The sequence below is a fragment of the Podarcis tiliguerta genome (assembly GCF_965153285.1).
Source record: "Podarcis tiliguerta genome assembly, chromosome: 4".
NCBI lineage: Eukaryota > Metazoa > Chordata > Lepidosauria > Squamata > Lacertidae > Podarcis > Podarcis tiliguerta.
In genome coordinates, this window is record NC_139537.1 from 68,748,680 (window position 1) to 69,022,750 (window position 274,071).

A 274,071-nucleotide genomic window follows, 5' to 3' on the forward strand; every position below is an offset into this window, starting at 1 on the left:
TGAGCAAATCATCGTATCTTGTGTACTGTCAGTGCAGCTCTGTATTTCCTTTTACTTCTGCAGCTGTGGCAGTGAATGGGCTAAACCAATGTATGGCCTTGGTAATGGGCCAGATGGGAGAAGATGAACTGAAACTAGGCAAGACTGAGGTGCTGTTAGTGCGGAACCGGATTACCAAATAGGCAGAGTAGGCATTGGCCTATGGGCCCCATGCCTTTCAGATAAAAATAAAAACTGTTTGTTTTGTGTAACAAAATTGGTTTAGTAAAATTGTTGGTTGGTAAAAACAACAACAACACACGTATTAGGAGATAATTTGTGAGGCACCCCCCCCCCCAGATTTTGACTGCCTAGGAGCCTCCACAAGGTTTAATCCAGGGGTTGGCAACCTAAGGCAACCTAAGGGGTCATTTAACCGGCCCATGGACCCCCGCCGACTGCTTGGGAACCCCCACGGACTGCTCGGTTAGCTCCCATGTGCTAATGGAAGCTACTGCAGCCAGTGGAAAGCTGTGCACACCTCCTCCATATGCCAGAAGAAGCTCCAGAAATAGCGTTTGCGCGTGCGTGTGTGCGTGCACACTCTGGCCCACTGTGGCATCTGTGGGACCATGAACCAGCCCAAGCCACAAAAACTTTGCCGACCCCTGGTTTATTCCGGCACTGTGTTAGTGGGTAACCGTAGACCAGATGGGTAGGGTGTGGTCTACTCTGGATGAAGGAGAAGTCAGATATCCTTTGGGATCTGTTGCTGTTGCTTGAGACCCAAGTAGCTTCGGTGGCTTTAAGGACTGTGTATGCATGTCAATACACACCCCTTCTCATATGGCCTGAAAGCGAGATGAGCGGTGCAACCCCATAGTCACCTTTGACTGGACTTGAGAGTATGGGCAGTCAGGGGCATGGTTCTCCAGTAAAACACCACACTTAACTCAGCATGGTTCTTTGAGATCTATTTCACAGTGTGTATTCCCGTCTATCCACTGGGCAGATACAACATATCTTTGGCAGATAGAACTTATTGTTGTGAAATAGGCGGCCACTTTGGGACAGGGTAACTTACGCCATCTCAAACTGCTACAGGAATGAGATAAGCGACATTTGCCAGGCCTCCCCCTTAGTTATACAACCCTGTCTTCTCTCACAGATGATCATTCTAGCTGTAAAAGATTTATGTGGCTTGTACACACTGACCTTTTTATTTTTATTTTTTTTAGTGACCTACATAGCAACTTCCCACCAGTTTCGCATCAAAAGATCAATCACGTCTGAGGATTCTGGTAATGTAGCAGAGAACCAGGAGCTGGGCTTCAAGGACTTGGGTACACACTGTATTTCGATGTAACGCAAATAGTTGAGTGTTAAAATAAATATGAATCTCATTAAATTAAATTAAATAACACTGGCACTCTCAAGCACCAGAAAAAGATGAAGAACAACGAACAATAAATATTTAGATGGGATGTTTTGGGAAAGGAAAAAATAATGAGAATGCCAGGGTTTTTAGAAGCTAAACCAGAATCTAAATCAAAACTTAGTAAGCAAGGCTTTTTAAAAAAAAGGTGTTTAAAGACGTTTAAACTCACACCCCAATCCTATGCCTGTTTATTTTTAACTAATTCTCGTCAAGTTCAGGAAACATGCATAAGTTTGCAGCCTTAGCTGACTAAAACAATTGCCTATAGCTAGCAGCGGCTGGTGCAGTGGTGTAGGAGAGATTCTGCTAGTGCATGGGTCAGCAACCTAAGGCCCACGGGCTGGATCAGGCCCAATTGCCTTCTAACTCTGGCCTGAAGACGGTTTGGGGATCACTGCTTGGTTCGCCAGCATGCTTGTTCTTTCCCTCCCTCCCTCTCCCTCACACAGCGACGCCACTGCCGGCGCTTCCTCCTCCCTCCCTCCTCCTGGTGTCTCCCCGCCCTGCCTAGAGGAAGAAGGGGACTGGGCTTTGTTGGTGCCAGCTCCACTCCAGAGCCCTTTCACATGCCACTCATCGCCCCTCCACCACTGCCACCAGTCCCTGCTGCTCGCAAGACACAGGACCCACGGTTGGCTGAGTGACCCTCTTGAGCGGCCGCCATTTAAAGCAGCCCCTCTCCGGAGCCCTTTCGCGTGCCGCTCACCATCCCTCATTCATCCCTCCCCCCCAAAAAAAATAGTCCGCCCCCCCACAATGGCTGAGGGACGGTGGACCAGCCCCCTACTGAAAAGGTTTGAGGACCCCTGTAGTGCTTACCAGAGGGAGAGGGAAGTTGTGGGGAGCCAGACACTGTGTGGTGCAATAGAGCCAGCATACCACATTTGCCCTTACACACAGGCACAGTTTCAAGCTCTCAATGCCTTGCCCTTCTCCTTCTGCCAGACATCAGCGACACCCTGGGTTTGGAAGGCAGGAGAGCAAGTGGTGTCCCACCTGCTCTGCCACACTGGCCACTAAGGACTGCATGAAAGCAGGTAGATTAGGACATGAAGCCATATAGTTTGAAAAGGCATGAAAACAGAAGTGAGTTCTTTGATACATATTTCTCACTGGGTAGTGCAGCCAATCCGCCGGACTGAGACAACTCCATGTTTTGCATTATGCCTGTCGGTAAGCTGAATTTTTTAATGTCACACTACCTGCCTCCTCCTCCTCCTCTTCTTCTTCTTTGGCGATCACTCAAAGTGAGTAAGATTGTCTTCTATGAACCTGGTTTTAACAGTGAATCCGTAAGTGACTGTGCAGGCCAATTCTGGATCCACACATCCTTCCACAGTGGGGACAGAGGTTTCTGAGCGGGAGTTGATAACGGTGAGGGTTTGCAAAGCATGCTGTCCTCTTAGCACTTTTCTCCCTTTTGTCCTGAGTTCAAGCGTCTTCAAAGCCCATGAAACCTTTGGTAAAGGTTGTTCTCCAATTGGAGCGTTCGCAGGCCAGTGTTTCCCAGTTGTCAGTGTTTATACTACATTTTTATAGATTTTCCTTGAGAGAGTCTTTAAATCTCTTTTGTTGACCACCAGCATTACGCTTTCCATTTTTAAGTTCGGAATAGAGTAGTTGCTTTGGAAGATGAACATCAGGCATCCACACAACATGACCAGTCCAACAAAGTTGATGTTAAAGAATCATTGCTTCGACACTGGTGATATTTGCTTCTTCCAGTATACTGGCAGTACACCAGTACACTAGGACAGTGTATTCTTCAAAATTGTGCTTATTCGTGTTTGGGTGTTCAGTCTGTTCACAAGTCAGATGTAAGCATTTTATTTGAGAAATAGATAAGGATTCCGCTCAGGTCACTGCAGAAGGATGAGAGGAGTAGAAAGCTGAAAAAACCTTTTCTGTCTGTTTCATCAGTATTCTGAAAGGAACAAACTTCGGCAGACTCGATGATGATTGCTGATTATGATGTGCGCTCAACTCTGCATTACCATTATCGCCATCTCTTCACATTACTGGAACACTTTGATCTTGATTTAATTTCACAAAATCATTGGCACATTTAAAAATACAACACTGACTTGCATTGTAGCCATTAAAGAATGCCAAACTGGATCTAAACAGTGATTCATACAACCAGTGTCCTATGACTAACAGGACATTATAGCACATGGACAACTGCTGTGGCAAACAGCAGCCCAATGTCTCATTTTTTCCATGTCCTCTGGGGATACTAAGTGTGCAGTGTAATGTCCTTCCATTGTGGTTTTTCCTACCCAACAAGTGGCACTACCTAACAGCGTGGGGATAGTGAATTTCCCATTGGGATGACATCACACTATGGGCTTGTTCGCACATCACATTAGACCACAGTTAAAATAAATGTTGATTTAATGTGAACAAGCAGTGTGCTGGTACACGCAAAAATTGTGGATGTTTCACCTGCCCCTTGTTTTTATTCTGCCAGGGAGTAAACAAACCATAGTTTGGCTTATAGTTACATCCAAACCTGTGTTCATGGTTTCTCTCTTTCCAAACAAATCATAACCACAAGCCAAGATTTGTTCTTGGCTTATTGCTCATGGTTCATTTTGGGGAAAACTAAGAATGAGCTAGGATTTAGAAAAAATGTGCTGTAGGTTGTTTTCCTCACTATGCAGCAACATCAGGTGTGTGTGGTGGGGGGAGAGAATTGCTTGCTATTTTAGCTGCATTTTATTCTACATCTAGTTTACTTAAGCCCTGTTCAGGCATTATGCCCAAACAGGAAATATCCATCTGTGTTGGGGGCATAGGGCTGTATGGGCCAGCTCCAATGTCCCTGTGAATAGGGATCACCAAAGCATCCCTATTCACAACCTTCCCAAAGGGGATGGGGTGACTCCCTCACTCAGAAAAGTTGCAGTATTTACAACATTTTTAGTTTAGAGGAAAGGTTGGTAACAGGTGACATGACAGAAGTTTGAAAAATCATCCATGGCATGAAGAATGTGGACAGAGGAAAAGTTTTACTCTCTGTCTCATACTACTGGACTTCACAGACATCTGGTGGAAGTGACTGCTGAAAGATTATTCACACAGCACACATTTAAATGTGGAACTCATTCCTACAGAAGGCAGTGATGGCCACTAATTTGGATTGCTTTAAAAGGGGATTAGACAAATTCATGAAGGGTTCTGTGCTCCTACTAAGAAATTTTCTTCGTAGTCCTCTGCTTACTGCCCTAAATCCACTATTCAGTACCTACAAATCTACAATTCTATGGTTCTATTTCAGAAAGAAGCTATGTTCGTTGGATGCAACACTCAAGAAAGAGGCTTCTGGTATCTTACAGAGCTTCCATGTAGCAGTTTAATGTGGACTTGGTGCTGTTCATGCTCTGAAGTTTCTTGTGGTATCCACACGACATCATTGTTATCAAAATGCCAGCTGATATCTTTTCTTCCTTCAGTCTGAATTTCGCCTTATTTTGCAGGGTGGGCATTTTGTACTTGATGAAGAAGGTGGACTCCAAGGCTTGAAAGCTCCCTTGTCTTTCACATTCTCCCTTGTGCAGAAGCCTCTCCCCCCTCCCTCCCTCCCTCTGAGAAAAGGAAACCCTGCCCTCTCTCTATTGGGCACAGGTCTCTTGCTGGACCTGAATGCACCTCAAAAGCAGGCTGTTTCTGCTGCCCTTTCCTTGCTCACCCACTTCCTATGGTGTGGGGACATTTTGCTCCCAATTTACACATTGTCTGGATCTGACAAACCATAACACCTCCCCTGCCCTAGACAGCTAGAAGATAGGAAGGTAAAAAGGAAGCAAAACTGAGCACAAATTGGGATTGGGGAAGGAGATTTGACATGCAAGCTAAATGGAATTCCACGTGAGTGATGAAATGCCTGTCATCACACAGTATATATAGATGGTCCCTTCTTAAAGAACACCCATATATACATCAAGACTTTTATTTTATTTTTAAAAAGAAGAAGTCTTGAGCAAGGCCTCTTTATCCCTCTTTGGCAAGTGTTAGCCTTTGCGAGACCTTAATGCTAAAATATTTAAAGACAAACGAATGGAAATGGGTGCTGACCCCTCCCCCCTCCACAAAAAAGCAGATGCCCCCATTTTGCCTGTTGTGAAACAGGATAACTGGTAAGAGTTGTTTTTGCTCTCTTGTTCCATTCCTATGATTAAAACACACACACACACACACACACACACACAAATACACAACCAAAGTGCATGCAGACAGGTACAAAAATAGCTGTAGGCAGGCCCAGAATGGAGAAAAGGTAGCAGAGGACAGAAGAAGTGTGTTTGCCGGAGGGGAAGAGAAACAAAAGCATCAGCCTGGATACATTCTGTCAAGCTGGATGCTTTCTATGGACAGCAAACACTTGAATAGGGATGAACATAATGTCTGGAAAAACCTGACGTGTGTGGACAATCGCCTGCCAATTATGTCCACAGAGAAAAAACAGATCCGAATGACCCATTTGCAAGACGACACCTCCCTGTGAACAGGGCCTTAAGAGCTAACCATTGTATTGTGTCATAAGGCTGGTGTTGATAAAGGAGGAGTGGTTTGGCTTGAATTCATATAATAGCTTTGCTCAGTACACATACTACTTGCCACATTTGTATAGAGCTTTGTGGATCCAAGCCTTTTCTTTTACACTGAACAAGAATGAAATGGTCAAAAGCGATGCTTCGCTCCCTCAGGGGCTGCTCATGAATCATACTTCAACATATTTCCGATTCCTTTAAAAATTGAATGTTCTGATTTTAGCAGGGACATTTGAGTGAGTCATGCTGTAGGTGCCAGAAGCACTTGCAAAGAACAAATTTGATTCTCTTCTCAACATTTGATTTGACAGCAAGAATTCCAATCTGCTAAGTGTAAAGTTAAGGCTGTAAACATATTCAGCAATCCTGTACTTCTTATTTATCTGGGGTGATAGGAAAGAAGGACTTCCAATCTCTTTGGGGTGTCAGGATGCTGGCGTTGTTAAATATAAATGGGAAAAGTACATTCAATGCATTTTCTGAGATGGCAAGCAATAAAACGGGCTTAATGTTTAAATGCAGACTCAATGAAAATATAAGTACAGTGGACGCTTGGGTTGCAAACGTGATCCATGCTGGATGCATGTCCGCAACCCGCAGCGGCACGTCTTCACACACGCGGGTTGTGATTCGGCGCTTCTGTGCATGCATGACCGCCGAAATCCAGAAGTAACCCATTCCAGTACTTCCAGGTTTCAGCGGTCCGCAACCCCAAAAAACACAACCTAAAGCATCTGTAACCTGAGGTATGACTGTAATGGAAGTTTTCTGTCATGGTTAATGGAAACACACAATTTTTGGTTTACAGGAATCAAGAGGAATGATACTTAAAACAATTCCACAGGTAATATCTTGATGGATGTTTACAATGAAAAATACTGTTATGCACTTTAAACAGAATGTTATCTATGCCTGCTTGTGCAAGCTTCCTTAAGCTCCAAAGAGAGTTCTCTCATTGTAAAGTTCTCTCGTTGTAATGCTACAAGATACTGCGTTACAATACAGTAATCAGGGATCACCTACTAGCAATGGTACCCTAATATAGCAGCTCAATGTCTCACTTTGGACTGGTTATTCTATCTCAGCCTAGCCTACTTCACAGGGATATTGTGAGAATACAATGATGACAGGAGAAGACCATACGCACCAAACTGTAGGGGAGTATGTACAACATGGTTAGGTTTGCTGCTCCTCTTCAGTTTCCAAGTTTCCCCATATGTCACAAGGATGGTCTGCAAAAGGATTTTACTTGTGTTCCCCTGAACCTGGACAGAACTCTCTATGTGATTGGGGACTTTGGTAAAGGAGGTCCCTTCATTACATGAAGCATGTTCAAGCAAACACAAATAGAATCTCTTTGCAGACCTCGTCTGCGCATCTCAAGGAAGCTCAAGGATGCAATGACATTGAGAGAGGAAGGCTTGCATGTGCACCCATCGCACCATACAGTTCGGCACTTGCATGTTCAGCCAAATGCATTGACATACACACAAGGAATGAACAATCTCCATTCCTCCAGATATTGTGGGACTACAACTCCCAATGTGGGCCATGCTGATGGATGTTGAAGTCCCACAATGTCTGGAGTGCTACAGATTTACCAGCTACCACCTCTGATTTACATTGCCATGAGCACAGGAAAGGGGGACTGCAAATGTAATGAACTGAGAAAGTTCACTATTATTTATTATAATTATTTCCCCTGGAAATTAATTGGGTTTGACCTTGACTTTGGCTAAATCACACCTTTTGTGGAATATTCCCAGTGTTTTTCAGCCCCTCCAGCATATGATGACCCATAGAATGGGCCCATCCAGCCATCAACTTTCAACCACCCTTAGAAGGCAAACATGATCCGCATTGGCACAAGCTCCAGTTCAGATCTTACTTTTTGACTTTCAGGAGCTGAATATGTGTCATGACAATATGTCTGAAAACCATTTCCTTAGCTTGCACTGACAACAAAAACAGCGAGAATATCCTCAGAGAAACTTTAATGAAAATGGCTCCCCCTGGAACTTGCACACTTTTTCAAAGAAGTGTTGCAACTTCCATACGATACTGCTTGCTGCGGGAGGAGATTAAAATGTCATCACTAGAAAGTATTTGTCCTATCGGTCCCAGAGCAGAGCTGTGTGAAATTAATAATTTTCACCTCCTGCAAAAAAAGGGGGGAGGGAGCAACCTTTCTGTGAATAGTCTGTTTTGTTTTGGCATTTTCAGGAAAAAAGATTAATAAGATATTGTTCCTTGTATGTTCTGGATCTGTGAAAATATGTCTCGTGTATAATTAGATTTTACTAGTATGCATCTCCTTCACAATAGCGCCTTTGAAGAAAAATGAATGAATAAACTGAGAGTACGTCACCCATCGCCTGACTCAAATTAGATTTTATGACAAACCTGTGGGAGAATAGGCACTTTATATAAGATTACCATATTGACCTGTAATCCTGCTAGGCAGCTCAACGTGAGGGCTCTTAGGTTAATTCATATATTGGTTAACAAACTCACACAGATCTGCAAACCTACCAAAAATCTCATTACACTCTGAATGGCTCAGGGTTGCTTCCACTGCCCCACATTAATGAGCGAGACCATGATGATTATTTATGAATGGTTTTTAGGCTTCTGGATGACCAGGAAGTCAACCACAGCAAGATTATCACACACACCCCGCCATGTTTCTAATATTCTTTTGCTCGTCCCCTTTCTCCCTTGTATGACTGTTTTTTGTTTGTTTGTTAAATTTTTATACCACCTTTCATCCGAGGATCACAGGTTGCTTTACTGTATAAAAAGACAAAAATACATAGCATAATAAAACAACAACAACAACAACCGTACTACCCTTGCCAGAGACACTGTTTTAAATGCCATAGATTGTTTAATTAGCCAAGGACCTGGGAAAAGAGGAATATTTTTGTATGGTGATCAAAGATAAGTAACAAAGGCAGCAGGCAAGTCTTCCATTCCGCAAGCGGGGAGCCACCTGACTCAGCAGGATTAAACAGATCCTCTCGAATTTGCATGTTTAAATGACTCATGGCGTCCCTAGACTGAAACATAAAAACCTTAAGTGCAGTAGTTTTAAGTGTTGTTGTTCTGCAAAAAAGTAAGGGGGAGATCCAGCATAGGGTCCAGTGCTAGACTTCACCTTCCATCATGCCTAATAACTGGCCAAGTGCCCATCAGCCCAAAAACGTTGAGGACCCCTGGAGGTTCTCTTCCATTTGAACCAGAATTGAAACAGCATAGTTAACGCCCAGCTCCAATTCCCAGAAGCTCCCTAATTACAGTAAATGGGATTTTGGGAGACAGTCACAAAAACAATTCACATGAATGTGGATGTCACCCATTTTAAGATCTCTGAGCCACAGATGACCCCCCTGGAACTCATAACAAGCAACACTTCCAAGAATCCTTCTTCCCACTGTGCAGGAGAAGCTGGAAGCAGTTGTTTTGGTTAAATTGGCCTTGGCATTATGAACAAATAATCATCCTTAAATTTTCTGGAATCTATGGGAATGCAATTCACAGATCAGGTTTCATCAAACACTTTGTGCCCATGGTCACATTTGCAAAGAGAAGAAACTTCCCACACACCCATATACCACAACCAAGCACATAAAATGCTTCTGTCAATCCTCATTTTTGCAGCAGGAGGAGGTCCTGCAGGCCCCGGGGAAAGCATCTGTAGTCACAAGTGGATCTGTAGGTAGCATGTTGGTGGCCACAGCCTTGTGCAGAAATTCAGCATCATGAGATGGTTCTACAGTAGAATTTATTAAAGATGCTTTCTTAACCTAGCTAGACTCCAGCTGTACATTTTGCCTATTTTGTGCCACATATTTCACTCTCTCCTACTGAAAGGACAGTCCAAGATACAGTCTACCTTATGCTTGGGTTTGCATCCTTGTTATACTTTATATGCTGGGGATATTTTGAAAGCAAAGTCTCTGATTTGCAAAGATACACTGTATTCTTATTTTCAAATCACAATCCAGCATCACAAACTGTCTTTCTAAAACACATGGCACAGGATTTTCTCCCTGTGAGTCAATCATTGCTAGAAATAGTCCATCGTCCAGAAAACAGTTGGAAGTGAATCTCAGAGAAAACAAACCAATGGAGAGAAACTTGGGGCTATAACAACACCTTGTCGTTTGGTGTGGGAAGACAACAATTCAGTCTATAAATTGTGCCTTAAACCTAATTTTCAGTATTTGATTGGCTTGCGGAGACTGGGAGCTGTTTGTCTCTGTACAGCACAGAGGATTGTGACGACACTTATCAAATCCAAAGCATCAGTTTTTAAAAGTGGGATTACTGTTAGCTGTGCAGACTTCAAGCAGACAGACATGAACAAAGTCATTCCTGAGCCTGGTAATCTATGAAAGCAGAGCTCCTTGTTGAAATAAATACTAATCATCTTCTAAGGGACAAAATGGGAGGTGGGGGGTTTGAAAGGGTGACACAGAGATGGAAATGCATTGATTTTGCTAGTCAGTGGCGCAGTAAAATGGCCTTGAGTTCTGCCCAGCAAGTGATCTGAACCCCCTCTGCAATGTCACACTGCAGCCAGCACCACTGGGGCTTCACACACACTGGCAACACAACCCCATGGCCCTCATCGATGCACTCTTGCCACTGCTGATACAAACTGGGTGCATCCACAGGTGAGGGTACAATTGCCGTGACAGGGCTGACAGCAGTGCAGGTGCAATGGCAGTGGAAGGAGGGAGCAGGATAGTGGCCCAGATCTAGAGGGGGCAGTTGGGAGGCATCTTCAGGGCACTTTGCTACAGTGGCAAACATATTGGGCTAGTCCTGCTCCTAGACTTTGTAGGGAGAGAGGTAGTGGCCATCTCACCTGAAGTAGAAAAATATCTTTGGGTAGCCCTGATCATGCAGTGCAAACAGCATCTTCTAATACACAGACTCATGTTCCTTGGTTGGAAGTCCATTGAGTTCAACCAGACTCATTTCCATGTAAACATATATGGGGTTGTAGCCTGAAGCATAGCTCTGTATAGCTTTAAACTAAGAGCACAAGCGCAAGCATTAGAAAGATGAATATCCTGTAAAATTTTAATCTTGTGGCCGGTAATGAAGCTTATATTAACTTTTTGAACCATGGAATATTTGGCTGGACATTGAACCGCTTGCCAGATGCAATTTAGATTAAATTAAATTGTTCTAATATGATTGTGGGCATAAATTTACTTTTCATTTCCTGCATAATGTTTTGTAATCAGGCAAGTCTGAACTACTGAAAAGTGAGTTTAATTCCAAGTGTTAATAAAATATTGATTAACACATTTGGCTCCATAGGCACCCGCAAGTAAGACCAGACCATGAGAAATCAGTTGGCAAGCTCTCCGAGAAAAGATAGAAAGTGACACTGAAAACAGGCAAGGGTTTGGAAATCAATCAGTTTTAAATGTGCATAAGATGTCCCCACAAGCGCAAAATATCAAATGAGTTAGGGATAATTGTTTCACTTCATATTTGTGATTGCATATGAATGGAACACACGGACACATACAAGATAGCATGAAGATTGTATAAAGCTGTGTCAGATTTAGGTTCAAAGAGCTATTTTTTAAAAGTATTCTCTTTAGGGCCTGAGCTAAGAAGCTACCCTTCTTATTTAGCTTGATTGGGTAACTGCCTTGCCAGTGTTCCCTCTCACAGCTTATAACATGCAGAGGTTTGCTCTGGTAGGAGTTGGATTAGATTGGAGGAGTGAACAGATGAGGAGTGTGGCCTAGTTTGTCACTTAGAGATACAAGGAATTAAGCCAGTTGGATATTTGGTACTGTACAGCTTTCCCCTGGCAAGCAGCAGGGCTCCAACACAATTCTACAAGGTCCCAGGCAGAGATAATAGTGAAAGCAAACCTAGGGTCTTCTACATGTCAATATTGCCCTTTCCTGCTGCCATAACACTGTCCCAGTATTTAAGAAATGTCTTAAAGATTTTGGTGTGGTTTGGGCAATTTGGTCAATGCCAATTAATGGAGAACCACTGTAGCAGAACACCTCCTAGGTCATTTGAATACTGAACTTGCAAGGTGGGAGGGGGCAGCGAGGCTGATTTGCTCAGCCTTGACCGTGCAAGGAACTGTCCAAACATGCAGCTTCCTGGTGGAGTCGATAAAAGCGTTTTTGAAGGCAAGCCATTATGGGACTTCAGATATGCTTTGGGATGGATGCTATTGTGAACCTGGCACTGCCTGCTTGTGTTTGCTTACTTCTGTGTCCCCATATGCTTGCCCAGCCTGTAAAATTGTAAATAAACAGATTATTAAGCACACCAGAAGGTTCCCCTGCTCTCTCTTCCAAGTGGCTGTGGGACCGATGAAGCAGTGTGCTTATTTTCATCCTCGCCTCCTCTGAGCATTTTTCTTCTACCCTTTCCCTTGGGGTCCTGTTTCACCCTGCACTGTTTCAATAGATTCAGCCATCTTACCTCAGGGAATCTCTGCCCCTTGGGTTCCAAAGTTCTTGAGATCTCCCCCCCCCAAAGCTGCTGCATCTAGTATCTGTGTGGACTTTTAACCTCAACCAAGCAGACAAATTCTATTTCCTTCACTGAAACGGGATTGCAAACATTTATAGCTTTGTTTCCTGAACATTTTGAATGTTTATGAACATTCTGTGCCATCACAGCTGCTGCAGCCACTTGGTATCAAAATCTTCATTGTCATCAGTACAATGGACCACAGTTATAGACAGTGTTTTTTCTGGAGGTATGCAGGGGTGCGCATACCCCTAAAAATTTTGTGAATCTAAGTTTGGCCTCATTGAGGGACAGTATTTCAATATGAGTAGGAAAATTAGAGTACCTCTAACCATTTTTTTAGAAAAAAGTGCTGGTTATAGATAAGATGTAACTGAAAACATTGCTTTGACTTGTTAAAGGTAGTGTGATGTGTGTGATTTTGGTGATATCTAGCTGGAAATCAACACAATCTTGCCCAAAATTGGTGTCCATGCCTGAGGCTGTGGCCTCACCCTTCCTAATGGCTGTTCTGGCCCTGGCTGTGCAGGTAGCTGCAAACAACATTTATGGCCCATAAAACAACGTTTATGGCCTTACGTTTGCATGTAAGTGTGCGTCTCCAGGCAGCTTGAGCAGTGAGCCTGATAATCAGTTCACTCAGAGTGAATTATTGCTCAGCATGGGAAAAGAGCTAATGTAGGAAAGTTATGCTATGTACCAGCAGTGGATATGACTGCAAGACAGTTGTGCCTCAGTTTTACAGAAAACGAGCATTAATATTTATTTTGTAGTCGCATTAGCATGAGTGTCAGTCAGTTTGAAGTACAAGTCTGTCGGCGCTCTGCTAAAACAGTTTAACTCCTGCTGAATTTCTAGGATGGACTCTGACATAATAAGAAAAATGCTGATGAGCCTGGGAACAAATACAAAGGGCAGACATTGTCATCTCCCTACTTTCTCAAAATGAAGATTGTCACATTAAACACAGAACATGAGCTCATGTTATATACAAAATGGTTGACCCAAAGTAATCTGCCTGCTCAACTCATCCACTTCCACATAATTTCAAAGTTGCCAGAAAGGTGACAGGGGATTTAAACAGCCTCATTTACAAATCTGAGGCAATTCCGGTTTGTGCTAAATGAGTGATGATGGATATTGCAAGGGTTCAGCATCTGATAGGTATTTACAGTCGAGAAGAAATGGAAACAAGGATGTCCCTGTCAGTTTTGCTTACCAAGATATAATGCATAGATATTCACACTGTTTAATCATGGCAGGACAAGAACATCTTACCTTGGCAGCCTGATTTTAAGTCTCTTTCCCACAGCAGCTTGAGTCGTGTATCACTGGCAGGATATCTTGCTCTCAAGGAGCACAACAAAGCCAACTGCCTTTGCCATGTTAATCAAAAGTTACCGTCCCATTCTCTTCTCCCTTGCCTCTCTTCTTGCTTCAGAAAGTCTTGGCTTTAAAATAAACATTTTAAACCAGGAAATTTATATGTGAAATGTCACCTTACAAAAAATTAAATAAATCGGGAAATTGCCAGTTATGATGGGTTTGAAGGCATAAATGCCAGTCAGTAGGCACCTTCCACCCCAACTCTTCCCAATTTATGCTGAAGCACATTAGAAACCTGCAGAAACCTTTCCCTCAATGCTTGCCACAATGCTTGCTCCTACACTACAATCCTATGCATATTTATTCAAACGTGGTCCTAATGTAGTCAGTGATCTTAAAGTAAAGGTAAAGGTACCCCTGCCCGTACGGGCCAGTCTTGACAGACTCTAGGGTTGTGCGCCCATCTCACTCAAGAGGCCGGGGGCCAGCGCTGTCCGGAGACACTTCCGGGTCACGTGGCCAGCGTGACAAAGCTGCATCTGGCGAGCCAGCACAGCACACGGAAACGCCGTTTACCTTCCCGCTAGTAAGCGGTCCCTATTTATCTACTTGCACCCGGGGGTGCTTTCGAACTGCTAGGTTGGCAGGCGCTGGGACCGAGCAACGGGAGCGCACCCCGCCGCGGGGATTCGAACCGCCGACCTTTCGATCGGCAAGCCCTAGACGCTGAGGCTTTTACCCACAGTGCCACCCGCGTCCCTAGTCAGTGATCTTAATCCTAGATAAATGAGCACTGGATCAAAACATTAATGTTGTATCTATCTTTGCTCTCTAAAATGGTGAGGCGGATTTGCTCTTAGAATCATAGAATCATAGAATCATAGAGTTGGAAGAGATCACAAGGGCCATTGAGTCCAACCTCCTGCCAAGCAGGAAACACCATCAGAGCACTCCTGACATATGGTTGTCAAGCCTCTGCTTAAAGACCTCCAAAGAAGGAGACTCCACCACACTCCTTGGCAGCAAATTCCACTGTCGAACAGCTCTTACTGTCAGGAAGTTCTTCCTAATGTTTAGGTGGAATCTTCTTTCTTGTAGTTTGGATCCATTGCTCCGTGTCCGCTTCTCTGGAGCAGCAGAAAACAACCTTTCTCCCTCCTCTATGTGACACCCTTTTATATATTTGAACATGGCTAACATATCACCCCTTAACCTCCTCTTCTCCAGGCTAAACATGCCCAGCTCCCTTAGCCGTTCCTCATAAGGCATTGTTTCCAGGCCTTTGACCATTTTGGCTGCCCTCCTCTGGACACGTTCCAGTTTGTCAGTGTCCTTCTTCACTGTAGACCACAAGCAGCCATGACAGGACCCAGTCCTCTCCTGAGTTCAGAAAGTCAGGACTGAGGGAGATGTGGTCTGGTTACCAATACTAACACCACTGGTGGTATAGCACTGCTAGAATAATTCTTACGCCAGTCCTAGAGATGCAACCCTAACCCAAGACTGGCGAGTCTGTGGCTCCAACTCCCATCAGCCTCAGCCATCATGGCTAATGATTAGGGATGATGGGGTGAAGTCTAACAACATCTGGAGGGCCACAGGTTCTCTGGCCTGGGACCAGGCTCTTTCAACCACTATGCTTTTGGCCAACATGTTTTTAGGAAACAGAGATAAAGGCATGATGTTGAACACATTGGGAAGCAGAAGGAATACCACACTTCATTACCCTGTTTAATTAGGCCTATGGGGGCTATAATTATTCTTGATTAAGTGCAGTCCATGAGTAATTCCAAGAAGAGAGGAATGGAGAGGCCATGCAGAATCTTTATCTCAATTCTGCCCTTGGGAATAATTTTCAGGAGATGTTATAGTTTGTTTTCATTGGCACAGTCCTTTTTTTATCCCAAGAGACCGCAGCCACATCCAGGCCTGTTATTTGCTACTAGGCTTATTCACATTTTGGGAAACACTGTATGGCTTTGTTCTTTTATTTGAGAAATAATATACATAACAATGTATCCATGGTTAACAGGATTTTGCTCTGTATGCTAGACCTCATCTATGAGATACAAAACTTCACAAAATAACAAACTGAACAGACTTTGTGATGTGGGCTGTTGCTTTTTATTGCTTTTAGTCCAAGCTCTTTAAAGTGATCTAGCCATAAAGCAGATTTATCAAGTCTTCTGTTTCAGAGCTGATCTTTCTTTCTTTCTTTCCTTCTTTCTTTCATCAACATCTATGTAATCTATAAATATATGATGGATTCAGTTTATTTAGGGGACTCACCTTAAAGATGTGTAAGTTCTTATTCAGCTTTTCAAAGATCTACAACTTGGACTATCCTTGCTGTCAGGTGTTTGCCAAAGACTGTAAGTCATCTTGAGTTTAGCTCTTGTGGGAAAATAAAGTAGCACCAGGATTTTCACATTTTGCAATTTTACAGCTATTTCCACATTTTATGGTACAGCTGTGTGCCCTGGACTGTCTACACAAGTTAGAATCTCCTTGTTCACAAAATTAAACTGTCAGCTCACTGATGGTGCCATTCGGAGGAATGATTTCTGATAGCATTTCCAAAGGAGCAAAACAAAACGTAGAGGGAGGAAGCCTATGGAAGGGGGAGGCATAGCCTCCTACAGCAGCACAACAAGAACCCAGAAATGAGTATCCTTCATTTAGGAGCAATGCTTGACAAGTGCAGGAAGGAGTCATTATATATGAACATGTATAAAATCAGTCCCAGCCAGTGTGGTCAATAAAGGGTAAAGGGACCCCTGACCATTAGGTCCAGTCGTGGCCGACTCTGGGGTTGTGGCGCTCCTCTCACTTTACTGGCCGAGGGAGCCGGCATACAGTCATGTGGCCAGCATGACTAAGCCGCTTCTGGAAAACCAGAGCAGCGCACGGAAATGCCGTTTACCTCTTCACCGGAGCGGTACCTATTTATCTACTTGCACTTTGAGGTGCTTTCGAACTGCTAGGTTGGCAGGAGCAGGGAAGCTCACCCCGTTGCAGGGATTCAAACTGCCAACCTTCTGATCGGCAAGTTCTAGGCTCTGTGGTTTAACCCACAGCGCCACCCACGTCCTTTGTGTGGTCAGTAGTCAAGGATGAAAGGAGCTGAAATCCAACAGCAAGTGGAAGGCACCAGTTTCCTTATCTCTGGATTGCAATTTCAATGTATTAAGGCTGCATTCCCAGCCATGTCTACTCAGAAGTAAGTCACACTGCATTCTGTGGGGCACACTTCCATTCCAGGTAAGTGGGGTTAAGTTTTCAGCCCCTATGGTTAAACCACAGAGGGAAATTCAAAAGTGCTAAAAAAAAATCTCAATAATTTCTTAGTAATGGTTGTTGTCTGATAATTGTTCTTGGAAGTCAAGGAACTCTCAAAACATGCCCTGCACTCAGTTCTGGATTTACGTATGAGCTAAACAAGCTATAGCTTAGGGCCCCACTCTCTTGGAGACCCCCCCCCCCAAAATCAAAGGGGGGAAACTGGATGTGCATTTCCAAAATATAAGATAAAAAACAAATTACTTTGATAAAATACATATTTTGTTATATGCAAACAGCTTAAGATGCCCATTAGGTCCATAAATTACCATATAGCATATATTCAACACAAAAAACAGTGACAAATTGTTGTTGACAAAGGACAGCTGGACATATAAAGGGCCCCATTACCTTCAGTAGCTTAGGGCCTCATCAAACCTAAATCTAGCCCTGCCTGCACTGTGTGTCTTGGGCACAAACTAAGGAAAGACGAAAGGTTAAAATATCTCAAATGTGAATGGGGATGCAAGGAATTGTGGGAGAAGAAAAATGCGTAAATAGGGGTGGCTGGTAGATGTTTGAACTGGTAGGGCAGAAGGCAGGGAGGTCACTGATAGGTGGAGCCAGAGCCAGAGGCAGCTTGATTATCGGCAGCTGAGAAACGTGCTCCTACCCCAGTGAACTCATGTCCCCAAATGCACTTTGCTTGGTCAGCTTCCTTTTCACTGAAGATGAAACACAGCTCAATTCATTTATTTATGCATTTGTTTGGTTGCTATTTCAAAATCTCTGCGAAAAAAACCCCAAAAGACTTTGCTGCTTTCATGAAGAGCTCATACAGACTTCCACTTGTGTCATAACCAGAAAACACAGGGCGGAGCATTTTCCCACTTGTCCCATGCTTTCTGGACATGGGCCTGAGTAGTTTTGCCTTTGCCCCACTGCTTTCCCCCTGGAAAACCCACTCTTTAGCACTAAATTGGAGGAAACATCAATCCAGAGAAAACAAATTGATGCTTGCTCAGATTCAGAGGTAAACAGTGGGTTTTCCTGAGGGGTAAGCAGAGAGGCATGCAGAAGTGTAGATGAACCTTAAGTCTGAGTGAGCCCTGAAATAGTGCGCCATGTGGGATTTATCCAGCCCTAAAAAGTGAGGGGGGTTGCCTGCTACTTTCCCAGAAGGTACTTCCTTGTTGCAAGGGCAAAAGCTCAGGGTCCAACCAGATGTGTATTTAAATACATAGGAGGCAGCTATACATCTTGTTTCATCTTAATTACCAGAATGGGGGCTTTTCCCTGGTAGGACTCCTAGCTGCATGGAGGGAGAGGCTGAGATTTCCATTCAGAGAAAAGCTTCCCCTTCCTGTAGGCTGTCTTCACTGTGAGCATCAAATTCCCCACCTCTGCAACTAGTTAGGAGAAAAAACAAAATGTGTAGGTTCCTGCTATGTGTCTTGTTTGGCCATCAATATGAATACTGAAACCCACTAAACTGTGAAACCATCTGATTCACAACCCCCCAATTTCCACTTGAAAATAAGAAGAAAGACAACTCCTTTCTTTCTATCTTCATGTGGAAATTGGGGGTTTGTGAATCAGATGTACATCAACATAAATTGCCGGGGAAGTTAAATCTACACCCACACCATACATTTAAAGCACTCTTATACCTCTTTAACAGCCATGGCTTTTCCACAGAGAAGTATAGGAATTATAGTTTGTTAACAGTGCTGACCTCACAGAGCCACAATTGCCAGCAAAAGTACAGCTCCCAGGACTCTCCATGACTTTTAATGCTTTAAAAGTGCTTTAAATGAGCTGCAATGGTATTCCTTCCTCCAACACACACATTCCCCCCACCTTTGAAGGTTACAAAACATGTCTTGCACTTGGGAGGCACAAGGCACTATTTTCTCTGCTTTCTGATGACATTACTCAAAGTTTCCCTGCACTTGACAAGGTACTGTTTATTTTTATTTTATCTCTCTGTGCTATGAGCTGGCTCCTCCAGGTGCATTCATACTCTGCGGCACAGAAGAATAAAGCACAGGCAACATGCTGGCACCAATCACTGAATCACATGGAGATGGCAGAGAGATCGCTTGAAGAAGAGAGCTCTGTTGCACCTCCCTACAGCACACCTTTGTGGTACCTAGAAAATTATGCAGGCTGCCGAGTGGATTTGTCACCGTTTGAGTAAATAATTAGCCTCGTTTGAATCTTGAACAAAACCTCCTATATTTATTGGAAGGAGGTGGATAGCTACTTCAGAATACGCCTGACCTTTTGGTGTCCTCTAGCTCAAAAGAACGTGTTGCTGAAATTTGCTTTCCATAATACCCATATTTTATAAACCCTTGGGGGTAGATAAGTTGAAAGACAGCACACAACTTTGGAACAGCTGCTAGCCCATTGCCTGGTGACACAGTCAGTTAGACCCCACTTCTGTATTCTACTTGCCAGAGTGAAGAACAGCAGGTAGTTCCAAGTAGGGCACTAACAACACAGCTTCCTGATGCTGGGTATCAGGTGATTCCAAAGAACCAATACTGTGGAGACACCACTCCCCCAAGAATGGGCAACTTTCTGCAAAGGGAAGCCAGCTAAGCAACTAGGTCAAGGGTAGCCAGCACAGTGGTCCATAATTCTCATCATCACTGACTACTTGCAAAGCTAACTTAGTGGAGTACAAGAGCTGTTGGGGGGATCAAATCTGATGATGATAACAACAACAACAATTTTAATAATGATTTATTATTTATACCCCACCCATCTGACTGGGTTTCCCCAGCCACTCTGGGTGGCTTGCAACAAAGGATTAAAAGTACATCAAAACATCAGTCATTAAAATCTTCCCTAAACAAGGCTGCCTTCAGATGTCTTCTAAATGTCAGATAGTTGTTTATCTCCTTGACATCTGCTGGGAGGGCATTCCACAGGTCTGGTGCCACCACCAAGAAGGCCCTCTGTTTGGTTCCCTGGCAATTCCCTAATTGCTTCTTGCAATTAGGGAATTGCCAGAAGGCCCTCGGCTCTGGACCTCAGTGTCCGGGTTGAACGATGGGGGTGGAGATGCTCCTTCAGATATACTGGGCCGAGGCCGTTTAGCGCTTTAAAGGTCAGCACCAACACTTTGAATTGTGCTAAGAAACATACTGGGAGCCAATGTAGGTCTTTCAGGAACAGTGTAATATGGTCCTGGCGGCCGTCCCCAGTCACCAGTGTAGCTGCTGCATTCTGGATTAGTTGTAGTTTCCGGGTCACCTTCAAAGGTAGCCCCACGTAGAGTGTGTTGCAGTAGTCCAAGCGGGAGATAACTAGAGCATGCATCACTGGTGAGACAGTCTGTGGGTAAGTAGGGTCTCAGCTTGCGTACCAGATGAAGCTGGTAGACAACCAATGCTGCCATTTGGTTTCAGACAGTACGGGCTCTAAAAAGCCCAAGACACAAATGTTCACAACTCTCTAGTGGCTATGGTGAGATCTGGAACTTAAAAGATAAGTGGAAAGGTGCCTTTGTGCTTTGGGCAATGTAATTGCATTCAGAAATAATGCTCCAGACTCATCCTGCAAGTGTACTCCAATGTACTCTTTGGGGGATCTTTCGATTGCACATCACCATATGCCAGAAGCAATGTAGCAGAAGTCTAATTTGAAAGCATGGGGGAGGAACCACCTGTCAGCGGAATAGCCACAAAAAATGTAAATACATATTTTCTCCCCAACAATCTGTCAAAATAGAACAGAACTATGGACATCTTTCCTTATTTCACAAACCAGCAGCAGTGCATTACTCAACAAGCTGTAATTCAGCCCATTCTAAACTTTTCCGTTCCCTGTTCTCGCCCTGCCTTCTGCCACCTAGACCCTTTCAGCCATGCAAATTCATGATTAACCGAAGCAGCAGAGTTTGGCCTTCCGCAGCTACAAATCACAGAAGATGGAGTTTCATCATTTCTGAGGCATTCAACAATTTCAGTCACTGAAAAATGAAATGTGATTTAGTTATAAATTGATGTGGCCTTTTAGCTCACATAAAAGGTTGACCAGGCACAATAAGGCTCTACTGATAGCTCATTAAGCATACTGATGAAAACCTAAGGCATCCCTACAAATATAAATGGAGCATTCACTCTCCACTTACTGCTTGTATTTTAGGCCCCTTTTTGCTGGATGTTTAGATCAGGCATATGCTTATTATGCCAAGATTGATGTTCACAGATAGTTTCAGCACTAATGGATGGCGAAATCAACCTAATATTCTGCCGGTGGTAGTGGGACCTCTCAGTATGCATAGACTCATGGCTTCAGATGTAGTTTAGCACTCTCTCTTGTTCATTAAAAGAGTTGGTGAGGAAGGGGGTGGACCAAAAAAGTCCCTAACAGCACAGCTGAGAGATGTAGATGTAGAGTGGAGGTAACTGATTAGATGTCCTGCAGATATAGTTGAGCTCCAGCTCCCACCGGCCTCAGACTATTGGCCATGCTGGTTTGGTGGATGGGAATTGGAGAGTCCAGCAACATCAGGAAAGCACCATGTTGGCTGATGAAGAATTAGTATGCCTGAGCGAAGCAACTTCTTTGCACCTTCTTCAGCACTGTTTTGCTGGTTGAGGAAATATTGGGGTTCAACACCCAATACCCTGATGTCAGAGACTGGACAGAGGAGGAATGGTGGAGGCCACCTCTCCCTCCTCCTGAACCTTCCAGAGAAGAGGAAGACATTATAGATTTACAATAGTGGTTTGCAGAAGGTCATGGCTCAGAGATAGGGCCAAAGCTGAGAAATCATGGGAGAAGAGGAGGGGGAAGAAGCAGAGCCAGAGCAGCTGGCTGACACGTTATCACTAGAAAGCATTTGAGACCCCCCTTCTCCCAGAACCTGGCGAGCAGTGAAAGTAGGAGAGCAAAGAGCTAAGAGGCAAATGACCTTAAGCAGCCAACATAAAGGTAGTGGTGCTGTTGATGATTGAGAAGGGAAGGCGGGTGGAGATTACTCGAAGCAACACCATTACTCCAAGAGGCTACTTTTCTAAGCCTCTTTCTGACTATTGAATAAAAGACTTTAGTAAGAGCCTTTCCTGTCTATTTATCCCTGGCAGCCTGCTGTGGGGGGGGGGGGGAGTTGGATTCCCCGATGTCTTACACCTGTGGTTTCAGCTTGGACAGCTGATAACATCTAGACTCCAATTGTCAGTCAAATGTGTGATGCCCCACCACAGTTACCACCCCTTAATTGGCATGTGCAAAGAAGCCATCTGCTGCCAGAGAGACAAAAGTTCTAGATGCAAGGGAATTATTGTGCTACTGTTGCTTCCAGTAAGTTGTGGAAGGTAAAGAGGAAAACCTTGATTTCATCCTGAAAGAGGCTCAGGACTTTGTGCAAGATGATATGTGCCGCCAAGCTGCATAGGATCAGTGACCAGAGTATGTACAGTACGTGAATATAAAATTGCTCAGAAGTTTCAAAAGTCTCAGAAACAAAAGAATGAGCTGGAAGGAAAAGCCAGGCGTCCAAATTCCTCCAGGAAGCATGAAGGTTATTTAAAACACTCAATAAGAAGCTCAAATAAAATTTATATGAACTAGCAGTGAGTCATCAAAGATGGCATAAAAGGCTAGAAGGCATCTGTTAAAGAAATGGACCAAGAAGATAAAAAGGAGGAGGAACTCTGGTAAAAGAAATGTAAGTTAACAGAAGGCACAGACAGACACACACACCTTTGCTGAATTTGTTAAAGAATTCTAAAATACTTGCTGATAGGAGACCTGCTGTGGGACTGTTAGAAAGCAAATGTATGAAGCGATTGCCGTGGCATGAAGGGAGACTGCTGGGAAACTGAATTTGTTACGTTAGTCTTTGCTGTAGAAAATGTTGGGCGGGTACCCATGTCTGATCCAGTGTTTTCCAGGATAACTTCTTAAGAGCTAATGCTGCAATCTTATGTACATATACAAAGTGGGACTTCCTACTCTATAGACATGCATCTGATATGGTGTTAAATCAAATGGAGGTGATAAGGGGTGACGCTGGCTAATAGGCAAATTAAAATTGAAAGTCCACTAGGGCTTAGCATCATATATTCAAAAGTCCTTAAAGTCAAATGCCAGATTGTTGATCTTCTAGAACAATAAACAGCCTCCTTGTGGACCATTATTGGACAACAGTCAACATTAACAGCAATTTTCCAGAAGGGACCTCACAGCAAAAAGCAGGGGCAGGTTTAGGACAGCGCGACCAGTTCAGTCTCTCTTATCCATCTTCATGGTCACCTGAAGATCTTGCAATTGATATTGGGACAAGAAGCGTTGGATGCCAGCCTTCCAGCATTTGGTCTGTTCCCGTTCTGTGTAAGCCATAGCAGGGAATCCGAAAGAGATTGAAGTCTTTTCACATAATTTAGGCACAGGTAATCAGTTCTAGCCTGTACTGTTGTCACGTCAGCTTCAGCACAAAGAAGAGCAGGTCCCATTGGGGAGTAAGAGCACTTTCCTGAGGAATTTGTTCTGCACTATTTCTAAGGCTTTGTTAGCCTTTCAGTCCCTGCCCCATATCGCTACTCCTTGGAGCATCTGGGAAACCACTTTGCTGGCAAAGATTTATCAGTTCGGTCATACTGGGCATGGAGCCTCAGGGGGCACTGCCAGGAACACCACAGCTATTATTTAGAATGGAGCATGAGAGGCAGTGGTGGAGAAGATTAATGTTCAGTGCGCCATTGAAATTTGATACCCCCAAGGTCCACCACTGCAAGAAACCCAGAAATTACAGACCTATTGTCCTAATTTTGTGGAAAGCATTAAAGCTAACAGCTCTGCTGCAGAAGAAGAGTGGCCTCAAATCTGCAAATGGATGTCTTTTGCAGTTCCTTTGGGATTTCAGCAAACACAGAGAGATGGGGAATCTGACAGCCATCACCTCCCACCAAGAGGCACAAATACCAAGCACCAGCTGCATTTGCCTTTAAACTCAGTTCCCATTGTTTAATTCATATTCCATGGAGATAGGCAGTCAAGTTGTATATCCGTAGCAGTGACCAGAGGAGAAATTACCGCTGGGAGGGGCGCGGAGAGAAGAATTGTCATGGTGCATCTGCAGCAGCACAACCGGACGCCTTCATCTGCCTCAGCTGCAACAAAACATGTCTCTCCTGCATCAGTCTCTACAGCCACAGCAGGCACTGCAACTGTCCAACAGCTTGACCTCGCCCCCAAAAGCGCACTCCTCCACTGTCTCCAAAGACAAATGCATACCACCAATACAGTTTGCATTCTTCTTCCAGGCATTCCTTTCACTTCAGAGGCTGCATGCTCTTCTTTCTGGCAGTTAGTTTGACCTTACAACTGTTTGTAGTATGGCCTTACACTATCTATGCTTACACTATCTATGAAGCTTGTATGAATGTCATGTCCCAACCAATGCCAATATATATATATATATATTTCTCCTTGTCCTGCTTTTATGTTTGGCCTCTAAATAATCACAGAGAAAGAAGCCCTGCAGCTACGAAGAAAGGAAACGATTTGGGATGAATGCAAATGACTTGCATTGCCAGCTTCCAATGGCAAGGGCACGAGCCAGCTTTTCTTTGATTGTATAATGCATTCATGATTTGATGCCCCAGGTAAATGAAGAAGGAAGTGATGATTGCGATCTTGGTATATGCCTCCCCACAGTGTCATTTGGGAGGTGTGGATACACTCACAAACTCTTTCTCACCCACCCATTGCTGAGACTGCCTACACCTGTTTTCATATAGACACATTGTAGGGTAATCCAAAATCAATCTGCAATGAGCTTTAGATTTGGGAAAGAACCTAGTTTTTCCATGAAGCTCTATTATTATTATTATTATTATTATTATTATTTGACAAAGTAATAATCATAAACAAATAAGAATAAAAATGTGCACCCCACCTCCGAGACCATTCCATTAACTATCCAACCTCCCAAAATTTCAACACTTCTTGCAATGATTTAACCCCTTTCTGTGTTAACTGTATGAATTCTACAAATACCTTCCATATCTCCTTGAAATCATTTCTCTTGCATATTCCCTGTCTGTCCTTAATGGAACTTGTTAATTTACCATTAATAGCTATATCCTACACCTCTTTATACCATTCTTCCATTTTATATTCTGCATGCGCCTTCCATTTCCTAGCTATCATAATTCAAATTCAATAAATTTGCGGGCATGTCCTTCATAGGCTACAAAACTTCCACCCCATCGTAAGTTGATAATAATGCTACCTCTGGACTTCTGGCCAGCTTTAACCCAGTGATTTTTGTTATCTCCTTAAACACCCTTTGCCAGAAAAGTTGTACATGAATCTCTTTTCATGACAGAGACAGAGATTTGTTCAGCCACCCCACTAAAAATTCAGCCAAGATCCAAGAAGCCTAATTAAAAGCACTACTTTGTCAGGAAAACTGCACCATATCATGGCCTTCCCTATCACCCATCCACCCCCCCAGTGCTGGTGTGGCTGCAAGGAGCATGAGTCTCTTGTCCTTATGCGGTAGGGCTGCAAACAAGTAGATGGCCTTTGGATGAAAGTCTTTTCTACATCTCCATCATTACAAACCAACAATTAGATCCAGGTCCCACCAGAATGGCAATTTTATCAGTCTTCAAAGATGACATTTCGTCTGCACATTCCAGGGATTTACTAGCACATCTGCTGGCAGCAGCCAGAGCAGAGACAGTGCTCCATTTCAAGGACATGGCTAGCCTATTGTTTCAAGGCTGGCTGGACAGAATTTGGCATATTGTGTTATCCAAGGAGCTCACTTGCCATGCAAGAATGTTCCACATCAAAGAAGAATCGTTTTGAAACAATTTGGCTTCTCTTCATAGACTTTGTTAATGAACATCAGCATATTTGTACACCAGCATTGCTCAAACTTGTAAGCACTCCAATCTGTCTTTGGTGTATTTCATTTTGATGACTCTCTGTATTGACAATATATTTTTATTCTACCATATGTGTAAGGCTGAAGGGTTGCTTCTAGCGTTCACCTGATGTAACCTGTACTGCATTGTTTTGAGAAATTTAATAAAAATATTTCCAGTGACAAAAACATCTGTGCAGTCCTTTAGATTGTGTGTGGACAACATAGAAAAGCCAAGTACTTGGATTCAATTGATTCTAGAATAAAGATAATAATTTATTATCAACACAGTCTTATTGATAAGCACAGCAATTTTAAATGTGTTGATTAATTAAGACCCACATAGTAAGACACCCGTACATGTCACAGGGGACCTTTGAAGAATAGATCTGAAAAGTGTTTGTTTTATATACTTTGTATATATTTGTATATATTGTATATGTTTGTATATTTATATACTCTCTTTCAACCAATTGGCTCCCAAGGCAGTTAACAGCAAAACAAAGCAGTAAAATGACAGCACAGAGCAATTCAAGATAGCATCAGCTCCAGGGTTTTGCAGGCCTTCAAGAAAATGTCACCAGAGGTCCAATTTTTCAATGCAGCATCCCTGAGAATTGGATGATAATAAGAAAACAGTAGTTCTGATGTTTATTGTTATTATTATTCTTATTATTCTTATTAATGCTTTGTTTTCATGCAGCACAAACACAGTCTAACACATCCTATAATCAGAATAAATTGCATGCTTTAAAAAAATATATCAATAAGTGAGTTTAAATAATTGCTTTTATGCCAGATAAGATTGCTTGGTTAGAGTAAAGCATTTTTAAAAAAAAATGATTCAGTTTTTCCAATATACTGTTCTAATTAAGTTTACTATGTAGAATTGAACGATCTCCACCCACACAGCTTAGTATTAGTAATCATCTGACAAACCCTAGGAAGCAAAATTAGTTTTGTTGAAAAGTCATTACCACTAAGTCATAAATAAGGGTTGAGAAAAGGCTTGCTTCCACTCGTCCAAGAGCGTAGAGTGTGGTTGTATGAAGAGCATCTTCAAAAATGAAAAGATCTTACTTTTGCATACATAATATTCTGCAGCTGATTTAGTACAAATCAATTTAACTAGCCTACCTGATCTTGTTTAGTCATGCTCTTAACACTGTCAGCAAACCTTTTGAAATAGTCTTTTGAAGTATCCATTAGGCTAATAGGTAACTTCAGCCAAGAATTGCAGCCAAACTGGCCAGATGTGTGTGTCCCAACACTCTTGTGAACCATGTTCACAAGATAGATAGATAGATAGATAGATAGATAGATAGATGGTAGATAGATAGATGATAGATAGATATAGATAGATAAATATAGCTATAGCTTAACAGATAGATAGACCTTTAATCATCTGAGTCAGATTGTTTGCAAATTGTAGCTCTTCAGAGTAATTCTTCAGGGATTTTCTTATATCACTTCTCCTTGGGATGAATCAGTGGATTTTGCTAGAGGCAATCTATTCAGTCTACCAATAAATGCACTAAAAAGTTGACATTAACAAGCAGAAGCAGCCAGAAAAGTCACCCAAACAGCAAACACAAGGAAGAAGGGAGACCTGCTTCTCTATGCTGTATTTTTTTCCTGAAGCAACATAATCAACAACATGAAAACCTTTACCAAAACAAGGCATCATTTTATCAGAGGTTGTTTCAGACAGTTCTGCAAACATAATTTTGATGTACGGCGCCTATGTTGCAAAAGTCAGCTTTTTTGTGCAATGCACTGCAAGACGAGAGCAAATAAACAGAAGCAGAAGAGAGCAAGTGTTACAAATGACTGGAATTACAGCACAGTTATGCCTGAGACAACAAAGGAAGTGGGTAATTTTTATCCTACAGAAAAGGCTACTACCATTTTATAGAAAGGCAAAAGAAATTCAGAAATGCAAGGAATAAACATTGAAAATATTTTCAGTTATATCCTGAGTTGACCTTCCACAAATGGACGGGACCCTGAGCCAATCGAGACTCCTGCTGGCAAATGGGGGAGAAGCAATCCCCCCAATTTCCCCTTCCCTCTGCAGCCCCTCACACTATCCCCATATTGCTCTGGAGGTCCCCAAACCTCTGAGGTAAATTTGCAGGGTGGGACAGGACACTTCCCCATTCAGCTAGTGGGAGCATCCCACTAGCAAAATTCTGCTCATGTGAACTTCAAATTCAAGCCAATATATGCATCATTGCAGAGCCTCTGGGCCCATTCCCCATTCTCAGCGGAAAGGATGATTGGAACAGTGAGTGAAACATTACTTTATGTCTCTGCTTCCTCTGTTGTTGCTAGGCACTTCACCCCCTTAGGAAATATGAGCTCACCCCAATATCTCCAGGCTGTGACAGACAAGTGCTTGACCATACCATGCTGACTACAGATGTGGTGGGTTTTGTTTCATTGCCTGTTGCAGTGAAAGAAATAAACAGCAAAGCATTGTTACTAGCTTAATGTTTGCCCTATACCCTAGGTATTCTACTGGTGGGCTGTCACTCTTTTCAGTTGACATTCAGCCACATATTGACAAATTCAGGTTGCGCAATTGTAGTTGTCCAGGAGATAAGGACAGTGATGGGAAAGTCCAGTGGGAAGTGTGGGATCCACTAGCATTGGGGCACCATCATCTAGCCTCCCCACGAACAACTCAGAGTGAATTCTCATAGTCAACATTGTCTAATCTCCTTGCAAAGAAATCAGGATGAGTGCTCTGTAAACAGATTGTCTGGAAGTACCCTAAGCTGTATTTGAGGGCTGATGCAAATTCCCACCACCAAGACCATGACATATTGTTTCCCAGCTTTTCAGGAGATATGCCTCCATCCCAAATCCATCCTTTATAACCCCACCTCTAACTTCATGCTCTATAACCAGGTCTTTGGCTGATTGAACATTCTATGGCTTTTTAAATGTGTTTGCGGGAGGGAGATTATTGGTTTGGTTTTGTGTTATTATGTATTTGGCATTCTCATCTTGTATTCTTATGTTGTGAACTGTCCTGTGATCTTTGGATGAAGGGCGGTATACAAAATTAATAAACAATAATTATAATAATAATTTACATCAGCACTGCTTGGTTTAACCTGATTCTCTGAGACTTCACAGGATGTGCTGAGTTGTGTCTGCATATGTACTGAAGTGCTCAGCAGGCACAAATCCAATTATTCTCTATAGAGAGGATAAATTACCATTTACTTTATTTAATGGGATCTACTTATCACCAATCTTACCTATTATAATCCTATTTTTATTTAGCAGTTTGCAGCAAGGAGCTGCCGTCCACTGAAGCCTAACATGTTCACAGTGTGCTCTGCAAAACTTCAGTGCAGATGACAAAGCACACCAACACCAGCGATGATGATAACCTTCATGCTATATCAAGACAAACCACAATCATGCAGCTGGTGAACAGCGGCAGGTATGCCTTCATTTAGGTTGTCAGTCAATTGGCAAAGAGTGAGTGATGAGTAATCAAATGCTAAAAAAAGCATCGGTAACAAATTCCAGAAGCACACCTTCAGGAGTCCCTATTGGCAGGAAAGGAGTACAACATCCAGGCTGCTGTTATTAGCCAGTTATCACACTTGCAATTCACACTGACTAGAAAAATCAGTCCTTCCCAAAGCTTCATTGTTGATTTCATCCATTTGTTCACAGTAATTATACAATAATAATTTAGCATTATTCTGAACAATTGCTTAAAAGGGAACTTTCTTTTCAATGGAACTGCATGGGAACAGCGCTCTTTGTGCAAATCCATACTTGTTTAGTCAGAAGGAAGTCCAACTGAGGTCAGTGAGGTTTACTCTGCAGTAAGCATGTCTAAGATTCCTCTTCAAGTTATGTTTATATGGCCAGAACCCTGACCACTTCCCTCTTTAGAGGGTTAGCAACCAACCTAAGAAACCAACCAACCAACCTCAGCAACCAACCTAAGCCTGGGGTGGTTCAATATGTCATGGCCATTATGACAAATGTGGGGCTGTCGCAACATGTCATCCACCTGATGATGCAAATGGCAGACCTCAGCTTACTGACTGGGCAGGAAGAGGGTGATCTAAGAGTGGGGAATTTCAACACCAGTCTCTTTTCATGGTCAAGATCTTCCTGTTTTAGACCTTCAGTGGATTCCCCCTCTGCAGAAATAGGGGACAGATAAGAATGGCCTGCCCTTGGAGACTGATTGATTGACTTGGTTTTCAGATAGCTCTGGGGAATTTTCCAGATGATTTGGCTGGCCCTCCTGCTGAAGCCTTGGTGGAATAATATCTGTGGGAACGATTGAGGCTACTGACATGATCACCCCTGAGTAGTATAGAAATCAAATAAATAAACAAAACTTTCCCGGGTAGTATGGGATCTTTTACCTTCTGGCCCAAAGGAGGGTTTGCCCCCTGTGATTTGTTTGCAAACCATTTTGAGGATAAAATTGCCTGCATCCACTTGGACCTTGACTCTCCTATTACAGCCGGTGAACTTCAAGAGGTATCCAGAGCGTAGTCTAGTCCTGTTTTGTTGGATGAATTTCAGTTGGTATGGCTCTGTGCTCTTCCACAGAGACAGATTTTGTCCCCCGTGCTGCTTAACATCTAGAGATTTGGACTACATTATCATCAATGTGCTGGTGACACACAACTCTGTTTTTCCTTTATGTCTGCAGTGCAGTGGTGGAGGTACTGAATCACTGCCTAGCTTTGGTAATAGACTGGATGAGAGACAATAAACTGATGCTCAATTCAGCTGAGACTGGGACACTGTTAGCAGGTGCTTCCCTAAACTAGATAAGTAGTGTTCCACCTGTTGTGGAAAGCATTGCACTCCCCCTAAAGAAGCAGGTGTAAAGTTTGAGGGTGCTTCTGGGTCCATTTATAGCTGCAGGCACAAGTGACCTGGATAGAGCAGAATGCCTTCCATCAGCTTCAGCCGATGACCCTGGGGTCACTGTCTGGACAGGAATAAATTAGTTTCAGTTGTCTGTGCTCTGGTAAGTGCTAAGTTGGATTACTGCAATGTGTTATGTGTGGGGCTTCCTTTCAAGATAATTTGGAAACTACAGCTAATGTAGAATTTAACAGTCAGGTTATGAACTGGAACCAGAAGATCTCAATATCTTATGGTAATTGTGATAATTTTTATTAATTTTTCAATTATAATCCAATGATAGCCTCAGTATAACAATGCCAATTTAAAATACAATTACTAATACCAATCATTCAAATACCAAATTATATAATTTAGATAAAGTGGCCCTCCCACATGCTAGAATGGATGATTTTCTTTATTTCTGTGTTTCAAAATCTTATTGATTTCAATTACATTCCAGTTATAATAAAGATCCCTTATATGACAGCTGCAATATTTATAACTTCTATTTGTGTCGACATATTAAATGTTTATAAAACTACAAGTGAGGATCTCATACTGTATCATTGTTCTGACTGTGTGTGACGTTTTTTCTGTCCTTGATGTTTCTTCCTGTTCTTGTAAAATGTTATGTCTATCTTTTCCTGGTTGTTGCTGTTATCCGTCATGCCTTGAGCGGAGTTGATATCCCAAGGTTGTTCCAAAAAATTCTCCCTCTTAAGCCAATTCTGGCTTGAATGCACTGGTTACCAGTGAGTTTCTGCCTCAATTCAAAGTTCTGGTTTTGACTTTTGAAGTCCTAAATTGTTCATAACTGCAGTACCTCAAGGAATTCCACCCCACATACAAACCACCCTGAACTCTGCAGTCTTCATCAGAGGCCCTTCTCCATATGCCCCACTTGAGGAAATTGTGGAAAGTGACCACATGAAAACAGGCGTTTTCAGTATTGGTCCCGATTTATGGAATGCTGTTTCCATGGAGATGAACCTGGAACCATCTCTGCCAGCTTCTAGGCACCAGGTGAAGACTTTTCTGTTTGCCCCAGTTAATTATTGTTACCTCGTGGTGGTAGGGCTGGGTCCTTACTAATTTATTGCTGACCATTTTATGTGTCTTGCATTGTTAATGCTTTAAGTTTTTCTGGTTTTAAATTCTTCTTACATGATGCATTTTATTCTTGTCAAGTCGCTTGGAGATTTTTTGCTGCAAAAAGCGACTCACAATTAAATAAATAATTACAAGATCAATGATAACAACCTCTCCAGCACAGCTATCCTTCCCTGTATAAAGGCACATTCTCTTCCACTCAGTGAACAACTCAATCTAACAGATGCTTTCAGCTTAGAGAGAGAAAGAGAAAATGTATGCAATAGTGGAACTTTCAGTACATTCAAGGAGACAGTTGCTGCAGGGAATATAAGGCTCTTAGTATACACTATCATTCTCCCTCTCCCTTTTGGCTGACATTAGCTACAATACATGATGGGCAATTTTGAGGGCCTAACAGAGGCTGCTTCCATGCTTTCACTGGAATTGTCACCCATCTTTTGCAATGTTGTATTCAACCAACCACATGCCAGATTTTATGTGATACCTGCCCATCTATTTTCAGGTCTGATTTGTGGTATACACTGTAACCTGTCCTGTGATCATGTGTCAAAGGGCAGGATGCACATTCTTACACAAATGAAAACACCATGCACAATCTTCTATACCTCTATTATGTTCCCTGTCTCTCACTTTTATTTTCTAAATTAACCCCCTCCCCCATATGTAGTAACTTTTCCCCATAGAGAAGTTGTTTCAGCTCCTTGATAATTTTGGTTGTCCTTTCCTGAATGTCTTCAACTCTACAGTGTTCTTTACAAGGCAAGGCAACCAGAATTGTACAAGTATTCCAAGTGTCACCACGACATCGATTTGTATGAGGGGATTATATGTTACATTTGCATAACAAAAAAGGCTGCAATCCTGTAGGCTGCTTAAATCTAGGGCTGCAATGTTTATTTGATGCATCATTTTTTCTATATAAAAAAGATTAACTAAAGAGGTGCCCCAATTACTGAACCAACAGATTTTGAAGAAAATGCAAACTTAAAAAACTACTTATATTTACTTTTATTTATAAAAGCTGCTGACCAAACTGCCAGAGGCATGGGCTAGGCTACATTTCTAGCCCAGAAGCTAATGGGAGGAGACAGAACATCCCTCAAGTTTGCACCCCTGGTAGACTAACCAGAGCTCCTGACTGGTTGGCCAGGACAGACTCACTGAGATCCCAGCATGCATCACAAACTGCCAAACTGCATCCTCAACATGGGGACCAGCTCCCTCCTCCTGCTCACACCAGGGCTCACAAATTGGACTCCCCTGGTGAGACAGGTGCCTGAAATTTATAAAAACTGCAGATGGCAGGTGCCATCTTTAAAAGAGGTATTGTCCCTACCCTCAAACATAGGCAGGAATTCCATTTCTGTTATGATACCTGCTTCAGAACATTCACCCATAACCGAAAACAAAAATATAGTAAGTATGCTTCTTTTTTGTCAAAAGCATTTAAAAATCTATATACACATTGATGCATTTAAATCAACCAGTTAAAACCCATGCAGCCATTTTACTAAGGGTTCTTCTGCTGGGTGAACAACTGCTTAATTCCTGTTGACTTCGGTGGGATTTGAGTGGAAGTATTACAGTATTTTTCCATGTATAAGACTAGGTTTTTAAACCAAAAAATTAGGTTTAAAGTTGGGGCTCGTCTTAGACATGGGTAGTGCTGAGGGGTGTTTTCTTAATTTGGAGTCCCCCCAAATAGGAGGTGTCTTATACATGGGGACATCTTATACACAGAAAAATATGGTATTTATTTTATTGATGCAGTGATGGAATTTATAGACAGCCCTTCATTGCAAAGTAATCAGAGAGTGGTCCCCGACAGGTTATCTAAAAGCACAATGCAAATAAATCAAACTGTACAATTCTAGCAGTGTGCAGATTTGTGGCCTTCTTAACTGACAGACAGCAGCAAACAATGGTGGATTGTGAACAGTGATGTCTGATGTCAAAAATAAGACTTATTTTTCCAAACACCAAACAGATGTCAAGATGAGGGCCAAACAAAACACAAACAGCACAGTCCTTCACAGGTCTCTTCAGAAGAAAATCCTATTGTTCGCAGTAACACTTAATTGTAATAATGGATGCACAGTTAAGTGGGTCTGCTCCGAAGTAAGTCCCACTTATACAGTAGTTAAATGTGTATAGGATTGCTGCTTACTTTTGTCACATAAATCATTGCAAAATGAACCAAATCAAGGGAAGGGAAGTGAGAGTGACAAATCACATCAACTTCTTATTGTACCACAAAGTACAGAAACTGCTTACAATGGATTCAGTCAAGCCTGACAGAATCAAGCCCCAATGATCAGTCATTTCTACCACAAGGTTATTTGACAGACTGGAGTGCTCAACTGAAGAAAGCAAACACAGATGCCTTTTTATCCCCTGACATTTTGGGATATGGAAATTCACAGAAATCAGCATGTTTTGCGTTGCATAGGATCCAACTGTTGAGCTGCGAATGTGCACTTTTTATTTTGGACTTTCTCAGATATTGTGCTGGGAAGCAACCACTAACTAACCTTAGCCCAGTAGTCAGTATTTGAGATGATTTCTTTTTAAGGGCAGGTTATATAAATACTGAATAAATACCGCGGGACGCGGTATATAAATATAAATACCGCGGTATATAAATACCGCGGGACGCGGGTGGCGCTGTGGGTAAAAGCCTCAGTGCCTAGGGCTTGCCGATCGAAAGGTCGGTGGTTCGAATCCCCGCGGCGGGGTGCGCTCCCGTTGTTCGGTCCCAGCGCCTGCCAACCTAGCAGTTCGAAAGCACTCCCGGGTGCAAGTAGATAAATAGGGACCGCTTACCAGCGCAAAGGTAAACGGCGTTCTGTGTGCGGCTCTGGCTTGCCAGAGCAGCGATGTCACGCTGGCCACGTGACCCGGAAGTGTCTCCGGACAGCGCTGGCCCCCGGCCTCTTGAGTGAGATGGGCGCACAACCCTAGAGTCTGTCAAGACTGGCCCGTACGGGCAGGGGTACCTTTACCTTTACCTTTATATAAATACTGAAAATAAAAAGTTGTTTGTTTTCTAGCTGGGAGTGCCATACTGTCAATATTCTAAAACATTTATTAGGTGCTTCAGAGCTGACGGCAGTCATAACAATGAGGATGATAAAGTTACTTTGCTACTTATGTCAAATGTCAGGGCATTTTGCCTACAGCAGAAAAGCATCTTGGACCAGCCCTGTTAGTAGAGTCTGTCTGTCATTGGCTCCAGCTCCAACTACTGCCTGCTCTCTTCAATGGCAGCCATAATGGACACCAGCCTTTACTATAGGAAAAAGAAGATTGGGTATTTAGCCCAAGGCTAAATAAATGCAGCTCCTCGAGAGTTGGCATCTCCTGCCAACTCAGTTGCCAACTTCTGCTACCTAATATGCACATAAAGAACATTTACAGTGGTACCTCAGGTTACAAACACTTCGGGTTACATACTCTGCTAACCCGGAAGTAGTACCTCGCGTTAAGAACTTTACCTCAGGATGAGAACAGAAATTGTGTGCCGGCTGCACGGCAGCAGCGGGAGGCCCCATTAGCTAAAGTGATACCCTCAGGTTAAGAACAGTTTCAGGTTAAGAACGGACCTCCGGAACAAATTCAGTACGTAATCAGAAGTACCACTGTAAAGCACATGTATTTCCCCAAAGAGTCCTGCGAACCATAGTTAAAACAACATATAAGTCCCAACAGCCTTAACAAACTACAGTTCCCATTATTCTTTTTGGGGGAGAGTGGGGTTCTTTAACTATATTGTGTGTATGCAGCCTCACTGAAAGAAGGTTCTGGACTTACTCCCCAGTACGTGTTTATGGGGTTTCAGCCTAAATAAAACCAAATATCTTGTATACAGATGTGCTTGGTAATAATGCTCTGATTCAACAATAATAAAGCTCACACCACACAAAGCGAAGGCCCGCAGCAGATTGGTGTTTATATCTTAAGGCTATATAGCTGCAGAAAATGGCTCCTTTATTGGAAATGAATTGTAAAAACAATGATTAATTCCCCCCCCCCTTTTTTTTGGTGTTTATAATCTGAAGAGGCTATTCAGCAACATCACGTATTTATACCCATCACAGCACTGAGCTATTTTATTATAGTTGCACTCTGCTTTGTGACAGCAGTCAGCAGAAGTTAGTTTAAAGCTTGTTGCTTGGTGGCTCATACACTTATTGTGCTGTATGGAAAGGAGAGGGATGTGGGAGGGTGTGTGTGTGTGTGTGTGTGTGAGAGAGAGAGAGAGAGAGAGAGAGAGAGGGGAGGAGGAAGAGGCTTGCCTTGTCTATGCTTTCAATATGTTTTCCGGATGGAAGAATACATTGTTCTGCATGAGGGGAAAAATACATTGGTAGTTACACAATGTAGTTTCTGATGAAGCAACTGCAAGCTTTATAACATTCTGGGTGGTTTTTTTAAAAACAACTTTCCTTTGTATTTCTTGGACCCAATGAGTTCAAGTTGCAGATAGGAATTGGATAATCTATCTGTTTTAGTGTCGTGGCTTTTTCCAACCTTAAATCCAGTTCTCTACATTTCCACACCAGTTTGTGATTTTTTTAAAAAGTCCCCATGAAGCTCTGTCAACATTTTAGTGTGAATTTCTCCTAATATACGGATTTCTCTATGCTGCTTTCCCAATGTAATGCATTTTTCCCCATGCTGTTTTCACTAACATATTCTTGTGCACTTATCACCCTAATAAAATGCATTTTTGGACACATTACTTGGCTGGAAAAGTACACAGCAGAATTAAGAGAAGTGTGAACTTTGAAGGATACGTAGCTTCACGTATTGGTTCAAGATGTGTGACTTAGGCAGCTTCTTGTTAAAATGGGGGGGGGGGGGAGTGAATTTCTCTTCCATTCCTAATTTACCAGTATGCAACTGGATCACACTCCCAAAATAGGAACAGTATGGAAGCAGCCCTAATCGTGGCCAGACTGTCGAAACCATCTCAGAGCACCAGCCAGGATTGTGCATGCTATTTGCATGCAGTGTGGAGACCCTCCATGTAAATAGCTTCCAAGAGGAACAGCTGCTGCCTGAAACATCAAACAGAAGCCATTTTGGGCAGACATCTTGTCGTCTGAATTGACCCTTAGAATCTGCAGCTTAATAGAAGATAGCACTTGGACACAAGTAAGCTTTCAAAATGATAAATTGCCCTCTGGCTTTTCCCTTTCCCTTTGAACCAGGGCAGCCCCAGTTGGGGAAAAAAATACAGAGGGGAAAAGGTCAATATTACATACCTGGAGGAAATTTTTCTCCTGAGCCACACATTCATTGCTACTACCATGGTACCTTGGGTTACATACGCTTCAGGTTACAGACTCCGCTAACCTAGAAATAGTGCTTCAGGTTAAGAACTTTGCTTCAGGATGAGAACAGAAATCGTGCTCCAGCGGCACAGCGGCAGCAGGAGGCCCCATTTAGCTAAAGTGGTGCTTCAGGTTAAGAACAGTTTCAGGTTAAGTACGGACCTCCAGAACGAATTAAGTACTTAACCCGAGGTACCACTGTACTACAATTGCTGAGGAGACATGCCTACCCAGAGGGACCATCAGCCTTCTGTACCAGGTGTCAGAGTCTGAACAGGCAAACATTTTCTCATCTTATGGGTCATCTTTGAAGGTCCTTTGGAAATCTGAATGTGGCAGCAAGCATGCCTGCGGGCAGTTGCCCATAGGATCTTACTTAAACCAATCTTGCAACAGCTGCAGTGGATGACCATTTTTCCAGGCTCATTTCAAAGTATTAGTGGCTGCTTTTAGAGGCCTAGGTGGTCTTGAGTCCAGTATACCTAAGACATCATCTGTTTCTGTGCCAGACTGCTGCTCTCTATTTGAGAGGCCATTCTCCATGATGCATTTCCAGCAGCAGCTGGGCCCACAAGGACTGGTAGGGTGAAAGGCAGGGAAACAAACAGGCAGAGCTAATAGCAGCCAGAGCAAGTTGATCTGAATTTTGACCCTATTGGAGATATTCTTATTGTGCAGTTTGAAGTGAATGGAAGCATAAAAACTGACTACTTTTGAAAGAAAACGTCCAGACACATAAAAAGTATACTTGCAGAACTTTATTCAAAACGTAACAAAAACATCAAAGATACATCCCAAACATCCATACAATGTATTGTGCTGTCCAGCATAGGCTCAGCATCTTAGAAATAAAAGTTAACTCCAAAAATCAAAACATTCTCTCCCCCGTTCCCATCTGTTTCTTGGAGAGCCATTATCTCATCTTTTTGTTCTCTGTGGCATTCAGAGAAAGACTAAAGCAGGCACCCCCAACCTGCGGCCCTCCACATGTTTTCACCTACAACTCCCATGATCCCTAGCTAACAGGACCAGTGGTCAGGAATGATGGGAATTGTAGTCCAAAACATCTGGAGGGCTGAAGGTTGGGGATGCCTGGACTAAAGCCACGACCCTTTGAAGATGGTGTTTTGGCAATTCAATACCTTTGTCACCTGATCTAAAGTTTAAACACTCACATATTAGCTGCTAGAGAAAACAATCAGTTAATTATCAACAGTTAAAGCTCAGAGATAGCTCTTCTTGCTGTTCTTTAGCTTCAGTGGAATCTCCCCATATCACACCTTTTCATCAATACACAGACCTTCCCATTTCAGTGTCAATTAAACCAATTATACTTGGTTTAACAGTGCCAATATACTCCATGATGTTGTTATTAAACGAAGAAGATAAAGCTGATGGTGATTGTGATGATAATGATTATATTTATTACCCTCCTATCTCCAGCAGATTCCAGGGCAGGTTATAGCAATTCAAATCTCAGAATTAAAACAAATTACAGTCATCCACCCAATTGGATGGTCCTATTCCTTAAAACAAATTACATTCACAGGAATAGGGTGGATTAAGACTTTGTATTGTTAAAATGAATGATGTCAAGATGTTGTTGTTGTTTTCCCTGACATCCCAGGAGAAGGGTATATGAGGCACAATGGCATTATAAAGTTCTGTTAAGATTTGAGAGATATGATCACAATAAATGTAAGCATGGAAATATATTACATACTTTAATTTTGAGCATGCAACAAGGGTGAATAACGTAACAGAGAACATTAGGTTTGGTTTCAGGAGAAGAAGGCTTGACCTACTTCCTTCAGACTTTCAAGTGCTGGCAGAATAAATTTTTAATGCATCAAAGTCTGGAAGCTCTTCTCTTGTACAGTGGAGTATTTCTCAAGGTCAACACTGGTGAGTCTTGGTGTAGGAACAGTCTTTCCTTTTTGGATTAGATTGGCAAATCCGGATTCCTAATCCTAAGTAAGTTCCTTATGTGTTGTCCACTTTTTTGAGATCAAGATGGAAATAGATAGTCACTTACTTTATGGCCACTGATGCAAACTTTTCCAAATGTGGCACATCAAACTCATTTACCACAGATCCAGGATGGCCAACTTCTGTGTCTCACACAGAGAGCAGTACCAGGCATCATGGTGGGGACCACAGTATTCACCTGACATCCCAACAACTGACTCTCTGCTACTTACTGGGACAGAGAGTGGGAGAGACAAGGCGGTGGGGAGGTTGGCTTGATGCAAACACAGCCGTCCAGCCAATCCAATGCTTCTGCCACTGTGTGCAAGAGCCTTTCCACCACCCGAGCACTTCTCCTCTCCTTCCCAATAAGGAGCAGTGACTCAGCTGTCAGGAGGTCAGTTAGTGTCAGTGCCCCATCATGTAGTCCACTCCTGACACTAATTTTTGTCAGTTTGCATTTCTTAGTACAGAGAGTATTGATCTGATGTGTAGACTGATGTGTAGAGATTGTTCCTGTTCTGCTTAATTCAAGAGGGTTTTTGAAAGTTTTCTTTCTATGTGAAAGAAACAAGCAGAAGGTTCTTGTTTGGGTTATTTCCTTCTGGGAAACTGAGTACAGCTGCTTTAAACTGGTTCTGTTATCTTTCTGTCGAGATCATGCTGACTATAATTATAAGACCAGAAGGAGCCTGGGCTCCCACTTACTTTAATAATAATAATAATAAATTTTATTTATATCCCGCCCTCCCCAGCCGAAGCCGGGCTCAGGGCGGCTAACAACACTAAAATAGTGCAACTTTCTCTTTCTGTCTCTTTGTTCTGGTATGCTATAGTGTTTAGTCTATAGGGTTTAGTCTTATTATAAGTCATTGTAAGTTTTATTGTAAGTGCTGCAACTGGATTTCTTATGGACAGTGCCAATCCTGAATGTATTGGATTTGTGACCATTATGCTCATTTGCCTTAAGTACCAGTAAAGCTCTACTGGATGAAGTACAATTGCCTCTGGTCTGCTTTTTAGGAACTCTGCAACGTGTTTAAGTTTGTTTTCCCTCAGCACAACAATTTTATCTACCAAACAAACAGGGTAGCATCCTATAGCAGTTTAGTTGGCAATTCCCCATTCAGAAAGAAGATAATGAAATGTGTGTTACACATAGATATTTTTTGTCTTGCTATCTCATTCTGGAAAGACAGAAGACCACTGCCAGTCTATTGATTAAAGGGCTCTTTGGGGAAGCACATTTTCTCCTAAGCAACGCTTCCAAATCAATGACCTCACAAGTAGTGCAAAGAAGCCAGAGACATTGCCTGGCCACCCATCCCCTAGCCCACCAGGGGGCAACTAGGAACCACATGCAGCCCTTACTCTCCCTGGAAGCAGTGGTTTAGAGAAGCAGATGAGCCTGTGGGAAGGTGCAGTTCAGTCACAGAGTCATCCCCCCCCCCCTTTATCAGTTAGAAACATAGACTGTGAAATGCAGGCTTGATTTTGTTCGCAAATCTAGCTTGTTCCTTTTTGGTCCACTTTTTCTCGGGGATGGGCTGCCTCTGGTGAAAGAAGTTGGTCATTCCCTGCTATAGGCAGAGTGGGATAACTATTCTCAGATAAAGGGCTCTGCTGTATGGGATAAACTTGGCAATGCAGCAATAATTTCTGCAACAATATTCCTTAGTAGCCTTTAGTTGAACCCACAACTGAGAAAGGTACAAACTGAAACTTAGTGATTTTTTGGGGGGAAGGGGGTTCTTTTATAAATATTGTAAAAAGGTAAAGGACCCCTGACAGTTAAGTCCAGTCGCAAAAGACTCTGGGGTTGCAGCGCCCATCTCGCTTTACAGGCCAAGGGAGCCGACGTTTGTCTGCAGACAGTTCTCTCCCCCCCCCCCCCGGTCATGTGGCCAGCATGAGTAAGCCGCTTCTGGTGAAACCAGAGTGCATGGAAATGCCATTTACCTTCCCACCGGAGAGGTACCTATTTATCTACTTGCACTTTGACGTGCTTTTGAACTGCTAGGTTGGCAGGAGCAGGGACCGAGCAACGGGAGCTCACTCCGTCGCGGGGATTCAAACCGCTGACCTTCCGATTGGCAAGCCCTAGGCTCAGTGGTTTAGACCACAGTGCCAACCGGGTCCTTACAATAAATATTGTACTTGCTATTAAAACATACCTAACTCAGAAGCGGTTTCTAGATTTGTTTAGTTAAAATCAAATAATAAATAATGGATTCAGAACAGATGTTTGCGTTTTCTGGCTGAGAATGTCATACCGTTAATGTTTTTAAACATTTATTAGCTGCTTCAGGACTGACAACAGTCATAACGGTGAGGTGTCTGGGAAAAGATGCTGAATGTACTCCAAAGGAAATGTCACAAGACTTTGCTGCCTAAGATCACTTGGTGACGCTGTTGCAGTAATATGTAAGCTCCAGCTATGTGGCAAAGCAGACATTACCCTCACCCTTCCCTGAATTTCAGAACGGGTCAGAAGCATGGCCATTATGTGGCCAGGTGTTCTCTTTTAGTCAGTCGGTCATTTCATTTGTATGCCTCTCTTCTAAGCACACAAAACCATGCTCAAAGTGGCTTGCAAAAGTTGGTTTCAAAACCAAACCATGCAAAAACATAGTAACCACAGGTGCCAGGTTGCCCCCAAGATTGAGGGGGCCAGTGCACATCATGTAGGTGTGACATCACACAATGCCACACACAACTCCCAACACTGTGTAGGCTGAACCAGCACAGCCTATCAGAAGGATGCACTGGCCTGCATGGTGCAGGGAGACACAGCACAGGATGCTGCAGACTTCCACTAGGCCACGCCAGTCCCCACAGTATCAGGAGATGTGCCACAGCCCATTCTGACCTTGTGCCAGGCTGACACTGCATAGGCCAGTGCAGCCCAGGGGCGCAGCTAGCTCCTCTGGCAGGGGCGAGCTGCCTATGGGGCTGCTGCAGCAATCTGCACATGGGGGCGGCACAGTGATCCGCGCGTGGGGGCGCTGCATGGAGGAGCCATAGCAATCTGTGCATGGGGGCGATCCACCCAGGGGGGCATGGCAATCCACCCAGGGGGGGCAGTGCGGCAAGCTGCCCATGGAGTCCACCTGGCGGATGCAAGGCCCACGCTGCCATTTTGGGCAGTGCGGGGCCCCGAGCCACCGCGTCACTCCCAGGAGAGACGCATGGTTCTGGTGCGCGTCAGGTCAGGCCCTGTGGTAAGTGCCGACCCCCACAGTGTTCCATTTTGTCACCCCCGTCAAGGATGACACCCGGGCCGGCCCACACAGCCCACACACCCCTTCCTATGCCCCTGGTGCACCCTTCCATTGATGCTGCATCATGCTCAGCTCAGCAATCCGTCATCCTCTGCTACTTCAATATTCAGGGGGGGGGGCTGAAGGAATATTGAGGGGGTTGATGACACCTCGGCCGCCTAGAGTTGGTGCACCTGATCAACACAACACAATAGAACATGCAACATACATAAACCAACATTTCAGTACTACAAAGATCACATGATTACATAAACAGAGGACTAGTGTCCTGTTTGGTCCAAAGAACCCTAAGACAATGGCGGAGCAGGTGGGGGCAGGGCTGGCGCACATCTGGGGGCAGGGCCCTCTGCCTGCAGGGGCGTGGCATGCATCCTGGGGGTGGGGCATGCCGCCTTGCAGGGGCATGGTGCCCAGCGTGGGCGGGAGGGCAGCCGTGATGGCACCCTACCAGGATTGTGCTGCTGGGGGCGGTGTGCTCCCTCCTGCACTCCTCTTCCTCCGGCAGTGCCCTAAGAGAGGAGAGCAGGGGCTTTGAAGTTGCCCATCAGTAGTTGGTCTGAATAATTTACTGAAAATGAAAAAGGCTGCAGTTGGACTTCTGTAGACTTCCCTTCAGTATGCAAGATCAGTTTCTTTCTCCTGTTTGGTATGTGTAAATCTTTCCACTCTCCATATTTCAACCCTGCTGGCATCAGCTGGTTAATGTGCTATTTGTATGAAGAAACACTCTGTTTTCTCTATATCACTTCCTGCCATAAACAGCATGTAAATATAACATGCATGACAGAGCATCAGTTCAAACTACAGAGCATTGTTTATATCAGGCAGCCATCAATAAGGTCTCCTCAATGTCACAGGCTGTCTGATAACAATTATCCCTTCTGGCCTTTCCTTAGAAGAGGGATTTCATTAGAATAAGAGCAAAAATAAGCTTGCTGCCCCAGTCCCAAGAATGATAGATCTTCTCTTTGGAAAATATACATGAACAATATTTATTCCAAGGATGTTATGAAAAAGCGTGTTCTCCTTCAGGGAGAGCACGTGTTGCGGTGGGGTCTACTGAGCCACCCCTCTGTTACCAGGCAAGGTCTCTAAAGATGGCCTGAGGCAGTGATTGGTTCACTGGGTTGCTGGGGTAAAAGTTATGTTGCAATTTTGGTGGGAGGGGTAAAAAGGTTTAAATACTCTGCACGCAGCCTTGTACTTTCTCTTTTGCTGCGTGCAACGGATCACCTGGAGCACTTGGACCGTCTGGAGGACAGTGGAGCGATCTTCTCATTGTCTGGTTACATTTCTTTATTTTCCCCTTCTTTTTTAAATCTTCTCTAGTCCCTTAATTAATTTAATTCCCCCCCCCCCTTTTTTTTTTCCTGTTTGATTTCCCACCCCACCCCTTATCCTGCCCTTTGGGAAGATTCTCCCTGTACCTGTGAGCACTGCCTGTGCATAATCCTCCTTGGTTTGCCTTTCCCAATAGGGAGAGAGCCCCCATTAGGGGTTTTCTTTTGCAAAAAGGTTTTCCCCATTTTTGCCTGTTTAATTGTGGGGCTAGTCAGGGCGGTTCCCAGCTTACCTGGAATCACTTTCATTTATACCATCCCCATAGGTTGGCTTTATTTTGGGTGCGTGCAGTGCTGTTGGCCGAGTTTTAATTTAGCCTTGGGCAGGAGCACTATATTGAGTTCCTTTAATATTGCAATGAGACAAAAAAGGCAGAGCGCAGAAGCATGGAGGCCTGCACGGCCTGCACATATCATTCAAGCCTAAGCCTGCTACAGTTAGCAGTACAGTAAATTTCCAGGTTACCTGGAATCACTTTCGTTTATAGTATCCTCATAGATTGGCTTTATTTTGGGTGATTGCAGTGCTGTTGGCTGAGTTTTAATTTAGCCTTGGGCGGGAGCACTATTTTGAGTTCCTTTAATATTGCAATGAGACAAAAAAGGCAGAGAGCAGAAGCTGGGAGGCCTTCACGGCCTTCTCGGCCTGCACATATCATTTAAGTCTAAGCCTGCTACAGTTAGCAGTACAGTAAATTGTTAAGTTCCTGTGACATGTGACTCATTCTCTCTATAAGAATGTATCTGTTTGTTTGCAGGCTCACTTGTTGCTAATGTATATCTTAGGCAGACAGAGTGGAGCCAGAGGCTCTCTGTGCCTCCAATGAGCACTCTTTGTATGCTCTTTAACTATGCTGTTTCTGAACAAGTTTATTTTCTGCAAGTTTGTTTTTCCCTTATAGTGGCAACTGCCATTTTAGAGACGAGCCATTGTGGCTTAGTGGCTAGAGCGCAGGACTAGGACCTGGGAGACAGGGTTCATATCCCCCACTTAGCCATTGTTATCACATAACAAAACAAGCTGCTCCTTTTGGACTATTTTGTTGCTGGGTAGTTTGGCGCATTTGTGATATTGCTCCCAAAAAGAACTTGGGGTTTCTTGAGGAGGTGCTTCCCTCTAAAGGGCAAGCAGGGGTACCTGGACAGGCGGTGGGCTGCCTCGAGTTTGTTATCTCATTGGAAACATTTCTGTCTGGCCTAGCAGGTGATCCTAGGGCTTGGCCCGCTTGGCCCTAGAATTTGATGGCCTCTGGCAGCGTTTCTGGCCTGAATAGCGTCCCCATGTGGTGCACAAAGCATTGGTTTCACCTGTTCCTCACATTGTTTAGGTTTTTTGCAGACTATGACAGGGCCTTTGCAGATGCCTCCAGAGCTTGCCTCTCCTGCAGAGGATGACATGTTGATGCCCCAGGTGCCTTCTTCCGGAAGGAAGCGTCTTCAGAGGCAGGAAAAAGCGGAGCAGGGATGAGGCTTACACCTCCTTGCAGCTAAATCATCACTGGGCTGATGATGATTCAGACATCACCTTGGACCTCTCCAGGGGTCAGGGTTCCAAGTCTTTAGGGATCATCATGGATAGCTCAGCCGGTCAGCCTATGGTGCCGGTAATGCCTAGGTTGCAGGATTGGTCCCTGTATGGGACAGCTGCATGCTCCCTCATCACTTTACCCGGACACTGAGGTCCAGTGCCGAGGGCCTTTCTGGTGGTTCCCTTACTGTGAGAAGCCAAGTTACAGGGTACCAGGTGGAGGGCCTTCTCGGCAGTGGCACCTGCCCTGTGCTACACCCTCCCACCAGATGTCTACTACCAGACTTTTAGAAGACATCCATGGCGGCCCTGTTCAGGGAAGCTTTTAATGTTTGATGCATTACTGTATTTTAATATTTTGTTGGAAGCTGCCCTGAGTGGCTGGGGAAGCCCTGCCAGATGGGCGGGGTACAAATAGATTATGATGATGATGATATTGTGGGAGAGTGGACTAGATGATCCTCGGAGTCCCTTCCAACCCCACTATTCTATAAGTGGTAATTCACTATGATGGGAATGTTAGACGCAGGGCTGCCATCATCCCCTTAGCTCGCTAGGATCACAGGGACGGGGACATGTGGACAGCTCCACATTTCAAATGGAAATTCCCTGAGCAATAGAACCTGAAGCTGGTATGCAGGAAGCTGGCCCGGTGGCAGCTTTGGTGGGACTTCTTAGGGATCGTCCCTAAGAGAGCCCCATACGATTCCATCTGATCCATATTTATCACATCCCAAAGGCACCTCAGTGAATGATGCTATCCCTCCGGAATTGTTCCGTGAAATATGCATCTTTGGATCAGGCAGTTGAGCTTACCAACAAACTGGAGGAGGTGCCTTGTTGGCATTATGCAATATTGAATTGGCTGCTGCCGGTTCACCCTCAAGATTTTAAGTAGTTAGGCTTTAATTGGATGGTCCTTATATTCATAAGGCGAAGCCAGTGGGTTGCTCAATAGGCTGTGCAGCACTGGAGTCCTTTAGCGCCTTTTTGGATTGAACATTGCGAGTCAAGACTCGTTTAACTGGGGGTATCGTTATGTGGATTATTTTACTGGCTGATTCTTGTGACACCAGCCTCTGCTTAGCTTACTGGATGCCCCTTTATTCCCTGAGGAGCTGGGTGTTCTGTTGGCAGTGGAGGATAGTGGGTCCTACTGCCCCTTTTAACGTATTTGGGGCTAGCTGGATACCGTTGCTCAAACATCTGCTTGCCTGTGGAAAATCTGTTTGCCTTGAAGGATGTTATTCTTGTAATACTTCCTCTGAAGCAAGTGTTGCTTTGTCAGATCCTATCATTCCTAGGTCAGTTAAATTTTGCATGCAGGGTGGTTGCTCCAGGCTGCTCCTTCCATTCCTGCTTGGCCAGGTGGTCTCATGGCCCGGGGTCCCTTCATCATCATGTACAGTGGCCTTGAGCCTGGCAGGGCAAGGCAATCACATGTAACCTAACTTTTCTTGAGTTTTCCCCATTGTAGTGTCAGTGCACATCTGGACTGAGGAGTTTAGGGACCGTCGGATCTGTCTTGGTCTGATAACCAGGCAGTGTGAGAGTCCTGGCAAAACGGTCTTCATGCTCTGGCAGAGTCTTCGCAATGCTTAAGGTTTAATATTGCGTTTCTGCTCGCTTTATTTCGGGATCATCTAATGTTTTTGCTGTCGCTCTATCCCGTTTTTTCAGTTGGAGAGCTTCAGATCCTGGGCTCTGGACGCCCAGCTAGACCGGATTTTTCTGGAGCTCCTTTGGCACTTGGCAACAATTATTAATTATGAGGAGTAGTAGCTTACGTTTCCCCATCTGCTTTCAGGTCTTATGAGAAGGCCGGGATTGATTTCTTAAAATTTAGCTGGCAGTCCTCGGCCATTCAGAGGAACCTGCCCCCATCCTCTGAGCAGGACCTGCAGTAATTCACCCATCTGCTGCAGATCGGATGCAGTGTTAAAACTATCAGAATTCAGTCCGCTGCAATGTCTGCTAGAGTAAAGCTTTAATTTTTCAGAGACCCTTCTAAAAGTGTGTCGTGCGCAGGGTCTCGGAAGGTTGGAATAGGCTCCGACCTTCACAGGCCAGCAGGCAGGAAGCCGGTCAATGTTTGACCTATGCAGTATCTGCAACAAGTTAAGACTTGTCGGCTGGTTCAAGATCAAGACAAGACTTATTTCAGTATTCCATTGTAATTTTGGTGTACTGAGGGTTGGGGAAATTGTGTTGGAGCCAGCACGGGGCTGAGAGTTCGGAGGCTTATTGCCTCAGGACTTTTCCTTATCTGCTTTGGAGCTTGTCATAAGTGTCTGGAGCTCTAAGTCAGACCTAGTGAGCAGGGTTGCCACCATCAGGCTTCCAGTCACAGGTGAGGTGGGCCCTTGCCCTGTTATTGGATACCGGAAATATTTGGCTTTTCGTTCCCCTGGGGGCTGGCTCGATCCTAGTGCACAGAAATGGGTTCTGGTTCGACAGGCATCTAATTGCTCACATTGTGCGCCTGTTATTGCAGCCTGCGGCTTGCCTACCGCTGAACACACCTCATTCCTTCCAAATAGGTGCTGCTGCAAAGGCTGCGCACTGGGGCCTGTTTGTAGGCAGGATTGTGAATACGGGTCATTGGAAGTCTGACGCTGACAAAGGTTATGTCAGGAAGCATCGCCAATGATGCCTGTGCTGATGCCTGTCTGTTATTCCTTTTTTCATAGGAGCAGCTGTTCGCATTTGGATTGTCAGCCACAGCATCATGCACTGAGCTGGCAAGCACCCTGACGAGTCTGGACTGGGGGCGCCATCTCAGCCTTCCTGCCCATGTTTCTAGCTCCAGTCCGCATCTGGATTGTGGGGCACAGCATCGTTTACTGGGCTGGCATCAGAGCTAGGCAGGCTGGAAGGGGACTGGGTCTTGGCCTCCCGCAGCATGTGCAGGTCTCGCTCCAGTCCGTATCTGGATTGTGGGGCACAGCATCGTGTACTGGGCTGGCATCAGAGTGAGGCAGTCTGGAAGGGGATCTCGGCTTCCCACAGCACGTACAGGTGCCGTGGATATCCAGACGGGGAATGCGGTGGAGTGAATTCATCCCACTAATTAAGCAGAGGGTGCTTTCACATGGCCCCCCTTTGGCAATTTTGGTGCAGTTGGGGGAGAATGATATGGCAAAGGTTGATTGCTTTACTTTGCAATCCGTGATTCTAAGAGACTTGGGGGAATTGGTGACCTTAATACCTACCGTTAAAATATTTTGGTCACAATTACTGCAAAGGAGCAATTGGCAGGGCATTTCTCAACCCAAGGCTGCCGAAAGGGCCAGGAAGCGCATTAATTCCGCAGTGAGCAAGAGGGTAGCGGAATTGGGTGGATTGGTGATTTACCACCCGGATATTACCTTCAAGGCTCTGGCCCTTTACCGCAATGATGGGGTACATCTTTCCGAGCTGGGGAATGATGTCTGGTTGGATGCGGTAATTGGAGGATTGAAGGTTGGGTTGGGATTGTGAGTGGTTGGCGGCGAGCATAAGAGCTCGATTGGCGGTTAGGCATTGGTTATAAATCTGGTGGAGGAGGGGTCAGGATAGGCTGTGCCTGCCCCTCCATGGTTGCTGCGGAAAGGGAATTCCGTTGGAGGAGGGGTCAGGATAGGCTGTGCCTGCCCCTCCATGGTTGCTGCGGAAAGGGAATTCCGTTAAAGGAATCCTGGGGCTTGCCATCTTTTCGTCCAATCCCTGGAATGGGACTAGGGCCGGCAAGCCTTCGGGGAGCAGGCGGGTGAGAGTTGAGGGTCTGTGTCTCAGCTCCAATTCCTCCCCGACTTGCTTTCCCCCGCACTGTCTTTCGGTGGTGCCCGGAAGTCAGTTCTGTCCCCAGGCAGATAGTCTTAACCAATGCCTAAACAACCACTCACGGTTTGTATTTGAATAAAGTTGTGGCCAAAATCATGCCAAAAATCTTAAACAAAAATTACGTGTCTGTTGTGAGTTATTTGGGGGGTGGATTGGGGACCTCGACACGCAAAGCGTGTTCTCCTTCAGGGAGAGCACGTGTTGCGGTGGGGTCTACTGAGCCACCCCTCTGTTACCAGGCAAGGTCTCTAAAGATGGCCTGAGGCAGTGATTGGTTCACTGGGTTGCTGGGGTAAAAGTTATGTTGCAATTTTGGTGGGAGGGGTAAAAAGGTTTAAATACTCTGCACGCAGCCTTGTACTTTCTCTTTTGCTGCGTGCAACGGATCACCCGCCCACCCGCCCTAGAGTAAGGGGTTGTTGCGTTGACCTTGCTATTGCCTGTCATGGGGTCGTCTGCCTTTGAGCAGGGGCCTGGTAGGAATTTTTCCACCTGGCAAATTGGCTGGCTGGGTGGTTTTTGCCTACTACGTAGCAAATCGTCACAACTTGTAAGGTTGTGGTTAGGCATTGGTTATAAATCTGGTGGAGGAGGGGTCAGGATAGGCTGTGCCTGCCCCTCCATGGTTGCTGCGGAAAGGGAATTCCGTTGGAGGAGGGGTCAGGATAGGCTGTGCCTGCCCCTCCATGGTTGCTGCGGAAAGGGAATTCCGTTAAAGGAATCCTGGGGCTTGCCATCTTTTCGTCCAATCCCTGGAATGGGACTAGGGCCGGCAAGCCTTCGGGGAGCAGGCGGGTGAGAGTTGAGGGTCTGTGTCTCAGCTCCAATTCCTCCCCGACTTGCTTTCCCCCGCACTGTCTTTCGGTGGTGCCCGGAAGTCAGTTCTGTCCCCAGGCGGGGGGACAGATAGTCTTAACCAATGCCTAAACAACCACTCACGGTTTGTATTTGAATAAAGTTGTGGCCAAAATCATGCCAAAAATCTTAAACAAAAATTACGTGTCTGTTGTGAGTTATTTGGGGGGTGGATTGGGGACCTCGACACGCAATGCAGATTGCATCTCATTTGCAAATGGAGAAGAATTGGGCTACACCCTTGAGATTAAAGATTTCTTTACTGCAGGAAACTGTTTTAAAGATAGTCTTTTTTAATTTCCTGAAAACTTTTAATTAAGCCCCTTCGAAAACAAAGACAATTATGCAAAAAGCCAAACTGCACCAAGGCAGAGATGACGAATCTTGGAAGAACCCTCTATGTTTCAATCCTCAGGCTGTTATAGAAACAGTGAGGATTAATAAATGCCACAACTGACAATGAATCTGGATTCTAAATTTTAACCCTTGGGGCACTTAAATAAGTGTGCTCATATTGACAGACATCTGGGCTGCTTTTTTTATTTGGGTCAGAGATATTCCTTTAATTCAGTGCATTTCACCTTCTCCTTCAAAGTTTTAACATATGGATATTTTGCTCCTTTGGAAAAGTAACTGAGAAATATATTTATATTTAAAACAAGCCAGACACTAGCTTAATCCCCCAGCAGATTCATCCTCTCAATAGGGCAGAGGTAGCCAATTTGGCACCTGGTAGGTGTTTTGCCTACAACTCCCATCTGCCTAAGTCAGCAGGGACATGGTCAGAGATGATGAGATCTGTAGTCCAAAACACTGGGAGGCTAGCATCTGCCTAACATCAATCTACAAATGGTTGACATTGAATCTGCTCCCCTGAGGGATAACCCCATTGATCCTCTGTGACCAATTCCAGTCAGGCTGGCAGACTGCAGTCCTGAACACCCTCCAAAAAATGGGTTTGGCCCCTCAAGCCCTTCTAAGTCTGGGCTTGGGCCAGGCAAAAGCTATGGTCAGGCAAAGAATATTAGACACTGAGAGACAACAGGACTGCGCAAGGTGCCCCGACTATAAAATTGGAGAAATCGAGAGGATATAGCCGCACTGGCAGCATATATCTTCTTTCTCGTATCTAGAAATGCAAGGAGGGCCTTTACATTCGCCAGAAGCTCGGCTCTTCCCTCGCTGGTCCTGGATGGAGCCTTTAGAAAAGTCCCCTATGCTCAGAGACTTTGCACCTGTCCATTGGGAGAGATAGGAAGCCCAGAACACTTTTTCTTTAGATGTCCCTTTTATGAAGAGGCACGTAGTAAGATCATTGATCCCCTACTGGTGAGGCTCGCCGACCTCCAGCAAAAGCAAAAAATTGACCTTTTGCTGTTAGGCAAAGATCAGAAGATGACCTGGATGGTCGCCAGATTCCGTGTACAAATCTGTAGGCACAGACTATCGCCCAACTCAAAATAGTCCGGCATGAAAATCCCCAAACTCGGTTCCATGGGTGACTCTGAGTCAACTCCCTGGGATAGTTTATTGTTGTACATTGTTCCTAAATTTATTGTTGTACATTGTTTTAATTGTCTGTTTTAACCGTATTTGCACATCAGTTTCTAATGTTGTGAGTGTCCTCTATTTCAGAGACTTCTACTCTGCAGCCTCTTATAGTTGTTTTAACTGCGAGTCTTTTAGTTCTTATGTTCTTACAGTTGTTTTAACTGTGTGTTTTTATTTGTTTTTAGTTCTTATCTGTTTTAATTATCAGTTTTTACCCATCCATTATCTGTGTTTAATCTTGTATTTTATTCAGATGTTTTATCCTATGCTTGTTTCTTTGTCCTTATTTGCTCTAACAATTATCGTTTTTTTTAAAAAAATCCTAACTGCTATTTTATATATATGTGGGTTCTTTTTGTTTTTATCCTGGTCTGTGACCATAATAAAGTTCATTCATTCATTCACTGGGAGGCCTCTAGACTTGCTACCCCTAATGTACTTTCTCCTCATGTCCCCCACCTCCAATTATAGGAACAGTACTGTCAGAAGAGTTAACTGCACACAGCTTAGCAAGCACATAAATAGCTGGATTGGACCACAAAGTTCGCAACTATTTTGGTGTTGCTCTTACATGTTTGTACAGCTTTTAACATTTGCTGCACACTTTACAGCCCATCGGGGCCAAAAAAAACCCTTTTACAGAGAACCTTAACTACACATTTGTCAAAAAATAACAATAATCCATGAATAATGAAGTAATCAATTTCTTGGCACTGATTAATGGTTTATACATTTGTCCCTGATCAGTTATGTTCCACCTCCTTGGCTCCCAGTATCTTGAGAACAGGCTAGTTAGTCAAACATTCGCAGCAGCCTGGAGAGATGGCCTTTTTGTATTAGCCCATGATTGTTCTTTTTAGTTACTGCTCTTCAATCTCCATTACTATTTACTGAGAGTAGACACAGGCTAGGTTAACCAGAATATAATAAAAGAAGGCATTCCAAGAAGATTCTTCATGTAACCCGGGTAGAAATGCCATTTCACACCAATCCAAAACTTCACCGAGCTTGGCATTGCTATTCGTCACACATTGTTCTATGCTGTGAACTCTATCAGCTCTCAGAATATTACTCGCTGAAGCTATGGAAGCACCTGTACCCAGTCTCTTGGAAGATGTGACCCAGGAAGGCAAGAATGGCTTCTGTCTCCCCATGTATATTCCTGTCCATTAATTAGAGTGAGGCACCACTGATTTAGACTCTCATGGAAACAAATGGTTATTTCTCCCTATACACATTGAAATGTCAGGCTGTTGTCACCCTGCAGTTGGCGTTACCACTGCTAGGTACCATGCCAACTTCAGTGTGAGGAATTGCTGGCCAGCGAGTGAGCAAGAAAGCAAGCAGTATGCTTGGCAGGTGGTCCAGCAAGCTATTTGATGGAGGGGGTGCTGTTCAGAGCCTCCCCTTCCCTTAAACACACCTGCAGTGAGGTTTAACAAAGTGGGAGGTACTTCATGCAGCTGCTTAGGTAGCCACTGTGTGAAACACTCCCCCTACTTCATTAAACATGGCTGCACTGAGGTTTCACACACCGGGGAGGTGCTTCACACAGTGGTTTAGCAAGCTGCTTCATGAAGCGCCTCCCCCTCTTTTAAAAGGGGTAGGGGCAAGCTGGGGGCCGGATAGGTGAGGAAGTGTGTGAGGTGTAAAGGGTGGTGGACAAGCAGAACGAGCATGGGCAGCAGCCCCTCTTAATTTATTATTATTTTCATTTTACAGCCAAGCTGGGGGAGATGCTTAAGACTAGAGGCAGACAGATGGATTTCCAAAGAATCTCAGTTCATATCCATGTGTTCATACATAATTACATCCCATTCCCATGTCAGTCTGTGTTTATTTAAAAAAAAAAAAAACCAAAACACCCCTCACACATTTTTGTACATTTTGCACTCTAAAATACGCATTATTATAGACATTTTATTTTTTTATTTTTAGTTGAGCATTGCAATGCAAAATTTTGAAAAGTGCAAACAAAACAAACAGCATTCTGATCTGCCTATTTGTCCAGAAACCATGCATTATGACTGTTTGCTTAAAAAGCACAAAGTTGAATGGCCCAGCAGTTCCGAATGAAAGATAGGGGAAATGCCTGAAGGGTTGGAATCGCCACTGCCGCTGAAAATATAGTAGGCAATGGTGGACTAAATGGACTAAATGAAATCCGCAGACATACCTCCTTGTGATATTTTCTGCCTAAGGTAGCCCCCAAAAAACCTTAAATACTCCCGCTGCACCTTAACCTGGTGAGAGAGTCCAGAGAACCACTTTTTTCTCTACTTCAGGCAGCAATATCTCTTGAGCTGGCTTTGCTTCACACATTTTGAATGGCTAAATGGCCTCATTTAAGTTCAAAATGGCTTCATTTAAGTTAGGTGACTTTCAATTGCTTCTCTCACTTCTTTTGTTCTCTGTTCTCTTGCTCAGTTCTAGTCCCTTAAAAGTCAAGGGGATTATTCAAAAATAATTATTTGGAGATCACAGCTTTGTTTTGATATCCTGGCGCTTATAATCCTTTTTAGAAACTCCACCCACATAACATTTTTATGATTTATTAATTCAGAGAGGGAAAAGGCAATAATCTTCTTGATATCTGAAGTCCAGTTCTTAGTTTTTTTTGCTCCTGAGAAAAGATGTTTACCACTGATTTCAAAGGAAGCAGGGAAAAGCCTGTTGTTTTGACATTCATTTTAAAGTAACTAATATGGCCCAGAACAGCTGAGATAAAAAAACAAGAAAAAATATACCAAGCGTGTTTAATTAAATCCTTTCAACCTACTTTAAAATATACTATTTGCATATCTAACTTTAAAATCCATTTTACGAGGAATTTGTCTTGTCAAATACTTCTCCAATTCTGTACTGCCTTCTGGATTATTCATTTATTCATACTTTCTTTCCGAGCATTTACCACTCTTTAGAAAAACAAACAAACAAAAAACACCCCCAAAAAACTAAGAAGCGTGTTCTGGAGCAGCAGCTGGAAAGTTATTGGCCTACCAGGGCATAGCTGGAATCTGCCATCTTCTTACAATTCCCTTCAAGGCACATAGACTTTGGAAGCTGAGCTGATACCATTAACCCCAGAGCAGATGCTCCTGCTGTTCTTTCTCACAGGGCAAGTGGAACTGATGGTCTCTCTGAAGGGGAGGAAATACCCAGACCACCTGGCAAGAGCAGCAGCAGAAGACAGCCGCTCCAGGCATAGCCAACAGAAGATGGCAGATGTTTAGTCTATTGTTTGCAAGTTCATAATTGGGAAGGGAGGGATGGACATGCCTGGGTTAACTGCCTTGCTTTCTCCCCTTTTAATAGCCTCTGGAGCTGTCTAGTACAGAATCAGACAATTGCTCTGTCTGGCCAAGCTTGCGCCAGCAGGTACTAGTTCTCAGGGTTCTCTCCTAATACTGTCTAAGTTCAATTTTTTTTGCTGAAGATACCAGACAAAGTCCTTTTATGTACAAATAAGCATGCAGCCAACCACAGAGCTATGGGCATGTGTAACCAGCATCCCCTATGGTCATTCTCTGTACCTGGCAGAGCCAAGGATGACCTGTAGCCTTCAAGACTTCTCTGTCTGGCCCTTGGAACTTTACTCAGGCCACAGCCTTCACTGCTCCTGACCTGCAATCTCCTTGAACAAGTGCTTTTGCTTGGTTGGAATGTGTCCTTGAATTGTGAGACTGGATGGAGAGGGTATTTGTGGGTGTAGTGTGGTCTAGAAATCTCTGATTTTTGTATAGTTGGTACAGTGGTACCTCAGGTTAAGTACTTAATTTGTTCTGGAGATCTGTTCTTAACCTGAAACTGTTCTTAACCTGAAGCACCACTTTAGCTAATGGGGCCTCCCGCTGCCGCCGTGTGATTTCTGTTCTCATCCTGAAGCAAAGTTCTTAACCCGAGGTACTATTTCTGGGTTAGCGGAGTCTGTAACTTGAAGCGTCTGTAACCTGAAGCGTATGTAACCCAAGGTACCACTGTACTGTAGAAAGGTAAGAGCAGGCTTCCTCAACCTCAGGCCTCCAGATGTTTTTGGCTTACAACTTCCATGATCCCTAGCTAGCAGGACCAGTGGTCAGGGATGATGGGAATTGTAGTCTCAAAACATCTGGAGGGCTGAGGTTGAGGAAGCCTGGCTAAGAGTCAATCTGTTGCTCCACCCACTGTTGCCTCTAGCCCCACCCACCATTGTCATGTGGTCCCCAGGGGGATTTCCATGAGAGCTTGGGGTGAAAATGGTGTCACGTTCCTTCTCTACTATAGACTCCTCTCAGTAAAGTACTGCAGGTGAGGAGAAGGTTTGTTCTTGTGCGCTAGTGTATTGAATCTAAAGCTAAGTGTCAATGTATGAACCCCCAGACCTGAAGGCAAGCAGAGAAATGACTCACACTAAATTATCTCTGATTTGATATTATTTCACAGTTAATATAAATCAGTCAGTGGAGCTGTCCAGGTCTTACATTACTGGATGAACGTTTCAGTTTTTAGATTCTGATGTAAACAAGCTGATTGGTCAAGTCTGACCCTGGTATTAAATCTCCCCCCCCCCACACACATATTTTAATTTAATAGTATGATTTTAAAATTACTAGTTCTGTGATTCTTTAAAATAAAATATTTATTCCAACTAATCATTGCTGCAATGTTTTTAATATATTGTTGTCCATTTTAAAGTCTATTGTGTTGATTTTAAAGTCTCCCTATTGCTGGTTCCAAAGTTGTCCTACTATAATTAAATTTAGGTTTTTTTTACTTTGTACTTTGCCCAGAGAATTCTTGCTACTGGGTAGCTAATTCACTGAATGAATGAATGAATGAATGAATATGCTGGATTTTATAAGGAGGCAATTCAATGTTCCTTACATTGTTTAGAATAAAATTAATACAGCTTTAGATGGTTAGCCTTATAAAGTTTGTCATGGAGCATGTTTATGCACAATATACTTACTCTCTGTGTCAAAAAAACTGCAAACAAGCATTAATTGTGCATATGTGTGTGGTCCCGTACCCCCACTGTGGCCTTTGGTAATGAAACCAAGATATTTTCCAAAGGCAATGGCTGTAGAAAAGATTACAAGGAATGAATAATGCATCTAGTCTGAGTACAAGCAAGACACTATAGAATTATGCTAGAAAACAGCTCTCAAATAAGAGGGGATTGGATTAATTTATCAAAAGTGGGAATTAAGTGAAACTACCTACAGCTAAAAAAAAAAAAAAAATCATTTGCAATCCTTTTAAAAACAAGCAGGCATCTAAAGTAATGAGACATCACTGGTTACGTATTCATGAATGGTTATTATGAAGTTGTCACTTAAATTGTATCCCGTCTCAGTGCTCTGTCTGTCATTATTATTTACCGCAAGTTTCTGATGTTTTAGAAATGTTTATATGTTGCATCCTATACAGACATCCCTGTTAGCCTCATTCAAGGGTGCAATTGCAACTGTGGTAACTTTTTAAGGCAGCGTGTGGGCCCAGAAAGGGGTGGGGAGACAGGATATCATGGGATAGTGATCACAAGAGGGAGAAAGGGTTGAGGTGTTTAAAAAAGCCTTGCCCACAACAGCATACCTGTCAACTATCCTGGAAAAACTGGGATATCACATTTTGTCTCATGAGAGCACAGCAGCCATTTTGGGCGTTATGATTTTGCACCGCAATTTCCCCCCAAAAAAGCACTTTTCTGGAGATATGTTGGGGGGGCTGTGCCCCTAAAAAGCATTTTTTCCAGGGAGGGGAAGATGGCGTGAAATTGTGCAAAATCACAACACCCAAAATGACCACCATGCTCTTGTGAGGAAAAAATGGGGAAAGTAGTATCCTGGTTTCTGCCTCCAACATATTGGAGGGTATGCAAAAGTTTGGGGCCATTTTGTCCCACAAGCTTCCCCTCATCCACTCTCAGCTTTAAAGCCTCACTTGGGTCACTGGTTGTCAGGGCCAGAAAGAAATTTTCCTACCAACCTCAATTGGCCCATGAGTTACGAGTCTTTTTCACCTTTCCCTCAGTGATTCCAGCTTCAGCCCAGCACCAGATGTCTTACCTTGTGTTGTGGGAGCAATGCAGGAGACAGAAAGCATTAATCACCTGCACTTCTTTTCACAATTCTGCTCTATAAAATCCAAATAATGAACTTCTGCCAGTGTGGTGTAGTGGTTAAAAGCGGTAGACTCGTAATCTGGTGAACCGGGTTCGCGGCTCCACTCCTCCATATGCAGCTGCTGGGTGACCTTGGGCTAGTCATACTTCTCTGAAGTCTCTCAGCCCCACTCACCTCACAGAGTGTTTGTTGTGGGGGAGGAAGGGAAAGGAGATTGTGAACTGCTTTGAGACTCCTTCGGGTAGTGATAAAGTGGGATATCAAATCCAAACTCCTCTTCTTCCTCTTCTTCCTCTTCTTCTTCTTCTTCTTCTTCTTCTTCTCATGACTTCTTTTGTACATGTAACTTGGCTGGAGAACTGCATTGCAAAATTCAGAGAAGTGCGAATTTGAAAGGATGGCTGTGTTTTGATTCACACATTGTTTCAAAAAGTGTGATTTAGGTAGGCCCATCCATAAATGATTATTTCCCAGGCAAACTTGATGGTAGCCAGCCTCTTTTCCCTAGTCTGTCCCCTTTTACCTATTCTGCGGATAGAGTGTTTGTTGTGGGGGGAGGAAGGGAAAGGAGATTGTGAACTGCTTTGAGACTCCTTCGGGTAGTGATAAAGTGGGATATTAAATCCAAATTCTTCTTCTTCTTCTTCTTCTTCTTCTTCTTCTTCTTCTTCTTCTTCTTCCTCCTTCACAGTGCAGCATGTAAACTGTCAATGGAACTCTCTATGGTTTGAAATGCATAAAATTGCACCAGGAGCAGGATTTGACTGTTGCAGAAGAAGTACAAAAACTGGAATTGCAAGGGATCTGGAGCATCGCAAATGAGGCTTGTTGTCATGATATTTAATTTTTCTGATTCTTAACAGGCACTAAAATAAATAGAAATCCACGGCAGTCTCTGCCCAGTCTTACAGTCTAACCACATCTGAGCCCTCCTCTGGGGCTATTTATGTCAACATCCCATCCCTGTTAAGGTGGGAGAGATTAATGCAGAGGCAAGACATCTGTAATGCAAATAGAGAATTCTGGCCAATGTAGATTAATTCACATTACAAACCAAGCGAAGAAAGAATTGCTTTTAGCCTTGCATGAATATGCCCTTGCTCTTGCTTCCTCCCCAAACCACCTTAAGCAAGAGCTCATGTTTGAAACCCAGCCACAAACCTTCAGAACCAAGGTCCAGATTTGAGGGACCCCTGAGCAAGGTGCTCTCTGATTGGCCCCCTCTTCTCTCTATCAGTCCTGGTGGACTCACTTGGTGGCAGGGCTTTGAGCAGAGCTAGGCAGCTGGCTCTAGCTACCATTTGAATTCTCTAATTTGCCCCAGAGTGGCACTACAGTGTGGGCAAGATGGAAAATTTAAATAAAATGGGTAGTCCCAACTATCTGGCACTGCTTGGGGTGCCAGTCCAGAAAGAAAATACTAAAGGGGACCCAAGGGAGGTATCTATGGTGGGTCTTGCTGGTGCATTCAAACACCAAAGGATGCCAGGAGCTAACATTAGCCCTCGTCAGAAAGATGAAGGCTTATGGTGCTGGCAGCATGTAAGCTTTGGTCTACCAAGCCTAGCCAATCAAATTCCCCAAACAAACATATGAAATATTTGATTCCTATTGAAAGATACACTTGTCTGACATGTAAAGAGGCAAAAGCTTTCTGGGAAATTATATATCATGAGTTAAAGAAAATGTTTAAAAACACCTTTGTTTTTTTTAAAAAAAACCCAGAAGCTTTTTTATTAGGTATAGTGGGTAGAGAGAAACTGAGACAAGATTAAAAATTATTCTTATATGGAACAACTGTGGCAAGAATTTTGTTAGCCCAAAGGTGGAAACAACAGGAATTACCAGCTAAAGAAGAGTGGCAGATGAAAATGATGGACTTTGCAGAACTGGCGAAACTGATGGGAAGAATCCAGAACCAGCGAGACCAAGCATTCCAAAAGCACTGGAACAAATTTATATTATATTTGAAAGAAAACTGTAAGCAATTAACATCATTAGCAGAGTTATCTGAAGATCTGTAAGGTGAAAATGCTACCTATTCAGGTTGCGTAATATAATATTTTAGGTAATGATATAACAAGGCTAGGAAACGAAGCGAAATTAAAGTTTAATTCTGTAAACCATCAGACAGGAGGGAGGGAAGTCATTAGGCTCAGTCGAGGCAAAGAGATAAAACAAGAGGATATGATGTTATGTAATGTGATTGTATGTAAAACCAATAAAAAACATTTATAAAAAGAAAGAAAGAAAGAAAGATACACTTGTCTGTTCACAAACTGTTACCATACTTAAATCACAGGACTGGTTTATCCCATCAGACACCACAACAATGCCACAACGCTTTCCTGTGGCTCTATAGCTCATTGCTCAATGGCTGCATGAACAGGTCTGGACTTTCACGTGAGAATCGCAAGTCAAACAGTGCAGACAAAGCTAGCATGACAAGTCATCTGCTATGACTTCATTTCAAACATAGTCCTTTTCAATGGAGGAAGTTTTCATGCTGAAATACAAGTCTACTGAGTGAAAAGCCAGGGAGCAAATGAGCATGGAGTGACGTACGCTCAGGCGTGACTCATTCCTGATTATCCCTTTAATTAAATACATCGTACTCTGTCACTGCTTCTGAGTCACCAGTAAAAGTTGGCCCACAACAAATAATATAATTATGAAAAGCCAAAACATCAAATGACATGGAGGATTTGACCCTGGTTGGACAAGAAATCTGCAAGTAACACAAGACAGCCATACTCATCTCTATCATAACACAGGGCTTCATAGCTCACTCCAGAGATTCTCTCACAGACTATTTCTGTTTAACACACACACACGCACACGCACACACTTCTATCCTCAGACATTGTCACAGAGACAAATTACAGACTCATCAAGGATCTTCCTGCTAATTAACCCATCATCAAGACAAACCGCAGATACGCCATGTGCAGAGATGATTTATGCGCTCTGTTAGATGTTAAGATATTTCCAGTGCTTGACAAGATAACCCAGGAGTAAATAAAGGGAGTTTCGCTGCAAGACTGATTTACTTGTGGTTTTTAGCTGCTGCTGCTTCTACCTGCCAGGAGCCATTAGGAAATCTCAAAGCAGTTCTCGGCTGACATTTCATCAAGCACACAGTATACTTGTGGCGGTGGAGAAAATCACAGAGGAGGATAAGAGAAATCCATATGCTGTTCCCATACTGGATGCCACAAGGCGTTTTCTAATAAATCTTCAGTTACCCAGCATGCCTGTCTCCACCTGAGTTATATTGTGCATGAGAGAGCAGAAAATGAAATGCTAAAATGTTTCTGGCTACCTCCCTCACCCTTGTTAAGGCAGCTTCTTCTGCCTATCTAAGGTGCAGTAACATGTCTGTCTTCCCAGATCACTTGCCATTGTATCAGGCGCCCAAGGTTTGTTCAAATGTTACACCGAAAGCAGGTACAAGCTGTCTGTACACATGAGCAAGTGTTAGTGTGAAGGAGCACACACTTGTTCGTGTGTATAGCTCAGCTATTGCATACGCAGATTGTAACACTTGTTGAACATTACGTATAAATAACTATGAGTGTACAGCTCACATGTTTGGGTCCACAGGTTAGAGATGGAAAAATTCAGTTTTGCTTGTGCTTTAATGCTTTTGTTGCATTTTATTTTATTTATGGGTTTATGTTTTATTTTGCATTTAAATTGTTTACTTAATGATTGTAAACCACGCAGAGAATTTTTATGCATGCAAATGCCAAAAGAAAACAAATTTAAAAGGCATTTTATTTCATTGGGATTTACTCCGTCCAACTAAGTTCCCTTAGGGTTGCAGCTCATGTCAGCACAAAAGCCCAAACAGATAAGAGACAGTGTGGAGGTAGGAAAAGGAAAAATTCCATCTTCTGTATATATATATAAAATCTGATCAAAATGTACACATTAGCAGTCATATACAGATGAGGTGTAACCAGACCTCCAAACTATAGGAACCTCATATGAAGCATCATATGGTTTCCTTCAACCATGCATTAAAGAATTGACTCTTAATTCCCGTGTTTGACAATCCAGCTACATGTCACCAGGTTTTATCTGCATTCTTAGGTGAAGAACTAAGCCTGAATAATGAATCAAAGTACAATGGTACCTCGGGTTACATATGCTTCAGGTTACACACTCCGCTAGCCCAGAAATAGTACCTCGGGTTAAGAACTTTGCTTCAAGATGAGAACAGAAATCACACGACGGTGGCGCAGCAGCAGCAGGAGGCCCCATTAGCTAAAGTGGTGCTTTAAGAACGGACCTCCGGAACGAATTAAGTACGTAACCAGAGGTACCACTGTAATAAAATAAAAACCTATGTCTGACATATGACATTGCCAAAATTGTAAATTCCCCAGACATTTAAGCAAAGAAACTTAGTGATTAAAAGGTGCGTTAGACAGCACTGTCCATGTGCCACAGTGCATGTTTTCTTTCCCACTGTCAAGCCTAATTTAGAAGGATTTCTGTTTTCCCTGGAACATACTATGCAGCTCTTCTGTTTAAGCGCTTCTACAAATACTGTATGCCCTTTGGCAAATTGGCATTTTGTCGTAGAGAAATGCAATAGCTACACCCCATGGCAAGTGTGATAACTGTAGTTACTAAACAAAACCCTACATTCTTCCTGGTAGAGCCACAGTAACCAATGCCCTCCCTTTTTAGCTGCTTTTTAAATGCATTGCTACTGTATCATCACACTCTGAGAAGCTAGCCTTTGTGAGTGCAGTGCACAGAACAGCAGACTGACTTGATGTCCCAATTCACCCATAAAAATATATCAGGGAGCTTGAAATAATGGGATAATGCCCAAGCGTGATTGATCCTTTCCTTTAAAAACCAACAAGGAATAAAAGTCCATAACCTTCTTTATTAATTTGTTCCATCTTTAAACTATTCTTAATCTTAGTTATCTTGGGTTTTATATTAACAGCCAACTTCATCAAAATAAAGCATAACAGCTATAATAACTTAATCTCACTGAGTAAGAAAACATTTCTTAGATAGCTTCGTTAACTCTCCATCCCTAGGACTATTGTTAAGGTTGACTTAAATTGTTTCTTCCTTTTGGACAGATCAAAGTAGCAGTGTGGATTAAGGTTACCAGATGTTTTTCAGTGAATCCAGGGACACTTTAAATACATACATATTACACATTCAGGACGTTGATGCTGCAGCGATGGTGGTGGAAGAGGGGTGGCCACCGCCTTGACCTCAACTGCCATGTTTCCCCTTCCTCCAAGGCTTCTATCTGCTTTCTCCATAAGCCTGGGCAGCCCCTGAGTTGTTGGTTCTTCAGTGGTGGTGGTGGGGAAGCGGTGCATGGTGGGTCAGGCATGGAAGGCGGAGAAGGAGAGCCGAGAGCAGTGGCGGCAGCGAGGCTCAGGCAGCGCAATGCCTCCCTTCCCATAGGAGCAGCCCCAATCCCATTCCTACTTGCGTGCAAGCAGGAGGGGGTGGGGACCCCTCAACTGGGAAGGGAGGCTTCCCGTTGCCTAACTGAGAGATCCCTGCCCCCTCCTGCTTGCACACAAGCTCTGCACACAAGCCCTTCACAGCTGAGAGATCCCCACCGCACTCCTGTTTGCACGCAAGTAGGAGTTGGGAGGTTGCTCAATAGGCAGCATGAAGCCTCCCTTCACAGCTTAGTTGCTGGAGTCAGTGAAGGTGGAGGCAGCCTGGAAGCTGCATCTTAGAGCCCCTGCACCACCATCATATGGGGACTTCCAAGCAGCTCCTGAAGCCAGCCAGAGCCAACTGCTCTTTAAGGAAGGTGAAGACAGGTGACCCCACCTAGGCCCGAAGTCACCCCCCCCCATCACACCAGGCCTCAAAACTGTAAAAATCCACAGCTAAAGTTTTCCTCTGCTCTGTCACAAGGTGCTGTGCATAGGCAAAATGTTACTTTTAAAGGCTAATGAATAGACTCTGTCAATGCCAAGAATACTCAGGCCTGAGAACTGAATCTTATCTCATTCTAGTTGCAACATCTTTGGACATGCTGAACCACTTTCATTCCCCTTTTCCTGGGAAGGGTGCCAAGAGTCCACAATAGTCCCAAGACAGCTTTCTGTTCATGCTCAGAGGAACTCATGGGGCAGGACTCCTGAAAAAGGAGGAGAAAGGGGAGGGAACTGGAAGGGGTATATATGCTCTGTGCACATGACTGTGAACCCGTGCATGCTTTTTGTGAGTTATCACACTTGCTCCTTCTACCAGTTCATGGATGGTAGAAATAAAGCTTTTTCTCCGAAACTATTCCTTGAGTGTCTGTTGACTCCCATTTTCCTTTTCCCGGGTGCAATATTTTTCCCACCTGAGGGCAAAGCCTCATAAGGCTACACTCTGGGCTGCTGAGACTGCCGCTGCTGCATTTCCCAGGGACATTAGATGAAATCCAGGGACATTCTGGGGATGGAATTTGTCCGGAGACTTATTTGCAAATCTGGGGACTGTCCCCAGGAAACGGGGATGTCTGGTAACCCTGCTGTGGAAGCTTATAGTCTGGTGGGGGGACTGATACTCCCTGATGGGTACAGTTCTGGAGGTTCAAAGTGCTGTAATAGGAAGACGAAGTGCACATGAAGCCCCTTTAGCTCCAAGCCATTGTTGAGATATGGAGCCTGCAATATGTTGTGTGTAGTGCATTTTATTGCTAGGTACTGGCCAGTAGCTCTGGGGAGAGAAATTCTGATTGTAGAGCCCACACACACACAGACAAAGTAAGCTCTCTCTCTCTCTCATCAGCGGTGCTGATTGGACAGCTCCAATGTCACTCGTGAAGCAGCATCCCCCCCCCCCGTCTGGAGCAGGACACTGACTGGTTGGCTCTTATGTCGGTCACAGAGTCGCCTCCTCTTTTCTCAGAACCACTAAAGTATATGTCTGGTCTGGAAAGTGTTTAGGAAAGCATCAGATAGTTAGGTGAATAACCATGGAAGGTGATTTGGGAAGGCGGGGGGTGGTTCCAAAGCAAGTGGCACACCTGAAACATGGGGCAGGTGACAGCATTCAGTCTAGAAGATAATCGAATTATAGAGTTGGAAGGGACCCTGAGGATGATCTAATCTAACCCCCTGCAGTGCAGGAATCTCAACACATGGTCCGCCATCCAATTTGAAACCTTTACAGCAACTATATCACATAACATGTAAAAATTAAAAACCAGATATCCTCAGCTAGCTTATGACAGAATATGCCTTTTTAATTGTCCTAAGGTTCTCAAAGTCCAGTAAGAAAAATAAGAAAGCCACACTGAGATTCATGTCTCTTAGTACTAAATATCCCTCTAAATCGGGCAAGGGTTCCCACCTGTCAATCAGATGGACATGAGTTGGCTGAGGAACAAAAAGGAAGACACCTGCAGCGTTTGCAGTTTTTAGATATATCTCTAAGTCAACCCATCAGTGTGGAAACAGTTCTCATAAACTGTTTAGGTTAAATTTTATTTTACTGGGATCCAATGAAAATAATTAGAGAATAACCTGAGTTTAATCTCCGAAGATCAAAAGCCAGCTCAAAAGACATTACTTTTTTCAGGTTTCTGTCACGTAATATATTTTCCACCCTTAACAAGGACAACTCAGTTTGAGACACCTTTTTATGTTTCCATTGACTAGCAGAGAAAGCCAGACTGCATTGATGACCCTCAGAGGGAGAATAACTGACATAAATGAATAGATATAAACGGTTCACAACAACCAATACTTTGCTCACTTCAAGAGGGAATCAAAGGAGATATTATGCTGAAGCGGAATTTCAGAAAAGTAGATTGAAGGTGAAAAATGTTCCTGGCCTATTTGTTAGCTGGCTGATGCCACTGTATAGTTTCTTTTTTCCCTGTTTGGCAATAGTACTGTGTTGTAAAAGGATATTAAACACAGTGAAGCAGCTGGATACTTCCGGACTCTGCACTTACTGCTCTTAACAAGCATTCTGTGCATTATTTCAGTTGTAAAGCACAAAATTAACATTTCTCTTCCCATCGCCATTCCATGCTTTACAACTGCTTCTACGTACCTATTAGAGCAAAAAATCCCCCCACTACTCAAAAAAAAAAAAAAAACAACTCTGAAGAAAAATAAGATATCCACAGGCTTCCCCCACCAGGTCTCTCTCAGAAACGTCCACATATTCCAGCAGCCTATCTCACGATTTCCCACTTACATTAGTGGCCAAAATTGTAGAAAGCTTTTGGGGAAAGTGTATTTCTGAGGTTTGATGGCTCATAACACCAGTTTTTTGGGAGTAATACCATAAAACTATATATCAGTGGAAAGATAATTTAATGAAGATTCAGGTAGGTAGCTGTGTTGGTCTGACACAGTCGAAATAAAAAATAAAAAATTGTCCAGTAGCACCTTAGAGACCAGCAAAGTTTGTTCCGGGTATAAGCTTTCATCCGTATGCACACTTCTTCAGATACATCTTATACCCAGCTGCTGGGTGACCTTGGGCTAGTCACACTTCTCTGAAGTCTCTCAGCCTCACTCACCTCACAGAGTGTTTGTTGTGGGGGAGGAAGGGAAAGGAGAATGTTAGCCGCTTTGAGACTCCTGAAGGGGAGTGATAAAGTGGGATATCAAATCCAAACTCCTCCTCCTCCTCTTCTTCTTCTTCTTCTTCTTCTTCTTCTTCTTCTTCTTCTTGTAATGTAACTTGCACACACATGGGTTATGTCAGTTGAGCTAGGGTAAGGGACTTATCTATTGATGAATCAAGGTGTGCCTGAGATATGCTGAACCCAAACGCTCCCATCCTACCAGGTCTTGGGTTTGGACTGTGCTGTCGAAGCAATCCTTTTAGTGAAATGTGTCTGCTGTTTTAATTCTGGGGGCATGTGATCCAGCTCTCAGACATCTGGGAAACACTAAACGTCATCCCTTTCTCTTTCATAAAGAGCACATGCACTCCCTTGACCTAAGCAAAATGGCTGCTGTCAACTGCCATTAAGGGAAAGCTGTGAGTCAGCTACTCTTTTTAGTCTGCCGCTCTCTTCAGTCTGTTCCATTTTTAGTAGCGTCTCTGTGTTTTCCGCACATTCACTACAAAAGGTTGCTCTATTGTTTATGGAAATGGAAGCGGGGGCACTCAGAGTGAATTACTCAGAAGGAAGAGCAGCTATCGGCAAGGTCACCTTTATGCCTCATAACTCTCAGGTACATCTCTGAGTTTCAGAGATGAAAAGCAGTAAAATATATATCTATAAGTTCTGTTCTACCAAGCACTCCTGCAGAGTATGGATCTGTGGAGTTTTAAAGCCTTAAGGCAGGAGGGAAAGTACCTTACATAACCTTCCTAGATAACCTCACATTATACTCCATGAGTGAAATCCAGAAAAAAGCAATAAATCTCCCTGTCTCCATCCCACAAGATCTGTAGCTGCAGCAGGCCTGGAACTGTAGGCTGTTGAAACAGACATGATAGGAGCAAAATGCAACTGGAATTCCAGAAGATTTTATTTTAGAACTTAAAACTGCCCAAAGAAACTTGATTGGATCAGCAGCTAGATGAGGGGGGGCACCTTTCCCCTGCACTGCTTTTTATCAAAATGCTACCCACTACTGGAAAAATAATAATAAAGCCATGATACAGGCACAGTGTGGGGCTAATAATTGTTTAAAGCAGACCAGTAGAGCAGGCATCCCATCCCTCAGCACCACTACTCCAACCGACACCAGAACCTCCCTCACATTAATATATCTTTAAAAGTGTGGAGAGATCCTGTCATGTATCTTCTATTTTATGTCTGTTTCAGAGCTGTGCTCAGACCAGAGAACCCAAATTGTTACTGGACTACAACTCCCATCATCCCTGACTATTGACCATGCTGGGAGTTGTAGTCTGGCAAGGTCTTCAGGGCCACTGGTTCACAATCTAAATTAGATTGTGTCACAATCTAAATTACCCTGCCTCTATTACAAGTCTAGAAAGGAAAATTTTCTTTTCTTTCCCAGCATCCCACTCCCACCTTTCCCCTTGTGGATGCTGCAATGCTGTCAAATCTCCACTTTAAGACTAGGGGGATGGCACTGGTTCTTTAAGGAAGAATCTGCAAGTCCCGGTAGCTTTTGAGTTGTTTCAAACCCTGAATTGACTGCTTTTGCAGAAAAACACACTTCCACGCATTCAGAAGGTATTGACAATCGTGCTAACAATAGCCTATATTCTCACATCCTGCTCCTTGTCTACCTGAACATCTCCTGTCGCTGTTACCAGCGCCCACTCTGCATTCAACACTCTTATTGATCCAGGCAAAAGTCTCAGTCAATCATTGCAAAGTGATATTGCTGAATTTTAACAGTTTTAGAAATGGCATGCTGCTTCCTCGTTTGAATTCCAGCCATGCTCTCATTTCAGGCAAGCAGAAAACGATGCACAAGCAAATAACTGTCTAGCACCTTTCACTTGGGTGCACAGCCATGGAAAGCATCTAAAATTACTTGTCAACTGACAAGACACGCAAGCCTGTTTCATTCGCATCTTGAACCAAGCAGGACTACTTTGCTTTACAGTATCAGCCCAGTAAAGTAAATATATTCTAGAGAGCAATATTTGTGGAGTCCTGTAAAATATATAGTATAGTAATTGGACATATTCTGTGAATGTAGGGTTCCATGGTGTTGTGAGAAGATGAAGGGCAGCCATTTTGGAAAATGGCCTCCCTAGACTTCCCTTAACATGTTCAAGATGTCTACTTATGTTTATATTGTATCAAACCAGGGGTTTTGCCTCATGTAGGTCAGCCATAAAATTCCTACATTGGTTTATTCCAGAGACAGGATTAATAATAACCTAAGAATTACAGCTATGTTTCATTTTAAAAGCCACTCCTAAAGTCATTTAAAGGCCTGCTGAAATAAAAGTGTAATGAGAGATATGGTCAAATGAACTCCTCAAACAGGCTCAGGCATGGAAATGCATCACCTGCAAGTAGAGATGGAGTAGAAAACTGATTTTGTTTCTGTTTTAATTCACACTTCTTGAACCAATATGCAAACCGAAATACAACTATCCTTCAAAATTTACGCTTCTTTGAATTTTACAATAGTGTTCCCCAACCAAAGAATACATACAAAAATCATTATATTAGAGGGGAAATGCGCATAAAAACATATATATTAGTGAAATATATTAACAAAAATTGCTTGCAAAAATGTGTTAATTAGTAAATGTATTAAAAAAACCTCACACTGACAAGCTGAAGAATATTCACTAGGTTTTTTGTTTCATTAAAAAAAAAACAAATTTACAAATTGCTGCAGAAATGCAGAGAACTGAATTTAAGACTGGAAAATTTAGAATCTTAGAGAACCAAAACTGACAGATTCACCCATCCTTACCTGCAAGTTTTGTTCAGATCACCAAGACCTCTCTTTTTTTTTTTTTTTTTTAATTCTTTTTATTGAGTTTCTCTTAAGAAAGAAAAAAAAGAAAAAGATCAAAAAAACAAAAACAAAAAACTAATCAACAGATTAATAAACAATATCCATACATAACGCATGAATGACATTCATTACCATTTTTGTCCTTTTCCTTAAAGCATTATATTTTTAAATATTTAAACCTTTTCCCTACACCTCCCTTGACCTCCTACCCTCCCGTTTTCGGGTTTCTTAATAAGACCTCTCCACCAAGTAAATGTCCCTCTTCTTTCATCTTAAACTATACAAGACTATGGATGAGTTGCCACTTGGTGGTAAGCTAAGGAAAAGCCCTAGCTGTGCAGATTACAGCCTGCAGTTCATATCCCATCCTTTCCCAATGAAGGTACATGACAACGCCCGAATATAAAATGACAGCTACCTGAACATTATTGCAACATTATGTATTTTTGGTTGGGTATTGCTTTCCTTTAGCCAGTTTCTTACATATCTCTAGATTGTTGAATCTGTAGAACAGTTCTATCTTCAAATAAATGGTATCAGAAAAATATATTTTTGTATGTACGTATACCTGGAAATATAGCATGTTACTTTAAAACTATGGAATGAGATTCCACTTACATTTCACAAGGAAACACTCCACGATAATGGAATGTTTGCTCTGCAGAATTAAGGAGCAGGGTGTTTACAGTGGATTTGTCTTGGTTTTAGCAACTTGACCTCAGTGCTGAACTTCATCCTTGAATGTAAGTGGAGAAGTGCTGGCCAGCATAGACATTTCAGAACCAGTCACAGGGTACAGCTGAAGCATAGAAGAGCAGCACCATCTAATGGCGAATGTGATACTGTTTTGTGAGAAAAGCGTTGATTTGTTTTCAAGCTCAGTGCCAACTTGCTCACTTACTTTCTTAGACTTTTCAATTTACATTGCCTCCCCAGCCTCATTGCTTATAATGTCACCTGCCAACTTAGGATGACACTTCACGTATCTGATGTGATGAAGTAGACTCCAATTCACCAAAGCTATACTGAATAGCTTTAAGGTAGCCTCCTCCAAGCTGATATCCTACAGATTTTTTTGGATTGCAAAGCTCTGGAGGGCATCAGCTTGCAAGAGGCTGCTTAGAAGTGCCAGAATGCTCTTTGCTTTGACTGCAACAGACTGTCCCCCCCAAATCATTACACAATACAGTAGCCCATAGATCCATCTTCCAGGACAGTTTTGCATTTAAATAAGTCCTGCTCATTAGTTATTTCTATTAACTAATCCAAGGTTTAAAGTATTTAATTGATAAGTCTTTTCTTTCATTCATTAACGAGTTGCCATTTGCAAAATAATTCATTTCAGAGAATTTTATTATAGAGCAGGGCTAGTCTGAACAAAAAAATAAGATATCACCATCTGTCAAAAGGTTTTCTTTTGTTTCATTTATTTTTGGAATATACCTCCAATATCAGAACAATGTGGTGTTCCTTAAGGGGTGAATCACGCTCCAGAAGTGAATTAACACATTTTTAACTATTAACTACTTTTGTTTTCATTACTGTGTATTTTGTAATAATGTTTTAAACTTCTGTTAGCCGCCTTGAATCCAAATTTGGGAGCAAGGCGGGATATAAATACATAAAATAAAATAAATAAAACAATTAAGTCTCATTCTTTGCAGGAAGAGGCCATGGAGCCAGAGTGGAAGAGACATAGGGACTGGATTTCTATCATGAAGCCAGCAATACAAATGTCCGCTTGACAACTGCACACACAGAAATGTGCAAGAAAACATACCCCACCATTTACCAGACCCCATAGCAGACTTGGAATTTGCTTTACAACATGTGAGCAAAGTGTCCTCTGGCCACTGACTCTATCCTAGCCCTCTATCATGACCCACCATCTCATTGACCCTGCATCTCCTGTACGTCTGTCTTAAGACATCTCCCTTCACCTGTGTGATGTTTTCATTTCCCTCACTAGATTAGCATTCCATGACTGATTTTTTTTAACACTTCACATGACATCACAGTGGCCCAAACCAATGACTAGTAGAATATACCTACAAATACTCACTATGTGGACTGCAAGGCATACTTAAGCTGAAAGGGATTCTAGACTGAAAAGGCCAAGCAGGCACTCTCTTTCCCTAGGCTGCAATTAAATAAATTAGTACTGTAACATTTGACAGTTATTAGATTGCTATTGATATTATAATTGCGACTGTGCGTTAGATAGATATTTTTAACTTAAACCAAACCCTATCATTATTATTCTTGCTTTATTTGCCACGTCTGATAATAAAGCGGCAGAGACTGTATTATTTTCTTCCTAAAATGGCATCATACAGCTTTCCAGTTTTCTTGATTTCAATCTCCCTGAAGCCAGCTGCTGTGAGGAGGCTGCTGTACTCTGCAGGGGTCCGCTCTTTCCCTTCAGTCTGAACCAACATATTAATGGAATAGAGCTGGCTTTCCAAAGGCCCACTCCTGTCTTCATTCAGAAGTGTTTCGACTAGTAAAACGCCGCCACCTGGTTGGGGAAAACAAGATTCATTTTGACACATTGCCCGGCCTCATCTTAATCCTATAATGGGTCTATAACCTCAGCCTAAGATTTCAAGAAAAAGAGAGCACCCAGGAATGAAGATGGAGCTATGTGAAACAGAACAACAAGGATTTAGACCAGTAAGCAAAGTATGGATCTCTATACTCTTCCTATAAACCAGAGCTAGCTAATGTGGTGCCCTCCAGATACTGCGGAACTACAACTCCCATTATCCCTGACATTGACGCTGATTGGAGTTGGAGTCCAAAACCTCTTGAGGGTGCCAAGCTGGCTATCCCTACTATAAACTGAACATCTTCCATTAAAGTAAAATGATGTATTGTTGCTGCCATTATAAAATAACCAAAGACTTTTCAAGACGTTATGGAAAGGCTAAATTGATTGATAAAAGGAATGACAACGCCAGGCTCATCATGTCATACATGTGACCATTGTGAATTCTATAATATGACTTGTAATTGTGCTGTTTATCTTTTCTTTCTTTTTAGTTGGTTTTCTAATAGTGTTTTTATAAATTGTAATTGTTTTACTGGTGATATGTTAATTATTCTATATGATTTACATTGCATTTGTAAGCTGCTTTGCAATTCACTTGAATGGAAAGCAACACAGAAATATAATCAATCAATCAATCAATGTGTAGAAAGAGAGATGCCAGGATATTCAGCCTGCTATCACAATGCCACTGCCCCCATGTCCATTTAGTCCTTCCGTAACTTCTGAAAGGGGAATACAACTACAACTGCCACTAACATTTCAGCTACTTTATTTCTAATGTCAAGGAAAAGCTACGTAGACAAACTTAGGAGTTTGTACATGCTTGGTGGGATTTTTGAATATTTCCTCCCCCTTTTAAAAGCAGGTTCCCATAGGCTATCACAACTATTTTTGAAACCCTTCTGAAAGGGTGGCAAGAGAAATGCCTGCTTTGATAGTAGAAAAAAAGCTTATCTGTGCACATGGGACTAGCTGCTTGATGTTTTGAATCTCGGCTTTCTTTTTTAAAAAATAGCACAAATAGAAAGGATCAGTAACAGTTGTAGAAAAACTCAAGAATGAAAGAGACAGCTGCACAAATAGATATCGTTCCCAGTGTGTTTTCAAGAAACTTCTTATCGAGGGATATCTTTAGAGCTTCTTAATAAAATCTGTTTGGGGAACATTTGGTGCTGCAGCTCACCCCTTGATAAAAAGTTTCTTTGAAGTATGTTGAGAACCAATAACTTCCACCCACCTGCACAGCGATACTTCCAGTTTCTCTTCTCTCTCTCTCTCTCCCCTCCAGCCTCAAACAGCTTGTAGCCCTCCAGTACAGGTTGAAGGGCTACAGGGAGAGGAGAGGAAGGAGAAGCCTTATTGCATGAGTGCTACTTGCCTAGCCTGCCACCAATTCCACCACCCCTCCTTCCTTGCAAGAATGCTAAGTGACAAGCTGACGTCACAATTAATGGAAAGCACTGAGCACATTCAACAGTCCCAGAGAGATAAAGGCACTTGGTTTTTTGAAGTGACGAATGCAATGTATAGCCAGGCTCTTGTACATTATTATATACGTGTGCGTACCAGTTTTGCAAGCCTTCTGCACCTTTTTGAGAAGCTGCACACATTTCTCATCTGCCCAGTCATGGAGGATCCTCGCTAAAATATACAGGTCAGCTTCTGGAACTGGGTCTGCAAAAAAATCTCCTGTATCAGGCAGAAAACAAACATTAATTTCTGATTAACTGAGAATCCAGCATGTCAAGAAAACATGGAATGGGTCCAAAGTAGCTGAGATCAGAAGAAGATTCGCTGGTGTTTGTTTTCATGCTTGAGCCATCATTAAAGTTCTTGGGGGGACAGGGGACAGGTTTTGTAACTGTTGAGATGCACCATGTGAATAAAAGCATCTAAACTACATGTTTTCTATTTGTTGGACACAAGGCATGTGTGAAAGAAGAAACAGTAAGTCCAAGCAATACAGGCACTTTCTGTATTGGGTTCCATGTGAAGATGGTCTATCCCAGGGGTCTGCAACCCGCTGCTCCGGAGCCGCATGTGGCTCTTTTACACCTTTGCCGTGGCTCCGGGGCGGATACTAGCGAGGGGAGGAGGCGCATTGTGCGCCCCGACACTCCCCACTGTGGCGGGCGCTGTACTGGCTGTGACGTCGCATGGGGGCGGTGCATGCGTTAGTCACGCACTGTCCCGACGTCACCTTCCCGCCCGCTGTCAGATCGGAGGGCAGCGGCACGCATGCTTTAAATGTCGCAAGGGTTTTGCGGCTCCCAGGTTTTTTTTTCTTCGGAAACAGGTCCAAGTGGCTCTTTTTGTCTTAAAGGTTGCAGACCCCTGGTCTATCCTGTAATTAATTCAGAGAATAGAGGTTCTAATATTATAATTTAACCTATTTCATTCTTGAACAGCATGGGTGGTATACAATCATGTTCATTAATTTTAATGGGTCTTCTCTGATTAAAAAGTAGCTGAATATCACCCAGGGTCTTGGGATTTTAAGAAACATTCATGCAAGCAGCCCAAACATTTTTCTGGAAGAGCCAACTCTAAAAACCATCTAGTGACTTATGTGTTAGGCAGTGAGAGCTTTTGCAGTCACACACATACATATAAGCTCTAGCTCAAGGTCACACTTGTATGACCTTCCGAAATGTGCAACAAATAAAATATTTCAAATGTCAGGAGGAGGAAATAGCCTTAGGAAAAAAGGCACAGTATTAAATTATGGGGCTACTTTCTAAGGAGAGGGGAAAGGAATTTACAGTAAAGAGCAATGTTCTCCCCCTCATCCTAGTTTTCTCAGGAAACACAGAAGAAACCACCATCTTTACCTTCATGAAAAGTGATCCGCTGTTCCTCAGAGGACACAAAATGCTTCTTTGCTGTTTGTACTACTTTAGGCAGGTCGAAAATTGTGACTGAACAATTTGGATATAGTGAGACACATTCCTGGGCTAAAGCACCAGCGCCTCCTTTTTGAAGAAAAAGGTAAAAAAACAAACAACAAAAAACAGTAATGAGTTCAGAGGAGGAAGCGGAGGTGGAGAAAAATAACTAACCAACTAACTAACCATATTAGCACAGCACTATTTTGTTTCTCAAATCCTTTTTTGAGTATGGATGGGCCTGCCTCTGGGTTTCTTACCATTTCGGGCAGGGAATGATGCCTGCTTCATCTGAAGTGGCGTAAGAGTTTTGACAGTCTTGGCCTGGACAGGACCACACCCCAAGCTAAGGTCCCCTGGTATGCATCCAGCATGAATTGAGGCCACATTCCACAAACCTCTTTGATGGCACAAGGGGTGCTGGGACTTGAAATCAGCTCTGCCACTACTAACAGGAGCCAAGATACACAAGGAAATATTTGGTTCCTCTACAGAGAAGGCCCTCACTAGCCCCACTGAGTGCTGCAAACTGCACTTCCAAATCCTATAGGTATCACTGAGGCCAACATGGTTATGTACTAGAACACGCCAACCACTATAGTAAGGTCAGGTTTGGACAGCTGCCCAGTAAGCACACTCGTACTGCTGAGTACTGGATTGCCTCAAGCTGCCGTATGAGTAACTGCTTGCAACTTCTAAAATTCATGCCAGTCCATAAAATAGGCCCAGTGTATTTTTAATGCCTTCATTAAACCGGGCAGTTATCTTAAAGTGCAAGTTTTTCCATGCAAGATTTTAACATTTCTGTGTGTGTGTCAAAGGAAAACTACTGAAACATATTAAATGGCACTTACCTCCAAGATCGTATATGACAGGGAACAGAGAAAGATCAAATGCAGCTATCACATCTCTGCCACATATGCTCCAAATTGCATTCAATCCATACATGAATTTTATCATTTCTTCCTCTGATCTAGAGATTTGAAATTGCGCAAGCAGTGAGCTCGTTGCAAATGCCCACAATGATTTACTGCTATGTAAAAGACATGGGCAGCTTTTCTGCCATCCTGATTAAAAGAAGTGCATATTCTTTAACACACCCATGAGATCTTTGTGCAGATGGCCCCATTCATTTATGTGGAAGGAGCAGCTCTGCAAATGGACACATGGATCTGCTGTTTCTATTGCACAAGCAGAAGAGCTTGTATATGATTGTGCTCGGAAAATCTCTTAGGAAACCAAGAATTGGACCATGACACCCTAGCCTTAGTTAGCCATATACTATTAACCTCCAAAACAGATTACTGCTGTGTGCTCCCCCCACAGTTTAATGACCTTCACACTAACCATTATTGCCATCAAAAGCAGTGTGCACACAGAGACATTTGATCAGGGGCAATCTATTGTGTTTTAGATTAAACTATTATAGTGGAAGCCTTACCTGTACAGTGCTTCGAAGACATCTTTTGATGAAATGCCAAACGCTCTCTCATATTGGTTTTTCCCCTCCCTTAAATTAAGGAGGGAAATTCTTGATAAATTCAACAGCTAACTTTAAAATGTCATTTATATTACATAATACTGCCATACTCAAGAAGAATCCTGAACAAAAGCCTAAGAATGTTTGCATTATATGTTGCTTATAGAGTTCACTTTTTCACAGGAGCAGTGGATCCTGAAGTAAGCTAGCTTTAAAAAAATAATAATCATCAAAACATTCCATAACCTCCCATCCTTCCTGGGAACCTAAGAGACAGAAGTATGCTTATATATGCCTACATTCCTAGCTGTATCAAGAACCATAAATGCAATTTAGCGATGCCAGAAATGACCTCTTCTGGAATACAAATTTGCCCAGCTTATCATTCTTAACAATATTGCAAATCAAGCTTCTCACCCCCCCTAGGTCTTCTCTGATTTGGAATGTAAAACAAGATTCTGCACACACACACCCAACACAGACCCCAACTATTCAGTGGCCTTGACAACCAAAGCCAGATAAGCTTTGTAGGCACATGCATGAAGAAGAAGAAGAAGAAGAAGAAGAAGAGGAGGAGGAGGAGGAGGAGGAGGAGGAGGAGGAGGAGGAGTTTGGATTTGATATCCCGCTTTATCGCTACCCGAAGGAGTCTCAAAGCAGCTAATATTCTCCTTTCCCTTCCTCCCCCACAACAAACTCTCTGTGAGGTGAGTGGAGCTGAAAGACTTCAAAGAAGTGTGACTGGCCCAAGGTCACCCAGCAGCTGCATGTGGAGGTGCAGAGACGCGAACCCAGTTCACTGATTACGAGTCTACCACTCTTAACCACTACACCACACTGTGCCCAATGGAACTCTCACAGCTGTCTCTGAACTGTGTGAGCCAGACAACCTAACCAAGCAGCCTTTTGCTTGGCACGTATAATCTGCTTTGGGTCAATTACTTTGATTTGTTCCTTGCGAAGGTTTCATGTAACTGATGTTTCTCACCCAGCTCTAAAAACCCTTTCTTTCCCCACTGAATGTATTTACACGGTTGTTGCTGTTGTTTTGGCTGGGAAAGGTGGAGGTAAATTTCAAGGCAGCTTTCTTCTCAAGCAGACATAAGATAAGGTGCCTATCTGCAGAGCACCACCAGTGAACATGTGCCAAGAGAGATCTCTTAGAAAACAGATGTGTGTTTTTTCCCAAACACATGACGAAGCTTGTAATTGCCAAGTGCATTCTTAATTGAGCCAAAGGGAATTGTTCCATCACTGGTGCACATGGGTGATACAGGATGATGCTTCTCTGCCAGAGCTACGCTTGATAGTTGTTTTGAATTGAAGGGAAATATGGATTTAGTTCCGCCTTATACTCCTTCTGAAACAACTGACAGGTGTTAAGAGGGTCTCCAAAATGTCTTGAGCTAAAGTGCCTTCCCATTTTTTAATATTTATTGCTTTCTCTGGATTATGGCAAATGACCAGAACTTGAAGAAAATGGAAATTTGTTGGGAAGCTTCTACTTGGAAACTGGGCATCTTAAATTTGCATTAATTTCAACTGAACTTGGAAAATCCTCTTTCACAGCTCCCAACCATCCATGATAAAGAACTTAGTATTACTAACAACAGCTACTTCAAAGAAATCAGTAGAACCATATGGTGGTCCTCATTCGCTGAAAAATCCACCCCAATTTCCTTTGTTTTCTTCTGGCACAGACAATAGAATCAACTGGTATCTCAACTCCTTCGTGCCAGTTCCTCATTGCTAAGTATCCTCCTGAGAATTCTCTCAGTAAATAGTGCTGTTATGACAAAGCATTCCCTAGCTGGTTTCTACACACCTGCAAACAATGAATCTTCTTAAGTGTTAACAATATCACAATGCTACCACTTGGTGTGTGGTATAAAAAAATAAAGTAATAGTGTAACAATAGTAACTCTATACCAGTCCTGTTTGAACTATTATCACTTCAGCATTCAAAAGTAAACAGTAGTTTTCCTGAAAAAGATCAATGCAAAGGGAATAATGCAGTGGTTCACTGCAAGTTTTTACAAAGGTTTCATTTTTCAATTATCAACATAAACTTCCTCATCGTTCACCTTACCTCACAGCATCTGTCAAGTAGTGCCAGCACAAATAGATGGTTTTGGAATAGTACATCAAGTTATGATACTGAGACTTCGGACTTGATTTTGTGAGGTAGAGATTTGATATTTCTGTGTTTCCATAAAATGCTGAAGAGGAAAGAAGGCAAAGTCAGTACTGTATTTAGCACAGTGGTGATGATATCTGTGGCACCATCATCTTAAGAACAAGAATAATGCATCTGCACAATTTATTTGTCCAACTTAAAGCAGTTTTTGATACAATCTTCTTAGAAATCTACACTGACTCTGCTTGCCATTTGCCAAAATATATGTCAAATTTGGGGATTTAACAGCATCCTTGTGCAGCTCAAGGTGAAACTGCCTGGAAGCAGAGAGAGATTAGATGCCCTCTTGTGTATGCGCAACACACACATTCACCCTTGAATGTTTCACAAAAGTCTTTCTGTTTTGCAGGTGGGAAACAGACAATCATTTTAAAAAGAGCTGGAAGTGGTTTGAGAATCACCTTCCATGGTGCATTCATATATATATATATATATATATATATATATATATATATACATACTCTCGCATGTAGCAAACACAGCTTGCAGATTATCAAAACAATATAGAAATAGGAAAAACCTATTTACCAAAGCTGAAAGACAGCTGAGCAGGTGAACCAGAACCAGCAATCTCTATTTCAGATTACCTTCAACGTCATAATAATAATAATAATAATAATAATAATAATAATAATAATACTTTATTATTTATACCCTGCCCATCTGTTTGTTGCCCACTGGCAAGCAGAAGGCTCCAGGCTCAATCCCTGGCCTCTCCAGACAGGGAAAGACTCTGCCTGAGACCCTCAAAAGCCAACACCAGTCAGGATACTAGGGCTCAGTAGATGGCTTGGACAACCTTGACCATTGGCCATTCTGACTCAGGCTGATGGGTGTTAAGGTCCTAAACATTTGGAATACCCAGGTTGTGGGCAGGTGGTGTAGGCAGCTGGTTCCTTCCTATATTCTTAAAAAATGTTATGGTCCGTTTCTAGGCACATAATGTGCAGAGGCCAAAACAGGGGTGGCTGGTCATGTTAGATTCCTCTGACACGGTTACCTCCTTCCTTTCTCACTTCTGCTCTCAGCAGCTTTAAACCCACACAGGCATCTAGCAACCTCTCCATTCCCTGGAAGCTGCTGCCCAGCTGCTCTGCAATGGCCTTCGAGGTCAAGAGATCTTCTGACTCTCTCAGCAGATCAAATACTCCCAGCTCACAGGCAGCAAACATCACCTAAAACCAAAGGAACGGGCAGGGATGAAAGAAGCAAAGAGAGAAAGCACAGCAGCGGTTAACAGTGCAGTGACTTCTCAGAAGTAAGTCTTATGGAATTCAATAAGGCTTGCTCCCAGGTAAGCAGGGTTGGTTGGGACGGCAGCCTACAGTTGAATGGCAGAAATAATTTTAAATGCATTGTTGAGTTTCATCTAAGTCTTTATTAAACTAAGCATACATAGTCTGAATGCATATTTTTGTTGTGGGATTTTTATTGTTGTCATAAGGTAAAGGTAAAGGGACTCCTGACAATTAGGTCCAGTCATGACCGACTCTGGGGTTGCAGTGCTCATCTCGCTTTATTGGCTGAGGGAGCCGGCGTACAGCTTCCGGGACATGTGGCCGGCATGACTAAGCCGCTTCTGGCGAACCAGAGCAGCGCATGGAAACGCCGTTTACCTTCCCACTGGAGCAGTACCTATTTATCTACTTGCACTTTTACATGCTTTCGAACTGCTAGGTTGGCAGGAGCAGGGACCAAGCAACAGAAGCACACCCCGTTGCGGGGATTCGAACTACCAACCATCTGATCAGCAAGTCCAAGGCTCTGTGGTTTAACCCACAGCGCCACCCGCGTCCCGGGTGCCATACATAATATTACACAATAATACACAATACACAATTGTTGCCATAAAGGTAAAGGTAAAGGTAAAGGTACCCCTGCCCATACGGGCCAGTCTTGGCAGACTCTAGGGTTGTGTGCTCATCTCACTCTAGAGGCTGGGAGCCAGCGCTGTCCGCAGACACTCCTGGGTCACGTTGCCAGCGTGACAAGCTGCATCTGGCGAGCCAGCGCACCACACGGAACGCCGTTTACCTTCCTGCTGGTAAGCGGTCCCTATTTATCTACTTGCACCCGGGGGTGCTTTCGAACTGCTAGGTTGGCAGGCGCTGGGACCGAACGACGGGAGCGCACCCCGCCGCGGGGATTCGAACTGCCGACCATGCGATCGGCAAGTCCTAGGCGCTGAGGTTTTACCCACAGCGCCACCCGCGTTTTTATTATTGTTGCCATACACAATAATAAAAACAGTATGTTGAAGCCACAGCTGCAAGTAGATGTCCTGATTGTTTTTATCCTGGCAACAGACTCCTTTTAAAAAGAGCAACATGACCTATATACAGTATGTGCTTGCTTCAATATCTAGCTTTACCTCAAATTTTGAAGGGATAATTTCCCCCTTGGGGCTAGTTCAAAGTTATTTATTGATGATTCTCTAGCATCTTTAAAAACTTTACTTGTTCCCAGCTTCCTTGTGGGTTTACAAAACCTTTGCATTTTTCTATTGATTGGAATTGCATATCGCCTACAGAAGAGAATCTCTCTTTTCCCCTCTCTTTTAAAGAAGGTTCATATTAGGAGTTTTCCTATTTCATACCTGTGAAGAATCTCAAATGTATATCAAAATGGAACTGTGTTGACACCTCTTGCTCTCTTTCCACAGCGAAATACTGTTGTTAAGAAACAAGGCTAGCTTCTTCCTGGAGGGCACAAGCTGTAAGCACTAAAGCAACTGAGCTCTTTCTACAAGCGGGCACTGAAAAGGTGGGAAAACTCTATGTGAGGTTTACTTTTAAGTGACATCTTTGCTTAGTGCTGGATTTTTCCAAATTTGATATTCAGAGAAAAGTCAAAACCTGCTTTGCTTTTAACCTAAACATGTATGGACTTTAGATTACCAAGAAATGATTGCAGGTTTGGAAATTTTAGTTTATAAGGAGCCCTGGTTCAATTGGAGATGATTCAAATGGTGGGGTTTAAGATTATTTACTTTGATACTGGTTTAAATTTCATTCATGGCATTCCTCCCAGCACATTTAGTTAACACCTGTTGTTGCAAGCTGTTGAACCCAAAATTAAAACAGATAAATTAAAAGATTCACCTCTATAGATATTCTAGGTTCTGCACACATCCATAAGAAGAAGAAAAAAAGCATCATTTCCTAGTTTAAATTTCTTTGAGGCATATCATTTGTGAACCTTACCTTTGATATTAAAAATCCATTCTGGTACTGAATTAAGAGACGAGGATATTCGAGGTCCTCTGCGGAGCTCATTTTTGTCCACTGCACTGTGAGAAATCCTCTTTCCTTCTTCATTTAAATAAGCCTCTTTAGCCTGTAGGCACAGATGATTCTGGGTAGTCCACTTTAACTGTACTAATACCACTCCAGACATATTTAGTCTTATTACCACAAATGTGCTGACGCAAGCTCTCCCTTCCAGGGGATGCTGTAGTCAGTTTTCGAATTGAAAACACCACTAGCCAAAAGAAGGGTCTGAACTATTGTTAAATATATTAAAACGTGACCACCAAATAGCTTCAAGTGTGCAAGACCAGTTGATTGTGCAAAAGAGGCATTTTGCATTCTTTTTATTTATAGCTTTTATATATACCATGCACGTCCAACTCCCAAGAGACTGTGATCTACTCCCAGTATAAAGAAACTGGCAGTGATCTACCCATTGCCATTGGAGGGAGGAGGAGTGTGGGGTGGGTGGGTGGATTGCCCAGAGTTCTTCAGCTTTTATTTGTTAACTTTTGGTAAACTTTATTTAATCCCATGATCAATAAGGGTCCCGTGATCTACCAGGATCAGCCAGGGATCTATCGGAAGAGCATGATCTACTGGTTGGACATGCCTGGTATATACCAACGACTCAATGATGTACAGTAATTTGGTAACAAAGGGTTACAACGAAACAAGTCATTCTGTTAGCACATGGACTTCCATGTTTGGAAGAGATCTTCTCAGATCTGCTCTGGAGGGTTGGGGGGAAACCCAGAACAGATTTTGGGGACACACAAGGAGAGAGAAAGGTGATGGGAACTTCCACTGTGCAAGTTTAAGTCTTTGCACTAAGATCAGAGGTGTGCCTAGACCATAGCTGTCAACTTTTCCCTTTTTTTTTTTTTTTTACAGAAATTCCCTTATTCCGAATAGGATTCCTTGCAAGAAAAAGGAAAAGTTGACAGCTATGACCTAGACTCCCTTGCACCCTTGGCAAGAAGCTGTATTGCTGTCTCTGAAGTTGCGAAAGTCCATGGACCAGAAACTAAAAATGTTTGCTTTTGTCTCCTTTTGCACTCTGCCTGTGATTTCCTCCACAGCTATTGGGTTCTCCTCCATGTCACCCATCTGTCTCCCTGCCTCCTCTTGCTGCTTTGCCCTTCTATCTCCATCCTTCCTTTTTCCTCCTCCTGAAACTCTGGCCTGTTCTCTCTGTCTTTCTTCCCAAGCCCCACTGGAGACTTGACTCACACTGCTAACGGCAGTGATGGCTGACTGGGGAGGTGGCCCCCATGCCAGCAATCGGATTCCTCCACTGAGGCACTCAGAGAAGCCTGTGCGCCTCACCCAGCAACCCAGAGCAGCAGAGGAGCGACCCAGGTGTGGTGTTCGTATGGAGCCCCCGGTCGTCTCACGGACTATTGACCCGTACACCACTAATCTGCTGCCACCAACCAGGTCCTCCCCGGTAAAATCACTTCAGTCTCAGTCCGGTTCTCAAGTTAATAAAGAGGAGTGTGTTTTATTCCAGACACAAACTTTTACGGCATTCCAAACGTTGTTACTCTTTACTTTCTTAGTCTTATTTTCCTCTCTCTATCTCTTCTACCTCCCCTCACTCAAGAACCCACTGCCCTGTCTCTCTGTTACCAACTGCCTGCCAACTGCTTCTCCAACTGCCTTTCCTAACCAGCCAACCCACTAAAACCAACCAACTACCCACCAACAACTCCCAACAACTAACTCAAACCTCGGCCTAAGCCCCTTTTTACACAGATAGGCTCCACCTTCGGCTTTCCTATTGGTCTATATTTTAAACCCTATCTCTCCCCCCTGTTCAAACATTTTCTAAACGAATGGGCAAACGCCACACCAGGGAATACACAGACAGATGGGTGGGCTCCTAGCCTCACCAAGCCAGAGTAGAGAGGTCTGATTTTTGCAACCTCCTGGGCTTGTGCCCTTGGCAGAGGCCAATCTGATCAATTCCTAGGTATGATGCTCCAAGCTAAAGTGGAACAAGGCCTTGCCAGCAGTGGCCCCAGTAAAGGATTTTGATTCCAATTAAAGTCAAGTTGATAGGACAAACACTAAAAGAGATACCTGTGGGGTTGTCTGAAGTGAGTAGAAAGGGCTGAGGAAAAGGAATAGTGAATACAGTGGTACCTCGGGTTACATACACTTCAGGTTACAGACTCTGCTCACCCAGAAATATTACTTTGGGTTAAGAACTTTGTTTCAGGATGAGAACAGAAATCGTGCTCTGGCGGTGCAGCCGCAGCAGGAGGCCCCATTAGCTAAAGTGGTGCTTCAGGTTAAGAACAGTTTCAGGTTAAGAACGGACCTCCAGAACAAATTAAGTACTTAACCTGAGGTACCACTGTACTTTGCTTCTCCAGTTTCTGGAAAGTCATCAGTAGAGGCCTCAGACTAACCAGCCTGATCCCTCAAAATAATCCGATTAGCCTACTGAGATATGGCTAAGAGAATAAGCCTTGAATCTGCTGCACCTCTGGTGTCAATTCATTAGATTACCTTAGACAAGCCAATCTCTTTCAGCCTCAGCATCCTCCCCTTGAATCTGAAGTATGATTATTGCATGATTATTCCACACAGAAGACACGTGCTATAGAAGGAAGTAAGAAGCACATGGGGCTTGTCAACCTGGGAAAGAAGCCCATCTAGAAGGAGGAAAACCTCTTTAAGGAAATTTTAAACCTCTGCTGCCTTGCAGGATATCTTTGGGGGAATAAAAGGCTCAGGACCCTACACAAATCCAAAGTGGAGTCCCTAAGACAGTTGGATGACAAATTGTGCACCTCCTTCCAGCAACTCCTGCAGCCAAGCTGGTGCTAAATGTATCTCTGTGTTTTCTTTGGACCACACCAGCAAGTCTGAGAAGAGCATCTTCTTGTCTGGGCAGCTCAGGACCTCCGTACCACACTGCCCAGGCTTGTGCCCTGAGGTGGTCACTTTGGTATTGCTAATGCAGCCTTTTGACTTCACCCCTGGAGGCACACTCCATTGTCTCTTGAGACAGATGGATGCCAACAGTGAGGTTTCTATGCATATGCAGATAGATAACATTTGGAAGGGGCGCGGGTGGCGCTGTGGGTAAAACCTCAGAGCCTAGGACTTGCCGATCGTCAGGTCGGCAGTTCGAATCCCCGCGGCGGGGTGCGCTCCCGTTGCTCGGTCCCAGCGCCTGCCAACCTAGCAGTTCGAAAGCACATCAAAGTGCAAGTAGATAAATAGGGACCGCTTACTAGCGGGAAGGTAAACGGTGTTTCCGTGTGCTGCACTGGCTCGCCAGATGCAGCTTGTCACGCTGGCCACGTGACCCAGAAGTGTCTGCGGACAGCGCTGGCCCCCGGCCTCTTAAGTGAGATGGACGCACAACCCTAGAGTCGGACACGACTGGCCCGTACGGGCAGGGGTACCTTTACCTTTACCTTTAACATTTGGAAGAGTCAACTCCCTTTTCAGTAAAAAGAAAGTAATTTTGAAATCTACATTATAGATAGATGGTAGATAGATAGATAGATAGATAGATAGATAGATAGATAGATAGATACAGATGCAAACAACACTTTCCTGCTATGGCTCAAATGGCATCTGTCTCTTTAGGAGGCCCAAGATAATCAGCTGAAAAGATTTACTAGAGTAGTGCATCTGAAAGAGGATTGAAAGTTCCAATAACTAAACTGATTGAACACATTGCAAAGGTTGCACAAGCTGCTTTTTGTCCTTGATTATTACCATCTAAGCTCTCATTAGAATATGAAGAAGATAAAACTAGAGTTTGGTTGCGTTTGCCAAGAATATTTTAAAGTGCTCAAACCTAATGCCCAAAGTGCTTGTTATGAAAATATTTTCCGTTTTTGTGGATACCTCTGGTTATCCCATCTCAGAACGAATATGGTTGAGTGAGAAATGACTAAGAAAAGGATTGGAGCACCTTCCCAATGAGGATGATGGAAGCAGCCAGTAAGCAAAATTGGTGCTTCACTTGTGACAAAGGGTAATCCAGTCCTCACATATAGCCAGATTAATGACAAAAAACACAGGCTTCTGAGGAATGCGGCACATGTTCTCTTTTAATGCCAATTAATTAAAATGTGGTTTTTTAAATTAAAAGATAGGAAAGCTTCTCTTCTCAGGAAACTGAACAGTGCAATAATAATGTGTGCTGCTGCACAGTACAATCACAATGTGAACAGAGCTAGAAACAGGCCAACATTTTCTGCAATGTCGCATTTGGACTACTTACCACATTTGCATACTACCTTGATTTCAAGTTCTATGTATATTAATGCGAACTCTGTCCCATTTTTTCCCTCACAACTATTGTGTAAGGTACAGTGAGCCTGCAACTTATGCACATTCAACTTATGTGAATTCAGCTTTACACTTGGCCAAAAAAACTAAAAGGGGGAGGAAAGGGGTCTGGGGTCTGTGGGGGAAAAGAGACTTTGGCAATTCCACCTGCCATTGCACCCAATGCATGATTTTGGCTTCAGCATGATCCCCGGAACTTAACAACATGCAGGTTGTAGGCTTACTGTACGTTAAGTTCAGAGAGAAAGTGTGGCTGAGCTTCAAAGCTGCATGTGGATTTGAACCTTAGTTTCTTTGATGCAAGTCCAACTACCCCATGTTCTTCTGATGCATGTGTCAAACTACAAACATTAAAATTAGTGGGCTGAGGGACTAAAGCATATTTGATTAGTGAGCTACTGTTTTGGATGCTCTAATTCACTCTCATTTTCTTAAAACGGCCTTGTTCTCTAGCTCCATTTCATCAATCTACATCTGTATGCCAGACATGGCTCTAATCTGCATCTGGTTATGCAACATTGTGCACATTACTGTGTGAAGTGGATGGAGTGGGTTTAAGCTTGTAAACATGCTCATTTCGTTCTAAGAGAAAATTCTCGCCTGAATTAGGTAACGCTCAACATTAGAACTGCTGGAAAAACCACCAGTGTCACAAATTGTTTTCTGCAAAAAAATAAAAAAATGCAATGTGCGAAATTAACTATGTTCATGACGATACCTTTAAAGAACCTGGCCCAATTAGCCTGAGGGCTAGAAGTTCACAGCTAGATTTGTGTTAACAGGAGTATCTCTTTTAAAGCCATCAGAGATGGCAAAGGAAAAAAAGGCTAAGTGAGGGTGAATTCATTCAAGGCTATTTAGGTCAAAAGAAAGCCACAGCAGTTATGTGGCGGCTACTCTCAAAAATATTTTTTTTAAAACCCTGTAATTTGAGATGTTGCTTTTAAGTTCATAGCACAGAAACCAGAAAGTGTGTAGAACACTGTCAGCAGTGCTTGATCTTGGATATGCAGGTGCACAGATGTTCTCAAACGCAAGCATGGCTAGAAAATTTGACTGAAGCATTAAGATACCTATTATCCACCATCAAGGGGCACACATGGAACTCTGGAGTATTTCCTGTGCAAGTGCAAACTTGACCAGACTCCAGAAGACTATGAGGTGGCTTCTGGGCAGATAGCAGACTTCCCTAGCCTGCTCTTACCACTGCAGCCCATGTGCCCCTAATCAACTACTCACGAGGGTCAGGGGGTCTTGCTGTACTACAGCTAACATGATTGAAAAAGTAAACTATGGCAAAGTGCTGTGAGTAGGTTGAACAGCTTCACACAGAGACAGAGCACTTGAGGTCCTGTCCCCCAAACTTTCAAATTTGTGAAATTCTGGATGAAAAAAAAAAAAAAAAACCATGAGCAAATAATATCTGAAATCCTTTGACCCCACAGTTTAGGTCAGATCATGCTTCAATGTAGATACAGCTACATTAAACTGAAATGCCACAGAAAGTATTAAATATTATATACAATAAGATCAAGGCATCGTTGGAAATACAGAAACAAAAAGGAGATTTATAGTATTATGCCAAAGGTCAAATGTGACCTCAGGGGAAAAGTTTTTGTGCAGGAAATAAAACAAAAATCTTCATCAATGTGAAAGAACAGCGGGAACGTTCCTGCTTCTGGGAAGAGCAAAACAGCAGATAAGAATGAAATTATCTTGTAAAAGAGAAGTAACTTTAAAATAGAACCACTTTATGTTAAGGATTCTGCATAATCAGTTATTAAAACAAAAGACAAACCAATTCATATTTAACGGTGTATATATCTTTTAATGTACCGAAATACGAAACAGTAATTTGGGTTCACTGGCAATGGCTTCTGTGGTTTTACCATTAGATGGTAAAAAAGCTGGTTTTGCACTGCAACGTTAATATTTTGGGGAAATTCCCGAGCTTCATTTTCAGAAGCAAAGATATTATTTTAAAAGTTACTTAAGAGAAAGTACAACTCTGAACCTGAACGTAGCACATAAAAATAATTTAGCAGGAAGGCCCCTCTTTCAAAATAGACACCTGTGAGATTGCATGTAGAAGAATATTTCAACCAATGGTTTGAACAAAGAAAAGGTCAAATGTGAGTACTAAAACTACAGCAGCCTGTGTATCTGCTTTCCAAAGGCTCCAAAACCCTGGTATATTTCCTTCAAAATGGAACAAAATCTGTAAAGTAGCAAACACAATGTCTATTCGGGCCCTGTAACAATCTATCAAGTTTGCAATTGTCATAATAGCAAAGAAGGCATCACAGCAGTGTATAAAAAATATGGTTGCATCTAGCACCAATTAAGATAGCAAAAAATCCTGGATGGAATTACTTATTTCCTGTGAATCAAGTAGGTCAACGTGTCAAGTTTACATTTCCTTTCAGAAACATACACATGCCAGTCTCTAAACAAAAGATTGCTGTGGCTGCAATCATTAGAAATGAAAAAGGACCCAATAATTTTGAAAATGGAGTGAAATGCTGAATGCCTAATTAGGCTGGTTGTCACAGAAAAAGCGTGAGCGAGAATGATCAGAATTTATAGCACTGTAGAAAGCCAACACGTTGCTGACAGATAAAAGAAGCTCCCAAAATATTTCTGAAAAGCGCACCTATATGTATTAGACTCCATAAACTAAATTCAAGTAAAAAAAAGAAGTCCCAATCAGTTTTCTTTTCCTCCCTGGACCGAATAACGAGAGCTCCACTACAGTCCTTTCTGAGATAGCCCTTACAAAAGGCCAAGTCCTTCATTACCTACTCCAAGTGCTTCTTTGGTTGCTCAAAGATCTCTTCCGGTGCTTTTGTTTCTTGCTTGTGCTCTTGTGGCCATGACTGCGCCCTCTTTTATCTTCCTTCCTGTCTCTGCTTAAGGATCGCCTGTGCCGTGCATATTCCCGACTTAAGCTCCTCAGGCCAGGACTGCTCCCTTTCGCAGAGTATTTCTTATGGAGGCGCCTTTCCTTCCTACATTTTTCATCATCGCTACTCAAGTCTCTTCTGTGCCTGCTTTTTTCAGTCTTATCCTTGCTATGATGGTTGCCCATGTCTCTGCACGAGCGAGTCTTCCCCTTGCTCGGCTCCCTATTGCATTTGCCTTGCTCAGACAGCAAGTCTTTCTTGCAGGTGTTCTGCTCACGGTCTGGGGTGGTCTTGTGTTGCTGATTTGTAGGAATGCATGAAAGGACACCTGAACTACTTTCATCGGAAACAGTGTCCCTGTTACTGACATTAATCTTAGTGTCTTTGATGGGAACATCCTCATGCAGGCTTCCATTTAAGTACTTTGGCTGACTGCTCACACTTTCATTAGCCTTTATGCTGCTAGGACAGAGCTGCATCGGTTTGGCTAAAGGGGACTGCATGGAAGTAGATGCAACACAATGGGGAACACCCACCAGCGCTTTCAAAGGCATAGGCTGCAGTGCATTAGCTTCACTCTTCTTCAGATGGGTTTCTTCTACCTTCTTATTCATGAGGTTGCTCAACAGTTTCTCCCTCAACTCTCTTTCTTTTCTCTGCAGTCCAAGAGCTCTCTCTTTTTCTTCCTCTACCCGTCGGAGTTCAGCTTCTTGCAGCCTCCTCCTTTCTTCCAAGTGCTGAAGGCGGATTTTTTCCTCGTTGTGCTCCTGTTCCATAAGCTTTATTGCCTAAAAAGATAGAGAGAAGAGATTTCCCTTAGTTCTATATCAAATACACTCCTGCCATGGCAGGGTCAACGTTGCACAACTTCAGAGAACTGTTAGAAGGGAAACTATTCCCCAAAAAGGGAACTACACAGACCACAAGTAGGCAGGCTGCATCCCACAGAGACCTTCCCTGCAGCCCAACTCAATACGCCCCATCAGCGCAACACACAGATATATGCAGGGAACACAATTTACATAGGTAGAAAGGGCTTCCTCCACCATTCCCTTTACCGCCTATTGCAATAGTGCTTTCCTCAGCCTGCCAAACAGCTGTCTGATGGGCTGGGGGAGCACGTTGCCCAAGCCAATGAACTGGAGAAGGGGGAGGCATGTGATAGGACCTCTGCTTATCATGTCCCTCGTCTCTCTTGCTGCTCAGCTGACTGGCACTGGGAGGAGCTGAGAATTCATGGACAATGGGTGTGTGTACCCATTGGGTTCGCTGAAAGAAAGGTTTGTGAGCTTGCATGTGAGTGTGTGTGCACTCCACCCATCAAATGCAACTCTCAGGGCCAAAAAGAATTGCCCATCTCAACACTCACCAACACACTAAAGGACAGAACCGTAGCAGATTTACTGCTTCTCATTCTTAAATTGCTAATGCAATCCAGCAGCCTTTCTGAAATAGGTTAAAAGCAGATCACTTCCTAAGAAACAAGTCTGAACAACCCAACGAAGAAGCTCAAAAGGACCGAAAGATAAACTCTACTTTATACTGATCAACTTTTGCAACAAATAATTTTGCACTGTTGACAACTTGGTGACATGAAGACTTTAAGATTTAAGAAAGGCTTGAGATTAAGGAAAGTCGGAACTTTATTTTAGGTTTTTTTATTCTCCTTGAATGAATTGCTAGATTTTCCTAGGATTTCAAGTCTCTGTAAATTACTATTCAGGTCCTAAATAAATTTATAAGCAGAGTTATCTCATGAAACTGACAAATTGTTATTTGTGCCACAGAAGCAAAATCAGTGTCCTAAACCCGGCAAATGAGCACAAGCTATACATGAAAAGGTCCTTGATACAAACACATAACAACCTTCACTCCTCAAATGCAACAACTGCATTCTTGTGAACTCAGAAAAGCCTTTGATGCAGCAAGCTTCGTGACTATCCCAAAGCTGGTCAATGATCCCTTACTGGAGAAACTAAGGTAATGGCACTGGATAAAGGGAGACGCAACTCCCAGGTCCTTTGCATGCTTCCTGGATACAGGTTTTAGTCCCTTTTGCACAGATTGCATCACACACTGGTTCAGCTTTATGATGTTGGAAAACACAGTAGCCTATTTGTCCCTCAAACAGGAAAGAGGAGTGAAGACAGGGTTGGGCCTAGCGAAAACACAATGCTAACAGCAAAGTGCTATGAGCATCACTTAAAATGGAGTAACTGAAGAGGCATCATTATAAAATAGAGAGAAGAAATCCGTGTGTGTGTGTGTGTGTGTGTGTAATTTATCAAATCCTCACTTATAAGCTGCTGGGGTTTTTTTATACTGCTTTCCCATGCACACATGTCCAAACCTTAAAAACAAACAACCAGTTACCTTCGCTCTGCTCAGCAGTTCAGCAATTAATCGAATAGACTGAAGGTTTCTCTGAGCTAAGAGAAGCTTCCTCTCTTCAAGCTTTATTTTCTCTTGTAGTTTTTTTTGCTCTTCAGCTTGTATTTTTTCAAGCCGCTTTTTGTTTCTACGAATTTCACGATCCTTTTGTTTCTGCTCTCTTTTGCGCAATTTCTCTTCTCTCTTTCTCTCTCTCTCCAATTCCTCAAGTTCTTTCTGTTTCCTAAGGATAAAGATTGCAGTTAGTCGGAATAGGTACAATTTTAAAGGGTTTTAAAGAATTCTTCAAACAAACAAACGAAACTACTACTAACAGCTTCAAATTCATTTGGAGATTAAACCTCACCATTTTCAAAGGACTGCTCCAAGTTAAGGATTGAAGTCTTACGAAACAGAAGTAAGAAACAAAGCCATATTGAGCACAAAGCAACATTTCTAAATATTTTCCCAAACCACAACAAGAAGGTAAAACAGAACTGATACTATTTTGATCATTTGATGGATAAGAACGTGGTATCAAGAACACCATGAATTTGTTAAGTCTAATACACATTAACAGAATTGGCCATTAAAACACCTGTTTTCATCAGGAAGGTGGTAATGCAAAGTGTGAGAAGAACTGCTCACATTCTGATATGCTGTGGATAGATGCCATGCCTTCTATCTGGCATAAAGCTAGCTCTGCATCAATAAGTTTGGGTGTAATTTCTGCAGCTAAAGCCATCAGTCTGCAAGAGCTGTGCTATTAACATCTGTAGTGATGAAATGCTTTGAGAGATTGGTTCTTCAACATCTTAGGACATTTTTTCCACCGGATTTTGATGAACACCAGTTCGCTTATAGGAGAAATAGGTCAACAGATGATACCATAGCCACAGCTTTTCACCTTGCAGCGAGTCATCTGGAGAGACCGGAGAATTATGTCAGAATGCTGTTTCTTGAATATAGCTCGGCTTTTAATACCATCCTTCCGGACATTCTTATTAAAAAACTGAGGTACCTGGACCTTTCTTCTACCATCTGTGATTGGACTAAAGACTTTCTGAGGGATCGCACACAAAGAGAGGATTGGGCCTGTTACATCTACCTCTCTGAAGCTCAGCACTGGCACCCCACAGGGATGCGTGCTGAGTCCCTACCTGTACTCATTGTATATATGACTGTATCTCATCCGATCCATCTACTGTAATTATTAAGTTTGCAGATGATACCACCATAATGGGTCTAATTACAGGTGGAGATGAATCAGCGTATAGGTTCAAAAAGTCTCGACATGGTGCCTAGAGAATAACTTGCACCTAAATAACAGTAAGACAAAGGAGATGGTGTTGGACTTTTGGAGGAAGAGAGGGGAACTAGCCCCATTGTATTTCAGGGGGGCTGTGTGGAGACAGTCTCTTCCTTTAAATTCCTGGGAGTCTACCTTAGTGAAGACCTCACTTGGAAAATCAATACAACCCGGGTGGTTAGGAAGGCCCAACAGAGACTCCATTTCCTCAGGGTCTTGCGAAAGAAAAATGTCAAAGAAAAACTGATGATCTCCTTCTACCGGGCCACAATAGAAAGTGTCCTTTCATACTGTATTACAGTGTGGTACACTGGTTTTACAGCCACAGACGGGAAGTCCCTACAGAGGGTGGCGAATACAGCACATGACATCATGGGCTGTCCCCTGAGTTCGCTAGATGACATTGCAGGAGACCGCTGCCTCAGGAGAGTGAGGAAAATTCTTAGGGATGACTCACACGACGGCCACCACCTCTTTAATCTCCTACCTTTGGGCAGGAGATACAGAAGTATAGTCAGCCACACCAACAGGTTAAAGAACAGTTTTTATCCATGGGCTGCTGAATGGAAAAAAATAGTGGTGCAATTGACTTCCGACAAGCACACAGAGTGCGAACAAGACTGCGTATATGGGGGGGGGGGTTAATTTCACTGCACACAGGTGGTGTAGTGACAATAAAAGTTTATTATTATTATTGCAGTAGAACACTGCCAAGAGTATCAAAGAGCTACTGAAAGCCATTTGAGGCTATCCATATTCAAAACAGAACCACTGAAATCAGTTGACTTTATTTCAATGGGTGTCCTCTGAGTATGACTAAATGGTATCACCCCATGGTCTAGAATCATGGAATTAGACATATTTGGTGGCATATTAATTATCTTCAACCACAACCCAACAAAGTATACCAGCCTTATTCGTAACATGCTCAGTAACACTTTGATAAATAAGATGCTCAAGAGAAATGCACAGAGTAACCATTCACAACAGTGCAGTGTCAATGGAACTGCTCTGAAGTAATTTCATCAAAGACTGCAGCTTGGTGTTCTATCAGAAGGTTTAAACAGATTGTACTAGACCAGGGGTAGCCAACATGGTCACTCCAGATTTTGTGGAGCTATAAACCCTTGTCATCCCAAACTACTAGCCATGCTGGCTGGAGCCAAAGGGAGATATAGCCCAACATCATCTTGAGATCACCACGTTGGCTACTCCACAGTAGACCTACAGGAGCTTAACTAAAGACACATATTAACAGGATCAAGTGTGTTAAGCTTAATTAGCTGAAAGTGGAAAAGGCCTTGCTCAGAAACTGTTATTTTCTTAGATTGATTTTACTGTCAGAAGCAACAGTGAACAGTCTATTGTTGTGCTTTCTAGATGAATAGTAGCATTTTCCAAAAGGTTATATCAAACACCCCAGTGTATGGCTTCTTAATGTAAACATTTACATAAAGCAAAATACAAATGGTTTACAATATTCAAAACATCTCTGAGGAACAAATTGCTCTGAGGAAGAAATAACTATGTTACATTTTACAAGTACAAAAACGTTAACAGAGTTTGTTATTTCTTAGGAAGGAAGCGTACCTTTCCTCCTCTTTTTGTCTTTCCTCTGCTTCTTTTTCTTTACGTTTTTGTTCTTCTCTCTGTTTTTCAAGCTCTTGGAGCTTCTGCCTTTCAAGCTGACGTTTCTTAATTGAAGCATCACTCAGGTGTTTTGTTGAATCAAATGAAACCTTTTACAGACACAGAACAAAAAGTATTCACATTAAAGTACACAGACAGATTTTTAAGCGTTCCATTTGATTTCACTGTGCATTTTAGAATGGAACACTTGTGGTTACCAGTTACAGAAGCTTGAAAACTAAGCCACATCAGGTCTGTCCACACTAGTAGACACTCTGATTTAATGTATATTATCACGGTTAAGGATATTCATTCCTAACCTTTAACAGTCCTGAACGACAGTGGTTCTCATATTTTGCCGCAGTGTGCCTCCTTAAGTAATTATCAAAAAAGCCTTGCAAGATTTTTGAACTGTAAATGACAGGCTTCCTAGTGTTTACTTGTCCTTTACTCAGTAGGAAGAACAAGCAAAAGGGACGCCGAGAGGACATTATTGACTAGGTGGCACGTACATACAATTCCAATTAATCCACCCATAAAATGGGAACACTGAAAGATTCCAATGTTGAATGCATCATTATTCAAAATGCTCACATAAGACTTTTTATTACAGTTGCAATGGACTGCATTCAAAAGGAACACAAAGGTTGCATGCCTGAAACCATATTGCAATGCAGATAACAATGAATTCCCAGTAATTGATGGGCTGATTCAACTATTTTCCTAGATGTCCACTCGTACTGTTAAATCCACTAACTTACCCACATGCCTTTCTAGTTAAACTGATTATCTGCTGACTAGATAAATACTGTTACTTCTAAATGCAAACTCTAATTTCACATAGAGTTCACTCTATTCTTTAACAGAACATATTAAACAGGGAATTATATACTATTAAAAAAAATCAGCTGGAAAGATAAACATAAATAATGCCAGAACAATTGCTCTTCTTTTCAGTGTTATGATTACATGAATGGCCAAAAAATCATGATTACATGGATTGGCAAAGTAACTTTCATTTTAAATTGGGAATTGCATGATATAATGTATGAACCAACCAACCATCAGTCTCTCACAAGACAACTTAAGCATATTTTCTTATGTCACTCCTACTCTCTGTTCCCACACGCAGCAGAGCCCTATTTGGGTGTTCATCTCCCCAATGCAATTAGAATAATATAAGGGAGACTGGAGACACAGCAGTTGGTCCAGCCCCCATCATGTCCCCATACCAGGCTCCATGCCCTTCTACTTCCCTGGGTGGTGAATATGTGCAGTGGGGAGCTTGCTTCACTCATGAGATCCATGTGCAATTTAGAGTCATGTAGAGTTTCAATCCCATAGGGAACCTCTATGAATGAAGCAAGCTCTCTGCTATAGATATTTCCATCCCTACGTTGAGACGGGGAACAAGGGTAGGCACAGGTGAGCACTAGAAGGTGAACACTAGAATATAATGGAGAAGCAGCTAGGCAACATGTCCCCACTCTCTCTAGTGTGTGAAACAGCATGCTTCGATAGGGCCTAGGAAAAGGGCACAAACTTCAAAAAGCACAGAATGAAGCACAGGAAGCAATGCAAAAGGCAATTCAGAAGGATGCCACAAAGTACTCAGGTTTAGAAAAAGACTGGGTATTCTTTTAATGTATTTTTTGAGATCATCTGACTTAAAAAAAGACTATGGATGAGATCAAATGTAGGGTAAGTGGGCATCCACACAGGAAACAGGGCTTCCCTTCCTATCTTCCCACTACTGGAGCAGATTTTTTTTAGGGGGGCAGGGATGCTGCTGAAGGAGAAATAAGAAAACCAGAAGCACTTTTGTGCAAGTGGATTTCTGCTGCACAAAGAGAAGCTGCACTGGCAGCTGCTCTATATATTTAGTCTTTCAGATGTCTGCTACATCATTACAATTCATAAACTGTATACCCATATCTTGTTAAGAACTAGTGACAGCACATTGCCCCAATTCGTACTTCACAGTTACTATAATTTGTGACATTTTCTTTGCGAGCTGCTCCTTCTGTCATATTCAAAGTTACATTCCCCACACCATTTAGTTGGGCAATGCTTTGGGTACCATTTGTGGAAAGGTGGCATACAAATGTTTAAAATAAATGCCTCTAAAGGTTCACTATGGGGTGCATGCACCTAAAACTGGTAACTTAAGAACCAGCTCATCAAAATATAAAGGAAAAGAACATGCAATGTTTCTTTGAAGATTTTTCTACTAGGAACAGCTCGACAGTATCTCACCTTTAAGTTACAAGCCACTGCTTTGCCATCTTCACCTTTGTACATCAGCTTCATCCCTCGTAAAGCATTCATAGCCTTGATGAAACCTGCATATTCCTCATACTGAACATAAGCTTCAAAATTCAAATGGCCTCCAAAACTGAACGTATGAAAGTTTCTGCCAGTCATTTCTTCCCTATACGGGTCCAACATGGGTATGTCCACATTCCGTATTTCCCCAAATTTACTAAACACTTTAATAAGAACTTCTTCACTTGGCTTTTCTGAGCCAGAGTCTTTCAGCGCAAACCATTTACAAGGCAAGCCCTCCAGATGAATAGTGTCTGGCCTTTCCCCTGGCAGAGTTTCATTCATATCTTTTGCATCACGAAAGAAGGAGTCCCAGTCATGTCGAGTAGGAAAGTCAATTTTGTATTCTGCAGCACGGACTTTTAAAATGTCTGAAAAGCCACTAAGTTTTATAGTTTTGCCATCCAGGCATGCAAGGAAGGATTTAACCAGACTCTTATTTTCTACCTCTCCTTCAAAGCGGATGAAATCCATGGTGCTTTTAGATATCCGCAAGGTTGAGAACTGATGTGTTTGCACCATTCCTTTCAGCCTTTCCATCACTTCCCAATTTGAAATAGACTTCCCAGGCTGCTTTAACTGAGGAAGTGCCACACTGATGGTCATTTTTGTAATGGGCTTAAGGTATAGCCCATAAGGAGCACAAAGCTCCACTGCTTCTGTTGTGTCATGAACTATTGTAGCAGCTGCCATAGCTACAAAAAAGACAATAAGCATACAAGGGATAGTAGGCTTATCTGCGATTTAGACACTGACAGAAAGTGGTTCCTTTCTTAGAATAAATGATCATTTTAACAGTTTCCTGAAAGCAGCATTCAAAGGCTTAAGAACAAGTCCTCTGTTAAAATTTATCAAAACAATATATAGAGAGTCCACAACAAAATATTATGCTCTTTCCTAATCACACTGCACTTCTGTGCTCCAGCTGCAAGCAGAGAAACTTCAAAACTGTGTGATGGGTACTAAGAAGGAGTGTTTAAGAAGGAGAAACTGAAGATGCAGAGAAACAGCTGTAGTCTTTTGCTTCAAATTCATTGCAGGTTGTTTGATGCATCACAACTGAGATGAATTCGAGTGGATACAGAAACCAGAAATCTGTAAATTGAAACAAATGAATTAAGAATCTTACTTTCTTACTTTCCATCCTATTAAACCAAACACAGGATTATTTTTAGTTAATGAAGCACTGAAGAGCAGCAAACGCCTCAAAGCCAAAGTTACTATAAAATGATTTCTGGGAAAGTATTAAGTATAGCATGTAAATTATATATTTGCTAAGTAGAGCAAAATTTACAAACTATTGTTACACAGTGAGAATACATCCAACTGACAAGTACTGCAATCCTAACCCTGTCTATTCAGAGGTAAATCCTACTGAATTAAATGGGGCTTACTCTCAGGTAAATGGGGTTAGGACTACAGCCTAAGTTGATAATATTTTCATTAGCATTACCTGTATGAAACATAACAAGTTTCAGCAACCCTAACTTAGAAATTAACTACAACAGTTAAGATAAAAAGAGAATTTACTAAACTGTCATCCAAGTTAATACTATTTTGCTGTTTGTAAAAGGTGAATAAATATATTCTACTTTCAATTACTGTAACAATTAATTTAACACCATAAAATTAAATTATGCAACTACATAATTATGCAACTACATAATATGATTGCATGCTGGGGATTGCATGCTGGGGAAAGCAGGAGAATTTAAGGGAAAGCAGGAGAATTTAAGGGAAAGCAGGAGAATTTAAGCAGGAGAATTTAAGGAGAGTCATGCTGGCTCAGGGCAAAAAGCCTATCTAACCCAGCACTTTGTTTCCAACAGAAGCCAGCCAGATTGTCTCCTGGGAGCATGAAGGTGACAGCTACCTCCAGTTTGCTCCCAGTATTCAGTGCACACTCCCTAAAACACAAGGAAGAAGAAATTGGGCAATGAATCGGGTAGGCCCCACTTTTCAGGCTGGTGCTCAAGAAGGGTTCCAGGTCCGAAACAAAAAGACTGACCGCACAATATGCAACACAGGGAGTGTGTGTTGTACTAAGGCCAGCGAGAGAGACCTGGGTTCACATCCACCCCCACCTGGCCCTGGACTAGAAAACGGCTCTAGCCTGTCTCAGTGCTGCTGTGAGAATGAAACCAGAGGAAGGCTTATTGATGCAAACCCCCAAAATGTATTTTCTATGGCTAAGTTTTTACCTCTATCTTCAGTACATTTTTATTGCTACAGCTAGTGGCTGATGCAAATAAAGATTCTTCCCATTCTGACTCCAGAGGAAGGGCAGGGAAGCCTAGTGGCCTGAGCCCCTGGAAAGGAGGGCGCAGGTGAAAGGAGACTGGTGAAAGAAAGAAAGAAAGAAAGAAAGAAAGAAAGAAAGAAAGAAAGAAAGAAGACGTCGTCCTGGGGCTGCAGGCTTAGAAAAAGGAGCTGTTGGGGGGAAGGGGGGGCGATGAGAACTTGAGCAGAGGACATTCGCTTTTTTCGCAGGCGGGGCGGTGGGCTAAGTGCCACAACGGGCCCGAAGGCAGGCTGGCGTCTCCCGCACAGACACGCACCCAGGAAACGTGTCGGTCCTGACACACGCACAACAGCACACGCGCACTATGGGCGACTGGCTACAGGCGGAGCGGTGGGCGAGAGAAGGCACCTACCGCGCGCCCGGTCCTTGGCACATCTGGCCTCCGCCAAACTGAGGAGGAAGGACCAGCCCCGCGCCGCCGACGCCCGTTTTCTTCCTCCTCCTCCTCTCCAGGGTAACCCGCGGTCGCCTCTCTCTCTCCCTCTCTCTCGTCCGGCCTCCCGCGCACGCGCGCACCTCACCGGCCTTCCCACAGTGCCCAGCGCCACCAAAACAAAAGCACTTCCGCTTCCTCCGAGATAAACGAGGGCGAGCACGTAGGACGCCCGCTATAGAGAGAAGGGAATGCCCTTATAAGGGCTTGGTGCACACAGAGAGATGGCGAGCACGGAATGTAGAGGGACACGCGTGATGCGCACTTCAGGTTTCAAGACGGCGAGGGAAAAGTTTTCTGAGTTGCTCGCGGGTCGGCGAGCATATATTCTCTGCATATATGCGGTAGAGAAGGAGGAATAATTTTGGGTAGCTAGAGCTTCAGTTGCAGTGTGATGCGTGTTTTGTCTTGGGATTATTAATTAAAAAAAATATCAGTCTCAGGTCTCATCTTACAGAGTCATAGAATTGGAAGAGGGTCCGAGGGTCATCTAGTCCAACCCCCTGCAATGCAAGAATCTCAGCATCCCATTTGAAAGCAGCCCGGACCCTGCTTGGCTTTGCAAATGTGCTAGCAATTTTATTGCTTCTCCACTTCAACTTTGTATGTCCCTCAGCCAGCCTGACGCACAATACAGTATTAACAGCGGGCTATGATCTTGCTTTTCTTTAATTCTCAATCATACCGTTCTCTAAATTTGAAGCATCGTGGCAATGGATCGCGTTTGCTTTAGAATTTGCACCGGTGGGACTATTATTAGTTTTAAGCCATTCATACAAAGCAAGACCGCAATTAAAAGGGATACGGGTGCCTTTTTTGCTGCTAGTAGTCTGCGACTTTTTGATTCTGAGTGAGTGGGATCGCGCTGGTGTCACAGCTGCGATATATAAATAAATGTAAGTTAAAAAAAACAACAACACGACTCCCTAGATTCAAATATCGTATTCTAATCGATGGGAATTTGTCACTTCCAAGGAAAGCTGCAAGAATGATTTTTCCAAAGTTAGACCAGGTATTCCTCCTGTTGAGGCAAAGATACGTTACAAATATTCTTAAAATACTGTATATAAATCTATGGAACTAAGATCATAGAGTTTAAAAAGAATTGGGCTTCCCAACCGTAGAAAAATCTCTGTCTTCCTGGCGTTACATCTTTAAAGGTGGGCTGCCATCTAGTGGTTCAGTGCGAATTTTCAACGTATCATGTCAAGCGAAGGAAAAGACGTTGAGACTACTTTGTTCTTGTTTTAAAATTTCCTATTGACCAGATAGTGGGTTTTTAAAAGAAAACTAGACAATTTTTTATGTGAGAGAGCTGAGTTGTGATAAATTCAGCAGCCAACTCCACATAAAATCTGACCCATGTTGACCGTGACATACAGCAGTGTCAACATACATCGCACTGAATAAGGGTGTACTTACTTAATTTTATTTCTAATTATATTTCACTTTCTTCCAAGGAGATCAAGGTGGCATACATGATTATCTTCTACAACAGTTCTGTGAGGTAGGCTAGGCCAGAGCTTTCCAAACTTTTCATGTTGGTGACACACCTTTTTAGACCTGTATCACTCGTGACACAGTAGTTCAGTTTTACTAGCAGACCGGAGGTTATACTCAGTGGCGTAGCGTGGGTTGTCAGCACCCAGGGCAAGGCAAGTAATTTGCGCGCCCCCCTGCACTGTCCCTCCCCCAGATAGTCCCTCGCTCTCTCTCCGCACCGCACCGCACGCCTGGCACCCTCCCCTCCACAGTGGGCGGCGACCCGGCGGCTCGGATCGGATTCGCACAGCCAGCACTGCAGTGAGAGAGAGTGAGTGAGCCAGGTAAGGGCAGAGAGCTGCGAGTGCGAGCGCCCCCCCTGCACCCCCCACGCTACGCCACTAGTTATACTAACTCCTTTTCAGCCTCTGGAGGAATGCAAGGAGCATTTGTGCGACACACCTACACACTGCAGCCAACACACAAACGTGCCGCAACACACAGTTTGGAGAGCTCTGGGCTAGGCTGACAGATGGTGGCCGGCTTAACGTCACCCAATGAGCTTCATGGCTGAGTGGGGATTTGAAGCCCGGTCTTATTCCATGTGTGTGCTTTCATATGCTTTAATTGCTGTGTTTGGACCATTAAGACCAGCATGGTGCTTTTCATTATATGACAGCTCATAAGTAAACTTGCAAGCTGTTTCCACTGACCAGTATTAGTTTTGCTGAAATGGCGAAACTAACTGGAAAGCTCAGAAATCAAGATGGCAAGAAATTTAAAAAAGAATGGGAAATGTTTATTATGTGTTTACAAAAGTATTGTAAACAAGTTAATACATTGGCAGGATTTTAAGAAATAATACAGGAAAGTTGAGGTAGAAAAATAATTTCAAGTAGAAATGATATGCAGTTGAAAAGGAAATTTAAGGAACCCGGGGGTGTGGGGGGGGAGGGAAGTCAAGAGATTCCCTTTGGATTTGATATTGTTTTTGTGTATATTTTTCTTTGGTTGTGGTTGTTTGTTTTTTTATTTTTGTTATTTCTGTTGAAAATTTAATTAAAATATTATTTTAAAAACAAACAAACCAGTATTAGTTTGGATGATGTATATTGAATATAATAAAGGCCTCATTAAGGGAAGTTGTGCTCCATTTGCTTAGAAAGTGAAAGCACTACTGAAGTCCCTTCCTTAGATCCTTATGATCAAGGTGACTAAAGGACAGAGTCTAGCCTTCCTTTCCTAGACCAAATGGTTTAGCAGACTGTGGCCTGCCCATGGTGTCTATTTCTTTCTCATATGCAGGTCATCAAGCAAGTATGTAGATAACAAAAAGCTTAAATCAGTTCAGACTCATTTCCCAAGAAGAATAGACTATTCTAGTTCCCCATGAGGAACGGCTAAGGGAGCTGGGCATGTTTAGCCTGGAGAAGAGGAGGTTAAGGGGTGATATGATAGCCATGTTCAAATATATAAAAGGATGTCACATAGAGGAGGGAGAAAAGTTGTTTTCTGCTGCTCCAGAGAAGTGGACACGGAGCAATTGATCCAAACTACAAGAAAGAAGATTCCACCTAAACATTAGGAAGAACTTCCTGACAGTAAGAGCTGTTCGACAGTGGAATTTGCTGCCAAGGAGTGTGGTGGAGTCTCCTTCTTTGGAGGTCTTTAAGCAGAGGCTTGACAACCATATGTCAGGAGTGCTCTGATGGTGTTTCCTGCTTGGCAGGGGGTTGGACTCGATGGCCCTTGTGGTCTCTTCCAACTCTATGATTCTATGATTCTATCTTACAATTATTCCTTTGCAAATAAAATTCTTGCCAGACTACATCTGTCTCTGATTGTGTGTGCTTTTTAAAAACCAAATTGTACAAAAATTGCTCTGTCCACAAGCTCTGACTTCACCCCCCACCCTATTTAAAAAAAATACTGTCCAGATAGTTGAGAATGGCTTGCCACTTGCTTCACTCTTTAACATAGTTTTTCAGTTACCTGGGAGTAAGTTCCATTTGACATAATAGGACTTACATTTTAGTAAACCCCATTGAACAAGCATATGGCTGATTATATTGTATGTTGTTAAATACACCATTCAGTAAAACTAATTTATTACATTAGAACTCCACTAGAGGAAACTGTCCCCTTCATGGATCACTGCCTTGCCGTGGCGAAGGGGCTTGAAGAACTCAGAGAAACTATGAACTATGCCGAGCAGGGCACACAAGATGAACAGGTCATAGTGGAGAGTTTGGACCAAACGTGATCCACCTGGAGCAGGAACCGGCAAGCCACTCCAGTATCCCTGCCAAGAAAACTCCATGGACAAAGACAACAGGCATATAAAAGATATGACGCTGGAAGATGAGCCCCTCAGGTCGGAAGGCGTCCAACATGCTACTGGGGAAGAGCGGAGGACAAGTACAAGTAGATCCAGAGCTGATGAAGCGGCTGGGCCAAAGCCGAAAGGACGCTCAGTTGCGGATATGCATGGAAGCGAAAGGAAAGTCCAATGCTGTAAAGAAAAATATTGCATAGGAACCTGGAATGTAAGAACCATGAACCTGGGTAAGTTGGATGTGGTCAAAAATGAGATGGCAAGAATAAACATTGACATCCTGGGCATCAGTGAACTAAAATGGACGGGAATGGGCGAATTCAGTTCGGATGACTATCATGTCTACTACTGTGGGCAAGAAACCCGTAAAAGAAATGGAGTGGCCCTCATAGTCAACAAAAGAGTGGCGAAAGCTGTACTGGGATGCAATCTCAAAAATGATAGAATGATCTCGATACGAATCCAAGGCAGACCTTTTAACATCACAGTAATCCAAGTTTATGCACCAACTACTGGTGCTGAAGAAACTGAAATTGACCAATTCTATGAAGACTTACAACACCTTATAGAAGTGACACCAAAGAAGGATGTTCTTCTCATTATAGGGGATTGGAATGCTAAAGTAGGGAATCAAGAGATAAAAGGAACAACTGGCAAATTTGGTCTTGGAATTCAAAACGAAGCAGGGCAAAGGCTAATAGAGTTCTGTCAAGAGAACAAGCTGGTCATCACAAACACTCTTTTCCAACAACACAAGAGACGACTCTACACATGGACATCACCAGATGGGCAGCATCGAAATCAGATTGATTATATTCTCTGCAGCCAAAGATGGAGAAGCTCTATACAGTCAGCAAAAACAAGACCTGGAGCTGACTGTGGCTCAGATCATCAGCTTCTTATAGCAAAATTCAAGCTTAAACTGAAGAAAGTAGGAAAAACCACTGGGCCGGTAAGATACAATCTAAACCAAATCCCTTATGAATACACAGTGGAAGTGAGGAACAGGTTTAAGGATTTAGATTTGCTGGACAGAGTGCCTGAAGAACTATGGATTGAGGCTCGCAACATTATACAGGAGGCAGCAACGAAAACCATCCCAATGAAAAGGAAATGCAAGAAAGCAAAGTGGCTGTCCAATGAGGCCTTACAAATAGCGGAGGAGAGAAGGCAAGCAAAATGCGAGGGAGATAGAGAAAGATACAGGAAATTGAATGCAGAATTCCAAAAAATAGCAAGGAGAGATAAGAAGGCCTTCTTAAATGAGCAATGCAAAGAAATAGAGGAAAACAACAGAATGGGAAGAACCAGAGATCTGTTCAAGAAAATTGGAGATATGAAAGGAACATTTCGTTCAAAGATTACCATAATAAAGGACAAAAGTGGTAAGGACCTAACAGAAGCAGAAGACATCAAGAAGAGGTGGCAAGAATACACAGAGGAACTATACCAGAAAGATATGGATGTCTCGTACACCCCAGGTAGTGTGGTTGCTGACCTTGAGCCAGACATCCTGGAGGGTGAAGTCAAATGGGCCTTAGAAAGCATTGCAAATAACAAGGCCAGTGGAAGTGATGGTATTCCAGCTGAACTATTTAAAATTTTAAAAGATGATGCTGTTAAGGTGCTACACTCAATATGCCAGCAAGTTTGGAAAACTCAGCAGTGGCCAGAAGATTGGAGAAGGTCAGTCTACATCCCAATCCCAAAGAAGGGCAGTGCTAAAGAATGCTCCAACTACCGCACAATTGCACTCATTTCACACGCCAGCAAGGTTATGCTTAAAATTCTTCAAGGAAGGCTCAAGCAGTATGTGGACCGAGAACTCCCAGAAGTGCAAGCTGGATTTAGAAGAGGCAGGGGAACCAGAGACCAAATTGCAAACATGCGCTGGATTATGGAGAAAGCTAGAGAGTTCCAGAAAGACATCTACTTTTGCTTCATTGACTATGCAAAAGCCTTTGACTGTGTCGATCACAGCAAACTATGGCAAGTTCTTAAAGAAATGGGAGTGCCTGATCACCTCATCTGTCTCCTGAGAAATCTCTATGTGGGACAAGAAGCTACAGTTAGAACTGGATATGGAACAACTGATTGGTTCAAAATTGGGAAAGGAGTACGACAAGGCTGTATTTTGTCTCCCTGCTTATTTAACTTATATGCAGAATTCATCATGCGAAAGGCTGGGCTGGATGAATCCCTAGCCGGAATTAAGATTGCCGGAAGAAATATCAACAACCTCAGATATGCAGATGACACAACCTTGATGGCAGAAAGTGAGGAGGAATTAAAAAACCTTTTATTGAGGGTGAAAGAGGAGAGCACAAAATATGGTCTGAAGCTCAACATCAAAAAAACGAAGATCATGGCCACTGGTCCCATCACCTCCTGGCAAATAGAAGGGGAGGAAATGGAGGCAGTGAGAGATTTTACTTTCTTGGGCTCCATGATCACTGCAGATGGTGACAGCAGCCACGAAATTAAGAGACGCCTGCTTCTTGGGAGGAAAGCAATGGCAAACCTAGATAGCATTTTAAAGAGTAGAGACATCACCTTGCCAACAAAGGTCCGTATAGTAAAAGCTATGGTTTTCCCAGTAGTGATGTATGGAAGTGAGAGCTGGACCATAAAGAAGGCTGATCGCCGAAGAATTGACACTTTTGAATTATGGTGCTGGAGGAGACTCTTGAGAGTCCCATGGACTGCAAGAAGATCAAACGCATCCATTCTTAAGGAAATCAGCCCTGAGTGCTCACTGGAAGGACAGATCGTGAAGCTGAGGCTCCAATACTTTGGCCACCTCATGAGAAGAGAAGACTCACTGGAAAAGACCCTGATGTTGGGAAAGATGGAGGGCACAAGGAGAAGAGGACGACAGAGGACGAGATGGTTAGACAGTGTTCTCGAAGCTACAAACATGAATCTGACCAAACTGCGGGTGGCAGTGGAAGACAGAAGTGCCTGGCGTGCTCTGGTCCATGGGGTCACGAAGAGTCGGACACGACTGAACGACTAAACAACAACAGAGGAAACTGTTTCCATGAGATTAAGCTTTGAGGAAATCTTAACTTCTTGAAGCTGTTTCATAGTCTTAGACTCAATTTACAGTTGGCAAAGGAAACATTCAAAAAAGAGAAATAGGTCTATCAATGGTTATTACCTGTGACAGCTAAATGTCATATAGTCAATAGTAGCATATCTCTCAGTACCGTCAATAGATAGAAAGCAAAATTCTTGAATTGAACCTCCTTCCTTTGTTTCGTCTGTGTTACATTTTAGATTGCAATCTACTCAGGGCAGCAACCTGTTTTGCTGTGCAGCGCTATACTTGTCTACTCAGAAGTAGGGTCATGAAAAGGTCTGCAGAATAGGAGAGGATGGTAGCTTCAGAATTGGGTGGAAGGTGGAAAAGGTGCAAAGAAGTTGCAATGTGTGGGACGAAGAAGATGCTGGATTGTACAAAAGGAGGAGGTAAAAACAAGCAAAATGGAGCTGGAAAACAAAAAAAGAGAAGCAGTGTCAGAATAAGGGGTTGGGAAGGTGAAAAGTGAGCTGAGTAATTGCATGGGGTGGGAAGAGGAAGTTAATGTGGGGAAAAGGTAGGGTGGCTGGCGAGCAGAGGAAGCAGGGGTGCAGCCCCTAGTTATAAATACAATTCAAGTCCATTGCTAAAATTGCCACTTTTCCGGGTTTATCCAGCTCCCACTGGTTCTTTAGAAGTTAAATCTAGTTTGTCAAGTACAGTATGTTGAAAGATGTCAGAACACCACTATTTCCCTCACAAAAGCACAATATAGATCTCTGTCAGCAACTATTAGGGAACGTTCACTAAAAATTGTGGCAAGATTTTTGAGTGACGCCATGAAATTACATCACCATTAAGAGCCATTTTCGTACCTCATGATGTCTGGAAAGTTTTATCCTAAAGTATATCGAAACAAAATAAAAAATACCTTCCAGTAGCACCTTAGAGACCAACTATGTTTGTTATTGGTATGAGCTTTTGTGTGCATGCACACTTCTTCAGATACGTATCTGAAGAAGTGTGCATGCACACAAAAGCTCATACCAGTGACATACCACATGAAAGTTCATACCAATAACAAACTTAGTTGGTCTCTAAGGTGCTGCTTGAAGGATTTTTTAAATTTTGTTTCGACTATGGTAGACCAACACGGCTATCTACCTGTATCTCTTACTGTGTTTCGTTAACTGTGTTGTGTTCTGATCCACGTATATAATTTACTTTTTCTATGCCAATAAAGGAGATGATTGATTGATTGATTGGGGAAAATGTACATTAATGGTATTTAACACTGAGGTATCTATCATATATAAAGCCCAATAGCTCTCTGTTATGTTGGCAAGGGTGCCAAATTATAGGTACATACAAACATCTGTGGTGGAAACGTCGACAAATTTTTGAAGGAAGCTTCTACAGAGATCAGATTACAGCTCAGACAATTCCAATAACCCCAGTTTTAGACTTACTGTATATACTTAGACTGTATATACTTCAGATATGGACCAATTAAAAAGTAAGGAATTAATACAGTGGTGCCTCGCAAGACGAAATTAATTCGTTCTACGAGTTTTTTCGTCTTGCGACGCACCACTGTGTATTGACGGTTTCCAGTAGGAATGCATTGGCGGTTTTAAAAAAAGGCGCAAGACGTTTCGTCTTGCGAAGCAAGCCCATCGGGAAATCCTTCTTGCGAAGCAACTCAGAAAACGAAAAACTCTTTCGTCTTGCGAGTTTTTCGTCTTCCGAGGCATTCGTCTTGCGAGGTACCACTGTAACACATTTAGTAATAGCAGTTAGAACAGTAATAGCCAGCACTTAGAAAACCTTGCAATTAATGAATATTGATCACTGGTGTAAAATAGTCTGGCAAAAAGCCATAATGGAAAATATATTGCAAAAAAATAAAAATGAAGGTGGCAAGGGGAGAGAGAAAAACGATACTGTTTTTTACACTGTGTAATATGGTTTTATTAAATATACAAATGAAACAATACATGGATGAGAAATACCTACAGCATATTGCAATATGGCATACATGAGCAGGCACTGCTCATTAGCTCACTTCTACAGTTCTATTTTCTGAGTTGATTTATTGAAGAATTCATTGAACTGGTTTACTGTAATAACTTTATTATTATGTACTGTAAAACAATATGTTTAGTATTTACCCTCCCCCATGGCCCATTTTTTTGTCAGCTGTGTCATGTTTCATGATTTATGTGTGTACAATTTTGTAAAGGAAGAATATATATACACAGAGAGAGATTTTTTAAAAAAACAACGGTGTATAAAATTTATGAAATAAAGAATACATGACTGTGCTGTATTACCACTCCTCTTTCCTACCACTTCACAGCCATACCCTGCTCACACCTAATGCATGCGAAGTCTGGGCCACTGCAGTCACCATTTTTCCTTGTGTCCCTGCAACATCCTGGGTGCTTTTCTGCCACCTTTACTGATGCAATGGCCTTTCACTTAATCCTATATGCTTCATTTTTGCCTTGCACACTAGTGGACTGTGCCTCTCATTTTAGCTGTTGGGAAGTGAAGGGGTGGGGAAAGAGACCACAACCAGTTGGGAATGCCCCGGCCACTGAGTGCATTATTATTCAGAGTGCCGTCAGACCACCATGGAAATATAGACAATTTGTAACATTGCTCAAGTTCTGCTTTTGGGGTAATGTTTGAAGAAATGCAGTATCCTTACAACTTTCTTCAGAGTTCATTTCTGAGCATTTTGGCACACTGTATTGAATGAAGGTATTAATTGCAGATCTGAATAATTTGCAACTTCCAAACCAAACACAGCCTAGCAGACTTAATATTATGGCCTGCTCGATGGCTGGCAACTCCTCTCTTTTTTTCAGTTCTCAACAGGCAACACCAGGAGGCTGTTTAGGCCCTTGGTAGCTTGTAGTCCAGTGGTGTACAGGGTTGATTTAGTTGGCTTGGGAGCAGCCCTATTCCCAAAGGTAGAAGGCAAACATCCGTCTAATGTTGCCCCCATTAAACCCCTTTCCTTGTGTTTTTAAATTGCTTTAACCAGGGCTCTTTTTCAGCTAAAACTCATACTCAGTTCCAGTACCTCTCAGGTGGGTGCCATTGCTATTAAAAGAGAACAAGGGAGATGTTCATAGTGGGTTCTGGCACCTCTTTTTCTCGAAAAAAAAAATAGCACTGTAACCTGTCCTGGGATGTAAGAAATCTAATGCAATAAATATATTGACATTGCAAGGAAGCTGGTGGCTCAAACACCAGTATATCACAGAATCACAGATTTGTAGAGTTGGAAGGGAGAGTGGGGGTCATCTAGTCCAACCCCCTGCAGTGGAGAAATCTTTCACCCAGCATGGGACTTGGATCCATGACTCTGAGATTAAGAGTCTCATACTCCACCAATTAACAAAATGTGGTCTGTACTAACAAGGAAAAACTTGACACACCATCTACAGATATTAAGAGGAACACCTGAAGCGAGACTCCATGTAGTCTTGCGAAGACTGTGGTGTCTTTCTGATATATGGTTTATTTACACATGCATACAACCTGAGCTTGCGATAGCGGGGGCTCACAGCATTAACACCCCACAAGTTTCTCCCATTGCCAAAGCAGCCTTACATCAAAAAGAAATCCGCCATGGCTCTCTGACCGTCTGCTGCATTTTTACAGACGGCCACTTATTCTCGCAGTGCTCACATTCCAGCCAACTGCAATCCTAAGCAACTACTCTCCTTCCAACCCTGGTCTTTGTCCTGCTAACTAACTCAGAGCTGGAGGAGGGGCTCCTCCCATTTTTCCATCAGGCACAGAGCCCCTCTCCATAGCTTTCATAATGGACCATTGCCTTTCCTTTGACTTTGGACAATAGCTGATCTCCCAGGTGATTTCCTGAACACAGGAAGCTGGGTTGACCTGTATTTTAACACTTTGCTAAATCAAATATCCGGCATCCGAGAATTAGAAGGGGGTTCCAGGCAGTCCACAAACTCATAGCAATACTAAGGGACAAAGCAAAAAATGACAGGGGTAATTGGGCGTAGTTATTTCCGCTTTTTGGGGGGGGTTTTGCTTTTTTGTGTGTGTTCTTTTTAAAAACAAACTTGAACCATGAGGATAGAAGATCCTGTTCTCCATGCAATATGTGTTATTTTTGTGCGCAAAAGCATGAGCATGAAAAGGAAGTAGGTGTTGCAATATACTCTCTGGAGCCAGCGTCCAGACACTTGAGACAAAATTTGAACCTCAAACCTTCACAGCGGCAGATGTGAATGAATAAACAGGTAAACTAATTGGTTTTTTTCCCTTTTTAAAAAAAGGTAACGGAAGAAGCAATCATTTTTACTAACAGGCTTAATTTATTATACAGTATTAGTTTTGACTGCTATTTCTTTTTTAAAAAACTATTTACGTGTAGTGTATTTACGATTAAGTGTATTGCAAAGTCTAGCTCTGTTACTCAGAAAGCTGCTTTGGATGGAATTCAGTTGCAAAGTTATTTAACTAGAAGGAGAGCATTGAACATTGAAGGAATATAAAAGATGAGTACTTATATGTTTTGAACATATTTAGTGTATGTGCTTCTGGGTAAGGGGTTTCTGTGTGTAGCAGTAGTAGTAACAGGCTAGTATATATGTATTTATATGTATGCGGGCATCTGGATGCTTGTGAATTTTTACCAGACACAAATTTACCATCCACTTGGGTCAATTTCATTCCCAGAGTAAATAGCTCTTCCATACATTAGCAAGCATTTTGCATTAACTGTGATAATTTCACTCATTAACATGACAAATTCTCTTTGAGAAAGTATGCCTTTTTGAGAACAGAATTTCTCAACACTATACAGTGGTACCTCGGGTTACAAACACTTCAGGTTGCAAACACTTCAGGTTACAAACTCCCCTAACCTTGGGTTGAGAACTTTGCTCCAGGATGAGAATGGAAATTGTGTGCCGGCAGCGCAGCAGGAGCGGGAGGCTCCATTAGCGAAAGCGCGCCTCAGGTTAAGAATGGTTTCAGGTTAAGAATGGACCTCCAGAACGAATTAAGTTTGTAACCCGAGGTACCACTGTACTGCAGGTTTAAGGACCTTAGATAATTTCTGTCAGTCTAAGGAAACATAATAATTTTCCTAAACCCCACCACCTAGCAAGATCTCTGAATATTTATATGCATTGGATAATAGTTATTGTGCCCCTCCCACAGTTTTAAAAGCATCCCAAAAGTATGCTAGATTTTTTCTTTTTTAAAGAGCTTATTTGAAATTCAGGGGGGTGTTTGGGGAAGAACAGTTAATAATACAAATGAGGTCAATGGACATTCATTACCTCTAGTTTACATGTCCCAGAGAAAGATTCTGATTGGCAGGAAAGGATCTCCCATGAGCCTTTGCAGTAATCCTGAGGTGCACAAGCTTACTAATTGTTATGTGGGCATCTTAGCCCTCCAATGCAACTCACCTTTAAATACAGCATGGGGTTTGGTAGTTGTTCTCTCCACACACCCAGTTCATCAGGAACTTGGAATTGGATTGGATGGGCTTCCTCTGTCTACCTGACCAAAGAAGATGTCTTGCCAGGCGTATCAGTGGATTGGTTTTATTTCACACTGTTTAATTTATACCAGGAGTCCATAAGATTAATCTTCCCAATCAGAATGACATGCAATCCTGGGGAGGGAAGAAGAGGAGAACAGGCAGCCATCTCTTGCAGTTGGCTCACTAACTGGCTTATTAAACTTAGCCTGTAAGAAGGCAAAAGCCTCTCACCACCATGTTTGCTCCGAGCCTCCTTTTGTGTGTGATTGGGAAGGCACTGGTGGGTTGGTGGTTTTACAGGGGAAAGATATCTGGAAGATTGTGACTAGTGGTGTGGCTGTCACTTCTGTAGGGCTGCCCCATATCCATAGTCAGGGTTTACCCTACCAATAGGCAACGTGATGTGAGTACCTCAGGCAGCAGATGCTGGGGGGAGGGCAACGTAGTATCTGTTCCTCCTGACCCATAACCATTTTCCTTTATTAGAGGATAAAGCGGTGTGTGAACCATGCGGCTTGTCCTCTGCTACCTAAGCTAGCCTGCTGCCCTCAGGCGCAAAGGTGGATGCTGTCCTGTCACCAGTGCTGAAATGAGATTCAGTGGCCAGCCCGCTCATCTTCTATATATGGAATGGTGTAAAGGGGGTGCTATTTGATAGGCCTGACCCTATCAATGCTTGATGTAGGGACACCATGTGGAAGGTTGAATGACATGAGGGAGGTACACACATCCCTCCCATTCATGATTCATGAGCGTTGGCAGGCATGTATCTTATTTTTATTTGTTTTATTAAAATATCGACATCTCACTTTACAGCGTCCTCACCATGGTGTTACCCTGGCACTGAACATGTAGGTGGAATTACTTCTCAAGGGTGCATGTTGGCACGCAAGGCTGGCATGTACAATCCTACTCCCACCATGTATTTATGAATGCAATATGTGAGATGGGCATGTGCTACTCATGGCAGTGCCATCAGCTCCCAGAGAGCTACTGGAATTGAAGCAAAGCTCTGGTATTGTTCAATTCTTCATGGATTACTAATTTCTTTCCAGGTGTAATTCAGAAGAAAATGGTCTTGAGCTTTTCAAGCCCCAAATGGTCTAGGACTGGGATATCTCATGGACTATCTTGAGCTATCCTCCTGCAGAAACCCCCGCAAGTAACTCAGATCAACTGTTCCACTGCCATTTGATGCACACCAGGTGAGCACAAGAGGCAGCTTTTTCAGCCATGGAATCTGGGCTATGGAATGTCTTCTCCAAGAAGGCCCACTTGGTTCCATCACTGCAGGCCCTTGAATTTTAAAGGTGCTGCTTATATATGGGTACAGCTTATATTCGGGCCAACACGGTATTATTATGGAATAGGATGTCCCTATTTTCATAGGAGAAATGTTGGAAGAAATGAGATCTGCCCTCTGAAATGGAATGCTTCTCCCTTCTTAAAGGTTGTGGTGGCTCTACCAATGGCCTTAGCTGTTAGTCATTTGAACACAGGTCACGGGGATATATTTTTTGTGCACACTCAACACTTGTAGCATTTGCAGACTCACACAAGAAGCAACTCTCAGCATAAAGCATATAAGAAAACACTTCACAACAGGAAGTGCGTGAGTGGGCCAAGAATTTCTTCAACCTCCTCTCAGGGAGCTTTTAGAGTCTCTGGAAGCAGGGCTCCCTCTTCTTTTCTTGGTTACAAAACAGCAGTGAGGAAAGACGGTCATGAAAGGAAACGTATTTCACAAGAAGTGAGTTCCTGCAAGTGAAACATACAACAGGAAAGCAAAAGCAAAGAAAACTGGGTTTATTTCCTGACTTCATCATGTCTGCAGCTACTCACCCAAACTGCTCTCATCAGTAAATACATGGTGAAAAGACAGCAAGCTGCAAAAAATGTTTGCCCCCATTCCCCCCTCTCTCTTGTGTACTCCTTGACCTCTGTATTAGCTAAAATAGCCAGCATACATTCCTGTGTATTAATCCAAAATAATACGATTCTCTTGTTTTTAGAAGCATACGTGGATCTCCAGTGTAAAATGACCGTGAGGCTGAACTTTAGGAAACAAAAAAGAAATAGTCTTCCCTACACAGCTTTCTAGCTCAGTGAACCTATGAAATATGTACATCAGGACAGAGGAAATAGTATGCTTCTACTTCTTTGGATGATCTGAGACCAGGGCTTAATTAATATTATAAATGAGTCACTTAAGAGATTTCACGTGGCCTGTTAGCAACAGGTTTTTAAAAAATGTAACAGATTTTCTCTGGAAAGCGACAATCCGAATTAAAGGCACATGGTGGGGAAATATAAGCTGTGAACGCATAAGAATGCAGTGTCATGTGAACAATGGAGAAAAACAACAACTTGCAAGCATGAGGTGTGCCAATCCCATTATGAACACCCATCTAGAAGCACCCTGCTCTTAAAATGGTTTCTGGTGATAATTAGCAATAAAATTTCTGAGCGTCTATTTATTTTTTTAAAATAAAATAAAATGCTGGAACTATTTATGGAAAGGAAAATCCTACACAATATAGGAAAGGGCACCTCTTGTGTGTAGAAGAGTTCTTATTTTATTGTTTTATTTTATTTGGCAAATGTAGCTCTTCATGGCATAGCATTGGGTGAATGAGAAAAGTTGCACCCACTACCAAAAGAACATGATTCTCGTCCTCTGTCAGCTCAGCTTAGATGCAGCCTCATGTTGCTGAACCTTATTAACTTCTGTAGGTGAGGATACACGTAACTGATTCATGTATGATAATAATCAAGTGTTCCTTTGGTGACAGTCCCTATAACTTCACAAACACTAAGCAAGCCTTCAGCTTTGTGCCGCATTTTCCATAGCCCCTGGCTCATATATATCAATACGTAGTCTGAAGCATCATCCACGTTTCAGGTTTACCTTCTCCTGAGCAAGTCACAATAATCCTACTGAGAGATTGTGGTGTTAATTAGGATTAGAGAACTGACCAGTTGGCTATCATGGTTGAATAACACAAACTATTCCACCTGGTCCCAACAGCACGGCATAATGGCAGAAAGTACCCATGTAAATCTAGAGAAAGGTAGGCAGTGTGGACTTGTATATGATCCCTGTAATATAATGCTTTGCCCCATCTAACTTCAGGCATTTGCTGCTGAATTTGTCGGTTCCACAGCAGCAGATGTTGCCTCTCCTCTCTTGTGGAGCTGCATGTTTTTGTGCCACCTCCTGTCCATCGTCTGCAACTGCATCAGGCATCCAATTTCTCCCTATGTCATTTGCATGTTGGGGCAAACCAGATGTGATGCCATGAAGTGTGAAAATACCCAGTGTTTATTAGTAAAATGGTCCACTGCACTAATCCACTATCCCTAATGGTTATGAGCTTTTGTGGTATTTACTTTTTACATGCTTTTAGGTATCCATTTTTTAAAAAAACAAAACACCACATTTGTGTAATAGACAGAGGTTAAAGTACATATATTACCATACTGCTTGCTTACAATGAAGGATGTTACATATACGTTTCCTTTTTAAATCTAGAACTAAGACTCCACCAGCTTTCAGTTCTTTTCAGAAGAAGGATGCCTCAAGATATGCCACTCATCCCAACATCGAAAGTCTTGTTCCCTCCTGCAAGGCTTGTGTCAGAAGACACATGTGAGATGCTTCGAAGCTATGCACTCCAGGTCACTTTGTCTACCATCTTCTCAGTTATTGCCTGCATCAGCATCCCACTCAACCTCATCTGCTTGTGGTTCCTGTGTCGGTATTCGAGGCCTTGGACTCCCACCATTGTGTTGTGCATCAATCTGGCCCTTGCTGATTTTGTCTACAGCATGATCCTCCCCTTTCAAATAGTTTACCATATACGGGGAAACAACTGGCCCTTTGAGGATGCTCTGTGCCGTATTGTCACCGTTCTGTCCTATGGTAATGTGCACTGTTCCCTTTTGACCATGATGTGCATCAGCATTGAGCGCTACCTGGGAATCGTCCACCCTTTGCGCTACAAAGCCATGAAATCCATGCGAACTTCTGTCCTGACATGCGCCCTCATTTGGGTGTTTGTCTTACTGCCCCTCGTCCCGCTCATGAAGACCAACCTAACGATTCGTGTGCAAAACCTGGATATAATCACCTGCTTTGATGTTTTGCCTAAAGAGATGTTTGACGACAAGCCAGAACGCTTCATCGCTTACTTTGCCTCTCTGATATTTTTCTTCTTTTTCCTACCTCTGCTCATCATGGGGTTTTGCTACTTCTCAATCATCATAACACTTCTCCACTCCCCTTCTACCCAACTCAGAGAAACTAAGAAGCAGACTGTCTGTTTGATAATAGTGTTGCTACTTGTGATCACGGTTTGTTACTTGCCTCACATTATCATGTCAATTATCCATTACGTCTTCACTCTTCAGGGGAAAAAAGCATTTTATTTTGAATATAAAATTTCATTTGCAGTAGCCACCATCAATTGCTGCCTTGACCCATTGGTTTATTACTTTGGCTCCAAAGAGTTCCGGCGAAAGATACAGAAGAAGCTCTGCAGATGCGTAACTGTGGGGGTCAGTGAAAATACTCCAATCTTTTCAGAGCATGATATCCAAATAACACCAATGCAAAAAGTATTGAATAGATAGTCTGTATTGCTCTGGAATGTAATAAACGTTACCAGGAGCTAATTCATTGCAGAACCTCAACTGCCAAGTTACACAGAACTATTTTGCCAAACGTTTCTGGAAGATCAAATGGACTACAATTATCACACATGATTCTATTTCTTTTGAGTAAAGGCAACTGATGTTAGACTGGTGCAGCTGAAAGACACCTGTCTTATTAAGAGACACCTGCAAATGTAGCATGAGGAGGAAAGCATGTATTTAACCACTTTTGACTATGCAGAATTTATGGAACAAATGTTAATAGAAATATTTGGTTGAATGGAAACAGACATTTGTTAAGACTTCCTTCCTTAAATGTCACAAATTACCTGTGCCACTAAGTCACAAAAGAATGCAACTACCTGGAGTACAGATTCTCAGTAATTAGAATGATCTTGTAATTTGTTCTTTGTTATTGATGTTGATCTGACAAAGCTTTGTATGGACAAATCTTGCTATGCTGTGTGAGCACCTGACGTGGTGCTTGCCATCTCAGGTAACAATATTGTTGCAAGTGCCATTCTTAAATACTACATCCATATAGTTTTAATAAAAGAATGTTTATTGTGTCTGCATTCCAATTTTAAGTTAATGTTCTTCTTTGCTGTCTTTGGAATATTCAAATCTGGGATAACCATGAGAGATCAGGGTCAATTTACACAACCGGCAGAATCAACTGACAAAACTGTTCCTGAACCATATTATTGCTATGGAATGAGATAGGGTGGAATCTGAATATTGTAGAGAAAGGCAACAATTTCTTGGAGGAGTTCTGTGCTGAACTCACTTAAATGCTAATTGTTTGCTAAAAGGTTTGAGCCCAGCACACAGGCTTCAATTTGTGAACAGTTACTAATTCTGTTTGGATAACTTCAGGCTTTTTCTCACCTGTCTCTTATTTTGTTACCCATGCTCCATTTGCTTGGTAGTCCTGTCATGTAGATGGTCTTCATCAGTATGGGCCAGGGGCTGATGAATAGCAGCCTGGCCTTCAGCATTGCCTAGATACAAGACTTCCTGGGAACCACATGTAAGCTGCACTGAGTTCCCTGGAGGGAAAAGCAGGTTATAGATATTATAAATAACAACCAGACATACCTCTAAATGTATATGAGGCATGAAAGCCATTTCAGTAGTGGACAGTCATGTATGTTATATCAACCAAGCCTTGTGTTTCATTGTGATTCTTTTTATGTATTTATAGCATTTTTACCCCACTCTTCAACCACAAAGGCTCTGAGAGTGTGGTCCTCAGGCTTATAATCCAGAAGACATGACTAGAACCTGGGGCAGAAATTCAATTCAGTTTGCATTTAAAGGTGAACGTACCTAATTCACACTTTATGAAACCTACATAAACTGAGACAATACATGAAACACAACCATCTATCAAAATTTGCAATACAGTTCTCCAACCAAGTAATGTACATATACTAGGGTAACATGTTCCATAAAAATGCATATATTGATGAAAATAACATACAAAAATGCATTATATTACAAGGAAATGCTGTGCAAAAATGTGCATATTTGGGGGAATTACATTTGAAAATGTGCACATTAGGAGGAATTTGCACTTAAAAGTTGATGAATTTTCATGAGGTTGAGAGATAGGCATGGGGGCATCTGTCTCAATTTCTTCTCCTAAGATAGGATACTCTGCATCAGCAGTGGGGAGCTGGACCCACTCAATGGGGCTGGTCACTTGTCAATCACATGACAGCATCAGGTGACAAATTCAAAGAGGCTGACAGTCAAACTATACCTGCAAATGGAGAGGGAAAATGTGTGCTTGCAGGTACAGTTTGAATGCAAATTAGCTTCAAAGGTGTGCATTTTCAGGCAAGGCCTTTGCAAGTGCTGAGGCTTGCAAAGCCCTTGCCTGACAGCATGCCTTGAAAGGAGGTCAAAGTGGATCATGGGCCAAAGAAAAGAACTGCTTGGCCTAAATAGGCCTGTGGGCTGATGGTTCTCCACGTGCTGCTCTGTATGTAGATGCCCTTCCCTGGAAATCTCCAGTGTTGAAGACTGCAAAATGTTCCCCTAAGAAGCTTGTTCTCATTTCTCAACTGTTCTTCCAGTTACTGCATTTCCCCTAATTTTAAAACTACTTCAACCTTATAGTAGTTTAATGCTGCAATCTTTTCCGTGAGGGCTAGATGAGAAAAGGACAGTTGCTCAACTCCTTACCCTGATGCAACACCAAATTAGGCTGGTTTACTGAAATGATAAGCAAAGATGGGCAAACATACTTGTCCACTCATCCCAAAACCAAGTACACATTCCCCCCTCCAAAAAAAGGTAGAGAAGAGAGAGGACCATCAAGCTGCTGAATTCCCCTTTCTCTTCCCTGTCAGTTCCACAATTTCCTCAAGGTGTGTGTATAGTGGGGCATCCTTACTGTAGGGAAAAGATAGGCCTTCTCCTTGGTGGCAAATAACACTCATCAGGGCATAAGAGTCCGATGGAATTAGGCCAGTTACTTATCTAGTCTAGTAGCTGATTCTCACAGCGGCTAGCTAGACACCTATGGAAAGCCATGAAGAAGACCCTGAGCACAAGGACTCTCTCCCCCTTTGCAATTTCTTGCAACTCGTGATTGACTTTTCACACACAATTTCCTGTTGAAAATCATGGAGCTTATAGTCAAGCCATGGTCCCTATCCTAGCTTCCACTGTGTGGTACCCTTCACTGAAGGGGGTGAGCAGCAGAAAGGAAGAACAGTAGGAGACAAGGGTGCAAGTCCCATTTCAAATTTACTCCATTGTGGCAGCAGTAGCTAGAAATTGTGCTGCTCAATCTGAATAGGTGGCCCATGGCTGGCTGTATATTTTGGATGCTTGCCCCTAATTATGACTATGTGATTATGCTCTTAGTCTGTCAATAACTTCTATCAGGGGAAAGTGGGCTGCTGCTGTTAACGCCTACAGAATAAAGGGAGGGAAATTTTGACATTGGGACATGGTGGGGGGAATACTAGAGGCTCAAGTGGGCTTATTTGTAGCCTCCCCACAATTATAAAATAACAATAATAAATGAGCTGTCATAAGTAAATGAAGTCAGTGAAGAAACTGATTACCCGATAATTTCTACCCCTCTGTTTTAGTGTCTTCAGAAGATAAGATCCTCACTAACCCATGAACTAATAAAGAGCAGCACTCCCTTGTATAAGGCATCCACTCAACACAGACAGCCAATTATTGTCACCAAGTATTTTTCCCTGTGGTCTATTCCACGTGTTATAAGACAACAAAAAAAAGTCCAACTTTTTTTCAGCAGAATGGAAGAGTAACACAATCTTCCTCATTGCATTTTGTTTGATTACAACTCCCATCACCCAAGACCACCACCTGAGATCGGTGGCGATGATTGGAGCAGTAGTCCAAGAACATCTGGAAACCTAAGGTTGAAAAGCACTGTGCTCAAGTGAGAGAGAAGGTGCCTGAAGGTCAATATTTGGCCCCTTAATATTGTGACTGCTTAACATATGATGAAACCAGTATTGTGGCTGCCATGAGGTGGAGAAGTGGTCACAGATAACCTGTTGTGCTGGACTAAAAACAAAAAACAACAGTATATGAATTGTGGGAAGGTAGGACTAGATGCTGGACCATAAAGAAGGCTGATCGCCGAAGAATTGACGCTTTTGAATTATGGTGCTGGAGGAGACTCTTGAGAGTCCCATGGACTGCAAGAAGATCAAACGCATCCATTCTTAAGGAAATCAGCCCTGAGTGCTCACTGGAAGGACAGATCGTGAAGCTGAGGCTCCAATACTTTGGTCACCTCATGAGAAGAGAAGACTCACTGGAAAAGACCCTGATGTTGGGAAAGATGGAGGGCACAAGGAGAAGGGGACGACAGAGGACGAGATGGTTAGATAGTGTTCTAGAAGCTACAAACATGAATCTGACCAAACTGCGGGTGGCAGTGGAAGACAGAAGTGCCTGGCGTGCTCTGGTCCATGGGGTCACGAAGAGTCGGACACGACTGAACGACTAAACAACAACAAAGGACTAGATGTGATAAAAGAGGGTGAACAAAATGTATGAATAAGTCAGGCAGTAAACTGACTGCCAACACAAGAGATGACTCTACACATGGATATCACCAGATGGACAGCATCGAAATCAGATTGATTATATTCTCTGCAGCCAAAGATGGAGAAGCTCTATACAGTCAGCAAAAACAAGACCTGGAGCTGACTGTGGCTCAGATCATCAGCTTCTTATAGCAAAATTAAAGCTTAAACTGAAGAAAGTAGGAAAACCCACTGGGCCGGGGACGACAGAGGACAAGATGGTTGGAAGGTGTTCTCGAGGCTACCAGCATAAGTTTGACCAAGCTGCGGGAGGCGGTGGAGGACAGGGGTGCCTGGCGTGCTCTGGTCCATGGGGTCACGAAGAGTCGGACATGACTAAACGACTAGTCAACAACAAACCTGACTGCAGCCATTGGCCCACATATAAGTCTGATTGATTCTCTATCACAATCAGTGGTATAGTGGTAAACTTTGAAGAGGACAAAGTTCATCATAGCCACACCCTCAATGAGAGTCCAAAATTGCAGGCAGAGGTATTATTCTATATACACACCAAAGATAAACAGCACACAGCATCATACCCAATTTATTAGGATCACCTTGGACCGCAATTCTATATGCAAAGTTTCCTGTGAGTATGCTGTAGTAAACTCAGTGATGCTCATTTCTGTTTCATATGTTAGTCGCTTTATCTTACTCAAAGTGACTTCCAACCAGACAGACAGACAATCACCATCCGCTCACACAGATATATTAAAACCAAGGGAAAAAGAAATACATTAAAAACATTCCTCTCACTTTTAAAAGGACACAGATAGTTAGGGGCCAAATGCCTGGTTGTAGGGGAATGTAGCCTAAATATATATAATGATGGTGTCAGGCAAATCTTCCTGGGAAGAGCATTCCACAAATGGGGAGCCACTGCAGAAAAGGACTGTTCCCATGTTACCACCCTCCAGACCTCCCTGATAGCCCTCAATAGGCTTAACTTTGATGAATTTGGCTAATATAGCTAATCCCCTTATATTCTTGACTGTCATGGACTGGCTGGGTGCAGAAGAGTGGTGAATGGTACCAGCTGGGGAACACCCATGAGAAGAAGGCTCAGAGCCAGGGGATTGGTGGTGGGACAATGATGAGTGGTCAGAGGGAGAAAAGACAGCAGACTGGAGACTCAGCTAGACTGGTAAAGAAAAAGCACTTTGTACGTGTTGTGTGTGCAATATAAAACTGTGACACTAGATGGCGCTGTGGAGTCCCGTATTTCCCTACCGGATTTCCCTATATGAGTTTACAACACGTTTAACTGAATCGCTTCTTTGACATGTCTAGATCCAGCCTGGGAGGAGGAGGTGTCGGAAGCTGAAGAGGTAAGCAGGGTTCAGTGAGCAGGAAGAGGCTGTGGCAGAGAGCAGTCCAGAACCAGAGGCAGAAGCGGAGGCTGGAGAGGAGTGGGGCTAAGAGGCAGCGATGAGTCAGGCTGGTGAGGAAGCCAGGCTGTCTCCCCCTCCTGCAGCAACCGCCCCTCCCCATGGGTCTCCTAGAGCTCAAAGAGGCATGAAGAGGGCAGAGCAAAGAAAGGCAAGACAAAGGAGCCTCAGATTGCTTAGGAAGGAACCAGAGGAGGAAGATACTTAAGGAGCGATGGGAAGGTGGGGACCTGCAGTCCTCACAACTCCATCATTGGGGTGAGAGGGTTGCTGTGATCACTAGGTCTGCACTATTTGGGTTTCTTAGAATAATGAGGTTTTTATTGCTGACCTACTCCTGCTAGCAGCTAAGTGGGAACGGGAAAACCTTGGGGCTTGAGAGCCTATTTGGTTAACTTTTTAAAAATCTTATAGAATCTCTACAGAAGCAGAACTCTATTGACAAGTTTTTAAACTGTTTTGATGTCTATCTGAACACACCCATCTCATGACCTACTTGATTCCTAACATGCAAGGGGAAGGAAGTGCAACACCCTGCAACCTAGTCTGTTTTTCACTATCACAGTTGTATTTGTAACCACAACATCACAGTTTACTAATGAAAAATATAGAGACGCTAGCCCTCAAGAGTGCTTATCTGTTAGCTTCTCTGTCATTAATGGTTAATCTGTGAACTTCCAAATATGGGCTTCTACTAAGCAAAGAAATGTTTCCTGTAACCACCATAAGAAATCCATGAATCCTACTTTTACCATGGGACACTTGTCATGTTCTCTCTGCGTGTAGGTGTACATGTTCATTCCTGTTTCAGCTGGCAGGGCCACTTCCATTTTGTGGGGTGCTTCAACTAACTGGAGAAGTCCTCAGTAAATATGATAAGGGTATGGAGAAGAAGGCCAGTGTGGTGTAGCCAGTGTGGTGTAGTGGTTAAGAGCGGTAGTCTCGTAATCTGGGGAACCGGGTTTGATTCCCCGCTCCTCCATATGCAGCTGCTGGGTGACCTTGGGCTAGTCACACTTCTTTGAAGTCTCTCAGCCCCACTCACCTCACAGAGTGTTTGTTGTGGGGGAGGAAGGGAAAGGAGAATGTTAGCCACTTTGAGACTCCTGAAGGGGAGTGAAAGGCAGGATATCAAATCCAAACTCTTCTTCTTCTTCTTCTTGTAAGGACAGGAGGAAACAGAGAATACGTTCAAATATAAAACTATCAAAAAGAGCCATGACACTTTTGGCTGTGTCTGTCTTTCCTGATAGACAGCAAACATTGCACCTCTTCCCTAATTACCTCAGTTGTCTTCACAGTGGGAAGGGAGCATACCCTCCAACATTTCTCCAATGAAAATAGGGATGTCCTGAAGAAGAAGAAGAAGAAGAAGAAGAAGAAGAAGAAGAAGAAGAAGAAGAAGAAGTTGTTATTGTTTGTATGCCACCCATCTGACTGGGTGCCCCAGCCACTCTGGGCAGCTTTCAACTTATATAAAAACATAACAGAACATTCAACATTAAAAAACTTCCCTATACAGGGTTGCCTTCAGATGTCTTCTAAAGGTTGTATAGTTATTTATCTCCTTGGCTTGGCAGGTTTCATAACTCCATACCCTCCAATATTTCCACGATGAAAATAGGGATGTCCTAAGGAAAAGTGGGATATTCCATGATCAAATCAGAAACTGGGACGGCTTCTGACACCTGGAGGGTTTGAGGGAGTTCTCCATCCCTAAATCCTGCCTTTATGGCCTTGCTAATGGAGGATCAGCTAGGGTAGGGCTGCCATACGTCTGGATTTTCCTGGACATTACTGGGATTCCAAAGGCAGAATTGACGTCCCAACCATTTTGGGCTTTTCCTTTTTGAAACATGGCAACCCCAAACTAGGGTAAATCCTATCACTGGATTATGAAATAGAATCTCACTTTGTGTAGGCCTAGCAAAGTCATAGAGGTTGAGAGTGAAGATGACTTTTGGTTTGTGAATTCTTTCTTGTACCTGGGCCCTGGCAACTGCCTGGTTGTTCCTTTGCAGCTGTAGCTTTACCTGCCCCACACTTGACATCACGTGGCATCAAGTGTAGGTAGGGATGGGTGGATCTGTCAATCTTGGTTTTGCTCCGTTTCTCTTCTTTTTCTCTTTCTTCAATCTTAAATTTAGTTTTCTACATCATTTTGCAGTTTCTTGTTTTTAAAAAAGGTCCTTGTGAAAATTCATCAGCATTTTCGTGCAAATTTATCCTAATCTACACCTTCTTTTGCAAAACAATTTCCCAAAATATAATATGTATTTGTATATTCTCACCAATATATGCAGTTTTATGGACACTTGGCTGCTGTATGTGTATTTTTGTACACATTACTTGGCTGTAAAATTTGAAAAAAAGTGAGAATTTAAAAAGATGGCAATGTTTCAGTTCTCACACTGTTTTAGAAATTGCAAATTAGACAAATCTGAGTTTAAATGAGAACTGAACTGAATTTCTTCCCCATCCTTAAGTGTGGTTGGGACTGGTGGGTACAGTTGGGGGGAAATGCCCTTATGAGCCAAATTAGGACCCCTAGTATGCCTTTTGTGACCTTCGGAACAGATGTACCCCACCCCCGGGCTATGAACTAATGGAACTAATTGGCCTATGAACTAACGGGACGGATGGAGCTGTTCAGCAATGACCTCAACGTGATCTCAGCACCTGAACAATATGCAACCATGATTGTGGAAATCAGTACTAGGAAGCTGCAGCTTAAGTTTGGAGGATCCATTGGCTATGTTCCTGCATGCAAATGTTTCCCTGGGAATAGTTGTATGTGTGGGGAAAACCTTTGAATGTCTAAACCAGAAAGAATTAAGGCACAAACAAGGGTGACAAGAAGAAAAACCTTACCTCAGTGTGGTTGTCCAGCTGGAGGAAGAGATAGACCCAGGACACATTTTTTTTCAGGATACAGGAGCTTCAAGGCAGGTTGCAAGAGCTGCAAGAGCAGCATCTGAAGGTACTTCCATTGTACCTTCAATGGAATGGAAGTACCTTCAGATGCTGCTCTTCACAAAAGTTTTATGGGCTGCATTTGCTTACACCAGCATTCTTTGGCCATGCATGTGAGGCTTTGGGGATTTCCAGATGACTTGTTTTTCGTACAATAACTATATAGCTGTTGCTCGTATGTTGCTAAGGTATTCCAACAGTGAAGAGCCAGAAACCTATATGCAAATCATGAAGACAATAGCCACATGTTATTGCTTGTCCCTCAACACCTGGTGTTTTGAAGGCACACAGTCCATGTTCGCCTTCCATTGACTATGTGAAGTCTTCATTAAAAATCCATTTAGGCTAGTGGTCCATCATCACATCTTGTGGTAGAAAACTCCATAAATCAATTGTATGTTATGTACCTTCCTTTTGCCACTGCCCATTTTGGGTGAACTTGAGTTCTAGTGTTCTGAGAAGTAGGCAAATATTTCTATGTGCTTTCTTCATACTATTCAACATTTTATAAGCCCTTTCCTTTACTTACAGTTCCCTTAACTGAAAACACCAGCCATTCAGCCTTACCTTGAGGGAAATGACTCCAGTCCCCTGGCCACCTGAGTTTCTATTTTCTGCATAGCTGTCAATGTTTCCCTTTTTTAAAGGGAAATTCCCTTATTCCGAATAGGATTCCTCACAAGGAAAGGGAAAAGTTGACAGCTATGATTTTCTTGTTACTGCATTTATATGAAGGCATTGTTATATTTTCCATTTTGTTTTTAATCCCACCCCTAAAAAAATTCTTATATGCAATTTGACTTTTCTAGGATAATGCCTTCTGTGGGTATATCAAATTTGCTTAGTACATAAAAAAACATTATGTCACCGTGAAAATGTAAACCCCACCCCATGCCCCAATATACAGATCCTTCATTGTGATAGTGAATACCATGTGGAATATGCTTGTGCCAGTGCGATGGGCATGTGGTGAATTGTGTCTGTGACATAGGGATTACACAACTTGTATCCATTCCTGGACAATTTTGTAATGTTTGAGACATTTATTTTAATTATTGCAAGGTTGTTTTTTCTTTAGAGGAAGCACAGCCTCACTATATTTCTCAAACAGTGAAATGTACATGCAGTCCTTTTTAAAACGGAAAAAGAAGAATGACATTAAGGCAGTCTATCCTGTGATGCAATGAATAGCCATCTTGCAGCATTTATTGCTTAGAAGGCTGGGAATATGAATGCAACCATCACGTCCCACACTATTTCTGTGAAGGAAGTATGTAAAAGACCCATGATTAGCAACTAGAAAGGGTATTGGACATGGTCTGGAAAGAGCTTTGCTCAGGCATGTCCAGGCACGTTCATGCTCAGCTACTACTTTTGCAAATGGGTGGCAGAGGTGGTGAGATGACTCATCCTTTCCCCTCCCCTGCCAGGCCAGCGAGAGGGCGGCAAACTATAATCCTGCAATATGCAGAATGCTTAAATTCTTCTCAGTTCAGGCACACCAGCCAATTCCCACTGAATAATTTTGGCCCCTCCATATATATGGACTTTTACAAGCTCTTGGTGCCTCTAAGCATCACTTCAGTATCATATGTGGCTGTTTGTGTGCTGGCTCTGTCTATTGGACGCATCACAGTTGGAACGTTTAAATGTGTTATTAGGAAGTCAAACGAGCATCCCAACATTGTTCTACACTAGGTTACAAGGCACAACAGAGATTTGTGATACATGGCTAGGCATAAACTAGGACATTGTTCCAACAGTTGGTATGCTTACCCACCCCATGCTCTGCCCTGTGAGTCAGGCACAGCTATTCACATGGGTGACATCCCAAGTCCCAGGACTGGGCAAGCAAGCTGCTAGTCCTTCCTAGAGGCTGGGCATGCAAGGTTTGTTCATGCCAGTGCTATCAACTCCATGTCTTTGGAGGCGAAGGTGGAGTCAGTAGGGTCCACTTGCCTTTGGACTCATCCACAGAAGGGAATGGCTATTCACTGATAGGTAGAGCCACTGGAGACACTTCAACAGGTGGTGATGTCACCCTTGGGGTACCTAATGACATGTTCTCTTGATAGCCCTTTCCCATGATCTAAGTCAATACCTCCCTACCTGGCACTCCCTAGGCAGACTCTCCAAGAGTCCCTATTTTCCAGGGACAGTCCTGGATTTACAGAAGCCGTCCTGGTTTCTGATTTGATCCCATAATGTCCCACTTTTCCTTAGGACATCCCTATTTTCACTGGAGAAATGTTGGAGGGTGTGGCCCGCAAGCCAAGGAGACAAATAACTATACAGCGGTACCTCAGAAGTCGAATGGAATCTGTTCCAGAAGTCCGTTCAACTTCCAAAACATTTGGAAACCAAGGCATGGCTTCTGATTGGCTGCAGGAAGTTCCTGCAGCCAATCGGAAGCTGCGTCGGACATTCGGGTTCCAAAGAACGTTCTCAAACAGGAACATTCACTTCCGGGTTTGCGGTGTTCAGAAGCCAAAACGTTGGACTCACAAGGTGTTCGGAATCCAAGGTACATCTATATAACCTTTAGAAGACATCTGAAGGCAGCTTTTTAACGTTTAATGTTTTATTATGCTTTTTTATGTGTTGGAAGATGCCCAGAGTGGATGGGGCAACCCAGTCAATTGGGTGGGGTATAAATAAATAAAAAATATTATTATTATTAAATAGGACGTTCCTTACCTCAGAGAAATTTCAGGGGGTATGTCTAGGCCAGACTCCCCTTGACATCTCAGGTTGTCCTCCCCCAGCCTCCTAGGACCTTCCCTGGGCTGTCCTGTCCCAACTCTCTAATCTCCTCCCACTCCTCTTCCTAATCCAACCACCCTCTCCATGACTCTCCATGGGACTCAAGACAATTTCCTCCCTAACGATTGGCACTCACCCAAAACACTGCTTACAGAACGAATGATAAATAACGCATAAAACACCAACAAAGAATATAGCAAGATCATCATTTTCCTAGCTTGCATGTTCCTCTCTACACTAAGAATGGGAAAGGGAGCTGAGTGAAAATGAGACTCCCAGCCTCAGATATGTACTAAAAATAGTCAAGGAAAGCGCCACTACAATCTGCAAGCAGGTGCTGGGTTTATCAAACTGAAATCTGCTTGGCATGGCTAGCAATTGCTCAGGAAGGAGCATGCAGCTCAGTTAGGAAGTTTACACTGGTGAATCTGAAAAAAGGCACACAAGAGGGGGATGATTAACTTGTTCACTTTACCTTCTACGTTACCTTAATGTGCTCTTTTGAAAAACATTTTGAAGCTATTATTAATAAACAGATATAAATATGGGTCTTCTGCACTTTCAAAGATTTAGAATTTGCTTCTGATCCTGTTTCCTGGTGCTATGGCCAGTAGTAGAGAGAGGGGCAAAGCACAGCTCAATAAGGCACTGAGGGCACATTTCTTAGTGCCCAGATTTCCTATGGAAAATCAGTACAACAGCAGCTCACCTCACAGGGCTGTCGTGACAAACCAAACGAAGCTTATAAAAATGGACTTTGGAATATAAAAATACATATCAGGTGTCAAGGAGATAAATATACAGCTTTTAGAAGACATCTGAAGGCAGTCCTGTATAGGAAGTTTTTAATGTTTTATGTATTATTATGTTTTTCTATGTGTTAGAAGCCACCTAGAGTGCCTGGGATAACCCAGCCAGATGGGTGGGGTATAAATAATAAAATTGCTCTTGTTGTTGTTGTCATCTAGGTGTTTTTGTTTTTGTTTGTTTATATTCATTCATTTATTTATTTATTTAATTTGTATTCTGCCCTTCATCCAACAATCATAGGGTGATTCACAACATATTTGTAAGCCATCTTGGGAAAATATTTCCCACACTTCTCTTTCTCTCTCTCTCTCTCTCTCTCTCTCTCTCTCTCTCTCTCTCCACACACACACACACACACACAATTTTCTTTACAATGAAAACAGCAATTATTACCACACATAATTATTGCAGTCACAAGCTTGTATAAAGCAAAGCAGAGTACAGAAGGAAGAAAAGTATCCACCCGTGGAATATTATGGGCACTTTGCTCTCATGCATTTGGAGAATCATATCAATGCAATAATCCTATGCCTGATGCATAACCACACTTTAAATGAGCTCCTACTGGCCTCTCCACCTAGGAACTTGAGAGACTGGGGGATATAAAGTATGCTGTCCCTTATCTATAAAAGAGAAGAACCGAAAAACCTTTTTGGCACACCCCATACGGTCCTCCTCTGCAGAATAAGTTCTAAGAGGGCAGTGTCCCAGACATAATTAATCCAGGCCTCAATTAATTCAGTTTTCTAGTGATGAACTGCAGTCAGCCACACAGCATCCCGCACTTTTCAATGCATTTCCCTGTCACATTCCTAACGAAAAGGTCTATTTGCTTGATTTGTTGTGCTAGGGTGATGGAACGCTTTAATCCACTTCAACTGCACAAGCCAAAATTTCCCTGTACACGCTCAAACCCTCCCTCAAATCACTGACAGTAAAGAGGCAACAACTTCTTTCAAAGCAGCTCGATAACCACCTCACTCTTTCTCAATGAATGCCATGAAATCTGACCTAATTCAAAGAAAAAAAAGATCTCACTTCCTCCCCCCACCTGTCTCGCCTTGAGCACCGTTCACTATGGAAATAAATAAACATGAACCTCACAATGTGCAAGATTCTTCTGATTCAGTTATAGGAAGTGCAATCCAAGTTGTCTGTTTTGGAATTTGTAGCACGTGTAGCATCTTAAGATGGAACCTCCATGGCCGTTTTTAAAAGGTTTGTAAAGGTAAAGGGACCCCTGGCCATTAGCTCCAGTCGTGACCGACTCTGGGGTTGCAGCACTCATCTCACTTTATTGGCCAAGGGAGCCGGCGTACAGCCGGCGTACAGCTTCTGAGTCATGTGGCAAACCAGAGCAGCGCACGGAAATGCCGTTTACCTTCCCGCTGGAGTGGTACCTATTTTTCTACTTGCACTTTGACATGCTTTTGAACTGCTAGGTTGGCAGGAGCGCACCCCGTTACGGGGATTCGAACCGCCAACCTTCTGATTGGCAAGTCCTAGGCTTTGTGGTTTAACCCACAGCGCCACCCGCGTCCTTTAAAAGGTTTGAGAAACTGATAAAAAAATACCCTCTGGCATACAATTATCTGTGTGCATCTTTTGATGCTCAGATGGCTGCATTACATGGGTATTCACACAAACACTGGAGCTCTATCTTCTCTCCAGCCTTATTAACCCCCTTTCCCTTTCACCATGGCCCCTTAAAGCAGCTACAGAACAACTCAGGGAGGCAGGGATCAAATATAAATGGGGATTTCCATTTGCTCCCATCGCGGAGATTGATGGCATGCCACACAAAGGCACCAGAAAAGGAGAAGTGGAACCTGTCTTAACACTACTGAAATTGAAGGTCCACTGGGAGGAAGATGAATTTAGCATGGGAGACCTGCAGGAGCCTAAAGCAAGAAGGGACAAATGGAAACTGCCCCCCTTACCTAACAGAACAAGACAACACCATCAATTATAATTCTCCAGGAAACACATCACATGGATAGTAAGGCTATCCTTCCTAAAGGCTTCCTAAACATGCATGCTTCAATAACCTTTTTACAGCAGCTGAAAAATTCAATTTTGGAGGGGTCATCATTATTTTGGACAAAACAAGAAGGGAGGATATATTTTTGTGAATTGAATGATGGACACTTATATGGTCAAAGCAAAGCAATTCTCTTTTCTTTTTAACACATTAGAAATGCGATTCCATCTTTTGTTACTGCACTATCGCCTGGTGGATTCCTGTTGGTGGGTACACCCAGGGCGTCAGGGACTACAACTATTTATCTCCAGGTCCTATTCATTCTTACAACTGAATTACCATATTTTTCCATGTATAACATGCCCTCATGTATAAGACTCCCCCTATTTTGGGGGACTCCAAATTGAGAAAATGGGGGGCGATTGTATCTGTGTATAAGACGATCCACAATTCTGCACATAATTCTTTAATTAAAAAAAACTAGTCTTATACCCAGAAAAGTACGGTATGTGCTGGATTCTGGCCCCCTAGAGGTGCAGCTATAGGATGCCAAATTCTTCCTAACGCTATGTCAGACCATTCATCTCTATGGGCTACGTTGCAACTTAACTATGACTCATCTATCCAATCGGTTTGGAGATGAGACTCAAATTTATTTAACAGGAAAAGCTCCATGCAACGTATTAAGAAATTGATAATGGAATATATTACATTTTATTTAGGCTCAAATCCAAATTTAGCTATTATAGGGGATGCTATGAAGGCCACAAACCAAGGATGTGCATAGCTGTAAAAAGAAAATTTAATAGGATAATCATTCTAATCAAACAACAGCTTTTACATTACATCTCAATTTTGGAAATTAAACAAAAGACCACAGTTTCAAGTAAAGCGTATAGGCAATTATTACTCAGTCTAATGAAAGAATGTGAAGCCTGAAAAACTCAGCTACAAAATCTTTAAACTTTTTTAATCAATGATTTTATCAGGCTGGGAATTGAAACTCAAACCTATTAACTGATATGCTGAAGAAGAAAAAATATGCACATTTCTCTCTATATATAAAACAGAAAGGTGGAGTGTTTTCTGACAGTCAGTAATTAATTAAAACCTTTACCAAATAGTATTCTAAATTATATAGTTCCTTGAAACTTAATGAAGAAAACTACAAAACTAGCTATCCCTAAATTATAGCCTATCACCGATGAGCAAGGAAGAATATTGTACAAACCTATTTCAGCAGAGGTCAAAACTTCCATAAATAAATAGAAAACCATCAGGGCTCCCAGTCCAGATAGCTGGGAACAAATTCAAAGGGAATTCAAATGCATGTCTGAAAGGTGTTTCTAGTGATACACTTAAATGCAACTTGTGGGTATCTAATAAAGGTTACTGCTGGAAGATTCAGGACAGATAAAAGAAAGCATTTAATGCAGTACATAATTAAACTATGGAATTGCTTCTTCGGAAAGCAGTGATGGCCACCAACTAAGATAGCTTCAAAAGATAATTAGATGAATTCACAGAGCATAAGTCTATCAGTGGCTACTAGCCATGATATGCTCTGTCTCTGTAGTTTAGAAGCCATATGCTTTTGAAAGCCAGTTGCTGGAAACCATAGGAAGGAAGAGAGCGCTTGTGCTCCTGTCCTGCTTGCTGGTTTCCCACAGGCATCTGGTCGGCCACTGTGAGAACAGGATGCTGAGCTAGATAGGGACGCAGGTGGCACTGTGGTCTAAACCACTTAGCCTCTTGGGCTTGCCAGTCAGAAGGTCAATAGTTTGAACCCCCAAGATGGGGTGAGCTCCCGTTGCTCTGTCCCAGCTCCTGCCAACCTAGCAGTTCGAAAGTATACCAGTGCAAGTAGATAAATAGGTACCGCTGCAGTGGAAAGGTAAACGACGTTTCCGTGTGCTCTGGTTTCTGTTATGGTGCTCTGTTGCACCACTAGCGGTTAGTCCTGTTGGCCACATGACCCAGAAAGCTGTCTGTAGACAAATGCCGGCTCCCTCCGCCTGAAAGCAAGATGAGCACCGCAACCCCATAGTCGCCTTTGACTGGACTTAACCATCCAGGGATCCTTTACCTTTTACCTTTTATTTACTGATGTAATACACCAGTAAATGGCAGCTGTTAGATCAGATAAACAGACACATGCAAAGGAAACACCCATCTGAAGATTAATTTGCCCAACATCTTCCTGCTTCATAATTTGAAATGGTACCAAACATTCCAATCCACTTTAATAAAAGAAAGTTTGACATTTATGGATGAGAAGGAGAGGTCCTGCTCGATAACTAGCTAAACAGACTGGGGTCTCATGAGTTATCTGTGATCAGCACACAAGTGAGGAAACAGTTAACCGTTGCAAAATATATATGTATGTATGGTCATTTCCTGAGCTGCAGGGTGCTGCCAAAACAACATCTTCTCACTTACTTCCCATCCCATCACATGTGGCTCTTGCATGCTATGAACTACACACCAAAGCAGGTAAGTGCTACTTTGTCATCTAAAACCTACATTCTATGAGATACGTGTGATTTTTCATGTCCCTTGTTTGATCCTAAGTTTTCTTGCAGTGAATTATGTCATGTCTACTGATTAGACCATCACAGATGGCTTAACCAATTGCACATTGCTATCAAAGCAACGTGCATAACAGCTCGCAATCAACAACTAACTCAGGGAAAGGAACTGTGTTATTAAACAGCCACAAGTATTATTAAGATTAAATTAGGAACTGCTGTTAGAATTAAATTGGTTGTGTATAAGCTGACTATGAAGACAGGAGTGCCTGGCGTGCTCTTGGTCCATGGTGTCACAAAGAGTCGGACACGACTGAACGACTAAACAACAACAACAAGCTGACTATTTTAAAGAGAAGTTGTATTGCATTTAAAAAACAAATGATTTAATAAACCTTTCTGTACTTGAGACAGCCAAACAAATGAAGTAATGATATGCAGCAATTTTGAAACTGCTGTTCTAGCGGGGAAAGAGTGTGGGAGACAATCATTTCGCACAACCCCTTTAAGAATTATTAGTATGTATCTTTATCAGGAAAGCAACATTTTCAGTCTTTTAATCACCACGAAAGCAGAACTTGGCTGCTTGCAGAATTCAACCGCAATTTTTAAAATCACAGTGCATAAAAGCAAACTGTGCTTATTGTCTCTTACATAGGCTAAAACAGTTTGTCGAAAGCGGCTTTTACAGACAACTCCGGTCTATCCTCTTAATTGTAAAATAATTGCCAATTGCAGACCTATGGAAAATTTCAAGTACAGGAAAGTTTTTACGGTCTTTAGTGCTCCTCTAAGTCCACTTCACCATCTGTGTACCATTTTGGAATTAGCCAATTTGCTTATCTGCCTTTAATGTTATTTTTATTGTTAGTTCTTTAATCCATTCTGTCCGTAGTGGTTGGGGTTCGGGAGACCTGGCACCCCACACTCAGGCATGAAGCTCACTGGTCGATTTGGGGCCAGTCGTTCAAGCTAACCTACCATATTGTGTTGTTATGTAGGTAAAATAGGCTTCTTTAAGTAATGATGAGATAGAAATCTGACAAGATTAAACCCATGTACTCTTCGGCTAGTTGGATACATGCAATAGTTTTTAATTGACTTCTCATGATATATGTATACCTTCTCTGCTATATCTGGTACATGTGCATACTGACTGGTGTTTAGGCACATCCTTGATGCACATCATATATACGTGCACATATATGTATATCTTATAGATCAGGCTTCCTCAACCTCGGCCCTCCAGATGTTTTTGGCCTACAACTCCCATCATCCCTAGCTAGCAGGACCAGTGGTCAGGGATGATGGGAATCATAGTCTCAAAACATCTGGAGGGCTGAGGTTGAGGAAGCCTGTTATAGGTTGTACAATGGTATTCTTTCTTTCTTTCTTTCTTTCTTTCTTTCTTTCTTTCTTTCTTTCTTTCTTTCTCCAAACCTTCATTAGGCATTACAGATATAGACCATCTTAAAAGATCCATATACAAACATCTAAAAATATATACAAAGAAGCAGCCATATATAGTAACAGAAATTTTCATTGGAGTGTCCTCCCACTAAATCATGTCATTCACCACTGTGGTTTTCAACCAGTGTGCCGTGGCACCCTGGGGTGCCTTGAATGGTGGTCAGGGGTGCTGCAAGCAACACTAGACTCTGTCCCTCTTTCCTTTCCTCCCTCCTCTGATGCCCTCTCGCTTCTCTGTCTCCCAAAGGGTTTGTTGCAGCAGCCTTGGCTACAAGCTGCCCCGGAGAATGGAGCCTCTGGAGCTGGCCAGGGGTGCTTCTCAGACCCCTGTGGGGCAGTTTGAGGAGGCACCTCTCTTTGGGGTGGGATGGGACAGCTCAGAGACCAGCAGCAGCTGTGATTGTCCAGAGGACTCCCAAGGAGGGGAGAGGAGAGAGAAGGCTGGGGGTTTGAAAAGGGGTGAGGGGCTGTCGGCTCTGCATAACATAACATAACTGGGCTCCTGGACTCCACAGTTGCAGAAAGAATGTTGGTCAAGGCAGCCATGGTCCCAAAAAGGATGAAAACCTCTGTATTAGTACATAGTTACCTTTGGGGTTTCGCTACAAAACAAATACTTGCAGTGCTTGAGTATGATGTAAATATCTTTGCCATCTTCTGCAATTTATTTGTAGAGGACCTCAAATAGCATTTTAGTGTTGTCTCCACCCCCCACCCCCATTATAACCTTGGCTGGTATATTATTGCAAAACACAGCAGCACCAGGTGCAATGCATTTTGTGGGAAGACTGTGATTTACCATATACATAGTTTCATGAATGAAAAAAGGGAAAGTTTGGGTTCGGATAAGCAAAGTACATCTGTAGGAAACCACATACCAGTAATCAGAATAAACTTCCAGGCAGCTGAAGTTGGAGTAGTCACCCAGGGGAAAGATCGTAAGTATAGTCTAAGACCATGTTTGCACCATCAGTTCACACAAGTGGATTCAAAAGAAGAGAATACTTCATTCACCAGGAATCGTGTGACCTGACCTTCCTGTAGTGAGGATAACCCCACCAATAAATCTCCTGCACTATTCACTGGTATATAGGTGTGAATATTGCACATTCCTTCTGTGCATGCAAGCCTACTATGGTAGACACAAGAGCAATACAGATGTGAAGAACAATGCAGGTAATATATTTGTGCTACACTATACACAGTCTGATTGCCTTATACTGCAACTAGTATCATTTTTGTTCTCTTGGTTTCTCATTTTTCCAATATGAAATTCAGTTCTCCATAGTTCTTAGCAATTTTTTTTTCAAAAGCTCAGCATTTTAGTCTCTATTTCTCCCAATAAACACAATTTTGTATGCAGTTTTGATGAATGTATAGATTTCTGCAAGCCATTTCTCCTGATATAATGCACCGTTCTATGTAATTTTCACTGATTTCTTCATTTTTATGCACATTTCCCCTGAATATATAGATTTTGGTAAATCAGTGTGGATTTTGAAGGATGGCTGCGGTTCAGTCAGGGCAAATTTGATAGATTTGACTTGAAATGTGAGAGAAAAGGCAGCAGCAGCCCTGCTGCAGCATGGTATTCTATGTGCTTCAGGAGCCATGCATGTCGATCTAATCATGTGACTGTCTTTCACAACAAGTGGCAAGATAGGGGTTTATTCAAGTGGGCAGCAAGGGTAAGAATGTCAGTTATGACTGTGCAAACTGCAACAAAAGTATTCTACAGGAACGCCTTTCCTGTATCATCAATGCATCCAGCAATATTTGTGTATATGAAGGGAACACTCCACTAACTAAGGTCTATATCACCCTGTAGTAAGAATGATCACCCCCCACCCACTTTTTCAGAAGTATTAACTCATTTATGGGTGCAGGACAAGTGACCCAAAGCCTTCGTTCTATCTTGTCCTTGTTGCAAAGTGCATGTGGCAAAAAAGGTGTTTTCAGACTTAACTGCCCCTTGTTGTGTTGGAAACCATCAGAAAGAAAAGCTTTGCCATTTTGAATTGTTATCAGCTTGAAAGAAAGAAGAAAAATCAGTATGCGGAAATAAACATCAAATATCGAGCATTTTTAACTTAAGAATGAAAATAAAATAGATAAAAAAGAGAAGGAAAAAGATGGAGAATCAGCAGGGTTTTTTCCTATCAGCTTTAAAAACCTGTATAAAATTCTTATTCCACAATAACATCCAACTCTTCTGCTTTCCATAAACCAACCTTTCCCCCCCTAGTCTTCAAACTCTGATACCACAAGTTCTTTTTCCTTATTGCGCAGAAAGTGCGTAAGGGGTTTCTTGTCATTAATAAATGTCAGTACTGATTTTTCTCTACTTATCATCAGAAAGAAAAGCTGGTGGTGCAGCACCCCTCTGCCAGCTTCTTCTTCCCACCCAGGCAAAATGATTGGTAACAACAAGGGAGGAGCTGGTTGGTAGAGAACTGGTCACTTCAGAGCTAATTCACATGTTACTTCAGGCTCTACCCCACTCACTGAAGTTGCTCGTTGGCACGAGCAAGCTCTAGAAACTACCCGTTAGTTCATAGATCTCAACAGCTAGCACAGCCTTCAGCATTCAAGGGTGTTATAGATAAAAGAGATAACATTTAGAAATCCACAGGCAAGGATGCTTTGCATGCATGTACGCAATCTGCAAACTGCCTGACACTCCATATTGCCAAATTGTAAGGTTTAAATGGAAATCACCTTTCCCCAAGTTTACTCTTTATAGAAACACTAATGAATTTGCAAAGCTTATTTGGTTCAAGTTAAAGCAGGCTTCCTCAACCTCGGCCCTCCAGATGTTTTGAGACTACAAAGTGTGGGCTAGTCACCTTGGGCTAGTCACACTTCTCTGAAGTCTCTCAGCCCCACTCACTTCACAGAGTGTTTGTTGTGGGGCAGGAAGGGAAAGGAGAATGTTAGCCACTTTGAGACTCCTTCAGGTAGGGATAAAGCGGAATATCAAATCCAAACTCTTCTTCTTCTACTACTACTACTACAATTTCATCATCCCTGACCACTGGTCCTGCTAGCTAGGGATCATGGGAGTTGTAGGCCAAAACATCTGGAGGGCCGAGGCTGAGGAAGCCTGAGTTAAAGGCTTGGTCTTGCATGGGTGGGGAACCCTTTTCAGCCCTTACAGACAACCTTCTAGGGACTGCCTACCGGTAAAAGGTGGGACTAGAGGCAGAAGCCATGGAGGCCACCGCTATAGATGTGGTTCTTATCTTTGTACAGTAGGCTGCATTCTGCCCATGCCAAAATCAGAGGTATCCCACCCACACCATGCATCTCTCCATCTTCCAACCAGGCAAGCAAGAGGCATTATGACAGTTCAATGACACAAGCAAAGGCACCTTAGGAAGGTGGGGAGCATAGACAGTGAGAAGAGTAGTCTACAGAGTTCTGAAGGGACAGAGTTCTGAGGGTCACTTTTGAACCCTTGGAGTTCCAATCCAAGGCCCAATCCAAGACCAGCCTCAGAATTTCCACTTGAGATGAAAAGGCTAAATAGATATCCACCCATTCTGTACTTATCTACAGCCTTGATTTATCCTTCTGAGGCAGCTGATTTATCGCTCTGGGGCAGTTATCCAGAGTTTTGGAGCACATTGCCAGCTGTGTATGCTGAGGATACACAGCTCTACTTCTCCTTTACATCTGCAGGTGTGGCAGTGGATGTTCAGTATTGCCTCGGTCATGGACTGGGTGAGAGCCAGTAAACCGAAGCTCAATCCATTCAACAAAATTGCATATGCCCAGAGCCGGATTTTGATTTGATGAGGCCCTAAGCTACTGAAGGTAATTGGGCCCTTTATATGTCCAGCTGTCCTTTGTCAACAACAAATTGTCACTGTTTTTTGTGTTGAATATATGCTATATAGTAATTTATGGAGCTAATAGGTCCATAATAGGTATCTAAAGCCATTTGCACATGTTGCCGTGCAACCAGTCCATGTAGAATGTAGGCACCCTATATATAGAAATGAGCAAATATTTCCAGGAGCAGACTAGCAGGTGGGGCCCATTACTTACATCATAGGAGCCTACACAACACAAAACACTGTTGCTGTATGTAGGTTTTATTTTATTTGTTTTTTATCTTATATTTTGGAAATGTACATCCAGGTTTTTCCCCTGGATATTTTTTTGGGGGTTCCCAAGAGAGTAGGGCTCTAATCTATAGCTTGTTTAGCTTACACGTAAATCCGGCACTATATATGCCTCTGAGTTGACGTGTATCAGGTAACAGCCAACTAATTAATACTCAGAGCAGACCCACTGAAATACGTGTACTTAAGTCCACTAATTTCAATGGGTCTACTCTGAGTAGAAGGGACTCTCTCTTTTTAGTCTACAGCCATATTTATTTAGCATATCCGTTTATTAGCAAAACAGGGTTTAAAGGTTACTTTCAAGTTTCCACTCCAGTTTGTATACAGGTTTTAGCCATGCACCCTCCAATTTGCGCTGCACTTTGATACAAATCATTGCAACCACTTCCTCATTGCTCATGGCTTCTGTTTCACAGCTTTACAACACACCCCAGCATTCAAGAGCGAGCAGCGCCCGCGCAGCTGCCACACTGTTTTCAAACCACTCTGCGAGGTGACGGCTCCCACGTGGCAAGTTGTTTGTGTGCAGAGCTGCCATCAGCAGATCAGGCAATCCTCTGCATGATGGCTCTGGGCCTCAAAGGTGAGGTCTTACAGTGCCGCAGAGGAAATCAGCCATTGTCCACTGCACAAAGGCAAATGCCACAGGCTGCAAAGATGGCCGTTCTGTGGCAGCTGCTATATATGCATCAGAATTGAAGGTTTTTCTTTTTAGAACACTTGATTCCAGATCATCGCTATTTTGGGGTGGGATCCAGAAACGTGCCGGTACATTCTAGTTCCGCAATTAAAGTTGATTTGGTGCTCTTGCTCCTCACATCGTGACCTTTTTGCAGTAAGGAAAATGACAGGAAAATGCACTGGCTGTGCTTGATGAAATATCATATAGCCTCCTTGCAAATCAATCAGAATGAATGTCTGTGGTATTTAATCTCTCCCCACAAACGTTTGTCTAAAAAAAATAAAAATCTGGATAATTGCTCATAAACAGTAAGTCTGGAAGTGACCTTATCTTTCTTCTCTGATGGCAATCAAAGGAGAGGCTTTTTGAGGTTGTGTACATACAACACATTTAAAGCACATGGCTTCTCCTGGGAACTGTAGTTTGTTAAGGGAGCTGGGAATTGTAGCTCTCTTAGGGGTTAACTACAGTCCAGGATTTTTTGGGGGGGAAGACCGCTTTCAATGTAGGTGACAATTAAGCATGATCTCTCTGTGTGTTTGTCTATTGCATATTTTTCGGGCAATTAGGAAGTGGGGTATGGAAATTTCTCAATAATAATGTTGCCAGAAAGATGGTTGTTGGCTCACTCATTCCCGCTAGCATTGTTTCTTTTGCAATATAGTTATATACGTAGTCACATTGGCTAACCAGGAGTAATTGCTGCCCCTGGATGAAAACTTTCAGTAATGCAGGAGCTATTTACCTTCATTTTGTTCAGAGCCTTGATTCAAGGAAGGAAGGAAGGAAGGAAGGAAGGAAGGAAGGAAGGAAGGAAGGGTTGAGGTTGATTTTGAACAGAGAAATGGTTGAGGGAAGAAGCTGTTTATCTGCTTCATTTTACTTACAGAGAGTGGCCCACAAAGAAGTATGTGAAGCCCCTACTCCACTATCCCTCAGCTGGGCACAGTGGAATGTTCTCGCCATTACCAGGAAAGGGAGGCCCTCCTGCACATCATAGAGTTAGGTAGAATCTACACACACATATATAAAAACACTGTGAAAATGCTTTTAAAAAACCATTTTGAAAAATGCATTGAATTTTGCATTTTGAATTATGCATTTTGAATGCATTGAATTTTGCATTGTCCCATCCAGTGTCGCATTTGTATATTCCACTTTACAACACATTTAAAATGTTTTATTTGCAGTTGTGTAGATGAGTCCATATTCTGTGGCCTGCCTCACTGCAAGGCTGTAGAGTGCAGGCTCTTTCACAAGGGGCACAAGCTCTTTGTATACATAGGGATCGGGCTGGAAAAGTCCTTAGTCTGTTTGATTTATTGCCACTGAAATTCCAGATCCATCAGGCTAGAATCTAATTTGGCCTGTTTTCCAGCCAGAGCTCCAAGCATCTCACCTTTCTTTTCCCCAGCATTACATTCATTCAGTGGTGTAGCGTGGTGGGTGCAGGGGGGACTGGGCACAACATCTGGGGGGGGCGCTCGCACTTGCAGCTCTCTGCCCCTACTAAAATCCACGGGTTAGGGGGCACAAATTACTTGCCTTGCCCCGGGTGCTGACAACCCACGCTACGCCACTGCATTCATTCATCTGTTCATCTGTTCTGGGCAGCTTCCAACATATATAAAAACATAATAAAACATTTTTAAAAACCTTCCCTATACAGGGCTACCTTCAGTTGACATATTGGCTGGTTAACTCCATGCCCTCCAACATTTCTTTGATGAAAATAGACGTACTAAGGAAAAGCGGGACATTTAGGGATCAAATCAGAAACCGGGACAGCTTCTGTAAATCTGAAACTGTCCCTGGTAAACAGGGGCACTTGGAGGGTCTGAACTATTCCCCCCCCCCCCATTTTTTTGTATATGGATCAATGTATATACAAGAAGTGAAAGGGACATAGAAAACTAGATCATGGTATTACAGAGAGAAAATTCTAGGAAGAAGCACTGGAGCAAACACAGTTCTTATTTCTGTCTCCTCAGAGTATGTGCTTATGGACATGTTCTGAAGAAAACACAAGTGAAACGTGACTATGGTTTCCTCCAAGTGATGGGTCTAATCCTGATCTAATCATTTTCATTTCTCTAGTGTTAGCATAGTGATTCTGCTATACTCTTGCCCTGTCTCATTGCATGTATAATATAATACTCCCTTAAATGGAGCTACACTAAGTCCAGCCTAAGTACCTCTAACCTTTTCACCCTCAGGAAGTCTCAAAGCCTTTAGGGTGGTGATGCCAATTCTGACAAAGGGTTAAAATGCAAAATGCACTCAAAAAGCATTTCCACGCCCTGCATTTGGCAGTATTTTACTTTCTATGTGGTAACACCAAGCCTGACCACAATGTCCCGTTTTCAACAAATGACTTTTGCTAAAGGAAAAGTCTGCCACTTTTCAGTAGACAGCGTAGGCTATATGGTTTTCCTCTCCACTCCACCCTGCCAACCCCTTTACAATGGAAATAGTTTGCTTGTAAATATATACCGTACTTTTCCACACACACACACACACACACACACCCGTGTATAAGACCTCCCCTATTTTGGGGAACTCGCTTTTAAGAAAATGAGGGGAGATGGCCCCAAGTTGTTGACCCTCCCCCCCCCACGCAGCTGCGGGCAGAAAACACTCCCTAGATCATTTCCTGTGCGCAGGAAGGGAGTGTTTCCCTCACGCAGCGGCATCGGGGGAAGCTGCGCACCGCCAGCCAGCGCCCCCAGATCGCTCCCTGCTTTCTGCGGCATCGGGAGAAGCTGCGTGCCGGTAGCCAGTGCCCCCAGATCGCTCCCTGTGTGCAGCAGCAGCTCCCCCCCCCCCCATGCCACTATCTGTGTATTGGACGACCCCAGTTTTTTGACATGATTTTTGTGTCAAAAAACCTCGTCCAATACACGGAAAAATACGGTATAGCCAGATCGAATAAAGACACAAGTGCATGCATTCGGTCGCCGAGTAAAAAACAATCCTAGGCCACATTCACACCAACATTTAAAGACCTGCAATGCCACTTTAAACAGCCACGGCTTTCCCCAAAGCATTCTAGGAACTGTGTAGATTCATAGAATTGTAGAGTTGGAAGGGACCACGAGGGTCATCTAGTCCAACCCCCTGTAATGCAGGAATCTTTTGCCCAACGCAGGGCTCGAACCAACGATCCTGAGATTAAGAGTTTCCTGCTCTACTGACTGAGCTATCTCATAGTTTGTTAAAGATGCTGAGAGTTGTGAGCAGGCTTGTTTTTCCCCTCCCATAGCTATAATTCTCAGAGTGGTTTAGCAATCAATCTCTCTTCACAGGGAACTCTGAGAATTGTAGCTCTGGGATAGGAACAGGGCCCCCCAAGAATTCTCAGCAATAGTCAGGGGTTATGGAATTGAATCAGCAACCTAGGGGAGCCACCACAGTGGCCAGCCCTATTTTATGGAGTTTTCAGCCTGAACCCTTCATGAAGCTGTCCAGGATGCCACTGAATTCTGAAAGCCTTGCCCCATCTCAATCTCAGTCTATAATTTTTGCATTGGGTCAGAACTAGGGATGGGCGAGAAACTTGGTTTAGTTTGAATTTCAATATGAACCTAACTAATAATGCACTTCCCAAAACGATATGTGAACCGAAACACAGCTATCTTTTGAAATTCACACTTCTCCAAACTTTGCGATGCAGTTCGCCAATCAAATAACGTGCACAAAAATACATATATCTGTGTGAACAATATATAAAGCACATTATATTAGAGAAGCTTCTTGCAAAACAATGTGCATAATGTGAGATGTTTGCACTAAAACGCCAACAAATTTTCACATTAACTAGTTAAAATAAATAAATTGCAAGCCGGTGCAGGAATGCGCGAAACTGAAATTAAGATTGGCAGAGTGAGAAACTCAGATTGACATATTCATATATCCTTAGTCAGAATCCTAGAACAGAGCAACTTCATTCGCACCAATCTGAGTGCACCTTGTCCTCAGTAGCTTTTAGCGGCTGATTCGGTGTTCCCAGAAGTGTGTTGTTTGCCAGAAGCGTTATTTGCATAGTTATTTGAGGTTCTGCAGTGAAATGGCTTCTGAACTTTCTTGATGACAATTTGGTGCAACGACCAGGTTATTTTAGTCCTGAACAGCACGTGCATGCTGTCTCTTTGGCACCTGTTGCTTTTGCATCCTTTCGTGTACCACATTCAGAAACAGCCAGGCTCATGCAAATCTTCTTTTGCACCTTTCATCAAAAACATTTGCTGCTTGGGACCCCTTTGGGAGGATGGGCAGGAGAGAAATGCAATAAATCAATAACAATAACTAGGGGATTCACCCCTGCTGGCTCCACTCATCAACCGCCCTGCCCCCCATTAATGTTCCCACTCTAAGCTTGCAACTACTAAGCTCGCTCTTCACCTCCCAAACCCCATTTCTGAAGCCGCTTCTCCCTCTTATTCTGCATGCCCATGCCTCCCCCTCTCCCAGCATCTATTGCATCTATAGTAGGTTCTCCTATGAGAACCATGGTTGTTGACTTGACCTGACTCTCCCTTTCCATGGCAGCCATTTTTGTGCCCTCAATCTGTGTGAGCAAATAATAATAATAACAATCAGTGTCTCGCATGCCTGGACAGATGTTTCTCAGTTTGTTTTTAAAACTGTGCACCAGACAGTTTGCACATGATATAATCTATGAAAAAAGGAAGTCAAAAACATCAGCAGTCAAAAACACTCCCTTTATCTTGTGATGCACATGACCCTGTAGAAATATTTCCTGTCGCGCTAGCCTAAATGTTTCATTACGTGTACTGCCATGTGCTAGTGAGATGCCCACCAAATGGTGGGAATGTGGATGGAAATGAGGCCAGCATGATGGACTGCAGCTGAATACGTGGGTGAGTGCACAGGCCCAGATTCCCCCCCCCCCAAAAAAAAATTTGTTTTGCATCCTCTTTCTTTCCTTTGACCCATTTACTTCCCGTAAATCCCCTTGGGATTCTTGCCTCTGTCTGCGGCTTGATATGCACCCTTATTTCAGCTGCCTTCTTCCCTTTCCCCTTTCAGTACTATTCCAATAAAGAGAACAGATCCTTGTTCTTCAAAAGCCCTGCATTGTCGTCCAATTATTTCTCAGGTAATAGATGTTCACATCTTTATGCCCGCACTCATTCTTGGCCCTGTGCGGTGTAGTGGTTAAGAATGGTGGACTCGAAATCTGGTGAACCAGGTATGATTTCCCGTTCCTCCATATGCAGCTGCTGGGTGACCTTGGGCCAGTCACACTTCTCTGAAGTCTCTCAGCCTCACTCACCTCACAGAGTGATTGTTGTGGGGAAGGAAGGGAAAGGAGAATGTTAGCTGCTTTGAGACTCCTTCGGGTAGTGATAAAGCGGGATATCAAATCCAAACTCTTCTTCTTCTTCTTCTTTGCTTCCAGGTCTACTAAGGATGACAGCTTTTGCACCTGTCCTTAGTGGGCAGTTAGTTGCTAAACTTGCAAATAAGATTGAGGTGACTGTGGTGATTGGTGGACTGGTTGCTGTTGTAAAAAGGGCATAGCTATCTCTCTTAAGCAATCTCCATGGCAGATGCATGTGCGGAATGAATATTGTGAAACGCATCCATCTATGTGTGTGAGGACCATCTTGAGAAGGACAATTATTTCAGCTGCAGTTCTCCTCCCTCACATCCTTTCACTTTCTTGCCTGATTGCTACTTCACTCATTCATCTGTTGGACCCAGCAAAGGATTGCACAAAAGGAAAGGTCTTTGGCCACCAGTTCTGGCCTTCAGAATTCAACTTCAGTCGGGGAATGTGATCGATATAGCTTACTCTTGGGTAAGTGGTGGCCTATGACTGCTTCTTCTTTTTCTGACAATCACAGGCTACTTCCAAGGTCTTGGACTCAGATGCCTTGCTTCAAAATCCAAAGCACTATTATTTTAAAAAGCAAAATACTGTTTTATCTAAAGATTCCTGCATTTCAGAGGTTTGGACTAGATAACCCTTGTGGTCTCTTCCAACGCTACAATTCTGAGATTCTGTCTTGTACATACACAAAGCCTTCTATCTGGATGTTTTCTTTTGCCCCGTTTTTCTCTGAGAGACACATTATGGTTTCTCATAAATAAAATGAATTAATCATGCAAATAACAGAACAAAATGTTTCCCCTGTAAATGAATGTTTTGAATCTCTTCACATTTTTTTCTAAGAATGTGTCAAAGTACTTCTAACAGTGAATCCAACAAGCCAACATCTTGTTGTCAACTATGTTTGAAACATTAAAGTATTTCGGTGAAAAATTACTTCGACCTTTAGAAAATCTTGTGCTGGCACAGACCTTCTTAAATGCGCAAGCAACTTCATAAATAAATCCACAACTGTTCTAGGACTCAGCTATATAGCTGCAAATAAAACGTTTTAAGTGTATTTTAAGTGCAATATACAATGTGATATTACATGGCGATGGTGAGTCTTATGGAAAACTCAATGTAGTTTTAAAAACATTTTCAGAATGGTTTTTATATGTGTGTAGATTCCACCCTAGACTTACTATTTTCATATTGCCAATTACTGTCTGAAAGAGCAGCAGATATACAAATCAGGTGTATTTGCAGAACTGGCAGCAGCAGGGTCATATGTTAAGGCGTGGTCCAACAGAGGAAACCACATCCGAGCTTCCTTTCACATCTCTCTCTCCCCCCTCCCACATGCAAGTGCTATACTTCATTTCTCAGCCTTGTTTCTCTCAAGCAGCGCGAATAGTTATGAGACAAAAGCACAGAGTATGTTATGTCTTAGAATGGCACACCAGAAATAGCTGGTGCAAGTCTCAGCACCTGGTTCAGGGCGGTGCCTATGCCTAGGACCCCACTTCTGGGCTTTGTTGTGGGGAAGGCAACATCACATCAAAGAGGCAATAATTTCCGCAGAAGGGGCCTTGTGATGTCTAAGAGGCATTGCGAGGGATGTGATTTCACAGTGAGCATCTGCAACAGAGCAAGCTGCCTCCTGTACTCTGAATAGTTGCATGGAAGAGGGGAAATCTGGAAGGTCTCACTTTTGGAGTCCATAAATCAGAGGTTGCCTATCTTTCTGGACCAGCGAGCACATTCTGAATTTTGAGAAAGTGCTGGGGGTGCTGTCACAAAATAGCTGGTGTGTGTGGCATAACACAAAACTAGAGAGGCAGCCACTCCCGCTATGTCCTGCTGGTCCTGACTAATAATAATAATAATAATAATAATAATTCTATTATTCATACCCCACCCATCTAACTGGGTTTCCCCAGCCACTCTGGGAGACTCCCAACAGAATATTAAAAACAGGATAAAACATCAAACATTAAAAACTTCCCTTGACAGGGCTACCTTCAGATTTCTTCTAAAAGTCAGACATTTGTTTATTTCCTTGACATCTGATGGGAGGGCGTTCCACAGGGCAGCTGCCACTACCGAGAAGGCCCTCTGCCTGGAGGAGATCACACCATATTTCACATAACACATACGATCACACACACACACGCTGCTGCTGCCTAAAAGCAACAGAGAACATTTCTCAGTACCAGGGTGGCTAAACACACACACAAGGTGGCTAAACCACACTCCCTCTCATTTCACAGAAGGTACCTACACATTTTGCCACATAACTTTCTTTTTAGAAAAGCTAGAGACTTACTTTTTTAAAAAAAAGAAAGAAAGAAACAGCCTTGAGCCGAGGGGCAGCAGTGAAATCTATATGGGCAGCAGCTTAGTGACCCCTGCCCTAAATGATAAGCTGCAAGTGTTGGCATGTGTAGCTTGCTTATCATTTGAGGGATGCAGAAAGAGGAACCTTCCAAATCCTCCCTTCTATACAACTGTTAAAAGTTATGTATGATAACAGTACAGGAAGCTTGCCCCACCCCTCTGCATTACTTTACTTTACAGTGTTCCTTTGCAGAATGAAGCAGCAAGATGAAGGGACTTTTCACCACTAGTGTAGGCTCTCCAGCCTGCCATTTGGTATGGAAGGTTCTGGTATTTGCCTGCTTCTTGCAAAAAGCTGCCTGCTATTTCAAGCTGTGAGCATTTCCAGCAAAGAAGCATCCCTTGACCTGTTCCAAGCAGCAATCTGGTGCACCTCCTCTTGAGTAGGTCTTGGAGCGGGTGCACTGAATTAGTTGTCTCCTTTCTAAGCTCAAAAGCCAATATATTTAATTTCAGTACGATGATGGCATAGTATCTCAGTAAATATCAACAGTGTGCTCACACCCTGAGTCCAGAATGACAGTTCTGGTCACTCCATTAGCTATATAATGTTTAATATTTAGCATTTAATCTTTTCTAATAAAATGTGCTTGTGCATGACTCAAGTTGTAGCACAATGATATGGTGCTTTTCATCAAAAGATCCACACTGTGGTTTGAAGATTTCATTACTTAATCGGTACTGTGAGGTTATTTTTTGGTAAGTTTGATTTACTTTGCATTTGTCAACACACAGATGTCATGTGAAGTCAGATATATGGGGCGGAAATCTCTGCCTTTTACATCTTTGGCTTAATCTCTGAGGTTGACCTTTCTGTTTTGGCAATAAATGGTGTATGGTTATAATCACTGCCATCTTCAGTATTGGTTATGTGAAGAAAGGAAGCAATCTGTCACTTGACCAATGCAAAGAAACCACAACAAAGTCTGCTTAACTGATGGACCCTTTCCAGTCCTGTCATTCTGTGGTGGTGGTAGGGACAATAATATAGTAAATTGCTGGGAACCCAACAAATCTTTCATTATGGGCAGATCAGCCCCGAATTCTTTACAAATGTTGGTGAAAATGTACCTTTGTCAACCTGTTTGGTTCTAGTTCCACTGAAACTGGACTGGTTTAACAGAGAAACATTAAGGATTTGTGCCACGTATGCAAAAACATCTGAGCTTCCTAAAAGGTGAAACTTCTCAGCTTCCTAAATTGGATGTTTATTCAAACCATAGGTTAAAAATAATGATTTAGTAACTTTTAAAAATGTCTACTCTACCCACAATAAATCCTCACCCCAAACTGAGCCATCTAGGTATGAGGGTACAAGAGGGGGTTGGTTCTGGTCTACCTTTAAACACGCTCATAGACTTGGGACCTGTGTATTTGAGAAACCCTCTTCTCTCACATCAACTGCCCCTAGATTGCTCTTGCTTCAGCAGTGAAGCAGCTCAGAATGAGAGGAAAGGAGACTTTGGATCCAGACAGACCCACCCATCCTCCCCCAGGGCTGCACAAGTAGATGGAACAGGCAGCCACCCAAGTGCCTGCTTAGCTGCACATGAGCTGTTTGGAAGGAAGAGGCAGCACATGGAAGTATCTGAGAGTTGGCTAGGGACCCAGGCAACCAGTGTGGAGATCTCTAGTCCTGGGGACGCCAAGATCTGATGGCTCCTAGGGCATTGGCAGTGCAAAGCTCTGCTGGGAGGCCCTGTACTGCTTGCTCCTCATCTGCAGAATGAAACATCAGGTTTTGAGGTCTGGGCATGGCTGAGCCATGGCATTCTGCTATCATTTGAGGGGATGTGGGCAGTACCTGGGGAGAGCGCCTTCTCACCTGTGGTACCCTGCATGCAGAATTCTCTTGTCAAAAGGAGAATTCTTAATTAAGTCTTAAATAATTAAGTGAAAGCTTTCAATCTCCTGATTGAAATACACACACAGAGTCCTACCTCCCCCAAAACATCTTTCCCATTCATTGCAATGGACAGGCCAGCTCATGGCATCCAACCCTTTGAGTATACACTGATCAGCCCCTCCGTGCTACCTAATTGATGTATTATTAAGCATAAAATAATTATAATAAAAGCAGTTATTTTTATATCATCCAATATAATCTCGGAGTGTGCCTATTGATGCAATATTGCATTTTTGCACTGCTTGTGTTTGTATTATGCTCATAGCAGGAACAACTTGCCTTTGCATTTTACTTATGACAGCAACATCAGGTATAAGAATCATGTAAGTATTTTCTACTCAACAATCTGAAGATATCACAGTATTGCATAAGAGTAAGATATAAGGGCAACTTGGTGGTGGTGGTGATTTTATATAGCTGGAAATGGATTTAGCCATAAAGGAAGCTGGAAAGTCGATGTGAATTGTTGCTACATGTTGTTTTCACTTATCTCTTCTCCACCCTAGGTTGCAGACCTCAGTCACATGACAGAATTCTGCAGAGCCTCAAGCGCCAACAAGCCCATTATACGAAATGTATTTAAATAGTACCAATTCAACTCTGGACAGTGCAACCATTAACATGCTCCAGAACCAAGTCATCATGGTTGCCTTGCCAGTTGTGTACTCCCTGACAGCAATCATCAGCATCCCTGGAAACGTTTTCTCCCTCTGGATACTCTTCCGCCACATCAAGCCCAGAACCACCTCAGTCATCTTCATGATTAATCTCAGCATCACCGATCTTGCGCTGGCTTGCTGTTTCCCCTTCCAAATTAAATATCACTATGGTGGGAACAACTGGACTTTTGGCAGGCGCACGTGCAGCTTCGTCACAGTGATGTTTTACGCAAACATGTATTGCTCCATAATCACTATGACCTGCATCAGTTTGGAGCGATACTTGGGAGTGGTAAAACCAATGACGTCCCAGAAATGGAGAAGAAAGAGATACGCGATTGCCTGCTGCCTTGGAATGTGGTTTCTTGTTCTGTTAGCCCTATGGCCATTGGAAGCGGAAGACCTGACTTTTGAAGTGAAAGAACTGAACATTACTACATGCTTCGATGTGCTTAAGTGGAAAATGCTTCCTAGTATGGGGGCATGGGCAGCTTTCCTTTTACTGCCCTTCTTCTTCTTCTTCTTGCTCCCGTTTATAGTGACCATAATCTGTTACTTTAGCATTATTCGGAAGCTGATCCAGGCCTCTAAGAAATATGGCAATGGGCAGAAGAACCGATCTATCTACTTGGCCACCATAGTCGTCTTGGTGTTCATCATTTGTTTTGCTCCCAACAACTTTGTCCTGCTGGTGCACATCATCAGCCGCCTCCGTAAACAGGAAGGCTACTACTACATTTACAAACTCACCTTGTGCCTCAGCTGCCTCAACAACTGCATCGATCCATTCATTTACTACTTTGCATCCAAGGAGTTCTATCAGACATTCATGCAGGTGATCGGCAAGAAGGTACCTCTGACGGAAAGCTGGGAAAGTAGAAGGGAAAGCATGTTCTCTGCCAGGACGACGTCGGCAAGATCAATGTCAAGCGGACACGCGGAAGGGGTGGCGAACATAGACCATGTTTGCAAAGAAGTGAAAGTGTGTTTTGACACCGGGGTTCAAATGGGAAGCGGGTGCCATCTTTGCTCTGTAAAATGAAACCATAGCACTGGTGTCATTGAATGAAGCCACTGCTGGTGTCATTGGAAGGTATAGATATCAAGGAACACCAAAGGCAGAACTACATGTTACTGGAGAGACATGGTGCTGCTCCCCTCAAATGGCATTATTTTTATTATTTATTAAATATCCGCCCAAATATTATGTTCTCCCCAAACCTCCCTTAAAAGGCAGTAAGCTAATCATGTGAAGAAATGTCATCGTGCCATGCATTTCAGTGCCTGCATCAACATCACCTAGTGATATGGGGCCAGGGTGGAAAAACTATGATATGATGGCAAGAGATAAGTAATATAAATTATGAGGGACTGGAGTAGAGTTTGAGACAGGGTTACGGCCTTTTGTGGCAGCCCAAATGTGCTGTAATGTGGAGTTCTGCCCTAAGGAACCAATTCTAAAAAGGCATTCACTTACTTGCTGAAAATAAATGTTTAACATTCACCACTTTCACATCTCTTTTCAGCTCATGGCAGTCAAGCCATTTGCAACTCAATCCTCTCTGTTTTGACATATTGTGGCTATAGTATCTAGGAAATCTACTTTATGGAGATCTTAATATTAAGCTTGAAAGTGCCGCCAAAGGTCAGTAACACCTTCACCCACTTACTTAACTATGAAACATTCAAAGGCTGCACTTTTGTATGTGTACAAAAAGAAGTCCCATTGTCTCTTGAATTATTCCTCTTTTTTTTTTAATCATTTCCGGCCTTGCTTCTAAGTCTGAGTAATTGTTTTTAATTTCCAATTTTAATTTCCACTTAATGCTTTATACAATTTGATCAACAGAACTTTCAAGCTTAATATGGAGGGATCAATAAAGTATATTTCCTTGTTTCATAGACAAGTCAGTGAGTGCAAGCACTATTGACCTTTGGTGGCACTATAAACAAAAATATTAAGACACACTAGGCAGTCTTACATGAGATTTAAACTGAGATTTGAGATTTCATATTAAGTGTTTCATTGATGGAATAAGTAAAGGTGTGGCTGATTCCACAGCTGCAATCTTTTCAGAAATCTTCTGGATGATAAGTGCAAAAAACAGAGCTCGAAACCAGAAGTGTGAGGACCCTCCGATGTATAATTCATGGTTGTATAAAATGTGAATCTGGGCTGAGTTTAATCCTATAGCTAATTTTAGAAGTTGCTGAAGCCATTTATAAGATTCTAGTCTTAACTAAAGGTGAAAGTTTTGTAAGTTTTTCAGTTCTTTGAAAGTACAATGTTGGGATTTTCTGGGTGTGTGTTTTTCCTATTAAAATCAATATACTGTGGTAAAAAATGGTGAATGATGTCAGTTTCATAAGCAGAATTGATTTAATTACATGAAGTGCTTAGAAAAAAATACAGTGGTGCTTTGCAAGACGAAATTAATTCGTTCTGCGAGTTTTTTCGTCTTGTGAATTTTTCATCTTGCGAAGCACGGTTTCCCATAGGAAATGCATTGATGGTTTCCCATAGGAATGCATTGAAAAAGGCGCAAGACGTTTTCGTCTTGCGAAGCAAGCCCATAGGGAAATTCATCTTGAGAAGCAACTCAAAAAACAAAAAACTCTTTCATCTTGCGAGTTTTTCGTCTTGCGAGGCATTCGTCTTGCGAGGTACCACTGTAGGCTGTATTCCTTTACCCAAGCTTTGCTGGAAGTAACCTCCCATGAGCTCAGTGGGACTTATTTCTGAGTAGACAAGACATTGTAGGATTGCACTTTATTATCCTGAGCCAGTTATCCAAAGAAAAAGTTTGCTTGCTTTTTAGTGTGCGCGTGTATGTGTGATAATTTCAAAAGTCCAAACTTCCACTTGTCCCATGTCTAGAAAGCATGGGTCTGAGCTGTTTTCCACTTGACCTATGCTTTCCCCCTTTCCCCCCTTGCCCCACTCCTTACCCATGGCTCTTTAGCAAACAGTAATCTGTGGAAACCCCAATTGCTGTTTGCTCCAATTCAGCACTAAAGAGAAGTTTTTCCTGGGTGATAGGAAGCAGCGGGCAATGTTACTGCAGTGGACACCTTGTAGAAAAGGTAGCACAGGCATGTCTGAATGGTACTTCACAGACATGCAGACGAGCAATGCATGGGGGAAGGCTCAGTGACAAAACATGTGTTTCTCACACAGAAAATCCTGAGTTCAATACACAGCCTTTCTGAGTAGGACTAGGAACAGCTCCATCTGAAGTCCTGGTGGTTGTTGCTGGTCATCTCTGCAGACAGAGTTAGATGGGTCAGTTGTCTGAATAGTTGTCAGTTGTCCCCTTCTTTCTCACAAAACCCACCCATGGTTACCTCCCCACCATGCCCAGCTTCCTTAATTTCAGGAAGTGTGTGTGTGTATATAGACTCAGTGCACTTTCAGACTCTCACTATTTTCAGGTGGGCTTTGTTAACACACTGAGCTGAGCAATTATAGCATACCTTCCAAGCATGACGATTTTCCAGGAACAGTCCCAGAATTACAAAAGCCAACCCGGCTTTCCATTTGATCCTGGAATGTCCCTATTTCCCCTGCCACTGCTGCTGCCAAGGAGGAGGAGGAATCAGTGTGTGTCCTGAGCAGTGGCAGCAAAGGGAGCATCCCATTTCTTCTCCGTGGCCTTTCTATGGCTTTTGCTGCTGGCCTACTGACTTCAGCAGCTTGTAGTGATTGCTGGAGAGCAGGTGAGGAGGTGAGGTTGCTGCCACCAAGGCCCAGCCCTGAGAGGAGAAGAAGAAGAAGAGGAGGAGGAGGAGGAGTTTGGATTTGATATCCCACTTTATCACTACCTGAAGGAGTCTCAAAGTGGCTAACAATCTCCTTTCCCTCCCTCCTCCACAACAAACACTCTGTGAGGTGAGTGGGGCTGAGAGACTTCAGAGAAGTGTGACTAGCCCAAGGTCACCCAACAGCTGCATGTGGAGGAGCGGAGATGCGAACCCGGTTCCCCAGATTACGAGTCTATCGCTCTTAACCACTACACCACACTGGCTCTGAGGGAGAGGCAGAGGGCAGGGCCACCCTGGGTGGGAAGAAAGGGGGAGCGGAGCGAACCTCATGGAGTTTTGATTACTATATTTTTAAGGAACACTTTGTGCATCCATGTCTAAACTTGCCCCTTCCTAAAACTTATTTATCTCTGTGTGTTTGTAAATCTACCAAAGAATAAAATAAAATAAAATCAGAATTAAGGGGTTTTCTCAGGATGGCACAGAGCATCTGTGCTGAATTCCATGTGATGGTGGCGAATTGCCCTTCTTCCGATAGGAAATGCTTGGGGGGAACAAAAAATGGCAGGGTTGAGATGGGGAGTTGGGGTACAGTAAGAAATGTCCCTATCTGAAGAACGTTGAAGTGTATCTTATAGTTCATTGAGAGGTCTTATGCAACAAAACCACTTCCCCCAAAGAATGATTTTTATTTTTTTATTTTTTTTGCAATAAGGACTGTGAAGGGAAATTGCACTGAAAAGTGTGTGGCGTAACACTTGCTTTAACACAACATCATCTAACCTCCTTGTAAACAAATCAGAACAGATGGTTTTGAAAAAGCCAATGTGATCTAATCTCCCTGAAAACAAACCAGGATGAATGCCCACATTTTGTTGTTGCTATCATTAAGCAATCAGGAATTTAAAAAATGCTTGCTGAGTCTACTGCATTTGAGAAGCAGCAGAGATACCTTCTGCCTAGCCACTTGTTTGAGCAAATGAATGGGATGTCAGTGCAGCAAGTCTGCAACAGACTACTGTATGGAACCACCTCAGTGGTGCTTAGGCATGCAAGTTTTTGGGTTTTCTTACAGCGCCTACAGGATGATGTCTTCAGCAAAATGCCATTCCGTTACCCCCACCCCCAATGTACTCGAGATTTACCACAAGTTTCCACAAGTGCTTCTATTTATTGAAATGGTAAATCTGGATTAAAGAGGGAAATAATATGTGGCAGCATTTTTATGAGGATGGCATGTGAATCCTGTGCACACTTTGCAAGCATGAGCAGAACCAAGACCACAATGAGCTGCCACATGGGAGTGCAGAGAACTCAGGGAAAGAAGAATAGTCTTAAAATATCACTGTTGAATTAGACTGACCTCTTGTGGTCAATTCAATGAAGAACCCCATGTGATTTTTCTCTCAATTGTAGACACCTGTAGTAGTTTTGTCACCGGTTGGAAACAGTTTTCTTTCGTCTGGCGTTTTTGGATACTTATTTTTAATTCAGTGTTATGTGTATTGTAATATAGGAATAATTTCATACTATTTTAATGATTTCATTGCCTTGAGTTTTTCATGAGTTGGCCGTTTATAAATACAGTGGTACCTCAGGTTAAGTACTTAATTTGTTCCTGAGGTCTGTTCTTAACCTGAAACTGTTCTTAACCTGAAGCACCACTTTAGCTAATGGAGCCTCCTGCTGCCGCTGCGCCACCGGAGCACGATTTCTGTTCTCATCCTGAAGCAAAGTTCTTAACCTGAAGCACTATTTCAGGGTTAGCAGAGTCTGTAACTTGAAGCATATGTAACCTGAAGCGTATGTAACCCGAGGTACCACTGTATTCCAATGAATATTCCAATGAAACGATAGAAATATGTTAATGCATACATTGGGATATTGTGTATAGGAGATTTAAAATGATTCCCCACTGGATCTCCTTTATTTAGAGAACATCTAGATGTGTACTTGTTGGGTAGGTAGGGCAGACTTGTGTTCTGTATCACGCATAGGAGCAAGGTCCTGGGGGCCGAGGTCCCTTCAGCCTGCCCCCCCCCATAAACTATTTGAATGGGCTGGGCCATTATGCAGCCACATTTAATCGATTATGCAGCCAAAAAAGTCAACAGTCATGTGCAAGTGGAGATATCAGCAGATAATGAGGCTTGCAAAATTAGAAATAAAAATCTTTAGAAAGGGAAAATTCTGCTACACCCACCACCATCCCAGTGGCAGACCTCAGAATCTCAAATTTCAGCAGAGTCCTCAGTGAGAAATCGAGGGAGCAAAAAGCAAAACTCCACAGCGCCATCTGGTGCCACTGTGTTAGAATGCATATAAAGCAATTTTTCTTTGCCAATGTAGCTGAGTCCTCAGTGAGAGACCCACTAAGATCTCCATATCTCACAGGGTTGGTGAGAGGCTAGAAGGAGGGTGAAAATCACTTATGGTGGACTTTCAGTGGCTCCCTGTGCAACACCCAAATTTGATGTCCCCCCCTCGCATCTCACATAATCACCTTCCATTGCTCATCATTGTTGCATTGCCCCCTGTGGCACCCTCTCAGTTTTGCACCCGGGGCAAGAGAACCGGTCCCTAAATCTGCCTGTGCTTCTGTCACCTTGAGTTCCTTGGAGAGCCTTGATGAGATATGAGCGGAATAGAAATCGTAATCCTGCGGGCAGGAACTGCCATTTGTAAGCTGACATTTGGGAGTGTTTTGGGGTGTGAAGGACAAATATGCTTTTAAATGAATAATAATGAAATAATAAAGTAACTGTATGCTGTTCTATACAAATGTTATGTTGCTATGTTCTAGCAAAGCAAAAAGCAAAAATAAGTTTGTGTTAGGAAAGCAAATCCCCCCTGCTAGGCTTTCTATGGAAAAGTTCAAATACCCCAATGTCAACAAAGTAAACCATGTCTAATAAGCTAACACAGGGACCAGGTGACCCTGACAGGTAATCATTATAACTTACTTCAGAACAAATTTTGAGAAACCAAAGGATGAAGTGAGCAAGTTGACTGAGATGAAGAACAATGACACCAGGAGTTATCAGTAAAGTAGTGGCCTAGGCTGGATACTCAGGTCAAAGATTACTACGTCCAAGGTTTCGTTATGAAACTGTTGACTTTTACAAATGTGTAATGTATTTTTCCTTTCACAGTATGGATTATAGACACAGAGAGCACAGTCTGTATAGATAACAATTTTACTGTGTTGTACAGGGAAATTTGTTCCTAAATACCTGTGGTCTTCTATTGAAGTCATTCCTAGCAGCAAATCACTGTGGGGAAGCTGTAAGGGGCAGAATTGTATTTATGGCAGCAATAAAATAAAATAAGATCTGGTGAAATTTGGCAGAAAACCCAAACTTCTGGAAGCCTAAAAACTGAAAACTTTACAGGACTCTAAGAAAATCATGGATCTGTTCAAAATTATAGTTTGTATAATTATGTGGGCCTTAGATTTAGTCACTTCTTAATTTTTTGGTATTTGATTCTTCTCTCAACTTGTTTCTATCTGCAGCAAACCAAAATGTGACACACACTCTTAGCTTACAGCTGAAAATGAAAGCAAATGAGAGATATGGTTTGGTAAAAGACATGGTTCTTTTTTGTTCACAGATATTTCATCATATTTAATTACGTCTCACTTCTTTGGTGTGTGGCGCTATTTTGTTTTGTGTTCCATCATTTTTAATTTTTAATTTTGCCTAAAGCTGGAAGTGGCCTAGGTCTCTCTGGACTACTGAAGTCGAGTGTACCTGATCATTGTTCTTGCTGGCCAGGGCTGAGAGCAGCACACAGGCACTCAAAGACTGGGCCAGTATTCTCTGTAAAACAGACTGCAAACACACACAAGAAGGAAAAAAGAAGGTAGCGATGAAATCATCGTGTTTTCCAGGCTTAAAGATGTTATATAGCGCAAAGGCCATACAAAAAACGGTCACCGCATTAGCAGTTGAGGCCAATGGCATCAAGTCCTGGGCAATGGTAGGGACTTATCATTTAACGGTATGCATATAATGTTGATTTTCTTCACTGTAATTCTACGCATGGAACAGGTGCCCCAGATCCCAATCCCTTCAATGCCAGGTTTGTTGCTGCCCATGATGTTCTCAACATGCCACACTCTCCATTCAAGATTGGCTGTGGAGCAGATGCTCCATAATGCAGCCGATAAGAGCCAGGACAAAGGCACCCAGTTGAAAATAGGACACCCTGCACAACAGCTGTACCAGAAAGGAGCCATAATGTGCCTGGGGTGGAACTGGAGCTTTGGTACTGGAAAGGCTGGCGATAGAAGGCATGCTGGAGAAAACAGACAAAAGATAGTTAGGCACAGTATCATATGGACACCTCCTAAATTTTGAGCAAATAGAGATGTGCAGCTAAAACAATGCCATCATTCTAGGGCAAATTCTGCATTTCCCCCTTGAGACGTAGGAATAGAAAAGTCTGCTGTACCTGCAATCATAAGTGCCAGGAATCAGACTTCCCCAGGGGTAAAGAAATTGCACAACCGCACAACCCCTTTTGTTGCATGGACCCCCTTCATGCAGATAATTGGACTCTTGTCTTATCCACTTCTCCTCTGCATTCCTATTCCTACGCATTCTACCCTTGAAAGAAAGTTTGGTGCAACAGACCAATACAGCTACTGTTCAGGACAGAATCCTTTCTGACCTTAATCCTCATTCTCCCTCTCTCTCTCTCTCTCTCTCTCTCTCTCACACACACACACACACACAATGTGAAAAGCCTGCCAAGTAGCTCTCAGACAGGACAAAAGGAAATAAAAGTAAATTTGTTCTTATCTGAGAAAACACTGCTGTGTTGGTCGGGAACTGAGGGGTGCTGCATATATGCACCTACATGAAATCAGTTCTTCAACCAGTCTCTGGTACGCAAGGAGTTTCCCCAGAGCTTTCTCTTCGTGTGCCTAACCTCAGAGAAGATCTGAGAAGAGTGAAGCTGGTCTGAGCACTGTAGCAATTGCTCCTTGGAGTTCTGAGGCAGTTAGAATGCAGCTTGCTTTGAATGCTCAGAACAACACAAATCATAACTCCTGGGTACTGGCCGTTTGGAACATTTGGCAACTGCTTGGAGGCAGTATGCATTTGAATACCAATATGATTCTGGCACTTTGAAAAGACACTTTTTTTGTTAGATGTAAGCTTATGCAAAGATTGGGTACAAAAATGTGGCAATAAACACTCCAAGCTGCCAGTTCCAAAGGAATGAGAGAGCAAGATTTGAAATAAACAAATAGATAAATAAACAAATATTTAGTTGTTTCCATTGGGTTTCAACACCACTTTGAATTACAGCAACTAGTACTGGTGGATCAGACTAAGGATCCATCTAGTCCAGCATCTCTTTTCTAAAAATGAAAAGCTTTATAACAACTCTATGGCGAAAGGCATTTATTATCTCCATATTACTGTGTGGCAGAGATGTGGTGACGTCTGATACTGTGGAATAATTTCTTGCTTAAATTAAGACCACTCTGTAAATTCATGGAGGGGGATCTTTGAGTCAAGAGGTTTCCCACCTCCTTGGTTGCTTTCCTGGTCACCAGAATATCAATTCTCCCTACTGTCGCTGGTCCCAAGGTAGACTCTTTTGAGATTCGCTGATTTTCATGTGCTATGGACTCGTCATATTTATTTGTAGATTTATAAAAGTCGTCTAAAAAGATTTTTCCTGCACCTTCTCGTGGGGATTCCTTCCCTTATAAAACGTGGGACTGAAAACATCCTGCATTCCAAAGCAGATTCCCAATTTGAACCCCGGCATGGGAGACCGCCCTCTTGTTCCAAACGTGGCTGGGGTTAGGTGGTGCTTATTTTCCAACTAAAGTCGTGTGTGCTTTGCTGTGGTTGCCTTGGAAGGAAAGCCCCCTCATTCTGCAGCAAGAACAGAATAAGGAACTGCTTAGCCTTAATTGGAGATGACTAGGCCTAGGACTTGCTGATCATAAGGTCGGTGGTTCGAATCCCCGTGACAGGGTGAGCTCCTGTTGCTCGGTCCCTCCTCCTGCCAACCTAGCAGTTCGAAAGCACATCAAAGTGCAAGTAGATAAATCGGTACCGCTCCTGCAGGAAGGTAAACAGCGTTTCTGTGTGCTGCTCTGGTTCGCCAGAAGCGGCTTAGTCACGCTGGCGGCTCCCTCGGCCAGTAAAGCAAGATGAGCGCTGCAACCCTATAGTCGGCCACGACTGGACCTAATGGTCAAGGGTCCCTTTACCTTTACCTTTAAGCCCAGTGCCACCAGGTGAAAGAAATAGAAAACAATGCCATGCCTAGTTGTTGCGTTTTTAAATGCACCCCCCACCCCCTTGAGATACAGTTGGTTGGTCTGCATTTCAAACAGATCTTGCCCCTTATTTGCTCAATAATCTCTAGGGCACTTCCCCCCCAGTCTACAAGGCATGAAAAACGTCTTTCCCAAGCCACAGTAGAAGAAGCCGCCCACCGGGGGAAGGAAGGAGAAGCTGCTCTGTCCCTCCTTTCCCTCCCCTCAGCGCAAAGTGGGGAGGAGACGCTGGAGGACTCCGCCCCTCGCCGCTTCCCCCAAGTGCGCCGCGATAAAGGCGCCGGCTGGCTCCCTCCTCTCCTCTCCGTCGGCTCGTCCTTCCCGCGGCCGTCCGGTCCCGCCGCAGCCATGGTCCTGAACCCCGTCATCGGGAAGCTGGTCCACAAGAGGGTGGTGCTGGCCAGCGCCTCTCCGCGCCGCCAGGAGATCCTCACCAACGCGGTGAGTGTGCCGCCTTCGCTGCGCGCCGGGGCAACCTGTGCGCTCTCGCGGCTCCTGCGCCCCGCTTGGCACCGCCCGCCCCCGGGGGGGCCCTTGCCTTCCTTTCCGCCAGGGGGGCTGCTGCGTTTGGAGCGGCTGCACAGGTGGCGACTTCACGTGTAAGTCGCCTTGAGACGGTGGTTTGGAAGGCGATTGATAAATAACTTGTAATGATGTTAATAAACAGCCCATCACTGCATCTTGGCTGCTGGTAAAGCTGCACCGCCTGAATTCCTGCCTCCCAGGTTGTCAGCTCAAGAGGGAGAGAGGGAGGGGACGCTGACAATCCCATTGGCAGCCACTTTCTTCCCAACTACTTATCAGGAAAAAATAATACAAATCTGCGGTTCTGCTCCCCCCCCCAAAAGTCTGCCCCCCCCCCCGCAAAACAAGTTCATTTTGTGGCAACCCTACTCTCAGCCAGGGCTTAATGTTCGCTCGCTCTCACTCTCTCACATACAGCCCTCCACTTTTGGTCCCGGGAAGCAACAATGAAGTGCTCAGGATATATTAGTATCCTAATATCCTACTCGGCATGTGTTGGAGCCACTGCCCCAGCCACAAATAGCACATCTGTCCTTTGGACGAGCCTCTGTTTCAAAGGGGACAAAAATTCAGACAAACCTTTGTGTCAGTTATTGGGGTGGGGATTCAAAAGCAAGTTCTAAAGAAAGGAGCAAGTTTTCAAGTTCATCTGGCTAAAAGTGCGGCGAGGAAATAAATGGATGTTGAGGGCGATGGAAATTTCATGTCTGCAGCCTGTAAAATAGTTTGTGAGATGAAAGGAAGGTGCTGTTGTGCAAGTTCACCATGGGTTGGACTCAGACCCATGATAGCAGGCTGCACTAAAGACAGCTCCCACCCCCCCACACACACAACATTCCAGGGGGGAGGGAAGGGGGGAAAGACAGTGGCACAGAGTGCAATGAGATGGCAGGTCTTCAAATGTGCATTCAGTTCTCACACATTTTGAAGTCTTTGAAAGTACTTGATACATTAGTTCAGCTGTGGAATTTGCTCCCAAATTCCACAGCTTTAGAGCCAGTGTGGTGTAGTGGTTAAGAGTGGTGGACTCGTAATCTGGGGAACCGGGTTCGATTCCCCGCTCCTCCACATGCAGCTGCTGGGTGACCTTGGGCCAGTCACACTTCTTTGAAGTCTCTCAGCCCCACTCACCTCACAGAGTGTTTGTTGTGGGGGAGGAAGGGAAAGGAGAATGTTAGCCGCTTTGAGACTCCTTCGGGTAGTGATAAAGCGGGATATCAAATCCAAACTCTTCCCAATGGAGGCTGCGATGGTCACCAATTTTGATGGCTTTAAAAGAGGATTGGACAATAGATCATTCAAGGATCCTGCTACATCAGGCCAATGGCCATTCTAAGCCAGCATCCTGTTCTCACAGTAGCTCTCCAGATGCCTGTGGGAAACCTGCAAACAGGATTCAAGCACAAGAGCGCTCTCCCCTCCCGTGATTTCAAGCTTCCAACCATGCCTCCAGAGTCATGGAGATCAATGCTTTCAGTAGCCTCTAGCCAGTTCAATAGTCCCTCCACCAGGGCCTTAAGCAGAGAGCATCCACATAGCCTTCAAGTTTTGTATGATTTATTGCTGAAATAACTTAGTGTCTCTATCAGGGCCTCCGGTTTGAAGTTGTTCCCTCCTGGTTCAAAGAGACGCTTGAGAAGTCATCTTTCGCAGCTCCTTTTGAATATGCTGTAGAAACTGCACGGCAAAAGGCACTTGAAGTGGCAAACAGAATGCATCTGGTAAGCCATATACGGACCTCCATTGTCTGAGATGATGCTTTAAGAATACTGTCAAACTCTTTGCTGTTGCAGTCCAGATCCCTACATCTTGGTGTATTGAACTTGGCTTATTAACAACGAACTATTTAACTACAGAAGTGCATGAATGTTTGAGATGAGGCATGCAAACAATTAGTTGTGTCCATGTGACATTAGGTTGACATTTCATCTATAGTACAGTAGTACAGGAAGGCTTCCTGTTCCAGACAGTTGTACACTAGTGATGGGACCAAACAACTGCCAAGTCCTCACAGAACCCCCTCATGTGGCACCTTTAGCATAACTGTTTTACTTAATGGTTGATGGAGAAGCTGGACGCAGTCTAAATCAAGATTGCTTCTATTGTGCTGATTCTCTACTTGCTGTTTAATTTCCCAACCGTTAGTTTAAGCTATGGTTAAGGTGGAAAACTGAACAAAATGCATTTTGATTTTTTCAGAAACATCTTAGAACACCTGATGTCGTTATAGGGGCAGACACCATAGTGGTAAGTCATATACACCAGCAGCTGAAAATTAGAATCTCTCTAATTAGCAACTCTTGTTTTATCAATACATGCAGGTCCCGCTTTCACTCACAATACAGAAATTCACTTATCCAAACAGAAAGAATTGTTCCCGAACCATGCGACACACCCCACTGATTCAGGTGTCCGAACAGCCAGAGTTTACCACTTCCTTACTTGTTTGTGCTTTGCTGGTTGATGGCAATCATTTTCAGGCAGAAACCAAGGAGAGAGGGATGGGGGAGAGACCAGACAAATCAGAGAGCAGGAGGCATAGGACAAATCAGTTTTTCTTTTGTCTCTCTTTTGCTGATTGGCTGCAGCCAATAATGGAAATCGTCAGGAAATAATGGAAATCGTCAGCTCGTCATGCGAACGCTCACCTAATAAACTATTTCCTAGGAACACATTTTGTTCGGAAAGCGGAAGTTGCATGTACTTATAATTGCACGATAGAAATTGGGTATGCCAAACCATCCAGCCCAAGCTTCCATCAATGTGCTTTTTTTAACTCTAGGGTTTAAATAGCTCTTTCCTAGACTTCCTGTGCATGGAATTAAACGCTTATCACCTGCTGTGTTTACTTTAAGCGCTTTGTACACAGACAGAAAGCAAAGTAGCTAATCATTAATATGTAAAAATATCCCAGGGTGAAAAGGAGTTTAAGCAGAGAAGGACTGTAGCTTGAATTGTACAGCAGATACTTTAATTGCAAAAAGTCCAGAGCGGGATAGTAAAAACTCCTGTCTGAAATGCTGGTGAACTGCTGCCAATACTGTAAGTGTCAACAACACTGAACTAGATAGGCCAATGGACTGACTTGGTATAAAGTAGCTTCCTATGTCCTTATTTCACCTCAAGTAGCAACTCTTCTATGGGAGAGAACTAGACTTTCCCTTGACAAGTGTATGCAAATGTGCATATTTAAATAAATTTATTTCCATTTCAGACAATAGAAGAACAGATTTTGGAGAAACCAGTGGACAAACAAGATGCATATAGGATGCTTTCAAAGTTTGTACTTCAAATCACTGCTCATTTCTAACCACGTTATACTGCCTTTTCAGCCTTATTTGTGGATATGGAAAGCAAATGAAAAATTACTTGATGCTTTTCATTTGCCCTTCCTAAGAATGATAAGCATGTTTAATTTGTTGTTTAATTTGTTGGGGAAATGCATCTATTACAGTTACCTGCATTTCTTGTGTAGTTATTCCCACAGCTCATAACAAACTCGCTTTTTTTAAGATTAATCTCTGGATCACTTTTAAAATCTGCTTGTCAAATACAACCATAAACACACCTGTGTGTGAATCACAGCAGGCAGGCTGTGATACATTTTTGTGAAAGCATCAAACTTTTATTTTAATCCATGCTTAGACCTACTGTTCTGCGTAATCAAATTGGACATAATTTGACCATGGCTATTTATTGCATAGTTGAGTTTCCTATAAAAGTTTCTCTTGCCTAGTCACACATTAGAAGAGAACTTACCAATATTTTGTTATGTGCGCCACTTAGAGTGTTTCATGATTAAGTGGTTTATAAATCTAATTATAAATCTAATTGTTAAAAACATAAAAAAGAGACCTCACTTCCATCAGAGTCAGAGGCAATCAACCCCAAAATATAGCACACCAGTTAGTTTTTCTCACCAATGCTTTCTAATTTTATGTCTGTTTTTCATTTAGATAAGGGGAGAAAGGCATCATTTTGTGCCTTGTTCTCCTTGCCTTTTTCAGGTTTTCAGTAGTACTTCAGTTCAGAGGTAGCAATCAATGTAAACACAATCCAGCCAAATTCAAGCACTTTGAAGCCCCATTCAATTCGGTGGGAAACAGAATCAAAGTGAAGTGCCTTGCTTTGCCTGGCTTGTAAGGCTATAAAATTGAGTAGATTGCCAACATTGCTACATCGTTCCTAAATAAGCAGAATTTGTTTTTCAAACAAATTCAAGTGTTAGATTTCCAAGAAATTAGTGCAAATTGGCTGCAGCCTAAATATATCTGTTTTTCCTCGCAGGCTGAGTGGCAAGGAGCACAGTGTTTTCACGGGTGTCGCGATTGTTCATTGCAGCAGTAAAGGTAATTGGTAAGAACGAATACAGATGCTTGTGGTGAATCAAAGATTCATTTGACCCTGTAGCCTACTTACTTGTCAGTGAAATCTTCCCCAACCCGGAAGCCTCCAAATGTTGTTGGGCTACAACTCCCATTAGCCCCAGTCAATATGGCCATTAGGGTAAGGAATGATGGTATTTGTAGTCTGACCTCATTTGAAAGTCACGAAGTGGGCGAGTTTAGTGTCTGCATGCATCGGAAGACTGCAGGAGTTTGGCTTTTCTCTCTTTGTTCACACTGAGGAATACATTGGGTGATATCCAACTAAGTTTTACTCAGAGTAGATCCATTTAAATTAATGAACATGACTGAGTTAAGTCCATTCATATTTCACTGGGTCTGCTCTGAGTTGGATAGCATCCACTGTTTTTAGAGGACACCACTTTGGGATGAATGGAATTCTTAGAAGTCTTGAGAGCCAGTGTGGTGTAGTGGTTAAGAGCAGTAGACTTGTAATCTGGTTGTAATCTAGACTTGTAAACAGGGTTCATGTCTCCACTCCTCCACATGCAGCTGCTGGGTGACCTTGGGCTAGTCACACTTCTTTGAAGTCTCTCAGCCCCACTCACTTCACAGAGTGTTTGTTGTGGGGGAGGAAGGGAAAGGAGAATGTTAGCCACTTTGAGACTTCTTCGGGTAGTGATAAAGCAGGATATCAAATCCAAACTCTTCTTGAGAATTCATTTTGAAGTGGGTGGGTATCAGACACCCCAGCTCAAAGGGTATGTGATGGCACCTCAGTGGCTTCTGTAGAGGCTTGTGGCATCTGCTGGAAAACACAAAGGGCTGGATTCAAAGACGTCTGCTAGTGTAGTGGGACCCCATCTCCCCAAACCATGTGCCCACCCCAAAATTGACCCTGGAAGGTCAGGAGAACTAACACAGTAACAGGCAAAATGATAACAAGCATTTTAAGTAGGTCTCAGATCTAGAAATAAATTGAATCTAACTAGAACAGAACTGGGCACTGTCAACTTCCTGTTCATAGTAAAACTCTTGGAGTTGCCCTTGCCAATTTGTTGCTTTTCTGGCTGTGACTCGGCTTGGCAACTTCCATGTTGATTCTGCTTGCAAACGTGTTGACATTCACACCGTGACCCAGTTTCATATATTTATCTTTCCAGAAATTTCCAGTAATTAATCCCCTTTCCTCCAAATGCTGATCTCAATTGAAGGTCACTGAGGAGCATATGATTGATCAGGCAAAAGACAGTAAAGCCAACCTAGGTGATTATTTTGGCAAGGTGACTTCACACATTATTTACTCCCCCCTCACATGAACACAATGGCAGTAAATTGCAGAATTGGATGTGATTGTAGGCAGACATCTTAGCAACTAGAATTGTTCCAGTGGCTGAAGGCAGCCCAGAAGCACCAAACAGAACATGCAGTCAGTATCACCAGCATAAATCAGAATCTTTGCATTTTCACAGCAATCCTTGCCCCTCAAAATAAAATGGATTATTGCATTGCATTGCATTGCATTGCATTGCGGCCCTGAATGTCTACTCAGGCAAATCCCATTGATTAAGGAGATTTACTTTCAGGAAAATATGTATAGCATCACAGCCACAGTGTTTGTCAAAACAGGGGATAAACTCCAAATCTCAAATCCAAACAAAGGGTCCTGACCAAAGGGGGTGGTTTAAAAATGTATGTTGCAGCATTGAAGAGTTTTAAGTCATATCATAGCCCCACAACAATAAAGTTGCTTTTATTCATTTGATTTCTATCTTAAGGACTCAAAAGTGCCTTTCAGTAGTTTTTCCTTGGTGCTAATATGCCTGCTCCCAAAAGGCTCTCCGGCTTAGGAAATCAAATGTTCTGTGGGATAAAAGAGGCCAAACTAAATGAAAATGATGCAGCAACAAGCAAGCCATAGCACTGATACAAAAATATATCTAATGGACAGTGCTCTTGCCAGGCAGCCACCTCTGAAATGCCTAGTTGTGCATTAAAAGAGCTGCTGCATAATTGATGGGGGTTGTTGTTGGTTTATACAGAGAACATCCCACAAGGCAGCCCAGGTCCAGCGATGCTGCTCCTTCTTCCAAAAGCGATAACGGTGACTGTTTGAGAAGGTGCTGCAGACTGGGCTGGGTGGAAAGCAAAGCTCAGTTCCAGGTCCGACGATGATAGTTTCTCTGGAGCTCTGCCCAGGAGGCAGGTGGATTTTAACTCACAGGCCCTGCAATGTTGGGAAACATGCTGTAGATTCTGGGTGGGGACCAGAACTGATTATCCGGATAATGATAACATTTCAACCTGAATAAGATTTTCTCTTTTTAATGCAAAACAAAGGCAAGTCTCCAAAGAGCTGTACAACTTATTTCACATGCCCAAAGGTTGGGTTTTTGTTTTGGAATTGTTTCTCAAAAAGGAGCCCTCCGTACCCAAAGGCTACCCATTAAAAAATAAAATAAAAAATGAAGCATGTTTTTAAAAGCAGTTTTAAATGTGCCTTTAGTTCAAAGGAGAGAGAGTCAAAAGCCTACTTGAGTATGCCCAATCCTGTGTAAAAGAGTTCGTGGTACAGCTGCCAAATATAACTTATCCCACTGTTTTGCATTTTATCCAATTTAAATGAGTAAGTGAGCCATTGGAAAGCATGTTTTGTTTTTATTAAACTACGCGTGCTGGTACTGAGGAGCATATTAGTTAACGCCAAATTATGATGTTCCTTCAGTCTGTAATAATGTTTACAACATGCTTCTCTTCCACTATCATTTGCACCAATCTATGCTGCAGCTATTTAGCTCATTGTATATTGCTGCTGCCTCCAGAATGTTAACAAAGATCTGCACTGCAGATCAGTACAGAAGAACATCCTTGACTTGAAGGGCAATAGAAATATAAAGCCAGTTTTCAACAGATTGCATCAAATGCCTCACCAATATTTAGAGGGATATTTATAAACTAGCATCTCATTTTATTGAAGTAACTGGAAGCACATTTATGTGTATAAGATCCATGTATTCATTGCAGCATAATTTGGATTTGAATTTGGAAATGCAGGCCTACTGATTGCAGTGTAACATATTCATAATAAAAATGCTTTAAAACTGCTGGTGTTCATCAGATATGTCATTTTTTTTAACCAGTGGCTTTTATTTTTCTAGATAATCAGCTAGAGACTGAAGTCACAGATTTCTATGAAGAAACCAAGGTTAAGTTTTCTGCACTCTCCGAAGAACTCTTATGGGAGTATATTCACAGTGGTGAGCCCATGTAAGCACAATAGTTGGGAGCGGATTTGAATGCAGACCTAATTACTCTAGATGGCTTGTTGTGTGGGGAAAACTGGCTGTTTGTGTAGCACATGAAACAAAAAGGGAGTTTAGTCTGGGAATATGTAACATTGCATAAAATAATATGTTTGGTTTGTCATCTAGCAAGAGTGAGAGGGAACAGTTTTGGATTTTGAGGGTGAGGGCAGGAAAGAATTGGTAGCAGAATTCAAAGGCCTACTATATGTTAAAGAATGAATGTGGAAAACAGGATATATCAAAAGCATTTGTTTATTGCCTCTGTTTATTCTGCATCATAGATATAACACTGTTATCAAGACAGCCAGTCTCTCTCTCTCCCTCCTTTTTTTTATCTTGAGCAAAGCTGGATTTGTGCCTTTGATGTTTCAGCTTTGCAGACATACTTTAGTTGTATGTGACAGTCATACAGGGGAGTAGAATAGCCAAAAACATAGGTTCTCCTGAAGAATAACCACATGTGGCCTGAAAATCAAAGTGAAGAGGAGTTTGCCCCCCCCATCCTTCCTAAATGTTACCCTGTGCATTATTGAACATGATTTGAGCATCTAGGCCAGGGCTGGATCTTTTGGAGCCTGTGGGTATTATTATTATTATTATTATTATTATTATTATTATTATTATTATATTTATTTATTCCCTGTTTTTTTTCCTGATGGGACTCAAGGCGGCTTCTCTCTCTTGGGTTATTCTTCCACCAGTCACACACATATACATACTTCCTTTTTCTGTGGGGTTTAGGTGAAAGTCTCGTCCAATAGAATTAAAAACGAACCTGTTGAATTTACCTGATTTTTCAAGGTTCCCCAAAAAACCAACATCACATTGGATGATGATTTTAAAAAACTACCTTGAGGCATACAAGATGCCCTATCCTGATTGTAGTTTTCCCTTCTGTATCAAAGGCCTCTGAGTTTTTGGAGACATCACAGGGAACTGCTTTAGGAAGGCAGGGAGCTCAAAATTCCTAGTGCCTGTGAACATTTCACTTATGTTGGTGTCTTCGTGTCATATCTAGGTGACTAAAAAAATGAGATGCAAATGGTTGCTAACTAAGCTTTGTTGTTGTTTACTCTTCGTGACCCCATGGACCAGAGCATGCCAGGCACTCCTGTCTTCCACTGCCTCTCGTAGTTTGGTCAAACTCATGCTGGTAGCTTTGAGAACTCTGTCCAACCATCTCGTCCTCTGTCGTCCCCTTCTCCTTGTGCCCTTCATCTTTCCCAACATCAGGGTCTTTTCCAGGGAGTCTTCTCTTCTCATGAGGTGGCCAGAGTATTGGAGCCTCAGCTTCAGGATCTGTCCTTCCAGTGAGCACTCAGGGCTGATTTCCTTCAGAATGGATATGTTTGATCTTCTTGCAGTCCACGGGACTCTCAAGAGTCTCCTCCAGCACCATAATTCAAAAGCATCAATTCTTCGGCGATCAGCCTTCTTGATGGTCCAGCTCTCACTTCCATACATCACTACTGGGAAAACCATAGCTTTAACCATACGGACCTTTGTATTGCCATTTTTGCCGGTGGGAAATTCTGATTATTATTTTTTTAGTGCTCAAACTAGTATGTTTTTAAGTCTTTGTTGAGAGCATGTGACTGATCAGAATTGTGTCATTTGCATAGTAATGCTAGGGATTTTTAGGATGAACTTCAGTCTTGCAACCCAGGGAGATGTTTAGACTACAGATGTTCAGGCCTTGATCTTTCTGTGCAAATCAATAAGCAAATGCTGCCCTGGCACAGTGTTTGGGAGGGATTGGTGATGGATTTAGCTGATTCCCTCCCTGCCAGGATTTTGTGGCTTGCCCATAATTAAACTCGTGTGCTTTAGATGGGTCAAAAGTTCATGAGATCTCAGGATGAAACAGAAGTCAATCAGCCTTTAAACGGAATGACCCAAACCCTCTGGGTTTAGAAATCAGCCTCAGCATGGCACATTAGGGCCTTACAGTTCTGTCTGCCCGACTCTGTTCTAGGGAAAATGTCTTTTGCAACAAGAATTTAGGCAAGCTTATGTGTTCTCCACAACTGAATTTATTTTTAGATGACTGTGTACCGTTTCTTCTCCTTTTGTGAGCAGTGGAAAAATCCAAAGGGCTTCCTGGATTTATTGCCTTCCATTAAGAGTAATGAAAGTGTGTACTGAAACTGATTTATCTACTCCTCTAGCTCGTATCACCCCATCCGGCACAGATATAAAAATAGATGTCTGCTTATGTATGTGGATATGAAGCAGAAATTGGGGGGTTCTTAACACAACATTCTTCCTTGAAGGAGAAAGAGAAACAAGCCACACCTGCTTCTAGAACACTATTATGCTGCTCTTCTTTTCTTAAGCAGTTAACATACCAGCTAACAGCAGCATTACTTTGCTGAAGCAGAGTTCAGTGGCACCTTTAAGACATGTTGTTTAGATGCTGCATTGGCCAGTGGGTTTTGCTGAGCCTGCTAGTCACTGAGCAGGGAATTAGAAGCATTATACACCAAATCCAGCATTTTGAATTGTGCCTAGAAGTCTATAAATAGCTGTGAAAACCCTATATACTATTACGCCACAGATTCATTCTTAATTAAGCCATTTGACTGTTTTTTGCATCTGGGCTCTTGAAGGCTCCATATAGTATTATGGGTTAGCAAAGAGTCATATTGAATGTCCTAGGTGCTCTTGTTGTCACAGAGTTGCTGAAGTTAACCAGGTTCAGACCTGGTAGTAGTAGTAGTAGTAGTAAAACTATACCACCCATTTGACTGGGTTGCCCCAGCCACTCTAAGCAGCTTCCAGCAAAATATAAGAACACAATAAAATGTCAAATATCTAAAACCTCCCTATACAGGGATGACTTCAAAGGCCTTCTAAAAGTCATAAAGTTATTTATCTCCCTTGCATCTGATGGGAAGGTGTTCCACAGGGAGGGCGCCACTACCAAGAAGGCCCTCTACCTGGTTCCCTGTAACCCCACTTCTTGCAATGAGCCACAAGACCCTTGGAGCTGGACATCAGTGGGAGTGGAGACACTCCTCTAGGTATACAGGGCCGAAGCTGTTAGGGTTTTAAAGATCAGCACCAACACTTTGAATTGTGCTCAGAAATGTACTGGGAGTCAATGTAGATCCTTTAGGACTGAGGTTATATGGTCCTGGCGGCCGCTCCCAGTCACCAGTCTGGAAGCCGCATTCTATATTAGTTGTAGTTTTTGAGTCACCTTCAAAGGTAGCCCCACATAGAGTACATTGCAGTAATCCAAGTAGGAGATAACCAGAGCATGTACCACTCTGGCAAGACAGCCGGCGGGCAGGTAGGGTCTCAGCTGGCATACTAGATGGAGCTGGTAGACAGCTGCTGTGGACACAGAATTGACCTGCGTCTCCATGGGCAACTGTGAGTCCAAAATGCAACACTAGTTTACGAGTTCCAGAAGGCTTTAGACATGTTTTTCATAAATGGCTGCCCCTTATGCCCCCTGAACTGCTTTCGAACTCAAGGGAAGTGTCAAACAGTTTCATGGCTGGGTCAACTTCACAATGAAAATACAAGACAAAAAAATCCACTGAGCTAGCATAAACTCTTTATTTGGTTCTCTATATTTTCAGATCCTGGACAAAATGTTTAGCTTTTGAAATACGTAATGCAGAATAATGTCTAGGTGAAACTAAGATACCCGATCCTTTTCCATCCAAGTGCTGCTTCAATTTATTTTTTTAACTTTCTCTCTAGGGACAAAGCTGGAGGCTATGGGATCCAGGCACTTGGGGGAATGTTAGTGGAATATGTTCACGGAGACTTCTTGAACGTGGTGGGGTTTCCTTTGAATCGCTTCTGCAAAAAGTTAGCAGAATTATATTATCCGCCCCCAAAGCACACTATCCATCACATAAAGCATGACTCTATCCCTTCAGTAGAGACTTTTGAGATTCTAAGTGATGGGGAATGTGACTCTTCAGATAACCACACACAGTTTGAAGGTGCTAATAAGAGAAACGGCGGTGGAGTCCCCCACAGCCTGGGAAAGTGCGTAAAGAGCAGTCATTCTTGCAACACACCTGTGGAAAGTCAGAATGGAATAATAGAAAATGCAACGCAATTCCCATCTAAACTCACTCACCTTCTGGATGGCTTCAGAGCATCAAAGGTATCCCATCTTTTGTTCTTTTGTATATAGATCTGTAAAAAAAAGTTTTTGTTAATTTTATGGAATGTGGCACCTGTGGGCTTGGGGAATGTGCCTGCATTTAAGGACAATAACCTGAGCTCCAGAGACCTTGAAATAAGCAGGTTTTATTCTGTTTGTACAGGTTTGTCCATTAGGATACAATGAATTTTTAGTGAACAGGAGTATGTTTACAGCTGCAATTCTTTATATGCTGGTTCTTACATTTCTTAGTGGCTCAAATACTTGGTCAAGGGTAAATAAGAGGTCTTTTGTGAAGATCTGAAAGCAGCCTGAGATGTTTGTAAATACCACTACAAAACTCTCCCTCTGTTGCTGCAAATGGGAGGTGGCTGTTGACACGACATAGACTCAGTGCCCTAACTCATCATTGCTACACCCAGACCCACACCTCTTCTCTCTTCTCCATTCTCCTACCCTACCTGGAACTGCAATGAGGTAAATTGAAGCTGGTCATTAATTTTTAAGAAAAAGTTGAAATTATCACTTCTCTCCGCTTGGTTGTTGGGCAAACCATCATATATTGCCCAAGTCTATTGCTGCAAGTCTCAGATTCAATCCCCTGCTTATCCAGAATCGGATGGAAGGTGATGTGAAAGACTTTTGCCTGAAGTCCTGAGCCCCTGCCAATCAGAATAGACAATTCTGGACAGATAGAAAAAAATTGTCTGACCTAGTTATACCAGGCAGCTTTGGTACAGAATGAAAAACCAATTGGCATCTACTGACTCACTGACAACTGCTTCATAGTTAAAAATGCCTTTATAGACCTCTTGTTTCTCTTTAAAAATATATCAAGATTCTTCTGTTGTGAATGCTTGGCAACTACACAATTTTTTGGATACCCTTAGTATTCAGCAAGGTACATTTTTAGATTAAAATTCAGCATTAAAAACGTTAAGCGGCCATGAAGTCTTGTGAACAGGTGTCTGTTTCAGCCAAGGCTAGCAACCATCATTTCCTCTGTAATATCCTTACCGTGGCTTGTATTTTGATAGATAACCAGAACGAACTGACAGAAGTGACAGTGAAAGAAAAATCAGTAAACAGTTCCACATATTCTTGTTTTCAAGTGACTACTGTTTGTCTCCCATAATCTCTTGGATGTCGTGATCAGTAACAAATTTCAGCAGCTGAACTTCCATCCAAAACAGTGCAGCCCAAAGTGGGGCTGGAGCAGCTAACATAAGGCATTGATGTGACTTAGTAGCTTATGGATTGCCTTGATTAGTTTTTCTTTTAGTAATCAATGTACATTTCATGTCCGCAGGCTTTGTTTGTGGCATCTAAGCTGAAAGTATTTGATATTCTGAAAGATAAGGGCACCTTGACAGCTATGGAAGCTGCTAATAAACTTAAAACCTCAGTGTGTGGCACAGAAAGATTACTTGATGCCTGTACTTCTCTTGGCCTATTGGACAAGAACCATCTAGGTGAGCCTTCTTCTCTAAAACAGTTGGGGGTGGGGAACAAAAAGGAACTTGTAGCAAGACCTTAATGCAATTGGATTGTTGGCTAGAGTATGGGCATATGAAACGGAGAAGAACAAAAAAGTGTGTCTAGAGAAATGAGTCAAATATGATTTCCAGGTGAACTTAGCACAGCCTTAGAAAAAGCAACACTTAAGGCCAAACTATTCTGGTGTCTGCGACTCCCTTTTTTATTTTTAAGGGGTTGTATTTCCTACCCCAGTGCTCAAAATATTTTGGACCAACACTTTGGTCAGTGTGAGTGTGTCCTGTGGGTAGAAGTGCCTGTCTGTCCCTGGGACACTTCCCATGCTTCCACTTGCACACTACTGCACTCAGGTTGAACTTTGTCATTTGAAAACAATGCATTTTTAGGGCTGCAGTGTCGTTTTCTTAACATCACATTGCATCTTTCAGTGGCAAGGAAATGTGCAAACTGATTATAAGAAGCAATTATAATATTGGGTTTAATTAAATTCTTTACTGAGCTGTGCCGATCTGTGGAAATCAACTGAGCTGTGAAACCCTTGCAGCTGGTTAGGTTTAGCTTAATGAATTGAAAAAAAGAGACACTAAGGAAGAATAATACGGATCTTGCAAAATTCTCTGTCTTCAAAGGTTACAGCAATACAGATATGGCAAATTTATACCTAGCATCAGATGGTGAATGTTCACTTCATGACTACGTTCTCTACTGTAATGACCACACATGGCCTCTGTATAAACATCTGGAGTTGGCAGTCAAAGAGGGGACTCCGCTGAACCAAATATTTGAGAAGAAAGCAGAAGATTGTATTCAGGTAGTGTAGAATCCACACATTCTTTATATAGAGCTTTGGTTTAAAACATTGCATGCTTTGGAGATGGTCACTACTGGGCAAGTTTAACTTACATTTTTTGATTGTGAGCTGCCACAGTATGCTTAGGAATTAATTTTTTGAAGAGCTGGGTGCCTATAATGCAACTGGGGTCCCTGTTATGCTGGAAAATTTATTTGAGCCAGCAGAGCCATCCATCAGAAGAAAAGGGAAGGTGGCAATTTTTGTCAAGTCCCTCTTCCCATTCAGCTCTCCTCACCACCTGCCCTGGTGTATGCTCTCCCAAACCTCCAGAGCTGAAGCTCAGGGGATGTGCATGGAACTGTAGCAGGAACGGCAAATCTTTGAAGATCACCTCGACCCATTTCACCTGCAGAAGACTACTGAATTAAATAGCTTTCTGCAGAGGAGGCACACAAATTGGATACAGTCTACAGACCAATTACACAAAATATTCAGAGTTAACCAAAGTATTATATATATATATTATTAGATTATATTGGTACACATTTTAATACTGGCAGCCAACAAATGGGCTCTTCTCACCCCACCCCCCGCCTAGTATAGTACCATAAGGGCTGGTATATGTTAGTTTGCTAATGCAAGTAAAGTTTCTATCTATCTATTAATAGAAAACTGCCAAAAAAATAACCCCAAAGTCCTATGCTGGTAAGGTTTAAGCAGTGGACAAATAAATGCTTTGTGTAAACCACTGTAGTACTTAAATTGAGGAAAATACCTGACTCTGAATACAAGCTAAAATCAAGGATTCAATGTCAGATACTGAAATTACTATGATCTGCAAACTATTTCCCTCCATCAGTTATTTGGAGCTCTTGGGCAATGAAGTGGAGTCCTAGCTTAGTTCTTACTGAGGTTGGAAACTTTGTTGGGCTGTACCACTTCTGCCCATCACATGGCAGAATGCCCCCTCCTGTATAACAGAAAGCAAACCACCTGTGTACACAGACATGTTAAGGAGATTTTCTTCTCCCTGTCATCTAGTTCTTAGATGTGGAAGGAAGTTTTATATGGAAGATCATTCAAAACCATAGGAGTTCCAGAAACACTCTGGGCTCTTTCTTACTTTTTCCAAATGAATTTTATTATAATTACCAACACAAAATTTATTTACATCATAGTAAATTATCAGCAGCAAATAGTTGTGTAAGGCAATCCTAATGTTATATATTGAATTCCGTGAACACTGTTTTCTGACATGATCCAGAGAGTAGACTTCTCTGTTCTATCAACATGGTCTTCAGAATAATCTGAAATGTGTGAATTATCACTCTTAAATTGCAAAGGAAACTCATTTTTTTGGTCATATTAAGATTAATAAAAAGAAATATGGCATTTCTCTTTTGTGTGGTGTGGCTATTTCTTTTTTAAGATGAAAAAGCAAGTGGTTTTCAAGGTGTGTTTTTTAACATCTCTGCATATGTTCTGTTTATATCCTATATCCTAATTCTTTTGAATGAGTCTAGAAACTTTGGTCTGCTCTGTTTTTAAGGATTTCTGTTGCCAAACTACAGAGACGAAGCAACGTTTTATGAGTGCCATGCACAGCATTTCCAAACTAACAGCAAGAGATGTAGCCGTGGCTTTTGACCTTTCACAGTTCAGAACTGCGTGTGATTTGGGAGGTAGGCATTCCATTTCATTATAATTCCTGTTGTCATGGAAAATGTAATTCTCTGTTATTTGCTTCCTCTTGGGTATCTTTCCTTAAAACTTTGGTCTTATTATAAGCATTGAACTTCAAAGAGAATCCGTGGAATAGATAAGAAAACTCTATTTTCTTGTGGGTGTAGTTAAGCCTGTTCATGGTTCACTTAGGTAAATTTTAAATGCAGACTTAATGGTGGAATATCAAAGTACATATGAAGCTACTGAGATGGAAATGCAGCTATTACTTTCTAGAATTAACAGCAAATGCATAGCAGCTTGGAACAGCTCAGTGTTGGGAGTACTCTTTTTGTTTTCAGAGAGAGTGGTTAAGATCTTTCTTGGAAAATCTTACAGCCTGACAACCACTATAAGCAAATCTCAGTGGTTGAGGATGTTATGATCCATACAACCAGCTTAAATGCATTTTCTCACTTCTAAAAGAAAATACCGGTATGTGAAAGCATCTTGCAAGTTTTATAATTAGGCAGATTTTAATAGCTGCCGCTGGGTAAGCACTGAGTGCTAATATCATCAGAAGTAAGTTTTAACTAAATGAGGAACTAAATACAGGAGCTATTGTGATATTTTGCTCTCTTCAGGTTGCACTGGAGCTTTAGCTTATGAGCTGGTCCATATCTACCCAGAGATGAAAGTCACGGTATTTGACCTTCCAGAAATCATCACGAGTGTCTCCAGCTGTCAGCCTTCAAGACAAAACCCAGCTCAGGTTTCCTTCATGTCAGGTAAACATACCTCTTAGGTACAGTGTGTATAGAATCTTGGCATATGTGGATACAAATGAGGCTTATCACAAGGCAAAGTTTGTATGTTGAGTCATCTTTGCTTCCTTGAATACTCAGTTTCTTGTGAAAGTATTATTGGTAAAGAATATATGTGATGAACATTTGTGTTAAAGGGCTGCTTATAACATATAGGGGATATTCAACCAAGTTTAACTTAGAGCAGGTCCATTAATGAACATGACTGTTAGATCTGTTTCAAAAACTGACTTGATATTTGGGGTACTGATGTGTATATAAGGCTGCTGAGATGAGGATTTGTTCATTCGTTTTAGAACTGATGAAAATGCATTTTTCAAACAGGTGACTTTTTCAAAGATGATCTTCCAAAAGGAGACCTTTATATACTTTCACGAGTTCTACATGACTGTTCAGAGGAGAAGATTTCCACACTCTTTAGCAAAATATATGCTGTTTGCAAGCCAGGTAAGATTTGACTGCTCTTTCCCCTTTTCCTTTGTATTAGTATATCATGAGATAAGTTTATTTTAGCACCAAACAACAACAACAACAACTTATTATTTGTACCCCGCCTATCTGGCTGGGTTTCTCCAGCCACTCTGGGCGGCTTCCAACAAAGATTAAAAATACATTAAATACTAGGGGAAAGGGTCGTTTCCCCAAAGACACTGCAAAATTAAATATTACAAGAGAGTGTAAGGTTGCTATTACATGTGGCCACCTCTTTTCTGTGTTTTCCCCTATAATGTTTAACTCCACACAGAGTCTCTGGGGAGAATTATCCTTTTCACTGTAAAATTGCAGTAAGTAGCGTATCAAAGGACAATTACAAACATGTAAAAGTTGAATATTAGCTCTTAAGAGCCATTAACATCATTCTAATGGCAGTTTTGATTAGAGCTTCACAGAATGGTTTTAAAGTATGTCCTTGACATATCTTAAGTTGCAGTCCTGTGCACACTTTCCTGCAGATGAAACCAGTAGGACTTCTGTTAAACAAGCCTAACTTTGTGTGTTAAATATTTTGTCTTCTCAAAAAACAAAAAGTGGAGTGATTATGATGCAGGGAGATCACTTGCTTTCTCCCCCACCTAAAAAAGGGGAGGTATATCTAGACATGGTGATGTAGACTCCAGAGCTGGAAAGGAGACAAGTACAGCCAGTAATTAAAGCAGGTTTTTACTGCCCTGCCACAGTGTGGTGAATGAAGGAATGAATGAATGTGATAATGAAGCCTTATATCGCTGGCACTTTATTATTTTTAAATTCCAACATTAAAGGCACTGGAGTGGTACAGTACAAAGCTCTTGAATCAAGAACAATATATTTAAAACTAAATCTTCATGTAAAAGAAAAAAAAGTTAGGGTCTGTGTCATCACCAAAGACAGTGATGCATACCTTCAAAGTGCCTACAGCACTTCAGATAGCAATGTAAATTTTGAGGAATGTAAATTGTAAGCACATCCCCCCCACTGCCCACAACAATTAAACAGCTATAGGGAATCAGGATTTTCCCACACTAGGGGTCCAGGTAAAAATTGAGGAGTGGGATGAAGCTGCTATTGGCGCAGGGGAAAGGGTTGAATTCCCTACACACGCATACATGCAGCAATCCCAGTCCTGGTGAGACTTTTTCCTGCAGCAGTTGCTCTTTTTAGTTCAAACTGCACATTTCTAGTTTAGCTGTACAAGCACCTCTAGTCAGATAGAGCAACTTTAGGAAAAGAAACAAATCTCCTGACTCTAATAAAATAAAATAAAAACCTTCCTGTAGAGCAAGAGAAGACAAAATGCTAACTTGAAGTTAGAAATTTGTAACTAAACAGTGTTGTTGCTTTCTTTCTTTCTTTCCTTTAAATGCAGGCAGTGCTTTGCTGGTAGCAGAAATTGTGCTTGATGAGAAACGAACAAGCCCTGCTAGAGCTGTCCTGCAATCCCTTAGTATGACGGAAGGCAAGCAAAGAACTGGCTTGGAGTATAAACAGTTATTGGAGAAACACGGATTCACCAATGTGCAGATTAAGATAACAGGAAACCTGCTAGATGCAATTTTGTGTTTTAAGAAAACATCCACCCATTAAATTAGATGGAGCAAGTAATTTGATTTACTGTCACCATCAGCTGGCATTAGTATAGATGTTTCTGTTTTGGGGTTGCACTAATGGTTGTCATGTTACAGTTTGAACTGTGCATAAAAGCTTGTCCTACTTTTGTTGATTAAAACAGTACTAAGAAAATATAATGACCTATTTTTTTTCCTATCTGGGAAATGCATTGCTTGCCCCCTTATATAATTGTTAGCAATTTAGTTTCAAACCCATGCTTATTTTTTCTTACCATGTGCCCCTTGCAACCACTCTTTAAAACTCAGGAAACATCAAGGAAACAAGAGAGAACAGACTGTGCATAAAGCTACAGTTCCACTAACTTCAGCGGGACTACTATGTAGTTTCTCATGCAATCTGTACAGCAGTTTTTGATAGGGATAGGTGTTCATTTAGGGCTGTATCAGATATTGTCTGTCTGTGCAAGGTTAAATGTGGCACAGAAGAAGAATCCAATGCAACAGTAGCACTAGCAGAAACTTGTTGCCCAACAGATTGTGAAATCTATTGTGCAACAAAGTTGCCAACAACCAGATCACACATTCTCTTGTGCAGCAATGTTTCACTAGTGCAGTGTTTCTCAAACTTGGGTTCCCCAGGTGGACTACAACTCCCACCATCCCATGCTAGCCGGACCAATGGTCAAGTATGATGGGAGTTGTAGTCCAACAACAGCTAGGGACCCAAACTGAACAGGTATAAGTGACTTAGCAATTCGCTGTGAACATCCATGCCAGGTTTAGTGAGCATGTAAGAGAAAGCAGATGGCGCTGTGGGTTAAACCACAGAGCCTAGGGCTTGCCGATCAGAAGGTCAGCTGTTTGAATCTCCGCGATGGGGTGAGCTCCCGTTGCTCGGTCCCTGCTCCTGCCAACCTAGCAGTTCGAAAGCACGTCAAAGTGCAAGTAGATAAATAGATACCACTCCGGCTGGAAGGTAAACAGCGTTTCCATGCGCTGCTCTGGTTCGCCAGAAGTGGCTTAGTCATGCTGGCCACGTGACCCGGAAGCTGTATGCCAGCTCCCTCGGCCAGTAAAGCGAGATGAGCGCCGCAACCCCAGAGTCGGCCACGACTGGACCTAATGGTCAGGGGTCCCTTTACCTTTACCTAAGAGAAACTACATCCATATTTGGAGTGGGTCAGCATGGAATAAAACTTCATACCATAAAATATCCTACTCCATTTCAGTAATGACATCAAAACGTGTAGATGGAGGTGGGTGATGAGGCCCTCCTCTCTGATCCAGAATAATTTAGTTAAATAACACTTCAATAAAAGACATGAATACATGTCTCTTTGATTTTTTTAAAAATGTATTTTCAGATAACTTGAAATGAATTCAATCAAATGTTCTCAGTGCAGTATTCCTTCCCAGTTCTCTGTCCTAGGAAGCTGTATAGAGAAATGACCATTTTTATTTAAAACAATAGGTATAAATTGCTTTCTAGATCTGCCAAAACAACTTGTGACTAGTTCTATTGTTTTGTGGGTTTCAAAATATGATTATATACAGTTTAATTTGCTAAAATTGACTGGACTGGGTTTTTTTAGGGGAGGCATGCAAGTTTTTTCTTTGACCTCTGGTTCACTCCCTGAACCATGCTATACAATCGTTCAGAATACTATCTGATAAAAGGAGGGAAGAGAGCTACTCAAAGCTCACTATAGTAAGTTTCCAAAGACTATCAGCAGGTGAGTTACAGATTTTTATTTTCTTGAGCTAATCTTGAAACCATAAATGCAAAGCATTAGCAAAGTTCCTTCATACAACATGTAATGTGTAGAGCAAAGGTCTCCCTGATGAATCAAACAAGGAACACTTTATTTTGTAACCATTTAATTTGCATTTCAACCATAGAAAATTTCTCCTGAAAGGTTTCTGGTTTTTTTTTACATTGTGTTTCCTCTCTGTGCGCCCTCATGTTCCACATGCAACTTATATATCCAGAATGTTTGGTGGTACTTGTTTGTTTAATCTATTTGTCAAAAATTTAGTTCTTATTCCTTTTAAGATTGCTCAAAGATATCTAAAACGAAATTTCCCAATCAGTGTGTTACCGATTTAAGTTCCAAAAATGATTTATTACCATATATTTGCATAACCATTTCTGAAATAAAAAAGAGCCTCCTGATATTTTTACTATTAATACAAAAGGAGTCACTTTCATTCTTTGAAAAGCACTATGAAATTAGTGAAACTATAAAGTATCATTGTTTACAATTAGCCTACTTTTAAATTTCCTCCTTCTTTTGAAATCACTTAATCATTTCACTGTTAGTACTAAGTAACAGTCAAAGTATCAATTCATAGTCTCAACAAATCAACAGTTTTTGATATATTGTTTTTACCTAGGCAAGTTTACTCAGAAGGCCCATTGAGTTAAATGAGACTTTTTCTTGGTAACTGCAGCTTTCAAATAAAAAGGTTGTTTAGTAGTTTGGCTGCAATCCTTTATTATTTTCTAGTTATGAAGTCCCATAAAACCAATGGTACCTCTGAATAAATAAGGGTTTTACAACAATTTGTGAAAGCATGTAACAAGTGAAAATGATAAAGCTTAAGCCAAGCCCATCTGCTGATGAAGATAAAGTACATGTGCTTAATTAAAAATAGTAAAGGAGAATCTAACATTACATGAAACTTTGAACCATCCCAGCTTGTGGGGCGGGGTGGAAATCACAGCTCAGTAAAGCAGTAACTGTCAATGTGAATGTGTACATATTTTAATATGTAAAAACGAAGTCCTGCAGCATCTTAAAGTCTACAAAGACGCATGCCATGACAATAAATCTATTAGTCTTCTAGCTGTGCCTCCAGACTCCCTTGTTTTGACTGCTACAGACTAACAGGCTGGTCCTCTGGAATATATAAGGAAACATTACATACAAAAGGGAAACATCCAAGGACTTGCAACAATTATATATGAAAGTGCAGTGTTTCATAAGTGATAACACTGTAATCTTTCTACCCTTCCTTGTCATGTCCTGTTGAAACAGAAGCTGCCAGGCCTCAGCACTGTTTGCAGCGTAATATTAATAGTATGGGACCATAATCTAAAACGGATGTAATATATGGATAGACTCTACAAAGCAATAAAACTGCAACACTGTCATGCACAACGGAGTCTACTAACATTAGGGATTTCAGAGTGCTTTCCTGTAATGCGTTTAGAACCCATTTCAACTTTGCTCGTTCAGGCCAAAGGATGAAGTTACCCCCAATCCAGGTTAAAAGAGGCCTGATAAAATAACCCACGTTAATCAACAGGGTAGGGTGAATTGCTGGCACAGCAAGCCCAATGCGGAATCTTTTCCCGACCCAACGCACATCGGGTACACTAAGTCCCGGCGAGTTCAATGGGATTGACATCTTGAATTTGGTGCTGCAATCTCGGGGCATAGCGGGGATCAGGCCCGAGTCAACATGAGCCGGGCCTGACTTCGTGCTAACTCAATGACACAACGGCCCATGCAGTCCGCGCTTCCGCCCCTCCCGCCCCCCGCAGCAAAGCACTTGGAGCGCTCACACGTGCACTTTACACTGGAGTACGTCCGCTATAACTCCCCGTCGAGCCACAACGGGGATATAGCTCCGACGAGGACCTCAGCCCAGTCATAACACCCGCCGGGGTCCGCCATTCCAATTTAATAAAGAATAATGATAATAAGAAATTCACTCAACAGCTCCTCATGGGCGGGTTTCCTGGGCAAAGGAAGCGCGTCAGGAGGCCGCCTCTTCCTCCACCGGCGTTTGCGAGGCCGCGGATCCCTCCTCCTTGCGGCTGCCCCGCCAATGGAGCCCGGCGGGCGGAGCCTCTTGAGCCGGCCATTTAGCTCACGAGCCGGGCTGGCCCTTCCCTTTTCGGCGGCCTGAGTTGCGACAGCGCCCGTGGTCTCTTGCCTCGCAGCCCCTTTCCCCGCACACTCGCCGCTACCAAGCACCACCACCACCACCGCCATGGCAGACCAGGCCCTCTCCTTCGCCAAGGACTTCCTGGCAGGCGGCGTGGCGGCAGCCATCAGCAAGACGGCCGTGGCGCCCATCGAGCGGGTCAAGCTGCTGCTTCAGGTCAGGCCTCCTCGCGGGGCGCTTTCATTTGTGTGACGGGGGATCTGAAAGAGGGGGCAGGGCCGGGAATGAGGCGTTTGGGGTGCGCGGCCCGGACCCCCCCACTGCGCGGTTTCTTTTTTATTTTATTTTAATACGCATTCATATGTGTATGTTTGTGAGGAAGTACTTATGCCCTCGAAAGGCTGCCCGTGACGACGGCTGCGGCAAGGACAAGAGAGGCGCCCGCCCCGCGTGCGTCGGTGTGTGCGCGCGCGCATGGCTGCCGTTAGGCCGGTTCCGCTGTAGAAAGTTCGTTGGCGGCAGTTTGAATGCGCGCGGCGCTGTTCCCCTCCTCTCCCCCCCCCCAACGCGCAGATGAAAGGGTTCTCTCCTCACGCGCGCGGGGGGCCCGCGCCCGCTACTTTCCCTATGCCGCCCCCTTTTTGTGTAGCGGTGTACTTAAGATGTAGAGGGCGGGAACGCACTGAGAGGTCGAAGGAAGCTGCCGCAGCCATCTTCTGCGGCGACGTGTCGTTGATTGGTGCGACGGCGGCGTAGGGCGTCCGCGCCGATTGGATGCAGCCGGCCTCCCGCCTCCGCCCTTGTTCTCGTATCGCGAGGCTTCGTCGGGTGACCCCTGCGGAGCGCGCGAGGTCACCGCCGCCTGTGCTGCAGTGGGGCCTAAGCCCAAGCCCCTCCCTTCGGGCCGCAGCCGGGCGGATGCGTGACTGAGGCGGGGCGGGCTGTGAGACTCCCTATGCGGGCAGGCAGAGCAGGCCTCGCGCTGCACAGGGACACATAGAGCGCGACCTTTTCCAGACTAGTTCCGCCATGTACATCCAAAGGGCATAACTTTCTCCTTTTAAATGGGGACGGGGAGGGGCCGTCCAGAGCATCCGGCTGGCACGAAGAAGGGCATGAATTTAATGCTAAACCTCGGCATTGCCCGAAATCCCAGAGAGTCACGCTGTAGACAGATGACCCAGTGGCTGACTTTATTTTTTCTATTTATTGCATTTATATCCCACTTTCAACCTCCTCCTCCCCCCCCCCGCAAAAGAGCTCAAGGTCTCCTAAATGTCTCTCCTTATTCTCATTTAATGTCCAGAAACAACCCTGTGAGGTAGGTTAGGCTAAGAGGCAGTAACTGGCCCCAAGGTCACCTAGTCAACTTCCTAGCAGAGTGAGGAGTTGAAGTCTGGTCTTCAGGTCCTTGTCTGACACTTTAACCGCTATGCCACCGGTACAAGGTGTGTCCTGCATCTACAGCATACGCTACAAGCATGGGCAAAAACCACAAAAGGACAAGGCGGAAGAGAATGTTCTTTGGTAGCTTCAGAACCTGTGATGAGCAGTACAATCCTATGCACATTTGTTTTAAAAAGTCGACCCCATTGAGTTCCTTGGTAACTGCATACAGCAGGGATGAAAAACCTGCCGCCTTCCACATGTCCCCATTTGGCCCACAAAGCTGTTTTGGGGCAAGCTATACCCACCTGCTGTGCATCTGATGTCAGGTGTGGGGAAGTTAAAGGTGGGGCTTTGTAGGCTCTGCCAGTTAGCAGTGCCTGGAATTCCTCCATTATACAGAGATTCCTAAGCACTCAACCAGCTGGTACTCAGAGACACATGGGAACCATTATGATGTTAGATTATTGACAATGGGGTTGAACCACACAAAATTGACCCACGAGTGGGAGAGTTAAGGATCTGGCCTACCAGACTAAAGATTCTCTACCTCTGATGTACAAAATGGTAACCAAAGCTGTCAGTTTTATGAGTGTTTCTACATGGAAGCAAAAGGGCACTAATTCCTTAGTTTAGAAATATAAACATATTTATTTAAATGAAAATCCCACAGTTAGCAATGAGGAACGGCTGTAGTTCTACTGGTTTAACTTCCTTTAGAAATTAAGTTGCAATAGCTATATCCCTGCTCATTAGTTTAATTTTTACAGTAAGCTGATATTTTCACAGTCTACTTGTGGCTTTAACAAGACTCATTGGAAGATTAACTACATAGTGAGCTAATAAGAGCATTTCTAAACTGCCAATTCATAGAAAATATGAGGGGAACTTAAAATCATTCGAGAACTAATAACCAGCACTGAATTAAATTAATTTTGTGGAAACACTTGTTGAAACAAATATTTTCAGCAATGACAACATAGCCAGAATTGTAGGTGTCTATCTGATTTCAATAGGAATGGTGTTCCAAAGTACTGATGTCACTATACTAAAGCATAGTTTGAGTAGAAAGTCAGTTTTGTTCCTTTAATGACTTAATTGGATTAAATTATTCTGTCCCATTTTCTCTAGTTCCCATTGTGACTTCAGATATTTGAAATGTATACTTCAGACTGAACCTGAGAGAATAAAGCTTATTTGGAACCACACAATTTCTCATTTAGAGTAACTGTGAACATCTTTTTCTTGCAGGTACAACATGCAAGTCAACAGATTGCTGCTGATAAGCAGTACAAAGGAATCATTGATTGTGTTGTCCGCATTCCTAAAGAGCAAGGAATGCTGTCCTTTTGGCGTGGGAATTTTGCCAATGTCATCAGATATTTCCCAACTCAGGCGCTCAACTTTGCCTTCAAGGATAAGTATAAGCAAGTATTCTTAGGCGGAGTAGACAAGCACACACAGTTCTGGAGATATTTTGCTGGTAACCTGGCCTCTGGTGGTGCAGCTGGAGCAACCTCCCTCTGCTTTGTCTATCCCTTGGATTTTGCAAGAACCCGACTGGCTGCTGATGTTGGAAAAGCTGGAGCTGAAAGAGAATTCAAAGGCCTGGGGGACTGCCTAGTCAAAATCTTCAGGTCTGATGGTCTGCGGGGCTTATATCAAGGGTTCAATGTCTCTGTCCAGGGAATAATCATCTATAGAGCTGCCTACTTTGGGATCTATGACACAGCAAAAGGTAAATGTGATGGTCAGGCTGATACTGACAAGCAACATGCCGGGTGTTTTTGAATAGCACCATGTAACTATTGAGATGTGCCTAGTAGCACAAGTAAAACTGATAGACTCATTTGCTATACTATCCACATAGAGGCAGGGGGAGGGAGCTAAACCACAGAAAGTGTTGGTTTACAAAGCCACACAGATTATCTAGGGAAGAAAACTTCATGTGAATCAGTTTGACAAAATGAACTGGCTTTAAATAGGCATTAGGTTGTGTGTCACTATTTGGTTCTGTACTCAATTATGGAAACCTCTATTGGAATGTAGGGAGTAGAACCATGGTAGTCACGGTTGAAGAGGGTTATGAAAGAGACTAGGAGGAAAAAGATCAAAGGCCAGGAGTTGAAATGTTACTTATACTAAAGGGAAAGTTGTAAAAGCTAAAGTGGTTACATTAACTGCTCCTATAATTTTAACTGTAACCAAGTATGTAAATTACCCAAGGCTGTTCATTTAGGGCAGAGGACTAGAGCTTAAATTTAACTGCTGTAATCCCAAAGCTCATATTATTGAGATGGATTTTAGCGGTGATTCTGTATTTAGATGTTCTGGATTTTTGTTAATTAATTAAAAAAGTGTTGACACCTGAATGGAGTATCTTTCCAGTATCACATATCTCACTGTCTACCAAAGAGATGACATGGAGGAGCATATTTTAAAAACAAAACCAGACTTCACTAAAAGAACTGAGGTTGCCTGATCGGAGGTGGAGTTAAAAAAATAGCAAAAGATAAAAATGTAGGTCATAGCTAGCAGTCAGTGAATTCCCCTATATGGATTCACTCCCTGGGTAAAAGAGGTTACTGTCCATTTGGACGCAAGCAGACTGGGACTTCAGATTTGACCACACATACTAGCTGCAGTGTTAGTCACAAGGGATTATACACCTTCTCTAGTAACTAGATATTGAGAAAAGGCACCATCAGTTGTGTGTTAATGGCTGAATCATAAAACAGAGGTAAACAGAGCTGCCTGTAATATGATCTTCTATATTAACCAGGAAGGCAAAATTCAACAGTTGAGCATTATTTCATGATACACCATAAAGTGCCCCAAAATACGTATTCAAATGTTGTGTAATGGTAAACGGATCCTTTCATCAGTTTTCAAAATGATGCAGAAGTTCTGTTTTTTCATTATAGGTATGCTCCCAGATCCTAGAAACACTCACATTTTTATAAGCTGGATGATTGCACAATCAGTGACTGCAGTAGCTGGTGTGGTTTCCTATCCATTTGATACAGTGCGACGTCGAATGATGATGCAGTCTGGACGTAAAGCAGGTAAGCAGCACATAAAAATAAGCCAATTTTACATTAAGCATCAGCCTGATAGTCTTGTGCTGCAAGGAATTTCATGCAGATGTTTGCTTGAAATTGAATGCAAACCTAGTGAGCAGGCTAACAGAGGAGAGAGCAGAGTGCTAGATCTCTTCATTCCCAACATTGAAATCACTGGGTTGCTGCAAGAAGGTCAGAACTCCATCTTTCTGCCAGTAGTCCTGCCAAGACTTTAACAGGGTAATAAGTAATGTTTATGGGCTATGTGGCTTTTAATTATTTTTGGTGGCAGATGTAAGTACTTTTGTGGTGGGCAGAATGCAATAACACACTCTCTTGATTGTGCTGTTCTGGGGGTTCAACCCCCTAGAGCTGATTTGGGAGAGGTGCAGGGGGAAGAGAGAGGGGAAAGGCCCACTGCGCTAGTGGAAATGATTGCTCTGGCTTCCACTAGCACCCTAGGTTAGGTGAATCTGGCCCTGTGTCTCAAATTTGTTTCTGTTTTACTAAGCTTGTGCTTCAGACACCTTATATATAGACTTCACATTGATTCTACACAAGTAGTTAATATCTAACTCCTGTTAATACTCATTGTAATTTAGTTCTTCTGGGTTTACAGGACGAGACTGTCCTCATATAAGCATTGTAAAATCGGCTTAGTAATAACAACTGGGATCCTTCTTCTACCCTACACCCACCTGCAATAAAAGCAGTATATTATCTAGTTTCAGAGTAATATTTGAAGAACAACTTTCTGTGCATAAGTTCTACAATGTGTTAGCTCAGTACTGCTTTTACATTTCTCTGGACAGAAATTAACATGATAGTCCTGGTGTCCTTGAAACTTTTTATTTATTAAATTTATATACTGCCCTTCATCAAAAGATCTCAGGGTAGTTCACAGAATAAATGCTTCAAATAATAAACTTATTTTTCCTACAGCTGACATCATGTACTCTGGAACAATTGACTGTTGGAAGAAGATTGCAAAAGATGAAGGTGGAAAGGCTTTCTTCAAGGGTGCATGGTCTAATGTTCTTCGAGGCATGGGTGGTGCTTTTGTGCTTGTGTTGTATGATGAGTTCAAGAAAGTCATCTAAAAAATCCCTTACTAGAATTGTAAGTTGACAGATCATGTAGAATAACTTGCCATTATGGACCATTGATCTTTGAAAAATTCCTGTGTGGAGTCTTATTTATCGGGGCCAGATTGTGTTTAAGTAGGGCTAGAAACTGCCTTCAGTGAACTGATAACACTTTGAGATACCATTATTCCGGCATTGAAACAGACAACTCAGCTTACTGAGTTTGTCTATTTTTGGTGATAATCGTAGTGCTAGCAGTTCTGGGTCCAAGGCAGCTGAACTTCACTGAAGAGCAGCCTGAAGTTTCAAGTCCTATCTTAGAGGACCATAAAATCATGTTTTGAGAAGTATTCATTTAACAAATCATGTTTTTCCACTTGTACTTAAGCACTATGTACTGTTTGCACAGCTGAACATCTAGCATTTGTGTTCTCAGAATTGAGGCATTCTGTGAAATAATAAACAAAATTAACTCTGATGTATTGAATTTACTGTTATAACTTGATGTTCGGGGTCATGCCTGCTATGCAGTATGGTACTTCTACCAGCTTCAGATAGGGAAGGGAACACGGATGAAAAATTAAATTGGTGCAGCAGGATTTTGTAGAGGAGTGGGCCTAGCTGAGGGGTGGGTAACATTTGAATTTGATTTGGCTTGGCACTGCTAATACCACATTTGATCACTGGACATTAATGATTGAACTTCCACTTTTAAATTAAAAGAGTAAATGCGATCTACTTTCTGAGACTTCCAGAGGTTTGACTACATCTTTATGACAAATGGGCAAAATAGTTTGATTTAGAATCCAAGGAACCTGTTTTGAATATGGTAACGCTAGAACCTGCAAAATAATAATAAAAAATGGCTTGGCAATGCTTATGTACATAATTCATTGTGCAATAGTATGACAATTGGGGCCCCAAAAGAGAAGTGGTGGGAAACGCGGTATAAAACCACATTGGAAAGCAGGTAGGTGGATATGAAATAATTTGGATTTGTACAGCTGGTGGTTGTACTGATGACATCAGCTGTGAATGAAGCAGCACTTCAGAGCAATATAGTTCATTCATAAATAGATAAGATATATTCAGTGTTTCCTTTGTGTATGCATACTACAAGAAGAGCATTTTAAGAGCCCAAATTCAAGATTCTCTGCTTTGAAAAGATGAGGTCCCTTCCAACTCTACAATTTTATGATTTATCTAATGCATTTGCTTGTAAGCCGCTCTGAGCCTGGCCTTGGCTGGGAAGGGCGGGGTATAAATAAAAAAATATTATTATTATTATAAGAGCCATCTATTCTAACCCCCTGCAACACAGTAATATTTTGCAGCATGGCTAGCTCTGATGCAACTATTCTAGTAATGCTTAGGATTACACAGTACATTAGAAATGGTTCTTATAAACCTTTATTAACTCTTTTAGCAAGAGGAATTAGCTAAAAATGCTAATGATATTTGTAAAATCTCAGTGCAGGACACAAGACATCAATACACTAAAACTTAAAATCACAATACATGAATGCGGAAGTATTACAATAACGATCACTTAAAGCTTGACTGGCAATAAAAACAAGCAAAATGTAAGATTTAGCTAATCAACTGAGTATCTTAACAGGCTTGTTGTCGAAAAGCCTTGTTGGCCAATAAGGCTCATTTATTGGGGCAGTGGGCATGTTAGGAAAATGTTGAGATCTTTGATTTCTATGACACATGGCAAAGATAGACTACAAACATTACAGTAGCCCCTGTCCTTTAGAGTAGTGTTTCCCAAACAGTTAAGTCCCCCAACCCTTCTGAATTTAGTGCACCCAATCTGTAACCCTTTATATTTTAGGGGACAGAAATTTTGTGTAGATAGTTCAGCTGCATGTACCTTGCTGTCATCATTTCCACTTCCTTGTGTAGCAAAATGAGACCTGACTTGATTTCTGTGTTGGCTGTGTGTTGATCCCTACAGTTGGATATATATACACACACACACACACACACACACACACACAAGTACAAGCTTCTTTTTCTAGCTGTTACTTGCATAGGAAACCTATCCCTGGCATTGTCTTCCAGTGTGCTTGAGTAGCAGCTTTTGTACTTTTATACATGCATTTGCAGCTGAGATGAAAGGAAGCACCAAAATAATAGCATTTCCCTAATTTATTTGGGGTAGCAGCTGGCAAGTGAAAATCTCATTGTTTTTGCAGTTCACAATTCATTTCTTCAACCACTGTTATTTTTTCATCTGCTGCTGGCTTCAGGTCCACCCATGTTTTCTACAAAAAGGGAAAAGAAAAATCCCCTTAAGGTTAATTCCTAAGGCTTGTGACCACTTCAGTTTCACTTCTTTATTACAGCTCATAACAAAGTTCTGCTAGCATAGCCAGTATTGAAGAATAGTGTGCTGGTGGTTGAGCTTTCCACGGTTCCTCCAACATTTAGAAAATGACAAATGGAAGCTGCAGCAAACTCTTTTTGCAATGCAGCTTTTCCTCTATAATATATTTTCAGTTCTGCCCTGTTTCTTATTTCCACAGAGTGGCTAGGGAAACCCAGCCAGATGGGCAGGGTAGAATTATTATGGTTTCAATATCTCCAATTAAGTTAAAACTTACTTGAAAGTCCCATTTCTTTTAGATGAAATTAAACAACTACGCTTGGTACTAAAATGTCAGTAAAATTACTAGTTTCTTACACTGGCCTTCCACTGATGGAACTAGTTAGGTGAATCCCACTCATTATAACTAGAAACCGTTACATTTTTTGTTTTTATGACCACACAGATAGGTTTGGGGAAGTGGTTACAGTGTTTGGAGACTTCCATCGTTCATACACGATGCCTCAGGGTTCCGTCCTCTCCCCCATGCTTTTTAATATCTACATGAAGCTGCTGGGAGAGATCATCAGGGGGTTTGGGCTGGTTGTTCATCAGTATGCAGATGACACCCAGCTCTACCTCTCCTTTAAATCAGAACCAGTGAAGGCAGTGAGGGTCCTGTGTGAGTGCCTGGAGGCGGTTGGAGGATGGATGGCGGCTAACAGATTGAGGTTGAATCCTGACAAGACAGAAGTACTGTTTGGGGGACAGGGGGCGGGTGGGTGTGGGGGATTCCCTGGTCCTGAATGGGGTAACTGTGCCCCTGAAGGACCAGGTGCGCAGCCTGGGAGTCATTCTGGATTCACAGCTGTCCATGGAGGCACAGGTTATTTCTGTGTCCAGGGCGGCTGTCTACCAGCTCCACCTGGTACGCAGGCTGAGACCCTACCTGCCCACAGACTGTCTCTCCAGAGTGGTGCACGCTCTAGTTATCTCCCACTTGGACTACTGCAATGCGCTCTACGTGGGGCTACCTTTGAAGGTGACTCGGAAACTGCAATTAACCCAGAATGCGGCAGCTAGACTGGTGACTGGGAGTGGCCGCCGGGACCACATAACACCGGTCCTGAGAGATCTGCATTGGCTCCCAGTACATTTCCGAGCACAAATCAAAGTATTGGTGCTGACCTTTAAAGCCCTAAATGGCCTCGGCCCAGTATACCTGAAGGAGCGTCTCCACCCCCATCGTTCAGCCCGGACACTGAGATCCAGCGCCGAGGGCCTTCTGGCAGTTCCCTCATTGCGAGAAGTGAGGTTACAGGGAACCAGACAGGGCCTTCTCGGTAGTGGCGCCCACCCTGTAGAACACCCTTCAGATGTGAAGGAAATAAGCAGCTATCCTATCTTTAAAAGACATCTGAAGGCAGCCCTGTTTAGGGAAGATTTTAAGATTTAATGCTGTACTGTTTTTAACACTTGATTGGGAATCGCCCAGAGTGCCTGGGGAAACTCAGCCAGATGGGTGGGGTATAAATAAAAAAATATTATTATTATTACTACTACTACTACTACTACTACTACTATTACTACTACTACTACTACACAAGTGTGGAAATATTTTACTAGACTAGATAAAATTCTAGCACACAAACATCTCTACGAATGGGGGGAAACTGCTAGAGCAGCAATTTCATGGCACCTTCTGTGTGGCAGTAAACAATCACATAGCATTACTTTGTGAATTACAGCCATTCATCTATAAATTGTTTTAAAAACTGGCAGAATACTGCATTCAAGGCATTCTAGAACTCACCACATTCTCATATTGCCAAAGAACATCTTTTGGTTGTGGAACTGGAAAAGTTAGGCATCTCCATATGTGGAATCTGCAGGAAGGAAAATGTGGGGCTTTGACCAGGGTCTCAAATCCTGTTCTCCCTAATCCATATCCTCTTGCCTGCAGATGGAGAGCTTCATGCAGGGAAGGGGACCTCTCGCCCATTTACAGATAGGACGTAGATTGAATTATGCACTATATGTACTGCATTGTCTTAAATCTTTAACAGATCCTTCTATTCAACATTTTGATTAGAATATTAATACGTTAGATTTTCATTTAGTGTTTTCAGGTCTTCTAGAAATGTTGAGTTTTTCAGATCTTTTGGTTAAAATCCTAACAAAGAATACGCAGGCTTGTCAAATCTCAGAACAATGGTAATTAAAAATGCTAGCAGGTAAAAATGGGGGGTCATTGTGTTTTACCTTTTCCAGATCAAAATGAGGAGCAAGATTGTTATGACGGTCCCAAGTACTACAAGTATTAATAATTCTGTAGGAAATGGATTGGGTTCAGTACCTGAAAAGATAGGAAGGCATTAATGCTAAGTGTATCATAAACACAAGCCCAGCATCAGCTTGTGATGTGGTTGGGCCAGGCACCAACAATGCTGGCATGATTTTAATTTATTTACAACTCTTAAGGTCCCAGTGCTGAAAGGGAAAGTGTCAAGCCAGGAGGCTAAAGCCTTTGAACCTGCCTCCAAATATAATGTTCCTCTAGGGGCATTGCATTGTGGCCCAGATGCACTGCAAGGAAAGAAGATAGTGGCAGCTACAGCTGCCTAGCTCAGCACTTAAAAGGTAAGCAAAAAAATATGCTATGTCAATAGTGGCACCTCCCCCCAACAGCACTCTTCCAACCAGGTTATTGGGGATCACGGCAGTCAACTGTTAAAGTTCTGGTCCTTAAAAGAGCACCAGACCTGGTAACAACCACAGCCTCTCTTGCCACTTGGCTCTGTCCACATTGCTTGCTGGGATGGGGGCTTCCAGAGTAGTGTTTTTGGGGAAGAACCAGGATGGTGTTTTGAAAATCTGGCATCTGTCTTATATAAGCACACACGTATGGCAGTCCATCAACTGATCTGTCTCACCAGAGTAAGGTTACCAGATGTCCCCGTTTCCTGAGGACAGTCCCTGGATTTACAAATCAGTCCCCATACAAAATCCACTGAAGTTGAAAAGCGTCCCCGGATTCATTGAAAAAAATCTGGTAGCCTTACACCAGAGTGGTACATGCTCTGGTTATCTCCCGCTTGGACTACTGCAATGCACTCTATATAGGGCTACCTTCGAAGGTGACTTGGAAACCAACTAATCCAGAATGCAGCAGCCAGACTGATGCCTGGGAGTAGCCGCCGAGACCATATAACACTGGTCCTGAAAGACCTACATTGGCTCCCAGTACGTTTCCGAGCACAATTCAAAGTGTAGGTGCTGACCTCTAAACCTGAAATGGCTTCAGCCCAGTATACCTGAAGGATCGTCTCCACCCCCATCATTCAGCCCAGACACTGAGATCCAGCTCTGAGGGTCTTCTGGCAGTTCGCTCACTGTGAGGTCATAGGGAACCAGGCAGAGGGCCTTCTCGGTAGTGGCGCCCGCCCTGTTGAATTCCCTCCCATCAGATGTCAAGGAAATAAACAGCTATCTGACTTTCAGAAGACACCTGAAGGTAGCCATTTTAGGGAAGTTTTAGTGTTTGGTGTTTTATCGTGTTTTCAATATTCTGTTGGGAGCCGCTCAGAGTGACTGGGGAAACCTAGCCAGATGGGCGGTATAAATAAATAAATTGTTGTTGTTGTTGTTGTTAAAGTTCCATCTCTAAGCAACAGGGGGACTGACACTAATATCATTTTTGATGTCTGTAAGGCTCAACTGCCAGAAACTTTCTGTAAGTCCTGGAAGCTGGAAGTCTTGGAAGTATGGGCTGTTTTCTTTCAAAAAAATATTTTAATCTACAAATTTATATTGTTCTGCATGCTGAGGGAGTTCTCTGAATAGATATATACAAACATTTTTGGATGGCTTTGTTTCTCAGGCTGATAGAGGCACACACTTCCCTGAGTTAGCCAGTAGAGAAAATAACAGAGAAAGGGCCAATGGAAAAAATATATAAATAAATCCGTAATCTTACCAAACACAATTGGTCTACTCCACTCACTCCACTGTGTCCCAATGGGACAATACTGTCCAGCTGCACGGAGCCTCAATGAGTATTTCCCACGTACCGTGTAATTTTGGTGGGTTTGTCCTCTTGTTAACTAAAAGTAGAACATTAATCTGCTTTATGTCTTTGTTGGTGAAATAGCATGCCAATTCATATTCATCAACTGATTATTTTATAAACTTAGACACACCACTTGATTGTAAAAGGAAACAAACCTCAAACAGTTAAGAAAGATAAAACGAGAAAATCAAGAAAAAATTACAGGCATGTTTTAAAACATACTGAAACAGATTAAATGAGGCTCTTAATATTAGGGTTGTGTGTTTGAGCCCTACATTGGGGTAAAGATTCCTGCATTGCAGTGGGTTGGACTAGATGACTCTTGGGGTCCCTCCCACCTTCTACAAGTCTGTAATTCTGGGACACCTGCTTCATCTCAATAGGCAACGAGTTCCAAAGTATAAGGAATAGATGAGATCAAAGCATACATTAAAACATACGAGCAACAGTCAGTAGGAAGGCTAAGAGGTCATCTTTAGGACAATCATGAACAGATGGGATCCTAAGCCCAAGTAGTGCTAGCGCAGGGGGCATTTCAATTGTTTTGCTGTATATCAAGCTTATTTCTTCAAAGACAGCAATCCTTTGTTTTCTAACATACAAGTAAAGTGCTACAGTTGTGGTGTGAGCTAAACCGGCCCTGCATTCATGGCACCAAACAGTCTTGCCTCTGCAGGCAGAAATTTCAGAGGTGGCCATGATATGTTTCTGTGCCTTCATCACAGACAGACACAGCATAACCCTTTCCCTATTGAACTTCTGTCATGCAGTAAAGACTTTATTTCAGCAGGTGTTTAAAGTATTTCTTTCTGATTTTATTTTCTTGCATTTTAAACCTTATTGGGCACTGCTTAGAGACTAAGGAGTTAAGCGGTATATAAACAGTTGAAATAAATACAGAAAATGAAAAGATTATAGGCACTTGTTGACTTCCCCATTCGCTAGAATGTGGAAGTCGCCTAAGGCTTTGGAAATGGAAGGTAATCAGATCTGAAGCATAATATCACATTGAATATCTGAAGCAATGAAGCAGGTTGCAAACCAAATATTTATTTTACTTTATGTCTCCCATCTTTTGAGGATTCTGTATATATTTTTTGCTATATTTTCCCTTTGGGACCAAATCTGGGCACCTAGATAGAACATCCAGTCAGATGGGTGGGGTATAAGCAATAAAATATTATTAATTAATTAATTTCAGAATGCTGTGGAAAAAGAATACTATGCTGCCTTGTTAATATTTATAGCCCAGCTTTCTTCCAAGGTAGCATACACATGATTCTCCCATTCTTAAATTCAGTTCACATGCCTCATGTTTATATAAGATAACAATACTTACTGTTGAAATTTGGTCTCTGATTTCATCCTTAGAGACAAAAAAGTAACGTTTTTAGTTGGTTTTCATTGTACTTTTTCAAAGTATGCTAGCTTTCACAAATTTGGCTGTATACCTTAATTAGCAAGGAAGGCAAAAGTAGTCAAGAGTAACCGATAATATCGGAGGACAGAGGGCTGACTTCCTTGTGGGTGGATTATTAACTCCCCCCACAATCTTCTCTTTTTTTCATTGTGTAACACACACACACACAATTATAAACATACATATTAAAAGAAGACGAATGAGTTATAGAAGTTCACATTTTTCCATACATTAATAGATGTGAAACTTTACAAAATGGTATTTGGCTTCCCACAAGTGCTGACCATAAAGCACCAGGCAACCATTTTGCATTCCTATAGACCAAGGGTGGGAAAACTGTGATCCTGCAGATGTAGGGGGATCCTGTCATCTATTGGCCTATGCTAACTGGGGCTAAGAGGAGGGCCACAAATATGCCTCCTCTGTTATAGTGCAAGGATTTGGCAGACCAGCTTGTGATGTATATAGGAATTCAGCAAATAAATGTATCGCCACAATCCAGTCTATCCTATGCAGGATAGACCTGGGATTTGTGTGCCAGCATGCATACCTATACTGAGCCACACAGTATGAAGCTAGGAAGGGTGAGATTTCAGAAACCAGCATTGTTGCAGGATGCTTCTGCACATGGGTACATTGATGCACCCACATGTTTGGGGTGATGGTATATGCCGGTCAATGTAGCTCACACATTGCAACCTTGACATCACCATGAAAGAGGATGTGTCTATCCTCATGGGGACTTTCTAGGCTAGATTGCAGACATAAGCTTTTCCTAATAGGGAGGCTCAACAAATGAACTGAAAAGCGAGGCTGCAATGCAGAATTTGTTGGGAGGTCATCCCACAAGAAAAGTATCGCTCTATTTTATCTGAGGATTTTCTTTACTCATGAAAGAACTGTACACTACTCCATCTATACCAACCAAAACCCATCTAAGAATTACCATTCACCCTGGTAGATATGAAATAGCAGTCAAACTAAATTCCGTGTACATTTGAAATTGGACAAATTTTCAAAATGTGAAATGTATCTTTCACCACGAATTTCTACATCAGATACCTGCATGTGACTAACAAAGGTACCAAAAAGCTATTCAACTAGCAAAAAAAATAAAAAATTCTTACCCTTATTTCGTACTTAAAGCAGTAGTCTGCATTATCTTTAAAGGCACAGGGAGGGGGTTTCCATTGTACTTTGCACCCCCACGGCTGTTCATGACAATTCCAAGTGATATCTTCTGGTGGAGTAAGTTTTTCTGTAATGAAATAGCCAGTATTTTACTTGACAGGTGGAGAGCTGTGAAATTTCAAGGGTATCGGAGTGGTGAACTTCCCTGCTTCCAGTTCCTAAGCATTTCAGATTCACATACATTGTGGGTAGGTGTCACTCAGCTTACAGCCAGGAATTTTGTGGTGAGAGGTCTTGAAGGAGTACAGGGTGTGTGAATGCAGGCAGACAAATACATCTCTGAGGCTTCTTTAATTTTACAAGCATTTTAAAACAAAGGACTAGAGAAGGGGTGAGGGATTTCTGACTCCACAGCCAGCCTAGCCTGTGATCAGGGGTGAAGAGATTTAGAGTCTAATAATATTGGAGGTCCACAGCTTCCCCATCCCTGATTTATAAGGTATCTCAAGATATCTAATTTTTTGCACTATGAGTAAATGAACAAACAAACCCCACTCTCTTTCTCTTACCATGATCGAAAGGCCAGAATTGCTGATCCAAAGGCTGAACCAGTGATTCTTCACTCGATCCATTCACTCTGAGGGTAATATGATTCCCAGGAACTTTTATATTAGGAAAATGACACCCAACATGTCTTCCAAGTTTATTATTTTTGTACTGGGGGCATTCTGTCTCTTCTCCATCGTTTTCGCTGCATGCCAAAACATTTTGTTAAAAACCCAGCCAGGAACAGCATACTCTAACCATTCCCTTCCCCACCCCCATTTAACAAATGAAAATGAATTACTGATATATCAAGTATAGAAAATACTGGACATCTTTAGGAACATTCCTGCCAGTATCCCAAGTGCAATTCATTGAAGTAACACGAACTGTGTAAATGACACAGGATAAATTTTCAGCTGATGTCCCGTTTCGTCCTGGGGAGAAAAAATAGGAATGGTCAGTGTGTGTGTGTGTGTGTGTGTGTGTGTGTGTGTATGGCTCTGAGGCTGCATACCTGCATGGATTAATGTGCTTATCCTATATGTGTTTTATGAGATCAAACTATGCAAAGTGCTTCCTTTTTTTAATGTCAAGTGGCTTTTCAACACAGTTTCCACCACCAATGTTTACCCCTGGTGGGGATGTGATTCTCTATTGCTTACCTGCTTTCAGAGACTGGGTTGAGGAGTACAACTCTGATGAGGAATGGCGGGAGCCTACCCCTCCCCCTGCTCATGGCCAGGATCCTGAAACTCCACAGGAGCAGTGGAGTAGTGTTGATTTGGAACAATGGTTTGCTGAGGGGCACAGTTCAGAAGACAATAGTTGGGCAGAACTAGGAGGTGAACAGCAAGAAGAATGGGAAGAGAGTGAACTAGCTGACACTCTCTCACTGGAAGTTGTGCAGGCTCTGAGATTAGATAAGGTGACTGCGCAAAAGGCTCAAAGGTTGAGAGATCAGGTGGCTAGGAGGCGAGAGGATGGATGTGACTAGAGGGAAGTGGACAGAACCTTAATTGGGATCACCTGCACTCTGAGAATGATCGCTTGCTCTTTTGCTCCGTACATTAAACATTTCTGTAACTGGTAAGAGACTACTTTCTCTTTGTACTGCCTAACTACAGCCAAGAGGGGAGGAAGCAGAGTCCCTGAAGTCTGACACCTGCTCATTTCAGCTTTCGTTGAGCCTGTTCATGTAGCTGCTTGTTCATGTAATTTCATGGTAGCTTCATTCCTGTTTGCTGCAGTTTCTGGGAACTTCATGATTTGTTTTACATCTCATAGTTGTTTTTGTATCATCTTCAGTGGACACAAATTTGTTTATGGTACCTAACTAATCTTCTTCAAGTATCCATCTGCCCTGAGGTGTATTGTGTGCCTACATGTGTGTACTATATGTGTGTGAGAGAGAGGGATCTTCAAGCAGATATGCTTTTTTCATCTCTCCTCACTTTCCATCTTACACCCACATAAGAACCAACCCTACCCCAAAACTAAAATGCCTGATCCACCCCCACATTAATGAACTACTTTGGTAATAAATACATTTCCTTCCGCTCTGACTTTGCCTGCTCTCCACTGTCACTCATCTGAGCTTCTGCAATTCTAACCATATCCATGCTAAAGTAAGTCCCACACAGTTCAATAGAAATGTATACTTACCCTGATTATTCGCAAAAGTGGTAATAAAGAAAACAGAGCAGAACACTGTGAGGCAACTCATGTGAACAAATCCTATATTGGGCACCATACTGATTTTTCGTTTTTTATATAAATACACAGAAATAAATCCTAAAATGAAAAAAGGGTTTGTTTTATTTCATTGTTCTGCCACATTTTCATTGGAGTGGTATTCTTTGAAGTTACTCCATTAGGAGAATGAAACATTCCCTCCCTCTCATCTCCCTTTATGTCCACCCTGTGCCCTCCCTAAATCTGCTCCAGAGGATTTGAGGGAAACCCAGGAAAGGTTTGAGGGTGACCCGGCAGAGAAGAGTGGGGGAAAATGGAAATCCTTTTGCTAATGGAACAATTTCATTGGTTGCCAGCCTCTGTTTTTTCTAGTTTATATGAGGGGACATGTAATACTGGAGCTTTGGTTTTTTTAAAAAAGTTTCTGTTTCTGTTCTCATTTGTATTTATTCAGTTCTACATATGGCATACCTACATTGTTTTCAGAGAACACGCCTTTGAAATACTCCTGACTAACTTGTGGTCTTCTAGTTGTTGTTGAACTACAACTTGTATCACCCACAGTCAGCATCTCATAGCCACCCAATATATTGAACTTAATGACAAAGTTTTTCTTTTTAAAAAAAACAACAACACCACCCAACAAAATCACTGCAGGGCATTCTGTATTATGTTAGCCTTACCCTCTTCTGGAAATCTGTTTTATCAAACACTGACACCTAACAATCAGATGATATATACATATTCCCAAGTTAAAAATTAAAAATGTATTGATAATTCTCCCTATTTCTATAGCTCTCTGCTTAAAAAATACACAAAGCTTAGGTTTTTGTTTGCAAAAAGCCACATGGAAAACCCTGCTAAAATTTCAAAACAAACCCACATAAAATTCTTAAATTTGACATTTTAATATTGCCTGGTAAACAAGGGGGAAAAGCCCGGGTGTACAGATGGGGGAAAATAAATAAATGGGGAGTGGGGAATGGCAGGTTTCCACCACTCTCCACCCCCCATGTAAGGTTGCAATCATGCATGTAAAGTAAGTATAAGTTGCGGGTCCACTGTATATAGAAATATAGGTTGGTTACCTGTATTTTTCCAGCTTTTTGTTTGTCAGTTCTTTTCTTTCTCTAATCTTGATAGCAAACCAGTCCCTTTTCCTTCCAGGTATGAAAGTTCCCTACTTGTCCATCTGTTGATCTTTCATCATCAAGTACTGGAACAATGGGTAATGTTTTTGGGAGTAAAAAAAAGAATGCCCAATCTGTTAAGCAGTTGTTTTTTAATACAGTTTGCACACAATAATATTTATTGTCTAGTTCTTTTAAACATCAATCACAGACATGCTCGTTTTCACTAAGAATCCTTCCGTTGGTCTAAATTACTGATTTTCTTTCTTAACCCACAAACCTTTCTAAGTCATAATAAGATTCCTGCTTCTTGGTAGCATTCTTCTGTCTTGGATACCCAAACCACCCTCTTTCCAGTTTTTTGAGAATAGCAAAGGGTTTCTCAAGACCTAGAGGGGTTGGACTGGTGATGACTGTCACAATGTTGAAAGGATTGGGATAGTAGATATATTCCATTATTCCCGCTGTGTCTCCCCCCAACCCCACCAATGAAAAATGGGTGATGTATTTGTGAAAGGTTATGAATGTGGCCCCTTGTTGTCTGCTGGGTGGGGAGTTGTTCTTACCGTCTCTTCTTAGAGGCTCAATAAGATTGTAGTGAAGAGAAGTTGTGGCAGAGCAGAGGGAAAGCAAGGATATATATGTTGCTTTCATAAGGAGCGTTGCATCATGAACTTCCTTCTTTCACTTCCAATTTACAGTAAGCGAATAAGAAAGAAGAAAGTAGTGGGATGCTTTCTCTTACTCTTGAAGGCCTTTCTGGTGTCTTCCTTATATTCTTGATACTGCCTGAAGAAGAATTCACCATGTACAGGCCCACTGAACAAATATATCTCCTAGAGAGATCATTGTCAAAAGCTTTTGTTCATAAATGATATGATGATTAAAAATTCCAAACTCAGTGTATGGGTGGGGTTCACCAAGGGTTTCTGGGCATAAGAAACCTCCTGGTGTTCTAAGGATCCTTGGGACCTGGAGAAAAGTGTCTGAAGCCGTGTCAAACCCACAGTTTTCTAATTAAAGTAACAGACATGGGGAAATTCAGGAAATTCTCATCACAGGCCATCTCAGTTGTCACAGTTGCCTCACTAAGAACAACCACTTCCTGTCTTTAATGTCAGCCAAAAGTTTCCTTTTTGGGGAGTTTCTATTTTCACATCTTCTTAGCCCAGGAAAGACAATAGCTTGTGGGCTGCAGAGTGTTCTTTTGTTGAATGACAGTTGTCACCATGGTGTTCTGAAGGTGCAAGCAAATTTCTGTCAATATAGTATACTTCATGAGGGAGAGCTTCAGTTTTGCTCCTGAGGCTGCAAGGGATATCCACTAGGAACTCAACCCAGGATATTTCCACTGTTATCCTCAGGAAAATAATATTCTAACCAATAGAAATGACGTGTATCATATCTAGTCACCATTCCCTTTATTTCCGATATTCAGCCTTTGCTTATGTAGCTGATGCACAAGAGAGAGGTATCAGCAAGCTTGGAAGAATTCTAAGATTTTGCAGAACTCCAAAAATAGGGGGGAGGACATAATAAGATAGAACCCCCAACTCATCCAAACAGGCATCTGTACTCAATGGGTTTCCAATGCCTGGTTAAAATGCCTGGTGGAGCTGTACACATACCACTTTGAAGGGTGTTTCATAACTGTGGGGACACCACCGAAAAGCTCCTTTCTCTCATGCTCATCGATCTAACTGATCTTACCAATTGGACTACTAGCAAGACCTCTGAAGCTGCCCTTAAGACACAGAGAGGTTTACTTTGGCACAATAAAATTGCCAACCTGTAGAGAACCTGCAAGTTTTGTTCTGAGTGGCGCATAAAAGCTGGGTGGCGATGGGAAAGGGATGATTTTAATTGGAAGTGTCATTATCCCAATCTGAATAAGCTCCATCTTCCACAGCTGTTATTAACACCCCACAAAAAACCCCATGGGAAGATAAGGATCTCCTGCTTCGTGTCTACTTTGGTCCTAAGTTTTATAAGGTACAACAAGACTGAGCTGTTTTAACAAAATATTCAGTGATTTTCATAATAAACTGTTCCCATAACTATAGGGTTGGATCTAATTAAATCATATTTAAGAGTAGATTCATTAACTAACGAATCCATGGATTTCACTGTGTCTACTCTAAATATGACTTATTTGGATAAAACCCATGCCCAAATTAATGTAACATCAGGTGGTGTGGTACCACACAGTTACACAATTGATGGATAGACCCCAACTGACCTCTTCCTCTTTGTGGGAAGCAGCAGAAATTATAGGAATCAGTTGTGACTCATGTGGCTAGAGCTGAAGAATATTTCTGTCTACCGTATATACAGTGGTACCTCTGGATACGAACGGGATCTGTTCCAGAGCCCCGTTCGCATCCTGAAGTAAACGTAACATGTGACTGTGCGACTGCATGTGCGTGGGTCGCATTTCGCTGCTTCTGCACATGCATGTGACGTCATTTTGAGCATCTGCGCATGTGCGAGCGGGGAAACCCAAAAGTACTTGCGGAGCGCAATCCAATTACTTGCGGAGCGCAATCCAAAAATATTCATCCCGAAGCTACATCAACCCGAGGTATGACCAGGTATAAGCCGACTTTTTCAGCACATTTTTAATGCTGAAAAAGCCCCCCCTAGCTTATACTTGAGTGAGGCAGGTGGCGGCGGAGGGACAAGCGGCCCGAAATGAGCCCTTTATTGCTGCTGATCCCACTGCTTCCTCCCGCCTCTTGCAAGGCTGTGCTGCGCTGCACCTCTCCCAACTGTGGCTCCTATGTCTGCTCTTGCAAGTGGCAGAGGCGGCAGCAGAGGGACAAGTGGCCCGAAAGGAGCCCTTTCTCACCGCTGGTCCCACCACTGCCACCCGCCACCATCCCTGACCACTGGTCCTGTTAGCTAGGGACGATGGGAGTTGTAGTCCCAAAACATCTGGAGGGCCGAGTTTGCCTATGCCTGTCCTAAAGGCTTATTTATAAGCCTCAGCCAGAGTCGTGGAAGGCAGCAGGGCGAAGGCGGAGCTTTCTTACTGAGAAGAGAAAAGGAACTGGTGAGAAGTGGTTGGCTGGGTTATGAGCAAAGCTCCTCTGGTCTGATGGAAACATAGAAAAGCTCTAATGTGACACAGCCATTTTGAGAGCCCTGACTTGGAGTTCAGTGATTCATTCTGTCAAAGACAGAACAATAACCTAATTTGGAGCATGTTAAGTGGAAAATACTTACCGTATTTCTATGCGAGGGAGCTTAGATTATAACCATTGTTAGGAAGAAGCATAGGAGCTCAGAAAGCTGCCTTCTACTGAGTCAGACCATTGATTCATTTACATCAGAATTATCTACACTGACTGACATGGCATTCTGGGGCTGAAGGCAAGTTTCTCTCCCACCTCAGCCCAGATGTTTTGCATACGGAACAGATGCTCTGCCATTAAGGTTACAGCCCTTGCTGTAGCCAGGGGACCTACTTCCAGATAGGATAAGTGCCTGCCCCTGTTAGCAGTAGGTGTGGCATGAGGATATGATAGTGGAGGGGAGGTTTTGCTAATGCAGTCAGAATTTTTTAAGGGTAGTGATGGGACACTGGGTGGGCAATGGAGTGCTGCCAGACACAAGGAGCCTCAGAAACAATAAAGGCCTGGTATGTTTTTTTTTTAAAAAAAGATGCTGGATAGTTTTATTGTTTCCAGTTTTATACAAGCAAACCACAGAAGCCATTCTTTCCAGAGTGTTCCTGGCCCATTGGTCCAGCAGAAGACTAGGAATGGGAAAGGGTCGCCACTTATGCAGGGCTGCCCTGCCCATGAGGAAGGCTGAAGCAGCCATCTTGGACAGTGGAATCCCATGGGGCAGTGCCCACACAGGGACCCCACCTGCCCCTACCACCACTGGGGAATGCAGAGCAGTAGGAGAGATCTCCCTGGAAGCCACTGCTGTGCAAGCAGGGTAAGCAAGGCTTCGGCTAGGGACACCTTCCTGTTTTGCCTCAGGCGGCGAAATGGGATGGGCTGCCCCTTGCACTTATGCATTGCCATCAGATTTACTTTTGCTAATTTATATGTACAGGTGCAAATTTAGCTAGTACTTTTATCCAAATGATGGGACACGGGTGGCGCTGTGGGTTAAACCACAGAGCCTAGGACTTACCGATCAGAAGGTTGGCAGTTCAAATCCCTGTGACGGGGTGAGCTCCCGTTGCTCGGTCCCTGCTCCTGCCAACCTAGCAGTTCGAAGCACGTCAAAGTGCAAGTAGATAAATAGGTACCACGCCGGCGGGAAGGTAAACGGCGTTTCTGTGCACTGCTCTGGTTCGCCAGAAGCGGCTTAGTCATGCTGGCCACATGACCCGGAAGCTGTCTGCGGACAAACGCCGGCTCCCTCAGCCTATAGAGCGAGATGAGCGCGCAACCCCAGAGTCGGTCATGACTGGACCTAATGGTCAGGGGTCCCTTTACTTTTACTATTATCCAAACAACACAACTCACCTTTGGGTGCGGATAGCCAGGTGGCCTGCATGCCTGCTTTCCCTACTGGTCTTTAAACTGGACTTGAACCAGACAGTGCTTCAAAAAGAGGGCTCTTCCAAATAGAGGCCATTTGAGAGTCCTTCAGACAGAGAGTCCTTCTTCTCCAATCATGGACTGTCCTACAGTCCAACTGTTCTTGAATCTTTGCTAGGGTCGAGAATTGAATCTAAAATAAACCACTGCACAGGCTGTGGACATAGGGAATGAGACATCCAACAAGAATGAAAAAGTGGGGCAATGAAACAAGAGAGAAGATGAATTTGCATGCAAAGGAAGAGGAGGGTGTAACCTTGCATGGAAGCTTGCTTCATTTTTGTTCTGAGAGGAACTCGTCATGAGAAAGAGGCTTCTTTCCTCCTTTCACAGAACAGTGTCTTTCTTCATATCCTGGTCTAATTACAGAAAACCTAGTTCTGAGTGCAAAACTAATTGAATGGCCACTGTTTGATTTCCTGTTTTCATCTTTCTAAGAAGCTGAATTTCCATGTAATTTGTATCTATAGCTTTGCTGTATTTCCATCCAGCTGTTAATCTGCTTTCTACTTGGCTTAATCTCAATATTCTCGCCTTGTACACAGAAAGCAAATTAGCAGTAGAACAGAAGGTAAATGTGGCCCCAAACTGATAAAACATTATTCTTTGGAGCTATTCATATACACGTGCCCACTTCATTATTAGTACATTAATTCAGAATGAATGCAATAGGTGCTGATATAGTTATGGATGTGCAATTTTATCACTTCTCGTCTTTCCAGTTGTTTCGGGCTCTTTTCTGTGTGCCTTAAGAGGCTTATTAACCCAACCCCTTATTAAACTCCTCTTACTAACCTCCACAATGTATTACCAAACCTCCACAAAGTATTACCAAAAAAAAAACCCTTCATGTTGTGTGTTCTGCTAAAAGCAGTTCCAGGAGTTTGATAATGCTTAAACAGCCATGTATCTATGAAGCTCCAATAGTTTCGTATTAACTGGTGAGACTTTCAATATTCACCACAAGATGGTGCAGCTGTTCTCTCCGATAGGTTTTCATGCCCAAGTGCCATGCAAGTACCAGAATATGAGAATGCAACTCCCCACTTTTTAAAACCCAACTAAACAAAACTAAAACAATAAATAAATACACACCCCCATTGTTAATAAATAAAGACCTATAAAAACACTTAACTAGTTTGCAGCTTATTTTTTCTCTCCCACTGCTGCCCCCTCCTAGAAACATGGCATTTTAAATTTCACTACAATAACCCCATTGCAACAAATTACATTTCTTACTGACACCAATCAACTCAATTCTCAGTATGGAAATTACTTGCTAATAATAATAAAATATATACATGGATGAGTGAGTAAATGTAGTGCAGGAGTTATAATCTCAAAATCTCTTCAAAGCACATTCTTGCTGCAAAACTACATTCCTAGAAGTTAGCCTTAGGCAAATCCCTGGGTATATAAACTAAAGGTGGGCTGAAAATTTGAACTTTCCTATAATTTGGGGAGTGGTTTGGGAACTGTGAAGAAGGGAATCTACCTAACCCCCCTTCACTTTTTTCATCCTTCTGCAACTTGGAGCAGTGACAACAAAACCATTATTGATGGAAGGCTCAGAGGGAATTCCAGTGATTAAGGCAGGACAATAACTCAACATCAACTTGATTGACTTCAACATCAACTTTGTTGGACTGGTCATGTTGTGCAGATGCCTGATTAGCATCTTCCAAAGCAACTACTCTATTCCGAATTTAAAAATGGAAAGCGTAATGCTGGTGGTCAACAAAAGAGGTTTAAAACTCTCTCAAGGCAAATTTAAAAATAAAAGTAGTTTAAACACTAACAACTGGGGAATGCTGGCCTGCGAGTGCTCCAATTGGAGAACAGCCTTTACCAAAGGTGTCATAGGCTTTGAAAACGCCCATGACAAAGGGAGAAATGTGCTAAGAGGAAGGCGTGCTTGGCAAACCCTCACCGTGATCAACTCCTGCCCAGAAACCTATGTCCCCACTGTGGAAGGATGTGTGGATCCAGAACTGGCCTCCACAGTCACTTATGGATTCACTGTTAAAACCTTTTTCATGGAAGACTCGGCTACAAGTGATCACCAAAGAAGAAGAAGAAAATAATTACTGTATTATATCCAGGAGAGAAATAGAACAAACTCAGGAAACAACTAAGGCCTGTGCCATCTAGTGAATAAACTATGTAATGACATTAATGACACCCCAATCAGCATCATCACATGTTGGGAGCCAGAGAGGCAGATGCTGGCAGCCCAGTTTGTATGGCAATGCTGTGGAAGTCAGGTGGTGTGTGCACTGACTTTCCTCCATAACCGTCACCCAGCTGAGCTTCACTTGAGAACAGGGCTGTCTCCAGGTTTGAGGGGAAGGGCTGGTCAAAATGTCTTCTGGTATCACCTGCCTCAGGTGGCCTTGGCATATTTAGCTGCAGTGGCATTGCTCAGGCACTGTGCCTATCAATTCTTTGAGTCTAGCATCATTTTATTTATACCCCACCCATCTGGTTGTGTTGCCCAAGCTACTCTGGGCAGCTTCCAACACAAATAAAAGCATAACATCAAACTTCCAAATACAGGGCCGCCTTCAGATGTCTTGTAAAAGTTGTGTAGTTCTTTATCTCCTTGACATCTGAAGGGAGGGCATTCCACAGGGTGGGCGCCACTGCGGAGAAGGCCCTCTGCCTGGTTCCCTGTAACTTCATATCTCACAGTGAGGAAACCGCTAGAAGGCCCTCAAGGGGGACCTCTGGGCTGAACGGTGTAGGTGGAGATGCTCCTTCAGATATATACTGCCAGGGCTGTTTAGAGCTTTAAAGGTCAGCACAAACACTTTGAATTGTGCTCAGAAACATACATAATGCCTTAGTGCTCTTAGACCTGGGGCCATGGTAGGAAATTAAAAGTGCAGCTGCATCCATCTCCCAGGAGTTCCTGGTCAGAAAACGCAATAAGAGGGCCCTGGAGTGTGCCCTGCTACAGCACTGGGACCCTGGCTCCTGTCCAAAGTGCTGTTGCTGGTTCTGTTTGGGAATAGCAGCATACACTGGTCGCTGCTTTAACACTGGGTTCTGAGAATGTTTAAATGGAACATCTCCTTACCAAGTTTGGAAGACATTTCATGAGCCAAAGTACTTTCAGATGTGCAGTATTCAGGGTGGCAAAAGTCCCAGAGTGATTAGATAGATAGATATGCACACAAAGAGAGAGACACTGGCAGGATTGTTCATGAAACAAATCTAATTATTTTGTGATGGTCATCTGTGCCATATAGTTAAAAAGTTGCAGTTGTGTGTGAGGGGAGGTAATCTGTACCGCCTCCATTTCGGCCAAAGCCTCCTGAAATCTTAATGATTCATATCTGGAAAAAGGAAAAAGCTGAACTGAATGCCATTGGAAAAAGAAAGAAAATAGAGACATGGGGGGCATTTATTTTACATCTGCAGGACATTCAAATGCACTGCTGCAATTTCTCTTAAAGGAGTAACAGATACAGATTTTTGCCTTGTGGAATCACTTGACCATTGCCATCAGATAAATTTCATTGGTGTAGACAGCCAAAACTTATTTTTTACTTATCAACAATCTTTTGTGCTTGCTTACTGAGAAGGATATATTTGGCCAGGCTGATGCTAATGTGAACCACTCCCTCTACCCCCACCCCCACATTTCCAGATAGGCGTCATTAAGCTGGAGTATTATGAATTGCTTATTTAAGGAGAGGAGTGGTGCCAAACTACCACAAAAACATTATTTTGCTGGTGTGGGAGGGGAAGAGGAAGGTAAAGCTTTCTGGATCACTTGTGCCTGTGGGTCTGGCTTCTCTGGTTCGGGAAAAGAAAACCCTGACCACCTTATGTCTAGACAGGCCAAGGCAGGAAGAGAAAGAAAATGTACGTGTCTGAGACAGTATGAAGATGGAGAAAGTAAAGGGGGGGGGGATCCTGTCGGAGTTGCGTTCGAACGAGCAACTCTTCCGGAATCGCCCTCCGATGATAATTAACTACCTGAGCCTTTGATGAGGCTCCAAGCACATTCCCATTACGCAGAGTATCAAAGCAGTAGAAGTGATGAGATTTATGAGCTACATTGCAAAGAGCATTTTATTTCTAACTATGCAGACAGAAAATAAATTATCCTCTCTCTGTGAAAGACAAAGAGCAACTGAGCAACAAAGGAACAAGAAACCAGTAACATCACATCCGTCTCTGTGTCTCCGTGTCTTCTGTGAGACTTCCAACAGCCTGGAAGCTCTGGAATGCAAAACAGAGTCTTGTGACTCGAAGAGCACTGCACAGTGGCAACACACAGAAACCAGCAGATCCTGGGCCATTTATAATGGGGAAGATGGCATACAAAAGTCCATGTCTTCGGATGCATGAAGGTGAGAAAAGTACAGACAGTATCATGATGACTATTTACAATGGCCATTCTAAAAGAAAAAAGTAGAGAGATGGAACAGCATCTTGACCTGTGTAGTTGAGAAAGTGTGGGTGATCGAAAAGGCCAGAGAGCCACAGAAGCCGATCATCAGAGCAGCACAGCTTCCATTGTGCCCTTTTCAAAACCTGTGCCTTGTTATTCGTTAGATATAAAGGCAAAGTCTCTCCTCCTTCCAGAGGGGAGGAGTTGTGAGCGGGAGTCATTTTGTGCTTGGCAGGGGGGGTTCCGGTCCCTGCTCAGCTGCCCGGGGCTGCTGCGCCACACCCCCTGGCAGCCAGCCAATCAGGCGGGGGCTCGGGGGCAGGGTCAAATGCAGCCGCTGCAGCGCTTCCCTTTCACTGCACTGCTGGTTTTCGTTGGAAGAATAAGAAATCAAAATGATCAAGTTTTTTAAGAATGGAAATCATTTCTAGAGTATATTCAGAATTATTGTAAACACATTAAAAGTTTAGCAGGCTTAATATAAAAACGTGCAGTAGTAGAATAAAATGTATATGGAACATAGAGGATAAAAATTAAATTGGTTTAATTTGGAAATGCAGTAAAATATGATAAAAAAGGAACTACAGAAAGAGGAGGAGGGAAGTCATATATATACAGTATATGATACATTGTTTGATTTTTAAGTTTTTCTTTTCTTGAATTTTTGTATGTTGTAAAATTAATTATATAAATAAAATTATATATAAAAAAAGAGAAACATGAACCCTGGGTAAGTGCCTGGAATCCCTGGAAGCTCGCAACGCTCAGAGATCACTCCCAAGTGATTAAAATATTTATACTGCACCGCAGTCTAAAGAATACTGTAGATCTCTCTGCAAGCATGATTATCATTATCTGATGAGGAAAGCCTCTTAACAAGTCACTGTTGCATAATTTCGCTGGCTCTGGCGGTGTGGTTTTATGGATGAAAATATCTGCAGATGACAGCTGACTGTTACAAAGCTGAGTCTGGCAACTGAAGTGAATTTCCTTTGAAAATACCTGTTTCGAAAGCTTAGATAATTTGTAGGTGTGCGGAAGCTAATCAACTTCATTTGATTCAAATGGGCTTGAAACAAGCAGGGGAATCCAGTGCTTGGTCTACAATGCTTGATCCACACATGGCATGGAAAATTCTGTACAAAAAATGCAATGGAAGGAGATGGGGTACTCCTAAACAAAATGCTATATTATGAAGCTTTTTCATTAAACCTCTCTTATGTTGATGAAGGTATGAAAACACTGGGTAGCCTCGGAGGAGAAAATGTTAGGCCAGGGCCATTTGTGGACACTGCCTTTCAACAGGGCTGGCCCAAGACATTTTGACACCTGAGGCAAACAACAAATTGGTGTCCCTCCCCTACAGGAAAGAGGAAGTGAACACACATTCTTTATGACAGCACAAAGACTCGCAAAAACAATTTTGAAAGGAAAGGCTTCCTGTGGATCCTGCTGCCTGAGGCAGGTCACCTCACCTTGGCTCACGGATGGGCTGGCCCTGCCTTTCGAAAAGGCATAACTCATTTACTTTGTGCACTTTCTTGAAATGGAAAAATGATAGTCTTGCATTTTGCCAGTCTGTTCACCTCTAACACGGTTACATTGTCACCCTGCTCTCTTTGAGCCCACTTTGAGGAAAGTTCTGGCAAAGGATAGCTAAAGGATATTTTAAGGTATGCAATTTTCCAAATAAATAATATGCCTGTTACACCCTGGTTGAATTAACTTGTATTATGTCAAATATGCCCCCTGATAGGTACTATGGACAGCCACAGCCACACCAACTATTTGATTTGGGTCGACTGGGTTAAAGGAAAATAGTGAGTATCATATAAGAAATAGTTCAACCTGTCCCTTTTCCAAATCATTGAGGGAAACATCAGGTACATTTTGTTTACATAATCTTGATCTCTTTATTGGTAGCTGCTTGGTCATCCATTGTACAGAAATGGAAAACTTTATAAGATACAGATCTTCCACTATGGTACAAAAATATATGAAATATATTTCTGAAAGAATCACAAATTTACTTGCGAACTCTATGGCATACTGTTAAAACTGATACATTTCACGATGGAACTCTGACATAAGTTAATGAACACCACTTGCAGCAAGAAATCTCAGTGATTTTTTATTAATAAATTTGTGTGCCACCCTATATCTTCAGGTCTCAGGTTTCCATAGAAGTTTTAAACTCTTGACTTTGAATGACTATGGTAAATATTTTGTTGACGTGATCCATCTTTTAGCATTGTTTTTGAGTTTTTAAACCTTCTTCACAGGTGTATGTATTCTTTCCTGGTTTCTTTCTGCATCCTGAAAATCCAATGACCATTGTTACAAAACATCAAGTTCTGTTACAAAATAGCAAGGGGGAATGCTCTCATATAAGTAAAGTAAGGGTTGCAGCCTTCACGTATTGGAAAGTGAAAGCTCTAAACTTTGTACCCTAGAATAATCCCATTGGAGTTAAAGGGGACTGTCCATTTGAAATTTTCTGACTCCAAACAGTAGGATCAACAAAATGACTCACCCTCTGGTTCAAAATTACACTGCTTAGATAAAGAAAGCTTTGACTAACTGGGAGCAGATTTTGTGTGACCAAACTAAATTCCTGTGGCTAATTAAACAATCTATGGCCTTTTAAACTGTCTTTGTTACTATGTTACATATTTTTATGTTTATATATTTTATATTTTATATTTTTATAGCACCCCGTGACCCTTGACTGAAGGGTGGTATTAAAATTTAATGAATATTTTTTTGTGTGTGTGTGAACTGCTTTGAGGTTTTATTTACAAGCAAGCAGTGTACATTTTCCATGAAATAAATAAATAATAAGTAAGTAGACTCAACTGGCATCAAGTTGTCAAGGACTGGACAGATGAGGAATGGTGGAGACCTCCTCTCCCTCCTCCTGAACCTTCCAGATAAGAGGAAGACAGTATAGATTTACAGCAGTGGTTTGTGGAAGTTAACGGCTCAGAAGCAGATGAGGGGCAAAGTTGGGAAATAATGGAAGAGGAAGAGGAGGAGGAGGAGGCAGAGCCAGAACAGCTGGCTGACACATTATTACTAGAAAGCATTCCAGACACTCCTTCTCCCAGAACCTGGTGAACATTGAAAGTAGGAGAGCAAAGGGCTTGGAGGCAAATGGCCCTAAGCAGCCACCATAGGGTGGGTGCTGCTGCTGATGACTGAGGAGGGGGGGGTGGAGATTACTCGGAGCAATGCCATTACTCCAATAGGTTGCATTTCTAAGCCTCTCTCTGTGAATATTGAATAAAAGACATTGGTAAGAACTTTCCTTGTCTATCTATTCCTGGCAGCCTACCATGGGGGTATCGGATTCCCTGATGCCTGACACAGGTTTCCATAAGTCTTGGAAACTGGAAGAATAAGCTGTTTTTGTTTATTAAACAATGATTCTTTTTAAAAAACACACACACACACAAACCGTATATATTTCTGAATACCAAGGATGTTGTTTAATGTGCAAAAAACCATTTTCGATTGCCTTGTTTCCCAAACTGATAGAGGCACTTCTCAAACCTGAGTTAGCCACTTAGGCAGAATGATAGAGATCAGGCCAAAGGAAGAAGTATTTGGAGAGAAAAAATCTGTAACCTTACCAAATTTAATTAGTTCACTCCAGTCACTCCATTCTTCTCCAACAGTGCAATACTGTCCAGCTGCACGAAGCTTCAAGATGTATTCTTTATCCTTCGGAAACAAGTGGTAGGTTTTCCCAGTTTTTTTCTTAAAAAGAAGATATTGATCTGATTTATTCCTTTGTAGGTGAAGTTACATGCCAATTTGCATTCAACAATTTGATTTTTTAAATAGCATTAGTGGTGCCCACCCAATTCCACTGTGTAATGTAAAGACAGCTATTTCTCTTGTGCAAAAGCATTCAACAAGCTTCTGCCTTAATTCACTCACTAGGAAAATACTTTACCCTTGGAAAATCACTATAGCTGCCTTTTAAGTAAATAGGCTCAGTAGCAGGATATTAATAATTCTTCAGTTTTACAACTACTATTAAGAGATTAGAAGTCGAAACTCAAGAAAAGTCACAATATGTTTGCCTTAGGGGCAAGGGAGAGGAGAACTGTGGCCCTTCCTAGATTTACTTGAGTATGCATAGCCAATTCAAACTATGGTCCACAGCCTTACTTCTGTGATTCTTCAAAGCCTTCTTGCAGAGAGGGGGTTTGCCATGAAATTTTTATTGAAATGTTTCATTATACCATACATTAAAAAGCAAACTAATCTGAATAAAAAGAAAAAAAGGAAATGAAATAAAAATAGAAATAATAGAAATAGAAATAGAAATAATAGAAATAGAAACAGAAATAATAGAAATAGAAACAGAAATAATAGAAATAGAAAAAGAAATAGTAATACAGTGGTGCCCCGCAAGACGAATGCCTCGGAAGACGAAAAACTCGCAAGACGAAAGAGTTTTTCGTTTTCTGAGTTGCTTCGCAATACGGATTTCCCTATGGGCTTGCTTCGCAAGACGAAACGTCTTGCGCCTTTTTTTTAAAACCGCCAATGCATTCCTTTTTTTTTTTTTTTTTGAAATAATTTTTATTAACAGGCCAATCACATCACATTGTTCAAATCACATTAATTCCAAATTATACAGCCAAATTTTAAAATTTTGGGGGGTACCCATACATCAAGCTCCGCACGAGTCCAAAATTCCAGATGACTCCAGACATCACTTATTTGCTGCTTTTATTAAACAGTTCCATCCAGTTCGATTCGGATAGATCTTTATTACTTTCTTTCTCTTCTTGTTGTTATCATTTATTCCTTTCTTTGCGATCTCTGATGATTTTCACAAACAGATTGAAGATTTGGCGTCTCTGTGTGGGTTTTGTGCTCTTCCAAGCTCATATTATTCAGGAACGACCTCTGTTAATCTTCGGTCGGTCCATTATTTTTCCTCAGGCTAGCCCAATAAATCAGACATATCAGGGGCTCTGTCAGGTCAAACTTGCATTCCAACCTTCTTTCTCTTTCAAATAGTCCTGAATCTCCTCCCCCTCCTGTCTGTTCTCCTGCCAGCCTGTCTACGGCTTTCCTACGGGAAACCGTCAATACACAGTGGTGCTTCGCAAGACGAAAAAACTCGTAGAACGAAAAAACTCGCAGAACGAATTAATTTCGTCTTGCAAGGCACCACTGTAATAGAAATAGAAAAAGAAATAGAAATAGAAATAATAGAAATAGAAATGGGTGGAGGATACAAAGGCCTCTCTCAAAAGCATATCTTAACCTTTGTCTCACACAGAAGGGGGTGGACCCTCCCAGCTCTAACCTGGGAGATTCCCTCTATATGTTCCCAGTCTCCCACCCTGGAAGATTTTCCCTTCTCTGCCTCTTTCACCAGCCATCTATCATTAACCCAGATTAGGTAAAAGTAAAGGGACCCCTGACCATTAGGTCCAGTCCTGACCGACTCTGGGGTTGCGGTGCTCATCTCGATTATTGGCCGAGGGAGCCGGCGTACAGCTTCCGGGTCATGTGGCCAGCATGACTAAGCCGCTTCTGGCGAACCAGAGCAGCACATGGAAATGCCGTTTACCTTCCCACCGGAGTGGTACCTATTTATCTACTTGCACTTTGACGTGCTTTTGAGCTGCTAAGTTGGCAGGAGCAGGGACTGAGCAACGGGAGCTCACCCTGTCATGGGGATTTGAACTGCCGACCTTCTGATTGGCAAGTCCTAGGCTCTGTGGTTTAACCCACAGCGCCACCCGTGTCACTTTAACCCAGATTAGAAGACATCAAAAAGCAAAGTAAATTAAACAAGACAAAACAAACAGGGAGACACCTAGATAGAACTTCTAGACTGGCCCTATTTCAGAATGTTGTGATCAAATTTTACTATACCGCCCATTTATACCCCATTTTTCTTCCAATATGTAACCCTTGGCAGCCTACACATTCATTCCCCCATGTGTAAGTGTTTATATAAAATAACAATACTTACTGTTATAATTCCATTTCTCAGTTCATCCTTAAGGGAAAAAGGTAACATTTTTAGTTGGTACTGGTGTCAAATTTTCTTTGTGCTATTTTCAAATTATGCTTGATTTCACAAATTCAGCTGGGTACTTTAATCAGCAAGGAAGGCAAAAGTTGTCAACAGCAATTGATTACATGTGTCTGTGACTTACATGTTGGTAGATGGTTTAACTTTCCTCCCAATTTTTTCTTTGCTCCACTGTTTGACATGACAAACAGGATTGGCTTGGGGCATTTTGCTGATGGTAATTCTACACTGCAGGTCCTGGGCCAGATAGACCCTTTTCTCAGCCCATCCATCTTGTTGAATCTTGTTGATTCCTCATGTGCCTCACCAATCCCAGAGTAGCAGTACTGGGTCCTCTGCAACATCTTTCCCCTCTTCGGCTCTCTATAGAACTTTCCTCATCCTGTGAATCATTGCAAGTTGCTTCTATCCACCCACATTTTGTCATAGCCTTTCTAACATGGAAGTTGAACAAATCTGAATCTCATTCTGTTTATTTCCAGAATTGTCATTGATTCCAGCAGATATGGATGGTTCTAAAACTGAATTCTATATACATTTGAAAGCTGGACATATTTCAAAATGTGAAATGGTCCTCCCCCCCCCCCTTTGGGTTTCTACACGAGATATGCACATGAGACAAGCAAAAACGACCAAAAACAATTCAACAAAGAGAACCACAATGGCCTCTTACCTTTATCTGGTACTTAAAACAGTAATCTGCATTTGTAGTAGCAGTTGGAGGGCGTTTCCATTCTACTTTACAATACAACGGCAGTTCACGACAATTCACAGTGATACATTGCGGTGGGGCAAGTTTTTCTGGAATGAAATAACCCATCTTTTACTTGACAGTAGGAGAGGTTTGAGATTACAAGGGCATGAGAGTGGTGAGTCTTTCATCCCTTTCTTAAATATTTCATATTCATGTATGCTATGGGTGAGTGTGGCCAGGTTTATAGCCAGGAATGTTATGGTGTGAGGTCATGCAAGGGTACAGGGTGTGGGTGGGTGTATCTGCCACTGAAAAGCTGTGATGTAGAAGCAGTCAGATTATGTTTTTGAGGTTGTTTAATGATAATTTTACAAGCATTTTAAATTAAAGGCCTATTGCAGGGTTGCACGACATCCGACTATCCAGATGTGGCTGGACTCCCAGCAGCCCCAGCCAACCTAACCTGTGATCAGTGGCGATGGGAGTCAGAATCTAATATTGAGGCCACATGTTCCCATCCCAGATTTATAGCTATATCAAGATTTCTAGTACTGCTGGCAGGAAAAAGTAAACCAATATACTCCACCCTCTCTCACCATAATCGAAAGGCCAGGCTTGGTGATCCAAAGTCTGAATTGGCGATTCTTTGCTTGACCCAGTCACCTGGAGGGTAATATGATTCTCAGGAACTTTCATATTAGGAAAATGGCACCCAACATGTCTTCCAAGGTCATTCTTTTTGTATTGGGGACATTCAATGCTTTCTCCATCGTTGTCGCTGCATGCCAAAATATTTTGTTAAGAACCCAACCAGGAGTAGCATACTCTAACCATTCCCTTCCCCACCCCCATTTAACAAATGAAAATGAATTACAAATATATCAAGTTTAGAAAATACTGGACATCATTAGGAGCATTCCTGCCAGCTTCCCAAGTGCAATCCATTGAGGTGACATGAACTGTGTAAATGACACAGGATAAATTTTCAGCTGATGTCCCTTCCGGTCCTGGGGAGAAAAATTAGGAAAGATCATGTTTAGTAACATGAATCGAAGTGATCAGAGTACTTTTATCATCATCTCATACATGTGTCATATATATATATGAGTTTGGTTCTGAGTCTGAGTAGCTGCATGCAGGGGTGAAGGAAGGGGGTGGTGGTAGGTGCTGTCCGCCCAGGTGTCACACTGAGGGGGGTGACAAAATGCTGGGCGGCATTCACCACGGGGCCTGCAGCATGCCCAAACCATGCGTCTCTCCTGGGAGTGACACGGTGGCTTTGGCACCCGCAGGCTCCGCTCTGCCCCAAATGGCTGGCCACCGCCTCCCCCTCAACCGTAGGGCAGCTGAGTGGGAGGAGGCAGGCAGACTCCTTGGAGGCCCTGCGGAGTGTCCTGCCCTGGCTGGCCCCGCCCCTGGGCACAGGGAACGCACACCGCCCCAGGTACCCAATTGGCTTGTCCGCCACTGCCTGCATGGGTTCTTCTTAGAAGAGTTAATGTAAGGTTACCAGACATCCCTGTTTCCTGAGGACAGTCCTCGGATTTACAAATCAGTCCCCATACAAAATCCATTGAAGTAGAATGGATTAAGTTAATGTGCTCATCCTATAAGTTTGAATGAGGTTAGACTAAACATGAAGAAGAACTTTCTGATGGCAAGAGCTGTTGGACCATAGAATGGACTACCTTGGAAGGTGGTAGACTCTTTTTCACTGGAGACTTTTAACCAGAGATGGAATGACCATCTGTCAGGGATTCTTTAGCTCTTATTCCTGCATTGCAGGGGGCTGTACTAGACGACCCTCAGTGTCCCTTCCAACTCTACATTTCTATGATTCTATGACAGTGTCTCCTTTTTAAGGTCAAGTGGTGTTTCTGTACAAGTTCCATTGCCAATGTCCACCCTAGGGTGTTCTAAATTCAATCAATATGAGGTCACAGTCTTAACCCCATATCACACCCCTTGTCACCAGAGTTATGCATACCCTGGCAGCAGTTCTGTACTCAAACATGCTGGTATAGGAGTGAATGACTCATATACCTGTATACCGGTATCATCTGTTAAGTATACAGTAATTGGCTTTATTTACACAGAAATGAGCAAATGCCTGTGTATTAATGATAGTTTAACATGGAGAATGGATAAATGTGTATCTCTAATATGGATTTCCCCCACAGTTTTCTAAGGTACTCTAAGCTCCTAAATGGGTCAATGATTACCCATGGAGTGTTTTCTGTTTCTCTAATGTATCCTGTTACTCTGAATGTAACCTTTGAGCATGTGATGAAGTTACTGTGTTGCAAATTCGCCATCTTGAAAGAATGGTGGCGTTTAGCCTTTCTCTGAATGCCACAAAGAACAAAATGATGTAGATGGCTCACCAGTACATCCATAGGCTAAGGTCACTGGGGGCTGGAATGTGGAACAGAGACCCAGTTTGGATTTTTGGAACTATCTTTCATTTCTAAGTTGCTGAGCCTGTGCTGGACTGCACAAGACATTGCACAAATGTTTTGGATGCATCATTTGATGTATTTTGTTCTGTTTTCGAAAAATTTCTGCAAGTAAGCTTTGAATAATATTTTTACGGGATTGGACAATGTTTATTTCCAAAAGTAGTTAGTTCTTATGCACCCAGCCACTTCGATCTCTGCAATATTAATGTCTGCAATATAACCTGCTAATCAACTTGAAAATATATACTTACCCTCATCCTGTGCAAAAGTTCTGTAGAAAATAGAGTACAACAGAACAATGAGCCGAACTGTGTCAGCAAATCCTAGAGTGGCTACCATGCTATTTTTCTTTCCTTTATAAGTGGAGAGGAATGAGTCCTAAAGTGAAAGAGGGGGAATTCTTTTATTTCATTGTTTTGGTACATTTTTCCTTCTGCAAAGCCTTTCTGTTATCATGCCGCAAGGACTTTCATTTTTGTAACACAACTGCCCCCCCTTTTCCTGTGCCCTCCCCAAATCTGGGTTGGAGGGTTAGCAAAGCCTCCAGAACAGATTTGTGGGGTGTGTTAGGAAGGATTGAAGGGGACAAGTTCTGTTGTATAAATGAAAGACTTTGTGTAGACTTTCTGTGGACAAAACAACTCTGATGGCTACTGTGTTTTGTGTTCAGTAGCTTTTATAAAGAGGGTTTCTTTTTAATGTTCTACAATGTTCCCTCAATGGGACATGCAATACTGAAGTTCAGCTTTTTTTAAAATGTTCTTTCTTGTTAGAGCTGGCTAATAAGATAGGTAGATAGACAGACAGATAGACAGATGATAGATTATTTACCAGGCAGTTTTCTTATCATGTGTCCCCCCCCCCCCAGTATTCTGCTGTGCTTGCTATATTTTATATGAAAATGTCATTTATAAATATTTGAATATAAATAAATACATTGATGGGGACTGCTCATGTGAGCAATGAAGCTTTGGAAAGAAATACTCATAGAACATGGCAGTAACCTTTTCCCCCACAAGCAAGGACCAAACGAACCTGAAACCATTTCCCCAACAAGAAACTGTTGCAATCTAAAGGTACAGAGCGTGTAGAACTTGCAACTGAACAATTTTGGCAGCTTAGGGGATTAGTGGGTGGGTGGGTGTATGAGGCCAGAAAGATGGCAGGGATATTGAGACTGGCAGAACAGATTGAAGCATCTGTTTGGGTCTGTGTGAATATTCTGGAGGGCCAAAACAATGGAAGTTTGAAGGGGGGTTTGAACTTTGATGATGAGGAATTGAGAGTGGCAAAGACCTGGGGTGGGACAGGACTGGTGACTGCTGCCATGCTGAAAGTAGAAAAAAAAATAAAGGATTGGGCACTTAGCATATGGAAGGTTAGCAGATAGGGATTGGGGGGGTGGGGTTACTGGAACTACTGTTGCTGCTGCCCACCCCTTCTCCATCAAGCTTGTCATGAAGGTTGTGAATGTAGCCCCTTTTCTGCTGAGTGGGATGTTATTCTTACCTCCTCCTCATATGGTTTCAGAGAGATGTGTAGTTGAGAGAAGCTTTAGTAGTGCACTTGCAAAGTGTGCTTTACTGAGAAAGCGAGGGTATATATATTGTTCTCATGAGGAGTGTTGCATCAGTCTCTCATAAATTTCCTTTTTCCCTTCCAATTCATTGAACAAGGTAGTATAATGGAGCACTTTCTTTTGCTTCCGGTGACTTCCTTATGTTTTTGATGGTGCATGAAGAATAATTCACCCTAAACGGGCCCACTGAACCCTAGAGAGGTCCTTGCCCAAATGTTTTGCTGATGGTGATTTTAAGGTTCATGAAGAATAACACGCACAATAAATAACCCAACTGAGTTAATACTTCACCTAATGCTTTCCTTATAATAGAATCATAGAACCATAAAGTTGGTAGGTGCATCTAGTCCACCCCCCTGCAATGCAAGAATCTCAACTAAACCCTACAAGACAGCTATCCAACCTCTGCTTAAGAACCTCCAACCTCCTCTCCATTGAACTGGCCACCTTAAACATGCCTACATTTTTCTGATGAAGTGATTGAACACCTAGGGCTCAGTCTGAACAAAGGTGAGGTGCAAAGACTTTCATATGACTGAGCACAGTGGTGGTTGTTGGAGGTACCTTTTCCACATGGTTGGGACCTGAAGATGAGGTGGCAACATGTCTGCACTATTTTGTGGTCCCTTGTCTTTTTTCTACTTTCTCAGTTGCATTCATTTTATTACTGATGCCCACAGCACTTTCTCAAAATTTTAACTGTGCCCACTGGCTCAAAAGAGGTTGGTGACTGAACTATTGTTAGCACTTGGGTGCGGAAACGTTTCACAGAGTTTGAGTGGGACTATGAAAGAGAAATTTCTTGCTAAAAGTTAAAGTTCATGGAAACACACCAGAAACAGCACAACTTGTTTTAGCTAAATAATTGTGGTATTTTCCTTTGTGTGTGTACTTTTTTCTGTGGTGAGGGGCATCATTAACTGATAAAATAAGAACAGACAGTACTGTATCTGGAAAGCTGCTCTTACACAAATCTGTTTTTAAAATGTGTGTGTGTGTGTGTGTGAGAGAGAGAGAGAGAGAGAGAGAGAGAGAGAAAGCACAAATGTTTGAAAACCAAACGCCTTCTTGTGGTATTTTACTACTTCCTTCTTTCATTTCTAAGTAAAACTGCATCAATACTTCAGTAAATATGGAACGCTCTATTAAAACACTTTCAATGTTTGGATTGATCTTAAATGACTTTGGGTCTGATAGATCTTTGTATCATTTGAACTGGCTTGTTCTATGATTCTATTCTTTCTTAAAAGGATACCCAAATTTGAGGATTCTTTCCTCCAAGAAAATAATGTGAGAGGTGTTTGTGTGTGTGTGTGTGTGTGTGTGTGTGTGTGTGTGGATAGATAGATATATAGATATAATTTGAAAAGGCAAAAGCAAAGCTAAAGGGCTGGTAGTTGGGATTCTATGATTTTCTTAAGCCACTTGTAGTGGTTCTAGGGGTTGCTCGTGCGTAAGCCGGTGCACACACCTGGCTGGGTTGCCTGAGTGAACCTTTTCTGTCCGGACAGCCACTCACCCGTGGCTGTCTCAATCGCTGGCAGAATCCGTCAGTGGGCGTTTCTTAAACTTCTTCCAGCAAAGAAGCTCTTTGACGCCTAGTCTTCTCCTACTCTCTCTGTGCGAAAGCCTTCTGCGCAAGGAGGGCGTAGGCAGCGGAGGACCTCTACTCCCCCCGCTGGTCCCCGGCAAAGAGTCATGGGACCTCCTCGCCGCTTCCCCCATCTGCCCCCCTTCTCCACTGGTGCTACGCTGATTCTCTTCCCCAGAAGATGGGCTGCCTCTCCCAATCCCGGGACGCTCTCTGGAATCCCTCTGGATTTTGCTCTCTCCCTCCGGCACTGATGGCAGTTCCCTGACACCACTTGATGCAGTTTCTGAAGTTTCCATGAGAACTGAATGAGAATGAAGTTCATTTTGTAGTGCATCTTTGCTGTTCACAGTACACTGTGTGTGCTTTGATGTTTTCTTAATTGGTCTTTTCAAGTATATTTTACACTTTATCAGAGAAGCTTATAAAATTAGGAAGGCCTGAAATAAAAATGCCAAGGATGGCAGGGATGAATTAAGGATCGAGCTGTCAATTGAACAGGAGCAGAACTGCTTCCCTTCTGCAGGGGGTGAACTTCAACTTGAACTAATTCCTTTTTGGAGTGAGTGAACTTGAATTGGAACATTTTTTAAAAAATGAACTTTTGGTGTATTTTAGGAAGTAAAGCATACTGTGTTTAGTGGGGTGGTTCCTAGGAAAATGTATGTTGCAATAGATACATAAATGGCTTTGAACACAAATATTTAAAGATGTTCCTCTTCCCTTATCAACTTGCCTATGCTTTGAGAGAGTCGCAGGAGGTCCTTCCCCATGTCCCATCATTAGGGAAAGCACACATATACAAAGGAGACAATATTCTCTGCATTGGTGCCCCAATTGTGGAATGCTCTCCAAGAGTGGTATGCCTAGTGCTGGCACTGTATTCTTCCCACTGCTGGGTTAAAACCTTTTTATTTACCCAGACATTGAGAATTGTGGTGTATTTAAGCTGGTTGAATAGTTTTATTCCTCTTAGTTTTGTTGCATTGCTGTTGGTTATGTTTTACATTTTATTTCCTATGCATTCTGCCCTGAAACCAATTTTTAGGTGAAGGTACAGTACAGTGGTACCTCGAGTTAAGTACTTAATTTATTCCGGAGGTCCATACTTAACCTGAAACTGTTCTTAACCTGAAGCACCACTTTAGTTAGTGGGGACTCCTGCTGCCGCCATGCTGCTAGAGCCCGATTTCTGTTCTTATCCTGAAGCAAAGTTCTTAACCTGAAGCACTATTTCTGGTTTAGTGGAGTCTGTAACCTGAGGCGTATGTAACCCGAGGTACCACTGTATATACCTTTCAAACACACACACACACAAATAAATAAATAATAGCTGGTGTGGTTTTTCTCAGATATCAGAAATGTGCTTTTTAGTTGAAAAGGCTCCCCGCTCCCCGCCCCCGTTGATAAAACAGCCTGTCTGCTGTTTAAGCTTTCAAACTTACTACTAAGCACAATTTTGGTCCTTTGGAGATTTTCTGTCTGATTACTGTACGCATGTGAACTTATCGGAGATCACTGATGTTTCCTTTGTCTTCTCGAATTTCTTACTTCGTATAGAACCATCTAGAATGAGCCACCCTGCTGCCTCTTGTCCTTAGCTGCTTGGAGCAAGTTGCATCTGTATAGTCTTTAGAATGAGGCTACCAGATTTTTTTCAAAGATTCTGGGGACACTTTTTTTTTTTTTTTTGAAAAGAGAAAAAAAGGTTATTTTAAAAAAGCTATTTAAAATAATAATAATGAAGAAGTAATATCTTCTCTTCTGTGGTCTCGTCTGTCACCCGGCCTTCCTCTGGGCCCTGGCCTGCTCTCTTGGAGCGCTAGTTGCCATGGAGTAGGCTCGGGTCAGGCCTGGGCTCAGCCACGTGTCCTTGCCCTCCCGGTGCTCTCCTACCTCTCCTCCTCATTGGGGGCGGTGGCAGTGGTGCGGCAAGGTCAGGGCTCCTTCTACTCTCCCCCTTATCCCTGCTTCGGCTCCAGAGTTTTCCTGGCCCCGGAGTGCCACTGGGCAATCTGACTGGGTGCTCTTGTTCCCAGCTCGATTTGGATCACGGGTGTGTGTGTCAGCGATTCCCTCAGTTGATGCGCTGGGCGTCCCTGGTTCCCCTTGGCAGTGGCAGTGGCAGCAGCAGTCTCAGCAGCTCGGAGCCAGTCAGATAGCACAGTTGGCTCTGGCTGGCTTCAGGAGCTGCTCTCTGCCATGGCACCCGCCATTTTGCCTCACCAGAAGTCCCCATATGATGTGCCTTGTGCCGTTGAACCAATCACACAACATTCATTCCCTGCCAATAAATCTACAACACTTAGAATATAAATCCGGGGACATTAAATGAAATCCGGGGACATTCCAGGGATGGATTTTGTCTGGGGATAGATTTGTAAATCCGGGGACTGTCCCCAGGAAATGGGGACATCTGGTAACCATACTTTAGAATTTCTTCCACCCCGTTTCTGCTTTCTTAGGCTAATCAATGAGGTTTTCATCCTATACATTCTATTAAAACAGCATTCACTTATGTTGTTGAGTTTGTTCGTCTGTGTGTACAGCAAACCATGCTTGCAGTTGACCACAAGGCACAGGGAGGCATGTGGGTGGGTGTGGAGATCACACAGGGTCCCCGGACATTTAACAGTCTATTGATCCCTGTGCCACAACTGTGCTCGCTTCTCCGCTGCCACCAACCTGTTACTCTCTGGTAAAACACTGAGTCCAGACAGTTGTTAAAAGTGAACCAAAAAACCAAATTTATTTTACAAGTTTATGGTTTGTTAGATAATATTCCTGTCAGTATCTTAACTTTAGTTTCTTTATCAGCCTATACCTTCCTAATACCTTCTGACTGATTATCTCAACTGTTTGACTGACTCCTCTTAACAAATTTTCTCATTCTCTCACACCAGACTAGCCCAGCCCACAGACTTATCTTCTCTGTCTCTTGTAACTCCAGACTGTCTTCTCAACCACCCTAACTCTAACTCTCTCACTCCAAAAAAACCTCTGTGCTAAAACCTTATACACAGTTAACTCTGCCCCTTGGGTTCCCATTGCTTAGTCATTTTACAATTAGTTAACCCTTTCCTTAAGAGGTAAAGTCAGTTATGATTCATTGGGCTAAAGATTTTGGGTATAATATACAGCTGAATGATTGGGGAAAACGATGGAAAGAAGGTTTAAAGTTCACTGCATGCAATGCCTTAAAAGAAAATGTGATGAAAATGATGTATAGATGGTATATTACACCTGTTAAATTAGCTAAAATGTATAAAGTTAGCAACAAATGTTGGAAATGTAAAGAAAAAGAAGGAACATTTTATCACATGTGGTGGGAATGTAAAAAAGTGAAAAGCTTCTGGGAAATGATATATAATGAGATGAAAAAAAATGTTGAAATATACATTCATAAAGAAACCAGAAGCATTTTTACTGGGCATGGTAGGAAGTGATATAAATAGAAAAGAATGTAAGCTGTTTTTATGTGCAACGACGGCAGCAAGAATATTATTAGCACAAAAATGGAAGCAAGAAGAATTACCGACGAAAGAAGAATGGAGGATGAAATTAATGGTCTATGCAGAATTAGACAAACTAACAGGAAGGATTCGAAATCTGTGGGACCAGAAATTCACAGAAGACTGGTGTACATTTACAGACTATTTGAAAAGTAATAGTGATGATCAAACTATGTTTGTAGGTTTGCAAGAAGTTTCATGAGGTGAATTGTTGGAATTATTGCAAAAGTAGATAAAGGGGAGGATGATTAGTTAAGATAATTAAAGGCAATATGAATTTAAGAAATGCATAAGAAGTGGTCAAAACGGGGGATCATCAGAGGTGCTGATGGGAGTCCATAAAAAGATGAACCCAGTATCATGTCACACACCTAGGAGGGCAAATGCCACAGTGGGGAGTAATGACAGGCAGCGTTAATGTAGGGTATAACAAGGCCACAACTTTATTGGTAACGGGAACATTGGGGCATGGCGTGACATAAGGATCTGTCTCCTCTATGCCTGGGCAGCCTGACTGCTGGCCTAATCTCCTTCCCAGCTTGCCTGCTGGGTAACCCATAGGAATTGCCAACAGGAGGTTCCCTCCGCAACACAGACTGATCTGGTGGGTCCCACAGCAACTTGGATGTGTGGAATCCAGTCGCTGTTCCCCTGACTGGAGCTAGGGACTTGCTATGGCACAGCTAATATCCCTTCTGAGAATCCCTCTTAAGTTATGGATCCTACCAAATGCCTTCCCCTACTAAGCTGTGACAGGGGCACTGGGATACCTAAGAAACTCCATAGCTGAGTTGTTCAAGATATATTTCCAGTTCAGGTTCTTCAGAGGACTTATATTTGACACCCATAGTCACTTAGTAAAAAAAGAAGCCTTCTATGCAACTTTTAAGATCTGTGAGAACAGATTATAATTATCTCACTATTTGCAAATATTTCCTATAGTCATTTCCTCTAGATTTTCATTTTTGATACAAAGCTATTCAGTAGTAAAGATCAGTCCTAGAAAAGTACTGCTGTGGTTTATATTGGTAATAATTTGATCATACACTATATTTCCAGGTATGGGGTTGAGCGTTAAGTCCTCTGCTGCTGTTCTGCTCTGCATCCTCCTGCGGGTTTCTCAGTCATGGGCACCATGTAAGTTAAAATCTGACAAAATGAAATTTTAGCACAAATACCAGTATTAACAACTCAGTATTAGCAACCATTCACTTTGTAATGTACAAAAATTACAAAGACTTGAATGAAATTTAGAGCTAAATCAATTGTAAAGGTTTATTTGAACCAAGTCTTTGTACCACTAAATGTCAGAGGCAAAATTCATAATGTTCGGTATAAAGTAAGCTCAAACAGTATAGTATATGTTGCAACTTTCAGGACAGAACACAATAGTTATGCAATAGTTACATAAGGTGAAGATCTCATTACAACTACAGAGATCTGTAACATGCAACAAAGATTTTTCTTAAAAAATGTTAAATAAATTAAGTGTTTTCTTATTACAGTGGTACCTCGGGTTAAGTACTTAATTCGTTCTGGAGGTCTGTTCTTAACCTGAAACTGTTCTTAACCTGAAGCACCACTTTAGCTAATGGGGTCTCCTGCTGCTGCCACACCGCCTGAGCACGATTTCTGTTCTCATACTGAAGCAAAGCTCTTAACCTGGAGCACTATTTCTGGGTTAGCAGAGTCTGTAACCTGAAGCGTATGTAACCTGAAGCGTATGTAACCTGAGGTACCACTGTACTTGGTTTTGGGGTGGGATTTTTTAATATATTTTTTGCATTAAAAATTCTAAGCAGCATTACTTATAACTAAAAGCCATAGGAATTTGTGTCTTTTGTTTTCTGGAAGTAGTTCAATAAATGTAATTTAATGTTATATCCATGGTCTGGTTGTTCTTTTTTCTTTTAAATGAATTCTAGAGAAAAACAACAACCTACCATTTAAAAATCACGATTATGATGGGAAATAATGATCTGCTAGTTAAAACTGTACAAAATTACATGGATTCCCCCCCCCATGCTTTTCATCTGCAGTGTGGGATTTTTTGCCATTCTTCCTTTCACATTCAGTCTTATTATTCGCTTTGTTTTCAAGGTCTATACCCCATCAATCAATTTAATGGTTCTGAAGACGTCTTAGCAGGTAATGATACAAAAACAGAGCTCTCAAATATATTCACACACAACCTAGAAACCCTCCTCTTAATCTCCATGCTTCAGCAGAATAGGCTTCTCTTTGGTGTTGCCATTTTAGGACAACTCGCACTTGGACCTGAGCATTCATTCTAGCAGGGGCAGGGAGGAATAATCTCTCAGCAGAAGATGCTTGGACATTCTTATTGTATTAAGCAATATCAACCTTGAGCTGTCAAATAATATTGTGTGAAAATGTTACATCAATGGCACTAAATACCTTGGAAGTCCCTCAAGGCTAGAGAAAGAGGAGCATGGAAAGTGCAGTGCCAAAAAAGGAGACCTTTTCTGCTGTGGTGGGAATGAAATAAAGCAAAGAGCTTTTGGCAAATGGTAATTACTATACCTAGTGAAGTACATGACCCTTTTCTGGATGGTCTAATGTATGCAAGTTGTCCAGTATATGCACTTAAGCTTGCTTGGTTATTTTCTAGCCTTATACGATAAATCCAAGCCCAAAGTTTCTCCTTTTTAGTACTGAGAGGTGCAGCAGAAACATGTAGATCTAACTTGGATGAGACTGATAGCCGTTTATTTTGCAGATTATTTTAAACAATTACAACCCTTCATCTTTGCTAGATGGTTGCCCAGAATATGAAATACAGAACGTCAATGGTAAGAGGATGGAGATTTCATGGCATGCAAAAAAAAATTTCCCAGGCAGGAACATGACGATGTCTTATAAGTAAGTACTGGCAAACAGACTTTCTTTGGATTTCTAGGTTTGAATGCTGGGAATTTTCAAACAAATTGGTCTATAAATGCACCCCCCCCTTTCCCCTTTCCTTTCACTCTGTTTAATCCAAAGGAACTAAAGCATGAGATAGATAAGATATTATATTTATATTCTGAACTCAAGCTGGTGAGAACATTGATCTGGCTTCCTTCTTATTGCACATATTCACTGTCCATTCCATATCGTCTGGAGGCCACAAATAGCTTTTCTGTTTGGTTGTTGGGAGAAAGCTGTATCCTCAACACTTTTAAAAACCTACAACCTATGGCCAATTCTGGTGGCCAATTCTAAATGTGACTGTTGGTTTCACTGGACTTTCTTGTAGCATGTGAGGCTCGGTGTAATATGTTCAAACCATCTTGCTCCGGTGAGTAACCTGGCCACTGAATTCTGCACCAGCTGAAGTTTCCGAACCGTCTCCAGAGGCAGCCCTATGTATAACGCATTGCAGTAATCTAACCTTGAGGTTACCAGAGCATAGACATCAGTAGTTAGGCTATCCCTGTCCAGACAGGGGCGTAACTGGGCCACCAGCCAAAGCAGATGGAAGGCACTCTGGACCACTGAGGCCACCTGAGCCTCAAGCAACAACAAAGGACCCAGGAGTACCCCCAAGCTATGAACCTGCTCCTTGAGAGGAAGTGTAACCCCATCAACAGCAGGCAATCGCTCACCCATCCAGTCTAAGGAACAACCCACTAACAGTGCTTCAATCTTATCTGGATTGAGCTTCAGTTTGTTGGCTCTCATCCAGTCCACTACTGAGGCAAGACACTGGTCCAGCACTTCCACTGCCTCACCTGCAGATGTAAAGGAGAAATAGAGCTGAGTGTCATCAGTATACTGCTGACAACATATTCCAAACCTCCAGATAACCTCACCCAGTGGTTTCTTTTTTTAAAAAAAAATATAATTTTTATTAACAGGCCAATCAAATCACATTATTTCCAAATCACATTAGTTCCAAATTATACAGCCAAATTTTTAAATTTTTGTTGGGGGTACCCATACTTCAAGCTCCGAAAAGGTGTCCAAACATCACTTATATTGCTGCTTTAATTAGACAATTCTATCCAGTTCTGTCCAGATAGTCTCTTTGTTACTTTCCTCATCTTCTTGTTGTTATCATATATTCTTTTCTTTGCGATCTCTGATAATCTTCACAAGCGGGTTAAAAACAAACATCTGAACTCTGTGTGGGTTTTACACTCTCCAAAAATCATATCACATAAGGACAGCCGCCATTTCCACACCTCCGTAAAGAGACTTTCCCTCAGTCTGTCCCTTGATTTTCCCAGGCTTGCAGACATATCTCAGAGGGCTCTGCCAAGGTCTAGATCACATTCCTATAAGCATTCACATTCCAATGACCCTGGTCCTCCTCCCCCATCCTTCTTAGGCAAGCCTGTCTCGGCGAGACGCCATTTGAAACTGCGTCATACAACTTTCCTCCATTCTCCGATGTTTACCAATCCTCTCTTTGATCGATAATTCACTCCACACAGTTCTTGAATTCCTGCTTGTGATTAATAAATTGCAAAGATTCTTCTTTCTGGGGTGGAGGGTTATTAATACTCACATAAGGCAAAGAAAAAGAAAAGTTTTTTCCTCCACCCCCCTTTCCGTTTCGCACCAAACATACCAGTCTTTTAATGGTGATTCATCACTTGATTTATTTGTCCCGCCTGTCGCTCCGCTCCCAGAGATCCATTAATCAGCAGTCTTAACTCCCAATCTTCACTTGATGTATGTGCTTTAGCTTCTTTCCAATTATATATTTCCAATTATATGTTTCAAGCTAAAGCAGCCAGTGCGCTGATTGGAGACAGCGTCCGGGAAGAGCCGACTTCACACAAGGGCTTGTGCCAAGTGTCCTCACCCCCTTCTTTTGAATCCGGGGGTGAATTATGGACACTGCTGGCAAGACAGTCCCCCCCCCATCTCCTGGGGGGGCAGGAAGACTGCATACTTCCCATAGCAGCCTCTTAATTACCTTGTGTGGGTCGGAGAGATGTTATTGTCGGCCATCTTCCAACGCGCCCCCTGGTGGCCCCCAACCCCACCCAGCGGTTTCATGTACAGTAGATGTTAAACAATGTAGGGGATAAGATTGAGCCCTGCGGAACCCCAAATTGAAGGTTCCATGGGGCTGAAAAGCATCCCTCAAGCAACAACGTCTGGGAATGACCATTCAAGTAGGACTGGAACCACCACAAAATGGTGCCACCCACCCCTAATTCAGACAGTCACTCCAGAAGGATATTCGGTGGTATCTAAAGCCACTGAGTGGAATATAGAGCCTCCAGACAGTGCAAAAAGTACAAGAATAAATGGGTGAGCTGCTGGAATATGTCACACACAACACCCCTCTCTCCTGGCTGGTGGGGCTTTTCATGCTCTCTGGCAAGCTGCCCGTTGAAGCTGCAGAACCAGCAGAGTAAGGCTATCTTGGAACAGGCAAGATTTCTTGCAGTAACCTTGCTATTCATTCTTCTTGCTCTAGATGTCAGCACTGTCTTTTGATAACTTAGTGGCAGATGAGGCCTGTTACTATAGAAGACAAGCATCATTGTGCTGGCTGAACTCTCAGAATTGTAAATATCCAAAACAATAACTTTATTTATTTAAAACTGTGAACTGTTGTAGAGTGAAGCTATTAATATTGAAGTGGTGGAAATTAAATACATGGTCAAAACTAGTATAGTTGGAAATCATGTTGTCCCTACCCCAAAGGAACAACACGTGGCTTGTAGTTGTCAAATCATGTCAATTGCCTTGCTTTTTGGAAAAAGTGTTTCAAAGGAGGCCAATTAAACACTACTGCCTTCTATTATTGAAATAAAATAAATATCTTACATTTCATGGACGGCACCTGGCAGGACAGGAATCTGCTCTAGAGTGCAGAGGGCTAGGCAAGGATTATCCCCTTTAAAGCATTTCCAAATATCCTGATTATCAATGGAAAAGATTTTTGCCATCTTATTGAGTATGATTATTTCAATTTCAGGTTTGATGAACAAGAAGAGAAGCAGTGCATTGAATATTTGCATGACCAAGGATACAACAGTGGGTGTCTGTTTCCTACTGAAGGGAAATATCTGCACATTTACATTAGGAATCCAAATCAGACAGAGGAGGCTTACTTTGATGAACAAGAGAGCAGCAATTTGTGTAAGTTAACAACTATTATTACTCTGGCAGTAACCTTTTCAGGTGTCAGTGCCTCACTAGGATTACAAAAGAAAATAAGGGGAAGCAACAGCAATTTGACTTCTTCTAATTCTGCTTAGTAAATATCTATGTAATTTTTTTTAATTTTTATTATTATTATTATTATTATTATTATTATTATTATTATGATTAATGGGCCATGGGTGGTGCTGTGGTGTAAACCACAGCCGCTTGGGCTTGCAGATCAGAAGGTCGGCTGTTCAAATCCCCACGATGGGGTGAGCTCCCGATGCTCTGTCTCAGCTCCTGCCACCCTAGTAGTTCGAAAGCACGCCAGTGAAAGTAAAGAAATAGGTACTGCTGTGGCGGGAAGGTAAACGGCATTTCTGTGTGCTCTGGCTTCCATCACAGTGTTCCGTTGCGCCAGAAGTGGTTTAGTCATGCTGGCAGCATAACCCAGAAAGCTGTCTGTGGAGAAACGCCAGCTCCCTTGGCCTGAAAGTGAGATGAGCGCCGCAACCCCATAGTCACCTTTGACTGGACTTAATCTTCTTCTTCTTCTTCTTCTTCTTCTTCTTCTTCTTCTTCTTCTTCTTCTTCTTCTTCTTCTTCTTCTACAATCCGCAATGCTGCATAATTTCAATTTTTTACCATTTTTGATGCCATTTATATGCAGTAGTACTTTGTATTTTACAGTACGGAGAGCTGTTCTGCTGTTTCTACCTTTCCACATCAATCTCTGCTTAGGAATTCAGTGTTGTAGAGGATTCTGATTAATGTTCTAAGGCACACACTCAGTTAACACAGAATGCTTTGGAGTTTCACTGTGACAAATATGACTACCATATTGGAAAAAAATCTATGACGGGGACAAAGTGTCTTTCCAAGAACCTTGTGTTCTCTCACTCATCTTTTCAATGAGGGACTGCCTTTCATGCTTTCAAAGAACCCAGAATCCCCAGGAATCAGTTTATAACTATCACACATAACAGCATTTGATTCTCAGTATGCAGTAGTTTTTGCTATCTGACTGTATTTAAAAGTGTTCTCGACACATATTTAACCTTACGGCAACAACATGCCGTAGCAGTTATTAGTTGACTGATAGCTTTCATATTTTGTTGTTATTTGGGCAGGCTTCAGTCATGAGATGCTAACAAGTCCAAAGTGTTCAGTTATAACATTTTATAGCTAGACTGTGTAATTGAGTGTATTAATTTTATCTTCACCAGTGAAGCCCAACCCACCTGAGCATGTTACTTTCCAATGGGCAGATGACAAAGTAACTGTGCAGTGCAAGGGAGTTGACAAGGAACATTGTTTTCGCTTTGAACTTCAGTACAAAAGCCAACTTGACAGAGATTGGAAGGTGGGTAGATAAGTGCAGCTTTGCGTTGCAGAATGGAAACCTGGAAAGGGACTTTTTCTTTTGCAGTGCAGAATTAAATGTGGGTGTTTTTTGTTAGGAGTTTTCCACCACATCAACATAGTCTTGAATCGATGAATTTGAAACTCATCATCTTGGGGTGCCAGCAGCAAGAAAGAAGGCCTTGAAGCCAGGCAAAGCTGAAATGTCCAGAATTGCAAATGGACTGCTGAGGCCCAGCCGTGGAAAGTGGGCTGGTTATTGTGCAGATCAAATCTCCTGCATTTGCAGCTCGGAACTTATGCAAGACACAGGATGCAGGGAAAACAATTATCTGAGCAAGGACAGACTCTCCAAGTGTCCCTATTTTCCAGGGACAGGCCCAGATTTACAGAAGCCATCACGGTTTCTGATTAGATCCTGGACATCCCTATTTTCACTGGAGAAATGTTGGAGGGTATGGAGTTATGTGACTCCTGATCCAATGAAATACAACCTTTAGAAGATATCTGAAGGCAGCCCTGTACAGTGGTACCTCGGGTTACATACGCTTCAGGTTACAGAGGCTTCAGGTTACAGACTCCGCTAATGCAGAAATAGTACCTTAAGAACTTTGCTTCAGGATGAGAACAGAAATCGTGCTCCGGCAGCACGGCGGCAGTGGGAGGCCCCATTAGCTAAAGTGTTAATAACAGTTTCAGGTTAAGAACTGACCTCTGGAATGAATTAAGTACTTAACCCGAGGTACCACTGTATAGGGAAGTTTTTAAATGTTTAATGTTTTATTCTGTTTTTATATCTGTTGGAAGCCACCCAGAGTGGCTGGGGCAACCCAGTCAGATGGGTGGGGTATAAATAATAAAAATTCTCATTGGAGAAATGTTGGCGGTTATACAATGACATCACAGTGCACTCTAAATTGATTGCTAGTGGACTGTTGCTCACATCCCCCTCATCTGTGTATTTTGACACACAGTCCCAATTATCTGAGTGGAACTTAATTTCACAAACTGTGTTTAAGTAGCTGTGTTTAGGCAACTAAAAATCTGATAATTCCTTGGGGACTTTATATGCAAGAAAGCTGGGGAAATCCCCGAGTGGCTGCTTCATTGTTCTAATTCATATGTTGATTACTTCCTCATGGTGTACATGCTTCTTTCTTTCAAAGCATTGCCACAATAATGAACTAAGGGTTGTATCAAACTAAGTTAGTCATGTGCATTGATTTCAATGGGTCTACTCTGTGCAAGGCAAGCATAGGATATAACCCTGAGATAAGAAATGAGGGGGAAAATAAAGAACAAAATATGATACAAAGGGAGGTAAGATGAAACCCTAATGCTTTGTTCTTCAAAAACATAAATGTGGAACTTCCAAGTGATCTACTATACTGGATTTTAAAGAAAACTCTTAATAGTCTATGATTCAATATATATTGTTTAGAATTGTGGTGCAAACAATTAAGCTACAAGTGAGTTCCAAAGTCTGAAGAAACAACTCTTTCCCTAGTACTGATATTAGGCCCCGAAAGACAGTCTCTATTGAAAACCACAATATTCCAAAAGCCTGTTAGAATAGCCCAGAAAATATACAATGAACAAAATTATTAATGACTGATACTCTTGCTGTTCAGTCTAGGGATCAAGAATGTTGTGAGATTAAAGACCAAGGATTTGATCCAGCGAAATGCTATTCCTTTCGATTCAGGCTGAATCACAGTTGCAGTGTGTTTGCTTATTCCAGTGAATGGGGAGCAGAAACACATTGGAAAAATGGCAGCTCTGTAGGTAAAAATGAAATAAAATGCACTGCTACTGTAAAGCCTCTTTCTGAAACTTCTATTTCTATATAATGCTAACATGTAGACCTACTTCTTGTCATTTATTTAGTGTTCAGGGTATGCTGTCTTATATACAGGGTGCCCCCAGACTGACACTCTTCTGCAGTACGGATTCAAGCACATATGTTTTAGGTTTGCACAATTAAAGTTGTATTATTATTATTATTATTATTATTATTATTATTATTATGACCCTCCCCTGCCCTGCTGTCAAATCCCCCCACTCCCAAATTAGCAGTGATAACAGGGCAATGACAAAATCCCTTCAATGATTCTTTCCAGGCACTGAGGAGTCTGGGAAATGTAGTTCTCCACTGGAAAGTTGCCATTGCAGTATTCTAGGGGCTGGGAGGTTTTGCACAGACAACTCCAGCGAAACCATGCCACTGTACTGCTACCTTACCATTTCGGGGTGCGTTTTAGGGAAGGGCGTCGGAAGTGGAGCACGCTTTAGGGCAGTTGAGGGAAAACTTCGATTCATCACATATTGTAGAACTACAATCCCCATCAACTCCAGTAAGCAACTATAAAAGTCAAGATCCAAACTGAGCAGAGTCCTCCCATAACGGTCCCAAGCCATATTTCCAAATGCTACAGCACTGAGGGTGATTAGTCAACACAGGGACCTGTTTTCAGTGACACCCCAGTGGCCCATTTCACAACTGGGAAACAGTAGAGAATTGGACACAAGACTTTAAATGAATTTCAGTTGATATTCTCTCCAGACAACATTTTGTTATAATATATTCCTTTAAAAGCATTCATTAGCAGGCATCAGCACATGTACATGACACCATATTTCCTATTCCAGTATAGTCACGCTTTCTGTTGGAACGAAGAAGGTTAGTTATATAAATGACAATATAAAGAGCTAAATGACAATATAAAGAGCTAATTTTTATTCACAAAGCAGAAAAATCTCATACCGGTATTCTTGTATTCTTTCATGCTAGCAGAAGGGTACTTCAGTGGACAACACAAAATTCCACCTTATTGTGAAATGTAGAAGCTTAAAAGAATGGTGGCCTAAAGATTAATAGTATATATTATTCCATTTTTTAATAATTGCTTTTCGAAAGAAAGAGTTGGCCAAAATATGCTTTAAAGAATCTGATGTTTCTTTTATCAAATATACTGGAAAACACTTTGAACTTTTTTCTTTTTGTGATTCCTCAAAGATTCCTGCGATATAGATGTTTCTGAACCCAAATCAATTACAGTAATCCCTTTGACTTTGGTGATGGCTGGCATCCTGGTAATATTTGCCCTTCTGTTGTGCGTTTGCAGATGGGAAAGGTAAATGCTGCTTTGTGCACTCACAAAACCTTGATCAAAATGATCAAAATGACAGAACAATATTTGTGGCGGGAAGGCCTACACATTTCAGGGATCTAATGGGTACAGTGTGCATTTTGAGAAAGGATGAACTGCACCTATCCATTGGATCTTGGCTGGTGGAGATGAGGATGATTCCCCCCCCCTGGGAATTTTACTCCCATATTACAGATTATGGGATGGAATGTTTGGAATTTGCTATATACAATATATGATGTGGGTCTTCCAGGTTTATAATTTTGAGAATGGTAGAGAACGAATGCATGCGATCTGAGTCAGACTGGGGCCAACTATGTCTTCAGGATTTACACAAATATCCCAGAGAAGCTGTGTGAAGTTTTTTGCGTGTAGGTAAGAATGAACAGATTGGATAGGCAGGAGCTGAGCCTGCAAAGAAAGGGGCATCGACAAAGGGTGGAACGCTAGAGAAGATTCAAAGGAAGCCCTCTGGCCAACAAGTAACATAATAGTCACAAGGTGGTACAGGAAGTTTATGTAAAGTCTTCTAGCCCATCAGAATATGGAGTGACTTCCCTTCACTCATCCTGGATAAAATTAAGGATTGGGCTCATAAAAGAATGCATGAGGAGCATCGTGAAACCATCTTGGCTAGCCCCACCACCAATAGTTGGAGAAGGCATGCCTTCACACTTTGGCCAATGTGTGAAGGGGATTTGTGTGAATACTGATGTGGTGCTTAGAGTCCTTTCACATGCCAGCCAGTCAGGGCATTGCAGCTGCATGTGTTGGGGGAGAGATAGATAGATAAACTTTATTCGCATTAGCCAACGGCCATAGCAATATAAAACAAGCAATATATAGAAATAAAAAAGACAGCAATGGGTAAAGAGGGCAATCAAATGACCAAGATTATTGTTCAGAGAGTGGCCCTTAATCTTGCTGCACCCTCGATAAACCTAGCAACCTTTGCTCTTGTCTGATCATTTTCATCTGATAAAAGAAAGAACAATGGGGCCTCAGATGGGCGGCCTCAGATGGTAAGTAAGAGTGGGGTAATGATTTCATTCCTCAGATAAAGGGGACAGGACAGGAGAACATGAGCCACTGTTTCCTGTTGGGGGAGAGGCAAACAATCCCTGGCATCTCCAGGTAGGTATGAGAGACTTCCCATCCAGAACCCTGGAGAGCGACTGACAGTCAGTATGAATAATGCTGAACTAGTTGGCTCAAAGGCCTGACTCAGTTTAAGGTGGCTAACTATAGTCCTAATTGTAACCACCCTTGCACATCTTTTTGACATGCTGTATGGGTGAGTGTATAGGGATGCGGGTGGTGCTGTGGGTTAAACCACAGAGCCTAGGGCTTGCCGATCAGAAGGTCGGTGGTTCGAATCCCCGCGACGGAGTGAGCTCCTGTTGCTCAGTCCCAGCTCCTGCCAACCTAGCAATTCGAAAGCACGTCAAAGTGCAAGTAGATAAATAGGTACCGCTCTGGTGGGAAGGTAAATGTGCTGCCGTGTGCTGCTCTGGTTCACCAGAAGTGGCTTAGTCGTGCTAGCCATATGACCCGGAACTTGTACGCCGGCTCCCTCGGCCAATAAAGCGAGATGAGCGCCGCAACCCCAGTCGGTCAGGATTGAACCTAATGGTCAGGGGTCCCTTTACCTTTACGGGTGCGTGTATCTCAAACCCCTCTTTTTAGAACTGCATTTGCAGTGGATGTAACTTTTAGCTGTCCATTCTTCCTTAGCAAGGAATCAGTGCTCTCTCTGTGCTCTGGAGAAACTCAACAGACTATGTTTATCATAATAAATGGACACTTTACTAGTAAGAAAATATTACTGAGTATGATGATTTTGTGATGGAGCCATATGATCAGATTGTGGTGGATTCATATATGTGGGGTCCAAAATCCTGTTTACTTTCAAAGATGTTTGTCCTGGTCATGACGAGGGTGAGTGAAATCCTGAACTTTTGGGCCAAGTTTGTCCCCAACCTGACTTTAAGTGTAAGGGAAGTTGCATGCCTGGTTCTATGAACTCCCTTTAAATGAACTAGGCTCTGACTTCAAGCTCTAAGCCTGGTATATTGTCTTTCATCAGCTGAAAGGTGCCATTCCCCATCCCATAATATGTGCCATTAATTTTTAGAATAAACTATTTTCCCTTCTTTGTTTTTAAGGACCCTTCAAATTATCTGGGGCATAAAATGTCTGTTTCTGCTTTTATTTAAATGCTGACGATCATATATTTAATGTCTACTTTTTGAACACAGCTTTTCTTTTTCTTTTATGGTTTTTTATTGTAATCATTTAAATTATTTCTTCTTCTTTTTTACAGAATTAGGAAGATGTTAATGCCTGCTGTACCAGACCCCAAACATCTATATTCTGATTTGTTTAGTGATTATAATGGGAACTTTCAGGTAGGGCATCATATTTTTTCCAGGTTTCTTTCCCTTGTATTCTGATTTTCTTTTTCTCAAACTTAGTTTAATCCCTCTGAAATATGCATGCATTCTTGTGTTCCCAGCTGCACATTAAGTGATTTTTAATACCCCAGAGAATATGTGACTATTGAGAGGAAAGCAAATCTAGACCCATGGTTTTATCTTGCTGCAACAAAGGACTCACATCTTTATTAAGCCTAATAAAGCAATTACCAATTACCAAAAAAACACTGGATCAATATTTTTCAAGGAAGTCCAATATACTTTACGGATGTTGCAGTTAAAGATTTATTTATTTTTTTACAAGATTTTGTACTTACTCTTTATAAGTTGCAAAAAAGAAGTAAACATTACAAATGTGTAAAGTCACAGAAACTTGAGACATATTTAGAGAGGTTGTAAAAAAAAAATGTTTTGGACTGAGGTGATAAAAATTGAGTAGTTTGCAGGACATAAATTAAGTATAGACCCCATAGTCTTACTAGGAAAATTAAGTGTTGTTAGAAAAGTTATAGGAAAATGGTAAGATATCGGTACCCAAATACTGGAATAGAAAACTGCATCTTGAAAGGAAGAAAAAATGACATCTGGTGTAGAATTTTAATGCACAAGTATAATATTATAAGAAACTGTAATGAAGACTACAGACTATTGTAGTCAGCCCTCTGGCTTGTGTTAATGAACAGTAAAGTGGTTTTACATCAGTTGATTTTATCTAGTAAGAAGAATTTCTGCTTAAACAAATGATGATGTCCACATTTTTTAAGGAATGGATTAGCAAGACAGAAAATGTGCTGGTTCAAACAAAGGTAAAATATGATGATGATAATGATGAAGAAGAATGTGCAATTGAAGAGGAAGAAGGAAAAGATTTCCAGGGAGCCAAAGTATAAGCCAGAGGTAACATTCTTGAAATCTGCACAGTTCTCTCCCTCAAAAAGAGAAGAAAGAACTTCAGGACCCAGGTTTACATGCAGTTGACTGCTCATATGAAGGGCCCAATTCACAATGTCACTGTTTGTCCAATGGTAGGGAGGGCTTATGGTCCCCTTCTCTGTACTGTCTCGGCACCTCCTCTGATTGAATGTATGAAATGGGGCACAAAATATGTTCAGGACACCATTGTTTTCTCAATATTGTTGCATGCCACCCTAGTCTCCAAATGTTGTGAGACTCTAGGGGTTCCAGGTGCTTACTCAGGGTTCTGTTTCCTCAAAACCGAAGACTGTTGTTTCTTTAGGAGATATTGTTTATTTACACATATGTACAACCTGAACCTACAATGGAAGGACTCATAGCATTAGCACCTCAAGAGGGTCTTGCTACTCCCATCGCCACAACCTTGGATTCAAGCAGAGATCAGGCATGACTCTGTCTCTCTGGCTTCCCAGCCCTTGCGTCCAGCTTAAAGCTCACATAGTTCAATCTCTAACTGTTTTTCTTTCTAACTAGCAGACAGTTGTGGGAGGCACCCATGTGTACCGTAATGGTCCGTACTTAGGGGGCCAGTACATCATGAGGAAGCTAGCCTGGCTATTCCAGGAATTGAATCCATGCCAGATCCAGGAATTGGAAGGGGGCTCAGGTATACAGCCTACCTCCCACAAATGTATAACACTTTGTTCCCCCTCCCTGATGTTATTATGGTAGGCAATCAAGAAGTTACTGAAGGGGTCCAACGTGTACCAGAACTTCAGAGTCAATGCTTGTTGTACAACCACTGAAGGCAACATCAACACGTCGTTCTTGCGATTTCAACCACCCGACTTTGCTCACATGCTTATCTCCGTCCTCCTTCCACCGTGTCCTCTGTGTCATATGTGGATCCTCTCCCAAGAAGACTTCTAAGTGTCAAATGCATATTAAATAACAGTGAGAAATGAAGTGGTAGATGACATGTAAGTTGGGTAGATGATATGTAAATAGCCATTCTAGAGGATGTTGAATGATACTCATATCACAAATGATAAAAAGAAATAGCCAATCAAGGATACTAACTCAGGGAGACAATGCATAACTGTTGCCTGTTCTTTGTTGTTTGACTCACATTGTTGTTTCAAAATAAAGAAACAGACATATCCTCTTCTTTGGTTAATAGAAGGCTGCCTCCATTATGCAAAGACTGTCACATACTACATGTCTATAGGGTGCACCAAGTTACAATGAGGAGTGTAAACTTTACGCAGGGTGTAGAAATTCAGCCATGCCTAAAACATATCCCTGTGTTACTGATTCCAGTCCTCAATGAGCTTTGGAGTAGACTGATTGGTATATTTCTGAGTTCTTCTCTTGTAAATTCATCTCAATACTAATGAGGTCTGAGATCTTCTTTGTTTCTCCTATACTGCACTGAATGCAAGAAAGTTCTTCCCTTCCCACCCTTCTACCTTGAAAACTGTGAGATCTAACTGGTCCCTAATATAGAACTGTCCCTCATGTAGAACTTTAGCCTGTCCATTGCACAAGCTGGCTTTTCATCTGGGAACTGGATAAACAAGAAGAGGCAGAGGGGCCAGTTAACAATGTGAGGAATCCATGTTAGTTTTCTGCATTGCGCCAAATTAATGTGTGTACACACAAGCACACACTTACACATTACAGACCACAGAGATGTGTACTTCACATGTTCAGCACATGGGCACATAAATTATGAAGACAGGTCTACCCAGAGAAGGGCATTAGAGAACAGGCAGTTTATGTTTATTTTTTAATAGTTTTTATTAATTTTTTTGTTTTACAATTTAGAATACTCATTTAAACATCCTTAAAATATCAATGACTTCCCTTCTTCTCTTTCCATGGTTCATTTTGCATATCATAAATCCCTTCATATTTTACATAAACTAAACCATTCAGTATTCTATTATTACATCCATCAAAACCTATTTACACTATTGAATTTATCTTAATGCTGCCAACATTTTCAAATGTACCCAATTTCCCCCTATATATTCAATAAACATTTTCCAATCTTCTCTAAATGTATGTTCTTCTTGTTCTCTTATTGTTAAGTCTGCAAGTGGCACATATTCAATTAGCTTAAGTTGCCATTCGTCTTTAGTTGGGACCTCACTCATTTTCCATTTTGGGGCTAACAAAACATGGGCCGCAGTAGTGGCATACATAAATAACCTTTTTTGACACCTAGGAATTTACATCTGAATTATCCCCAACAAAAAGGACTCTGGATTTTTGTGTTTTTATAACTTTTTTTCCAGTTCATTATGGTTTATTCCCAATACTCTTTTAACCCTTTTACAGGTCCAGTGACAGTTCATGTTTAGATCAGGGGTAGCAAACCTATGGCTCTTCAGATGTTGTTGGACTCGAGCTCCTGTGGCATCTGGTTTAGATCCTCAACTTCTAGAAAATAGTCAGGTTTGGGTTGTCCGTTTGCTAAAGGAAGAGAAGTTCAAAGCTCACCAGCAGTCACAGAAAACTTACATTGTTCAATGTCCCATCAGCATCCAGATGTTGCACATGGTAGAGGGCATGTTCATGAAGCCAATTGAATGCATGGACTGTAATAAAGTACAAGATGGTGGTGATTTCAGAGGTTTATATGGTAGTCTCTAAGGACTTGACTTGGTCACTGGACATCCAGTCTCCAGTAAGAACAGAGTATGAATTGCAGTGATGCTCTTTCTGTGCATTGGCTTATGTGTCATTCTTGCTTTTCCATATGTTAATAATTTGGCTTTTAAGCAGATCTCTGTAGGCAGAAGCTTTGTAACAGAATCTTTGCCTCCAGAGAAAAATGATAATGTTGCATGTCTACAACTTATCAGACCACACACACATGCTCAGAGGCAAAATACACAATAGTAATAGCAGATGTTTAGCTGTATTGCTTTAGCTCTGATAATGTGGTCAAGCGCCTACGGGTATTTTGGAAAAATGAACAGCAAAGAAAGTCCTGCATTGTTTTGTCTGAGAGTCCTTCACACTTCTCACGCACATTAGTTTACTAAGTGAAATCAGAAACCGTACACGAGAACCTTACTTTTAGAATTGCACACGTTGGCAGCATCCAATTTATAATGGATATTTAATTTAAGCCAAATGTCTGTGTACCATATACAAGAAGGGAGCTGTATTACTGTGGATGTCTCCATGTGAACAGGTCTCCATGATAAGATTGAATAGTAACCAAAACACATAAGGCAGGAGTGAGGACATGGTGGCCTTTCAGATGTAATTGGACTCCACTGGCATCAGTCTGTCTTGAGAGACAATGGACGAATGCACCATTGGGAGTAAAGTCAAACTGTTGGAGAGTTGCAGCACTTGCTGTGGATGTAAAGACCAATATGGGAGATATATGTTTCTTACAGCTGGGGCAGATGAAGACATCTGCTTTCACTGCTATAGATGCATCATGGCATTTTTTCTCTCTGTGCTCCTCCCAGTGGCCATTTTTCCTCTGGCCACTGCTATGAATACACACACTGTCTGTCCTTCTGTCTCCAGGCACTGCTGTTGTCTGCAAGCGATGAATGTTGTCAGCCTTCATGTCACATTTACATACATCTTTATAATGCAGAATTGGTCTGCCGGCAGGCCTGGTGCCTGAAGCCAGCTTCCTGTAAAGGAGTCCTATACTTCCCATAATCCCTGCTATAGTTTCTGGTCTTCTTCTTCTTCTTCTTCTTCTTCTTCTTCTTCTTCTTCTTCTTCTTCTTCTTCTTCACCACAGACTATTATGTGACTCATTGAGAGCCATCTTGGTTGTAAGTTGCTTTGGGTTGCCTTGGGCAATATAAAGTGTCTAACAAATTTAATAAGTACCGTAACAATAATACTATTTCAGGGTAAAGCACCCAATCCAAGAGGTAATCCAAAACAAACGCACAGCAACAAAATTCTGAGGCTTTCTGGAGCCTGCCGTTGCCTGTTTAATTATAATCTTTTGATTAAAATAAAATAAAAACTAAACTGAAAGTAAAATTTCTAAATGTTTCTACTGTTTTCTGTTAAACCTAACAAATGCTAGAGGGGATGAAACGCAAATAAGAGGGTTAAATACTGAGACCCTAAGGTGACCCACTCTTTAAAATAAGTTGGTATGATGGGTGTGAAACAGCATCCTGCCCCCCCCTCCCCAATCACTGCTGATTTACTGTAAAGAAAGCCAGAAATTATATTATTAGATACCAAATGCTGTTAATATTTAGTGAGTTTCAAAATACAATTTTTGAAAACAATTTTTAGAAGTAAATTCCTTTTTTTTTTGGCAATAGCCAAGGTCCATGTAGGATCCTCAGTGAGTCTTCATATCCCTTAGTCCTCCTTCCTTCTTTCTCCTGAGAGCCCATTCTAGTGGGGAGGTATTTCATGCACATAAAAAAGAAACTAAGTCCGAGCAATAGCTTCCATGTGATCATAGGAGCTGCCCAAGGGCAACGCTGGAGGAAAGCAACTTTGATGTTCCAAATACCTAATCTCAGACCACATGGACACTTGCCCCTGTAAAATATTAAACACAGACCCTTTTGATCTCACAGTATAAGACTAAGTCATAATTGCTTAATACTTTGAAAGATTATCAAAATAAAAGTAAATGGAAACATACTATCTTTTAAAAATGTCATTAGGCATTTTTACTTGTTCATGTTGTTATTGAAATATTCTGTGGTGAGGCCAGTACTTCCTTCCCCTCTCCTCCACCCCTGCCCACTAATCCTGTTAGGCGCAAGATATTCTGTTGCTTATTATTTTACTCGACCGGATTTTCTCTACGCAAACGTAGGCCATGATCTTGTAAACCTATTATTTGGAAGTAGTTCCCCTGAGCACAACAATGGGACTTGGCATTGATGCAACTGTTCAGGATAAGAAAATAAACCTCAAACTCTAGAAAATACATTTGTTCAAACCAACTAATCCAGAAAATAAGGAGCTGGGAGAGGCACACTGACAGATGAAGTAGCACATACCACAAACAATGTAATACTCATCCATTTGAAATCAAGTCACATGCTTAGGATCTGGGGACCATTTGAAGTGCAAGACCCTGAATACAAGCATGGACTTCTTGGGCTGAGGTTTTATTTGACAATGGAGATCTGTATAATGGCTACTTGTAACCTAATTTAGTCCATTCAGCATCGTTGGAAAGGGCCATACTGCAGCTCTGCGACATAGAATTTGCGTTCCAAGCAGAAGGTCCCAGGTTCAATCCCTGGTATCTCCAGGTGGGTTAGGAGAGACTCCGCTCTCAGTTCTTGGAGAGCTGCTGCCAGGCGATGTAGCCTCGGCCCAGTACACCTGAAACTTCCTAAGGAGATGTTCCATTTAAACATTCTCAGAACCATCAGAAATATTGATCAATGACTTTAAAATACTAGCAAAAATGTATAAGATATTGTTAGAATGGTGTACAAAGGATAAAGAGGTAAAATCAGTTATGATTGATTGGGCCAAAGATTTAGGACATAATATACAAATGGAGGATTGGGAAAAATTATGGAAAGAAGGTTTAAGATTTACTGCATATACAACTATAAAAGAAAATGTGATGAAAATGATGTAACGATGGTATGTAACACCGGTAAAATTAGCGAAAATGTATAAGACAAGTAATAAATGTTGGAAATGTAAAGAAAAAGAAGGTACATTTTATCATATGTGGTGGGAATGTAAGAAAGTAAAAAGCTTTTGGGAAATGGTTTATAATGAATTGAAGAAAATGTTGAAATATACATTTGTTAAGAAAACAGAAGCATTTTTATTAGGCATTACAGGTAATGAGATAAATAAGAAAGAAAAGAAGTTATTTTTATATGCAGTGACAGCAGCAAGAATATTGATGGCCCAGAAATGGAAACAGGAGGAGCTACCTACTTTAGAAGAATGGAGAACAAAAATGATAGACTACACAGAATTGGACAGAATGACAGGAAGGACCCGAAACCGACAAGATCAAAGATTCACAGAAGATTGGGAAAAATTTATTGAATATTTGCAAAAATTAAGTGATAATCAGATTACGTTTGTAAGTTTTAATGAAGCGCTGTGATGGGGAAATGTTATAATAAGCATTAAAATGGGATGAAGTTCACAGTAATAATAGTAATAACAAAATAGAAATGTGTAAAAAGTTAAAATATGAAGGATTTGCAGACAAGCTGAGGGAAGTCGAAAAAAGAGAAATAAGATGTAACCAAGATGTATGGAGTATATAATTCTGTTTTGTATTTACACACACACACACACACACATACACATTCTCAGAACCCAATGCTACAGCAGCGACCAGTATATGCTGCTATTCCTAAGCAGAACCAGCACCAGCACTTGGGACAGGAGCCAAGGTCCCAGTGCTGTAGCAGGGCACACTCCAGGGCCCTCTTATTGCATTTTCTGACCAGGAACTCCTGGGAGATGGATGCAGCTGCCCTTTTAATTTCCTACCATGGCCCCAACTCTAAGAGCTCCAAGACATTGTGTATGTTTCTGAGCACAATTCAAAGTGTTGGTGCTGACCTTTAAAGCTCTAAACAGCCTAAATATAACCGAAGGAGCATCTCCACCCCCATCATTCAGCCCAGATACTGAGGTCCAGCTCCAAAGGCCTTCTAGTGGTTCCCTCACTGTGAGAAGTGAAGCTACAGGGAACCAGGCAGAGAGCCTTCTTGGCAGTGGTGCCCACCCTGTGGAACCACCTCCCATTGGATGTCAAGGAAATAAACAACTACAGTGGTACCTTGGGTTAAGAGCTTAATTTGTTCTGGAGGTCCGTTCTTAACCTGAAACTGTTCTTAACCTGAAGTACCACTTTAGCTAATGGGGCCTCCCACTGCCACCACGCTGCCGCCATGTGATTTCTGTTCTCATCCTGAAGCAAAGTTCTTAACCCGATGTATTATTTCTGGGTTAGCGGAGTTTGTAACCTGAAGCCTCTGTAACCTGAAGCATCTGTAACCTGAAGCATCTGTAACCTGAGGTACCACTGTATTTGACTTTTAGAAGACACCTGAAGGCAGCCCTGTTTAGGGAAGTTTTTAATGTGTGATGTTTTATCGTGTTTTTAATGTTCTGTTGGGAGCCGCCAAGAGTGGCTGGGGAAACCCAACCAGATGGGCAGGGTATAAATAATAAATCGTTGTTGTTGCTACTGCTGTTGTCAATACTGAGCTAGATGAACCACCGCCCTGCCCTCTACCTGCACCTTGGAGTGGGCGTGTCATGCAAGGCTGGGCTTCTGCGGCGGCGGCAGCCTCACCGCCTCTTCGCATGCTGTCTAGCAGCCGCTACAAATGGCCTACGAGAGGAGGCCAACAGCAGTGATCATGGAGACACTGGAAAGGCAACGGAGAGGCAACAGGATGCCCTCTGACAACCACCACTGCTGCTTCTGTCACCGCTCAGGATAAGCACTGGCTCATCTTCCTTCCCAAGCTTAGTGGTGCTGGTGCTTGTGGGGGGAAATAGGGATATTCTGGGATCAAATAAGAAGCTGGGGTGGCTTTCATATTTCTGGGACTGCCCCTGGAAAATAGGGACACTTGGAGCATATGCACATATACTAAAAGAAAAGATGTAAGTTCTTTACGAAACTAAAGCGTACTTGTTTATTCTTCATACTAAAAATGTTGTGCTATGCAGTTTACGTGCTTGACTATCAAGCTCACTAATGGTCTCAAAAGCAATATATTTGTCCTAAGCATTCACAGCAGCCCCATAATGGGCGCTCTAAGTATTCAAGCCAGCACTAGCTTTTGTCAAAACAGATTCAGTGCTATACAGATTGATGAAGACCAGCACTGGCTGAAATGCAATATGAGGATGCTAGTATGCAAATAGACCTCTTTTTTTTTTTTTTAAGAGACTGCATAATATTTACTGAGCTTCTTGATTAAACAAGTTGGCTCCAGGTCAGGCTGCACGTTAATATGCCCAGGGTTGTTTTTGCAGCATGGGGACTTCTGTTTTACATGATGTTTCACCCAGAAAGAAATAAACAAGGCCTGCTTAGCAGTGCTGTAACAAGCTGCGTCGTTGCCTTGATTCACCCCACCCAAGAGGCTAGAGCAGAACGACTGCCAATTACGCTGGGTTGAAAAATGTCCGCCAAACAAATGATAAAACACCACAAAACTTCCTTTGTGCACGTGAAGCTATGTAATGAAGTGAACCAGCACAGTTTGAAAACTGTAGCGACAAGCGGCAACAAATGTTTGTGATGGATGATGTGATTAAACACACACGCACATATATAAAACACAAACTGAATAAGCTGTCTGTTTGGGAGAACAATAAACTCCTGTTTATTAAGCTCAGCTCAGTGTCTCTGTACTGGGCAGAAGAACACAGATATCCCAAAGAAACGTTGGTCACTGCGATTAAACGGCAGCAACCAAATTATTTCTAGAAGGAATCACTATATTATCATTGAAGAAAATTCTAACCAGAGTCACATTCACACCATACATATGAAGCGCTATTAGACCACTTTAACAGTCATGGCTTCCTCCAAAGAATCCTGGGAAGTGTAGTGTATGCCAGTTGTGAGGAGAACTTCAACCAACTACAATTCCCAAGATCTTTAGAGGGAAAGCCGTGATTGTTACAGGTGGAAGCAGGGGACCAAGGATATGGAGACAGATGCAGCCTTTATCCTGGCAGCGATTACCATCAGTGTGTCAGCAGCAAAATACCTCTGGGAACACTAGCACAGCACACCTGACAAACATCGTTCGCAAAGAGAACACGGCACCAGCCCACAGGAAATCAGGACATCATTTAATTTTAATGGATATTACAGCCCTTCCACCATACTGCTTCATGCAAACTGATGCACTCATGCCTAGTGTAGTGTGGGAATATGTTGTCTTCCCCACCCCCACCCCCCAAATCATGCCATTTTGCTAACTATTGGACCCACAGACCTGTTGGGATGGTTCTATCATTAGGCAGAAAGAAGCAACCACTTCAGGCATCAGTTACTGGGAGGCAGCCATGTCAGCTCCTTGAATGTTCCTTCTCAGCCAACAGCTGTTCCCTTCTGTTGGAGGACAGAGCTGGACACAGCCTGGCCCAGACCTCCTACATTAACTAAAGCAAGAGTCAACTGCCTCTCCAGTTGGCATTGGGAGGCATTGCTATCTTGTCCTTCACCACAGGCTCAGTAGTAGGGTTGCCATATTCCAAATAGTGACAATCCGGGGGGAAAAGTTGTTGAAATAGTTGTTCTAGAGCTATTTTTACGGATAATTGGCAAAAACGACATTGCCGACATGGGCTGCTATATGTCTGGATTTCCCCAGCCATTCTGCCAGGACACTTCTGCCGACTGTAGTATTCCGGATATGTCTGTGAAATTCCAGATGTATGGCAAACCCTACTCAGTAGATCTTTCTTCTGGGAAAGCACGCAAATGATTAAGCTGAAAATATAAGTGCCAGGCACACAGTTCAGAGCAAGCCCTTCTGCTGTCAATAGCCTGTAGGATACAGTGGCGTAGCGTGGGTTGTCAGCACCCGGGGCAAGGCAAGTAATTTGCGCCCCCTAACCCGGGGCAAGGCAAGTAATTTGCGCCCTCCGCTGCACTGTCCCTCCCCCAGATAGTCACTCGCTCTCTCTCCACACCGCACCGCACGCCTGGCACACACCCCCCGACAGTGGGCGGCGACCCGGCGGCTCGGATCGGATTCGCACAGCCAGCACTGCAGTGAGAGAGAGTGAGTGAGCCAGGTAGGGGCAGAGAGCTGCGAGCGCGCCCCCCCCAAATGTTGCGCCTGGTGCGGCCGGCCCCCCCTGCACCCCCCACGCTACGCCACTGGTAGGATATAACATAAGGAATTGTGCTGCTCCTTTGCGTCCACCTCCGATGTGGCAAGCGTCCGGTCAATTCCCTCTTGCAACATAGCTTAGCCAGGTTCCCCAGGCTCATGCAAGATACAGGAACAGTGCAAAGGGCAAGGTAGCAGCCACCGGCACAAGATCACTGACTCAGTCATGCCAACAGTGGGGCTGGCACACTTGAGTTCAAGCAGTACTGCCTGGAACCAGAACCAGATCATTTTAATTTTTTTAGTTGCACAATCTCCCCTTCACCTTAACTGTTTCCTGCAACCCAAAGATAAGAGCTTCAGAAATAGTCCCTTGAGGACTGAAACAAAGATCTGATTCATAATTTCCTTTTGAATTGCCTTCAACGAAACCACAAATCAACCCACACCCTTCTCTGTTAATGTTGATCTGCCAGAATATCATTGGGTGGATCTGCTCAGGGGGAAACAAAAGAACCTCACATTTAGCAGAAGGTAGACAACAAGTAAAGTTCCCTTTGGAAGTCATCAGTTTTAAAGTTCTCATTTTAAAAGACACTGGGGAGAGGGGGGACCCAGCATGCCAGAGCAGGCAGCTTGCAACCTCACAATTATTCGAGATTTAAGACTACAGTAGACCACTTTCAAAGAATATTTGTGAGGATTTGTGGGCTGTTGAGAAAAACAGGTGTCCTATAGTCCCTGGACATTATTCCTGCATTATCTCAGTCTGCCAGTCAATGCTAGGTCTCTATCAGTCCTGAATTTCCTGCTCTGAACTGTGCAAACAAGAAGCTTGCAGTGGTCCTTAGTAAATCATGGCATCTCGTGGCCTAACCTAACAGGCACAAGCCATTCCTGCTTTAATAATTTCAGATCTTCCTAATTCTTTCCACCACCTTCTCAAGAGCTCCCCAGAATTTCAATGGTAAATAGGCTTGGTTCATACAAAATGCTAAGGTAAGTTAGAAATGCGAGTTAGAAAGCATGTTCCAAAGAATCCTAGGAACTGTAGGATTCCTACAGAGTATAATTCCCAGAGCCCTTAACAAACTACAGTTCCCAGGATTCTCTGGGGGAAACCATGCATTTAAAGGTGTGTTGAATGTGCTTTGAAAAGTATGCTGTGGGTATGACCTAAGACAGATGAGCATCTGTGGAAAAAAGGAAGATGCTTGGTACCAGGTCAGGTTATTTGTTTATCTGTCTCAGTATTATCCTCTCTGACTGACAGTCAATTCCCAGCAGAGGATGTTCACATGTCTTGCTAGCTGACTTTTTTTAATAAATGGGATGCCAGGGGTTGAATCGGGGACCAAATTATATGAATTGGGATCCCTTAATATGACTTTTTGAAATCTGTTATCCCTACAAAGCTCACTCTCCCCACACATGTACGGCATTGAGCTAAATCAGTTTGGTCCTGCTATCCACCACCATCCATCATCTCCTCTGCTCACACAGCACGCAGAGCATGCAGTGCTCACTAGCATCCAGGAGGTGGAAGCAGAACTCTTCCTCTTGCCTTTTTCTCTTAAGTTTCATTTCCAGAAAAGGAAAAGAAAAACTCAGCAAGCTTTCGCTGATATTCTTGTCTGGTGTTGGAATGCAAACATTCCTGTATCAGCGTAGAGGCTGTTTGTTTTGTTCTGGCATGAACTTTCACAGGTAATTCCTGCCGGGATGGGCAACTGGTACCCTTGAGGTGATTTTTGGTCCACAATATTGCTTTGAGATTGTAGGGGGTCTTTGCTGAAGTTCCAGGCTACGCTTGGTGCCCCACACTTTGTCCCCCTGCAGCAGCAATCTCTTCCTTGAGCCTGGATAGTGAGCCTCCAACACCCTCCACCTTGCAGCCTTGGGATAATAAAAACTGGATCAACTCAAACCTTCCCGAGCAGTTGAAAAGACCTCCCATTCCTTCAGAAAAGTGTGTTAACTGTTGCCTCCCAAAAGCTGGTTGCCAATGACCACGATCCTGCAGCATTTTAGAAGTTGGCCATTGCTAGCTGACTTTGCCAGATACTCGAATTTAGGAGGTGTCTGGTATGTATTGACTGTGGACACACAGACACAGACACACACACACACACACACAGCTGGAAGCTGCCCACAGTGGTTGGGGCAACCCAGTCAGATGGGAAGTGTATATATTAGAGAAGGGGGAAGGAAGAGGGAGTTAATTAAGGAAGAAGTGTGGACTACAAATAGTACTTTGATTACCAAAGAATGTGTCTGTCTGCTTGTCTGATGCTTCTCCCCAATATTTCCCTAGATTAGGAACAGAAGCAAATTTTAAACAACTTCCGGAATGCTAACAGTGAATGCAGTATATATTACCAAGTGGGAGGCAGTTGTTTGTTTATTTATTCATTTACATGATCTATATACCAACCAAAAATGAATGCTACTGGAAGAGAACTACTTACCTAACATCTTTGTTCAGCCCCTGGGAATCACAGTTAAAATGAGTGGATTTCCAGTTCTGAATCCTCTTCCTCCCATTCTAATCTGAATGGTCCCCCCATCCCGTTTAAATGCAATTGGTTGGATCCAGAGTAAGTTAATTGAATGAAGGCCCCATTGAAATCAAGTCTGCAGGTTCGTCATCATCCCACAGATTTCAATGGGATCTAAGTGCAGTGAACCTTATTCAAGTTTACTCAGAATGAAACATGCAAAATATAACAGGACTTATTCTCAGGTACATGCACATAGGAGTGCAGTCTTTGCTGGAATCCAATCCACAGATGCCTAAATCAGACTTTTAGCCCTTGGTTTTTCTACGTTCCAATATATGTGATGTTTGGTTTGTGTCCATTTGGACCTATTTCCTGGCCCTGCCATCCTGGCTATGAACTGAGTGGCAGGTTTATCATCTCCAAAGGCAATGAGCAGTCTCAGCATATCACCAGGCCTATCAGCTATGGGTGGCTTTCATGCGATTCATCAATTAAGATTAAGTGCCTCTTTTAAAGCATTTTGCTTTATGGGCTAGAGTGCAACACAGCTGGAAAGATCAAACCATTATATGATTAATCCACATTGAGCTACATGTAGATACTTATACCCACAAGGTCTTATAATTTGTGCCATTAACAGTGAAACAGAAAACAGAAGTAACAAGCCATTCCCCACCCTCCATTCCCTACTTTGCCACATTTTCATTTCTTCAGAGTGTCTGTCCTTCAAACCTTTTGATTGTAGGGATGAGGAACCCATGGCTCCCACTGCCACCAGCCTCAGCCAGCATGGCCAGTGGTCAGGGGTTGCCTGGCTGAGCTGAACAACCTCTAGAGAGCTGCAGGTTTCCCTACTCTTGTGCTATAAGGAATGACAATGCGCAGAACATGCACTCTTGTAAGAGGGAAGGGAGGGTTTTATGTATTTTTATTTTGTATTTTTATTCTGTGAACTGCCCTGAGATCTTTGGATGAAGGGTGGAAGGCACATCTGACAAATAGATAAAAATGAATGAATAATAATAATAAAAAAATAAGGAGGTGGAGGTTTAACAACGGTACTAAATGAATCAACATGAATTGCTTGGCTATGAAGCTGAGAAGGAACCATATAAGCTAAATCAGAGGTGCCATCTATGGGGGGCTGAGGGGCCTTGGGCCGCCCCCAAGTTTTCATGAAGGGGGTGAGTCCCCTCAATATCCCACAGAGACGTCTGCACATTATGTGGCATGCATGCATAACACGAGCACATCGCACCGCAACAGCCCCCTCAATCTCGGGGCAAGCTGATGCACCTGAATCATTTGCCCCCAAAGTTGAAGCTTTAGTCTGGGATCAACTGTATTTTTTCCTCCAAAGTTGCTGTTCAATTGATTGTGCAAGGATTCTAATGACATTAAAAATAAGGTTCAACCTTAAATTCAGCATTAAAACAAGTTTCAGATCCATGCATTCCTTAATGGATGGCTAGGAGAAAAAGTCTTTTCTTTATATATAAAAAAGTCTATTGCTTGTTACAGTTTTTTTTTAAAAAAAAGCCTGAAGGATGAACTATCTTGATCTGATGCAGAGAAGTTGACTGATATAATCTTGCCCTGTCAAGAGTGGATTAACCATTATGCTAAGTATTGTTATAGGATTTTCATGATTGCCGTGAAAGAGTCTGGGTTTTGAGGAGAGGAGAATTAATGTGGCCAGGAGGACATTTTAAAACCCTTAACAGACAGCAACCAGGTGTAGCAGCCAGATCTTTTGTCAGGGAAATTACAAATAAATAAGCCAGAATTGCCAGGAAATAGCTGGATCTTCCTTGAGGTTTCTGAAGGGGATAGAGAACACACTTCCCTTCCAGCTAGGAATGATGTCATCTAGGTCTGCAAAAAGAATAGACGTAGCTTTTGGAGGAGGGAGCCAGAGACACACTGAGGGTGTATTGAGACATGGGGGTTATTGTGTTAGTTTTTTCAAATTACACACTTCCATCCTGGGTGTACCCTTTACACTGCATTACCTGTTGTGTTATGGAACTGTGGCTGTTTTTAATCAATGCACCGCCATGTTGTCCTCAATTTTCAGTGGCAGGAAATAACTGTTTGCCAGAACACTGCCCCAGTTTTCATCATGTGAAGTTGAAGGATGTAGCCTCAACACTGGACCCTGTTATACTGCAGTTTCCCTAGAGGAGTGCCATTGTCTCCTAGCAAGCTGTACACAGTGACGGGCTGTGCAGATGATATACCTAGTACTCATACCTAAGGCATGCACCGGTGTGTGTGTGTGACTGTGCTTGCTGGGTGATATTGGGGAGAAATTCAGTTGGCTTCACACCTGAAAGCAAAGTCACCTAATTCGTAACATCCAAGATGAATATATGAGCCAAAACACAGTTGCCCTTCAAAATTCACACTTCTCTGAATTTTGCAATGTATTTATCCAGCCAAGCGCTGTGCCCAACAATGAATGAGGCATGCATAAAAATGTGTGTGTTGATAAAAAATGCATTATATTTGGAGAAATGGCTTTGCAGAAATGTGGACACAAGGGAGAACTGCATGCAAGCACGTGTCTGTTAGGAGAAAGTCGCAGAAAAAGGCGAATTTAAAAAATATATAAATAAAATCTCTAACAGATGTGGAGAACTGAACTTAAGGAGGAAACGAGAAACCAAAATTGGCAGATTTGCCTATCCCTACTTGTTGGAATTTATATTTGCATATCCCCCGTTTCCAACCACTGAACAGTCAATGGAGTATTGAGCAAAGTGTGCCTATGCTTGTGTAATTGCATGTCTTTCTACATCAGCGGGAGCTAGTCTTTCTACATCAGCGGGAGCTCATCTAGGTTCCCTCTGGCATGGAGAGCCTGTGGAGGGATTGTCTCCCAAATTTTTGATTGTCTCCCAAATTTGCAGTGCCATTGGGCATCATTCTACTTCTCCCTCCATGTTGGGTACATGGGGGGTATCTGAACAGCCTGGAATGTCTAGTAGTCTTTCAATATCAGTCCTACTCTGTTGATTTTCAAAGGGCTTTGTTTCTTTTTTTTATCCCCAATGAATTACTTGGGTGGAAGAAAACAAAGATATGAACCCCAGGACACTGGTGATCTTACCAAAGAGAGGCTTTTTGAAAAAGCAGGATTTAGCCATTTATTTCTCTTTAAACTGTATTCTTCTTCCAGATGACTTGTATGAGAGTAGAGTCCCATATGACTTACACACAGAGTGGGTGTTCTCGATCATAACAGCAAACTCTGCTTTCTCCATGTGCCAGATGTGTGTGCATCAGAGAGAATATGCAATATGTGGCCTATTGTCCAGATTAGAATCAAATGAATGGTGTTCTGGAAAAAGAGGGTGCTCCTATTAAGCAGTTCCCAGCTACTCATGTAAACAGATATCTCTATGTTCCTTCCGGCGTACATGTGGAAGTTGGTGCGCATGGACCAAGTGGCGTGATCATGACCCCCAAAAGTCATGGGCCTAGGCATGCATGTGTGTGTGCATTTGTGTAAGAATATCCTTCTTCAGAGAAAATTCCTCCCACCCCCATCCCCCGGCATACCTTATAAAACATTATCTCAATTTAAAAGGAGAAAGCGGGGGGGGGGGAGAGAACCCATCCTGAAAAATCAGAACCAGGAAAAAGGAAGGGGATTTATTAATAGAATCGTCGGCTCAACACATGTTGGAATTCAGAAGAACAGTAAGTAAAGGGGTATAATTAAGCTTCATGAGCAATAGACAAGAGAGAATTGCTTTAAAAAGTTGTGTGAGAAGACTGGGCTAGGGCCAAAGGCATAATTCATGCCTAAAGGTTTTACATGCTTTTGAAAAGCTACATTCCAGTGATCTTGGTAAAAGGTATTTTTGGCAGCCTGCTTGACAGGTCCAAAAAGGTAAAGAAGAAGGGTCCAACCAGGGCTGGCCTGAGACATTTTGACATCTGAGGTGGACCAAAGAGTAGCACTTACCTCCCCAACATGGAAGAAGGGGTGAGTGATGATCTACAGCAGGAAGAAGAGAGCAATAAAGACCTACATCAGGATCTGCTGCCCATATGGATCCTGCCACCTGAGGCAGTCACTTCCCCATGCCTCATGGGTGGGCCAGCCCTGGCACCAGCCATTCTTATTGTGACAAAGCAGAGAGAAGATTTGGACTGAAGAGAATGTTGACTCCTTTCCAGTTCACAGAAGAGAAGGGCAGTCTCATAGAGGTTAGTTATTCTGTTGCTGTACCATTCATATGAGCAAACTGCTCACACAAGTGGGCATCTGTGCATCAAAGTCAACACTAGCATACAATCAGAAAGGACTCCAAGAACAGACTCATGTGTGTGCTGACATGCATCTCTGTGTGTCTGATTCATGCAAATCTCCCCTGCTTTTGATACAGTTGCATTTCCCCCATGTACTATTTAATTTAATTTCACTTCTGTATTAACAGCTATCAACATGCTCAAAGGTCAATAGTTTGTCAGGGTTCCCCAATTTGGATGTTTCTGGACTACAGTTCCCATCATCCTTGACCATTTGGCATGCCGGCTGGTGGTTGCAGTCTGACGTATCTGCAGGGCACTGAGTTGGGAAAGTCTTGTCTATGCATAGGTATAGATCAGGCAGGTGCCCTCCAGATGTTGTTGAACCACAACTTCTATCACTACTTGCAATTGACTTTGTTGGCTGGGGCTGAAGTTGCAATCCAACCACATCTGGAGGGAACCAGACTGAGGAAGACAGAGACAGATATCCAGATATAAATAAAAGATGGGTATCTGATAAACAGGCAATGCTTTTCTAACCATCCATCTTAAAAGGATAACTTGCTTTTAATTTGCTGGTTACCATCACTTGACCATCACTTTCTGTATTATCATTTTATTATTACTTTGCAACATCTGCATTTTGGACTGTAGGTTTTTGTTTTGTTTTGTTTGACTTCTTGTTATCTGAGCTTTGATCCCCCCTCCAGCCAACTATCATTTTATTTTATTTTGTCTCTATGGTTCTGTTTTCCTGTATGATTTGTCCTCACTCGTCTCTGTCTCGTATAATGTGTCTATTGAATTATGTAACCATTATCATTTTTATTCACTAACAGAATTATCCCGGAACTTTAATGACAATATTAAATAAAGAAGACAATGCAGATTCCCTACTGTGGCTCACAAGGTGCTTCACCTCGACTTGATAAATACTAAATTGTCAAGCTCTTTGAACAATCTTCCAGCCACAAGAAAGAATGCACATCGAAACCAAACTGAATTCATTAAAAGACAACAGTTTCAGGAGACATCATTTCGATTGCATTAGCTCAATCCAAATATATTACATCCATCCTTTCATTTATCTTCTAACACCTCTGTCTCTCCAAAAACATATGCATTTATTTAAGCCTAAGGTTGCAATCCTGTGCATGCTTACTTGGAAGTAAACTCACCAGGGCTTGCTTTTAACTAAGCATACAAAGAATCCAGCTCTGAAATCACATTTTAATTAAAAGTCCCATTGCTAATTGATGAGGCTTGCATCAAAGTAAGCATGGCTAGGATGGATCACACTATAAGCAGTAATCACAAGCCAGGGAAGATATTTGTTTTTTGAAGTGCTGATTCTAACATGACATTTTGTGGCCACGGATTCACTTTTGAAAAACACTCTCACAAGTTCATAAATAAAAGAAAACCATCTTCCTGGGAGAATCTCGCAAGCAGGATCCCAGATTTTGCTCACCATCAATTGTTCATGAATTCAGCCCTGGGAAACTTTAGATGGGTAACCAAATCTAATGTAATTACCTTTCAGTTTATGCATTTATGATTCACTTTAAAAAGTAAAACTGTTAACGCCAAAGGTTATGGTGGCAGAGAACTGCATAACACTTCTGAAACAATGCTCTTTTATTATGTCTACTTTTTTGAGGTTGGCAGTATTTGGAGTGAAACTGTTTTTTGTTTTTGCACGCACAGCAGATTTCAGACTTCCCATTGCACAAGTTTGCTATCATTGGTAGGACACGAACTAAGGCTGCAATCCTGAACACATTTTCTTCAGCCCTAGTGAAATCAGTGGGAGCTGTTGTTGTTTAGTCATTTAGTCGTGCCCAACTCTTTGTGACCCCATGGACCAGAGCACGCCAGGCACTTCTGTCTTCCACTGCCTCCCGCAGTTTGGTCAAACTCATGCTGGTAGCTTCAAGAACACTATCCAACCATCTCGTCCTCTGTTGTCCCCTTCTCCTTGTGCCCTCCATCTTTCCCAACATCAGGGTCTTTTCCAGTGAGTCTTCTCTTCTCATGAGGTGGCCAAAGTATTGGAGACTCAGCTTCAGGATCTGTCCTTCCAGTGAGCACCCAGGACTGATTTCCTTAAGAATGGATAGATATATTTCCATATTTCTTTAATTTGCGGCCATTGCCCCATATCGAAAACAATACATCAAAATTTATCCATAAACAATACAATTTAAACAGTTCCAAGTTAAAACACCCATATAAAACCAATTTTACTTCAGTTAAGTAAACACTGTACACAATAAGCTCCCTCTATGTAAACCGCAATTCAAATCCATCAGATTTTGGGGGTATGCGTCTTAGTTCTGGCACTTATTAATGGTTCTTAAGTTTAGCTAAGCTGTCAGAGTCATACAGTGATCCATTTCTCCTCTTTTGAAATAAAACATTAATCAGGTATCTAGCGACAGCAAGGGATCTACTTGTATCTTCGTCGTTTAATAAGTATATTATTTGGGCTTCCTGAGGTCCGTCAGCAATTCTCGATAAATATGGGGCCAGAAACTTGGACCGTGAGGCCGAATGTAATGGACAACGGAAGATTATATGATATAACGATTCTATAGATCCACTTTTACAGTCACAGAAGAGTGAGATCTGTCCGTTGGAGAGTCTGTTACCCAACACGTTTGATGGGAAGGCATTGAATCTAGCACTCAGGGCTGATTTCCTTAAGAATGGATAGGTTTGTTCTTCTTGCAGTCATGGGACTCTCAAGAGTTTCCTCCAGCACCATAATTCAAAAGCATCAATTCTTCGGCGATCAGCCTTCTTTATGGTCCAGCTCTTACTTCCATACATCACTACTGGGAAAACCATAGCTTTTACTATACGGACCTTTGTTGGCAAGGTGATGTCTCTACTTTTTAAGCAGTGGGAGCTAGCTGCAACTAATGTAATCTGGATCAAACCCAAGAAGAGACATGGGGCTCCTCTGTGTGGTGGAATAGTGGAGGCTAGTTCCCATTGGGATTGATAGGGTAGAAGGCAGGGAGACTAACCATAGATGATGTCAGAACCAATAACCAAAGCGCCAACTGGTTATAAGTCAGAAGGCAGGCAGGTGGAGGCTGGCTGAAGGCAACCTGCAGTTTGTGAGTCTCTGTCCCACTCAACCTAATGGACAAGCCTCCATTGCAAGCCCTCTCCCCCCCCCCCTCACATGTTTGAAACATCTTATCAGCACATGGTACTTCACCAGTGGTTTTGAAGCCCTCTGCTGACATAATGTTTGCCTGGCAAAGTCCCCATAGCAACCATAATGGATAGGCCAGCTATTGTCCTACTGTGGTTAATTGTCACACAAATGTCAGGAGGAAATGAGGTTTTGGTTTGTTTCAAAGCACTTGTGATTATTTCCAGTCACAGAGCAATAAGCAAGTCCTAGTTCTTCATTAGGTGAAAATTCCCTTTTACTGTCTTTAAGGAGTCAATCCCACCTAGGAGAGCGTAGGGTGTGGATAGCTGGGAGGGTAAACGGCATTTCTGTGCACTGCTCTGGTTTGCCAGAAGTGGCTTGGCCAATAAAGCGAGATAAGAGCCGCAACTCCAGAGTCGGCCACAACTGGACCTAATGGTCAGGGGTCCCTTTACCTTTACCTTAAAGACCCTTGGTTTCCCCACAACCATAAGGTACCCTGAGAGTAGGACAGGAAAATGGAGGCCCCTTTTGCAAATAAAGAAATCTGAGAAACCGAAGCACAGATTTCTGCACAAAACTAAGATTGACAGACACTGCTTCACAGTGGCAATTTGTGTGAGAACCATGGGCCAAGCATAGCCATCCTCTAATGCAATTTATTTCTTGTCTGTCTGTCAACATGGCTGGGCCTGGGAGGACAATTCCTTCTTCCGCACCACTTTCTCAATAGGGATGTAATATGTGGGGGATTCCCAGCATCAGCTTGTACAGGTATTTTTAATTTCTGCATTTTGCCAGGAACTTTTAACCGAAAGCAACCTTTTCTACAACTCGCCACGGAGATATTATCTGTTTACATTCTTCCTTCAAATATTTAAAGGGGAGAATAAAACGTCCAAGTCGATTTAAGAAGCTGGCGAACCTTCTCGCACAAAATGGGGTCAGCGGTGGGGATTGACGGTGGAGAGAATCATCAACCAATTTGCCGATGACTTTCTTCCCAGCCCCTGCCATCTCTTCATTTCAAAAAAAGCAAAGACCACATTATCCTTGTTCTCCAGCAGTGGATTTGACATCTTCTGCACCAGGACTGACTGATGATGAGCCATGTCGTTAACACGGTGCCTTTTGTTGCGATAAATGGCTCGTGGCAGGGAGGCTTGCTGAGGGTGACAGATCCCTTTGCAGCCTGTACAACAAGAAGGCTGGAGCTTGCCTTTTGAAGTTGCCTGTCAATGAAATCATTAGGAAAATGGATAAAACAAAATGTTTACAGATGGGTTGGGGGAAAGAAGAAACAAATAAGTGTAAGGATTTTTGCAGGGCTCGATTTCTCTCCCTTTCTCCCTTTAACATTATGTCTCAAAAACTCACCCGGTTTGTCAAAGCGCGTAGAAAGGGCACAACAAACTTGCACTCCCATTTCCAGCGCTGTGAAAGTAAGTAGGGCTCTGTAATGGGCAGCCCAATCTACAATCCAATTAAGCCCCAAAATACTTGCAATCCAGCCTATTTGGTCCTATTGATGGAAATGGTTTGGTTTGAATGGGGAAGTGAGAAGATCAAATAGTTAATGCCACTATCGTGTTTCAGAATCATGTGCATATTGTGCTGTGAAGTTCAAGTGCTGCATTAAGGCAAAACAGGCTGCAGCCCCAGATTCTGTTTCAGTATATCCATATAACAGTGAAACCTCTCCTCAACTCCCCCCTCCCCACAAATAATGAAAATAATACAGTAGCTCATGAATTGACAACTCACTGGACGTAAAAGGGTCCACGTTTGATCCTTAGCCTCTTCACAGAGAGATAGAAAAGGACCCTCGCTGAAACTTTAGAGAGCTGTTGATAGTCAGTGTAGAAAATACTGAGCAAGGTAGGGCTGTGGTCCAATGCAGCAGAAGACAATTCCCTAGGTTTCTAGAGCAGGGGAGGTATTCGCACACCCAGGGGCAACTGGGAGTGGCTGCTGAGACCATATAACACCGGTCCTGAAAGATCTTCATTGGCTCTCAGTATGTTTCTGAGCACAATTCAAAGTGTTGGTGCTGACCTTTAAAGCTCTAAACGGCCTCAGTCCTGTATACCTGAAGGAGCGTCTCCACCCCTATTGTTCAGCCTGGACCCTGAGGTCCAGCACCAAGGGCCTTCTGGCGGTTCCCTCGCTGCGAGAAGTGAGGTAACAGGGAACCAGGCAGAGGACTTTCTCGGTAGTGGCACCTGCCCTGTAGAACGCCCTCCCAGCAGATGTCAAGGCAATAAATAACTATTTTACTTTTAAAAGACAACTGAAGGCTGCCCTGTTTAGGGAAGTTTTTAATGTCTGACGCCGTATTGTTTTTAATATTCGGTTGGAAGCTGCCCAGAGTGGCTGGGGAAACCCAGCCAGATGGGCAGGGAATAAATAATAAAGTATTATTATTATTATTATTATTATTACTACTACTACTACTGCTGCTGCTGCTGCTGCTGCTGCTGCTACTACTGCTACTGCTACTACTGTGGGTTCTGTATTGATGTCCCCTGGTTTAAAGCCAGATCTGCTTCAGATACTGATGAAGTGGATGTGTCTAATTTTGGAGCAGGAGAGGCATGGATAGCAAAATGTCTTTCCTACCCATTGCTCCCCCCCTCCCCCAGTCTGTCACCAAGATTCCAATAAGTGAATTTGGTTGAGAGATGGGTGTTGGGGTGAGAGACTACAGGGAAGCTAATGATGCTCAAAGAAATTCTGCAGCCTTCAAGTCTTTTGAAGACCAAGTTGGAACCATAAACCTGAAGTGATTTGGGTCCTCTGACCCACATACTACTTTTGCTCTAAAAATCAGAACCACTCCACTCCTGCTGTTGTTTTAAAGAATCAGTTTTGTTTTGTTGAACAGTTTTGTCCCTGTTATGTCTTCTTTGGCCCTTAGGGCACCATCACATGGAAACCTAGCCAGATCAGTGCTGTATTTTGTGCAGATGTGCCACAAAAATGTTTGTGGATTGAGTTTCCTTCCCTGTTTTATAATATCATCTTTTTAACTCAGACCGACACAGACTAAGGAAGACTTATGGTGCACTCCTAGTCATGTCTTCTCAGCAGTCAGTTCCACTGTGGGTACTGCAGCCTTAGGGATACTTATGTCATTTATAAAAGGGGTGGGGATCTGGATTTGGTCAGGAGATCAGATCATTATTTCCCCCAGCTCTGAAGGACAAATTTGACAGGTGTCACTATGATCTCAGATAACTCTTTTTGCCTGTACTGTTTGAGATCAAACTGTGCAGGCAAATGCACAGCCTACAAAGTGCCTTTCAAAGCCCCCTGGCAGACCTGACAACCAGCCTGCAAGCCCCTTTTGGGGTCAAATTCACACCTAATGTAATTGATGAATACCATATCCTTTGCACATGGAAACACCAATGTACGTGCCTTTGGAAAATCCTGATCTCTTCATTATTCCATTCCACCTAGATCACTGGAATTGAGTTATACCACATCTGACTTTATTTTATGAGATACTAATTTATATAGTGATGTATATAGTGATTCCCAGTAGTGATATATGGAAGTGAGAGCTGGACCATAAAGAAGTCTGTACGCCGAAGAATTGGTGCTTTTGAATTATGGTGCTGGAGGAGACTCTTGAGAGTCCCACGGACAGCAAGAAGATCAAACCAATCCATTCTTAAGGAAATCAGCCCTGAGTGCTCACTGGAAGGACAGATCCTGAAGCTGAGACTCTAGTACTTTGGCCACCTCATGAGAAGAGAAGACTCCCTGGCAAAGACCCTGATGTTGGGAAAGATGGAGGGCACAAGGAGAAGGGGACGACAGAGGACGAGATGGTTGGACAGTGTTCTCGAAGCTACCAGCATGAGTTTGACCAAACTGCGGGAGGCAGTGGACGACAGGAGTGCCTGGCCCGCTCTGGTCCATGGGGTCACGAAGAGTTGGACACGACTAAACAACAACACAATTTATATACATTATACAACAATTGTAAAGCACCCTGATCCTGGTTAGAAGGTGATTTAAATGTGCTTTGAGTCTTGTTCCCTTCTTCATTTAAACATATGGTCAAGGAATTGGGACACATGTGGTAGGAAGACTAAGGAGCAGTAGCTAAAGAACTGTGACATTCGCCCTGGGTGTCCATAGAAAGTTGAAATTTACTTGCTGGAACAACAGCCCCTCGACCCACACAGGAAACTGCTTTTCAGGCAGCTTCATAAAGAAGTTGATGATATTGCATTGAAGTCTGCTGTCCAAAGAAAGTAAATTGAATATTTCACTGAGTGATGGATACGCCTTGAATGAATGGACCTTGAATTTATATTGATAAATTGCTTTTTGGATCCCAGGCCTCTAATTCCAAGTTTAGTTAGGGCCAACTGAATACATTTTGCCCTGGAAATTTCTCCCCAGCCATTTATAGAAGACCAATTCTGTATTTGATGAAATGTTTTCATGGGTTTTTTTTTAGAGTTTGTATGGATAGTTTCATTGTTTTAGTGTTTGTTGAACAGATGCTATTGCTCTTTGAGTTTCTGTTTCTGTGTTTCCTTCTGTTTCTACCCTGTACATTGCTTTGACATCAGATGTCAAACAGATAATAAGACATCTGAGGGCAGCCCTGCTCAAGGAAGTTTTTAATGGTTAATGTTTTACTGTGTTTTTAATATTTTGTTAGGAGCCACCCAGAGTGGCTGGGGCAAACCAGTCAGATGGGTGGTATATTAAAAAAATAAAATTATTATAATTATTTGATGACTTAATGCTGTGAAGCAGTCTGTTATTGATGGTGACGGAGATGATGGCAGCAGGGCTATGAATCAGTAGTAGAGCAAATGACTTTCATATAGAGCTTGTAGTCCAAGCACACCTGGATGACCAGAGGTTCCCCATCCCTTACACCGAAAGTTTCAGGTTGAATCCCAGACATGTCCAGCTAAAAGGAACTCTGAAAGCAGAACATCTCCGGGAGGCCATAGAGAGGCCAGCCTGCCAGTCAAAGTAGAGGCTATGGCAGCTGGGACCAATGGTCTGACTCAGAGTGAGGCAGCTTCCTATGCTGCTAAGTTTTGTTCCTCCTGCTCTGTTACCATCGATACTTGACATTGTCTCCGCTCATTACAGTATGTACATATCTGGTTTTATCATTTTTTGCATGTATGCTTAGAGATCACTCCAACCACATCATTCTAAATTGGAAAAACAAATATATTAATTAACCTCTCCACCCCCTGCTGGGACTCTCAGCAGCTGAAATAACAATGGTTAGCTTGACTTGTCTTGAGTAGGCTTGTCAGAAGCCAAGGATTTCATTTTGTGGGGTTTTTTACCCTTGGCCCTGAAAACTGCTGCAGAATAGGTCCAGTATGAGGGCTATAAAAATAATAATAATAAATATTTAAGAGAGAGATGCTGACACAGATAGCAGACAATCACTTACAAACTTTAGAGGGTGCTGGAGCTGCTCTGCATTATCTCTTCCAATGTTTCTAAACAGAAGGGAAGGGGGATCTATCTATATATGGGTTGGAGCCGGACTTAGGCTGCATGAAGCAAGCCCTTCATTTCATTTTCCTGATGTTTCCTTGCCTGATAATTTTTGTGTTTTATGTGATCTTTCACACAATGAAAAAGCCACTTCCTGAAATCCAGTGGAAGTTCTGTGCTAATTTCCATGTTAATTGTTTACGGGGGTGGGGGTCAATTTTTAGCCCTGCTAACTCAGAAAATGGGACGCGGGTGGCGCTGTGGGTTAAAGCCTCAGCACCTAGGACTTGCCGATCGAAAGGTCGGCGGTTCGAATCCCCGCGGCGGGGTGCGCTCCCGTCGTTCGGTCCCAGCGCCTGCCAACCTAGCAGTTCGAAAGCACCCTCGGGTGCAAGTAGATAAATAGGGACCGCTTACCAGCGGGAAGGTAAACGGCGTTCCGTGTGCTGCGCTGGCTCGCCAGATGCAGCTTGTCACGCTGGCCACGTGACCCGGAAGTGTCTGCGGACAGCGCTGGCTCCCGGTCTACAGAGTGAGATGAGCGCACAACCCTAGAGTCTGGCAAGACTGGCCCATACGGGCAGGGGGACCTTTACCTTTACCTTTTTAACTCAGAAAATAGTGGAAGTTTTGCATTGTAATTTCCTGTGATTAAATTTGGGGCAGTATCCCGCATACAATTCTTTCCTACCATTTAAATTTAAATGTTTAAATTTAGAAATTGATTTCAGTGGGTCCACTCTAAGAATGACACCCCAATATCTTCTTTTCTTCCTTGACAGCAATTTTTCCTTGTTCATATGCACTCATTCAGCACACACAAGCTACATGGCATCTTTGCATGGCCTACATTGATTCCACACATTTCTGCACAGCTAAATCGCTACAGGAGTCATAGATTTTCCCTAGATGGCTCAGTAGCACAGAGAAGCCCTGGAACAGATATATCCTAAAGGCACCACAGAAAGGCAATATTCCCAGAGTGAGGTGCCAGGGTCACTATAGAACAGTTAACGTGCATAACAGTCAGTCATTGTGCACATTCACCAAGCCTCATGGATAATGTGCATATAATCCAGAAGAAGGAATTGTACACATTTCTGGGTCAATATACATAATCTTCAACACACCATGGGAAATGTGCACATAGCAACTGAATTTTGTAATACTCCAGTCATTTTGCATAATACCTGATAGGCTTTGCGGAATGTGCATGCCTCAGCTCAGTTTTGTCTAGCTATTATTTGAGAGGTCAGCAGACAGTGTTTGCTAAATTAAGTAGCAAGAGTTCTATATTTAACAGGAAGAGGTTTTGAATGATATATTTTCATACAGACTGGTTATGCAGACAACTTTTGCTGGAAAGACAGAGATCTCCAGCTGCTGATAAAGGATGGTCATAATGATCACAATTTATCTATATGAAGACTAGTTTCTAATTTGCCCTCCCACTCTCAGTGAGATAAAGTGGTATTTAAATATGAATTTTCATGTTGATTTTTTAAAAATGCATTTTAATGCAGAAACAGGACAGAACAGACCGATGAAGGAAAACATGAGAAACTGACACAAACTGACAATAGATGGCTCCATCCATCCCTGGACCTGAAGGGGTACTTAGAGGGCATAATGCACAAAGGCAGTAGCAACGTGAGACAAATGGGATACAGCAAAGGACAGAGCATAGGCCTTGGGGAGGCAAAACACATGTCATACATGGGCAAAGCAGTTCAAGGAAAAATGTAGGAAGCCTAAGGTGAACACACTCAATATTATTTGATCGGCAAAGTCAGTTGGGGATTTCTCTTGCTGCTGCCTTCATTCCAAATGTTGCCTTCTCCTTCGGGACTGAGTGATTGGTAAACAATGATTTTGAAACTTGAAGCGGGCACTAACTTCGTACTTGACTGATTAATACCAGTTACTGGGATCCACTGGTGGGGACAGTCTGCAGCCAATCAGAAGCCCCGCCAGACATTTGGTTTCCAAAAATAGTTTGCAAACGGGAACAGTCACTTCAGGGTTTGCGTGGCAATTCCCGCCCTCTCCCACAGATGTAGAAATAAAGACACTGGACACAAGAATTTAAGGTTAATGGGCGTAAATGGCCACAACTTTATTGATTACAGGTAAGAGAAGGTATTGGCTTTAGGCATTGGCCCTAACGCTGCTGCTGGAGAAGGAGAGAAAGAGGGCGAGCTGGGGCTGCCCTGACCTTAAAAGACCCCAGTAGAGACCGCCCCTCCCGACCGCTGATTGGCTGGGCCGGGAGGTGATGAATAACAATGAGGCTAGGGAATCCCTGCGTCCCGCGGGGCTGCCCCAGCCCCGCGAGAGTGTAGACGTGGGCGAGAGCCCGCAACCCCACCCCCTCTCTAGATCGGGAGTGGCTTTGCGACGTTTGGGAGCCAAAACATTCAGAAACTAAGCTGTTCGACTTCCAAGAATGTAAATCTTCCAACTTTAAACTGGAATCCTCTGTAATCTATTTTTTCTTCTTCTCCTTGCCTTGTTATATGTTCAATTTAATGAAAATTTCAAGTTGTAGCCAATGAGTTCTGCCTGAAGCTAACAAGAGGCATTCAGTCTGTTTGGGCTAATAGTTCGCATAGCTCTCCTGGAGATGAAAAGTGCCCTTGTTCAATCAAGGTCCTTTGTTGTTTAGTTGTTTAGTCGTGTCCGACTCTTCGTGACCCCATGGACCAGAGCACACCAGGCACTTCTGTCTTCCACTGCCTCCTGCAGTTTGGTCAAACTCATGCTGGTAGCTTCGAGAACACTATCCAACCATCTTGTCCTCTATCGTCCCTTCTCCTTGTGCCCTCCATCTTTCCCAACATCAGGGTCTTTTCCAGGGAGTCTTCTCTTCTCACGAGGTGGCCAAAATATTGGAGCTTCAGCTTTAGGATCTGTCCTTCCAGTGAGCACTCAGGGCTGATTTCCTTAAGAATGGATAAGTTTGATCTTCTTGCAGTCCATGGGACTCTCAAGAGTCTCCTCCGGCACCATAATTCAAAAGCATCAATTCTTCGGCAATCAGCCTTCTTTATGGTCCAGCTCTCACTTCCATACATCACTACTGGGAAAACCATAGCTTTAACTATACAGGCCTTTGTTGGCAAGGTGATGTCTCTGCTTTTTAAGATGCTGTCTAGGTTTGTCATTGCTTTTCTCCCAAGAAATCAAGGTCCTAGTTCATGTCAATGGAATGTGGAGAGATTGAGATAATCTACTCCTCATGTCATAATAGGACACAGTGTCCAGGCTTAGTTGATTGCTTTCTCCAAGACAATGAACTATACTTTGCTTTTCTACAGCATGTTGGCCTTGCAAAGCAAGCCAGTAAAAATAATGGTTTATTGCCCTTACATTCCTGCATTGCAGGGGGTTGGACTAGATGACTCTTGGAGTCCCTTCCAACTCTACAATTCTATTATTCTATGAATCAGACCATCATTCCATCCAGTTCAGTATGGTCTGCTAGGACTGGCAGCACCTCTCCATGGTTTCAGGCAGAGGATATTGCCAGCCCTACCAGAAGATGTCAGGAATAGAACCTAGGACCTAGGCATGCAAGGCGAAAACTGTATCAATACACTTGCCAAATACCCTTGTGGTGCTACTCAGGGAAGAAAGGGAAGGCACAAACAGGAGACAAGGGAAGATGAGAGTTGCCAAGTCTCTGATCTGCATCAGTGACCAGATTTTTCAGTGGGCTGAAATCCCACCATCCAATTTCACATCCTGTATTTCCTTTCTGTGTCTAGGGGTCCACTCTCAGGCCATTATTAATTATTGGTATTAATCACGCCCCGTCGTCTCCACAACATTCCTTTTTTTGTGAGAGGAGAGTGTGGCTGAGATGAGTAGAGTCTCTGAAAGACTTCGCCTGTACATCTCAGGCATCAGACTGTGTGATTACGGATCTGAAGAGAAATCAGTTAACCTATTGATTCTCCCAGCAGAGGGCATTAAACTTACACTGATCCAGCCTTAGAAATGATAAACGGAACACCACGGCTGTTTCCCATTATTGCAGATATGAAAGAACCGACGTAGCTGTATGATCCTAGATCTGTAAAGATGGACATGGCAGTGCACCTTGTACTAATATCAAAAGAGCTGTAGTGCAGTCGGAGAATCTTTCTCCCCCTTTTTCTTTTAAACAGCCATAGGTATTAAGGATCCTTTCTTAGGCAATCAATTTCCTGAAATTCTTCTGGGCTTTCATATTTCATAAGAATAAGATTCATAGCTAGAAATCTATTTAATTTCCTTATTGTGTTGTTGAAACAAAAAAAGACATAACAAATGCCTGGGTTATGCTGGGCTGTTTCCACACCTTGGGTAGTCTGGCCCAGGCAGAAAGCCAAGCCAGAAGCAATAAAACCACCTGCGTTGGCCCTATTCAGAATAAAAACTAGCATTAACTTACTATGAGCTATGAATATAATATTAAGAGTAAAGCCCTCACCCCCCCACACCCCCAAAAGGTTATGCCACTAAAATTAGGTCCAACAGAGTTTTATAAATAAAGAGAGACATATAGCAGACAGGCTTCAACTGAAAAGTTTTGATGGAATACAGTTTTATTAATGATGGAAGGAGACAGGAGAAGCATTTTCATTCTGCATTGCTTCTATTTAGCCTTAAAATAATACAGCCCATTTGTAAGGGAGATAGGAACATAGGAAGCTGCCTCACACTGAGTCAGATTATCGGTCCAGCCTGCACTGGCTGGCAGCAGCTCTCCAGGGTTTCAGTCAGGTGTCATTCCCTAAATCTACCTGGAGATGCCAATGATTGAATCTTCAGCCTTTTGCATGCGAAGCAGATGCTCTGATACTGAGCCACAGCCCAGGCAGGTATATTATTGAGATGCAACTGATAATGCAGAACTGGGGCCCATCAGAGGAGGGGTCAGGAGGGCCAATGGGCCGAGGCCTAAAGCTCCAAGGGGATTTTGCTTGTTGATTTGTTTGGCATTTGATTAGTTTGCAGCTTGTTTTCCTGTGCATCAGACTAAAATCTGGCATAGCCTTTCTGCTCAGAGCTGAAAATTTAAGCCCCGCCCCCAAGGTGATGTGATTTGGTAAAGGACCATCCCTCTCCATATGAACCTACCTGGACCCTGAGATTATCTTCTGAGGCCCTTCTCTTCAGCTCAGATTATCTTGACAGCTCCTTCAGCAACATGAAAGTAACACTTGTTGCTGCTGCTGCTGTGGTTATTGTAGTAGTGGTCTTTTATGCTGTACACCACCTTGTTATATTTTCTATGAAAGTGTGCTTTATAAATATTTAAATAAATTAAAACTGATCAGAATGTTGTGTGTGGCCACATTAGAGGGAAAATTTAAGTATTTATTGCTAGGGATGCATAAATCAGACACTGTTGGTTTCTCTCAGTTTCTCATTTTTTCCTATTCTTATTTAGTAACAGCGATTAAGTGATGAAGCATCCTTAACAAGAGACCCCCTTATCTACCTTATAAGCCTTAGAATGTTGCCTCCACAGTTTGCTTACTAACTTTCTTTATAGCCGTCCGATTTACTTCCTTTTTTAAAAAAATGAAAGCTTCTGGGTGAGGGTGGGAGAGGGAAACGAACATGAAGATGAACTGGAAATTATTCAAACTGCCCAGCATCTGGGAAGGTTGGAAGGTTAGGTTTTTCTAACATCTAACAGACATGATGCAGAACAACTCAGAGAAACATCAATATCTGAAATGTAATTTTGCCTTCATTTACTCCAAAAGCACTCCCCACTCCAACATCTGAAGGTTTTAAAACTCTACTGAACTTAAAAAATAAGCTTGCAATGTGTGTGCATGCGCATGTATTGGAGACAGACAGACAGATTGAAATTGAGGATGCTTTCAGATCCCCTGTGCACATGTAAAAGAAATCACAGGTGTAGGTGTCTTCTAGTTGCTGGATGTTTTACTGTAATTGCACCACAGCTTTCAATACAACCTACAGTGGTACCTCAGGTTAAGAACTTAATTTGTTCTGGAGGTCCATTCTTAACTTGAAACTGTTCTTAACCTGAGGTACCACTTTAGCTAATGGGGCCTCCCACTGCCGCCACGCTGCCACCACACGATTTCTGTTCTCATCCTGAAGCAAAGTTCTTAACCTAAGGTACTACTTCCGGGTTAGCAGAGTCTGTAACCTGAAGCATCTGTAACCTGAGGTACCACTGTACATCATAGGTGCAAAACATAACATGCTTTCTTTGTGTTGTTGATTGAATATTAAGAAAAATGTGCTGTTTGTTGTCCTGAGATACACATATTAGAACTGCTGGAAAGACTGGCTCGCCCCAGTTTCCGTACAACAGCATCCTGACTACTTTGTGATGAATGTCAGCAGCTATCCCGTTCTAAGTGATGGATACCAATTATTATGTGCACAGCATTGTACCAAAGCATCTGACTCTGTGGTGGTCCAAATGGCTTTAGAATGCTGTGTCGATGAGTTGACGCTGGCATCTTCTCGGTGTGACATCCCTATGATCCCAACTCCTCCACAAAGCTGTGCCATGCAACAGCTGGGCACCATGCAGCAGCTGACAAAGGCAGCTGTCGTCTACAACGCACACAATAATATCCTAGGTTGGCTCACAACAACACCAGGGCAACAGGTATGGATTTTACTCTCACAATGCAAGCACTGTGTCTCGCAACAATATATATTTATTTACACAAGCACGGGCTTAGAGGCTTATCAAGATCAGGCCGTAATCCTCGTTTGTCAAAGTGCGCTATGCACTTTTAATTATCACTGTGCTATTTTTACTGTTAGAGATAACATTGTGTCAGCACTTCCATAACAAAACACCTATTTTTAGGCGTTTCAATTGCCGTTGTTAAAATTTGCTTTAGGCTGAAACCTGGCATGTAAAGTCTCAGTCTGCAAGCACATTTAAAAAATAAATAAATAAATATGACAAATATATTAGGTCACATTAGGTGTTCTGTTTTTATCCTGCTCAGGAAAAGCATTTCCCAAGAACTTCTCTAGTATGCACTTGCCTATAGAGGGTTCACACAAATCCTGAATTAAAAATTTGCATGAGGGGTTGCCAGTTGGGGCCAGCTAGACCCCATGCTAGTTAAAGTATCTGACGTCAACTGTGTGTGGGCACACTTTTTTGGGAATAACTCTCCTTCCTGTGTGCAAAATTCACTAGCCCTCAATCCATCCTTCCTTTGTAAGTTCCAATCGAGTTAGTTACTATTACTGTTAGGATCATCATCAAAGAAGTCAATATGTTAGTTCTCCTAATTGATTAATATTTGTTTATATCTGCATTCATTTATGAAACAATAATTCTTAAGCCAGATGCATACTTTGAGTTGGATCCAGCCTTAAATTGAATCCTCTTTCAGTGTGCTGCTTGCATGTAAATCCTACATGCAAGCAGGGTGAGTAGGAATTAGTGTGTTAAGCTCACTTCCATTGTACTCATTTGTTGCCCTCCAATTCATGAAGTGAGAGGTCTCCACTACTCATGGGACTTCCAGTTGGACGGTGATGGTGATGATGTGGGATGCTGCACATGCTACAATGCTGTCTCTGTTGCGTGATCAGCCAAGGCAGAGAAGCTCTGCTAGAGTGACTGGTTGGCAACCCCACACATACCTTCTGAACTCATTCACAAATTGAATTTCTACCTGTAGTTCAGTGGTAGAGCATCTGTCTTATGTGCAGAAGGTCTCGGGTTCAATCCCCAACATCTCCAAGTGGGGCAGGGGGAGACCCCTGTCTGAAATCCTGGAGAGCTGCTGCCAGTCAGTGCTAACTTAAAAATGGATGGACTGAACATAAGACTGGATAAATGAGAAACCAAAACTGACAGATTCATCTACCCCTAGGCTGGGGGCAGTGACCCCCTCCTTTGTCTGCTTGCTCAGACTCCCTGGATAGGGAGTGGGCAAGCATCTCAAATTTAACGGGTGCTGCAGGGCTTGAATATTCTGCTTGCCAATACCTATCCCTATGCAAGACGCCACCTGAGGTTGCTGCTGTCAGTGTGTGCTTGGCTGCCCTTGTTGCTTGTTCAAGCCCTTCCTTTTGACTGCTTGGTAAGAGGGTCTTTCCTTCCTTGGCTGGGTCTTGAAATATTGTCCCAGACCAGAGGGTTATGTGTGCTCTCTGCAGGCCTTACACCCAGGGAGTTGTATGGTTGCTGTGTTGTGTGGCCTCTCCTTTCTTACCTGATTCAGTTGTGTGTTCTAGAATAGTGCTTGTGAGCCATGGAAGAACATTAGAATCCATGCTTAGGGAGATGGCTGGGGACTGGCAGTGCTGGAGTCCTTGCAGGCTGTGCAGCTGAGGTTGCTGGATATATTGTTGTGCATATTGTGGGTGTGGTGCTGCCAGGGGGATACCCTTATCATTGTAAGTTCATTGGCTTCCTCTGTAAGCAGGAAGCATGCAGGAAGAATCACAGCATCACTGGTGCACTCCATGATTGGTGGACTTAGACAGTGTTTGATGGGGTGTGTCTGTGTGTCTACAATTTACCCCACCTTGAGATTTCCAAGCATTGTGCTTCCCCTTCTTCTCTAGGACTAAGCACATGTAGGAGATGGAATCTGCTCTGCCAGTGTTGGAGTGGCATATCTGACCCCCTACCACCAACACCACCCAATTTATTACCCATTCTTCACCAGCCGGTCCCAGGGCAGGTTGCAACAATTTAACACCATCCATAGGATGGTTCTGCCTGCATGTTTACTTAAGCCTATTGCAGTCCATAGACTAGGCGGCCAAATCACAAATATTTTCACTGGGATATTTATCTGCAATACTAACATCAGATCTGAGGAGTACCAACCTTAATTTGTACGTGTGATGTACTGGTGCAGCAATGGCTACATCCATTTGTGTTGTTGGCAATGTTCTTTCTTGAGTGTCTAACACAAGGAGGCACATGCAATCAAATCAAGAACTCTCATTAATAGCACTGTGATGAAAGACAAGGTTGGACAGTCTTATATCCAGAGACTACTTAGATGAGCAAAGTCTAACCAGCTTGGGGACTTAAAGAGTCAAACTGAATATCAGACAAAATGTGAGTATTGAAAACCTGATGTTTGGTTTTCCCAGGGAACAGTGGTTTTAGGAGGAAGCAATGTTTAATGCAGAAGAGATGGCAGGAGAGGGTCTTAACTCTCTGCATGCCACTTTCCCCACTGCAAGAACCCCCAAACCATTGCATCCTCATGGGGTTTCAGATGCAGGTTGATCCTCACAAATGTGCATCTGGAAGTCCACAGTGCTTTGGGGGAGTAGCAGCAGTCAAGTGCCCCATTCTATTTCTCTGGGTCCCTTCTAGGCTATTTGTGGGGAGGTAGAAGGAGCAGCCACCAGTGTTTTAATATGCATCATTTGAATGTAGCATGATGTAGTCTGTCAAGCAATTCCTTAATTTGAGCTTTATGTAGTGAAGCCCTCTGGTCTGGTCTGGAAGCTTCAGCAGGTGCAGAATGCTGTTGCTAGACTATTGATGGGCTCAGACAGCTGACAGCATGTGAAACATCTGCTAAAACATCTACACTGGATACCCATCTGCTACCTGGCCAGGTTAATACAGTATGGAGAGCCCTGAACAACTTGGGCCAGGATACCTGAGCCCTTGTATCTCAGCAAATGACAGCTCTGGAGGCAGATTTTCGCTGGGACTGTGCTGAAAAGCATTAGAAACCCTCTCCCCATCCATTGTGGTCACAATTTTGATTTCCCTTCTCCTGG

At 42.5% G+C, this 274,071-nt stretch overlaps 9 protein-coding genes and 2 long non-coding RNA genes across 19 annotated transcripts; 5 read left to right on the forward strand and 6 right to left on the reverse strand.

The window, feature by feature from the left end:
* Window positions 1-70,551: 70,551 nt before the first annotated feature.
* Window positions 70,552-84,180, reverse strand: ASMT (acetylserotonin O-methyltransferase). Of its 5 annotated transcripts, none has more exons than XM_083438029.1 (9): window positions 84,095-84,180; window positions 81,533-81,665; window positions 79,330-79,504; window positions 78,222-78,351; window positions 76,094-76,162; window positions 75,507-75,625; window positions 74,599-74,739; window positions 73,334-73,456; window positions 70,552-71,734 (listed from the first exon to the last, which is right to left on the reverse strand). In XM_083438029.1, the coding sequence occupies exons 2-9, from the start codon at window positions 81,644-81,646 to the stop codon at window positions 71,523-71,525; spliced, it is 1,083 nt and encodes a 360-aa protein (XP_083294155.1). In that variant the 5' UTR covers window positions 81,647-81,665; window positions 84,095-84,180; the 3' UTR covers window positions 70,552-71,522. The 5 variants fall into 5 exon arrangements, with proteins under 5 accessions (XP_083294155.1, XP_083294156.1, XP_083294157.1 ...); XM_083438030.1 differs by lacking the exon at window positions 84,095-84,180 and adding an exon at window positions 83,663-83,681; XM_083438031.1 differs by lacking the exon at window positions 84,095-84,180 and adding an exon at window positions 82,532-83,400 and having other exon boundaries at window positions 81,533-82,425.
* Window positions 84,181-87,704: 3,524 nt separating this feature from the next.
* Window positions 87,705-99,290, reverse strand: AKAP17A (A-kinase anchoring protein 17A). 2 transcript variants are annotated; one of them, XM_083437817.1, is made up of 5 exons: window positions 99,088-99,290; window positions 96,365-97,528; window positions 94,070-94,218; window positions 91,174-91,414; window positions 87,705-89,588 (listed from the first exon to the last, which is right to left on the reverse strand). In XM_083437817.1, the coding sequence occupies exons 2-5, from the start codon at window positions 97,148-97,150 to the stop codon at window positions 88,692-88,694; spliced, it is 2,073 nt and encodes a 690-aa protein (XP_083293943.1). In that variant the 5' UTR covers window positions 97,151-97,528; window positions 99,088-99,290; the 3' UTR covers window positions 87,705-88,691. The 2 variants fall into 2 exon arrangements, with proteins under 2 accessions (XP_083293943.1, XP_083293944.1); XM_083437818.1 differs by having other exon boundaries at window positions 98,992-99,273.
* Window positions 99,291-110,101: 10,811 nt separating this feature from the next.
* LOC310676277 (P2Y purinoceptor 8-like) lies at window positions 110,102-116,777 on the forward strand. Of its 2 annotated transcripts, XM_083438044.1 has the most exons (3): window positions 110,108-110,293; window positions 112,605-112,754; window positions 115,082-116,777. In XM_083438044.1, exon 3 carries the CDS (start codon window positions 115,123-115,125, stop codon window positions 116,179-116,181), a length of 1,059 nt encoding a protein of 352 aa, XP_083294170.1. In that variant the 5' UTR covers window positions 110,108-110,293; window positions 112,605-112,754; window positions 115,082-115,122; the 3' UTR covers window positions 116,182-116,777. The 2 variants fall into 2 exon arrangements, with proteins under 2 accessions (XP_083294169.1, XP_083294170.1); XM_083438043.1 differs by lacking the exon at window positions 112,605-112,754 and having other exon boundaries at window positions 110,102-110,293.
* Window positions 116,778-132,540: 15,763 nt separating this feature from the next.
* On the forward strand, window positions 132,541-151,657 carry LOC310676267 (P2Y purinoceptor 8-like). Of its 2 annotated transcripts, none has more exons than XM_083438020.1 (2): window positions 132,541-132,695; window positions 149,160-151,657. In XM_083438020.1, the coding sequence occupies exon 2, from the start codon at window positions 149,227-149,229 to the stop codon at window positions 150,352-150,354; it is 1,128 nt and encodes a 375-aa protein (XP_083294146.1). In that variant the 5' UTR covers window positions 132,541-132,695; window positions 149,160-149,226; the 3' UTR covers window positions 150,355-151,657. The 2 variants fall into 2 exon arrangements, with proteins under 2 accessions (XP_083294146.1, XP_083294145.1); XM_083438019.1 differs by lacking the exon at window positions 132,541-132,695 and adding an exon at window positions 143,768-143,892.
* Window positions 151,658-158,874: 7,217 nt separating this feature from the next.
* ASMTL (acetylserotonin O-methyltransferase like) lies at window positions 158,875-178,682 on the forward strand. Its single transcript, XM_083437853.1, has 14 exons — window positions 158,875-159,023; window positions 159,326-159,822; window positions 161,496-161,627; window positions 162,106-162,153; window positions 163,121-163,185; window positions 164,194-164,255; window positions 167,411-167,519; window positions 171,272-171,686; window positions 172,996-173,158; window positions 173,813-173,994; window positions 175,526-175,658; window positions 176,283-176,426; window positions 176,787-176,909; window positions 178,309-178,682. Exons 2-14 carry the CDS (start codon window positions 159,364-159,366, stop codon window positions 178,524-178,526), a joined length of 2,253 nt encoding a protein of 750 aa, XP_083293979.1. The 5' UTR covers window positions 158,875-159,023; window positions 159,326-159,363; the 3' UTR covers window positions 178,527-178,682.
* On the reverse strand, window positions 171,259-182,318 carry LOC310676348. The gene is made up of 3 exons (XR_014510477.1): window positions 182,234-182,318; window positions 171,660-171,718; window positions 171,259-171,373 (listed from the first exon to the last, which is right to left on the reverse strand). It is a non-coding gene; the product is annotated as an uncharacterized lncRNA (long non-coding RNA).
* On the forward strand, window positions 180,805-188,415 carry SLC25A6 (solute carrier family 25 member 6). Its single transcript, XM_083438081.1, has 4 exons — window positions 180,805-182,620; window positions 185,042-185,528; window positions 186,715-186,855; window positions 187,795-188,415. Exons 1-4 carry the CDS (start codon window positions 182,510-182,512, stop codon window positions 187,950-187,952), a joined length of 897 nt encoding a protein of 298 aa, XP_083294207.1. The 5' UTR covers window positions 180,805-182,509; the 3' UTR covers window positions 187,953-188,415.
* A 916-nt stretch (window positions 188,416-189,331) lies between these two features.
* Window positions 189,332-200,180, reverse strand: LOC310676275 (interleukin-5 receptor subunit alpha-like). The gene is given in 10 exon segments (XM_083438038.1): window positions 189,332-190,207; window positions 192,062-192,134; window positions 192,511-192,604; window positions 194,225-194,351; window positions 195,657-195,683; window positions 196,865-196,995; window positions 197,438-197,619; window positions 197,716-197,848; window positions 199,077-199,220; window positions 199,223-200,180. Coding segments are annotated over 10 exon segments (1,074 nt in total). The 5' UTR covers window positions 199,302-200,180; the 3' UTR covers window positions 189,332-190,123.
* CRLF2 (cytokine receptor like factor 2) lies at window positions 197,819-241,134 on the forward strand. Of its 2 annotated transcripts, XM_083438050.1 has the most exons (11): window positions 197,819-198,500; window positions 226,159-226,236; window positions 227,200-227,247; window positions 227,877-227,982; window positions 231,041-231,204; window positions 232,437-232,573; window positions 234,204-234,357; window positions 235,589-235,706; window positions 238,045-238,129; window positions 238,921-239,053; window positions 239,804-241,134. In XM_083438050.1, the coding sequence occupies exons 2-10, from the start codon at window positions 226,161-226,163 to the stop codon at window positions 239,044-239,046; spliced, it is 1,014 nt and encodes a 337-aa protein (XP_083294176.1). In that variant the 5' UTR covers window positions 197,819-198,500; window positions 226,159-226,160; the 3' UTR covers window positions 239,047-239,053; window positions 239,804-241,134. The 2 variants fall into 2 exon arrangements, with proteins under 2 accessions (XP_083294176.1, XP_083294177.1); XM_083438051.1 differs by lacking the exons at window positions 226,159-226,236; window positions 227,200-227,247 and having other exon boundaries at window positions 197,823-198,500.
* Window positions 200,194-201,669, reverse strand: LOC310676349. The gene is made up of 2 exons (XR_014510478.1): window positions 200,803-201,669; window positions 200,194-200,322 (listed from the first exon to the last, which is right to left on the reverse strand). It is a non-coding gene; the product is annotated as an uncharacterized lncRNA (long non-coding RNA).
* LOC310676308 (granulocyte-macrophage colony-stimulating factor receptor subunit alpha-like) lies at window positions 211,123-219,958 on the reverse strand. The gene is made up of 8 exons (XM_083438130.1): window positions 219,927-219,958; window positions 218,669-218,795; window positions 216,833-216,965; window positions 216,555-216,736; window positions 215,938-216,065; window positions 215,202-215,228; window positions 212,830-212,956; window positions 211,123-211,513 (listed from the first exon to the last, which is right to left on the reverse strand). Exons 2-8 carry the CDS (start codon window positions 218,754-218,756, stop codon window positions 211,443-211,445), a joined length of 756 nt encoding a protein of 251 aa, XP_083294256.1. The 5' UTR covers window positions 218,757-218,795; window positions 219,927-219,958; the 3' UTR covers window positions 211,123-211,442.
* Window positions 241,135-274,071: the final 32,937 nt, after the last annotated feature.

What these genes read in the sequence shown, in the direction of transcription:
- ASMT (XM_083438029.1), bottom strand. Translation starts at nt 81,646, where the DNA reads ATGAAGAAGGAAAGAGGATTTCTCACAGTGCAGTGGACAAAAATGAGC. An exon ending in AGAAGTGAGAAAGGAAGGAG is followed by an intron (nt 78,352 to 79,329) that starts GTAACCGTGTCA and finishes TTTCCTCTTCAG; the next exon opens with CATTTTATGGAAACACAGAA. An exon ending in GCAGAAGGCTTGCAAAACTG is followed by an intron (nt 71,735 to 73,333) that starts GTACGCACACGT and finishes TTCCCCAACCAG; the next exon opens with GTGGCGGCGTTTTACTAGTC.
- AKAP17A (XM_083437817.1), bottom strand. Translation starts at nt 97,150, where the DNA reads ATGCTTATTGTCTTTTTTGTAGCTATGGCAGCTGCTACAATAGTTCAT. An exon ending in CAGTGGCTTGTAACTTAAAG is followed by an intron (nt 94,219 to 96,364) that starts GTGAGATACTGT and finishes TGTCTGTAAAAG; the next exon opens with GTTTCATTTGATTCAACAAA. An exon ending in AGACAAAAAGAGGAGGAAAG is followed by an intron (nt 91,415 to 94,069) that starts GTACGCTTCCTT and finishes CTTTATCCTTAG; the next exon opens with GAAACAGAAAGAACTTGAGG.
- LOC310676277 (XM_083438043.1), top strand. Translation starts at nt 115,123, where the DNA reads ATGCCTCAAGATATGCCACTCATCCCAACATCGAAAGTCTTGTTCCCT.
- LOC310676267 (XM_083438020.1), top strand. Translation starts at nt 149,227, where the DNA reads ATGTATTTAAATAGTACCAATTCAACTCTGGACAGTGCAACCATTAAC.
- ASMTL (XM_083437853.1), top strand. Translation starts at nt 159,364, where the DNA reads ATGCCTAGTTGTTGCGTTTTTAAATGCACCCCCCACCCCCTTGAGATA. An exon ending in GCATATAGGATGCTTTCAAA is followed by an intron (nt 163,186 to 164,193) that starts GTTTGTACTTCA and finishes TTTTCCTCGCAG; the next exon opens with GCTGAGTGGCAAGGAGCACA. An exon ending in TGTTCATTGCAGCAGTAAAG is followed by an intron (nt 164,256 to 167,410) that starts GTAATTGGTAAG and finishes TTATTTTTCTAG; the next exon opens with ATAATCAGCTAGAGACTGAA.
- SLC25A6 (XM_083438081.1), top strand. Translation starts at nt 182,510, where the DNA reads ATGGCAGACCAGGCCCTCTCCTTCGCCAAGGACTTCCTGGCAGGCGGC. An exon ending in GGGTCAAGCTGCTGCTTCAG is followed by an intron (nt 182,621 to 185,041) that starts GTCAGGCCTCCT and finishes TTTTTCTTGCAG; the next exon opens with GTACAACATGCAAGTCAACA. An exon ending in GCAGTCTGGACGTAAAGCAG is followed by an intron (nt 186,856 to 187,794) that starts GTAAGCAGCACA and finishes TTTTTCCTACAG; the next exon opens with CTGACATCATGTACTCTGGA.
- LOC310676308 (XM_083438130.1), bottom strand. Translation starts at nt 218,756, where the DNA reads ATGGTAGCCACTCTAGGATTTGCTGACACAGTTCGGCTCATTGTTCTG. An exon ending in AACTTTTGCACAGGATGAGG is followed by an intron (nt 216,966 to 218,668) that starts GTAAGTATATAT and finishes TTTTCTCCCCAG; the next exon opens with GACCGGAAGGGACATCAGCT. An exon ending in AGCCTGGCCTTTCGATTATG is followed by an intron (nt 216,066 to 216,554) that starts GTGAGAGAGGGT and finishes ATTTCATTCCAG; the next exon opens with AAAAACTTGCCCCACCGCAA.
- CRLF2 (XM_083438050.1), top strand. Translation starts at nt 226,161, where the DNA reads ATGGGGTTGAGCGTTAAGTCCTCTGCTGCTGTTCTGCTCTGCATCCTC. An exon ending in ACAAGAGAGCAGCAATTTGT is followed by an intron (nt 231,205 to 232,436) that starts GTAAGTTAACAA and finishes TATCTTCACCAG; the next exon opens with TGAAGCCCAACCCACCTGAG. An exon ending in TGCGTTTGCAGATGGGAAAG is followed by an intron (nt 235,707 to 238,044) that starts GTAAATGCTGCT and finishes TCTTTTTTACAG; the next exon opens with AATTAGGAAGATGTTAATGC.